At 39.6% G+C, this 288,358-nt stretch overlaps 10 protein-coding genes and 2 long non-coding RNA genes across 23 annotated transcripts; 2 read left to right on the forward strand and 10 right to left on the reverse strand.

The window, feature by feature from the left end:
* Positions 1–11,737: 11,737 nt before the first annotated feature.
* hoxb1a (homeobox B1a) lies at positions 11,738–128,233 on the reverse strand. Its single transcript, XM_031751828.2, has 3 exons — positions 127,416–128,233; positions 13,928–15,610; positions 11,738–12,415 (listed from the first exon to the last, which is right to left on the reverse strand). The coding sequence occupies exons 2-3, from the start codon at positions 14,754–14,756 to the stop codon at positions 12,069–12,071; spliced, it is 1,176 nt and encodes a 391-aa protein (XP_031607688.1). The 5' UTR covers positions 14,757–15,610; positions 127,416–128,233; the 3' UTR covers positions 11,738–12,068.
* On the reverse strand, positions 37,788–45,910 carry hoxb2a (homeobox B2a). Its single transcript, XM_031751829.2, has 2 exons — positions 41,429–45,910; positions 37,788–40,100 (listed from the first exon to the last, which is right to left on the reverse strand). Exons 1-2 carry the CDS (start codon positions 41,910–41,912, stop codon positions 39,274–39,276), a joined length of 1,311 nt encoding a protein of 436 aa, XP_031607689.2. The 5' UTR covers positions 41,913–45,910; the 3' UTR covers positions 37,788–39,273.
* Positions 47,123–105,616, reverse strand: hoxb3a (homeobox B3a). Of its 8 annotated transcripts, XM_039611099.1 has the most exons (5): positions 105,105–105,616; positions 96,745–97,065; positions 61,155–61,221; positions 53,556–54,265; positions 47,123–50,930 (listed from the first exon to the last, which is right to left on the reverse strand). In XM_039611099.1, the coding sequence occupies exons 4-5, from the start codon at positions 54,142–54,144 to the stop codon at positions 50,059–50,061; spliced, it is 1,461 nt and encodes a 486-aa protein (XP_039467033.1). In that variant the 5' UTR covers positions 54,145–54,265; positions 61,155–61,221; positions 96,745–97,065; positions 105,105–105,616; the 3' UTR covers positions 47,123–50,058. The 8 variants fall into 8 exon arrangements, with proteins under 8 accessions (XP_039467033.1, XP_039467034.1, XP_039467032.1 ...); XM_039611100.1 differs by lacking the exon at positions 96,745–97,065; XM_039611098.1 differs by lacking the exons at positions 96,745–97,065; positions 105,105–105,616 and adding an exon at positions 84,380–84,638.
* Positions 71,315–74,077, forward strand: LOC120439836. Its single transcript, XR_005612812.1, has 2 exons — positions 71,315–72,851; positions 73,362–74,077. It is a non-coding gene; the product is annotated as an uncharacterized LOC120439836 (long non-coding RNA).
* Positions 86,555–92,027, reverse strand: hoxb4a (homeobox B4a). The gene is made up of 2 exons (XM_031751824.2): positions 90,054–92,027; positions 86,555–88,750 (listed from the first exon to the last, which is right to left on the reverse strand). Exons 1-2 carry the CDS (start codon positions 90,523–90,525, stop codon positions 88,446–88,448), a joined length of 777 nt encoding a protein of 258 aa, XP_031607684.2. The 5' UTR covers positions 90,526–92,027; the 3' UTR covers positions 86,555–88,445.
* Positions 105,638–124,570, forward strand: LOC120439835. 4 transcript variants are annotated; one of them, XR_005612808.1, is made up of 4 exons: positions 105,638–105,693; positions 109,360–109,579; positions 120,886–121,022; positions 121,717–124,570. It is a non-coding gene; the product is annotated as an uncharacterized LOC120439835 (long non-coding RNA). The 4 variants fall into 4 exon arrangements; XR_005612811.1 differs by lacking the exons at positions 105,638–105,693; positions 109,360–109,579 and adding an exon at positions 109,696–109,820; XR_005612810.1 differs by lacking the exons at positions 105,638–105,693; positions 109,360–109,579 and adding an exon at positions 118,881–119,155.
* LOC116329747 (homeobox protein Hox-B5a-like) lies at positions 106,722–110,196 on the reverse strand. Its single transcript, XM_031751820.2, has 2 exons — positions 109,331–110,196; positions 106,722–108,026 (listed from the first exon to the last, which is right to left on the reverse strand). The coding sequence occupies exons 1-2, from the start codon at positions 110,010–110,012 to the stop codon at positions 107,779–107,781; spliced, it is 930 nt and encodes a 309-aa protein (XP_031607680.1). The 5' UTR covers positions 110,013–110,196; the 3' UTR covers positions 106,722–107,778.
* On the reverse strand, positions 115,017–118,759 carry LOC116329748 (homeobox protein Hox-B6a-like). Its single transcript, XM_031751822.2, has 2 exons — positions 118,001–118,759; positions 115,017–116,292 (listed from the first exon to the last, which is right to left on the reverse strand). The coding sequence occupies exons 1-2, from the start codon at positions 118,572–118,574 to the stop codon at positions 116,012–116,014; spliced, it is 855 nt and encodes a 284-aa protein (XP_031607682.1). The 5' UTR covers positions 118,575–118,759; the 3' UTR covers positions 115,017–116,011.
* Positions 128,234–130,115: 1,882 nt separating the features above from the next.
* Positions 130,116–136,663, reverse strand: hoxb7a (homeobox B7a). Its single transcript, XM_031751825.2, has 2 exons — positions 135,897–136,663; positions 130,116–131,719 (listed from the first exon to the last, which is right to left on the reverse strand). The coding sequence occupies exons 1-2, from the start codon at positions 136,405–136,407 to the stop codon at positions 131,475–131,477; spliced, it is 756 nt and encodes a 251-aa protein (XP_031607685.2). The 5' UTR covers positions 136,408–136,663; the 3' UTR covers positions 130,116–131,474.
* Positions 136,664–139,095: 2,432 nt separating this feature from the next.
* hoxb8a (homeobox B8a) lies at positions 139,096–145,262 on the reverse strand. 2 transcript variants are annotated; one of them, XM_039611105.1, is made up of 2 exons: positions 144,328–145,262; positions 139,096–140,227 (listed from the first exon to the last, which is right to left on the reverse strand). In XM_039611105.1, exons 1-2 carry the CDS (start codon positions 144,758–144,760, stop codon positions 139,821–139,823), a joined length of 840 nt encoding a protein of 279 aa, XP_039467039.1. In that variant the 5' UTR covers positions 144,761–145,262; the 3' UTR covers positions 139,096–139,820. The 2 variants fall into 2 exon arrangements, with proteins under 2 accessions (XP_039467039.1, XP_031607683.1); XM_031751823.2 differs by having other exon boundaries at positions 139,096–140,230.
* A 9,541-nt stretch (positions 145,263–154,803) lies between these two features.
* Positions 154,804–168,229, reverse strand: hoxb9a (homeobox B9a). Its single transcript, XM_031751826.2, has 2 exons — positions 167,029–168,229; positions 154,804–159,249 (listed from the first exon to the last, which is right to left on the reverse strand). The coding sequence occupies exons 1-2, from the start codon at positions 167,642–167,644 to the stop codon at positions 159,014–159,016; spliced, it is 852 nt and encodes a 283-aa protein (XP_031607686.1). The 5' UTR covers positions 167,645–168,229; the 3' UTR covers positions 154,804–159,013.
* Positions 168,230–218,631: 50,402 nt separating this feature from the next.
* On the reverse strand, positions 218,632–220,710 carry hoxb13a (homeobox B13a). The gene is made up of 2 exons (XM_031751827.2): positions 220,005–220,710; positions 218,632–218,879 (listed from the first exon to the last, which is right to left on the reverse strand). Exons 1-2 carry the CDS (start codon positions 220,708–220,710, stop codon positions 218,632–218,634), a joined length of 954 nt encoding a protein of 317 aa, XP_031607687.1.
* Between the last annotated feature and the right edge of the window lie 67,648 nt (positions 220,711–288,358).

A 288,358-nucleotide genomic window follows, 5' to 3' on the forward strand; every position in this document is an offset into this window, starting at 1 on the left:
GTTTCAGAATACAACTGCCTGCTGTGTGTGTGTGTGTGTGTGTGTGTGTGTGTGTGTGTGTGTGTGTGTGTGTGTGTGTGTGTGTGTGTGTGTGTGCATGCACGCATGAGTGTGTGTGTCGATGAGGGTGTGTTTTAGTGTGAGTGTGACTCAGGCATTAAACAGGGCTGCAGAGACCAGTAGACAAGCAGCACCACAGGGGTTCACCTGCCTCAGGCTATTTCTGGACTTCTGGATGAAGTTTGTGCCCCATCACCAGGCTGCTTCAATGAGGAGTAAAGACATTTCAGCAGTACAGTGTGTGCTTCTCCCTGACAATTTACATGCAGTGCTGAATGGATCACTTTTATTTTATCTGTATTATTTTGTTGTACTGCATCAACTAGTGAAGCAAGTATGTAAGATTGTGTTGAGCTGGGAAAAAAAAAACCCTTCCTTTATCAATACAGGCAAACATCAATATTACAATAAAAATATATACATTTTATTGTTCAAATGTAATCTGTATGTAGCATAAAAGAACGATATGTGAATGTAAATTTTGTGTGTTCGTTAAGGTGAACTCCCAAACTATGGTCACATAAGGTTCAAATGTTGATTTAACTGGCTTCAAACAGTGAACCACTGTTGCTTTTGCCTGTTATCAACTGCAACATTTTGATGCCACACAAACTGAGGATATGTAACATCCATTTTGGCTCTAGTGCCAGGAAACCTTTCTGTCTATTGGCTCTGTAAGCTGCTAACAGTTTTGTCTGTTTTTCTAGCTTTCTCTTTCTCTTTTCCAACAAACAGTAACTAACATACTTGTTTTAAACTAAACTAAAAGCCTGAAACTATATGTCAAAAAAAATTGTTAGTTAAAAAACTTTTTTTTAAAAACAAATTTAAATGAACTGAAATGATTTTGTGAACTTACGAAGCTAAAAAAATAAATAAATGAAATATAGAGGGGAGATATCATTAGTTTTAGTATCTGTTACTCTGGTAAAAATTTTATAATAACTTGCCCGATGAGGCAAGTTATTGATAGATCTTCATTGAGACGATGCATATCTACAAGAATTTGACTCAAGCGTGTTGTGATAGCTGTACCGATTTTCCTAAATCTCACATGTGCTTTTCATTAACTAATAATTAGAAAGACTAAAACATTGAACACTGAAACTACACATTTCCAAACATTGATGAATAAACGGAAACAAAAAACCCTGCCTCAAAATAAACTGAATTAAAAACAAAAACTTAAAATGAATAGTTGCATTTTTACTTATTCTTTATTATCAACAGCAAATGTGGCATAGCTGAACACACGCACAAAAACACACAAAAGTCCTGGTTACAAGTCGGGTCAGGTAGTGCAGAGAGAAATGTCAAGAATCTCTTGGCCCGAACTCAACATGACCCTAGCAAAGATCAACGAAACCTGATCCTTGAGATCTTAGCTATCTCTTTAACACCCCCCCCCCCGGACACACACACATACACATATTTGTAGGTGCTTGTGGAATAAACATTCACATTTGTGTCTGTTTCTTCTGTCAGTTTCGCCAGAGTTTTCTTGTTTTCAATAGCTTCTTTAATTCTGACATTTTCTGCTCTTTTCAAATTGCCACAGCTGCCCAAAAGAATGTATCTCTTCAGATTACAGCCAACTCAGTAACAGTTACCTAAAGGAGCTTCAGCTTCATCCCTACACTATTAGAAAGAAAACACCAACTGTTAGATGACCCCTTATGGACAAGCAGTTGGGGATGGTGAATTGGAAAAATTCCTTATTAACAGAAAGACACTTCTGGCTATACCAGGCTCAGGGAGGGGCAGCCATCTGCCGTGACCAGTTGGGGGTGAAGAAAAATGAGAAGAGAGCAGAAGGAGACATGACTAAAGGAACACTATGGGGGACAGACAAGGTTAAATAATTACTTATTATTACATAAAATAACAGTATTTAAGCACGTGAGAGTAAAAAGAGGTTAGTGAAGAAGAAACTGACAGTGCATCGAAGGAAACTCCAAGCAATCTAAGCCCATTGCAACATAATGAACAGGTGATTCATGATCCCCTCATCCAGCCATAACTGTAAACTTTATCAAGAAAGTGAAAAGGTTGTAAGCCATAAAAGTAGAGAGTATATTTTTCCTCTGATCCCAAACCGGAAGCTGATTCTATAGGTTAGAGGCCTGGTTGCTAAAAGCTCTGCTTCCTGCTCCGCTTCCCACTTCCCACAAGGAAGCCTGCAGTTTCAGACTAAAGTGCTCTATTAGGATAAAATGATACTATGAGGTCTTTAAGATATGACAGTGCCTGATTACTCAAGACTTTCAGGAGCAGGATTTTAAAATATAGTCTGTCTTTCTACATACTATCTCACCACCATGTTCTGGAATAACTGAAGGCTTTTCAGGGAGCTTTTTGAGTGACTGACAATAATGAATTACAGTAGTCCAGCCTAGAAGCAATAAATTCATGAACTAGCTTTTCAGCATTACTCTGAGACAGGATGTTTCTAACTTGTGTGTTATTGCGCAAATGAATGAAGGCAGTTCTAAATATTTGTTAAATGTGCACACTGAAGGACATATCCTGGTCAAAAATAACTCCAAGATTCCTTCCAAGTACAATAAGCGCAGTTCTGTCTGAATTTAGAAGTAGGATTTTTGTATTTTCTTTAACCTAATACTATACGCCCACCCATTTTATTTGACTTTCAATCTGAGGCAAGTCACATTTAAATGCATAGTGCATCACTTCCTACCCGCTTGAGCTTTTTGTAATATATGCATTTAAATAATAATCCTTAAACATTTAAATGTTTATTTAAGCTGTGCTTTAAATGCAATTGAGATACTTTCCATTTGCATGATCATAGAAAAGATGATGATGATGTAATTGTTGGGAGTGGTGCTAACGATGATATGTTATATTCGGTTATTTGAATTTATTTTGCAATACATACATTCACCTTCACTGTTATCATAATGTCTTAAAAAACTTGCTTTTGTATGCATTGTTTGTCTCTGTCTTCTTCCACTTTTTCCTATTCCATTGTTAGTGTAGGATGAAATTAAAGATGAAAAAAAGTAGGAAATTACATGTAATCCAGGCATTTATCTCTTTAAGGTGTGCCTTTTTTCATACTCAGAGTGGACAAGGAAAGAAGAAATAAAAAAGATAAAGGGCAACATGAAAATAGCTAAAAAATCCCCAAACTGCGCCATTTATCCACCCCTCAGGTCAAGTTAAGCTCATTCTCACAGTTTTTATTCTTCTTTTTTGTCTCATCTGTCTATTTTGAACTTTGGAACATTTATTTTTTGATCGGAAGCTAAAGTTGTACCTAAAACCATAACTCTTTGACCTGAAGTCATCATAGAAAAAAAAGCTGACCTTACATCTCACAGACAAATCAACTGAGCTGTTATAAAACGTTATCAGTGCTCCCAGGGTTATACCACAATTCTTCCTGTAGGATAATCTATGACTATTTCATTTACAGGCAGTGTTGGGGAGGATATTTACTGCCTTTAAGGTTTATGTGAGCAAAGTGGAAATATATTTCTGTCCACTGTGCTTTTAACACTTGGCTATCAATTATAATAATAAATTCAGCGTGTATTTAGAGTACAATCCAAAATTCAGAACTGTCCTTTAAGTTTCTCAATTCTCATTTCTTAATTCTATCGTGGTGATAAACGTGGTGATAAACTTAAACACTGCCTATATTGAGTCCAGAGTCAAGAACAGAACAGCTGAAAAGTTCCCTGTGTCAAATTCTAACCATAAGGTTTGTGTTTTTGTTTTTCCTATGCTTCAAAAAGTGAACACATAAGGTAATAAGTACTTCCTCCAAACTATCAGCATATCTATTAGATCCCATCCTTTCAAGACTGCTCAAAGAAGCCTTATCATTAATTATTGCTTCAATTTCACTTCATCTTTATTAATAAGTGACATATCACAGACTTTTAAGGTGGTTGTAATTAAGCCATTACTTAAAAAGCCTTTACTTGATTCAAATGTCTTAGCTAATTTTAGACTGATTTCCAGCCTTTCTTTGATTTCAAACACTCTAGAAAGAGTTGATATAAATCAGCTTTGTGATCTTTTGCCGTGGAATGACTTATTTGATGAGGTTCAGTCAGGATTTAGAGTTCATTATAGCACAATGCTAGTGAAGGATCCGAATGATCGGCTTGTTGGACACATTTCTGTACTTGTCCTGCTCAACCTCAGTGCCACATTTGATACCGCTGATCGCAGCATTTTACTACAGAGAATAGAATAAACCACTGATAAAAAAGACAATGTGTTCGACTAGTTTGAATGCTTTTTTTCTTATATATTTATATTTATATTTATATCGTAAATTAATCGACTTCTTCACAAACTAAAGTCACAGAGCTCAACAGGTTTGTGTGCTGGGAGTGATGCATTTCTGTTGTCACTGTGTGATAGATGTGCCCTCGGTTTCGCCCCCATTTTGAGGACTGTTGATGCACTTTAGCTGTTCCTGTTTCCCCTGTCTTTCATTCAAGCCAAGCATCCACCCACACACACACACCACACACACACACACACACACACACACACACACACACACACACACACACACACACACACACACACACACACACACACACACACACACACACACACACATATATATATAGATATATGTATATCTATTTATATATATATATATATTGAGCAGATAGTGCTGAAAGAACATGGCACAATAATCTGTTTATCTCAGTCTAACACAGCATGCAGCCTCTAGTGTATGTGTCTTTGTGATGAGGACACAGGGTCAGGGAGTACACAGCATCACTTAACCAAACACTCTCAGGCTTTCAGCTCGCTCTGCCACACAAAAGACAAAGTGGTGTGGAAAACCACTGCTGTAAAACTGTATTGTGTATTGTGATAAACGAATATGTCCAATTTAAGCACTTCATAAACATTCTTAAATGGTGTTATTTTTGTTTTGGTTTTGCTTGAAATCATAATTTCCATTGAAATGTCCTCTTTGTTTTTTTCTTGCACTGGATGAACAGGAATGTCTGGCCAGATAACCTTCTGCTCTCTGTTCTCCCTCTAACCTCCAGCCTGCTGACAAGCACACTTTAAAAAAAAAATTCAACTCTGCCTTCGTGACCTTTTTGCCTTTCTTTCATTTTTTTGGTGTTCTTTTCTCATAAAACATCTAGATCGCTCTGCTACACAATGTCATGTTAGAAAGTGCTAAATTATTTTTAATGTAAATTCATCGATTATAAAATCCAGTATGTTGTTTTTCTTTTTCCTTTTTTTCCTGGGGTACTGCGATGTATGCGGAGTGGATTCCAAATTTGTTGTAGTTTAAACTGTAATATGGAACAAGCTCACTCTTATTTGGGTAAAAATAATAAATTCAGTGCTTGTTTACGACCTCTTTTATGTGTTTCCCTACTCACTACTAGTGAACACCAAAGGTTTGTCTGATTCCAAAGATGCACTACAGGGTTTAGAACACAGGACTTCTTTGTTAATGGAATGATGCTTTCAAAAACTAAGCCACAGCAATGTGGTTAGTGCTTTTGCATCTTAACAAGAACGAATTGTGTAACCTAATTCTGGTTTATCTGTTCAGCTTATAGAAGTCTGTTTCTGTCCACTAGTTACAGATTACAGTAGGCTAGATTGGTCATTACTATATTTGTACAATCTCAGCTGTTATTTGATCCTGGCTGTTGCCGAGAACATTGGGGAAATAATTTTTAGCTTTCTTCAGTCTGACAAGATAGTAGATTGTGCAGATTGGGGGAAACTCCGTTGGACTTAAGAAGATTCACCTTCAAATGATTTATTGGGGGAATGATGCCAGACTTATTTTTCTTCAGAGCAGCAGCACTGAGTCAACAGGCTGACTCTGCAGGGCTCACATGCTTCTCTGTGGACAGAGCTAAGGAGGAGAACTACTGAACTCCGGATGACCCCTACAGATAAAAACCAGCACACATGCTCACCACTGCGTTGTCCCTCTCTTTCTCTCTCTCTCTCTCTCTCTCTCTCTCTCTCTCTCTATCCCACAAGCAAATTTAACTTAGCATGTCAAAAACACTAAAAATTTACTTCAGTTTGCTCTCATTTATTTCTTGTTTATTTATTTGTTTATTTCTGAAAGCCTTATCAAAATAGATATCAAAATCAAAAGTGATTAAAATCTACTCAGTTCAGTTTTATTAATATAACACCAAATCACAACAACAGTTGCCTAAAGGTGCATGATATAATTACTGCTTAAGGGCACATCATAAAAACATATTAAAATGTAGGCAAGAATAAGTTGCCATCTATCCATCTATCCCAGGCTGACACTGCGAGACAGACAACCATTCATACCTATGGTCAATTTAGAGTCATCAGTTAACCTCTTTGGACTGTGGGAGGAAGATGAATTACCCACACAGACAAGCAAACTCTACATAGACAGCCCTAGCCTGCTGGTGGATTTGAACCCATGACCTTCTTGCTGTTAGGAAATGCTTATACCACCACTATTATTGTTATAAAAACATTTTTTTAAAGTGACAAACTCTTACTTCATGTTCCCTGGTGTCATTTAAAGCAGAAAGGTATCAGGACTTTCTCAAATGCAATCACTATTGTGTAACCAACAACAAAGAAGAAGAAGAGATTATGTTATGTTGATCCGCTGAATAATTTAAAAACATATTGATGTATACTGTGAATACACATCCCACTGTTTGGCTCTAATTGGTCAGACACACACACCATGAAAAATTTTCAAAAAGTGGATTTAGATTGATCAAAAACTAAAATAATACTGATCACTTGGCTGGTTAGAAAAAACAGAGCATGTAGAGGAATTGTAACATGAAGCTATATCTCTATTAACATGACTACGCTATATCTTTTTGTGTGGGGTAAGATTGTGGGTGCCTGCACATGCTGTCCTCAATTTGAATGAGAATGTGAACTCTTGAACTGTAACCGCTCCACTTTATTTTTCACTGCTTTTTATGAAGGCATTACACACGCAAGCGCATACTGAACACAGCAGCAGACAGTGTGTTGAACTTGAGATGAGTTGTGGAAAGTAAAACAGGAGTTTGAGGTCAGCCCCAGTGAGGTCATCATGAAAGAATCTCCACTCTTTGCTGAGGTCTTTCTTTCATTTCTCTCTCTTACACACACTCTTATCTTGTTATTTGTCACTTCATCTGCTAAGGTGCAATATTTTTGTCCTGCTTCACCAATTTAACTATAGTATCAAAATCATGTTTGCAAGAAATTTGAAGGAAATTAAACATCTAATCCATGAGACTGTCTTCTTTGTTTAGACTTGGACACTATACTGAGATAAGGAAACTAAAACAGCAGTTTTAGTTGCCAGTGCTCATAATTTGAGTAATTCTCCTACTGTTAGGTATTTTACATTATTTCAACATAATAACTGCATGCCCTGAATTAAACTCTTTTCCTGTGAGATCACACTAAATCATTAACAAACTGATACACTGCTCATATTCATTAAAAGAACACTTAGTAAAGACATCCAATCCAATTTCAGTGGGAAAAGAATCATGCAGGATACCTATGCTCATATGGGCAGAGTAATCCTTTAGAAATTAAAGGGATCCCACATTGTTTGATGGAAATGAAACTTATAAAGACAGAGGGCTTAATTCAAAGTCACCCCAAAAAAATCAAAGTGAAAAAATGATGCAGTAAGCTAGTTCATTTTGCAACTCAAAATGGAATTCAATTCAAGTCAATTTATAAAGACCCTACAATAATACTCAATAGTTCATATTGCCCCAACGTGCTTGCATGCCTGACAAGGTTGGGGCATCTTCCTAATGAGATGATGGATGGTGTCGTGGGTATCTCCCAGATCAGGATGACTGAGCTCCTTGACAGTCTCAGGTGCAACCTGGTGGCATTGGATAGAGTGAAACATAATGTCCCAAATGTTTTCAATTCAAGTTAGGTCAGGCAATCATGGGGACAAGTCCTAGGAAGGAGGAACCTAGGACCCACTGCACCAGTGTATGGTTCAACAATGGGTTGACAATGTGTGACACCTCTTTCTCCCAGATGTTTTTCCAAGTTTTAGTCATTTTCAGCAATAGGTGCATCTGAGCTTTTATTACTGTTCACTTGTAGCTGAGAATGCACCCTGTGTGCATGTATGGAGCACAGGCCATTTATTATCTTGGCCTCTGCTTCTCTGGTATATCTCCTCAGCCTAGTGGCAAGGGCTGTGAGACTTTGTTTGGCAGTTTCTAGTACCTCAGTCATGGACATTTTACTTTTTATTCATCCATGGCCCTCTACACCTCACTTAGCTTACTAATATCCTTCTGAGCTTCTCTGATTTTGGCTTCCAGACTTGTTTTCCATGGGGGCTTTCTCTACATGCATCCTTGGTTTTATACCAAGTTCTTCTTGGTTTGCTGTGGGAGAGTCATATGAGCTCAATGGTTTCAGTGAGTTTGGTGGTGGGGATGGTGCATAAAGCAATTTTCACATCTGCAAGTATTTTGTCTGATGGGACTTTTTCAGCTGGGGAAGTTGAAGTGCTGTAAAAAGGATCTGTGAGTGGCTTCTGTCTAATCTTTATTTGTCATGAAGCGATGACTGAGTTTCCCAGTTAGCCTCTAGGAGAGGAATCTTTAGAACAGGAGTGACGAGAAGGTGATGAGAAGGAGTCTGTTTACATGTTTAGATATTCCAGAGGGTCACCTTTAGATAGAGCTATCCACCCAGAAAGGTCTGTAACATTCCTCATCGTAGCCTATGTGGAGGAGGGTGGATTCAACCACTGGCAATGTGGCCCTGTGAATTGAGAGGAAGGCCTGCCACTGAAATGCATGAAACTCTCTCCATGATGTTTTGTGCAAAGCATTTTTGATAGACATATACATTTATGTTATTTATATCATTTAACTCTTTATGTTATGGTCTGCAATAAATCTTTCAAGCCAAAAGAAAAAACTGACTTTCACTTTTTTTTTTTTTTTTAACACAGAAGACTTTCAATTTCAAACTAAAAACATTATACAGTAATGATGACTGTTTTATGGTTTAAATCACATCTTTCTTTTTGCACCCTTAGATTCTCAATTTTAACTCTAATCTTTCATTAAATGTAACCACTTTGCACTAAATTATACAGAAGTGATGTATTTCTTCTTCTGTAAAAAAAGAAGCCTAAATATTGAATTGTATGATAAAATATGTATTTGTTCATTCATTTACGAATTCATTTTTAATCATTTTATTTATTTAAATAATTTAATTTAAAATAAAAACACTATTTATAAATCAATTTTTCAAAATGAATTATTAATCCATTAATAAATACTTAAAATCCAAAATGAATTTCATTAAAAAAATTTAATTTTCAGTTAAAACAGATTTTCAAAAGGCAATTTTGAGTTCTAAATGAAAACCCCCCGCTGATTTTTCAATTAAAAAAAAAAGTAACTGAATTAAAGAATCAAAGATTTATTTCTGACATTTTGACATTTAAAACGGTGATTCCACTCTTCATCTGAAAATCCATTTCCTCACTGCATTTCCCGTTCCTCTTGGCTCATGAATTAGCTATTATGGAAACGGATGCACGGATTAACTACTGGATTAGCGTAGTCATTTGGATTCTAAGGGCTGTCCTACGCTTTTGGTACAGTAAATTGTTATTAATTAATTTATGAATGTAACACACATGATTAGCATTCTGAAATAATAAGGAAACTGGTGGGATTGTTTCCTGAAATCAAAAAAAAAAAAAACAATATTAAGAATACACATTAATAAATCTCCTGAGTTTAGACAGATGGAAATCCAGTTTTATACCTTTAAGTGTTTTTCCTGAGACTTTTCTGATGTATTCAGCACTCTGACACAGCCTTAAAACTGAAAAAAACAAACAAACAAAAACATTATCTATGAATGAAGAACCAATCCATTCATATCATACACATACTGGGTGTCAAATGTTTGGCCAATGTGTCCAAATAACAGCCAAAGAGTATAATACCTTCTAGATGACTTTGCAATGTGTGAAAATAGAGGAATTTTTTGATGTTTTACTGTATTTTCAAAAGAGAGCAGTGTGTTTCAAGTCATTAAGTCATCAGAGCGCTTATTTAAACTGTTCCAAGCCAGAGCTGAATTATCTTCAGTTTTATAGCCTTCTCATGGACTCTTGGGCTTAATTTTTTCCATGTGTGCAAGTAGACTGACTAAATGTGGAAAAACTTAGATATATGGAATTTAGGACATATTTTTCTTACAACAAGCTGTATATCATCTGTTTTGTGAATCCACCGTTCATTCAATGTGAAAGCAGAATGAAATTCAGCCTTTCGGAGTTTTTTTTGTAGATTTTTATGCAACAGTTTCACTTTTTTGGTCCACTTGAGATCAAATTGGGCTGTATGCAGTCCATTAATTAAACGGAATTTGACATGCATGCATTAGACACTTCATGGTCAGTTTAAAAACAAAGAATCAACTCTTCACTGGAAAGAGAGAAAATAATTTTATGAGGTAGCTCAAAGTAGAAAAGGAGGCAGAAATATCACTGAGAGTCTCTTCAAGGCAGCAGAACTAAAACGAACCCTGTTCTCATTTAAAAACAATATAAGAAAAATTCAGTCACATCATTGTCAGTTCAGAGTACAGGCTGACATCAAACCCAACCAATTACAAAACATATGAAAACAGACTCCTGAACGATGTAAACATGATCCGTTTGAATAAAAGTATCTGGTATTGGAGTGGGTACAGGCGAAGGGAGATTCCAAACACATTTTTTTTTCTAAAGTCATATTTAGGGGTGAATCACTTTATGTGAAATCATTTTGTCTGGAAAAGGAACATTACCCCCCTTCATGCACACACACAGGCAAATGCACACACACACACACACACACACACACACACACACACACACACACACACACACACACACACACACACACACACACACACACATATTATCTAGAATCAAAAATATAAACAACACATCCAATAAGTTATTCTCAATGGCAAGGACCCAGTCAGTAAAAATTAAACACGTCCACTCTTCATCTTAAGTTCAGTAGTTTCCCTAAACCCTGTCCTTTTAAATGCACACAAACAAACACTCTACATTAACCTGAATCTAACTAACATGTTCATATTCTAAATCAGACTGCAGAAGAATCACAGCTTTTGTAAATGCTCATAAAACCTGAAGAAAACATAACATTCCAGCTTCATGTATCTTCTGTCTGAAAGTGTCACCCTGTAGTCACATAGTGCAAAGACCAGAGCTGCATAGGAAGACACGTGTAGGCCAACACTAGAAACAGTAAGAAACAGGAAAAAAAAAAGTATGTTCAAAGTGTACCAGATAGCTCTATATTCTCATCATCAGGCTTCCTGTGTTACAGACATAGCTCAGAACCCACATCATCATCTTCACAGTTTTGTATGTGTCTCCCCGAGATCATTTACATTTGCAGCATTCATGAAGGCTTTTAGGTGAGTTTTAGTGACATAGTAAAAGCAATTTAGTAAGAGCATTTTATGGGATTGAGTTTTTTAAATATAGAAAGTTCAATGCTGTAACAGAATGACTAAAATAGATTTTCTTTCCCAAAACAATGTTAAACTATTAACAAAAGATCAATAAGAACTGTACCCCGAACATGAATGATTTTCACTAAAAGTCCCAACATTCACTGCTCCTCTCATCCAGTTTGTACCAAAATCTATAATCAGACATTTTTTATGCATTTTCTGTTATCTCCATGGCATAAGCGCCATTAGTTTGTCAAATCAGTCCACTTACTGTATGTAACTGTCAATTATGTCACTAATATATATATTTTTTTCTTTCTCTAAAATACACTGAGAAGTTATTTTCTCCATGTTCATGTACATGAGTCATGAAAGTCCATCTGAATGGGTGGTCGGCCATTATAGAATTCTGGGACTTAGAAAAAATTTTCAACAGGCAGTCTTTTAAGAATGGGTTGAAGAGTGTATCCCAGTGGTACAAAGCCAGATTACGTCTCCGAGCTCGGGGACGCGCCTGGAGACGTAGACGCGGAAGAGCGGTCAGTGTCTTCCAGCTCCTTGTTCAAGCTGCTGCCGGTACCGGAAGAGGAGGAGAATGGCCGCGCAGACGCGGTGGCGCCTTCCCGCTCGCGCTTCTTCTGCTTCATGCGTCTGTTCTGGAACCAAATCTTCACCTGCGTCTCGTTGAGCTCGAGCGTGGCGGCGATCTCCACGCGCCGCGCTCGCGTCAGGTACTTGCTAAAGTGGAACTCCTTCTCCAGCTCCGTCAGCTGCCTCGTGCTGAAGTTGGTGCGCATGGCGTTGTTGTGGGCAAGACCGTATTCGGCCACTTTGACTACGAGAGAGATGGACAAGCTGTTAGACGAATGTTTTATGTTTTACTTGTGTAATAAGAAAAGCGCTGGTTGTTACTGTTCGTTCTCCAAAAGTTGAATCTGTTCATCTGGACGTAGCGTTTTGTGGGAGAAACGTTTCGTCACTCATCCAAGTGACTTCTTCAGTCTCAGCTGACTGCAGGTTTCCCCAAACCTTATAAACAGTACATTTACAACCTGCAGTCAGCTGAGACTGAAGAAGTCACTTGGATGAGTGACGAAACGTTTCTCCCACAAAACGCTACGTCCAGATGAACAGATTCAACTTTTGGAGATTTACTTTCCTGGATGATTGAGAATGCATCAAGACGTTACTGTTCGTTATTAATTAGAAAATAGAGATATGTTTAGCTTTAGTCAGAGTTTGGTTTGTGATTTGATATCCATGATTTATTAAATGACATCAAAATAAATACAAAGTGCATCACAAAGATGAGGTTTAAAAAAAAAAGGGCAGTGAAGGACATCAGTGGGCCTTATGTCTTTCACTGCAGGGATGGAGAAGCAGCACGGGGGTGTCGGTGTTGGTGGTGGAGGTGGTTAATGGAGGGGCTGCTTTTAAAGATAACAAAGCAGGAAAGACTTCCAACGGAGAAATAACCTGTCTGCTATAATCATTAAGACACAGAGAGAGAGGCCTCACACTCCCGGGGCGCAGCTGACCCAGACCAAAGTATCTACAGATATGACTGCATAGTGAAGTCCAAAAACGACTCTGATTTGTACTTTTGGTGCCATTCAATTAACTGTGTCACAGTAATAAAGTCCAAAGCGTTCTTAAATGCAACAAAGCATTCTGTTAATAAAAATACTGTGTATTCTGTATACTGTGTTATTTAAAATGAAATCATTTAAAGGCCTAATTTATCTGGGACCAGTTAGTCGTGCTGGATGGTATTAACGAGCAATCTCTTTTTTTTTTTTTTATATGGGAACTTCTGTCTTCTTTTTAAGTGCTCGAAACAACGAATTGCAGTAATTCATTATGGGCCTTATTTATGTTGGAAAGCCACAACTGTTATTCTTTCTTTCTCTTTCCTCTTCTTTGACGTTTTGAGTAATTAAGATAAGTAAAAAAAAATAAAAATAAGTACGCAAATAAAAATAAAAGCCTGACATCCGCACAAAGAAAGTAGTGGTAAAAATATGATGTATTTACTCTGAAAGGATAAAATAATGTTGTAAAAATCATTTCGATCAAACAATGTTGTTCTCTGTACCATAATGTTCTGATCTACAAATTATGCTCCTGACTGCAAGCTACATTCAGTCCTCATTGGCCGTCTTAAAACGAATTCCCCCGCTCTGTTGTTTTATGTATTTAGTTTTGACTGCATTTCATATGAAAAACATGCTATCATTTCTGTTGGACGTCAAGGTTACATATTATACGGAACTTTTGACGGACTGCAGACTTAATCTCACGATAAGGTTTTATATGACGTTAAACGGATAAGTGAACCCTCCCTCACCTGTCTTCGGTGGATTTCTCTTCACCTTCATCCAGTCGAAGGTCTGCCCCTGCCCGGCCTGCTGGACCTCATCGTCCCCTCTTTCACGATCCTGAGATACCGGCAGCTCCCCGTAGCCTCCCCCAGGCGAAAGCTCCAGGTAGCCTCCAGCGTCAAGAACCCCCCCGCCGATCTGCTGCGGGTACTGTGACCCAGCAAGGGTGCGCTGAGGCCCGCAGTAGACCCCGGTAAGAGAGCTGTAACTGGGGCCGACGGTTGAGGCCGAGTTAGGGAAGCTTGATTGATGACAGTAGGTGGAGGCCAAAGAATCCTCCATGAAATACTGCGGATGGACGGAGTTTGGTGCGCCTGTGGCAGCAACATACTCAGAGTTTGTGGTGCATGCCTGGCCCACATAGGCCCCCGTGTTACAGCCGTTACTATAAGGAGAAGGTATTACACTCTGCAGGCTTTGGCTCTGGTGAAGCTGAGGGTGATTGTGATGTGTTGGATGTTGGTAGCCGCTGTGCGTATGCTGTTCGTGATGTTGAGGAGGATGTTGCTGATGATGCTGACTTGCTCCTCCGCTGGCGGTGTCCGCCCCAACGCCCACGTACATCCCTCCATCCGCGGTATAACTCGCTCCTACGTCTCTGTTGTCATTTCTGGACCCGGGGACAGGAGAACCGCTGAGACCTGTTTGGATGCTCACGGGGAATCCCTGACGCTGATCCAGAGGAAGGTGATGGTGCAGGTGATGATGGTGGTATCCAGATTTAGGCGCAGAATAAATGCCAGTTGGTTGTCGGTTACAAATAGAGTATTCCACAAAGGAGTTCATGTTGTCCATGCAGACCCGAAGCACCAGGGAATTGGTAAAATGTCTCGACTTGTTATCAGCAAGAAACACGACCGAGGTTAATAGAAATTCGTTGAAAAGCAAAAATCAAATAACTAAAAAATCCATTTGAAAGTTGTTCCTATAGTCGGCAGTATGATTTAAAATCTCCCTGTTGTGCGCAAAAAGCAGTACTAAAATCGTGTTGCTTTTTTAATTGAAAAACGCTTAAAGTAATAAAAAAAGTCGCAAAAAAATTACATTACAAGTAAAAAACTGTAGACATTTCCAATTTGAATGAAAAAATGCGAAAGCTTTACGTCTCCAAAACAGAAACGCATGTGGTCTGCTGCAGTGTTTGTGTGTGTGTTTTAAAGGCCCTACTCTGTCAGTAACTCAACCTGTGTTTCAAAGGCTCGTCAGTGACAGTGGAAAACAACGGGAGAGGACTGAAAAGAGTACAGTCACGTTTTCAGCTTCACACAGGTTACACCCAGTCTTCCTAAAGTCTGTCTTCTTTCTTCAAATTCTCCAATTTTCTCTGGCTCTTGCTCTTCAACTGTCTCCCTCTCTCCGTTTTACCGTGTCACTTCTTTTCTTACCTCCATGGCAGGTCACGTGGCTCGTCGCCTATGGTGACCGGAGGCCAGAAGTTTGTTAGCTGGTCACGGGAGCGAGGGAAGTCGTGTGTGTGTGTGTGTGTGTGTACGGGAGGAGGGGAGAGGCTCTTTCTTTCGGTTCTGGAGTCGAGTTTACACGCACGCGCGTTGAGTTGGCCCATTTACCTCATCCATCACTCGCGGTGACATTAGCACGACAAAGAGACTTCAATCAAACCGGCCCATCAATCTGATATCAGCACGGATCTGTCAGAGCAAAGAGAGAGGCAGAGAATAAAAGAGGACCTGTGAGCCGGCCTGCAGCTTCCAGACCTCCTCCTGCAAAAAGCTCAAAGAAAGAAGACTGAAACTAAATCAACTAAATACAGTACACTGGTACCATGCTACTATCCCTTTATTAAATATTAATACAACAACTAATACTGGTTCTACATCTACTACACAATAAAAATTGTGTAGCAAAAATTCTAATTTATTATAGTTTTGTCCATGCTCAGCTAGTATAACGTTGCACTCCAGTATAAATTGCAATTCAGAAACACAGAACAACACTACATCAAAGTCAGTGATAATTCAAAGTCCACTGTTGAGCCTGTGGGTATATCCAAACCTACTGTATATGTGGACGGAAAAACGACAGTGATATAGCGCCCTTTTTTGGAAGCAGGCATTACAATAACACTGAGCACGTAACAATAAAACCAATAGACAGAGAGAGTGCTAAAACAGGAAATGTGTTTAGTTTGGTAAGTGATGTAACTGTTTGTTCTCATTTAAATTTCTTCAAAATAAACATTGTTCATGTTATTGTACTTATTTGTAGCAAGTAAAATAGGGTCCATGTTGAAAGAACTTAGAATTATCTTTTAACATAGCTCCTTAGTGTTTGAAAGCTTCCTAAACCCTGCGCTACCTCAGCTGTTCTGTAAAAAACCCCACAGATGACACAAATTACAATCATCTATTTCAAAATTAGATTTCAGTATTGAAGACTCTAGTTCTGACTTACTGCATACTCTACTTAGATAGCTCTCTTTCCCTCACCACATGGCATATATGCAATACTGTAAAAGGAGACTCTTTAAATGTGAGGAAAGGCATCTATGGAAAGTGTTTCAACCTGATTTTGGCATGTTAATAACAATTCTGTCACTTGTGTTGATGAGGAGTGGACAGGTGTCAGGTAAAACATATCTTAAGTTTGAGATGAAGGATAGAAGCAGCTACCAATGACAGCAAAAAACTGTTCATTGACATAGGATGGTGTAGTAAATACACATGTCTTTTGTGTATTTTCTTTTCCCTCAACCCCCAACTGTTTATAGCAGATGGCTGCTCCTAAAATATTACATTGTCTTATCTTACAGCATACAGACAATGGGATGACTGTTGTTGCGAACAGGTCTTCAAAAATTACTTGAAAAAAATTAATTAGGTTACCTATGCAGTTTCCACTAGTGATCAACTATTAACTACAACGCAATATGTGATGAGCAAATCATTGGATAAGGCGTGACACTGTGCTGAGCACCAGCTGTTCAGCTCTGACATTTGTCTGTATGTGGATGTTGTACTGACTCGTCTTCCTGTAACAGCCACTTATGCACTTACAGAATGCATAATTATAAGCCAAGTAATACATACATGTAGCTAATCACATACAATATAACTTAAACACTAGGAACACGTTTAGCCATTTTGGGGTAAAGTTAGCTGTTTTTTATAACAAACATTTCTCTCGACAGGACAGAAAAAATCTTTCTATGGACTAAAGGGCTCTTATTGATCAGAAAGCTCAATTGCAAGGGACTTTTGGGAGTTTTCAACAATTGCATTGGGAAGCCATAGATTTCCGATGAGTGAATGTGCATGTGCAGGTGCCTGTGTGAGAGTGTGTGCTAATTGAATGAATGAGCTGATCTGTTACACAAATGAGGTTAAAGTAGACAGGAGGCATTTTAGTGGGCCAAATCCTGCTGGTCCAGCAGAGCAGGAAGCAGGAATGGCAACACAATGTACTTTCTGTGTGTGCGTGTGTGTACATGTGTATATATCAACAGCCTACAACTGTGCAATCGTTGAGGTTTTTTGGAAGAAGTCTTTTCAGTGGATATTATATTTTCTTCTGCAAATGTTTCAGAATAGGACTTTTAATTCATTTCAGTCTTTATATGGCTTTGTTATATGCTTTCAAGGAGAAAAGGGAACAACATCTCTTCATTTCTTACATTCATATGTATTAAACATTTGTTCCTCAAGTGTGTACTTCACAGCCTGGACACATTCTCATTGGTCATTAGCCTCCATTATAACTGCCTCCAATGAACCCATCATCAATTTTTCCCTTCCAGAGCCTGTGTGAAGTGCCTGACAGCAGGCGTACTGCAGCCGTGCCGCTATGACAAAATCAGAACGAGCGGCGTGGGCGAGTGACAAGGAGGGAGGTTAATAATCAGCGAGGGGCTGAAAGGAAAGAGAGGCAGAATGAGTGGGCAGGATGTCTACAGGAATAGACCAGGATAAGAAAAAGATTAAATGACGCCTACACAGCTGCCTGGGTGGTGGGGAGCCTAAAGGAAAGAAAAAGAGAGAGAGAGGGGTCAACTGGTCAAACTCGACTGTGTCCCCATGTTTAGTTTTTTATATCCATGTAATTCTGTAATGTTAGTGTTTTTGTACAGGTTTGTACCTGGTTAACACATGATAATGCCACATGATCTAGTAAGCAGGTGTAAATGTGCAAACTAAGTAAAAAGTGCTACTATTTTTGAATTAACACAGAAAATTAAAACACAAGAAAAGTGATGCCACAGCATAGGCCCTTTTTTATTTAGCTTCAACTAAACCACCACTTACCAATCCACCAAATTATAGTAAAAATTGGCTAATATAATTCATTCACTAAGGCAGTTGTGATCAACCTGTATTTCTTTCTTACTCCTCATTGCTCACCACCCACATGAGGCACAACATGGGCCACATATGGGGCAGGTGCAACATGTTTTGGGCAGCGAAGCAGTGAAGGCCCTGGCAATCCAATCTCTGGCTGTTGAGGCTGACTCTTGGGACATAGAACGTCACCTCTCCGGTGGGGATGGAGCTTGAGCAAGAGGATGAGGTTGAGAGATACCGACTAGATATAGTGTCAGATATATAGATATAGTCCATACACTGAGTAACAGTACCCAGCCTTCATGGAGCTGCTGGGTGTATCAAGCAGAGGCTAAGCCTATGCTTGAAGCCACTGAGGTGTTTGATGGTGGGGGTGACATGATGCCACTGTTATGAATGAAACTTGCCACACTCCAATAACTCCAGCCATACTTATCTTGTCCATTTAACATCTTTATTGTATTCCATTGGTTGTATTTGTTGTTCAACAGTTCTTTTTATCCAGTGTCATTTATCATAAATGACAACAGCGCAGTGGTCACAAACTGTTTGCTCTTTCCGACCAATAACACCTGACACTAATTATGTGTGTCTACCTTAAATACAGTCTCATAAACACACCATACCGTAAAACACAAAAAGTGACCCCTAGTGGCACACATTAGGTAACAAAACAAAAAATGGCTCCTACAGTGCCCCTCCTGGACACTCCAGTCCTACTGGGATACTTCTTCACTCATGTAGACAACATTAGCAGGAATGGCTGCCTGATCTGAACCTGAGTGGTATTGTGTTATTGTTACAGTTTGTCCATAATGAACACCATGTCTGAACTTAAGGATTTTCAAAAGTGCATGTGGCACCAGGACTCCCTGATTGATTTTGGAATCACATCATCAGATGAGCTCTCAATGAGCACCACATGATAGTGAGATGGAGTGGTGTGGGAGGATGCTGGAGAGGCCCACTCAAATGTATAGTAAGCGTTCAATCATATGATAAGGGAGTGTCTGACAGAGACCCCTGACCACAAAATCTTCAATTTCCACGTCTTGCAGAACTTCAAAGACATTATGAGGGAGGCTGGGAACATCAAGTCTAAATTAAACGTGTTCCACACCTCCATTGTTGAGGCAGCTACATGGATCTGTGGCTGCACTACCTGTACCTGTCATAGAAGGAATACTTTGACATATTCAAGTCTATATGTGAGTTTACCTGACTAGTCTACATGTATTTTGTAGACTTGGAGAAGGCATTTCACTCCATTTAATTGAGCTACTATGGGAGGTACTATGGTTTAGTATGTGCTATTGTTTGTTGGTATCAGCTATTATAACTGTATTAAGCTCTTGGTCTGAATTGCTGGCAGTCAGCCATAATTACTCCCAGTGACTCCACCAGGGCTCCGCTTTGTCACCAATTCTGTTTTTAAATTTTAAGGACAGAATTTCTAGACAAGTGGGGAAAGGATTCCACTTTGGTGGCCTCAGGATCTCGTCTCGCATTTTTATGGATGATGTGGTTCTGTTGGCTTCACCAGGCGGTGGCCTCCAGCTCACACTGGAGCAGTTCACAGCCAAGTCTGACGAGGCGGTGAATGAGAATTAATATCTCTAAATCTGAAACCATGGTTCACAGCTGAAAAAGAGTGGAATACCCATGCTGAGTCAGGGATGATTTGCTCCCCCAAGTGCAGAAGTTTAAGTATTTTAGGATTTTAAACACAAGTAAGGGGACAGGCGAACAGGAGAATAACAGATAGACTGGATCACATTACTGTTCCTGCAGTAATGTGGACATTGTACCAGTCTGCTGTGGTCAAGAAAGAAGTGAGTGTTGTTGTGTATTCACTTTAATTCCCATTTAGCCTTTTGATTAATTTGATAGATTTTTGGCTTTTTTAAAATCTACTTTGTGTTTTCAGTCTCATTTGGGTCCTCCACCTCCACTCTTCTGGGCCTGAACTCCAATATAATACAAAACAAAACAAAAACAAAACAAAAAAAACCCAGACCACAAAGCCTAAAAAAATACTTACAAAATCTCTCAAATATGCTCTCACATATAGCCAAATTTCACAAAAAATGTAGCTGTTTCCCTGATTGTTATAGTTATCATTTAAACACAATAGGTTACAGTGGCTTGCAAAAGTATTCGGCCCCCTTGAACTTTTCCACATTTTGTCACATTACAGCCACAAACATGAATCAATTTTATTGGAATTCCACGTGAAAGACCAATACAAAGTGGTGTACATGTGAGAAGTGGAACGGAAATCATACATGATTCCAAACATTTATTACAAATAAATAACTGAAAAGTGGGGTGTGCGTAATTATTCAGCCCCCTGAGTCAATACTTTGTAGAACCACCTTTTGCTGCAATTACAGCTGCCAGTCTTTTAGGGTATGTCTCTACCAGCTTTGCACATCTAGAGACTGAAATTCTTGCCCATTCTTCTTTGCAAAACAGCTCCACAACTGCCCTGTGACGGCCTCAGACGTTGTCTCAGAGAATATTGGGAGCAACAACACCATGAAGTCCAAAGAACACACCAGACAGGTCAGGGATAAAGTTATTGAGAAATTTAAAGCAGGCTTAGGCTACAAAAAGATTTCCCAAGCCTTGAACATCCCACGGAGCACTGTTCAAGCGATCATTCAGAAATGGAAGGAGTATGGCACAACTGTAAACCTACCAAGACAAGGCCGTCCACCTAAACTCACAGGCCGAACAAGGAGAGCGCTGATCAGAAATGCAGCCAAGAGGCCCATGGTGACTCTGGACGAGCTGCAGAGATCTACAGCTCAGGTGGGGGAATCTGTCCATAGGACAACTATTAGTCGTGCACTGCACAAAGTTGGCCTTTATGGAAGAGTGGCAAGAAGAAAGCCATTGTTAACAGAAAACCATAAGAAGTCCCGTTTGCAGTTTGCCACAAGCCATGTGGGGGACACAGCAAACATGTGGAAGAAGGTGCTCTGGTCAGATGAGACCAAAATGGAACTTTTTGGCCAAAATGCAAAACGCTATGTGTGGCGGAAAACTAACACTGCACATCACTCTGAACACACTATCCCCACTGTCAAATATGGTGGTGGCAGCATCATGCTCTGGGGTGCTTCTTCAGCAGGGACAGGAAGCTGGCCAGAGTTGATGGGAAGATGGATGGAGCCAAATACAGGGCAATCTTGGAAGAAAACCTCTTGGAGTCTGCAAAAGACTTGAGACTGGGGCGGAGGTTCACCTTCCAGCAGGACAACCACCCTAAACATAAAGCCAGGGCAACAATGGAATGGATTAAAACAAAACATCCATGTGTTAGAATGGCCCAGTCAAAGTCCAGATCTAAATCCAATCGAGAATCTGTGGCAAGATCTGAAAACTGCTGTTCACAAACGCTGTCCATCTAATCTGACAGAGCTGGAGCTGTTTTGCAAAGAAGAATGGGCAAGGATTTCAGATGTGCAAAGCTGATAGAGACATACCCTAAAAGACTGGCAGCTGTAATTGCAGCAAAAGGTGGTTCTACAAAGTATTGACTCAGGGGGCTGAATAATTACGCACACCCCACTTTTCAGTTATTTATTTGTAATAAATGTTTGGAATCATGTATGATTTCCGTTCCACTTCTCACGTGTACACCACTTTGTATTGGTCTTTCACGTGGAATTCCAATAAAATTGATACATGTTTGTGGCTGTAATGTGACAAAATGTGGAAAAGTTCAAGGGGGCTGAATACTTTTGCAAGCCACTGTATACTCAGTGGGTACATTTATTTAAATAGGCCAGAAAATGACATGCTAAAATGACTAATATTTCACTTGGTCAACTGAAGCCATTGTGAATTTTGTAATGTTAAAAATGTTGTTATTGTGTTTGCTAGCCTATTCTGGCATCAATTAACACAAATCCTAATTTACTGTTCCACTAACATGTTTTAAATTAATTTACATGTGCTGTTAACATAGAGTCTTTTTTTACTTATTAAAAATTGCTTCTAAATATTCTGTAATGCTATATCTCAGTGGAACAGCTCCTGCATGGTACTAACCTCCATGAACTACTGAAAGGGTCCATGATCTGCTATTGCTATAAAGAAATGGTCCACTGGTGTGAATGGAGATGACTTGACCCATAATACAATGTTTTCTATAAAACATTTCTCTAAAAACAGACACTTTTTTAACTTTAACTAACTTAAATCCTATTTTAGGATACATCTATTTTAAATTTGCTATTAGGGGTATACAGTTTTATTACTAAAAAATGTGATGAATCACTTACAGCAATCAAAAATAAAACTGAATGTTAAAATAAGTGTTTGCTTCTTTATTCAATTTCTTTTTATTTTATTTAATATTTTTTCCAAATGCATGAAGTGTTTCTTCACATGGGCAAAAGAGCCACCGGTTCAAGACACCAGACCATAGTCTTCCATAAAAGCCCATTAAGTAGCTTTTTAGGCTCAATGAAAAAAATTAATGAAAACGAAATGTAAGTTTTTCAGCCTGTTTGGTAAAAAATCTATGTGCCTCCTACTCAGTCTCCTAAAGTGGACTTATTGCTCATTGGAACTACTACTATGAATTTCCGGGTCCATATATAACAATATATACATCAAACTTGTGTCCTTGTAAACAAACCAGTAGTTTGTTTACAAGGACAAGGACAAAGATTATTTTGGGTCAAAAGGTGTACTTGTTTGTCTTCACAGAAATAGCAATTTTTACAACTCTTCACATCCCCGTGGAGCCTGCACTATAGGGTTCAACTTTACAAAGATATCCATCTGTTATCTTGTGTCACTTAGCCTAACATGGTAATCCTGATAAGTGGTAACATGAAAGTTGCTTTTAAAGTCAGCCTTAAATAAACCCTGAGTTTCACATAGCACAGACCTGTCCATGTTTGTGACCAAACACAACATGGACAGGTCTACTGTCAGAAAGTAGACAATATATGACCAATTTGAAAATATTTATATTTATATAATTCCTTCCTATTTTTCTGTTTGAAAAAAAAATAGTGTGTTGTTAAACACTATACAGGCTGAAAGGAACACAGCTGACATAGTGAAAGAAGTGAATTTGTGGTAGGAAAAGCATAGTGTAGCAGTATTTACAAGCAATGTATGAATGTAAATTTTTAAATCATGGCTTTGGCTAGTAAAACTGTAAAAGTACTATATAAATGTAAGTTGTTTGATGTGTGTTAAAGAGCCAGAAAGCACCAGGATATGTCCTTCAATGCACATATTAAACATGTATGTAGGGCTGCTTTCTTTCATTTGAGCAATATCTCTAGAATTAGAAGCATCCTGTCTCACAGTGACGCAGAAAAACTAGTTTTTGGTTCTGCTGGAGGCTTCTTCCTGTTAAAAGCAAGTTTTTCCTTACTACTGTCACCAAAGCGCTTGCTGATAGGGGGGCCATATGATTGTTGGGGTTCTCTGTTTTCTCTGCATTATTGTAGGTTAACGAGGTTGTTAACTTACAGGTATGAAGCGCCTTAAGGTGACTGTTGTTGTGATTTGGCTTTATATAAATAAAATTGAATTGAATTTCAAAAATGTAAAAATGTTCAAACCAAGTCTCTTGCATGAATTTGTGCCTTGAAGTTCGTTTGTCCTTTAGATGGAAGGTGAGGACTTGAATATGAATTGGTCCTAGTGCTTAGTTGAGAGATACAGGGTGATGGATACCCTGGTCAAGCTTCCTCATGTGGGTGACAACAGTGGTACAGACAGGCAGATGAGTTATCTGCCTGTACCAGGTACCAGCTGAGTTCTGAGCAAATTCTTCCACAGAGCATCAGACCAGTACTGAGGCAAAAGGTACGTTTTCCCACAGGAAATGACCACACTTGAGGAAACAGGAACATTAAAATTTCAAGAACACACAGGGAACATTTAGGAGCCCAACTTCCACAACCATTGGTACCAATCTGGCAAAGAGTAGTGGCTAGAGCTGCTTCTTAAATACTGGCAGCTTGATAAGTATATGAGCAGCAGGTGTGTAGGTTAGGTTGGAAGTTATAGAATATTACTGCTGCCCACTAATGACCTGTATTATTAGTCATTTTTGCTGTCCTGGAAAAAAATGAAATAAATGTGCAAACCTGTTGAAATATGAAGTTAAAGCATGTACAGAAAATCGCTTTTCTGCTGATCTTTTTCCACTTACCAGAGTCTCTAGCTGGGAGGGCTGGTGAGCTGTGAGGCTTGTCTCAGGTATGGCAGAGAGTCTTAGTTATAAGCTCAGCACCAAACTACCTCCAACTATCTGTTTATGTTTCTGAGTGTTTGCATTTTTGTGGTGTCTATCCAGGACTAAATTTAAATAGGTTAAAAGGTAGAATTAAGAGGCAGAGACAAAACAGAAAGCTGATTTACTGTGATTGACTGTAACTTTAATCCCTTCTTCAAAGAAATGTATCAGTCTGATTTCAGATGCTTCTTCTTCAGTTTTCTTTATTTGTCTGTCTCTCATTTTAATATTCCTGTCAGCCGAAGGGCTCCAGAATCAGGAAGTTGTGCTCCAGTATTCCTGGAAAAGAGTGGAGATATGTGTGTGTCTGTTTGTCTGTACATGCACGTGGATGCAATTGTGTGTGTGTGTGTGTGTGTGTGTGTGTGTGTGTGTGTGTGTGTGTGTGTGTGTGCGCGCGCGCGTGCGTGCGTGTGTGTGTGTGTGCATGTGTCTGTGATCTGAGGGGCTTTCAGAAAATCATGAAAGATGATATAGGAGACAGAGTGAAAGCAAAGCACTGACTGAGTGAAGGAAACAGAGGAGACTGCTTACATAGTTGCATTAATTCTGTAACCTGAAACACTGATGCAGATATTAAACAGAATTTATTAATAACATTTACACACATTTCAGCTGATAAGAAAGAGAGAGAAATGGTCTGCATCGCTGACATTCTCGTTTTTAATTTCTTTTCCAAGTTTGCACACCATCGGATGACATTAAATAAACCTGCTAATGAAATTAAAGCGATATTGACATTTTCTGCATTTATGAAGTCATGATGAGAAGAAGTAGATCTTCTACGTCATTGTTTTCGTACCTTTTCGGGACATCATCATTCACATTTCAAATTCACAGATCCAGCATGCTGATTCCATCTAACACAGTTTTTTTAATTTAATGCAATATAACTGGGTTTTTTTTCTTTCTTTTTTTCAACATACCATGTTTGGAAAAAGGAAGACACATTCAAAAGAATACTTGCATGTTATAACCTCTAAGTATTGCTACCACTGGCTGTTGTAAATCAATCAACAAACCTGGGGCCAAACAGCACCAAGGCAGAAAAGTGAGATATGATCTGCAATGTAGTTAGTATGTTATTAGACAGTTCTTCCTGTTTTTTGAAACATGCCATACATGTGACCTAAACGGACAGTAGTTTGTCACATATCTTAGATCATTTAATGAGATTGCTCTGATGGTGCCTAAATTTAAAACAGTTTTTCACACTTTTTTGATCCAGTTTGAGTTGCGACTTTATTATTAACCATGTGGGATCTAGGTTACCATCAGTTATTTATAATTGTAATTACTACCATGTATTTTAAAGAAAAAGAAAAGCACTTTAAAAAAAAAAAAAAAATTATCCCCTGATTGCCACAAATGTTAAGAACATTTTTCAAAGCCAAAAATCTAACATTTTGATAGCATTAAATGTTATCATTATTGTTCACAATCGCTGAGGATTAAGATCTTTATTTCTCTTTTTTTTTTTTGGCTTCTGTAACATTTTGCAGTACTTTGGTCAACGTTTGTTGTTTTGAAATATACTATTTTTTCAGTTTTAATCTCTTGACATTGACTGGACCAAAAAAACTGTGGTTTGGCTATAGTTGAATCGATGAATGTGGATACTTTCATGATAGTGATCTCATTAATGCTTTTTTTTAAAATTTAGTTATCATTTGTATATCAAATGGTAAGAAAAACAGAACCAACAGTGAAACAGTGAAAATGAGATGAAGGTCATCTTCTTGTGTATTAAAGGCTTTGACTGCTTTGAGTCTCATCATGAGCTCTTATGCCTCTGCAATTTCAGCTGACCTGACTTTCATCAAGTTACCTGTGATGAAAGTTCATTTAGCTATCATCAAACAGTTTTCCACAGTTTCTTCCTCTTCACTATAAAGAACATTATAAAGAACAACAAAATAAACTATCATAGCTATGCAGATGACACACAAATATATATCACAATGTCACCTGGAGACCAAGGCCCTGTACAAGCTCTTGGTAAATGCACTGAGGAAATTAATGAATGGTTGTGCCACAATTTTCTCCAGCTAAACAAAAACAAAACTGAAGTAATAATCTTTGGTGCCAATGAAAAACGATTACAGGTCACCAGAGAACTTCAATCTATACACCTAAAAACCACAAACCAGGCGAGAAATTTGGGTGTAGTGATGGATGCAGACCTAAACTTAGAAAAACACATTAAGACAATAACAAAGTCAGCTTACTATCACCTCAAGAATATATCAAGGATACAAGATCTGATGTCTCAACAGGACCTGGAAAAACTAGTCCATGCATTCATCTTTAGTAGGCTTGATTACTGTAACAGCATCTTTACAGGTCTACCTAAAAAATCAGTCAGACTACTACAGCTCATTTAGAACTCTGCTGCTCGAGTCCTCACTAAGACCAAAAAAGTGGACCACATCAGTCCAGCTCTGAGGTCTTTACACTGGCTGCCTGTCTGTCAGAGGATAGACTTTAAAGTTCTGATGCTGGTCTATAAAGCTCTGAATGGTTTAGGACCAAAATACATCAGTGACCTCCTGACCCAGTATGAACCTTCCAGATCCCTCAGGTCATCTGGATCCGTTTTTTTATCAGTTCCCAGAGTCAGAACCCGACACGGAGAAGCTGCATTCAGCTTTTATGCTCCATATATCTGGAGCAAACTCCCAGAAAGCCTCAGATCAGCTGAAACACTCAGTTTATTTAAATCCAGGTTGAAGACTCACCTGTTCTCAGCTGCATTTGAATAAAGCACCAAATCCACATTTTTAAGCTTAAATTTCAAAACTTACATTTTAACTACTGATTTTATCTACTGTTCCTTCCTTTTTTTTTCTCAATTTGAAATCATGCTTTTTATTTGTTTTTGTTTTTTAATGTCTGTAAAGCACTTTGAATCACCTTGTTGTTGAATTGTGCTATATAAATAAACTTGCCTTGCCTTGCCTTCACAAAATGAGAGCCAAGTTGAAGGGTCACCATTTGTAACAGTGAAGGAGCTCAAGTGTACGGGAACCACTAATAAAAGCTTCCTTGACATGCAGAAGAAAATGATCTTGATGTTTTTTGATCACAACACAACACAAAAGTCATAAGTCATAGAGAGAGCCCGAGAGATTATACAGCACTTTGCGTTTAATCATTAGTTATTATTAATTTTTGGCTCTCTTCCACAACTTTCTTTTGTCCTCTCTTCCTTCCCTTGCAGCAGATGGCCGCCCTTCCCTGAGCCTGATTCTGGCAGAAGTTTCTTCCTTCCCAAGTACTTGCTCAAAGCGGGTCATTTGATTGTTGATGTTTTTGTCTGTATTTTTTGGGGTGTTGGGCCTTGAGTGCCTTGAGGCAACTATCTCCCTCCTAATCACACACATATATCCTGTCTTGCCTCTACTTTCATTCGTCTTCTCTTCAGTGCATACCTCCACCTCTTCAAGCTCCCTTCCACCTGCTTCCTACTTCTCACTACAAATTACAATGCCCTTTGCAAACATCATACTTCATTGAGACTCCTGCCTGACCTCATCTGTCAACCTGTCCATCACCACTGAGAACAAGAAGAGGCTCAGAGCCAGTCCCTGATGTAATCCCACCCCCACCTTGAACCCATCTGTCACTCCTACTGCACATCTCACCACTGTCATCCAAGTCATGGTGGTCTAAAGAGCCTGAAAAAGAAGACAAATGGACTTCTTTAAATTTTGTGAAACCCTCCTCTCCAACAATACTCTCAAAGCAAATATCCCATCTGTAGTGTTCTTTGTCAGCATGAAGCCACATCTTAACCTAGCTTCAACAAAATAAGAAGCCTATTAGTACCAGCAAATAATACAAGTTCACTTCTTGGAACAATCGATGTAGTAGCTATACATTTTATACTCTTCAAACTGAAGTCAAATGTTGGAGGTCAGAGTAACTATGTAGTGTTCCCCTGCACACAGAATGGTGATGTGAGACAACAGTGGAGAACAGAAGAGAAATGTCAGAGCTGGAGGGGGTTTTCATGCTGCCTTGCTACAATCAGCTATCTCCGATAAGACACGGTCAGTTAGGCTGCTCTTGTCTTCACAACACATTTACAACCAAAAGGAGAACCACCACGACCACAAAAGAGATCATCTGCCTACAGCCAAAAGTCCAGCATGTCTGAGCAAGTATTTCAGGCAAAGGATGAAATAATGTGAGCTGTGATAGCCTGGTGCCTGTCCAGGCATGTATTCCAACTATCGCACAATGTTTCAGTTATAAAAATGGATGGATGGATGGATGTCCAATTCCCTGCTGTAGTAAACATGGTATTAAATGATTGTTGATAAAGAACAGACTGAGGGATGGACACAGCTATCAAAGCACAGGTAAAATCTGTGTCCTATGATTAATAGGACAGTTAAAAGTTGCAGCAAGCACCTATAGTAAATCACATAATCTGGAATTTTCCCTTGTGACAGAGAGACATCATAAACAGACATTTTATGAAAACTCAAAATTCTGCAAAAAAAGAGTGTTTTGGGTAACAAACAATTTATCTAGTATAGTATTTCAAAAAAAGGTTAATTACCTTCAACTCTGTCAATGTCTTATAAAAACCTGGAGCACCCCTTTAATGTGTGATGTTATACATCACACATAAACATCATAGTGTTTCCACCATGCATTTTTAGATGTATCATCATTATTTGATTTTTCTCAGTTCTTGGCTGCTGGTTAGTGGTATGAGTCGACCACTCAGCAGTCTATTTAGTGGCAGTTAATTAGTGCAGTTGAATTGACTGACAATTGTCTGTGTTGGTCCCTTGGCAAATACCAGTAATCCCATGGAATGGCTCTTTATTGACCTATTAGCAAGAGAGTGCATGAGGGAGTTTTGTGCACATGCGGAGAGTGATTTGTGTTTGGTGTGTGTCCTCCAAGGCTACCACTTGACAATTCAATATACAGAATTGTGTGTGTGTCTGTGCAGGGTGGGGGGAAAGCTGTCCAATCTTTGCTCTCACATCCACAACAAACTGTATATTGATGGCACCCTCATAGGTATTGCTCACCTCTCTTTGGCTCACATACAAGAGTGAATGGAAGGTAGTTTACCTACCATTAACATACAGTGGAACTGATTCTGTCACTGTACACATGTATGTGACTCAAGCACAGAGCATGCACACACTCTAAACCCCAGTTACACATTTGTTTTCTTTAGTTGTGACTCTGCTCTTTATAACACCTTTTTTTTTTTTATTTTTTTATTGCTTTCAAACAAACTGGACAGACCTTTTGTTCAGGTCCCAAAACTGTTTAAATAAGTTGTAATTATGCCAAGAATGCACATTAGTTTACCTGATGGCAGGTTGGAGAGACTTTCAGTGAATCCCCTATGTTGTCCCTTATTGTAAGATTAAAAACAAACAGCTTCAATCTTGAAAGTCATTTTCTATACCTGCATTATTGAGTGCCTTTTATCTAGTACTAAGAATGTTGCCCTCTCTGGCATTATAGGATATGTGCTGTGATATATGATTTCAAATATGTTGCTGTATATTTAAGCAGATAATAACAAGTGCATCTGATCATATCAGATGATAAAATTAGGTTTGAAAATAATCTATGGCAAAAATATGGCAATACCAAATAAACTTGACATGTACACGAGTTTCAGAGCTTGACATGTGGCTAGCACAAATCTAGGAACCGATCCGTGCAGTCTAACAAAACTGACAACTTTGAGTTAACCAATCTAACTCAAGACTGTCTGATAGCTGTCAGTTTATCAGACAGTCGTGCAGAGAACTTCTTGTGTTTTGAAACTGTGCTTAAATAGAATTTCAAAACAGTTTTCAAAAACTCTCAAAATTATCTTTTTGAGTTTTTTTTGTTTGTTTTTTGTAAGCTGTTCCAGTTATGAAAGACATAATAAGCCATTCCAGCAGTGGAATGCTTCAGAACCGCATCTGGTTAGGCTCAAGTGACAGAATGGTCCAGTGGCCCTGGTAATGATAGGACAAAAGAGGAAATCCAGTAACAGTCACAGAGCCACAAAACTGGAATAAGGAGAAGGTCAGGGTGGATATTGAGGCCAATAAAATACTGAACTTCAATACAGGCTCTGTGTTTTCTGTTTCTAATAAAACTTTCTTTATTTTTAGCTTTCTTCATTTTTGGGTGCCCGGTAACCTGAACAGCATCTATAAATAATTTGTAAATCATGAATATCCTAGGCTAGCAGCAGTGGAACTCATCATACAGTTACTCATAGAAAAGCTGCTAAAACCAAATGTTCAGGTCCAAATGAAATTCAAAAGCTGCACTCATTGACACCACAAGCAGAAGTGTAGTTTTGTTTACCGGAGCTGTATACAGAGCAGGTTATCCTTCCAAACTGCTCCAAATAACCTTAACATCCTATTATAATAAATAGGTAGGTTTGGGGTTTTCTGTTTTAAACTCTTACAGTGTCACAGCAAATGTTGAAGGGGTTAAAAAAGAAAACAATTATGTGACCATCAGTCATTTCAGGAATGCCTTGAAATGATGTCTGGTTTGGCTCAAGTGACAGGACCCTCTAGTGGCCATAGCAATTTTCATGGGAACAAAAGATGAAGTCAGGTGACTTTGTCTTTAGATCCCCAAAATCAGCATAAAGAGTAGGTCAGGGTGGATAGGAGGGTCATCAAACAACAGTGGATTTGAACAAGAATTTTTTCTTTTGTCAATGATACTATCAGTGAAATGCACCTCTAAGTTTGTTTATCGTGCCTTGGCTTTTTTGGTAATTTAATTAGACTCAAAATACTTACATAAGTACATAATTTTTTCAAAGCAGAGAAGAAGGACAGTTGCATAATTCCCTAAATGTACTATTGACATAATATTAGTATTTAAATAAATAGTTAAAGTCTTTACCATAGGATTATTTATTTTACTGATTTTTCTGTTCCCTGCAATTATTACATTCTCCTATGACAGAGATATACAACCAATAAGGTGATTAGAATGGAGGACTTGTTATTATTTATTATTAGTTGTACATCCCCCTGCTACAGTATTGTTTGCCCTGTTCACGCTGTTAGCTAGTTGATATGCTTAATCACAACAACAAACAAATAAATAAATAGAAAATAGGGGTGGTAGAAATTTTCTAGAATGCAAAACTTATCTCATTTTAGCCCATTACTGGATCAAAATTAAAGGATTTATCACAAAATACAGTTTTATTCAATTCAATATGTAACTTAGGGGGAATTTCTACTATTTTATGTAGCAATCCCACCGGTCTCTTGTATGGATACTTGTATGGATACTTGTATGGATTTCCTTATCTGAGACAGGCTGGTGACTGGTCCAGGGTGCCCCACCTCTAGTTCTATGGTAGCTGGGATAGCGTCCAGCCCCCCTGTGACCCTGAACTGGATAAACAGAAAAGATTATGTATAAATATATCAAATGATAAGCTATGTAACAGAGGTTTCCAGTGTTGTGAGAAAACCAGTTTGCACAGTAATGTGATACCGATAAAATATTCACTTCTTTGTAAACTTTTTTGATTGCCAGGTTATGAAACTAATTTTGCCGTAGTCTTTAGCTATGAATGTTGGTGTCTCTTTGGTGTCTTGCTGTCTAATAATGCTTTCATTCAGGTGTGATGTTGTTGTATTAACTAGTAAGGAAACTGATTCTTTTTTTACATGAAAGAAGGTTAAGTATAAAACTTCTGCGATTTAAAAGAGTGTTTCATTTTCTATTTAAGCCCATCCCTTTGACTCGTAGGTCAGCAGCAAAGCTAGCGAAGCAGCAGCAGGAGCATCAATAGCATGAGAGTCTTTTGAGAGGAAAGTTTCCTCTTGACAACCAGGATGATAAAAATCCACTACTCACATATTTCACCACTGCTGCTAAGTGGGTGATCTATCACACCTGAGTTATGCAATATCACACACGTACCCTTACACACATACACACAGGCAGAAATCATAATGATGGCAATGGTGATGCAAGAGATAAAGGAGCAGCCCGCATATTACAGCATGGCAGCAGGCCGACAGGCGGTGACAGCCAGGAGAGAGAGATTATTGGAACACACACACACTCTGTCCCCAATACACACATGCAGCCACTCAGAAGGTAAGATATGTCTCCCAGCATAGAGATGCTGGGAGACATATTATTGCTGTAATCTCTTTGTCTACAAGACACACTTAGATGAATGTTTACAGAAGAAAGAGAGATTGTGGGTAACTGCAACTGTGTTTAACTGCATGTTGCACAGCCTAGTCTCATAGTTAATATACTTCTTATATGGTGATTCGAATAGCTTTTCAGTTAAATATTTTTTAGAATAGTTTGAATTATCCTTCTAGTTCATGCAATACTTGCCTACTAATGTACAGCAGAAGAGTAAACTGAGAAACCATTCCTTCCTAATGAAGCACTTTATAATAAGTATGTAGAATGACACATGAGTGAATATCCAAACAGGAGATGAAAACAGGAGTTCCACACAAATCTCCTGCTGTTTATAATCTTTTAATGGTATCGGTACCAGAGGTGGCAAAAGTACAGACACTGCACTTACAGACACCCATGGCAGAAATACTGTGGTAAAAGCTGAAGTACTGATTCAAATTATTTGCTTAAGTAAAAGCGAAAAAGTACACGTTACGAAATGTAAGTAAGAAAGTAAAAAGTAACTCTTGGGGGACATTTGTACCAGCTATTTTTTGCAAAGCTAACTGGACCTTGTGCTTTATTAACATAATAATATAATAATAATGGACATGGGAATACTTTTTGCAGACTTTTTGCAGTATTGCAGATTTTAGGAAATGGACCGCACATGGACCTTACAAAACCAACCAGTGTTTACTTTCAGAAAAAATAATCTAAAATTGTTGTAAAAACATCAGTAACTAATTCTGAGAGAGGCAAAAGTACCATTTACAATCCCCAGTAGGCACAACAAAACATGCTGCATCTGCAAAGCAAGTATACCAAAGTTAAGTTCAGTAGCAATAGCTTACTAATGTAATATACAGTCTTTACTCCAGCAATATAACTTGACACATTGCATATAGTTAACACAGCTGTCCACTAACTATTATTGAACTATTGAAGCAACTCTTCCCTCTTCTTATATTAAGAGGGGAGTGGGCTTGCTAGCAAAGCTAATGACTGAGGTGATGTTTAGCTTTTCAGCTACCTATACACAGTAGTTAGCATTCAGTACAAATGCTTTTTTGGATTTACACAGATTCATCCATCTGGTGTTTGCCAGTATTTTGCTGCTTTAATTGGTGATATAAATATATATATATATATATTAATGTAAAGTACATTGTTTTAGTCACTGACTACTGTTTTTTTAGAATTTAATTCAACAAATAAATCCTAGCAAAAGATTATAAAAGGAAGAAAAACACTTTGAGCAAGTAGCTGGAGCTCATCTTGTCTGAAATTGCGTGAACCTTTTCTTATTTATGAAGAGAACGAGATACCAGTGGCAGACCAGGCAGCTCCAGTATTCTTTGGGGAATGTCAGACAATTTGCATGGTGCTGGACTGTGAGAAGATGTCCCACTAAAAAACTGGCAGTATTTGCTCTGTTCCTCCTTGCATAAAGACATTGATCCTGAGGCTCAGTTGATGTCTCTGTACAATTCTGTCTTGTCCTGCTTTCCCCATGTAGCCTATCCCCTGGTATCTCTACCACAGTATTGAGACTGTGCTTCGAGACACAGAAGAATTTCTTGTAAATGGACCTATGGACATGCCATCCTGGTACAGCTAGACTACTTGTGCACTGTTTCACAGTAAACCTAGCAGAATTAAATATTGAGACACAGGAAGTGTGCTCTCATTGTTTAAGATTGTTTAATTGTTGTCATTCAACCACTGTGTAGTAATGAAAGGTGAAGAATTATATAAAATCACTTACAGCAGCAGTATACTTTTTTTTAACTTTGAAAAAAATAAAAAAATCTTTAACTTTAACTATTTATTTATTTTTTTGTTTTACTGTGGGTGCCAAATATCATTGGGCAAGTAATCAACCCCAAGCTGCTCTCCAATGCATCTATTGGACAGTGAGTATTAAATAGTAAATACTTAAACACAAAAACAGTGGCTGTGAATGGGTGAACGAGGTACGTTGTATGAAAGCACTTTGAGTGCTCAGGTAGAGTGGAAAAGCGCTATAAAAGAACCAGTCCATTTTCTTTTTAAGACATAAAGATAAGATTGGATATTTTGACAGATACACTATTCACAATATAGGAAGGGTGAGACAAAAGCATCATAACAACCACACATACCAGGAACTTTTTCAAACTGCTCTTACCAAAAACAAACAAACAAACAAACAAAAAACAAACGAACTTTAAAGCACAAAACCGCTTAGTGTGCACATCTCTTAATTTTTTGTACAGTGAAATTTAGCTTGGCATAAGGCCTGTGCCTGGTCTTTATAGAGCCTCGATGAAAAGTTTAAGACCACTTGAAAAATCATATTTTGCATGTTTTGATCTTAACAAGGTTCCAAGTAGAGCTTCAACATGCAACAAGAAGAAATGGGAATGAGACAAGACATTTTTTTGAGCACGCAATTTACTGAAAACAACTCTTAAACTGAAAAAAGCTGTTTTACAGCTGATCAAAAGTTTAGGATCACATCCCTTTAAAAGGCAAAATCTGTGCAAAAATGTTGATTCATGAACCTTTGGGGATGGATGGCAAGGGAAGTTTACAAAAATGGACAACAGTTCCAGACAGTTTTCACCACTTGGAGAAATGTTCCCACTTAGCTCATGGAAACGCTTGCATCACTGATGCCCCAATTAATTTTTGAAGTGATCAACAATAATGGTGGAGCTACTCATTACTGAGTTCGTGTTTGGAGCTTTGATTTCTGTTTTTTGTATTTTTTTTGGGGGGGGGGGGCATGGGTTTTTTGTTTTATCTCACTCCGGTTTCTTCTTCTTGTATGCTAAAAGCGCTACTTGGAACCTTGTTAAGATTCAACCATGCAAAACATGATTTTTTGACCTTTTTCAAGTAGTCTTAAAAGTTTGATCGGGACTGTTTTAATGTTAGTTTTCCTCAAAGACTAACAAAACAAAGACACCTAAGGATTTTCTTGGGAATCTTCTTTTACCCATCTGATGTCTGAGTCATCACAGATGTTAACCCTAACCCTACACTAACTCTGTATCACAGAAAACAGATTATTTTATTTTTTTATACAGTGTGGATAATTTGAGATTTGTGTCAGAGTGATTATTTTCTTTGCTCGTTGATTTCCAAGACAAGGGAGAACAATTTATTAAAATGACATTTAATTTTTTTCTGATTTCCTAGGGATATGTTTAGAGTTGGGGTTGGAGTCATTATAGATGACAGTGCTTCTAGACCTCAGAGGGTTAAGCAGTTGCTCAATCAAAAAGCTTTTAACAAAGCTTTAAATTAAACAATATGAATTCTACCCGAGTGTCTTAAGCAATATAGGACAATTTTTAGCATTGCTATTAAAAGAGTTTGTTTAAAACAGCAAAGCAGTCAAATTAAACTCACAGTGCCTTCAATCAGTCATGTTCCTCATGGCTCTATTCTGGAGCCACAAGTGTTTCTTCCTACGTGCTGCTGCAGGGCACAGGCATGGAACTGTGTTTGGGTATTAGTGGTGACACATGTAGGAGTGTAGATGTTCTGCTCTGGGCAATTTCTGAGCATTTGAAATTAAATTTTCCTGCATTCCTGTGGATTTCTATGCAGGTTCAAAAGGACTTGAGAGTTCAGTATGATCAGATAAGAACTATGGACTGTAATGGTCAGTACATCTATTAAGCTGCTTCTGTCTGTTTGTCAGGTAACCTGCTAAAATGTGCATGTGTCATCTGTTTACACACACACAGACACACAGGATATGTTCCTATGTCCAAAATGTTCTGCACATTCTAAACATCTGTATTTTGGGATAATTTGTTATAAATTGTAATTTGAAGCATGGCTGCAGTGTCTGATTCTTCTATAATCTAAACCAATGCATCTGGGCGGATATTATATAGACAAACTCTTTGCAAAGTAACAGCATACTGGAACTGAATGAAAGAAGAAGGGAGACTTTTGTAAAGGTGTTTATATTTATCTAGGTAAGGCTCTAATGGAGTGCTGTTGGAATGGAATGATGTTAGCCAATAAATCTTTAATTAAATATTAATAATTTTTTTTAAAAAGAAAAGAACAATTTGAGTGCACAGTTAGAATAAAAAGTGCTATATAAGTGTCAGATTCCTTAACTGAGACTTTTCCTTTAATTTAAAAATAAAGGATATGATGTTTGGATGTGGTGATGTTGAGGTGGATGTTGACTGTGTAACGACATTGTAATAATCCCTACATCTTCCCCCTCATAATTTCAGCGTGTGACACTGTAGTTTGGGATTACAAAAAGTGAAAACACATTTGCTGCTCAGATCAGTATGCCATTCAGCAGAGTTTTAAGAACAATTTGGATAGCTGATAACCAGTTTATATCCAAATGCAGAACATTTTGATACCAGTGTCAGTGTCTTCACCCAACACTATTTTTAGAAGAATGGTGTTTGTTGTACGTGCTGGTTTCCATGGGAATCACACCTATACCTCTATCCATTTTACAACTTGTACTTACATGCATAGACTTCACTTGCTTCTGTCTCTGTTTATTTTATCATTACTAAGACACTGTGAAAACAGTGTTGTCTTTTTGCTGACAGTTACACACTATACCAGACCCATTTCCTGTTATTTTTATGGTGAATTATCTCATTGCATGATTCATATATATATATATATATATATATATATATATATATATATATATATATATATATATATATATATATACATACATATGTGTGTGTGTGTGTGTGTGTGTGCGTGTATGTATGTAATGTATGTATGATATGCTTTGTTTTCTACACTCAAATAATTATTAAGCTTTTTTTATTTTCTTGCCATTATGATCTTATACTCTACTTTTTTTCCTTATAAGATTGGGACAGTCAACCATAATCCTGTGTTAAAATAAATATAAAATGTTTCTTCTGTCCTTTCTGCTCGCTGTCCTCACACAAACATCCTGACTGTCACACTGAGCTGATCATCCTGTAATGGCTGCTACTGCTTATTGTTCACATCCTGCTTTGTCTTCAGCGCCATTTTGACTCCGCGGGAGGAGGAGCAGCTTTGCAATCACGCACACACTAATGGCAGACACACTCATGGTTAACTTCACATTCACATTTTAATAAAGGGACGCCAATCAGGGATTAACTTCCATGTTTACATACTTCAGCAGCAGGTGAGCCTTGCTATTCTTCCACTCACTGTCAGTAAAAAGGCTACATTGTTTTTTAGCACTGCTGTCCTTGCTACTTTGTAATAGCTGCTGCTGGTGGTGGTGGTGGAGGAGGAGGGCCACGCTATGCTAACCCTTAGCTTGTACTCAGAGAGCTAGCCGTGCTGAGCTAACATCTGATGAAGGCAAGCAGCTGCGGAAAATGTGTTATTTTGTTCCCATTTATCAAGGTTATCTCCATGTAAACACACTAGCTATACATAGTTTCCTAGGCTATAGTCTTTAAGGTGGAAAAACTAAACAAGCATTTTAGGAATTTTAACAGGTCAATTATTTAATCCTTATCTAATAAAAAATAAATAAATTGAAGCTGGAATTGAAATGAGAAATTTGAAAAGTGTATTGGATTCAATTGCTTTGGAGGTGGTTATAATGTATAAAGTATCCGTGCAAAAAACACAGCAAGTATATAGGCTTTATATATAAAAATACAAATAATTAAAAATAGTTGCAATAAATCAAGTCAAGTAAAAAAAAAATGTGTTGTAAAAAAATAATTTTGTAGGCTGTTGGTATAAAAACGTTCTAGCCTATTTAGTGGTGTCAAATAAATTAATCCATAGTATGTGTTAGAGTTACACACGTAATTGTGCTAATTTATAAATTCAGAGACTATAAAAAACATGGGGCACAATATAAATGTTTGTGTTTTTATTATTATTGTTATTCCACTATGAAAATATATGTACAATAAATAATTTGAATTTTCACTATTAAACAATCTCAATAAATAAACTAGTGTTTAAACCTCCGGTCATCAGCAGGGCTTCCCTCTCTCTGCGTCGTGCCGTTCAAAGAGAGAACTCATTCATTCATTGTTCCATTTGGATTTTGTCAAAACGGTCCAGATATCTGCGCCTACAGACTCCGTGAACAGTTCCTGAGAAGCTTTTAAGAATCCATGAAGCTGCACCAGGATGAACTAGAGGAAATAAATCCACAAACTCATAAGGATTGATTTACTCCCCCCCCTAAAAAAAGAAATAAATAAATAATAAAAAAAATAATAAAATTCCAAACCGAGAAAGTCAGTACAAAAAATACATCCACATATTGTCATATTTTCAAAGGAGGGGGAAAAAATCCTTTCGATGTTTTAAAGTGAAAAATGAATTGGCTTTCTTTGAAACTATTCTGCCCTCCAAAAAAGCAAGAAGAATATGTAAAAAACAAACAAACATTTTTTTTTAATTGAGAAAAGTTTCAGGAATGTTGCCGAAAAGCTTTAATATTCTTTTATTTCTGTTTTATATAAGTGTTGTGTCCTCTGCTGGATTTCTCATAAACGCAGGCCCCTCTGCCCACTGCCCCACTCGCTTTTATTTAACCCTACTTTTAGTTTGTGTTGAGGTCTCAGAAGTTGAGGTGCTGCAGGTCTATGGTGCACAGTGTGCTTGTGAACAGATCGATGTCCTCTTCTGAGAAATCCACAGGGCTGTCCAGGGTGCTCTGCAGGCTGGGTGACAGGCAGGCGTCCCCGGCGAAGAAGGTGATGTCTGGTAGGGTAGACGATGAAGACACGGCAGAAGGAGCAGATGAAGCTGTGGGTGTAATTGAGGAGTTCTGGTGCTCGGGAGCTGCTGTTAATCCAGGCACGGATTCTCTCAGCTGCATCAGGCCCGGGTTGTCAGCAGAGTTGGTGACCGCCAACGCCGGCGGAGAGTGACGAGCCGCCGCAGAGTCAGAGCACCCCGATGCCGTAAACAGCGGTGACCGCTCGGGGATACTCAAACGGCCTCCCTCCTCTAGTGTGGGCTGTGCATTGTCCCCGCTGTCATTCGCGTAGGCGGCCGAAGATGGATTGCCGCCCCCCGGCTCTCCCTCCGAGGCAGTCTCCCCTGTGCCAGATGCTTCCAGCGGCTGGCTTGAATACGGAGAGGAGGCGTCAGCGCCTTCGAGCGGCTCAAAGCCTCCCGTGTCGCTGGATTCATGGCTTCCTCCGCTCCCGTCCCGGTGGTGCGTGTTTTGCCGCTTGTGTTTCATCCGCCGGTTTTGGAACCAAACTTTCACCTGCCGTTCTGTTAGATCCAACAGGGCGGCAATCTCTACTCTCCTGGGCCGGCACAGGTACTTGTTGAAGTGGAACTCTTTCTCCAGCTCCAGCAGCTGCGTGTTGGTGTAGGCGGTGCGCAGCCGGCGGGAGCCTGCTCCTCCAGCGTCTAGGCCCGCCTGACTCGGGTCTGGACAGGAACAAAGACAAATGAAACCACGAATATATTTATAAATTTTTTTCCTGCAAGAAATATGCTACTTCGCCGCCGATCTCACCTTGGCTCTTCGCCTGTAATAAAAAAGAACTAATACTAATATTTTAAAAATATACCTTCCACTTATAGTAGCAGCCATCACTCAGAAGAGTGAAAGATAACTATGTCATCAATCCTGTAAATCAGCGAGGGCTATGAGATTCTGCATTCTGTGATCAGAGAGGAACACGAATAAATCACGGAGCTAGAAGGAAATGCGTGTGGAAATGTGGGAACGTTTTTTGAAACGAATGTAGCGGTATCTGTCAGAAACACAACTGAAAGCTCGATTTGATTTTTTCATACTTCAGAAAAGAAGCCAGGAAATTGGCCGAGAAATTCACATTAAAATGATACGAGGTAGATTTCTAAATGTGTGGGAATAAGAATGGAAAACTGGAATTTCTTTCTTTCATTATTTCATCGATTTGTTTGTTTGTTTGCTTACTTATTTATTTGCAAATTTATGTATTTATTTTGAAAAATGCATTGACTGTTAGAGAGTTCAGTGTGAGAGACAGAAATAACCTGCATCACACAAAATCAGATAGTGTGCAGTGTGTTTCCTGTGGGGACGAAACCTACACCCCCCACCACCACCTCCACACCCAAACGTATTTTGTCCTCATCTCGCCATTATTTTTTCCCACCTCCATCCAACATGGCGACATTCTCAGTTGTGTTATGAATCTATAATAACGTGACCATGCTGCTACTACTGCACAAGAAGGTTGAAAGCGATATAGGCTATAGCAAATATATAAGCGATGAACATGAAATTTTTTAAAAAAGAGAAAAAAACTCCCTTGTGTGTGTTTTTACGCAAGACAAATAATTTCACATGGAATTTATACATTTTCGATTCTCGAAAGTTCTGAAATTATTTAGTGCCTATGTAAAAGATCTGCCCTCAGTATGGCTGGCGTGCACGTATTGATCCGCACTGACAAGGATCATCTGTAAGACGTTAATGGGTTGTTTAATGCATGATGAAAGAGTGTGCAAAGCACTGCAGCATAATGCAGTGGTCTAGATATGGCTTCCCTGTTGACACAGCGCTGCACAAAACACACACAAACACACACACACACACGGATGGGGAAAAAGACAATGTCGTTCAAGTATATCCACGTAGCGTGTAATAACTGTTGGAAATGTGATGCCAGTACAAAATAACAGAACATGCTGCACACTCTCTTACTCACTACCACACACATGCACGCAGCTATACATGCTGTTACCCGGCATCCCACCATACCGACCTGTGGGTGACTCGATGCCCGCCGAAGCGTACCCAGAGGCAGTTGACGACGGGGAGGATGAGGCGGGGGGGATGATGGATCCGGTACCGCTGGAGTTGCTCCCTGGCTTAGGGCACTTCTTGTATGATTTCTTCTCCTTCATCCAGGGGAACTCGTGGGCAATCGGGCCGGTCGGGGTGACCGTGGCCGGGGCGGGGGCATGGCCGGTCGTGTATGGCTGCTGGGCGGCTCCGTGATGCGTCTGGAGGCCATTAGTGGCGGAGGCTCTCCGGTTCTGCTGGCTTCTCGCAGCTGGTCTCGGCTGGCTGGCTGTGCAGGGGTTGAAGCTGGGGATGGTGTGCTCAAAGGGAGGCGGAATTACTGTCGACTCCTTGATTGATGAAGTTTGAAATGACTCCAGGACGGCGGGGAAGGACGTCAGGCACTCTGCTAGGGACGGCTGGCTGTTTATGAAACCAATCTCCCTCTCAAATTCAAAATTCATAGCTCCCTCAAACGGGCTTTTACCCCGAAACGGCGATACCCTCCGAACAGCCCCTTCCCCAAAAATAAAAATAAGAAGAAACAACAACAAAAACACATACACGCACGCACCCTTGCACACGCACGCAACACACTATGGTTTCACAAAAAAAATCAACTGAAAAAAAAAACGCACGAAAATGTAGGTTCCCGACCGCAATGGCGTAAACACCGTGGCTATATAATAATTGTGTATATTGGTGATATTACTAGCGTGTGGGGACCTGGGTAGTCTAAACTGAAGAACTATGGGGGAAATTGCAGCCAGTTCCTGGTCACATGATCCAAATCAGCCAATCATGGACCCAGGCCAGGCGGCTGTGATGGCTGTGGGAAGCAGCATTATTATTTTTTTTCCATCAAATGTCGTGTCAGGATACTACTTCGCAGGGTAGCTGCCATTGTTGTGTTTTAACAGGGCGTGAAAAAACGATGCGGTGGCCATTCGCCATGTGCGCAGTGGGCGACTGGCCGGCGCATCCAGGCCCGGTGATGCTGCACAAACAATAGAGCATCCTCTTCTTGAGCATGTTGTCCCCGTCTTCTGGGTGATGTGGTGACGGTTAGGTGTATGGAGCCGGCCAGCACCGTCTACAATATGTCTCCTGTTTACAACGCGCTGCTCATTAATCTTAGAAGGTGTGACAGAGGGTGGAAATGTCACGCTTAGAACATTCTGAGAATTTTTTAGATGGCGCAGCAGCGCACGAGGAGTGGACGATGGAGATTTCTGCTCAGCAGTAGTGCAGAGGGAACAGTTTACAAGAGCATAGCTTAGATTTGAGGACAGACAGTGAGGGGAGCCTACTGATGTGTAAGTGTGCGATTTTTATATCTAATAGATATCACGTTTACGTAAAGGTGTGTATGAGAGGGGAGGAAACTTTAAACAAGGTCTAAATATAATCTTACCCTAAAATAACCTTTTCAGAGAGGCTCCAAAAGTCTTCTTGCAAGATACCACGGTTCCTCTCCCACCCTCTCTCCACGGTGTTAAAATGTTCACCGTGTTTACGCAGAGGGAGAGGGAGAGTTCACAGCGAGGTCGCTTCACCCAGCTGGGAAAAAAGGAGAGAGCGCTGCGGGCCTCCCGCTACTTCTTATAATAAAAAGAATACAGCAGCAGTATAAATGGTAACTGTAAGTGAGAGCGCCCTTTAGACTCAACAGGACGTACATGTAGATTTTGCGAGAGATCAAGAAGTGGTCATTTGTTTAGCTGGGGATATTTTGGGGAGGGCCCGAATAGCCCCGAGTGGAAGAAAACGAAGTGCGGTGATCAATCTTTCTCTAGCTGCAAAGAGTCTGACAGCAGCCTCTCTCTCTCTCCCTAAATAACAAGGAAAAATCCAGCCTCACTCCTTCTCTTCCTTTAGGAGCTCGATTCGACGTGTTATAGATATGACTGAAATAAAAGACTGAAAAGTTCTTAGCTCGCCCGCCCCCCCTTGCCTCGTTTCATTCCAAGTCGCTTTGCCTCACTCCCAGGCTCTAAGAAAGAGAAAAAGGCAGCAAAAAGGCAGAAATGTGTGTGGGAGGAAACGCCATTGAGCGCAGGCAGTGAGTAGGCCGAGGGGCACAGAAAACACAAGCCCACACAGCAGACACAAGTTGCTGAGCGAGCAGCGTTCATTCTCTCTCTTTTTTAATTTAATTATTTTTTTAATAATATATATAAATGTATATTTTTTAAATTTTGATAAAGAATCGGGAGTTTATTTGAAGATTTTGTGGCGAGCAGAAAACGTTTTTCCACATGCCAGTAAAGACCTGAAGAGCGTGGATTGGTCGACTGAAGATGGGAACGTGTAATTTTTATTTTATTTTATTTTATTTTATTTTATTTTATTTTATTTTATTTTATTTTATTTTATTTTATTTTACTTTATTTTATTTTATTTTATTTTAATAACGCTTTTGGCAATCGGTTATTTGATTAGTTTTATCAATTGATTATTATGAAAATGCATTTTTAGTTAATCCACTGACAATATTAATATTTTATTTGTTTATCTCAAATACAGTTTTTCATTAATATTATTTGAGATTTTGATTGGCCTAAAGCCCCATTTCTGGTTAAATATGTAACGTGAGAAAAGACAATATGTTAGAAGTTACCGAATAACAGTTCTTTATTTTTCATAGTTCACTAATGACCAGGTTGTTGTACTTTTCCTTCTTTTAATACTACCAGTACTACAGTAAACACACTTCTAATTCAATCATGACTATACAAATACTATTTGCAGTATAGCATTTCTGTAGTCAAATAGTTTAATACTGGATGATAACACGATAACGGCTCTGTCACATCTTCTGTCTAACAAAACACCTAAAAATTTCTCCGCTTGGAATCTTTTGAAGCCCACGAACTAGTGTGTGAGTGTTTACGTTGCTGTGTGCTACACTAATAACTGTACGATTTTCAGTAGTGCCTGCGCTGCTAAAGCGGATCCGAGCTCTCCGTCTGTTTTTATGAGGCAATAAATTAGATCCAATCTCTGCTTATAGGTGTTTTTATTGTCTGTTAGTCCAACGGAGATGTAAAGGGAAGTGCGGCCATTATTTATGGGAGTCTGATTTATGTCTCAAGTTTTATGTGGCTCTCAGCCCTCCAAGCACGCGGGTGCTAGAGGGAAAAAGAGAGAGAGAGAGAGACAGAGAGAGAAGAGGGGTGGGGGTCGATCACGTGATAGAGCCGAGGCGCAGTCCTCGGGGCTTTTTTAGTCATAAACACACAGCTGACACATAGCTGAGCTGCATGCAAGAGGAGAAATCTTCAAAGAGCAAAGCATTAGGAATTATATCAGCCACAAATCTAAAAAAAAAAAAAAAAAGTGCCTAATAGAGGATTTGTTGAAAATATTGAAATTCCTCTATGGGTATACATAGCCTGCCCAACTCCGGCAACCTCCTAGTCAACTTCATTGTTCCTATAGCTGTTGTTTGGAGTTTTTACTCACTGGATTTCAGTATTTTTAGTGCAGATGCACACTAGCCAGTATTTTCTGCTGACTGATTAACATCCTGAGGTGTCAGTGCCCTTATCTGTCTTTTGATTTAAAGCTGGGGGCATTAAATTAATATCAAAAGATTTCTTCATCACCTTGGAAAATTGGTAAGAACAAGACTAAATAAATAAGTATATGCATACATACATAAAAGGAATGGAGAATTCTTAGTATTGGTACTGCATCAAGCCAAATTGTTACTTAATTTGGATAAACACTGATACATAAGGAGAGCTGCAGTGAGGCAAAATAAATCAAATTGTTTGGCCTGTACAACTGGCTACTGAATACTTTTCACTCAACTGCCTGCCTGCTATAAAGTGATCTTCATCATTTTAGTAATGACTGGATTCAGCACACCAAAACCGAATGTTTTCTTCACCACTAGTGACAATAATCACTGCTGAACATGTGTCAGAAGCCAAACTGCCAGAGGACAGCTAACTGATCATGACACGAAAATGCATCTGACTGAAGGGACTGGTGCTCATTCTTTTATTCAACTTTTTGAGCCCGCAGAAAAAAAAAAACAGCTGCCAGAAGAAAAAAAAAAAACTCAAAACACATTAGAACAGTATCTGGTGCTTATTTTTCAGGTTTTGTAGGGAAAGTTTTTGTACTTTAATATTAATCCCAACCTTAAAACCATCTGATATGAGCAAAAAGGATGGCTTCTGCTGCTATCCCAGCAATTAATACCAGACAACAACTAAATAGCAGAGTAATAGGTGGTGATTCATACATTTTCTATTTTTACAGTGGTATCAGATAATAAAGCCCTTCTTCTCTTTAGTTTGTACAGCAAAGAGAAGCAGTGAGAAGGTTTTCTGAAAGCTAAAGGTCTTTTCTTTTTCGGACAATTCTGTAAGTTTTCTGACAGTGATGCTTTATCCTCACACACCGACCCAGTATTCAGTACTGGCACCAGAGTCAGGTCAGGGCTAGTAGCCCAGTGTCATGTCCTGAATCAGAGACAAGCTGTTTGAACTAAGTCACGGCCACACCTAAGGTGTGGCTTATGAGCAGTATTTGTTTCTATATTATATATATATATATATATATATTATATATATTCTATACTATATTAACTATCTATCAAATTTGACAGTCAAATTTTCAATCTGATTTAACCTTTTGACACTATTATGCACTCTAGAGGCTTTTGAAACAAGTACCAAGTCCTATTATGAGTTTCTGAGTTCCAGTTTTTACTTTCATCTTTAAGAGTATTTTTATGCATATGTATTTAATTTAAAAATTGGTACTTTTTAGTACGGAATCTTACAGAATGCAAGTGAAAGACTGATGGGATGGTTAATGTTTAACTTATAATTCTTACTGATTGAGATTATAACTAATGCAACAAAAGTGCTGTTTAGACTGTGTGAAGATTTAGCTATTAAAAGGTCAGGACTGTTGCTCCAACCTTAGTAAAAACTGTTTGTTGTATGGAATGTTACAAACACTCATATCAGTGTCTCTTAACACATACAACACAAAGTGCCTTTAACCAACTAAAAAGTCTAGGCTAATCATAAATACATTCTGAGTTCATCTTTTATAAAAGCACCTAAAAACAATGATTGTATGAAGTGAATTAGAAAGCAAATTTACTTGGAATATTAATTTCATGTGACACCTTTCCTAAATACTGCACATCTAGAAAAAAGCCAGTAAAATCCATTCCTCTTTTGTGTTGACATTTTTGAGGCACTGTGTTTGCGTTATTTAAGTAAAATAACAAGCATGTCTTTCACACATGTCAGTATCTATAAGATTTGTGTTTTAACTGCTTGTTTGACATTAAAGGTTTTAGTAGGATGAAGAATTTTCAATCATACTGAATATGCTGTGATAATCAATATTCTACATATTTATATAATCATAGCAATTGTGACTTTAGCTTAGCAACAAATCTCCTATTTGTAAATTTTATATTTCATATTAACCCAAGGAAATCCAGCATTTGTTTTACCGTAATAATCAAAATAAGAGGAGCAGGATTCTCTGCTGATACCTTTACTGTGATAGTAGTATTTTGCTTGTTTTAACATTATCTGATGCTGACATTTCAGTCTTTTTTTCTTTTCTTTTTTTTTTTTACCAAAACAGCATGAATCAAGCTTTACATTCCTGTGATTCTTAAAACACTGAGGCTAGCTCTGAATAACATAACATTTTATTAAAGAATTGTTCAACAGACAACTCTCTCAACAGTGAAAGAAAAAGGAGCTACAAAGGACAAAAGAAGAACTTGTTTTTTCTCCAAAAAGACTTGTTCTTTTTTCCATCTAATAGTTAGTCTATATTTTCCCACTATGCATGGGTGGTTCACCAATCCCCGCACTTGCCTTTTCCCCTGTACAAGCCAAGACATTTATGTACAAGGGTCAATATAGGAACATAAAAACTACTCATTTTCTTCTAAAATACAAGAACTAAAAAATGTAACTTTAGTACAATGGACAAGAAGAAACAATGTTTTTTTTTCTTTCATAACAGGTAAATACTAAAAAAGTACAGTATTTTTTCTCAATATAAATACATGAAGGATAAATAATAGTCATACAAAACAGAAAGTCTTTTTTTTAAACTGGCTATAACAAATAAATATTTTATATGAATGTTCACTTGAACACACATTGGCAAAAGACGCTTTGATTGGAGGGCCTTTCGTCTTCAAAATAAGATTTCATTATTATTATTTTTTTTTTTTACCTTTAACCATCAAAATGTAAACTCTAAGTGCAACAATGATGCCCAGATGTGACAAGCTTTTGTGTAAATCATGCACTTTTAAAAACAAAACCAGGGATTCACTTACTAAACATCAGCAAGTTTAGAGAGAGTCGAGCGCACACTGCTTGTGTTTGTTCCACACTGTAAAGGCTCTGTGTGCGCTGTACCAAATGCACTCACTGATGGTTCGAGTAAATAAACCCAGTAGTTTTAAAAATGTGTTTTACACAGCAGCTCTGACTTCTGGGACATGCATTTCTTGTTCAAATATATACCCTGTATCCATGTTAAAAGTCAAGATATGTGAGAACAAAACAACACAGGAGAAAGTGTGGACTTTTATGCATCGGTGTCCGCTATTGTAAGTTAACCCTTCCAAAGTGATAAAGAGAGAGAAAGGGAGAGCGAGAAAGAGAGAGACAGCAATGATATACTTCAACATAAATAAATAATATTCTCTGCTCTTTCGCATTTACCCTGTGTCAATAATGTGCTAAAATAAGGAATTTTAAATGTCTCTTCCATCTCCTCTCATGTGTTTGTTTGAAGGTGTCAACAGCTGGCGTACCCTGGCTATGGAGGTGTGTTGATGAAACATTGCTAGCTTAGCACTGCTGTGTGTGCATGAAGGTGTGATTAGCTAAAGTAGCTTAGCACAGATGTGTGTCGATGACTACTTTAGCATTTGAGCTCATAGCTTCTTAAACCCTGTTCGAGCGATAGGTAGGCTGTCCATGTGGTGATGAATGTGTGTGTATGTGGTTGGGAAAGGGGGTGGGGGTGGGGGGGTAGTCTGTGGGGGATTGTAGGAGATTTTGCCTCCTTCTGAACCCATGTGCTGCTGCCATAGACAAGAGACAGTGGGTTAGTAAAGACTGGGTCTGAGATGGTTATACAGCAGGAGGCAGAAAGGGACAGTGACCGTCGAGTGGTTTTTGCGGAAGAAGATGTGTTCTGCCAGCTCCAGCTATATATTTCTGCTTTCAATTTCACTCTGTCTCCTTCTTTTCTCTCTCTCTCGCAAGCTGGTATAGAGACAGAGCCCTCCACATAGCTCAACTTGGCTGACAACAACATGTGTTGTCTGGAGGGGAAGAGAAAGCACCATAAATCTAACCACCTTGTTAACTGGCCATTAAAATTTCAACCATTTCATTTAGAAGGGGGAGAGCTGCGTGCATATATGTGTCCTATTAAGTATCAAAGTACAATTTTAGACTAAATGCTACCTCCAAAAGAGTCCTTTTAGTACACAGTAGCTAAACTACTCCTGAATTTGCTATGCTCACGTGCCCAACATACATACACACACACTCCTCACCCCACTTTCTATTTAAAAGGCTAAAAATAGAAGCACAGCTAAGTTCTCAATTTTTTACAGTATCAGGAGACCTGTATAGGAAAGTCTGGGAAAGCATTATATTAAATTATAAAATATAGTTGTTTTAATAATGTTTTACTTATTGCTAAGTGTCTTAAATTCAACATTTTTAGGGGTTTTTTATGCTGTTTTGAACAAATCTTCCTAATTTTTTCTGTGCGAACATGGTGGTTTTCATTTGAGTCTCAATCTGACAAATGACTATACAACGGTGCTCAACGTGGATCCTGTCATACCAAACAGCTGCCAATGTGTCTCTGCACCAGTGCCATAAGACAAGCTCCTTGATATGAATTTTTTGTAGCAGCAAAGAGAAGCAAGGGGACTGAATGTACGCCTGACCTCTTCCTACAATACACCTCATTTCCCTGGGGCTGTGGAATACTGTATAGATGGGTTCATTTTGAAAATGACTATACCTCTAAAGTAAAAGTTAAATGTTTAATCCAAGTTCAAATATGATTCAATATGGTTTAAAATTTGTGTTACTTAATTCCCTGTATGTGGCACATAAAGTTAGAGCAATAGAAATTATGCTAGTTAGTTTAGTAAGTTTGAAAAATCTATTTTAAAAAAGAGTTTGCATTATAATACACGATATGTCTTTTATCAAGTTATTTGACAACATGCGAAGTTTGGGTTCATCTGTGATACTCGATGCTGCTGCCTTTTTTTAAATTAAATTACCTGCTGTTTCAAGGTAGAACTGAAAGGTCTCGTCCTAATCACATTTAGTGGAGCTCTTTATGAAGGCAGTGAAAACAGGGCGGCAGCAGAACACTACCCAACACTGGCTGTTCCCCTTTGTGACTTCAGAGCTCAGGACAAACCACTGGACGGCCCCTGTGAGTCTTCTTTTGCCTCTCATGCTATCCTGCTGCAGCACTAGTCTCCCTATGTGTAAGTCTGTTTGTGAGCCATGATTTGTTTGATGTGGTCTTCACTTTTTTGTATATTTTCATTTTGTTCCAAACCTGCTACAGGTGAGTGAGCTTGGGTGCTTCCTGGATTCTGCCCTGAGTCGAGGTGTGGTGCGCCGACAGTTCGGTGTATGTCGGGTGTGTAGGTGGGTCACAGGGACCCGGGGGGCCCCCTCCACCCACATGGTGCTGGTTGGCAGCCGACATGGGCCCTGCGCCATTGTAGTCCATGGTTTGGTGGTGGGGTGGGGTGGGGCCGAGGTGGTTAAGCCCATACATGGAAGGCCCTGAGCCAGGCATGGGTTCCACATAATTAGCACCCCCCACATAGACTGGACTGGCCTGTATATTGGTGGGTGTCCCATAGCCAGCACTATTAGCCTGCACTAGGCTGTGGTGGGGATGGGGATCACCATAGTCTTGTTCTGGGGTGCCATACTTCTGCTGGGGGGGGCAGCCCTTCATGGGGACATTTGAATAGGCAGTGGACATGGAGTAAGACACTCCCTGGTGGGGCTTGCCAAAGGATGGTGGAGATGGCGCGTCATAGCCTGTGCTGCCTCCTCCACCTCCCCCTCCCATTGGGTGCATTGAATTGAGAAAGCTGGCAGAAGACTGCAAGGGCAGAGGAGGAGAGCCTGTTGGTGAGGGCCCTCCAGAGCTGGAACTCAGGCCCTTGTTCTTCTGGTCCTTCTTGTACTTCATGCGTCGGTTCTGGAACCAGATCTTGATCTGGCGTTCTGACAGGTTGAGCAGGTTGGCCATTTCCACGCGTCGTGGCCGGCACAGGTACCGGTTGAAATGGAACTCCTTCTCCAGCTCAACAAGCTGGGCACTGGTATATGCTGTTCGAGCCCTCTTAGATGATGCTGATGAGCCACCGGTTGGACTCTTCTCCCCGCTGCTGCCACTCTCAGCTCCTCCTGATGCTGACAAGAGAACAAAAAGTGAAGGTGAGAAAACATGAGTGCATAGCCACCCACAGAAAAATACCAAGGTGACAGTGGAAGAAAGGCAAGAAACCAAAGATATTGAAAAAAAATGTTGGCATCTTAAGAAGGTAAAAGCTGAGAGAAAGGTAGAGAGAATATAACATAATCAGGCTGCATGCTGAAGGAAATTAAAAGCATTCAGGTTCTTAATAAAGCAGAGGGGGGTCTAGCAGGCCGACTAAATCCCTTGATATTAGTTGTCAACACTTCATAACAGTGGCAGTTATTAAGCTGTGGAGGCCCCAGTGCTGGCCGAGAGAAGCTAAATTGCATCTTGGCTGGAAAGACAAACCCCCCACAGCAACACCAGCTGCAGCACAAGGACTTGTGAGCAGGAACTGAGGTTGACCTGCACTCACTTCAATTTGCTTGCCAGGAAAAGTCAAACTTCTCATCTCATTTATGTTATTATAACAGTGAATTCTAATAGAAACAGAAAGTTGTTTAGAGACAAGGGATTGAACACATGCATATTTGATAAAGACCTGTTTCCTATAATTTTCTCTCCCAGGAAGTACATTTGTGGATCCAGTGAAGTTATGAGACAACTAATGATGAAAGTGAAATAGCTTGAGTCTAAAGTTATTTTCTTTAGCTCAGAAGTTTCCATGGAACTGCAGTGCTTTTTTTTTTAAAACTGTAGTACTTGGTAGTTAAACTAAAACAGTAACACAGGGTAATCCGATCGCTTCAACCTCTTTTTTTTCTATCTTGAGTTTTTGATTATGTTATGCAGTTGCTCAAAACAACATAACCTCTCTCATCCTTGTGTGCATGTGTGGAGCAGCAGCCTCTGATATAAATGTTTGTATGTGCATGCTAGCAGTGCATTCTCATTAGTAACAGCTGATGCAGTACAGCTTAAGGAAACCGAGATCCAGTCACTCGTTATGTTTTCTTTGTTATGGTATTTCTATAAACAGAGATGGAAAGATGAGAGCAGTAACTAGTCTGGAGCAGTGACACTCTCTGAATGATTGTTTGAAATTCTCATTGATAAGCAGTCTAATCTCCTTTCAGTTTTTTGTCTGGTCAGCTAAAATGTTTTTGAATATGATTATCACACTCATATTCATTTTTTCTCAATGATAACCACCAAATGAAATAACATATCTGTCTGCCTCAATGACTGTGTTCTTTTCCCGTTATCAGACATGCTGATGGTATTCAAATTTATCATCCAGATGCTAATATCTTCCATTTCAAATGTCTCTTCATCATTCTCTCACCCTCTCCTTGAAAATCCATTTATCTGTTATCATACATGACATTTAAATTCTTCCTGTTAATATCTTTCTACTTAAAGTGGTTTTTCAATGAGCAACAAGAATGAGGAGAAGGAAGAAAGGCGAACAATCGGAAAGCAAATCATTTTCATGGAGTGATGAAAGGAGAAAGAAGTGCAGGATAGGGAGGAGGAGGTAAAAGAATGAAGAGAGGTATAAGCTACTGGTTGCAGGTTTGTGGCAGCGTGTTGGTAGACTATATTTTTACCTTAGTGATGTCTTTAGAGAAGTGTTTAGTCGTACTTGATAAGAAAGTCATCTCAAGATAACCTGCCAACAAAGTTTATGTAACTCGCTTAACTATTACTCTTTTCCTAAGATTTGACACTAATTCCCGGTAAAACCAGGTATTTGTCATCTCTGAATGTCTGCAGAATTTTCTGGTTCAGTCAAATATGAATAAATATACCTGACAGGTTCCAAAAGATCAATGCAAATACCAACTGTTGTTCATCAAGAAGTAGTTCCAGGATATGACTGTAAAACTGCACAATGTTGTTTTTACCTGTCTGCTATTTAAAACAAAGCAAAATACAACTTATTTCTTTCCTGACTTTTAAAGTTATAGTTGCTCTTAACAGAACCACGCCAGCTGTTTCTTCCTGCTTCAAGTCTTTATGTTAAACTATTTCATTTTTGACACATCACAGAACATGAATTTTCTGCTGCTAATAGAAGTAATGGGTTTTCCTCCCTTTTCATGTATTTTACTGAACACTTCTCTTGGTTTTCAATATTGGCCAGACAGTTTTACATTAGACCTTTAGCCTCTTTTACTAATGGAAACAAACTAAAGCTAGAGCTTATATAATCATCCTGCTGGTGAACTGGTCACTGAAAATACTCAGAGATCAATGGCTTTAGTAAACTCCACACTCCACACCGAAATTAACTACAACTACAATAAACTCAGTCACCAGGTACAGAGAGAGAACAGAACAGCTGGTTAGTAGCCCAGTGTCATGTCCTTGTCTCAGCTAGTGCCTGTGGGAACCTGGCTTGCCATAAGAGCCTAAGAAACCTTGTAAATTCTCTGGGGATCTGATGCTGGAAAGAGGATGTTGATAAGAGAGGTGAGGAAAGAGGGATGTGGGATAATAGGAACAAAGATGCTAATGAGGAAGGAAAATGAAAGAGGAAAGAAAGGACTGGGGGAGCCAGGGAAAGCAATAATGAGAGATACAAAGAGATAGGCTGTGCTGTTGCTGTGGTGCTCCATGGGGGCAATCAAAGCAAAGACAGAAAGACCGACAGAGACAGGTGTATTGGAACACACCATTGCCAGAGTTGTTGCTGGGTGAACAGTTTTTCTGCTTAGTCGTCTGACGACACTCTTTCATCCAGGGAAAAATCTGCTTGGCCAGGGTTGGGTTGGGCGGCAGTGAAGAGGATGAAGACGATGTGGAAGATGATGTAGAAGAGGAAGAAGTAGATGACTTATTGGTGCCTGATTTAGAGAGTGAGGAGGCCCCAGTACTGCCACCCGGCTGCTGAGCCCCAGTATTACCGTTGCTGGGGTTGGGGGGAAGTGGAGGGGACACTTGGGAGCCAGGGTGGTGCTCAGGTGGCAGACTGGGCCTCATGCAGCTGCCATTCAGCTCCTTGGTCTTGGCTAGCTGCTGCTGCTGGTGGCCACCATTACTGCCCAGTGACTGTAAAGAGCAGGCAGAGCGCTGGTATGAATCCACATCCAGATGGGTAGCCGACTGGAAGACCGGCTGGTGGTGAGATGCTGGGACCGGGGCATCATAGCCCCCAAAGCCGTTGGCAGCTGCTCCTGCTCCCACTGCTGCCCCCTGCACTGGGTAGGATGAGTAGCCACCAAAAAGTGTTGAGGAGTTGTCGTAGTATGTTGTTTTCTGCATCTCTGTGAGAAGTGGTGGCGTCTTCTTGTGCTCCGGTCCTTATTGAGAGCCACTGCCGGAAGACCATTTGGTACCGGGGGTCACGTGACGGTGTCTCTCCAACGGTCCCCTGCAACCTGACCTAAAAGGTTAGGGAGAGACAGAAAAAAATAAATGAGAAAGATAAATCCATCTTCCTTGAATGAAAGGCACCGTGACGTGAATAGAAACCACTGCTTTTCTTTCCACAGCCCCCCTCCCCCTCCCTTTGGAGGCCAGTGCACAGCCTGCAGATGCTCTTCTGATCTCAGTGCACAGCCTTTCTTGTACAAATGCACAGACACACACACACACACACACTACACACACACACACACACACAAAATGTCAATTATTTAATGTTGCAATTTCTGTTTAAATTGTAATTAACTGCAGTTTTTATTACTGCTATAGTTTGTTATTATCAATTGTTAACTGTCTGTAGTTGTAGATTAATGGCTATTATTATTTTATGATTTTTACCAATTATTTTCTGTTTTTATGCAAGGAAAATTACGCAATTTACTTAGATTTGTTTTTAAACAGAATGAATTTAAATCGATTATAATACAATTTTAAGATATGTTGATTCTTCTTCCATACTTGTTCTTCTTCTTCTTCCATACATTCCAGAGATATTCGGGGTTTTTTTATGTTTTCCTAATAAAGAGTTACCCTCAAATGTGTTATTCGGGCTGAACACGACATTTTATGTGTAATGGCGGCAGTGGACACGGCCCATATCTATTTTCCTTTGTGACTGATGTAGATAGTCTATTTCTGTCAACCTCTACTTTCCGCCTGTGATTTACTGTGTTCTCTCTGCTGTTACCTCACTCATCTTCACTCACAGGAATCCAAGCGGAAAGGATTTTTGTTTCACCAGGTTTTTATTTTTTTTGCTGAAAAATAGAATCTATCTATCTATCTATCTATCTATCTATCTATCTATCTATCTATCTATCTATCTATCTATCTATCTATCTATCTATCTATCTATCTATCTATCTATCTTAAACGGAGAAAAAAGTAACAAATATTACTAATGACGAAAAGTATATAAAAGGTGAAGTATAGGTTAGAACTCGGATCTCAGTATACAAGTAGTCCCTGTGATAGTTTTATGTATTTACTTTGTTTGTATTTATTTATTGATTTACCGTGAGGTAAACAGTAAATGGAAACATATTACAAAATGTAACTGCGCTCAACAATGTACGATTTATATTGTTTTTTGCGAAAAAAAAAAAAAAAAAAAAAAAGACAAGAAAGAAAGGAGGCTCCCGGCAGAAACTTCACTAGGCAGTAATCCACGAGGGTTAAGCGGTCAGAATGCTCAGTCACGGCGCCTTTAGTTAAAAAGAGAGGAAGAGAGAAAAAAGAAAAGGAAAAACAGCAGGGTTAGCCTCCACACACTCTATCTTGCGCTCACCGCTGGTGTGGGCCTGTGGCCGCAAAAGGCCGGCTTGACAGACAGGAGAGAGCACCTGGCATTCGTTTCTTTAGTGGAGATAAACTGTCTGACGAGGAGATGAAGCAGCTCTTCCATTACACACAAGCTGAGCAGCGCTAGCACTAGCTACATCTACAACTAGGCCTACTGGGGCATTCCAAGTTAACCTTACCAGTATTTTAGCCTGGTTCCCGGCTCCATATTGCAAGAACGGTTCACTATTATTAGCCATCTCTTTTATTTCGCTTTATATTGTCGAAGATATTTTTGTATTAGTCCTGCTATAGTGGACCTCGTTAAGGAGAAATGTATAAAAAAGGTGCGAAGGTAAGACGATACATTAAAATGACAGATACTAGGCCCGAGCTTCATGAAAGCTGGACCGAAAATAGGATTGTGTGTATCAAAGTCTACTTCATATACTGATGGTTCTGCACACTGTATATATAAAGCACAGGCCTGAATGATATATCGCCAACATAGCTGAAGATACTAGAAGAAGAAATTGGAGATGGTAATGCTATCAGCGTGATAACAACAAAAAACAACAAATTTGTTTTATTGATATCTGTCTTCTACCAGTAAAACCGAGAAATTCCAGTTCACTCACCAATAACTTTATAGATTGGTAAAATTGTGCTAAAATAATATAATTCACTTTTCAACTATTTTAAAAATGTGCCCCCATTTTTTTTCTCTAAATCAAATAGTCCAGCCTTTCTCCGGCTCTCAGCACGTCACACATGTCACCCATTTATCTTTCTAGTAGACAACCTGGAATCCTAATTATTTACTCTAAGGAATAGTCCCAACGAGAGAGGGAGAGGTAGAAAGAGGGGGGGTGGGCATGGGAGTGAGTGTAGGAGGAATATGTTATTAAATCATATTGCTGTTTCGCCATTAAACGGGACAAGTAATGTCTCTGCCCCTGGCTTGTAGTGCTACAGCTTAATACAATCACCAACTTTGCTAGACGCCTGCCTGAATAATCCACTTACACTGACTGAGAAACAGCCACCCAAACAAAAACAACACAGAGAGGGAGATTGGGGGGGGGGGGTAGAGAGGAGGCGGGTCGGCCTTGGTGTCCAGTGTCTGTGTTTTATCCTGGGATATAAAATTACAAATGGCGTCTGCCATGAAGAGCTATGTAGACAGTGAGACAGAGAGAATGCATTAACTTGGACAATCCACGTATTCTTTATCCCATTAACAGAGAGAGAGAGAGAGAGAGAGAGAGAGAGAGAGAGAGACGGAGACCAATTATACAGACTCTAAACGAGAAACAATAAAGGATTGGCCATATCTGAGCTATTGTTGCTATGTTCACGGTCTCATTTTAGACTGAAATCGCTAAAAGCGCCAAATATTCATGTGTGATTAAAATTACACCATCAAAATATTTTAGGAATAATTACAATGCATCCCATATACGCACATGATAATAAAACAGGAGCCTGTGTGGAGGGACACAAATGGAACGAGAAAAGTGCATCCATGACAGAAAAACAGCCGGCCATCGCTCCTAAATATAATTTAAGTGAGGAAGAGGCGTGGAAAGCGTAGTGGAAGAGATGAGAACGGAAAAAGCTGAACAGAAAAGGACAGAGATGGACGGTCGAAAGAAAAAGGGGGGCTGCTTGTGGCGGGTAGCTACGGCAGTTTAAAGCATTGTGAACTCTTCTTGAACCGGGATTGAAGTCATACAGGCCATAAATCACTGAGCCAGCTACTCCGCGTCGCACAGCGAGCAAACACACTATGTATTTCTGGCTTGTTGTTTGAGCTCGCGCATGACCGGCTGGCCTGCTTGCTCGCCGATTATGTTCCTTACCTGCCTTAGCACCGGTGATCCCAGTCCAGTCCGGCACGGACCCAACAGCACCGCATCATAGATTAGTCCTCGCACGCGCTCAGTGGGTAATCAATAATAATAACAGATAATTAAATAACGAATCCGCTCGTTTGGTCGTCCGTTTTGCTCTCCTCTTCCTCCTCCTCCTCCTCCTCCTCTCCTCTCTTCTCTCCGCAAACCCCGCTACTCCTCCGGTGCTGTCTCGAGACTAGCACGGCTGCTCGCGACCACCACCACAACAACACCTCCTGAAGCCCCAGCAGCGGCAGACCGGGCTGCGCGAACAGGACACCTTGTGGCATGAACGACTGGCGGATGAGAGAGTCGGAGGGTTCCAAGGCTATCGGCGGGGGCTCAGTCTGCGGGCAGAATTAACAGACGGGCTCGGTGCAGGCTACAGGCAGGCTAGTTAGGGCACGAGCTGAACGAGCTTACCGGGGAGCATGCCTGCTATCCCCCCGCCTCCCCCCCATCCCCCACCCACCCTCCACCCCAGCGCCAGCGCTGCCTGCACCGCTTCTGGCTGATAACAATGGCCTCAAATTTCTTTCTCTTTTAGCCACTGTCCTTCACACGGTCGGCCAGTTATTCACACAGCCACTGAGGAGTATGTCCGCCACAAAATGTCACTTCATCTTATTTTAGGTAGTTGTCTGTTCTTGGTTTTTATTTCCTTATGGCTCTTCTTCTCTAAGTCTCCCCGAAGCTCATTTTCCCTGGTATTATTCTCGTCTGCCCCTGGTCTGTGCTCCTTGCTTCGGTCTTAGGCAGGCTATAGGTGTGCGCCTTCCACACGGCTAGCAGCAGCACCAGTTTACAGCCTACAGTCTTCTGTGTGGTTGTGGTAGTATCCTAGATATTCTCATTATGCTGGTGAAAACACGCCCCAGTATCAGAGACCCTCACAGGCCCTGTAACGAACGGAATAACCAGATTGACGGCTGGACGGGATGATTCCCTCAATATAAAGTCAGCGTCACTCAAGAATTATGCTAATTGCGCTGGATCTAACCATGCAAGCAGGCAGTAATTTTTGCTCTACAACCAGACATGTAGGTTGTTTTTTCCACGTGTCACCATAACTTTAACTCTAATAAAGTCTTTGACTTAAATGTGCTTTTCACTTCCTGTTATATTGGTTATATATAACCTAAAAGTTTATATTTTCACAAATTGAACTTTTTTGAGGGTATTGAGGCAATACCCTCAATAAACCTATATTTAGGGGTTTGCAGAGAAGTATTTTTTCATGTTTTTAAAATCCCACTTAAAGGCTGTCTGTATGCTACTATAGGCCACGTGGGCATTCTCTAACAAGGCTCAGGTTAACTAGTAACAGTCCAAACAGTGTCACTAACAATGTGTATCATTATTAACCATAAATGATATTTTATGGTCTAGAAAGTCTTGTTGACTGAGTTAACCTGGTATTACATTTAGCTCTAATTGTTTGTTTTTGAAATTATAGAGAGCATCTGTGTACATTAAAGTCTATAGGAGGCAACAAGCAAAAAAAAAAAGAAAAAAAAAATCCAACCCGTGGTGAGGTCAACATATAAAAGTACAAGGTTTATTAAAATTGCTGACCTCATCTGAAAATACCGCTTGGGACATATTATCGACAAATGCAAAGTTTGTGGGGAAACGGCTTAAGCTCCTGGGCCAATTCCATTACTATAGTTTTCTCTTTCTGCAGGATGACTTTGCTATGTGTTTTTGTTTACATCAATCTTACTCTTTTAAACTATGGATAAAATATTAGCATTCATTTAAATGTAAACTTCCTTCATCATAAATAGTTTTTAGGATTTTTTCAGAATATTTTTTTCAATATTTCTGCTGCTGCCTCGCTGCATAAACGTCACTTAAGACGTAAGTAACGGAGGCCAGAGTGAGAGGGACAAGACTAACATAGAAGGTGCACATTACGCTAACATTGTAGCAAAAAAAGACTGTATGTGATCAACTTGGTTTTAAAGCTTCACTAACAGGTCTTTAAAGAAAACATTAAACGAGTCTTGCGTTTTGACTTGAAAGCACCGAGGAGGAAGACGTGCACAGCCCAACAACAAATAATAAGCAAGAGTGAGAAAAAACCCTGAGGGAAAGAGAGAGACCTAAATGGAAATGAAAATATGAGGGGTGTCCTATGATGTTTTAATCCCCCCCCCCACACACACACACACACACACACACACACACACACACACACACACACACACACACACACACACACACACACACACACACACACACACACACATTCCCTTCTCTAACTCTCTCCCGCTCCCCTCTATTTTTATTATTCAGGACGCTACTCCTGTCGTTTATGGCTACGTAAGATTTATGAGTTCTCTCGCACCCAGCAGTGTGTGTGTGTGTGTGTGTAAACAGCCCGACTTTAAAACAGATAGCATTCGCTGTGGGCAGCAGAAATGAGAGGATGAGCTCGGTGTAGGTGGAAGGTGGGAGCCTGAAATGTGTCCCTTTGCAACTTTTCCTTTAAACCAGCCTTTGTGTGGACTGAAGGATCTGCTAACCAACCTCATTACACATTAACCAAACAGCTAATCAGCTACTTTTTTGTCTTTTTTTTTTTTTTTTTTTTTTTTCATGTGTGGGAGAGACGTGCATGTGGAGAAATAAGCAGAACGGATTACACCTATGCAGTGACTTGCAAAAGCAAGCCAGTGCTTGTGGAGGACGGCTGTTTTTCTCGGATGGAAGACTCGCATCGACTCTGCATGTTTCGGATTGAGTCACGGATATTGGGTTTCACAACTAAAACGCGGTGCCTTCCTGAGCCATGGAAATCTTCTTTTCTTTTTCCACTTTTTTTTTCTCCTTTGGGACTATAGATATATAGGCCACTGAGGATGACAGAGGAATTCCCTTTGATTCTGTTTTTCAAACGATTTTTCTATGCAATTTTAATACATTAAAACTCTGTGTTGCTGTAAATGCCAATGTTAAAATATTGTACACAAGTACAGAATGACTGTTTTTCACAGGACTCCAACTGTGAGCTATTTAATTTAGCCGCTGTCACTTTAATTGCTGTATTATGTAAATATAGCAGTATTAATAGGCTATGAACAGTGGTACCATTAATATCATTGCCGCAGTTACAACATGCAGTTTTAATAACTGTCTATCAAATGATGAACTGACCCTCCATGCTTCTGCCTGTAACCCGCGGCCATCATACACTTCCTTTCACACCTCAGGATTATATTACATAAGCACGTGTCATTACACGATATTACATCACTCACAGACGTACACGCGCACACATCCGTAGAATTTCAACATTACAATCACTGGCAACTTCATGAATATTTTCCATATTTATGTAGCTGCATTAATGCTTAAACGATATAAATTAAATTATAGAGAGAATGCTTCTACTATGAATAGACAAATCAGTTCGTGTAGAAATAGTAATACATTCTACACATCAATACAATATTCATAGTATACAGTTTTTTTTTTCAACATATGCAGCGTCCTAATTGTCTAAAAATAATGGAAAAACTACCCTTTATGCCAGGTTGTAAAATCGTCAATGCCTTCTCATCCTATAATTCTATTAGCGCGTGCACAGCACCCATGCACAAACTTCAGACTTCGTTCTTATGCAGGCTGCATCATGACAAATAATGCCAAAAAAAAGTCCGAACTTACCGGAATATTTCCTATTTTCCCCTGATGTTTTAATGGAGGAAAACGGCTTCCAGAAAGCTCCTAAGAACTGAAGTATATTGCGGGAAAAGGGGCATGCAGAGGGAATGGGAAAAAGGTAGGAAAGAGAAAGAAGACATATGCAATGAAACACATCTGGGTAAAATCAGATACAGAGGCGGGTCACCACTTGTACTCGAATCGAATGGTTGGGTCAGCAGCGACCGCTTGACTTCAAACCCTAAATAATTCACAAAAAAACAACAACAACAAAGAACGAGTAAGGATAAAGGTTGTGCTAGAGGGTGTGAGATGTTATTGAGTCTGGTTACCATAATTACACATTTGTCTTGTTTCCCTCAAAATAATTAATTAAATAAATAAAACAAACAAACAAAAAACACACTGATTTAATATTCAATAATGATCTTGCTTATCTCGTCATGCGTACGAAAATGAGTTATGTAGGGAATAGAGGTATGGAATATATAGAATGCATTAGAAATTGTTCATTTGTAGCAATGGCCTAGAATAAATAAACATAGACTTTGTTTAGGTCAGAAGGATTTGCGCAATAAATAAATACATAAATAGCTAAATTGCATACTTAAATCATAATTACCCAACAGAAATAATGCTCCAGTTAGCACACACGAATTAACACAATAAGAGATAAATATATATGAAATCTAAAAACTGCAATCGAAATCGAAAGGCATGCCCCAAGTGCATCAAATGCCTGACTCTTGCTATTAAAAATGATCATCAGAATTTAATGCAGGGTCTCGTTTAAAAACCTCAAAGGTTAAATAAACTTCATAAATATTGAACACATCCCCCCCCCCAAAAAAAAAGTCATAAATTCTGTTAAGCACCAAACGGGGACTTAAGAGAAGCAAAAAATAGGGGGAAAACAGAAAGAGAGAGAGAGAAAGAGGGGCGAACGAAAATGAGAACAGGCCCCATAAAGCGATTAGCTGTTTGATCCACGCGGCCCATAAATAACTCAAGCATCACTGAGTGAGAAAACACTCATTCCGGACAGTCCTGTGGACAGTCTTACTGCCGGGCTGAGGACCCACAGCAAGAGATCACATCTAGCTCTGTCCACAGATAAACACATATCCATCTGCTGCTGTGCGGGTCCGTAAACACTGTATAAAGCTGAACTCAATAATTATATAAGCGCATCACAGGATGAAAAGCGTATTCCATGTTGTTGGCTATTATTATTAAAGTGCTGCAATAAAATCTCAGAGTCGTTCTGCTTCTGCTTCTCCTCCTGACAGCTTCACCCAAACACATAAATCAAACGCAAAGGATCCCCCGACCTCCCCGTACAAGCCTACATCACCACCACTACTACTACCACCAGGCTACTACTGCTCCTGCTGCTATAAAGTTATTTATCGTTTCCATCCAAGAACTCACGCACCGCTCTGGCTACTGTGCATCCCCATTCCAGCTCCTTCAGTCGGGGTCTCCTCAGTGTGCCCCCCTCCCCCTCAGCCCCGGCGGTTACGGTCTGATATTTGCAGCCGCAGAGCAGGCAGGAGTGGACTAGTCTAAAGTTGCCCAGAAAGTGATGCAAGGGCCGACTAGCTTAGCCAGCTAGCCTGTATGCCGAGACAAAGAGAGGAGGCCGCCTCCAGAGCCCCTAGAGCCCCCAAAACAGCTGATGAGCCTTTTTTTTTTTTTTTTTTTTTTAGAGGAAGAGGAGGCTGGGGGAGAGAGGGGGAGTTCTGGCTGCAACCAGGACTCATAATACCACAATATGGATTGAAGCTTTTCTCTGTAAAAGTTTAAAAGGAGCTACAAAGAAGCAGCAGAAAAAGGTGTGCAACAAAGGCTGTTGGCGTATAATTTAACAGAATGTGAAGTGGATATAAACAGCAGGTTCTAGACTCCACGGAGATGGAGACATAGAGGGGGAAAGGAAAGGAGGAGCGCTAAATGAAACAAGTGTGTGATTTTCTCTTTCTCTTTTTAATAAATACAGCAATACTGCAGCATATAGCTGGCTGTAAACATGCATGGATTAGGATAACGAAGGCCTTTGTTTTTCTGAGACTTCATTGCATCCTACAGGTCTACTACTACTTTTTATGAAGATGTATTTTTTTTTAAGGCTGAGAGGGTTTATGGGACCTGATGCTGCTCACTGCTGGGCTTCAAAGTTTCATGGTCTGTAAAAACTTTCATGTGGCTTTCTCCTCTTATCTCTGCCGGGTCTGGTGGTGCCATCACCAGACCAGTCTTGCACCCCACACCTCCCCAAACTTACACACACACACACACAAAGTTTTTTTTTTTTTTCAGAAAACACATGCACACACTGACTCTTTAGAGATACGCGTTTAGTGAGATTAGTTGGACATAAAAAATCTTTTTCTTTTTCTGCTGCAATTTCCTTAGTGCTTGTTTTCCTCTGACCTCGGACATGATTCAAACACAACTTAAACACATCACACCCTGTTATATTTTTTCAATGCTGTGCCTAACAGGAAAAGCTGAAACCTCTAGCTTAAGCACTCACACAGTGACATATTGGGTAACAGCTTTCTAAAAGTGACCTTTGACCCTGGAGCACCAATGGATAAGCTCTGCAATGATCAACTAACTGGTCACAACTAGAATTCCAGTTTCTGCTTTGAACACTTTGACTCAGACTCTGATAACCTTTAGCACTCAGCTTTATTTTAAGTTGCAAGCATGAGCAGTCGAGGCAGACTCAATAAGTCCGTAGACTTTTAAAGTATAGGTCTTCAATCCACAGCAGTTATTGAAACAGCACATCCATACTGACACTGGCATATGGACATATTAAATAGGATTTGTTAATTTATTTTAGTTGGAATGTCATTGATAATATGCCTGCAACCCACCTGTTTCTATAATTATTCAAACTAGCTTGATATTAATCTATTTAACCACATCGCAATGATTTTTTTCCTTTGTCAGTGTTTGGTTTCAGATGTGAGGTTTTAAATAATCTCTGTCTATGATGTCAGATAAATATAGCTGGCTGTTCAAATGAAGTCCACATCATTTGAATAGTAGCTTAGTACACGCTTGTCTGCAATTGCTGCTAGACGCCTGCTGGTAAGTCTTTTGTGGAGCTTTCCATGATGAGGTACCTAAGAACTTTAAAACAATCTGACCTTACCTTAAACAAGCTATCTGCTGAGCACATCCCCCATGTGCATCCACTTTCTGGATTTGACATCATGTGCAACATCAATGGGCTTCTGGCCACTTGCATTCTTTTCAAATGATCACAGTGGTTAGCATTTTATTTAGATAGAAAATTGTGTCACAGAAGAGAAGCTGTTAGTTCATGCTTTCTAAGATGAAAATATTAACATCAGAATTTTTGCATTATGACGTCACATTAAATCATGATGATTTACTGTTTGCCGGAATTAATTTATATCTGATTTTTTTCCATGTTTGCTCATTTTACTCTAAAAGATTCAAAGTTCAAAACATTATTTCCACAGTAAACCCAAAATTAGCCAGTGTTTAAATTTCACACATGCTTTGTTGAATAAAAATGAATAAAAATACATTTTATCACAATGACACACACCTCTCTTTAGAATAGATGGAATACCTGTTACTCTATCACTTTGGGATACTTCCATGTCACTTTTGGTCGATAAGGACACCCACTGCCATCACCACCACCTTCCTCAGAAATCAGTCAATGTCCATACTCTTTGTGTCCAAAAAAGACTTTTTCATCAAGTCTGTTTGCAGAGTTTCTTCAAGTGTAATGAGCTCGAACAGCCATGCAGCAGTGATACCAACATCACAGACACAACAACAAACCTAGCAAGGCAACACATTTCATCTCCTCCCCTCTTGCAGATGACATGCCACTTTCAACACCATTTTTCAGAGGGCAGATATGCACCAGGGAAAGAAACAGAGAGAGAGAGAGAGAGAGAGAGAGAGAGAGAGAGAGAGAAGTCTTACATGTTCATCTGCTTCCAGTTTGTTTAACTAAGGAGTGGGTCTCAGAGGGGGTGAAAGGACTTTTGGTTTGTTTCCCATATTCCATTCTAAATTTAATACAAGAACAAAATGCCTGAAAGGTTAAATTAACCAAATTCAAACAATTCAAGTGCATGAACAAGCATTTTTTTTAAACATCTCAGCCAAGGAGCATGTTTGTGTAACTTTACTATGTGGAAAATTACTAATTCATATCTTTGGTGTTGTTGTTTTATTAGTAAGGCTTACCATCACGAGCTACTAATGTCTGTTGCTGTAGACACATAACTGAGGCATTACACTCTTCCTGTGTACAAAAGACCTGTTTGAACTCTAATTAAACCACGTGCTTCTGCTGAAGCTGCTTTCTGCTTCATGGCCCCTCAAACTCAAACAGGGATTATGCACAAACATCCAACAACAAGAGCTGAGCCTAACAAGTTCTTACATCCCTTATACCCTTTCATTGTATGATTTTTTTCTTTCCTACACTTAGCTCCTTGTCTATCATTTTAGTCCAGTGTTACTCTCTTCTACTGCTCCAGGCAGGGTCGCACAACTTCCCAAAGAACTAACCCCATTTCCCTAACAGTCCTAAATCAGAAACTCATACCATCAACGCCTTCCTTTGACACTGAGTTAATCTTTATCAGAGATGCTAATCTTTGACCTCAAAGTAAAAGAAAGCCCTGACACTAGGAGAAGGAAAGAAGGGGGGGTCTTGGGGTTTACTAGAAGGTATGATGTGGGGGTCGAATTGTTCTTTCTGCTCCTGGGCCATGAAAAGTGCCAAGCTCACCAAGCCTGTCAGGCATAGGTTGGACAGGGATGGATGTGACCTCCCATGCACGTGTGTGTGTGTGTCTGTTAGGGGGGGCAGGTAGTATTCACGAAGTGAATGGTCAGCAAGTTACATTTTTACCTAAATGTGTAATATTGAAGGCAGCACGGTGGCACGGTGGTTAGCACTGTTGCCGCACAGCAAGAAGGTCCTGAGTTCAATTCCACCATCAGGCCGGGGTCTTTCTGTGTGGAGTTTGCATGTTCTCCCCGTGTTTGCGTGGGTTCCCTCCGGGTACTCCGGCTTCCTCCCACCGTCCAAAGACATGCAACTTGTGGGGATAGGTTAATTGGATAATTCAAATTGCCACTAGGTGTGAGTGCGAATAGTTGTCTGTCCCTGTGTGTTGGCCCTGCGACAGACTGGCGACCTGTCCAGGGTGTACCCCGCCTCTCGCCCTATGAGAGCTGGGATAGGCTCCAGCGCCCCCCGCGACCCTGAAAAGGATAAGCGGAAGCGAATGGATGGTGTAATATTGAACAAAAGCTCATCACAATAGGAAAAAGCTGGCAGTTAATGATACAGTCAGCAATGTCTCGAAAAACTTCCAAGATTTACCAAATATTTTTTTTTCAATGTAAGATTTCATGTATACCTATAAATATTAAATTGCTCTTAACAGTACGTAGACTGTAGGTACGGGGGAATAACACCTGGCAGTTATAAAGCAATTACACTGTAAATGTTACTCATAGGGGAGGAAAGGACATACATTACTACTAGTGGTGCGGGCTACTGAGCATATTAAACTCCACTTCTTACATTGTAATTAAGCATTACTTTTAGATGTGTAGACTTCCTGACCTTTATTTCAATTCATAATCAAACACCATATAATATAAATGCTGCATATTAAAATGAAATTGTTTATCTGTAAATATTACATTCAAATTTAATAGATTTCAAAAGTGACCTAAAATTTGAGTCAGTCTGTAATTTTTAACATTTTCATTTTGACTCATACGTCTAATAGGGGGAACCTGGTTATATTTAATTTTTAATATTTCTTTATTCACATCTAAGACAGATGCATAGATGGTGATTATATTGGTCAGTACTGTGCACTGCTGAAACCTGTTACAGGTAGTGACATGCAGGTTTGGTCTGATGCTGGGCTTCTCTCTGAGGAATGTTTCAGGTGGAACAAATGTCAATAACTGCAAAAAATATATACAAGACCCACCAGTTAAATAGTGATGGGTGGGTGGTGGGCGGGGAGAATGGTGGTAGTGGGATTACACAGTCCGTTCTTTCTGGATCATATGCTGAAGACCAAAAATATCGACATCACAGAGTTGTGTACCTCATCAATATTTAACTCACTTTGACATAGATTATTTATTAATGCAGAATAGAATGCTGCCACTTGTAGAGTTCCATTAGATTTGGTGTATTATTATGGATTAGAGGAGAATAAACACAAGGTCTCGTCTGACCATGTTTTTTGTAGAATTTGTCATTGTGGCTGCCTGTTGGTTAAAAACAATCATTTTCTGCATTTGAGAGTTAGTCCATGTAGGGACAGGAGCATTCAGTGATATGTGTCTATAGTAATTTGGGGTTTGGCAGGGCTTTCAAAATGGATTTTCCTAAGTTGTTATTATATAGCTCTGAGGCCTCATTACACTGAATGTTGAACAACTTCCACCACTATAAAAGGTCTGCATCCATTTCCTGACAACATGGTCCTCTTATGACACAAGATTCAGAAAAAGAAGCCAGTGATAATCGGGCCACTTGGCCTAGCAGCAGACAGTAGTGTGTTACAGCGGGAGAAAGCGGCTCTATGGATCCCAGCCAGACCTGTCAGCCTTTATACACAGCAACAGTGTTAGTTGTACTTGCCCCTACTATTTTACTGTGATTGGTATTCTGCCCATACTTTGTCAGTGATACACGAGGAAATCGATTAAATCGCAGCTTTGTTACACTTGCTGTGGGTTTTTCATAACTTTTAAATCTCTATACCCGGAACTTAGCAAAATACTTCAAGGTAAGTCCAGAGGATCTAACCACTATTACACGAGATGGCATAAGCAACTCAGATTTAGCCTGGAAGATACAGGGTGGGAGTATTTGATATTTTCAGCATTTTAGAATATGGCCGTTTTTAAACTTGATTAAAATCATATATCAGTTGACATTAGATGTAAAAATACACAAGAACAAACAAGCTAGGTTTTTAGAAATAACTGATTTCTTAGAAACAACAGAAGACAGCACTTTCCTTTTTTGCTTTCCAGACTGGTGGATGTGAGCTCTCAGGAATAGCTCTTCTTATAGTTACCAAACCTTTAAGTGCTTATCTTTAATCATAATAATAATAATAATAACAATAATAATAATAATAATAATAATAATAATAATAATAATAATAATAATAATAACAATAATAATAATAATAGCATAGTATAGTAGTGGGCTGTTTTCCTTGGATGACTGCAGTTATGTGTGTTGAGACATTTCTACGTTATTATATCTACAGTTCATAAATAATATGGAGACTACATAAATGAATAAAGCCACAGTTTTGACTCTGAAATCTTGTTCTTTCACAATAAATGTGTTAAGGGGTTCAAGATCTGATGGCTGCATGGTAAATCTATATTTAATGCACTTTTTATGGACCTTAATTTCTCACCTCAGCCATTGTATAATTTGATTGTGATCCAGTTTTGCTTATGGTGTTTTCATATCCTTGTGATCACCCAATAAATGGACCTACGTCTTGGTGTAAGGAGGAGAAAGGCAACGCATTAGACCGAATAATTTCTGTTTGTAGTTATTTTACAATAGTTGCACTTGTAATTCGACGTATTGATAACCACTTCGTTTAAAATTGGTTAGAGCTAAAATCTGTTTTGTAGGGCCAAAGGGTGAGATGGGGGTTGATTTTTTGAGTAAGCAATCGTCACACTATCCCAAATTTCGTCGTGGCTAGCATGCATCTTCCTTCTTTATACATAGCAGCCATGTCCCTATTTGCAGAGACTCATTCTCTCTGTCCCACGCACACATGCTAACACGCACATACTAACACCTCACTTAGTCTAGCAGGTATACTGCTTTCCAAATGTGGGGCGAGTGAGCAGGGAGGCTGAGAAAGTAAGAGACAGAGTTCGCCCTATTTTCTGTTACCAATTCGGATGCATCTGTCTTCAGTTGCCTACACGCACGCGCGCACGCGGGCAAAGAAAAAATGTGTTGGCTAGCAATAGAGCTTGCACGCGGTTTCACCCCATGGATGCCTGTGCGAGTTTGAGAGAGACCGCGGTCACACAACAGATAATTAATGACATGTCAAGCGGTGGAGTGTGTGGAATGGGGACGCCTCGGGAATAAGCACGGGGACACTGAGCAAGAAGCAACCCGACAGACCTTACCTGCGCTCTTGGCGTGTCTTTCCAGATGGATATCCTCCTGGTGTTCGGTTTTTTTCCTGGGTGCAGTCTGTTTTGGACACGGACGGACACACTAGCTGCAGTTACGATGACCACTGAATCCTCTCCGAAAGGCTTGGGCGTATTTTTTTTTTTAAATTAGTTGTACTTAAATACAAGCAGTCGCTCCTAGAGGTTGGAGTCCAAAATGGCACTAAAACGTTATTTATGCCAATTAAAGCCGACGTTTAAACTGCACCGTTACCTGTTATTATAGCACTGGTGAGCTCATTATGGCGCTTCTGTGACACGGCGTAAAGGAGACGCCAAGCGTTTGCACGACCGGTTTGGGAAAAGACATAAATCTGGAGCGGCTGCTATAAATCTCCAGCAGTCAAGCCTACCTACAGCAAGCACGCTGACGGAGCCTGCTTGGTCTGGGGCTCGCGGTGCTACTTTACCCTAAACGACACACCGCGTGCACGCGCTCACCCCCTCCGCCTTATGCTGCAAAACTCCCCTTGTAGCGGGCTGGTACGTTCCTGGTCAAAGCCAGATCCAGGGCTCACGTTTGTCTGTTCTGTCGTCCGAGTTGACACTGTCCACCGGACTAACGTTTGGGAGAGTGCTGAGCGCCGGTGGGCCTCTTTCTGAGCTGGACTTCAGAATAAAAACGGATATAGCTTTCCTGGATTGAGGGTGACGCTGTATTCCCTGGGCTGCTTTTCGCTGTTCCTTCCCCTTCTCTTTCGTTTAACTAAAAAGAGGGTCGCGCAGTCCTTCTCTGCCCTTCTCTATCTTCGTCTTTGTGAAAGCTAACTAAATCCAAATCCACCAGGGCTCTGCTTTTTTTCTTTTATTATTATTATTATTATTATTATTATTATTATTATTATTATTATTATTATTATTATTATTATTATTATTATTATTATTATTATTATTATTTTCTCCTGTGCTACTACTAGCAATGAGTAACCTTGGTTACCTAAAACCTCTTCAGACCAAAGCAATCTACGTTTAAGCCTAAAACACGTATCTTCAGGAGCGTCGTAACTGCTTCTTTGGTTACGGCTGGAATATAGTCTCTTCTTTCGGCGGTCCCTGCTTTTCTGGACAGGCGGCTTGACACCGTGAACTGTTCCTGAAGCACTTTGCGGTCTGACAACCTAGACAACCTGGGGAATCTGGGAGGGAGAAAAGGGAGTTCTGGTTTTGTTCCTGTCCAATAGGGGAGTGTGGTTAAGGTGCACCAGAAGGGTTAGCGAGGTTCACCGTAACCTGCCTGTTCATCCTGTCTGTGCAAAGGCCAGATGTTGGTTATTACATGGCTTCAAACTGCGCGAGATCAGAGGAGAGGAAGAGGGAGAAGGAGGCCGAGAGAGCAGAAATTCCGCTGTGATTTGACCTGCGCGTTCACAGAGGGGAACTATTTCCACGTCGCTTGGTTTTACACATTTAGTGGGCGATTTTAGCCTATGTGCAATTACTTTAAGATCTCCGATGAATTCATTATTAATGTTAAGATTCAAAAGTTGCATACAACCACGTAACCAAGAGATATAGGCCTATTTATTTGTTCAAATCTATGATGTTGATGTGATATACCAACGGTGACTGGAAATGAAGCGTTATAGCAACAGTATTCTAATTGGAAACATCGAAGGAGCGCAGTTTGTTGGGGATGATCTGGGGACATTTTGGACAACCAGCAGTACCGTAAAACTTTCCACGTGTGGATTTGAAGTCCTGTTTATCTTTACTTGCTCCGATACAAACAGATACACTTGGCTTTGATCCCCCCACACACAGACACAAAAGAGAAAAAAACTGCTTGTGCAGTTCACGCTTGTAAAAGATGCGTGTGTCATCTGCCCACGCTTGTAAACATGCCCTCTACACACACAATGAGAGAAAAAGAGAGAGAGAGAGAGAGAGAGAGCGAATGAGTATGTGAGAGACAAGTTCAATTACACAAAAGTAAAGCCGGTATTTTTAGTTTGCTGTTATGATAGAAGAAAGAGAACGGAGAAAGGAAATCAGTTCGCGCCTGCTCTCTCCCTCCACTCCTGGTGGAAACATTTCCGGCTCAGCAGCTCGGGCTCTCTTATCGCGCTTGTGCTGGCTCTCTGGCCCGGATCAAATGGGTGATGGAGGGAGAAAAAAAATGGAGCTCTCGGGCTTTGGATACGGTTTCAGCGTCTCATTTTTCACTTCGAATTACTGCCGTCACGCAGACGTTTATAAATTAGCAGAAGGATTCTTACTGATTTATTTTCGAACGGGTAATCATCTCCGCGCAAGAAAGAGCTCTGGAAGTACCTGGCGCACCGAGCGTGAGAGTGGATAACTCCGGCCAGTAAGAGATATCGGATTCCAGGTTTATTATTATTATTATTATTATTATTATTATTATTATTATTATTATTATTATTGTTAGTAATAATAATAATAATAACAATAATAATAATACTATACCGTCGTGCTTACATTGGTTAATAGTGTGTTTGTACTGTAATAAATCTTTCTTGTTAGGGGTCCTTTAAAAGAATGTAACCGGTTTTTGTAAACATTATTTTTCCCACGCTAAATCTCTCCCTCGTTAACGTCCAGCGGCTGCAGATTTATGAGGCCGAGTGGATTTATGTTTTGACTGTTTTCGAGGAAACCCTACTCTCAGTGTTTTTCTGCCTTTCCATTTACGGTTTTTTTTTTCGTTTTTCGTTTTTCGCTTTACCCGCTAGCAGGCAATTAAACCGGGATTGTCTGCAAGCGACTATTGAGCACGATGTATTGAAAAATACAATTCAAAATTTAAAAAGAAATCAGTTTAACTTTAGGCACCAGTCTTCTGCTAGAAGTGGGACGCATTTTGAGCACTGTTCAGTTCGACAGTGCTGCTTCTTCATTTGGATTTATTCCGCCTTTACATGAACAGGTTTTTTTTTTTTAAATACACTTTATGATTGTTATTTTAAATGCGGTCACAACAAAAACATTTTTGCTATGTAACATAGATATGTATAATTTCACAAAATCGCACTGTCTCCAGACTGATGTATGTGCCGCAAAAAGGTTACATGTCATTTTATTGCGTTAATATGTGGCTACTATATCTCTAGTTTGTGTGTAAATAGAGAGGGCGTTAAAATTGAACTAAATATTTTAAATACAGCTTTTAAAAGAATGATTCACTCTTTTCAGAATGGTCGTTCCGAGGACTGAAAATATTTCCTGCTAGGGAAAAAGAACATTGAAGCAGTCAATATGGCTGCCAGTCTCAGCAGTGAGTGGGAAGATTCCTTCTGTGAGGTCTTGTGTCTTGTGCCTACTTGCTTTTGCTTCTCTTTAAGATGCGTAGGATTGTACCTTGTCTTTGACCATGTGCAATAAAAGGATGCTTCAATCACAGTGAACGTTAACAGAAACGTAGGACGTAAGAGCAACACAAGAAAACAAGCAATGGAAAGGATGAAAAGGAAGGTACTTCGACAAACTGCTCTTAATGAGAAAAAATACGGGTATCACAAAAACCGCTACCGACAATACCCGTTATATTGAAACGTCCTGTAATATGATAATGTTAGCTTTGAACATCTGTGCCGTGTTTTATACTGTTGCGGACTCTCCATGCATATATATTTCACATTTGGTTAATTGGACAAAAAAGACAGTTAATAGTAAACATAGTATGATCAAATATTGTCTTTACTTTTGGATTTCTTTTTAGAATTTTTCTATTTATTTTTCTGACCATTGTAATTATAAAGTGGAAAGTAACCCGTACACAAATGCTTATTTCTATTCCAATAGCATTTTAGCTGCCTCTTTTATTCTCTGCTAAAATGAGCTGCCAGTGTTACCATTGCCCTGCAGCGGGTTTCAGTATAAACATTAATTTCAGCGTCAGTTATTTGTGGTCTTTCAATAGAAGGCACGCCTCAGTAACACATTAATGCCTAATAGTAATTTCTTTCCACATTTGTATTACAGAACATAAGGCTACATAAATACCGGACCAAGTGAACACAGTTCGGTCTCAGAGAAGTTAAACGTGGATAACAGCAGCAGCTTGAATGGATGTCAGACAGTGAGTGATATCATTTCTCAGCACTGTTTCAAACAACTATTTCAGATGAGTCTGAGCTGGAACTATCTTGCTGAACCAAACATACTTAACTGTGGACACATGGCTGAGATAAAATAAGATAAAATGTTTCAAGAACTATTTCAATGCTGCAGTCGGTGTGTGTGTGTGTGTGTGTGTGTGTGTGTGTGTGTGTGTGTGTGTGTGTGTGTGTGTGTGTGTGTGTATGCCTGTGCGTGTATGCGTGAGGGTGTTGGGGGTTGGTGCCACCATCCACCCCCTTTTCTATCTACAGAAATGAGGCGAGATATTGTTTTTGACAGGGCGGCGGAGAACAGGAATACACATCTTGAAAAGCGCCGCCTTTTGTTGCTGCTGCCGTTATTATGTGATGGGAGGCCGGCGGAGAAGCTCTAATTTGGTTAAGCTAAGGTTTACACTGCTGCTGATGGCCAAGCGGGGAGCGAGACTACTGAGGGAGAGAGAGTACCATGATGCGAAGGGGCCCGGCCTTAACTGTAAAACGATTCGAGGGGCACATCCATCAGTTCCAATACCAATTGTAATTTGTTTTGTAATTTGTAATAAAAGTATTAATAAAATAATATTAATAACATTCAAATCTGTAAACAGTCTTGCAGTTCATTGTTTGCAATGCAGCAAATGTATCACACCAAAACAACGCAGCAAGTCTAGTACACTGTAGAGCCATTCTGAGCTATGAGATTAGCCGATGAAATTCCATTTACCTGGCCTGCTCTCCTTCCCTTCCCTCCCCTCCCCACACACACACACACACACACACACACACACACACACACACACACACACACACACACACACACCTACTGGCAATGGCAATAACTAAAAATGGAACATCTCATAGTGCCTGGCTTTCCATTACAAGAGGGCACACGAAAATGCAACCCACGGACACGTAGCAGACACGTGTGAATATAAACATGGAAGGGGAAATAGAGAGGAACGTCCTCCCATGTCTGCATCTTATTTTGCTCACCACATTAGAAGCTCTGACTCACGGTGAAGGATTTGAGCCAAGGCAGAGACACTGAGCTCTGACATGTGTAATGGCGAACATCTCCATTCCGATGGGCATCCACAGAAAAGGGAGAAACAAAACTTTATTTGTTGCATTAAGTTAAAGTTGATGCCACAAAGCGCCTAACGGTAGATAATTTAAAATGTACAATAAGATGCAGTTAGGTTTGTTGGTATGTAAAAAGTCCATCTTCACCGCAAAGCCTCTTTCAGTGCAGAAAGCAGCCTAATGATTGCATTTCACTTATAAACCAGGGACTTAATGAAGTTCAACAAGGTAACCGGCGTCATTTACATCTTTAGTCCGACTTCCTTGGCTGAGTTACGTGGTTTCATTTCTGCCTCACGGCTAGATAGATGAGCTTTTCCTGGCCCATAGGTCCTTTTTATGAGATTTCATGCCGGCCGAGCGTGCCCCGGTGTGCCAAATTTAAACAAATCTCCCGTTAATTGGTCGTCTCAGTAATTCGAGACCTGAAAGCTACAGCCAGATACTGTCATACTGAGGCGGGAAAACCCGAAACGCCCCGAGTAATAATAACGTGTAAAAACAAAGCTAAAGGACAGAAAGAATAAAAAAGGGGCCCAGAAGGAGGAGAGAGATTTAGTGGAAATTGAGCCGGAAGAGGAGCCAGTGGCGCAGCCATGGCGTGAACTCTTCCTGCTCTCCTTCCTCTTTCCCCTGTACCGTCGGTCCATCGACCGTCATTTTCCCCCGCCGTCTTACACACAGCGCAGGAAACCGTGATTTATCGTGGGCAGCGCCATAAACAACAGCGCTCCCTCACAAACACACAACGGCAGCCCCGGCCGCACGCTGACACCGTGCCTTACAATAAATCAAGAGAAGTAGCTAGCTGGGAGAGAGAGGGGGAAACGAGAGAGAGAGGGAGGGAGAGGGTGAGAGAAGGAGAGAGAGAGGGAGAGAGAGGGATGGACAGAGAGTCAGGCAGATAGAGAGAGATGTAAAAGCAGACATGAAGTGATGGACGAAAGATGGAGAAGAATATCCAAGTGTTTCTTAAAATATAAACAGCCGTCGGCTAACATTGCACCGCTCTCTCTCTCTCTCTCTCCCTCTCTCTCTCTCTCTGGTTTGCAGGCTGCTCGGCTGCACGCTACAACCCATAAACAATGGCTGATGGTGATGATGATAGGTGGGGGGTGATGTGTAAACAACACGACAGAAACATGCACGATATAAAAAACACACGGCGAAAGACGAGTATTTTGGGGGCAATATTTACCACGATGTTAAAGTAGCCTATGATTCACAGAGAGGGATGCGGGAGAAGGCGGCGCAGCGGCGGAGAAGATGAGGAAGGAGTGTGGTTTCCCCCCATGCAGTTCCTTTCCTTCCGCAATACTCACGGTGTCCACAACGACCCGCAAGATACACGCCCGTCCAAATTTGTTTTATTGCAGCCTCCTTCTCTCTTTTCTCTTTCCCCTCTCTCTCTCTCTCTCTCTCTCTCTCTCTCTCTCTCTCTCTCTCTCTCTCTCTCTCTCTCACTCACTCACTCCCTCTCTCTCTCTGTTGGTGTTTCTTGGTGTCTACTCTTCTCCCCCTCTTTCTATTTTTTCTTCTCGCTCTCTCTCCCGCTGTTGGGGATTTTTTTTTTTTTGAAAGGACAGTTCTACGTCAAGAGCAGCGGCACATCTCGCCGTTATATTCCTGACGAATACATATCTATTCTACAACCTCTGCATTAATTATTTAATGAATCACGTGACGTGTTGTTCGGGGCGGGAGGTGTTTGGCGTGGTGGTAGTGGTGGTGGGGGCTCTCTCCGTTTGTGGGACCCACACGGGCCCGTGGATGCATGCATGCTCGCAGGAGTCCAAATGAAGTAAAAAAAAAAAAAAAAAGAAGAAGAAGAAGAAGAAGAAAAGGAAACACTTGTGTTGACTTTTCAGTCGGAGGATGTTCGTGTGTAGGGTAAAGCAGTGGAGGCCTGGGACAGACACACAGAGGGGCCGATAAAAGATGAATTCGTCTTTTAAAAATGACTGCACGCCTCACACTTGTTCTTCGTTATTGCTCACTGTCGTCTCTTTCTCAGCTCGCCGTCAGCCGACCAAAGAAGCGGGATTCCTTTCGTTGCTCCGTCTTACATTTCAGCCTGTGCTATACTTCAGTGTTTCTAGCAATAGGAAATACCCGATGATGGCGGCAATAATTTATCAGATATACAGCACTCCGCGGGCGGAGTTGATTTTTCTTGTTTCGGTGTCATATTCACACCAGTGTTGAAGCTAAACTAAATATTTAACGGTAGCAAAGACTACCTGCCATCTGCGTCAGTGGGAACAAATCCCCTTAAATCTGTTTGTTTGATAATTAGGACAGACATCCTGTTACGCGTCTGGAAACCCAAAACTAAATATAAGGCAGGGTTTTCTCCGAACTCTATAGTATAATAAAATTCAGAATTAAATATTTTGCTTGGACTCAATTATCCAAACGTTCATCTTACTTTTTTTTTTATCCCATTAAGAAGCTGTTGGTGCGGTGGCGAAGTGTAATTCGATTAGAAGGAGATTTGTATTACTTCTTTAGAGTAGCAAAGAAAAGAAGAGAGCTCTCACAAAAACAAAACAAAAAAGAGAAAGACACCACAGAGGAAGAAATAAAAGAAAAGAGTAGATGAAGAAACAGCCAACTGACAAAAACCCCGCCGTGAGGCCGACTGGGCTGTAACAATAGAACGTTGGAATCCCTCTATTGCTCGCTATCAAAGCTCGAGCCGACTCCAGCAGAACAATAGAGACTTGGAGTAGAAAAAAAATGTTGAGGCTCTGAAGGCTAACCTAGCTGCTGAGTAGCAAATAAGAAACACTTCAAGGTCAAAGCATGGGCCTCGGGATCCTCAAGAAAGCGCTGATTTTTTCCCCCCATGGCGATGGAGAGAGTTTTAAAGAGCTTTCAGAAGTTCATCTTTTAAAACACAAAGGCTCCTCTTTTATAGGAGCCTTTGTGTATAAATAAAGAGCAGTTTTCTCAAAAGTGCTGTACAGAAACGCAACTGGCCAGTTTGCTTTTAAAAATACAATCTACCCATGACACGTCTCCAAATAATTGGCAAAAGGAAACAAATGTGGCTGTAAACTATTATCAGTGACAGACCTGCGTGGATGTGTATTTATTTCTTTTTTCTGATGCAATAAAAACATGCAGATACTCCTTTAAATTTACGCTGCCAGCACGGCGGAGATTTTTACCCACAACAAGATTGAAATCAAACATTTGCCGTGGTGATGATGGCGTCTTTAATGACGGCCATAAATTATAGCAATCACAGTTTGAAACAACAGCTAAGATAAGCAGCAGCGGAGGAGACCTGGGTCGGCCTGACAATAGCCATACGAATCAGCCCTGTAAACTTGGCACAACCGCATGCAAAGCCATTACCCCAACACACCAAACCGTTTCAAAACGTCCCAAAAGCGACGGGAGGAGGAATTTTCACTCATCTGCATCTTTATCCATTGATATCATGAGAACAAAATGACCCATGCATTATTTTACATTTATACTCCTCGAATAATTCACTTATACTCAGCATTACAACACAACACCGCGCGATCCACGCCAGCTTCAAATGGTTAGTTTAACATTTATCAATTGAACGTTCCGGATTAAAACTGAGAGCCAGCACTTGGAAAGACTGTAAAGGAGTTCTTTGAGATCCTGGTGCTTTCTAGGTCAGTGATGGATTAAGACAGGTAGATTCTTCCTAGTCGTTAATGATTAACTAAGTTTTGAATAAAAAGAGAGAAATCTTTTGTTAAGATGGATAATGGCCTTAAAATGAAAGTGCCGAGATGTGACTAAGCGCTCACACATTCGAGGTGATAAAATGTCTAATAATAATAATAATAATAATAATAATAATAATAATAATAATAATAATAATAATATCAGTAGTCACAGTAGTAATAATAGTAGTGGTAGATGTGTGTGAGAGAAACGGGAGACAATGAGAGGGAGAGAGAGAGATTGATTTAGCCTGCCCCGACACGTTGCCTTTTACTGCGCCTCGTAAATCTGTCTCGAGATAGCAGTACGCATACAACCATTTTCCCCCCTAATATTCTTCTCCACGTGCGAGACGTGAGGTCTTCCCTCCGCTCTGGGATTCAAGCGTTGACGTCCCCGGGTCGGTTTCACGAGTATAGTTTTAAACATCCTACAACCGAAGGACTATCTTCTTTTACTCCTTCTTCTTCGTCTTCCTCGCTGCTCTATATAATGAACCACTCAGTCACATTATTATTTATGCCAACAGTATTATTATTATTATTGTTGTTATTATTATTATTATTATGAAATGAAGTCTCCATAACTGACATCAGAATCCTGTTCGAAACTCGCCTGCATGGAATAATTAGAAAACACAACCACAGCTGTGGCTGTTTTTTTGATCAGACAGGTGGGTTAGTGGCTAACCCTCACTTTAGTTCATTTTAAAGGGAAAAGGGGAAAAGTATGGATTAGTTTCAAATTGTTGTCTGTTAAGGCTTCACAGTAATTTATATCGTGTAGGATATTAGCAAGCAGCTAATATATCTGCGTACAGTTTATTTATTGTGTTGAAATATCAATAATAGAGCGTGATATAAACTGTAGGGCTGATTGATATGGGGCAGGGCAGTCGTAGTTGGCTGTCAGATTTTCACTTTACAAGATTGTGAGGAACAAATCTGTAAAAACATCAAAACGGAATGGAATGGAAAACTGGACAAAAAAAATAAGAGCAATAAATTTAAATTCAAATTAATGTCCAACTTCGCTTAATGTGTGTTTGGTTTTTTTTTTTAGGAAAAATGAATTAAACTCAAAGTACAAACACATGATGGTGGTCAGCGAGTCCGTAAAGAAAGTATCCAAAAGGTAAAAACACGCAAAAAGCACAATTAGACAGTTATTTATCATATCATTTATCATACACATTTGATTTTTACTATCATCATTACTGACGATAGACAGTTATAGTGATCCCCCTGTTACAGGGTATTTAATGCAGCATTAACCTGCACGCACACCAAAATAAATATTTTGCCACGAACGCGCCATTTGCAACAATATTATAATGCTCAGACTTATTTTAGAAACAATGATAAATATTATAGCATGAAAAGAACTGATAATACTACTCAATGTCCCACATTTACAACTGTCTCTGTTGCCCCTGTGAAGTTCTAGCTGTATTAAAGACATATTATTAATTGAAATCGTCACTGTGGAATTGAGGGTAAGCCAGCGTGTAAATGATTGAGATCTTTAGAACATGACACTCAGATATCTTTTTTTCTAAAATGCTGGAAGACGATTATAAGTGACTTATAATAAACTTAAAAAAAACCGGCACATTTGACCAAATCCTCATTCTTACGTGTCTCCGATTTGCTGCTCTCAGCGCGCTATTCCAGCTATACTTTATATGAACAGGCAGTGAGTCTTTGTCATTAGGATGCTGCAGTAAAAAGTAAAGAGAAGTTGGTTAATCCAGCAGTATAAATAGGCTTGTATGGGCCTAATGCTCCGCCATTAGTCATACAGGCAACAGAAACCTATTTATCACTCACATGTAACGGATATGAGCGCTGCATGCTGTATCGTACAATGGTAACTTCATCAGATTGCAGGCCTGCTTGTCTCCAAATTTCACTGGAAATCTGACAACACTTGGTCACAAATTGACACGTGATTTCTTCATTATACATTTATTATCAGGGACGGGAACATTGGAGTTGAATACGAGCCAGCTGCAGAGCTGAAACAAAAAACAAGCAAACAAATGATTATCAAAAGTGTTTAAACCCCATTAGAATCATCATTCCATCTTTCTTTTTGTTCTGCAGTGAAGTCCACTCGAAAGCTCTTCTCCCGTCCTTGCTACTAATAAAATTATTAGTGCTGATAAAGGCAAGACACTAGCAATTTCTGTAATTCTTCATTGCCTGGGTTAACGATATAATAATATTTGAGCTCGTGATTAATTGGCACATTATTGAAAAAAAAGTATTTAATTATTTAGAACACCCTTTGACTAACAAGGCACGGCCACTGCAGATTGGAATCTAAAAAGAACGTGTATGCGCGTGCTGCTACTTGGCAGCCGCTATTTGGCTCTCTCTTTTTAATACTTAATACGTGTCTACTTTTAAATGGCTCTCCCGCACGCGCTCATGCACGCGCTCAGCCCGTGCAGCAGTAAAAACCTGGCAACCATATATCTCTCGTGACGACCTCCTCCTGCAGCCCGCGCGCCTACACTGTGACCTCTTCGGCTCCTCGAGCTCTCCAGAATAATAAATTTCTCAGGCAACGTTGATGCTGGGAGAGAGGGAGAGAGGCAGAGAGAGGGGGGGGGGGCGATTTGTCTGGCAATTAGCAAACGCGGGCCAGAGAGGGAAGGAGGGAGGGAGGGAGAAAAAGACAGAAGTTTGTGTAACTTTTGTGTATCTGTGTGTGTGTGTGTGTGTGTGTGTGTGTGTGTGTGTGTGTGTGTGTGTGTGTGTGTGTGTGTGTGTGTGTGTTCCAGTCTATGACGATCGCTGAACACATGCGCTCATATTCGGTGCCTGGCACTTGAAAACTGATGTTCCACTGCATGTGTGAGTGTTCTGTTTCCTGTGCAAAGCTGCTGTTGAAACATCAGTTCCATCGGTTGGCTCAGAGCCTCCAAACAGCGTGCAAAGCAAAGAGCTGCTTGTCTGTAAACTGCAGGTCACATCTGCCTGTATGATCCCCGGCTGTTTCATGCTTTTACTTTATAGGTATTTACATGCTAATCCGCCTGACACTACAAAAGAAATCTTCTTTTGGATTAAGAGAAGTATCAGGTTGACTACTTGCCAGTCAAGCTACAGAGAAAATACTTCACACAAGCGTACAGGTACAAAGTATCTTTCAGTAAAGGAAAGCTCAGCAGACCTTTGCGATATAAGAGAGATGCTGTTTGTCTGTTTTTTTTTTCAGTGAAACTGCAAGAGCTCAAAGTAGAAATTGCATTAAGTCACTTCAAGAATTGGTCCTTTATGAATCATATTATAGTATTTTAATATCCATCACTACACTCAACATTAACATCGAGGGATCGGTCAAGTTTGAATTTTCCCACATAATTGTAATATTGTATTATAGATTTATTCACCTGACTGCAATATTCTTTACCAAAATGTTCCACATAATGCACAAAAACACTTTTCTGTCACATGCTGGAATGGCTTGCCTATTTTTAAAACTGCATCCATTAGTTCTTAGGAATTAACAGAAATGTAGTCTTCATAACAGTTAAAACAAAAACAAAGAATCGTAACAAAACAGCTGGTCTACAGCTTTTGTACGTTTTCCACATCTGTGTCTGTATGTTCTGTTGCTGACTCATCTGTGAAATCCTTACCAAATGTTGCACTACTACCAACATAAGCATAACATCTTTGAACATTTTGAACCTTAAAAATTGAAATGGTTACTCTGAATACTTTTATAGTTAACTGTAATTATACAAACCCTTGCCAACCCTATAAACCTTATGTAATAACTAGAAAACACCAATTCATTTAAAAAGATATATTTTGCTAACTATCAGCTGGGTCACAGGGAAAAAACAGATTGTGGAAAAAGAAATGATAGAAGTTTCCAAAGATTTCCAATAATGCTCAGAATATCACAGTTCTATAAACTTCAACCTTTCCTGTCGTAAACTATTTGTAAAATGTGGCATTGAAGCACTCCAGCTTCACATTTGTTGTAAGTGGAAAAACTGTCAATTAACGATCATGTTATCTCAATGGAAATGTGTGAAACTGAACTGGGATTGTTCATGGACACATCTTTTTCCAAGTTACTCTTTAGCACATGGCTGACCTGAGCAAGGCAAAGTGCATAGCACAGTTTTAAGGATCCCGCCATCAGTGAATACACAGCAGCTCATGTATAAATATCTGACTGCTTCTTTGTGGTTCATTTAAAAATGTCTTTGACGTTTAATGTAATTGAAATGTCTTATAATTTCAATAAATATACACAGACACTGTTATGACTGATACACAACTTCTTGTTTATATACTGGTTGCTTTGCTGAATCAGTACTATTGAAGACACACACACACACACACACACACAAACACACACACACTGGCGAGAACGTCCACTAGTTAAAAGACTACTAGCAGCTTTAGCAGCCATGCAGACAGAAGGGGCACACTATGTTTACATTATCATCGAGGTCTGTGCAACATCAGGACTAACACATCTACGACACAGTTTCGCATTTTAGCTCTCAGGACCAGACGCAGAGAACCCTGGTCTTATATTCTCTAAACGACAGAGGGTTCAACGAAGGAAAGACATTTCCTTTAGTTTCAGATGAATCAAACCTCTACACCACACGTCAGTTGAAGTCCCAGTCAGCAGTGGCCTCTTACTGACCCCTGTAGAGGTGGATGGGTTGTCTGCTGTCTGTCTGTTTGGGTGTGGGAGTGGAGATATCGCTGTTGTGCCCCTGGGTTACAGTGCCCTGAACTCAGTCTGTTATGACTGAATGGCCTGGTGGCTCTGGAGGTCTGGGAATGTCCGAGGGAGCGCAACCCAGTGAGGTCAAGGGGGACAGGGAATAGAGGGGGTAGGTATGGTGTGGAGGAGGAAGAGGGGAGCCACAGGTCAGCCTCTGGTTTCAGAGCCACTGGACCTCATCGGTCAGAAAAAAACATGTCCCCTGGTTGAACCCTCTGTGGCCTTAGCCTGGCCATTCCGTATATGACCATTGATTTTTTTTCCTCCTCCACCTCTCCTTCTCTTTTTTCTTTCTATTCCTTTTTGTCCTTCCTTTCCACGCATCGAATCCCGCTGCAGCGCACGTCCCCTTGAGAGGTTGAAGGCCCATCTACCAGAACGCTACCCCTTAATTCGAATCGCTGGCAGATTGATTTCTGAAGGGGTCAAACTGAAGTGAAGGCGCTTCTTGAGGCCGTTGATGTTAGGCTCAGCAGATAGCGGAGGCCCTGAGCTCGCATCGCGACCGGCGATCATTGGCAGTTCATTTGAAAAGCCTCCCGAACCGTTTGTTTTCGAGCTAAATTGTTTGGAAGCGCAACCGAGAGAGTATCCATTAACCAGCGCGCAACTGAACGCTGTATTATTCATATTCCGACTGCAGTGTACGTAGCCTGCACCTGGCAAACAAAGTACACACACACACATACACTAACAATATCTCATTAAAAGGTATAGGTCCTAAACCACAGAAACACTTTATGACCGCAGAAACGCAGCTAAGACAAAATGCATAATAAGTTCCGGGAACCAGAAATTATTCACGTGGGCCTTTCTGTCACATATTAGCAACAACATTTATAATTTTCCTTGAGTAATGCGAGCCTCCATAGGCATCCTTGTTAAGTTAGCAACTCGATAATATTATATAACCTATAAAAAGTTAAAGATCAGCCTTCCGAAAAAGCACACAAAAACGGGCTCTTTAAAAATACCACGCGTAAAAGACGTACCGTAGCACATTCAACGCACAACAACAGCTGTTTAGGAAGCGTCAGATCTCGTGGGTGACAAACAGACGCAGAGTTGACACCAATGGTTGCATAAACTGACGGAAAAAAAGAGCACAACACCCGCCCGTCATCTGTGGCCGTATAGGTCGCCAGCAAACACACACAGGCTGATTCCAACACAAACACTCTCCTAAAGCGCTTAAAGTCAAAGACCCCACGGCCGTAAATGCCCCTACAGCTTGACCTCGCCAAATGCGCTGGGGGCAATAAAACCATAAAACACCACACCACAAGGCAACAGAAGTCAAAGCAGAGAAAGAAAATACAAAATTTTGTCTCAGGCCCTTACCTTTCTTAGTTTTATCGACCCGTGAGCCATCTTCTGCTTCGCCGTGAGGGATTTCTGACTGGTTTGTTGGAGTTTCTTTGGAGAGATTTTCTTCTTTCCAACGAGTAAGAAAAAAAAGTTTTTCTTCTTCTTCTTATGGAAGCATATTTATGTAGAGTAAAAAATAGCTTGGGTGTGAAGGGGAGGCGTGTGTGTAAAGGAGGGGGCAAGGGTAGCTGGTGTGTGTATGTGTATGTGTGGGTGTGTGTGTGCGCGTGTGTGTGTGTGTGTGAGGGGGGGGGGGTGTCTTCGTAGTGTCTTCCAAGACGTCTCCTTTTTTTTTCTTCTGTCTCTCTGGCAACCCCCCAACCACCACCACCTCCAGAAGGGGTCTTGTGTGTGGCTGCCGGATGACAATAGAGAAGAAAAAAAGTAAAAGAACTGTTTAAAGAAGAACAAGTGATTAATGATTGTTTCTTGTATAATTCTCGCATTTTTCTTAAGGGGCTGTCCCCTCTGTCCTGTCCAGAAAATAATGGCGGTGAACATTTTTTTTCCACAGAGATTTGATGTGTGTGTGGTGGGGGTTTGGCATCCTCACAAAAATCTACTTGCTTTCACAGAAGCAGCTGAACGTCCCGGCTGATAAAGGAAGATAAATAAATAACTAAATAAAAAAATAAATAGTAATAAGGATTTCTTGGTGGATTTTATTATGCATAATTGTCAGCCTGCACGCAAATTCATTTATTTTAACTGAGACTGCTCAGTGCTCAGGGGCTTTAGGGCGTCATTGTGTTGTGTTAGGGCGTGTGTGTGTGTGTGTGTGTGTGTGTGTGTGTGTGTGTGTGTGTGTGTGTGTGTGTGTGTGTGTGTGTGCGAACATGTGCGAATATGTTCTGATTTCCAATATGGGACAACTGATGTGTAGCAGATATTACCACATTTGGACACAAATATCATATTATAAGGAGAGGTATACAGCCTCAGGGTGAAGGACGCGGTATTAAACCACTATTGTTCTCACAATATAGGAGGAAAATGTATGCTTGCTTTTAACAACTGGAGATGAAGGCCTATTAAATCACGTTGTTTAATATAGAAAAACAAAATACGAGATTAAATGTTTCACTAATGACACAGTGAAATGTACGATTTTACTATTTTGACTACTCGAGTGGGTGCCCGAGCACATCTAGGGGTACAGTTTAATTGGAGGTGGTTTTTTGCGCTTGAGAAGCCTCTCATAAATGGGAAGAAAACAGATAAATGGGTAACGGGAGTCTGTGTGGCAAGAAGCCCAGGGAGAAATCAAACAACAAGTAATAGGGAATCTTCTGTGGGCCGAGGAATACGAGAGAACCAATTTGGGGGGCACACTTTTTTTGTTTAAAGTTCATCGAGAAGAATGCTATTTTCTCGTACCCCCCTCCTCTTTCTCTATATTTTTCGATACCTGTTGTAACAAAAGAAAATGAAAATTAATACGGGAGCCGCGCCTTACAAAAGAAGCCATTCGTCTTGTTGATTATCTATTTGGTTGTCAGGGTTTGAGCTATGGCGCGGACCCGTTCCTTTTTGTAATATATATATATATATATATATATATATATATATATATATATATATATATATATATATATATATATATATGCGCTGAAGCAGTCCAGAAAACATCGAAAGGAGCAGAGAGAAAAAAAAACAGTGTGGTGCAAAAATTACACTCATTAGCACATTAAGAGACCACGAACCGAGAAACTATTTAATTTTGTTCTTCAGAACTACACACAGAACGGAAGAAGGGAGGGGGGCTGTCACCTATGCTGTGTCGGTCCGGTGCAAGCGCATCTGAGCAGCCGTTAAATTAACGGGAGGACGGCCGCGAAACGGAGGGACGGTTTGTGATTTAAAACGAGATTACAGGATGTAATGTACCAAGATCACTCACGGCCGGGACAGATTAATCATCGCAGGCTCTTGATTTCGAAAGACAGGTCGCTTTGCCTTTGCAGGAAAAAACAACAGTGAAATTGTATGAAACTGTTGTGTATGGAAGCGTTTCATCTGCTACTCAAATCTGGGGAGGTGAGCAGAGACAGTAAATTTCAACAGGACTCCAAACTGTTAGTCCTAGAAAATCCATTTTACATATAAAAACTAGAAAAATAACAAGTAATAATAATAAGATAGAAAGTGTACGTTTTCAGTCATTTATTTAAATTTCTATGAACTATTTACAAATAAGAGGACGGAGCAACATACACATCGGGGGATGTAACACATGTTCACCAGCACCATTTCATCAATAACGATCGAAAGGGATCTTTGGAATGTTAAGAAAAGGGCATCAGTGGAAAGAAATAACACTTTTAGAATAAAATATCTAAAAAGCGACACAAAGTGAAAGAATAAACGAGGAAGGGACAAAGAGAAAATGAAGTGCGCGCGCATTTAATGCGCGGAGAAAGAACAAAGGGGGATCTAAAAAAGAAATAAATCACTTTTCATGCAGAGGATACTTGTTTGTATGAATGTCTCTTTACTGAACAGTTGTGTTAAATGACAGGTAATAACAGGTAATAATAATAATAATAATAATAATAATAATAATAATAATAATAATAATAATAGATTTTTACACAATTTTAAAAATATAGGAGCTCAGAAAGCTGTCACTTCATTAAACGAGCGAAAAAAAAATAACATAAAAAAATAAACTTATCAATATCGTCCGATCCAGCGCGTATAGATAGATACACAAACGCACGCGCGCATACACACACACGCACACACACAGAACTGAGGTAATAAGTAGTACATCGTATAGTGCTGTGTTTCTGTCATTATTAAAGTATCTGTACCGGGATTTTGGTGTGATCATTAGTGTCTTTTGTAAGTTGAGAGACTTAATTACTTAATTTCTCTTTAATAACCCTGTTACACTGCTTGCTTGTTTACAACATCATATTACGAACAATCAACTGACCACAAAACGCTCCTCGTCACTCTCAGCATCAACAACATTTTACATTCAACACTAAATTCAAAAAGAACTAGAACTAAAAATGAAAAGCTATAGTTCGCCGTTAAACAAAACAAACGCACCAGAAGTTTGAACAGCAAGACGGCAAACTGCCTGGTGCTACTTTGGATCATATCGTGGTTTATATCTTATGTTAAAGTACTATAAGGACACATAGAGGTAAGCGAGCATGTGTGGCTTTTCTATGAGTGAGTGTGGAGTGCAAGAATGCTTTACTTGACCAAAGGAGAGTTCAATATATTACACGTGCGCCTTGGGTGTAAAAACTGTGGAGAGGGGTGGTGGTGATGGTGTGTGTGTGTGTGTGTGTGTGTGTGTGTGTGTGTGTGTGTGTGTAGTACTAGTAGTAGTAGTAGTAGTACGGATGTCGTAGGGAGTGGTGTAATGGGAAGAGCAGTTCACCCTTTTGCTATATACCCGCAAAGTAAACATGACAAATGGGGGCAGAATTTGGCATGATTAAAGATGAAAAGGAGGATACATCTTTAAATTAAAAAAAAAAAAGTGTTGAATAGAAAAGGAGCAGGAAAAGAACCACACACGCGCTGGGAACACTGTCTTCAGCCTACCACCCCCTGCTCTGTCAGAGGGAAGGAGAGAGAAAGAGTTAGAAATAGAGAGAGACAGATGGATAAATAGAGAGAGAGAGAGAGAGAGAGAGAGAGAGAGAGAGACATGGAGAGAGAGGATTATAAAAAGACGAGCACAGAGAGGAAGGCAAAGAAGGAAAGCGGGCGAAAGCAACGTTCTCTTAGTTCTTTCATCTTCTTCGGGTAGTTTTGATCATTTTCATATATAAAGGAAATCTCCCTTGCCACCCCTTTTTACATCATAACGTCATATTATTGTGAGAAACGTCAGCGCAGATCAGGGCCAGAACGGCGGCTATGACATCTCTCTCTCCCCCCATACCAAAAACATTCCGGCCCAAAGTGCAGGTTCCGGTGGTTGCAAGCGTGGCTGGCCCGTCTGTTCAGTATGGGATTCAGGGAGCAAAGGGGGAAGGACAAATTGCCTGCATCAGACAAACAGCCAAAGAATGGGCTATAGTGGTCCGGAAGAACGGCCCTGGGATCCGGCTAGAGCCTGGGAGTTTGTATTGTTGCTGCCTGTTCCAGAGCGGACCTTGGTGTTGGGCAGCTTGTGGTCCTTTTTCCATTTCATCCTCCGGTTCTGGAACCAGATTTTGATCTGCCGTTCCGACAGACACAGCGTATGCGCAATCTCCACCCTGCGCCTGCGTGTCAAGTACCGGTTGTAGTGGAACTCCTTCTCGAGCTCTAGAACCTGCTGGCGCGTGTAGGCCGTCCGCGAGCGCTTCGGCTCACCCCCAGTGTAGTTTGAACTCACTGCAGAGAAATAATAACAATGAACGTTATAGCATTGAAATGTAATAATAATAATAATAATAATAATAATAATAATAATAATAATAATAATAATAATAATAATAATAATAAGAAGAAGAAGAAGAAGAAGAAGAAGAAGAAGAAGAAGAAGAAGAAGAAGAATACTGCGTTTGGATCTACAGAATGGGACATGACTGCAGTCCTTTCATCCTTTCCTGTCAGACGCCAGCTTACAGCCTGACTGGTTTATTTTACAGTGTCTCCTTTTAGGAGGAGATTATATTTTGAAACGTGTTGTCAGGTGTCATTCTGGGCCCTGCGGCGGTGGGAATCCTGGCAATACTGCCAGCCTGCAATTGATGTCCAAATGTTGTGATGTAAGCTTGAAAAGCAGCGCTGTACTGACACGTCTGCGCAACGTACGACCGGCATTGCAATACAGGATCATATATAAAGACAAGCAGCAGGGCCAATTGCAGCGTCCCTTTCAGCATGTTATGCACAGAGAGATTGTATCATCGTCTATTACTTGGTGTTTAGGAATAAAGGTGGTGGTACAGCAACGTTTGGGGGTGGGGGTGAAGGGGTGGGTAATATGTACGACAGTCAGTGGCAGATTAGGTAATGATTCAACAAATTTCAAAAACTTCAACATACAGTTTTTACGCAGCCAGCAAACAGAGAAAGCAGAGGCAGATAATGAAAATGAAAGAAACAAAGCTTTCTTCTTCTTCTTTCTTATCAAGTATAAGAGTGCATTACGGTGCAAAAGTGACTCCGCTTATCCCAGTATGCAGCAAGTCTGTTAGAACATCACAGATAAGCTATAATAGACTGCAGCTATTCGGTCTTGCATTAGTGTTTTACGACCGGATCCATAAACATGAATATTTCAGCTGCTATAAAACTTTCCCTCCCATGGAACAACGAGTGGGGAAGGAAGGCTAGACAGAGTAAAGTACACCGTTTATACAACCCGGCCACTTAAAATCAAATTATCACAGCATAAAAGCTAACTTATGGGCTCGGTCTGAGTTGTCATAAGGCGACGAATTAGAGCCGACGAGCGAGAGATCGGACTTCAAAGGGCACCTCAGCGGAGAGGTGTAATAAAAATTTATGGTGGGTGTAATTATATTGGCCCCGCAAACAGACGATCGTAAATCTCGACCCAAAGGCTACTCTCCTACTACTCCTAAGGAAAAAAAAGGGGGAGCTTTTGACGGTGGAAACCTAGCTGACTATACACGGGCACAAAGAAAAAGAGAGGGGGGAGAGAAACAAGTTTGCATGCTTCTCTTACCGATGTTTACATGAACTTTCTTCATCCACGGGTACACTACGGGGTCCTTACGAGTGCTTGTTGGGGAAGACCTGCTTTGGCTGTGGGGTGTTTGACCGCAAGACGGAGGTGGAGGCGGGCTCGGTGTCACGGAATCACAGCGGTGGCTCTGCTCCGGGAGTGGAGTGGTCTGCAGTCCGGTCGGGGCGACGACATGACCTCGTGGGGACATCACCACCGAAGCGGTCTGCGATCCACGCTGGCACTGTGTGTATGGCGGCTCGGCTCGCTGCTGCTGGTGGTGGTTCTGGTGCGGGTGGTGCTGATGGTGGTGGTAAAGAGAGTCTGGTTGGAAGGGAGCAGGCTCCTCTCTCTGGGAGCTGTAATAATCCGGAGAGTGACTGGGCAGATAGTCACTCTGTGAGTATTCCTCACAAGGTGGAAACTTGGGGTCCACATAGTTGGAGTTGATCAAATAGGAGCTCATGGCCATTAATTTCAGTCTTTTTGTGGAACTGCACCTACTTGGAAAATATATAACTAAAATTTATATCTCATCCCTTTACTCTTCGGTTATTCCTGTTCCGTTGAACCCTCCTACTTTTCTGTCAAGTGAACAAAGTTAAGACACCACGTGACTACAGTCGGCCAATGGCGCACGTCCAGGAGGAACCCCGGATAAGGAAATGGGATTAAGGATAAACACGGCCCCAGCACACGCACTATTATATGCCCTCAGTTCGTGGGCGCTCAATACTTTTCCCGTCTCTCTCCATATGTCTCCTCTCTATATCTCTCCACCTCAGCAGACAGAGACAGATATCACGTTAATAAAGCGCGTCACTGACGATAAAAATCCACTCTGCTTTGACAAAGTCGAGCAAAAGAGTACGGCGCAGATGAAGAGTACGCCCCCCCCCCACCCCGACACACACACACACGCCCCATGCAGCATTGCAACTGAACCCTCTCTGCCTCTGACGCGTCCGACTGGAACTTTAAATAGACAAATACAGGGGAAAAGGCAACAGAAAGAAAATGCTGGGGGGATTTAAAGTTGCGCCTGAAATATCTGATGTGTATATATTTGTATGTGTGTGTTTGGATGTGCTTTTTTCCCCCTTTTTTTTCCTGCTCTTCGCTAATCGCTAATAACGAGAATTGGAGAGCGGCCCGGCTCTTCTATTGCGCCTCCACCCAGCAGCAGCACTGTGTCAGAGATAAATTTGGCTTGTTTGGGATCGATAGAAAATTCATCAACTAATTCAGGTTACATACCTCCTAAATCACCGGCAGACCTTTGCATTAGAGACGAGACCCCCACCCCCTAAAAAAAGAAAAGAGAAAAACTTGCTCCTACAGGCTTCCATTCCACATTTCACATTTTAACTGGCCTCGCATAGTAATTCTGCCTGGACCGAGATTGCATGAATAAACAGGACTTGTTTCCACGCACTTCCTAATATCAACTTCAGTGGCATATTGAGTCCACGTACCCAATGCGTTTGCCCTTGAGCTGTTACTGAACAGAGGTACGACGGTCTTTGTTTTTCCGCCTCAAGGGAACCCATCTTGCCAACCTTGACCATCTCACACAAGCTGCCGCAGACTTTGAGAGTTTTGTTTCCTCGTGTCAGATACTGACACAGTGTCTGTAGCACAGTCTCAATCTCTGCTTGGTGTCGCTTCTTCTTACTTTCATAAAACAGCGAAAAACAAAGGTTTTTGCTTGCAGACAGGGGAGGCACGTTCCAGCATGCACCACTGATTAATCTGATGATTCTCTATAACCACCTTTTGCAGAGAATTGCTCTTTCTACAATCATCAGCATCAAAACGTGGCAAAAACACATTTAAATAAAAGACAAAAACACAAACAAATATTGCGGTGGGTAGATTGGAGTAGTTGCAGTCCGCTTTCGCTGGTGTTATACGATAAAAGGTTCATACTCATACCCGCACACAAACACAGGAATGATGATGTAGATATCAAAGTCCTTTGTTTCCAGAAAATCCCCCCCCCCACACGCCTTCTCGAATGAACAGTGGAGCAGACAGCATCATTTTTCAACAAGAAATAAAAAGTCCAATTCAGCCTGGAGTTGGGATTGAAGACAGCAAAGCGTTCTGATGATCGGAATAAAAATAGTTGAGTTTCATCACCGAACAGACACAAGTGCACGTCTGTATTTATGTGTCCAAAAGCATTTTAAAAATTACAAAACACCCCTTTCCTTCCGCTATTTCTTTTTTTCTCTTTTTTTTTTATCGAAAGAATTCTATAAGAATCTAACTGAACAAAAGCTCTACCAGCCAGGAACCGTAGCTGAAGGCCTCTCCTCACTGTGTTGGATCCTTAGACGCCGTTGTGTGTAAATCCACTATATACTCCCCTAGAAGCGAATTTGTGATTGTATTAATGATTTTTACACAAATCCGGATCTACAGGGTAGATATAGAAGACATTAACTGACGCTGTAGGGGCGCAGATCTACGCCTCCACAGGATTTTATTGCTTAGAGAAATTCCACTATAGGACAGTTCCATTCGTCAGTACTATCTCTGACCCGTGACCCGCTCACCGCGGGTGGGGAGTTGGCAGATGAAGTTATAATACTTTCACGCTTCCTGTAACTCGACAGTGTCCAAAAAAGCAAACAAACCAAAAAGAAACCCAAAACCAAACAAGCAATAATTATAATATATATATATATATATATATATATTAAGTTGTGAAATAAGGTAAATGTGGTCGGAGCAAGCAAAAGGAAATACAGACAGAAGGCCTACAAATATGGCCTACAAAAACAAAACGGCCATACTTTGTTTTAATGGGATGTGCTTTAAATGATTTTACGTATTATATTTGTGTGTGATTTATGGTTTTATTTAACGAACAGATTTTTATTAATAAATGCCTACATATATATATATATATATATATATATATATATATATATATATATATATATATATATATATATATATATATATATATATATTCATCAACGACGTTTTTGGTAAATGAATGATATTTTTTTCTTTGTACTTTGTGATTAAGAAAAGTTTGATTGAATCTCAAAATATTCATGAACTCTCTACAAAAGTAACTCAGATAAAATTTAATTAGAACTACAGTTCTAATTAGTCACAAAAGGGGGCAAAGAGGAAAAAAGAAAAAAAGAAGAAGAAAAAAGATCCTGGCATCTCCAACTGTGCAGCGACTAACAGAATGAAAACAAATTAATGAAAGAAAAGACAAATCACTTGGCACAGGGAAACACATTCCTATCAGAAATAGTTCTGAGCATCTGACTGAAGAATGAATGGAGTGGTGAATAAATGGATGAATGTCGGTTCACTTTACTAAATGAATTGCAATCAAACTTCAAAAGTCTGATTTAAATGAATCAAAAAATGAAAGGACTGTATAGGGAGGACCTATTTTTATGTATGTATATATATATATATATATATATATATATATATATATATATATATATATATATATATATATATATATTGTATTTATTGTAAATGGGAAACCCAGTTCTTATAAATAAATCATAAATAGATCATAAATAAATAATTTAAATGAAATTTATAGAGGAGTGGCATGCTGTTCTCGGTCACATGTTTGTCCTGATGTAGTGGTATTTACTGTCACGCTGCTCCCACGTAGGTTTTGTGACTCTAACGCTCGATGTGCACCTAATTAAAACAATAACTGAAATAACTAAATTATTTTTTATGATCTATTTATGATTTATTTATAGGAACTGATCGCTGTTATATGATAGGAAGATTAGTTATGGTTTATGGGTAAATACCTACAGTTTAAATAATGTTATCTATCTATCTATCTATCTATCTATCTATCTATCTATCTATCTATCTATCTATCTATCTATCTATCTATCTATCTATCTATCTATCTATCTATCTATCTATCTGTGTGTGTGTGTGTGTGTGTGTGTGTGTGTGTGTGTGTGTGTGTGTGTGTGTGTGTGTGTGTGTGTGTGTTTTCCTTTGTCACCTTGACCTCTCTCTGTGCTTTGCAGGTCATCTCAGGTATCGATCAAGGTGTGTTAAGTCTGACTGGGGCACTTCCCTTCCCTCTGTCAAGTCTGTCAGCAGTAAGCCATTCAGTAGTCGGGGAGCCCATTGTTTGGGGCTACAGGTAAAGGTTAGTGTGCGAAGCACAGATGCAGACACACTCACAGGTATTAAGATACAAGGAGACAAAAACAAAGCGATCTTGTTGCCAGATAAGAGTCTTATGATCCAGACATCTTGCTATGCAATAGTAGCAAAACATGATACGCATCCGTCTCGCCTATTTTACTAGTTGTAAAATACACTGATTTGATCTTACAGTTTAGATAAACATTATAAATCCTAACCTGTCTGATGCTAAGGGCCACTTCACTAGCTGCGGCACTCCCATCTAAAACAACCAGACCGTCCTGTTTTCAGTCCACACGAATAGTCCGCGAATAAACTTCATTTAGTGCTACACAGTTAAACAATTAAAATGCATGGTGTCTCTCTAAGCTATAGCATGTAAACGTAATATCAGTGCATATTTCAAGCGGGAGAGTGGAGCTAAAGGAGGACAGCACGCAGTAGTGCGAAATGAAGAGAATGGAAAAGGTCAGCGATTTGCATTTCAGCATTTGAGTTTTATTGCGGGTCAATTCCTTTTACAGCTCAAACACCACGTAGGCTCAAGTGGTAGCTCAAGAAGTTAGGGGTGAAATGAAGAGCAATAAAATATTCAGGGAGCAGGAGAATAAATACGTTTAAAAGCCGCCCCCATTACAATTTACGACTTTCGAATGTCTTCGTCTCAGAAGCCCACAATCTCAGCTACCGCTGAAAACTGTTAAAAACACCTGTCGCACAATGCTTGTAGTTAACAGTAAACTGGGATTAAATTCTTATTTGAAAAAGTTATGTAAACGGACACTAAAGTATGACCTCACATTGAAGGGATAGCAATAGTGAGATTTCACAGTACAGACAGGTGAAAAGGTCTTGTAGGTTATATTTGTGCCAGAAGTACAAAATCCTGCGCTTTGTATAAAATACTATCTTAACAGAAAACTGCTATTTTTAGGGGTTTTTTTAGTTTGTTTCTTATTTTATTTTTTCATTTGCCCATTTTCTTTTTCATTTTTAAACTACTAAGAGTTTTCCCCCAACACAAGGTCTTATATGGTTTAAGTCTGGTAAGAGAAAACTAGAGCGAACATACTGAAGGGTTAAACGGCCCTATTATGTGCAGCGACCGGATTTGTCAGTGTTCTGAAATATTACCGAGGCGACAAAGCTACAGGGACAACGACGAAGAAGAGAAATGTGCTTTACTTCTTTGTGCAGTTTGAAAAATAAATTGAGCTCCATTCCCCTGGTTATTGTCATGCAAATTAACGGACAGAGAGGGAAAAAATGAAGCGTTGCAGCACGTCCCTCCCTGTGGCAAGTATTCGTCTGGAGAAAAAAACAAAACAAACGCTCGTCTGTGAGAGTAAAAAGTAATTTTACAAACTGACGGTAGGTACCACTGGACAGTGCTAACAGAACAAGATAAGCGAAGTGGGTTGAGCCAGAGCAAATATAATTTTTTCCCTCACATTTCCAAAGCATCACTTCTTCTTCCCCTGATACAGCGAAATTACAAGCCTTCTCAGGGCTCAATACACTACAAAGACAAATACTACTACTACTACTACTACTACTACTACTAATAATAATAATAATAATGATGATAATAATAATAATAATAATAATTATTATTATTATTATTAATATAAAGCTTACAGTAAATTAGGCTACTTTTTTGTCCTGTTAGTAGCATATGATATAGGACCAGGAATAGCACAGTGTTTGTACAGACAGAGGAGCAGAAAAGAAACAAATGTTCCTTGCATAATCGGAGCAATTTATCCCCATACAAGCTCACAACCAGAGGAAGAGAGAAACAGGCGGGCAGTAATAGACACCTGAAAAACTGTGACATTTACCGGCCCAAGCTTGATGGTGAATCAAAATAACTCACATGCATCTGTAGTATCTGTGGTATATCTGTAGTACATCTGTAGTAAACTAAAGCATTGGAACTCAAATGTCGAGAAAGTGGGCCTTCATGATGATCTATCTATCTATCTATCTATCTATCTATCTATCTATCTATCTATCTATCTATCTATCTATCTATCTATCTATCTATCTATCTATCTATCTGGTTGAGAATGTCTATCTATCTGGTTGGATATGTAAAACCTCAGTCACCCTAAATCGTATAAAATGCACTCTCAAGTCAGGTAGCTCCAAGCGCCTTAATTAGGCTAACAAATTAATAGCCTGGGTATTGAAAAGAAATGTAGCTCGCACAGATGAAACACGCAGTTCATATCCCCGCAACGGTATGTGCACAGCCTCCAACAGTTCAAAAATATGAATTGATAAGGTCACTATATCGTAAAAAAACTGTCTTGCGAAGGGTGAGTAGGGTGGGAGGGGGGAGGAAGGGTGGCAGTGATGGAAGGTAAGGAGGGGGTTTTGCACCAACTCTTACACGTGGTCTTCCCCTCTTCCCTCCCAGCGTGGGCAAAGCACCTGCCACACAAATACACGGTGCGAGCAAAATGCGGGCATACACATATGCAAATGAGGCAGCTTGTTCTTCTACAGCGCGATTTGTACTCACTCTTCTGAAGCTCGCGGATCCTCCTCTCCGTTCTAGCGTCGTCACGTCAAGCGCAACCATTTTTTTATGTTACCATTATAGTCTTCTTCTTTACATCTGCAATAATTCAGCAGCTGCGCTCCACGTTTTGTTTCCTCCGTACTGCGAAGCCTCCCTCCTAATTCAGCTTTCACACCTCAGTCTCCCTTTCCTCTCTCTCGCTCTCTCCTCTCTTTCGAAGCCACAGATGTTTTTGACCTCTTCGAAAAAGAAAAAAAAGTCCTTGTCGTTTCCGCGGACACCCCGCTCACGAGCGTGCCGGCACACGGGCAGAGATAGACCCTGTGGTGAGAGTAAATAAGACTGTCAGACAAGCACGGTTCACAATCCGTGCCTAAATGCGGTGATACTGTTAGAGCAAGGGCCAGTGTAATGGCGACAATCCAGCGCAAACAACGGCAAAGCTTCACCCTGCGACATCATAGCCAAGCGTTAAAAATGTTCAGTGATAAAGCACTCTTCTTTCCCCCATCACCGGTGGCCGTTCCCCGTGTTTTCCGGTCCTACGGGGAGCTGTTTGGGGCTGAGAAAGCGCGAGAGCAGGGCTTCTGTGAAGACTCTGGGCTCTTTAAGGCATTAAGTGTTGTGTGCGTGTGCATGAACTCAAGTTTTCAAATTAATCTGCCAGTTTGGCACACTCTTTGTTTAACGGGCGAGGCGTGTCACCCCGTGTCCCCGGTACACATTTTAATATTGGTGAGACTCGCTGACCTCCCGTTCACCCCGAGCAAAGCCAAGCCTCTCCCTCTCTTTCTCACTCTCTCACTCCCTCCCCTTTCCCCACCCTTTCTTCTGCCATTTCCACCTCTCTTTCACTCCTTTCTGTGCCTCATCCCCTCTTTCTGTCTTTCTTCTCCTCCTCTCTCTCTGTCATACTAAATTGAGTTGGAGTCATTAATTTGAAGAAAAATGGCCAGTACATGTGGAGGAAGAAGGGGGGTTCTCTCTCTCTCTCTCTCTCCCTCACACACACACACACACACACACACACACACACACACACACACACACACACACACAAACACAGATGAGTCTTTTCTTCCAGGATCATTTCTCTTTTTCCTTTTGTTGCATATATATAAATGGTGCACGGTGACATGTGGACCTAGATCGTATAACGACACCGCCTCTTCATAGAGTTGTAAAAGAATATTTTGTCCAAACAAATGCAGTGCACTGCAGCGGGGTTAGTATAAACAGATGCTTTTATTGTGCTTAGCCGTCTTGGAACCCGCGGACATGGGTATCAGGTGAATTTATGTTGATATTATTACTCTCTGCAACCCGCCAATAGATTCTTATCGAGTTCACAGCAGCCACGAGTCCACAGAGCGCTTAAATTTGAACATTTTATCGGTAGAATGTAGGTTTCTGTCCGGTACCTGTTCAATTTGGATTATGTTTTCGTATGTATCTGGATAGACAAGGACCAAGGCAAAGAAACTAGTACTTATGAACGGGAAAATGAGGAAGCTAGATTATTAAAACCGTTCTGCTATAGGCAGACAGGCGCGCGCGCTGCGACATACACTGAATTAATGAGGTGAACTCTGGATGAACCCAGAGAAACGCAACATTTTTGACCTGAGTTATTCCCCCATTACCTTCGGAGAATGTGCGTTTGTGTATTGGTGGAAAAGGCGAAAAGTCAGCCTGTTTTATGCCAAAGTTGATTCATTAATTTATTTTTTAATTTATTGAGAAAATCAGCTGTTCCAAGAGTTCACATCCTTTCCCTCTCTACACTGCCCTATTCTAAAAGAAAAGTTTCTGTTTAAGATGACTTCTAATTATCATCTTTAAGGTTAAATTTGTTAGATTATGACAAATGATTGAGCAGCATCGCTCAAGTTGGACGAATATCGAAATGTAACACTTCAACAATTACTAACTTTCGCTAGATTTTCTATAAAAACTTTATTTCCTTTTATATTATTATTATTATCGCTATTATGATTATCAGTAGCGGAAAGAAAGAATGAGAAAATGAAAAAGAGGTCGGGGGGAAATCGAAGCAAACGGGACAGGACGTTAATCTCGCAAAGGAAAAATCAGATAAGGGGAGTAATATTTTTTGGGATGTAGAGCGAGATAAGAGTTTGGTTTTTTGACAGGGTTGTGCCGATAAGACTCCGGAGAGGAAGAGCTCTGCTTTACTAAACTTGCATTCTCAAACACATATCAACAAGTCTTACTATCAAATATAAAACCACAGCTTAAAGACCACAAATATCTAGTTATGGAAGTACGCGCGCGCACGCACACGCGCGTGTGCCAAATATTCAGGAATCTTTACATTTATTATTGCGACTGTATTAAGGGTAATTCATCGCAATATAAGGGTGTAAAAAAAGAAAAAAAAAGAACGTGAATACTTGAAACAAACGCTAGCTGGTGTGAACAAAATGTGTACCAAACACCTGTAATCCCCCAGACATCCACTTACCTCCTTCTGCCCTCCCACCACCTTGACTCCTCCATTTTCTCTGCCCGCCCGCACATTATTGTTGCAGGAGGAGCTTTGCTGTTATTACTGGGGAAGAGAAGGCAAGGTCAGGCCTTCGCCTATCCTTTGCCTCCTGCTATCATTTCTCTCATCTGTACCCCCTCCCAACCTTGGCTCCTCTGACTCCCTCCCCCGTTTTTGCCTTTGACATACAGCAATTGGTCCAGGGTGGAGTGAGTGAGTAGAGACGAGGGCGGAACTCACGCAAGACGGTGAACTTCTGACCCTTCAACTCAGTGAACCTGTCTCTGCAGGCTGGGTAGTAGCTCGGACATCCAGTTATGTTTTTCTCTTGATAATAAGACTCCTCGTCTTTGCCCTGGGCCGGAAGAAAGAGGGAGACAGAGGAAACCTATAGTAGCTAAAGGCTATAATAACTTGCTTGCTAGACTGAATGTTGCCTGGCTTTGTGTTTTTAGCTGAGTCTGTTGCGACTTAGCAATGCAGTTTAAAGGAAATGAACATTAAGTCCTTAAATGACTTTTTTTAATCTTACTTTTTGAACCTTACACTTAATGGCACAGGCTACTTATGTGTTTTTATACAATCACCATCAATCAGCTTCAGAGAAGCGCGACCGCTCTGACAGTTGTGTATTTTAACTGAGAGAGAGATAGACGGGAGGTTGTTGCAGGTTATCGTCAGTTAGGATTCAAAGGGACGCGTACACGTGCTGGGAGGGAGAGAGGTACAGGCAGAGCAGGGCTCGTGGGGGTCTTTTGAGCTCATTCTCGTCGTCCTAGTGGTCTAAAGCGGGCTCTGGTGGCGGCGCGAGAGAGCTGCATTCTCAGGGAAAAAATACGAACTTCCCAAGCATGTTGAAACCACAGAATGGAGGTAAATAGAAAGAAGAGTACAACCTCACCACCACCCCAAAGCGCTCTAAAAAATATGAATTAGCACAGAAGGTACACTGGGGAGTAGAGGTAGGAATTATTGTGAAGGCAAAACGCTTGATGGGGACACACTGAATGTTGCAACAAGTTAATGTGTATATTTCCTTCATTGTCCATATGTTGCATGTTATTATAAGCTACTTCCTATCTGCTGTTATTTAAATGCGTACTTCTCCATTATGATTACTATTATGTGACTCAGCTATATAAAATGATCGCAACTTCTATACATAAATTTTTAACAAAATTAAATTATATATTTGAAAAGAACAAATATTGACATAACCTGAACTTTTTCATAACCAATTGCCAAACAAGTCCGTTCTGCTGTTATCCAGGCTTTATTCAAAGCTGCACAAAGGGGCACTAATAAAGGCCTTTTTTATATAGTGCAAATACTTAGGAAACTAACAAGTCAGTGAGAGCATCTTTCTGTTTATTCCCAGCATTCAGCGTTGATTGTAGGTGCCGTTCAGTGACTTAGACAGGCTATTTTCAATTAGCAACTTTAAATCCAAAATAAGTGCTGGTATTATGGCTATTTTATTATTGGTAGTGTGTTAAATAATCAACCTTTTGATGGTGGGTTAATTGAACGGTCTATTTGCCCAGTGCTCCCCCTAAAATTGTCGAAGTTTGACGTCTGGCTTAGGCAAATTTCCCTCTTTTACCATCAAAATGGAGAACACTTTAAAGCAACCACCTGTTATTTCCACCCGCCCACTATGTTGGTGAGGTAAACATACATACACTTGAATTCTGTAAAGTGGGTGGGGGCGGGGATGTTAACGCCGACCTGTAAGCCTTTCTTCCTCCACAAGCACCTGCGGCGCGGGGGGCAGTGCTTGACTGGAGCCTGTCTGTTGACCTGGCGGTGACTTCTTGGCATGCATTATTCATGAGGCTTGGCCGCGTGGGTCACCCCAACACTAGCATAGTGCCGCAAATGCCTGTTTAAATGTAATGCAATCACACGAAGTGACACGTGGAAAGAGAAGACACAGGGGATTGTGGAAACTGGGCAAACTTTGTTGTTGTTTCTTTTTTCAGTTATTATTTATTTTACTAGCTTGCCCACACACACACACACACACTCACTTGTACCCTCACTCACACATATACATAGCTCTCTCATGCCCTTCCAATAAATCTACCAAACACAGAAAAACACACCCCACTTACTCCTACACAAAGCAGCCGCTCTCACACAGGCATACACACACACACCTTTGCAGCGCAATGGGAAGGAAAAAAAAGGGCCGATCGCATTAGTTACTCACCCCACTCATCATCACCAACACACAGGCTGTAAAGCCAAACTCAGCGCCTTTTGACAGTTTGGACAGGTTCAAAGGAGCAGCAAGTCCCTACACATAATACACATATTACACATAATACTGAAAAGAAGCGCGTCTGTACACTGGAGCTGCCCTGTGTACATAAACGGGAAACACACACACACACACCAAAAACAAAGGAGCCCATACAAAGCCATTGCTGCGCCTTCCCATGTCATAGCCTCTATACCCGGACAAGAAAAGGAACTACTTTGTGTCACGCGTGTCATGTCCTGTCCCTGCGTGTGTACAGGCTATGGAGCTATAGAGAGAGTGTAGGCTCTTGTTGCTAAAGGGAGGTGTTCCTGCATCATCACTAAAAGGAGGAAATTGATGAAAAATGAAATAGGGAGTTTTTTTTGCCTTCCTGTTTACCGAACTGAAACTTCCTCAAGGACCCAGGCCGTTCCCGAAACGCTCGTGCGTATGTATTTATAAACCGACGGAAAAAAGAAGCAACATAGTAATAATAATAATAATAATGATAATAAATGAAACCAAATGAAATGGACCTACATTAAATTGCATTACATTACATTTGAATAAAATACGGTTAAAGGCTTTAAAAGTAACTTAGCTGATCCTTATGTCATTATTTAATTTTTTCTTCCTTATTTCTCTGTTTTTGGAATTACGTCCGACTGTGCTTAACTGGCACATAAAGTAAAAATGGCTTGAAAAAAAAAACATTGCGATTTTAGGAAACATTCTATTAGTTTAAGGTAATTAATTAAATATATTTTTTTAACTAAAAAAGGAATTCAATTTTTTTTTTTTTTTTTTTTTTTTTTTATCAGATAAACGTTTAGAGTGAGGGAAAGAGCCTTCTTGCTTCACTCCCCTATCCCTGTCTTCCTCCTTCAACTGGTGCCTCAATAATTTATGGCATCCCAAACATGACTTTAAATAACATTCTTGTGAAGCTCATGAAAAATCATTGCGATGGCGGAGGGCAGCGCCAGGAATCCCTAGACTGAAAATACATCGGGCCAGCCAGCCAGCCGGACTTACTTCACATGTAAAGTGAACATAATAAATGAGAGTTTGAGCGGAGAGAGGGACTTCCGAAAAGTGGAATTCTCCTCTCTTATTAGAGCAGCACAGAGGCCACAGGATTAACTCTGTGGTGGTGGTGAGTAGGAGAAATAGGCTCGTACTTGAAGGAGCCTTGTATGTATAAATATTGTAAGAATAGGTTTAGTTCAGGTTTACTTCCACTGCAAAACACTTTGTAAAGCAGAGTGGAGGATACTTCCTTCGAGAGGTTTGATTAGTTAAAAAAAGCAGACAAAATAACTGCTTAAAAATAGAAAAAAATATCAAACTTCATAATACTAAATACTTAAAAAAAACCAGCATAAAATAAATCCTTCTATGAACAGATTACATTTTGTCAGAAAATAAACAGCGTATCTTGGCCTTGTTCTGCTTTATTCCAAATTATGGTTTCTTAATGTGACATGTTTCTTTAAGCGTAATAGTAACTCTAAACAGATACGAAATTTTTTGCAGACAGCATTTTCTCTTGTGCCTGGGAATCATCTTCCTCATGTATTCACCGTCTTCAATGCAGAAATCTATGCATTTTATGGAGTTATTATGGCGTCGCTGCTTTAACTGACGCATGGCGATCTAAACCAGTAGACACTGACCTCTCAAAAAATAGAATGAATAGAAACAAGCTTGGACTCTATGTGTATCGAAATTTGAGCTTCAGTCCCGACATAACATATTAAACAATTTACACGATGGCTCAAAGCAAAAGGGTGAGTGCGTGCACGGGGCAGAGGACGGCTCGTGTGACCGGTAGCCGAATTATTCGACAGCTTCAGTCTCACTCTAGACAGAAGAAGAGCTAGATTTGGAGGGTCGAAAATAGAGTTACACTATTACCACTCTTCGCCTAGTTTACTCACAACACGACCTGCTTGTATATTTCTTGATAAAATTGTGCTAGTGCTCACCAATGAACGGTTTAAAGTACGATTTTCCGTGTCACAAATAAAACAGAAGTATAACACTGTTCATTTTAGAGGATAAACTACAGCTATATGCTATAGCGTGCTGAATCGATTAGTTCATGTTGTATTTTGTATAAATTTTATGTTTTCATACAAGAAATCATGTTTGTGTCATCTACCTTCGTTAACATTTCCCTTAAACATGCAATAATTCTGTATATAAGAGTATTTATTTGGGTATCCGTTTAACTTAAAGACTGATAGAGACTGTGCGGTTTGGTTAAATCTAAAGTTATATTTTCATCAAGAGTGCTTTCGTGTCATGTGATGAACGCTTAGCTCGTACTGGAATACATGACTGATGTTGCATTTTTAAGCGTCTGTATTTGTGTCAACAATTTCACCAATATTTGCTCCAGCGCCTGCACCTGTGAAAGTTGGTAACACTTTGGTCAGAGTAAAAGAATTCGTTTGAGGTCTAGCAGGTTTGGGTTAATTTACGAGCATTTCCTTGTGTGTGTGTGTGTGTGTGTGTGTGTGTGTGTGTGTGTGTGTGTGTGTGTGTGTGTGTGTGTGTGTGTGTGTGTGTGTGTGTGTGTGTGTGTGTGTGTGGCCCAAGCCACGGCGTAAAACCAATACCTCTAAAGACTTGGATGGCGAACCTTGTTTTCATCTACGAAGCTGTTTCACTCACATGCGTCCCGCATTAAAAAACAGAAAAACATGGGGGCAAGGTCTTGTGCCCAAGAACGCCTATCAGCACAGCCTGTGTATACGCGCCTGCGTGTGTTCTTCTCCATCAGTGTAATGGTTGATTTTTCCAACTCATAATCCTTTAAAAAATCAATTTTACGCGCGCATTGGCTGTGGGTAAATATGTTATTTGATCACAGAGTGAACATATGAGTCACAAGACTTTTACGCTTTCAAAGATCACATAAACCGAAATCTGCAACATTTGCTGTTCGGTGGGATTTCATTAGCCTTTCAGCTAACGCATTATCCAAATAGTTCAAGTAAATTCGAAAATGCAAAAAGGAAGTGGTAAAATAATGCGCATGGTTTTCCGTCTTATTTTATCATTTTAAAGTTCAGCATATAACCCACATACTTGTATACAGACACACACATTTAGTATCACTGTATGAATTTAGTCTATTTGTGTTTATTACCAACCACCTCTCCCCACAGAAAACCAAACATAAATTGCCATTCTTACTTTGCGCGTCATCATTATGCACCAAATAAAACGCGTATATGTGTGGATACTGGCACATACAAAGACAATTCTAATCTTGCTTCATCTGTGAGGTAATAACTATCGCACGTCCCGAACCGGCGACTACCAGGACTCTCCGAGTCTCTCCGAGTCCTAATTGTCGCTGGCAAATGCACCGGTGCTTGGCGGCACTCCGCCAGCGCATTAATATCCTAGAACTACATAGTGAGTGACAAGGTAATTATAACCTCCACCCCCCATCCCGCTCTCTCTCTCCCTTTCTCTGTTTCTCTCTCTCTCTAACACACACACACACACACACACACACACACACACACACACACACTTTACCGACTCCTCTCCCCACTTAGCCCCCACTTGCAGGCAGCCGTCACTACTTACTGTGCTGTGAGTCCAAGATCTTTCTCTCCGGCGTCCACAGAGCAGAGCAGAGCGGAGATCAGCGGTCTCCCAGTGTAGTGTGAACCGGAGCTGGAGTTGCGGCCGGTAGTAGTAGCCTGCTCTCTCTCACACACACATACTCCCTCTCTCCCCTTCTCTGTCTACTTTACTGACCCCTTTAGGATCCCCGCGAAGCAGTTAAACCGTCACTTGCTTTGGAGAATGCGAAATATATAGTACATTGTCAACTCCCCAAAACCATAAAACTAAGCTTATGGGACCCCACGTGACTACAAGCGAACCAGTGAGAGGTATCAGTCTGAGGCCAGGCTTGACCTTTACGATCCAACTTGGAGATAAAAACCCTCATTTGTTTGACATGTAAATGTCAAAGCTGCCTTTTTTTTTTTTTTTTTTTTTTTTTTTTTTACAGTTTAGCTCAAAGCAGAAAGGGGTTAGCTTTTAAAATATATCTCAACACACACAGAGGAGAAGCAGGAGATAGAGGCTGTGTCCAGCCCCCACCCCCACCCCAGCAACTCAGAAGGAAAGCCTTGTAGTAGTAGGGAAACGGCAGCACCACAAGCCGGTGAGTTTAAAAGTTCAGTCGCTTGTTTACAGGAGAGGAAACTTAATTTGCCCGGGAGTAGCCTCCGTTCGGGCGGAAAGGAGAAAAAAGTGACCAATTTGTCCACCGCGGGTAGTTTGTTGTCTTGTCAGAGTTGGTCAGCAGAGTCGACAACTGGTTTGTGAGTGTGTGCTCTGTGTATACTTGTATTTGTAATTCTCTCTCTCTCCGTGTGTGTGTGTATGTGTGTGTGTGTGTATGTGTGTGTTGACCCCTTTTGATGTTCATCACATAAAAAAGAAAGAAAAAGAAACTGTCAGTAAACCCAGTGATTCTGTGTGTGTGTGTGTGTGTGTGTGTGTGTGTGTGTGTGTGTGTGTGTGTGTGTGTGTGTGTGTGTGTGTGTGTGTGTGTGTGTGTGGCCCCCTTAGTGATTGCGCGCTTGATGCAACCAATCATGCTTGATGTGTTGCTTCTTTATGCATGGTATACCTATTGTGCATTATATGTCAGAAAGTGAGTAAAAAAAACTACAAAAAGAGGCGAAAGTCAAAAATAAAGACTTAACCTCGGATTGAAGAGTTAGGCCAGATCTACATAATGTAAAATCAAACAACTTGATTTCAGCCTATATTGGAAGTCAGGTAAAAATAATAAATGGTTTGGTATTGTTGGCAAAATATGTAGTACTGCTTTAGTAAATGACCACACACGCCACTACTAACTATTGAGGCATATCGGTACAGCACTTATGGATATGAAAAGAGAGCAATTTGGTGTTCGGTATCTTGCCAAAGAAGACTTCCGCGTGCAGTTTGGAGGAGCCACAGACACCAGTGTTTGGCAACTGATGCTAACCAAAGCCCAAAATTTGCATAAAGATATATGATATAAATATGGTATAGATTAGGTAATATGCAAATACGACATATGTTCGAATCACTTCTTCAGTATCTTATATAAAAAAAAAAAACAAAGCAAAAAACAAAAAAACATACCGGTATCAATCTAGATTCCTCTTAAACTGTTTCTGCGACAGTTTCTATTATGAGCAGTTGCTTCAGTCTTTCTGTTTAATGAGTACAATGAACTTTATTGGGTTTTTTGTTTGCTTTTTTTGTTTGTTTTTTTACTTGAAGCTACAAACAAATACAAAAAGCTCACTGGCAGACAGGTTACAGGCCTTAAAGGACGGTAGCCATTAGCCATAACCACACTCATATAAACACGAACTCGCACACTGCACCTACAAATAGCCAACTGGTCACATTTAAAAATGTCAATATATATATATATATATATATATATATATACATCATTTGAGAAGCATAGAACCGATAATTACAATTATAATAACAATATAATACAGTTCCGCTTTTTTGAATAGTAGAGCTGTACACAACTTTTTGGATGGATAAGCAGATTCAGGCAAAGGGATTCATTTTAAGTTTCAAACTCGAACACACGCACACACGTACACACACGCGCGCGCACACACACACACCTTTTCGGCTTCAAAATAGCGCAGAATTTAATGGTAAGACAGCGAGTATAGTGGGTTTGGGGTATGCGAGGGTATACGTGCCTTACTGGATGTAAATAACTTACAATAAGAGCTCACATGCTAACTTTTCTAGAAAGCATTTGGTCAGTTACAGAAATTCACACTTGACACAAAACGATACTTAGACATTAAACAATAGGTAGGTAGCAATGTTGTAAGTAGGACATAAGGTAGGTAGCATATTTATCCGTGACTCCCCTCCTTTTTAAAGAGGACAACATAAAGAAACACTTTTTTTTGTTACAAGAGCAAGTACCACAGTCATGATTTTTTTACGTTGCCCTAAAACACCAAAGACCGACATACCAAACAAATGAAAAGTGCTGCGCTGCTGTACAGTACTCTTAAATGTTTCTGATTACATTTTGGAATTTTTTTCTTCATCTTCGTCTTCTTCTTTTGTTGGCCTCTCTTTTGTTGTTTTCTTCAAGTTTTCTTTATTTCTGGTTTGTTTCTTTCCTCCTCCAGGGAAGCGTGTACATGGTAGTATCATCTCTAAAGAGATGGACGAAGACAGATTCTGGTTTAAAACAAAGACATTTCTAGGGTTGGAAGGCGCTTCCAGCAGTGGCGAGGCTCATGCTTTTCAATTTGTTGTCCTTCTTCCACTTCATCCTCCGGTTCTGAAACCAGATTTTAATCTGCCGCTCGGTGAGGCAGAGCGCGTGCGCGATCTCTATCCGCCTCCGCCGCGTGAGGTACCGGTTGAAGTGGAACTCCTTCTCCAACTCGAGCGTCTGATAGCGGGTGTACGCCGTCCGTGCCCGTTTCCCGTCCGGGCCCGTCATATCTGAGGGTGATGAGAGGACAAAGGGCTTTTAAAGATGCGCCAACACGCGACAGAAACGGGCTGTTATTGAGTGCACACAAAAATAGAGTGCGCAATATTAAGTCACTATTTTACAGCGCTCTAAAATACACTCCAGTATAAGAGAAATAGTTGAAAATATCAATCTAAAGTCACGAACACCTCTGTTAGGCTGATGTTTTCTATGAGTCAAAGGATTCTCATAGACTGGAGCCACAGGTGTTTGTTTTATTGTATCAACCTCTAACGCCCCCACAAGGAATTAAACTTACTGTTTTATCAAAATCACCGAGCGTAAAGGCAGCCCTACAGCGAGTAAAACTGTCCATCATTCTAACCACAACCTTTCTTGACACATTTTATTTCTGCTATTTCCACTCCACAGCCTGCGTTAAAACATTTGCTTTTATCTGTCACATTACTTTTTTTTCCCCCTTTTTAACCACCCGTCTTCACCATCACCTCTCTATATGCCCCATTTTTTACACCCTTCAGGGTTTTATTGCCCCGTCCTCTGCCTCACCTCTCTAATAAAGTTCCCACCCGTAATAAAGCTTCACTTTTCAAAGGAGCAAGCAGCTTCCAAAGCCTTCCTGGCCTCTCTTTCGGCTTCTTTTTTCTTTCTTTGCCCGGCTCTGTCTGCAGCTTCCCAGCCCTGTTGAGTTTTTCTTCCCCTCGTCTCTCCCCTGACAGATTTATGACGCTTTTGTGGAATTTGCTAAAATTAAAAAAAAGAGGAGACAGAAGGGGCAATTGTCCGGCGTTTATGATTTCTAAAACACGAAAATGTAATGGGAATTTTCAACTGAGAAGTTTTCTGGGGTGTACTGTTTCGATTTTTTTAGATCTTCATATCAGTATTTAAAAAATGAATACATCATTTGAAATGAAAGCATCAATATTAACCCAATGTGCGCAATTAAACGGCATTCCTTTGAGATTCATAATCTTGACAACTGATTTCTGACAGCCACATGAAAATATGAAATTGACGCAGTAGAAAAAAACCTGGTAGGGTGCAGACAAAAACGAAGAACCGTGGCTAATTGGGTATCTCCCTGCTGTTCTCGAGCATCCACTTTACACAGATCAAAGCTGCAATAATTCTGCACAATCATTAATGTGTATTTTAAGAAGCCCCGATATAGCTCCAACAAGCACTAAACTGTTACCAGTCCCATGTGTCAACACGGAGGCTATTCTATTGAACCAGCCATATGAATACGATCGCCTGAAACTTCTAGGATACATGGTAAATAAGTTGTAAACACAAGAGCAACGTGTACCATGACTAATGTGTAGCTTTCTCATCCAGGGGAATATCTGTGGTGTCTGCGCCTCGCTGCCAGTGTTGCCAGCGGCTGATCCCGTCGGGCCGCCCTCCTGCTTATGCCCGGTCCTGGGTGGCGGATTGCTGGCGTGACTAGTGTCCCGGTTATGCTGCAAGTCCTCGGTCTCTGGTGACGCATCATCCAGTTCGGTGAAACGCTGCACTGTGCCGCCACCGCCGGTGGAGGAGGCGGAGGACAGGTTTGGTGAGCTGAGATTACCGCTTCCTGCTTGATCCGAGCGAGGAGACGAACTCCGGGCGCCCAGTTTTGTGCTTTCGTTGCCGGGTGACAGCAGGGAGTCCGCCACAGAGGCAAGGGAGCAGCTAGATTGCTGTCTGAAGCCCCTGTCCGGGGCCGGGGAGCCGAAACCCCGCGAGTCCCCACCGACTGAGCCGCTCCCGAAGTGTCCTCCAGCGTTGGCGGTACTGTTGCTCCCCCCTCCCCGGTTAGTGACGGTCAGGTCCATGCCATTGTAGCTGTAGCCGTAAGAGCCTGTCGCAGGGTGCATGGTGGCGGAGGAAGAATCCCTGTACGTCCCGCCGTTCATTGCGCCGCTGCTGCCTCCATAATTTAGCAGCTGATATTCGGGGCCATTTGGGTAGCGCCCCGAGAACGAGTTTACAAAATAAGAGCTCATTTAGGTTGTTTTAGAGAGTTGCAGGTTTATAGTTGAGTACTAAGGGGCGCTTGATTTGTTAGATTTCTCTGGGTCGTTATAACGCTGGTACTTTCAACGATTTATGATGTATTAGTGAATTATGGCGTTGCACTGTACTTCGTTTTTAGCTATGTATGCGCCGTCCAAATATGGGGGTGGGGTGGTGTGTGTGTGTTGGATGGAGGTGTGTGTGTGTGTGATGGGGGAGGTGAGGGGTGAGGTGAGGGAGGAGAGAGAGAGACACACACGCGGTGAGGGAGGAGGAGGGGGACGGTCACGTGCTTTTGTTGACCAGTCGTAAATTCTCGCCGATGACTTTGGAGAGGTAATTTATGCTCTGAGGTTTCAAATGATAAAGATTGGGCGGGGGAAGCTCTCCGTCTCTTTCTCTCCGTCTCTCTCTCTCGGTCTCTCTCTCTCCTTATTGCTAGAGGCGTCGGGGGTGAGCTCAGAGCGCCACCTACTGCAGATATAATTTATTGCACAGAAAGAAGTGTTAAGGGAGAAAGGACACACTTCAAAAGAGTCTAAGACAACTGCTATATAAAAAAAACATTGTGTGTGTGTGTGTGTGTGTGTGTGTGTGTGTGTGTGTGTGTGTGTGTGTGTGTGTGTGTGTGTGTGTGCTCATCACTAAGCTCTGTTAAGTGACCTTTTGCTTAGTCTCGCAATTAAGAGCCGTAAGAACCATAAAACCAAACGTTAATAATGAACACAATGGTATAAAAAAAAACAATAGTAACTAGCCTGTCTCCACATACATCTGAGAGCTGTTGATATTTATTCCAGAGTTCCACCAGAAAGCGGTCTCACCGATAAAATACACGTTTGTTTGTGTTATGCAGTGTTTCACCTTGCTGCACTAATTGTTTGTACCTCAACTTCCGGCACAGATACAAAACACCAGTAGGAAATATTGTGCAAAATATCACAACAATTAGGCAAATATAAATAAACAAATAAATAAATAAATACATCACAGACCAAGCTAAACAGTCAACACTACACAAAATGTTTGAATTATGGAAGTCCGACTGGCCTGCGACTGTACATTCTTTCTTTCTTACTGCAGCCTCCCTTGCAGCTGCATACGAGGAATGTTAAACCTGATCTGTGACGTCCACACTGGATGGAAATCTGCTGATTTATGATTTGTTGATTCCCGGGTTTGGATGCATTTCAGCCGCCGGAGTGCTTGTGTGTGTCTAAGCGTTTGCGTGTTTGAAGTAGGCCTCAGTGTGCACTCGGGTGTACACGCTTTGTTGTAACTCCGGCACAGCAGCTAGAACAGGGGACAGATGAAGAATTCCAGAGCTTTGTGTGTATGTGTGAAATGATACAAATGGATGTACTCAGTGGGGAAATGTGTGCAGTTTGCAGGCCACATTTCAGAGTGTCGGCTAAAGAAACCAGCAGTTGGAATGGAATTCATCTTGAATATTACAAAGTTGCAGGCACATTTAAAACACACGGGCAAGCACACATAACAGTAACATGGGGTTTAAAGCCACAAAAGACCCAGCTGTCACACTCCTCTCAGCACACCGCCCTTGGTATTTATAGATCAGCGCCATCGCACTGAATTTGTTCCATGAAATAGCTCACTGAACGAAATACATCGAAATATTTCAATGAGGCCAGTTTGAAGACAATCATCATTCAGTTTTAGCATAGAATAAAACTATCCGTCCCTCCATCCATCCATCCATCCATCCATCCATCCATCCATCCCTTTTCTTTCGCTCAACATACCATTCTCTTGAGCTGTACATGTTTTTCGTTTACTTTATGTTATATTGATTTTGTGGCATTTTGAGTAAGAATAAAGGAACGTCAGAATTTAAGGCATGAGTCCAGATTAGAGAACATTTTGCAACCAGTGCTTGTGCACAGATTCAGTTCCTTTTATTCTAATAATCTCATTCTTTGAGCCACGCAGATTTCAATATGCTTCATTTTTGGAGATTTTGATATTTTAACCAATTATAAATTGTGGTCTAAGAGAAACTCTTTCTAACTAATGCTCAGTTGACTTAAACAGACAAACAAACAAACAAAAACTCAAAAATGAAACTTTCAGTAGAGAACATCTTTCACTAGAGACAGAAAGAACAAAACAGCATGAAACATTTCCTCTTCGTTTTTTCTCCTTAAAATATGTTAAACACCAAGCACGTATGTGCAATATGTAAAGACAAGTCCCCGTGATTCACAGTAAAACCATTTCCACAGTGTTTAACATAGAACATCTGCCAGCACGTAGTCATACAGCTGATTTAAAATGCGAACGAAATCGCCAATCCAGTCATAGCCAAAGACACAAAAAGAAACCAAAGTACACTGAATATGTCTGTGCTGCAGAATAAACTTTAATAGATTTTCTCTTGAGGTAATTTCATTGCGAGTCTCACTATATTCTCAATTTGTCTCTCAAAGTATTAAATTAAAAAAATAACTAAAAGTATCATTAATTAAATCATGTGAAATCTTAAGTTCCTGGCCTCTGTGCTAGCCGAGGCTGGTTTTTCTAGGTGTGCTTATTAATTATTTACTACCAGCTTATGCCATCTTTGTCTTGGCAGTATTCCAACAGGAATTTATTTCTAAACTTAAAATGTGCATGCGTTAGATACATGCTATAATAATTGTACCTGCTTGATATGACCTAAGAACGTCAAATAATAAATAAATAAATATTTTCTGTTATGCTTATTATATGTGCTATTATACGCATAACTTGAACATTCAGAAATATATCTCGAATGTTCCGAATGAAAAGCCAACAAATGCAATCATTCTAAAGTAACGCTGATTTAGACCACATTTGTCTTTGTGGTTTTCATGTTTCATAAGATAAGCTAATGTGCAAAATGTGTGTGTGTGTGTGTGTGTGTGTGTGTGTGTGTGTGTGTGTGTGTGTGTGTGTGTGTGTGTGTGCGTTTGCACCCGCATCAGTGAAACTTCCAAGATAGATACAACGCGACGGTCACTCAGGGGACAAGTAGAGTTAAAAGGTCACGGGGACATTGTCCACTTTGTCTGCGTGAAGTGTGTGTCTATGTGTAACGTGTCTGGCTGCAGGGCTCGAGGAGAGGTCAACTTTCTCTGTCTCGTTCTGGTCATCATTTAGTTTGAGCCCGCCATCAGCAGCTCACTCTCCTCGTCGCTTCCCTTCCAGATCGTTGCGTGCGCCTGCTTGGCCGCGGCCTCGTGTTTAACACCAGTAAGAGGCTAAAAGGCTCAAGCGTGTTAAAGTTGTCCTCTAAATCTTAAAATAAACCAATCTCAGAAGAATATAGAGGGCACCTTTGTGGGGTAGGAGGCGGGGTAGGGTGGGGGTGAGGGGTGGAGGGGGTGAGGGGAGCCCATTGCCGAGCTTAAAAACTGGCACCTTTCGCACGTACGACGATGCGCACATGCACACTCATGCACGCGCGTTCACTCATCCGAAAAAGTGGCACTTCCGGGCCATGCGGTCCCACCATGCACGCTCTGTCTTCTCCTAGCGGGGTGCGTTTTAATTAGGTTCATCATCCGCTGTGTGTATTTTGGCTTTTTCATCGTAAATTTATACAAACAGGAATTACTTTGTCTTTTTATCCTAACACTATAGAAAGTTATTGTAACTGGACGTAAAAATCTTAGAAACACTGTCTAACAAGATCCTTACTCTTGACCGCATTGTCTTGGGCCGTCTGTTGTAGTGATTTGGCACATTATAAGTAATTTGAAGCACACAATCCCGTCAGCACAACATCAACATGTATTTATATACAAAAATAAAAATGCCTTTTTACATAAAAGAATTGTAACTTTACAATTCATCATTACGTAGGTACATAGGGTAAGTCCTCATCTTTAACCCATAGTGGTTCGGGTAATTCCTCAGGGGCTTGGAAGGGTGGCCATATCAGGATACATGTTTTTTTGTTTTTTTTTAAATGCGCTAAATGTAAGATACATGTTTGAAAAGGGATACATGCTTTTAAAAGATGTGGTAAAATGCAGATTACACGTTTTAAGAAAGAAAAAAACAGGATACATGGTAACTGTTTGAAAGATGCGGTACAATACGTGTTTTTTGGAAAGAATCAATCTTTCAGAGAAAACATTAGCGGCCTCCTTTGTAACACTCTGTGACCATCCGCAGCTGTCCGATTTTCACCACATCCTCCCCCACTACATTGTCGTATGCCTCGGTGATGGCGTAAAAGACTTTCCTCACTGATTTCAGCTCATGCAAGAGAGTCTCCGCCACTGTGCCGACTTTGACGTCGTCCGTTTTGATGTTGCGGGCAATCAGGCCCGTGACCCTCTACCATCAGCGTGACATCATTGAACCATTGCAACATCATCAGAGATGAAACAAAACTGACGTATGTCATAATGGTCACTAAACATCAGCTGTGTGAATCTGGCAGGGCCTGTAATCAGCTCACAAGATGGCATATTTGTTCGCATGCAGAATCGACCCCACAGAGAGCTCAGAAGTAGTTTATTAAAACTTCTGATTGCTTTGTTTACACAAATCTTAGCAGGGTCTAGTCTGAAGCCTTCTAGTCTGATGCCTTCTCTCTCATAATAGTCTTGAACAAATTTCTGCTGCTCCTCAGCTGTTTTGACATTTTTCCGGTATCAGATTGTCTGCATCGCTGAGGTTTGGCACTTCCCTAATAAGACTGACACACTGTTTAAGCCTTATGTCAAAACATTTTTGAAATTCATGCAGCAGGCATCTGGATACCCGAAAAATGTCAAAACAGCTGAGGAGCAGCAGAAGTTTGTGCTGGGGTGTGAGGGGGCATACCCCCCCCCCCACAAAGGTGCCCTCTATATTCTTCTAATCTCAAATCCAGTAATGCTGAGTGTGACCAACCTTTACTGCTCGTTAATTAATGTTAGAATAAATGAAAATTCATTTCATGGCCCAAAGACACACACACAAACAAACCCTAACCCCTTTATAAAAATAACCTTTCTCCATAAATTCCTTTACATTTTATTGAACATTTGTCATAGGTAGTATAGGTAATTACTTGACAATAACACATAAACAAAACATGTAAAAATCGATAAAATATACACTTTCCTGAATGTTTTTAGGTAGTTTGGCGAATAACATCAGTAGGTTAACAACTGCCACCCCACCCTAAGCTTCAACCGGTCTCCCGATATTGAAAATTTCCCCGAAACCGTAGTTACATTATTTTCACCATACAAGGCGTTTTTCCCTTGCTTATTTCTGTACAGTTTAAATATGAACACCATAAGACATACATACCTCCAATAGTTTTTCCTCCCTTTGTGTATATGCAGAGCATACTTGCACGTGTACTTAAAGGTATTAAAGGCTACACACATTTACAAATAATAAGAAACAAAATCGGGAAGGAAACAGCCGGAAGTCAAGTTCTAAAGCCCCCAAAACAAGTTATAAACCCTAAAACAAGTGCCTTACATGATGTCTTTGAAAGAATAAAAAATAAATTAAATATGCATAGCCATAAAAAAGTACAGTAAAAAAAATCGGAGGCGGAATGCAGCAATAAATTGTGTTTCAAAACTACTTGTGGCCTTGTGTTGGTGGCCTTTAAAAAAGTTTTATTCATCTATTGTATTCTTTAATTTAATGCCATGCTCCTTTCCCCTCCCCCTTTTTATCGTATTTGTCCCTTTCCACTGTTAGATAACCGTTGCTGTAGAGTGTTTTACAAATTATTACCAAATATCAGACCACTCAGAGCGGCAAGTACAGCCTACAGAAAGAGTTGATGTAAGAGGGATAAAAATAAATCCCCCCATTCCGTTGTTTCACCACTGCTCAGGTAAAAAAAAAAAAACAGAGAGAGAGAGAAAAAAATGCGGGGGTGGGGGGGTACTCTTGAAAAACTTGGAGGCATGACATTATTCAGCATGTCTTCTCTTCTATTCTGCCCTTCCTTTTACGTGTCTTACATCAGTTTATTTTTCGTCCTGTTTTACTCAGTCCGTTTCTCCTCTTCATCTGCTCCGTTCGCCGTCGAGGAAGAAGAAGAGGATGTAGAAGAGGAGTTAATCAGCTTGTTCTCCTTCTTCCACTTCATCCTCCGGTTCTGGAACCATATTTTAATCTGTCGCTCCGTGAGGCACAGCGCGTGCGCAATCTCGATCCGACGTCGCCGCGTGAGGTACCGGTTGAAGTGAAACTCCTTCTCCAGCTCGAGCGTCTGGTAGCGAGTGTACGTCTGCCGACCGCGTCTCCCGGGGCTACTGAAGGTCCCTGAGAGTCAAGGAAAGAAAGAGACAGATACATTTGAACCAAGATAACAACACCGAGGCGTTAACTATTCTGTTAACAAAAGTTAGCAGAAAAGTTCATCACATGCATATTCTATTCTATTCTATTCTATTCTATTCTATTCTATTCTAAGTTTCCACAACAGTGCCTGTTTAGTATTTTCTAGGCTATGTTGCCCCTCGCTGAAATTAAGAATCACTACTGTTCACATTAAAAAACACTGCAGACAGTGGCTGCCATCTAACAATGTGCGCCATCCCTTAAGGACACTGTTTTAATGTGAATTTAACATTGTTTTAGTAAAATGTTTGGTTTACTTACTCTGACTGCGAAGCCGCAGATTACTTTTGGATTTGTGAAAAGTGAAAACTTGGACTTTTTAATTTGTTTAATTAAAAAAAATAACAACCATTCTACAGGAAATTTGAAAGTCGTGGTTTATGAAACACACAGAATAACTATGTCATATAAAGTTGCTGGTGGTAAGTAGCAGTAAATTAAGAAAATAATAATAATAACAATAATAATAATAATAATAATTTTTCCCGTTGTGGGCTGTATACTCCACCGATCTTCACTAATAATTAAGGCAACTTCAGTTTATGTATTGATTTGAAAGTAAGAGCATGGATTGCAAACCACAAGCTATTCATATCTAAATCCAAATGACCACAAATAACTCTCCCCTTTCTCTGGCTACTATTTGCACCTTTAACTGTCATTTATAGCCCGCTCTTTGTTTTCCTCCATATATATTTATTTGCGGCGAAATATGTTACCACCTCGTCTGTCATAACTCGGAGTGTCCTGCAGGGCTTTATAAAACACTAGCTCTGCATCATCTGCTATTACTCATTCTACCCTCAACAGGCCGTTTTTCTCTCTTAAAGATGGTTTGCAGCACAGGACGGTGTTTAACACTTTAGGTTAATTCATGCAAGAGTGTAAAAGCACAAACTTTTAGGAGAGCCGGCTAAATGAAACTATTTCACATTATTTCTGCGACGGTTTGCCTCACTTTCACTTTAAACTTAGGAGCCTTTAGGCTATATCTATATACGATTTGAATCAACAGTGAATAACACTGTCTACGCTGCAAAGTTAACTCCGGAGGCTCAATAAACGATAAGGGAGAAAAGGTCAAGACCAATAATAGCAACAGGAAATGTGATATATCTTTATCAGCACAGAAAAGAAACGTTTGCAAAAACAAAACAGTTTTTATCGCATCTTATTGGTCATGTCTCAAAGCAGAGTATGTCTGAGAGGAAAACAGTTTTCAAAAATAAAAGAGATTAACTATCCAGACACATTTGAATAAACGAATAACTGAGTGTGGATATTTTGACTTATCTCTGTATTTCCTCTCTATCTACATCATTAATTTTTTATCTACTCCTTGTTTTCCCCCACACTTCGCTTTACTCGGTAGCATCGTCGCAGGTCACACAGGCTACAGTAAAAGGAGCCGCAATGCAAACAAACCCGTTTTATGACGGACAATAAAATACAGAGCACATGACTGACTGACAGGTCAACATACGGGGATCATAAAGCAGCTTCTGTGGCAGGAGGAGGGAAAAAGGAAAGGAAATCTAACAGAGGCTGACAGAGGAAACAAATGTCATTCTTATGACTGGGATCATAAAATATGCAAGAAAGAGAGGAAGAGGAAGAAGAAGACACTCACCGTTGCAGGCGTTCATCCGCTGCATCCATGGATAAATGGGCACTGACGCCGACTGTTTGTCTTCCATCGTTTCTCCGAATAGCCCCTTTGCACTGAGCCCTACGCACTCTGTTTTACGCTGCACGCCGTCCTGACTGAGCGCGAGCTGATGCTCCTCCAGAGCGCACGGGTGTTCCTTATCCCTGTAGAAACTCGTGGCTGCAGCTGCGGCCGCCGCTGCCGCCGCTGCCGTGGCGTAGTCGCAGGCACCGGTTCCGGTCGCGCCCCCAACACCGACCCCCGCCGCTGCTGCTGTCGCCCGGTGTCCGGTATATGCTCCATTGGCCGCCTGCTGGTAGTAGGTGGACGCCGGGTACGGTTTGTCCTGGTGTGCGCCGGGTCCGCCGGCGCTGTATGCCACGGCTGCGGTAACGGCTGCTGCCCCCGGGTAGTGCCTAAGCGGGTGGTCGGCGGCGTATCCCGATGAGTAGAGAGGTATCTGACCCAAAAATGACTCTGCTGCCGCCGCCTGCCCGCTTCCACCCGTTCCCGGTAGCGTCACCGGGAAAGAGGAGTTGACAAAATAGGAATTCATCAGGAGAAAGAAGAAAAAGAGGAGAAACAGGAAAAGAGGAGAGGGGAGGACAGGAGGGCACGAAACAAACACAATAACAACGTTCACTCGATGAAGAAGGAGAAGGAGGAGGAGTAGGCAGAGGCTAACGGCTAGCAGCTAACGGTTCTCCCTCCCGTCCTCCTTCCTCTGCCTTCCCCTGCCTGCACTTTATGATTTGTTGTGTTTTATAGCCGACAGTCCGACGGGCTGCCGCTATCACTTAGTGTATCGCAGATTGGGAGGAGGTGGGGGTGGGGGGGTGTATTACGTGGGCTGAGTGCCAGTGTGGGACGGAGGGGCGTGTGGAGGGTGGGGGGCAACAGAGAGAACCTCTCCGTGTGTGTATGCGCTCGGAGAACATGGGATGGGGCGAGAAGGGGTATTGGGGTGGGGTGGGGGGTTGGGGGGGCAGACACCAGCTGACCTCGAACTGACCAATGGGAATCGTCCGTGCCTGGCATTCGTTCGCTCTTTTCCTTTCGTTGGAGAGGAAGAAGAAGAGGAAGAGGAGGAGGTCTGGGAACTACCGAATACACCCCCCACCACCATACACAAACACGGTCTCTTTCTTTCTTTCCTTTTTAATTCGTATCTAATCTCTCTTTCTAATCTTCCCTCTGTTCTCGGTGACATTGCGCAATCACACCGGAATCCTCGGCGCGTTAAATTGATTCTTTTCTCTCCCCGTGTGTCTTCCTCCGTCTGTTGTTGGACCCATAAAAACCAGCAGCTCTCACACGTATGCGCGTTTTCCCCTTGGGGTTGGGAGAGAAGGCAACCGAACAATAAAATATGTTTCCCGGCGCTTTGGAGATAATACCGACCGCATTAAAATGAATTTGTGGAGCGTAAATCACAGCCGGGAACGTGCGCGCGTCTTGTGTGTGCAGTGTGTGTGATGCTAGTATTTGATTCAGCCTACTATATAATATGGGCCATGTAATTGGAGTGTTGTATATTTGCAATTGGTATATTTGGTGGTTGGGTAGTTTATGTCCCCTCTTTGGTCAGTGTGTGTGTCCTACTCCTATCGCAGGCTGCTATTTTCTCAAGCATATGACTAATTCAATCTAGAAGGGATTTTCGGCACATAATCTGATAGAAATGTGAAAGATAACCCGGGAAACCCTTGTCTCTCTATATATATATATATATATATATATATATATATATATATATATATATATATATATATATATATATATATATATATATATATATATATATATGTACTGCTATATGAGTAGCATAACACTACTCAGTCAGAAAAATGCAACTCATATACTGTGCCAGAGTGTGCTGGGTTTAATCAGTGTGTGCAGTGATTTATTATTTTCTTTTTTTCTTCTCCCGTGACACTGATTAGCCTGAAATGTAAATCAGGAAAAAGAAAAGAAGTAGTTTTTTCTTTCTGCTTTTTTTTTAGGGTCATCTTGACACTCATTAGACCCACGCGCCTGAAGCTCTTTCAATATATATATGGCCATCACGTCCATGTTTATATTGAACCCAAATATACTGCATTGTTTTAAAAAACAAAACAATTAGAATAAAGTCTTAAAATAAAAAACAACAACAAACAAACAACAACAAAAAAGCCGTTATTATAGATTTGTTAGTTTTACCACTAACAAAAACATACTACATACTGTAAAGTTCAATTATATTTTTTCTCAGTTTTATACTATACGGAACGATAATTATAAATGTAAAAGAAAAAAACGTAGCGAATTGCTACACTGGTGTCACAAATTATTATTATCATCCCTTAGAATAATAAAAACTAAATTTACACACACACATTTTGCACTCTTTTTGCAAAGAAACATTAGAACCTCCCTTTCCTTCTTCAAAATTAGAGAGGAGAATAAATAGGGTCGAGCTGGGTGGAGGGTGGGGGTATTTCGGCGTGCTTTTCATTCGCGGTCACAAACGGAATATGTGTCGCTGAGGTCGTAAAATAACCGCAGTCATAAAGAAGTCCCCCCCTCTCGGTGTCTTTCTGTGCTTCCTCTACAGGCTCTGACTTGTCTGAATGGCCGAACTGTAGACAGTTTGACTACCAATAGAGACAAAGCCTATTTTTACTTTTACTTCACCTCCCCACTTCATCAGTTCCTCAATCTCTTCGTTTTAAAGTAATACTGTTCAGCGTAGGAGAACAAATATGAATTTTAGTCCCCGAGCCGCGCGTCCTATGCAGGATTACACAGACTGATGGAGAATCTGTCTTCTGAACTTTTATTTTGACCTCTCTCTCTCTTTCTCTCTCGCTCTCTCTTGTTGGCAGGACGCTCCGTTTCCTCTCCGCTTTGTGGGAACGGGAAGCAACAGCATTGTGTTGGAGCTGACTGGTGTAATCATTAATGAGCACTAACAGTCGGGACAGGACAGGCATGGCCTACAGCCTGGGACACACACAGGACGGTAATACTATTATTATATATACAGCCTATTTGCATTAGCACGGTATTAACGTGATTGTGGCTTTGGTATTATATCTGTGGTAGGCCTATACCAGCAGCAGCCCATAGAGTAAATACGAAAACTTTGAAAAACACAAATAATAATAATAATAATAATAATAATAATAATAATAATAATAATAATAATAATAATAATAATAATAATAATAATAATAATAATATACAGGCAGAATCATAGCTTTTCCTGATTCGAGGTACAGCTCGACTTAAGCTAAGAATATTGTCAAGCCAATTGAAGTGTTGGTATAGTAACATACCGAAAGTTTTGTTACGAAGCCTCTATGTATTTTATATGACAATTTTGAAGAGATTAGAAGCTTATTTAATGTATAGATTAATGTAACATTTTGAGAATAACTTCAGAGGAGATCTCACGAGCTTGTAGTTTGGTTCTAATGCTGGAAAAGCAACATGAAACAGGATAGCTTAGTATTACCCCAAATTGTAACCCTTCTGTTAACCCTAATGCTATCAATGGCTAATGTGAATGGCTATGATTCAGCAGGAAATGAATGAGGTAGTGTCGGCTCATTTTTCTTATATCATGTGACTGCGTGGAAATATTCATAGGCAACACTGCATGATGACATTGTCCTCCATGTTGCTAGTGGACATATATTTATGTGTCATTGCAGATACAAATGCAGTTTGGGAGAAGCGAGCGGCAGACGAGACGAAAGAGCAGAGCAAAGAAAAAAAACGACCTAAACTTTGGAAACGTTTTGCTATTTGAGAACCGGATGGTTGGTCCCTGTGTGAGTGTGTGTAAGGGAGATGAGTGGGGGCTGGACATAAAGGAATAGCAGAAGGACATAGTCTGCTTTAAAGCTAGTAAAGAAGTCACATTTTATGTCACATGACCTTACGCTTTGTTGTGTTGATATTTGTTATTTGTTGTTGTGCCTGATATTTCCTTGTGTCGATGGGGATATTGAAGTCTACCAAACTTTAACTTGCCGTCCACCAGTATTGAAAAAAAGGGAACGGGGCTGTGCACCGACGCTGCTAAGAGCATTATCATTACATTGCGTAGGCTAGACCTTTGTGCCGCAGTTCGACGAATTATTCATTCGAGTAACGACAATACTGTAAAAAATGGGAGACTTAAAAGACAAAAAATAATATAAGCTACCTCGGATGGCTTGTTAGCTACTTTGACCACCCCAAAATCAGTAGGCTAACAGCCTTCCAGTCATTAGCACTATAGTTATTAAGTTTCTACCACTGGTCCAGCACTAATAACAGGGTAATGACAAGAAGCGAAATCTGTTAGAAGTATGAATCACAATGACGCAAATAAATAGAAACTGTAGAGAGATGGAATGGTCTAGATTATATCAGACAACAAAGAAAGCAAAAAGTTAATATTGTGGGACATTCTCCCACGTTGAAAATTGGTAGGATGACAATTGCAAATCTCATCTTTTTTCTAAACGGATATGTGTTTTAAGCCTGCTGTATTCCTGCACAGTAAATCTTTCTGGTGCAGCTTCAGAGTAAATAGCCGAGAGGCGCTGAAGGAACTCCAGGAATCCGGGAAACTTCAGAGATTATCGACAATTAAAGCTGAAAGAGTCAGGCGGCTGCTTTATGGCTTTATGGATCCCTTTCACCTTTTGCGCGCGTGTGTGGGGGTGGGGGTATGTGCGAAGGAGAGAGAGAGAACTCAGGACTTTTATGGTTTTATGACTTTTTATGACTCTTTACAAGGAGTCCGAGGAATGGCTACGATCTGAAAAACCGCCCCGCAGCAAACCGGCAGATGAACAAATGTGTTGTTCTCCGCAAGTAACGAGCACTGTGCAGCTCACCTGCGGTTTATTTCAGCCGTGGCAGTGATAGGGTCGACTGCATTTCACGGGTTAAATAATTAACCGTCTATGAAATTTAAAATTCACTGCTTATCCTACTAAAGTACTCTTATGTAGCATTTTAGTTCGAGTTATTTGTAAAAAGTAGTTTAAAACTCTTAGCGCATCAGACTGGCCCTCTTCTGGCAGAGCAGACGCGTTTATTGCAACCACTAAAATAACCTTTAATTTAACCCTGTCTCTCATCAGTGTAATTTAAAGAGAAACTGTGACTAAACAAAAAAAAAATAAAATAAAAAAAGTAAAAAGAATATGCGATTAAACTGTATGACATGTTAAGTAAGTGGTCTATTATAATGTCATTCATTTAAATTTTATATGGATTTTGCCAATCTCAGAAAAAACAGTGACATTTTTTGATATAAGTAGAATACTTTCGCTCTTTGGATCGTATAGAAGATTCCAGAAGTTGCGATGCTTGGAGATAAAAAGTTCACGTGTTTAGAGTTTAGATAAATAGAGTTCCTATTGCTAATTCTCTCTCGCTCTCTGTGTGTGTGTGTGTGTGTGTGTGTGTGTGTGTGTGTGTGTGTGTGTGTGCGCGCGCGCCGAAGGAGACCTCTGCTGCTGCACCAGTTAATGACAAACTCCAAAAAACTGCCTGACTAGTACTTTCTCTTGTTTAATATATTAATCGTTTCCAGGCAGCGCGAGTCGACTGCCGCGTCCTTCAGGGTACTGTGAGCACGCGCTCCAGGTCAGTTCACCGGACTATTACCGGTGGACGGGAGCCCTCAGCCACAAAAGGCCTCGGGACCAGTTAAAGTTTAACGGTGGGTGAATGCAGCATCAGAAAGAGACCCATATTTTTCGGCTAAATAAGAAGAGTCGAGCTTGATTATTCAAACAGTCTTATTCGACATTATTTGGTCAGGTCAGACGAAAAATAATAATAATAATTATAATTATAATAATAAAAATCATAAATTAACTTCTGATACTATCACCCTGGCAATCGTTATCTAACTGCACAGAAAATCCTGTCGAGGTATTTGTCCGCTGCGCAAACCACAAATAGATGAAGGGAAAACAAATTTTCTGTCTGATCTCAATACTCTGAAGTTGAATGCTGAATAAAACTAAGACTATGCTAAAATCATAAATTAAACTGAACATCATAGTTTTCCCTCCATGAGGGTCTTTCAGATGATTACATACACGTTCACAACTGGAAACATATATCTGAGGGGGACTGCACAACAGATTTACAGATAAGCGTGAGTGATAAAACCACAAAGAAAGGACGAATTAATCTGCTTACACAGACACGAACACAGTGAAGCACATGCACTCCCTGCTTGCCGCTCTATTCCGAAACAGCCCTCCTGACCAATCAGCATAAATTTTGCATCCAGAATTACTTTTCCGTGAGCACATCCAGTGCTCGTGCGCAAGCGCAAACACGCACACACACACACACACACACACACAACAACACCATTCTTCTGGGATTTTGTACACACACGGTTTTCTACACGTTTCATTCACCACTGTAACAGCAGCCAGGTCTAACCTTGGAGACAAACCAGGACTGAGAGAAACACCCGTTTCTCTACCTCAGTGCTACAAGTCGACCTTTCCAACCCTACATCAAAGATTAAAAAAAAAAAAAAAAAAATCCTTCAGCATACACTCCTGTGAAAGCACACAAAAGCTTTTTGCGCCACTCGCTGTGGCTGACCTGGTATTATTTTTCTAGAGATAATACATAAGTAAAATTGCGGGCATGGTTTTTGTAAATCGACACACTTAATAACGCATTAACACGGACCCAGGGACGTATAACTTGTGTTTCCGAGTCTTGAGAAAGAACCTGTGTATGTGTCTATGTGCTCTTTGGTATTGTTGTTAACGGAACACTAGATGGCACCAGAGTCTCTTGTTAGGTGCGGCCTCTGGGCTGCTCTGAAGCTTCATTGTGAGGACTGCCTTCGAACACAAACAGCCTCCGGATTGTGTCTGTCTTTAACCGTTGCTCCCAGAGCTGCGTGATCACAGCCTTACAGGAAAACAGACTGTTGGCTTGAACTTATCTACCAAAACAGAGAACACAAGAGAGAAAGACACACATTGCTCGTACCTTATATACCACTCTCCAAATGTTACTGTCTTCATTTAGTATTATATAACAATTCTATTTGTGTTAAATTATCCATTTTAGTTCCAGAATTAAGACATACATTAACATTTGTATATGATCCAAATTGTTTGACGGTTAAATAAATGTATCACTAAAAACGGCACTTCTAATTATGCTAAATACGACCGTAAACATCTCTCGAGTCCGCGCACACTGCTGCTCTAAAACCTAGTCAATAATAATAATAATAATAATAATAATAATAATAATAATAATAATAATAATAATAATAATAAAACTAATACCACAGTGCTGACATTAATGAGTGTCAATAACAGATTCGAGATTCTGTGTGGTCTTTCTCTGTTCAATAATCTCAATACGATATTGATATCTGCGACAAAAATATGCATATTTTAGCATACGTGTTTGTGTCGTGGTAAAATGTGACACAACAACCCATAAGTATGCTTAATGCATTTCAGCAAAGTCAAGTTTTTAAAGCAATTGTTTCACGGTACCTGGGACCAAAAAGAAATTAAATTTCAAATTTTATTAAATTTTATCTAAACAGCGCCAAATCACAACAGTCCCCTAAAGGCGCTTTATATTGTAAGATAGGCCCTACAATAGAAATCCCTTCTAATCGCAAACACATTAACAAATATATACATCATTTATTATAAGTTTTATTCCTCTGTTCTGTGTTTGCATTTGTTTTATGTATCACGTTCAGCGTACCCCGTAACTTAACGAATGCACGACGAATTTCTGTTCCATTTACGACTACAGACGGAATAAAGAATTTGAAAAGTTGAAAAATCTGTAGGCACGACTTAGTGTGATCGTGGCTTTAGAAAATCCGGCACTGCGTATTGCATGTGGCTGACAATAGATCCCTAAAACGAGGCACTGACTTTATCTTAAAAAACTGGTGTTTATTGAGAATACTGAATTTCTCACAAAGGAAGACTGTTGATTCTAGGGTATATGTCCATCATGCTATAGCTTACTATTAAGGATATCCTTGTGTCTACTGTGTGTTTTAAACCATCCTACCGCATAAGAATGATTGTGTTAGCTGTTCATCCACAAAGCGGAATTGGAAGCGACTCGAAATGTGGTTTTACTGTAAAAATACATGTGTATACATTTCTATGAGTGGTTTGTGAATAATTAGACAACAACCAAATAAATTACTATAAGGTAAAATACAAGTTGTTAAAGTGTATATTTGCTCAGCGAAAATTTCCACAGCTATTTGCAGCCTTGCAATGTTCTTAGACAAACAGTCAGACCCTGTTTTGTATGAGGCGGAATATCAAGGTTACATGTGAGCACATATGAGCGTTAGAAAATAACATGTTACTATAAGAAAAACCATATAAGCTTTAAACATTGGGTGATAATGATTTGTCAGTCAGACAAGGTAAAACATTAAAATAAAATCTTCATTTTTTGTTCTTGTGATCAAGTGTGTGTGTGTGTGTGTGTGTGTGTGTGTGTGTGTGTGTGTGTGTGTGTGTGTGTGTGTGTGTGTGTGCTCTGAGATGAAAAGTCTGGCTTTCTGATATTTGAGACGGCAACAAATTGGAGACCAAAGAGATGACACCTACACATGTGTTTGTGACTGTGGGGTTGTGATTGCAGGGAAAGAAAAAAAACGTCTGCTCCAGGGAGGAAATGAGAAGGGAACCAAAGCCATAAGTGAGACAGACAAACATTCCTGTGCTTGTAAACTCTCTCTCTCTCTCTCTTTCTCTCTCTCTCTCTCTCTCTCACACAAACACACACACACACACACACACTGTCAATCTAATGAAAAACAAAAAAACGAAACAAAAAAACCTACACGCTGGAAGTAAAACACTGACAAAAACCGCAGAAGCTCATCTTCAATTCACCTGCAGCCAGATGCAAACCCCCAAACCAGAAAACTATGTTGCTTTTATCTTTAAAAGTCATATTAAATGAGGGACTTCAAATTCTGCCAAAGCCATCAGATCAAAGCCGGTCTTTTTCATGTGCATATTTGCCCCCTCCCTGCCTACACAATGGGCAGCGTTTGGTGGAAAAGCTGGAAGCTAATCTTCCAGTTCTCAAACAGCCGAGTTTCGAGCAATAGATGGCTCCTCGACAGCCAACCGCTATTTAAACTAACCAATATATCTGTATACATCCAGCTAGGAAACGGTTTATTCTGAGATGGCGGAGCAACGCTTCGTTTAGAAAAATAAAATAAAATAAAACAAACAAACAAAAAACAAATGAATCAACTAGATGTTGCAGAATTGAGAAATGCTGCGCTCTGACTCCTTTTCACTGCTCCTTTAACAATGCGCATCTTGCAGGGTTGAGTTAAACGTGCGTGAACGGCTCTTACCGTTTGTTGATAATCCGTCACGAGCCCACACACCTGCCGGTCACTTCCTTGCGTTCGAACAAGTCAGGCACTCTGGAATGGCACGAGACACCACCCTGCACTGGGTGGTAATTAGATGGATGTAATGTTGAGGAAGAGCAGGAACTGGGGATGGGGGACTGCTGTCACCCAGGCGTCAACCCACCACCGTAGTCTTCATCATCCTTGCAGTGACAAATCAAATCAAATGTCAAATTGAAATTAAAAATGTAAATCATGAGGGCATCTCCGGGATGCGTTCCCCTGGCTGGGTCCCACTGCTCGCCCCTTCTTTGTCTCATCACAGCGGAACTGTCCTCATCCAGATCAGCCAATTTGGAGCAGACAGCAGCAGCACGAGACCAGACGGAGCAAGAAGCCATAGCGAAGCAGGAAGAGAAGAAGCAGGAGGGGGAGGGGCGGCTTGTTGTCGGCGTCTCGCCGTGCCGGTTTCCACAGTCACAACAAATATTCTCATTAACTCGTCCGTTTAATTACAGCCGGGTGTTCACTTCCTGGCGGTGGCCGGACTCCGAGTGGAGCCTAGCAGGCTCCGGGTAGAGCAGGGAAGGACAGGCGGCAGCTCGGGCCGGAGAGGAGTGCTGCAGCAATATAGCCACTTGGGAAATCATAAAAAGTTCATGTTCACGTTAAGCGCGTCCACATGACCCGCCCGTCGGCCAATCCCCGCGCGCGGTCACTCATAAACTTGTATCACAAAGTTGTAAATTTTCATAAAACAACAAAGAATTTATTGCATTTCTTCATGGAGTGTTGTTAGAACCGAGCTGCTCCTTCTCTTATTTCATTCTCCAGGCCGCCATTTTCTTCCTCGACCGCTTCTTAAAAAGCAAGCTGAAAGCTTTCAAAACACTGGAGAGCGTGAAGAATTTTGCCACGCGTTCGTTTGGATTTTTCATTTCATGCTTTATATTTGTTTGATTTTTGTTCGTTTTAGATAATTAGACAGAGTTTCCTCATTATCTTCACTGGCATATTTGCATGACATTTTCATTGAGAACACGTGACAATATTTAGACCCAAAATGTTTCAGAAGCCAGATGTAGCTATATAAAGACAAGGTAGGAGGAATAATGTGGAGGAAACAAGTTTCTGTTTCCATACTGCATTTGAGATTTTTTTTTTTTTTTTTTTTTAGTACAACACCAATATTCCGTGTTCTGCTGTTGTAAGAAGACCTACGCTGGGTGTCAAAACACAGACAAGTTTTCTTTTGTGAAAGGGGCACGAACGTAAAGTCTGCGTCCCTGGTGCTGAAATATGAATCAGCTGAATCAACAGAAATCTCTCATCTTTTGAAGCCGCCTATGAGACATTTTTTTTTTTTTTTTTTATCATTAATGAATTATTTTAAACGTCATTCTTTGCGTTTAAAGTGTTATGACACAAGGGGTTGAACGCAGTGTATCCTAGCCTACTGTGGAAATGTAAAAGTGAAAATCAGTTAAATGAGAGATCTCTAGACAAACAAAAACAAAAACATAAATCAGCATCAGCGGAGTGGACTACCTGTCCCGGCTTGAAACGCTGTGCGTAAAAGTGGTTTCGCAATGCGGCAAGGCGTCACCATTTAAAACCTGCAGGCCCGAAGCCGAGGATAGTCAAAAACTGCAGCGAAAGTATGTTAATGTTTTTACAGATATACAGTTAGAAATCGGAAATGTTCAAGCACATCAGAGCTTCATTTCAACGACGAGTGTCTGGACTAAACCTGACATAAAGTCTTTGAACGCATCATTTTATTTGGTAATGCAGGTCTTGTTCTCCCACAAAGAAGTCCAAATCCAACGCCTCCTGAATCTTAAAGAGGTTGCAGTCTAAATTGCTGCAGTATGACGAACCATTCCCCGCGTCTACTACAAGAAGATCTCTTCAAAGAAAAAAAGACCTTTCAAACGTTTAAATTAGGTTTCGTTGATATTAAAACCCAGCTTATAAGCGTATTTGCTTTGACAGCAGACTGGAACCATATCACATATGATCAAAAGCGCCAATATTAGCAGAATTAGTGTTTTCTGTCTTGTTGGTCAAGTCAGTCTCCATTTGTCGCTGTGATCCCCTGTATGATGCGTCCTATTTACAGGCTCGACGTTTGGGAGATTTCAGATTTGCCTTTAAACCCTCACTGACCCATGTGTGACCTTTCCAAACCAGCACACTGTCTGGTTAGCAGGAGAAGCGGATCCGATGCTTCCTCTATCTGAATAGCTCGAGTTAAATTTTAACTGAAAACAAAACAACAGCATAGAGCAGGACGAGGAATTAGTCCATCCCCCCCCCACACACACACACACACACACTCATGCCATAATACTGGGTGGGTTTTTTTTAGGCAAACAGTCCTTGAAATGTCTGATGAAACTAAAGGCACACACTGGATATTTTTGGCTGAAAAATAATGGATGTACAAACAACACAAGAAAGTCTGTTTTTATCTTAAGTAATAAAGATTTCTGCTGATGCTAAAGGACCTGGATTATTGAAGCACGTTTTTGTAAATAAAAACCCTTTTCTTTAGTAACATATATCTGTTGAAAGAGATTTCTAAATATTGAAATGGTGATGAAGGAAAAGCGTTAGCCTTTATTGATGTTATAGATCGATGTATAGTCAATAGTGTTTGGTTGTTTGTTTTAAAATAAGACAAACAAACAAAACAACTGCGTTTTGTACTAATATTTTATTACACTAGATACCAAATCTTGTATTTTATTACATTATAATCTTTTAGTTTTACATGGCTCGAAGAATAATGTGCTAGCATCAATTATATCTACAAGCACATCTTTTAGAATAAGTGACTGTTAAAAATGAAGTTTAGAAAAAAAATTATATTCAGTCTTCATTTTTCTAAATATTTGTCACTAAAATGATATTTTCAGTATATAAGCAGTGTAATGCGCTAACATAAACTGTATATGAGCAACTAAGTAAGGAAGCACTGGTGGAAACAGTCGATTAATTTTTATTTTATTTTAAAAACGTGATCATTTACGATAAAAATCAGCCTTCTGCTGCAACGAAATTTGTTGGAACACCTTACCACATGAATGTTTCATATGAAATGTCTCGGTATGCAGTACTTACCTGTGTGTCTGTAGGGTAGGGTTCTGTATCTGCCACCACACTAAAGATCCATATTTACTGGACGTATAATCACTGGATGAATATAATAATACATGGGTGTCCGTTTCGTTTGAACATCGCGGTGGTCATCCCCCTGGAAGAGTCAAACACTTCCGAATCTTGCCCTTCAAGTTTGTCTTTTCTTTATACATTTATGGTAACAACGTCTTCTAAGGTAAAACAGAACTTTCAGACACTAGATAACACAAAACATAGAGAAGTATAATGCAGTACTGCTCGCTGACAATTCTTCCTACCGTAGAGTTTTTCTCATTAAGCAGAATTCCTGGTGAGTCATTTAAAACAAATCTTACTGTTAAATCTATTAGTAGCATTAAACTATGTTTTTTTTTGTTTTTTTTGTTTTTTGTTTTTTTGTAAAAATTAACCTCTTCTCCTTAATATTGAGGGAACAAATCAAAATATTGAGGAGGGGATTGCCTACTTTCGCTTTGAACTGATAATAAGAACAGTAATACCAGAAAGTGTTGGATATTGATAGCTGTAAATTCTCAAAAAGATTTCGTTTGATGGATAGCCAAGACAGAAAACAACAAACAAACAAACAAAAAGCTAGGTAGGTATAGCTCTTGGATTTTGATTTGTATACCGGCTAATATGGGCTCAGACTTTTTCAAACATAAAAATGTATACATACATAATTGCACATGGAATAGATATTATTAACACGAATCTACAGAAGTCACAAGTGCTGCTGTTTCATTCATTGCATCAACAACCATCTTGTGCCTTTCTGCCGGAAATCACTTGAGGCAATAACAAGAAGGAGTCTAGGATTCTTGAACTGTAACAGAAGAGTTCTGTGTAGAAAATCACCCTATCCTGTAAATTCTGGTACATTTTGTCTTATCTCTTAAAATCTATAGTCACACATCAGTCCTCCTCATCGACCGCCTCCTCTTCTTCTCGACTCACTGCTGTGGTCACAATGTTCTCCTTTTTCCACTTCATCCTCCGATTTTGGAACCAGATCTTGATTTGTCTCTCTGTGAGGCCGAGCGCGTGCGCGACCTCTAACTGCCTTTTACGTGTTAGGTACCGGTTGAAGTGGAACTCCTTCTCCAGCTCGAGCGATTGGTGCCGCGTGTACGTCTGTCGGCCTCTTCGTCTGTCAGAGCCTGGACAGAAGAAAACATATTCTCTTTCAAAACAAAATCTTCCTAAAAAGATTAGGAAATGTGATGCAGGTTAAAAAACGTGGGAGTCTGACGTCACATAATGTGATCAAATATAGTCGCTTGTTGACTTGTCAGTTAGTCTTCGACTCCACTTTCTAGCAAACCCGAAAAACCTCTAAATGCTGGGGAAAAGCTTTTCAGCTTCTACCTGTCTGGGCTATACTTCTACCCTTTTCATCTACAAAATTAATGAAAGAATTTAGAAAAATAATCAGTCTGACTGTGATCATTGATGTGTAATTTTTAACTAATTAATACAATCAGTGTAAACGGACACATGCACATGGAAACAGGGCTAGAGAACTGTTAATTCAATTTAAAGCTAAAGAAAAAAGTCTCTTCTTGTGAAAAATTCATGAATCAGTGAAACTGCATTGACCTCCTGTGTTTATGAGGTCACACATCGCCTGAAGGCTAAAGAGAAACTAGGTCACATTTTTAAATCTCAAAGGTCATTTGCCGGACACAAAAACGTCCAACGCATTTCCTCTGCACATCTCAGTAAAACAAAGCTTCTTGTACTGCACCCATGACATTTAGAGATCAGTGGAAATCTATTGTGTACTGGACGATTTTCAATAGGGATCGCAGTGCACTACATTTTTAGGTGTGCCCAGTGAAAATCTAGGTGTAGCAACCGATAAGGTATTTTACATGGTTCTTGTAAAATATTTACACATGATGGACGGATCACAATCTGTATCACAATCATTGTCTGTAAAGACTGTGAATTGTTATCGTCATTAATAGGGCAAATATATATTTATCATTAGGAATTACTGAGTATTTTTATGTACTGAAAATATCATTTTTGTGAAAAACCTTTAGACAAATCTAGTCCCCTTATTGTAATGTGTTCTGTACAGCTTCAAAACAAACTACCTCTTTCAAAATGACCATACAAAAAATAAATAAAACTAGGATAGACTAAATGTTTTCTTCTACTATGTGAATTGTAGGCGAACCCAATAAAGTTGCAGCTGTAGCTTGAATGCCATTCAAGACAATGAAATACTTTTAGTGACTATATCTACATAAAATCTATTAAAGGTTGGTTGTTTTAAATCGGAATGTCTGGTCTTCTGATGAAGGCGTTCTTATTCTGCCTAAATGACATTGACTGTATGATATGGAAGCACAGCTCATGAATCTTTGTCTGTTGTACTTGTTACTGTACAAGAATCATATATCACAGATGTGCAATCATAAAATCTATAACAAAAGGATTTGCAGTGTCTGCCTGTGATTTCCCATCATTCCTTTCTGTGTATATAATAACTTAATTTCACCAAAAAGCAAGCAAAATAAATACATACTTACGAAAGGCGTGTGTGTGTGTGTGTGTGTGTGTGTGTGTGTGTGTGTGTGTGTGTGTGTGTGTGTGTGTGTGTGATTATGCATGATATGGTTTCATTTCCTAATTATGTATAATTAGGAAATAAAATCTTTTGGGTAAAAATCAGTCTATGAGCTTGTAAAAGAATCTTGACTCCATCCATTTCCTTCCACTTATTCGATTTCCAGGTCTCACGGGGCAAGAAGACGGGTATAGCTTGGAAATACTGCTAATCTGTGACAAGTCAACACAGACAAATAACTAATAACAATTCATGATCACACACACCTGTGGTCGATTTAAAATGGCATAATGACATGCACTGCTTTAGTAAGACAGAGTATCTCAAGAGAGAAAGACACGGAGAACGCGCATCACGCCGAATGTCCCTAGAGCAGATTCAAGCGCAGGGCCATTTTGTTGTGAGACAACAGTGGTAACCACTGCACCACCGTTAACCCGAAATGTCAACTCACTCAGCCAAAAGCCCTAAATTTCTCTCTTTTTGGTTTGTTGTTCTTTCTTTCTTTCTCTTCTCTCTCTCGCACACACAGACACCAACCTTGTCACGTTCAAATGCTAAAAGAGAATATGATGTTCTGATGTTTATTTCCTGTCTACGGTTATTTTTTCTTAAATACACATTTCAGGGAATGTATTTATGAATGTAATCAATACATTTAATTTTAAAAAAAAGACTTCCAGAGACTTCCATCCTTGCAGCTACTGTTTGTATTTGATGATATTGTATTAACTGGCTGGTTCATGTGTTTATCTGTTTATTGTTATTCATGTCAGTGGATATCTCACCGTTTTCTCCTGTTTTACATATGCACATATTTTCCTAACTCACAGTTCATATCAATAATTAATAATGATTGAAGGAGACTAATTACATATGTAAACTCATATATGTTTACATATACGCCTACATACAAATTGCTCTCATTGTCCTTAAAGAGAAAGTCGATTACCTGCATTTAAAGGCTCACCCAGAATATTGTCGAGTATCTCAGTGTCTGCAGTATCCTCTGGGTTTGTGCCACAGATCAGTATGTGTGAGTAACTGTCAGCACCTAGACGTGTTTTGCTAGTTTGTGTGTGTGTGTGTGGGGGGGGGGGAGTGAGAGAGAAATCCATTTTCCATTTTCATTGGTAATATTTTCTGCTCTCGGTTTGTCAGCAGTGATTTGATTGAGCCAGATTTCGAATTCTCTGGCAGTCAGTGACAACGAGGGGATTTGCTGCTGCTTAGTGTCTCTCTCTGGTGCAAACACACACACGGAAAACCAAAACGAAGTAATTAAAAAGAAGTCTGTTGGTGTGCTTGTGCGCACATACACAGTCGAAGAGAGAGGCCAACAGTCTCCTTAATCCACATTATCAACGGGAACATCCGGGTCTTCTCTGTCCAGTCATCTTCGGATGCCTGGATCTAAATCAACATCTATAAATTCATTGGCTGATTCGACCTCGGAACACTCGCTCTCTCAACACACATTAAATAAAAATAGAGAAGACTGGGAATGACAAGAATACGGATTTTACCATTAGTTTTTTTTCGTGTTTGCTTAATTATTCTAATTATTTTTGTAGGCCACAATATGTGGGCTAGTATTTTATTTGTCCATTACTAAGTTTTTACAATTCTATATGACACATGTTGTTGTCACTTTCCTGCCTGAAAACGTGAAACTCCAAAATAATTTCTTCATTCTTTACAATATAAATCTCAGTTTAATGTTTAGACATTATGGAGCTCTTGAAATGAAAGGCACTTCAAATTTTTGTTATCCTGTCAGTCAGACAAGCACCCACACGGGGGCTGTGGGACAGGAGGACTGTATGGTGACAATAAATAATAGTGAAACCTGGGTCCTCTACACACGAACCTTGTCGTTGCTTTTTTCTTACCTGCTTTTTTCTAAAGGTGAGAACCTTCAGCAAGGCAAGCTTGAACATTTTTTGACTTCTCTCCTATATGATTCCACGTGCCTGTTTACTGTGGGGGGCAAAGATATCTTCAGCGCTTTTACGGAGGGTTTACACAGCAGTATTCCTAACGTGCATCCCATATTGTAGCGCATGTTCCATTTTAGCAGTTATAAAACCAAAATATTGTATGCTGTATCTTTGTTATAGTTCGAGACCCAGTATCCATTTTGCATACAGCTCGATGTCGGCACTCCAGATCAGTCGGTGGGAAAGAGCAAGCATTCAAGGATCTGCTAATTTATAGTGTTTATAGTGGTTAGCTTATTGTGTGACAGTACAATAGCACAATGGGCTTTCAGCGGAGTGGTTTGTGCAGACAGTGAAACATAAGGATGAGGTGACCTGAGCCAAACACTGACTGTGATGATTCCACTCGTGACGGCCAGGTGAAAACTATTTTTCTTCATTTTCAAACAGTCAGAATAAAGCTCCACCCTGCCCCCGTTTTAAACACAATATCACCTCATGAATATTCATAAAGTCTTAAATTCTGGTTTTATGGCATTATGGCAGAGCCATAAAAGAACTGCAGAGTGGGTAGGGGTGCTGTAAAATAGTTGCAAAAAGACCCTGACAGGCATAGTTCATCAACCCACAGTGGCCGCTGCGCAACCGGGCCAACAGTTTAAAGACCGTTTAACGAACAAGGACACACACACACACACACACACACACACACACACACACACAGCTCTCTTTCTTAGTTCACCTCCCCGTGTTCCCAGCTGACGAGAGGGGAGGGCGCCTCATCACCTCTCATAACTTTCTATCCCCATCTCTCCTCACCTGAGCTTTTCATCCAGGGGTAAATACACAGTCTCCCATGGTTTAGCCTTCTTTTATCGGGGCTGCTCTGCCTCCTGGAGGTCGGCTCAGGAAGCCTCGGAGCCTGCGAGAATAACTGAGTCCGATTGAGTGGGAACAGCTCTGCGGGGCACCTCAGCGGTCGAACTCCCAGTGAGTTACAACCTCCTTCTGAGCGTATTTCTGTAGGCTCAACACCTCTGATGCTCCCGTTTAGTCCCGAAAGAGAAGAACCAAATGACAAAGGAGAAGAGAAAGAGGGAGGAGAAGAAGAAGAGGGAGGAAACTGGACTCTACTGCTGCCTCTCTCATTGGATGCATAATGGTGGCGATATCCTCTGGACACTAAGGCGCACGAAGAAGACACGGCGGGAGAAGAAGAGGAAGACGGACAGTGAGACGTTGAAGCGTCCGCTGAAAGCAGAACAGGGCAGGTCATTGCGGATTGTTGGTATTTGGTAAACAGCGCGTTGGCAAAGTCCAGCGAACTCATAATTTGGCTCCGGTGATTTGTGGGCCTGGGTGGTTTAAGGTCGATCTTTTTAGGAGCGACAGTGAATTATTGGTGGGGTATTACTGTCTAGATTTTCACACACACACACACACACACACACACACACACACACACACACACACACACACCCCACCCTGTATTTCTCATCCCCCACCTCCCATTGCCTCCAAGAACACGTGACGGAAGGTCCACATGATGTCAAGATGTCCAATCGCGGACGGGGTTTCCCTCGGGATGCAAAATTAGGGAGTGACTCCTACAACATGTACAGCATTATACAATAAAGTCGGGGCAACTCAGAGTCTTCACCAATCACCTAGAAACCAAAAGGACTGAAATCTGACAAATATTCAACTCAAAGTTGAATCATTAACTGCCATACTTGAAATGGGCTTCAAACAAACAGCAGAGGACACTATTAGAAGAAGAATACTGGTTTAATTGGAACGTAAGCGAAGCAGCCGAGTAGACTTCAACAGAAAACGGAATTCCCTTGTTCTCAGTGTCTTGTCCCGGCTCATGGTTTGAGGGGACCACACATGCAGAGAGCAGAACAGACGAGCTGTTGTGTGCCTGCAGTGGACCGCGGCTGTCTGGTCAGTACAGGCAGAGTGATAGATGAGGATGTAATGCAAACAACAGAGAACGTTTAATGGAAGCAGTCCAAAGTGTCACTTTGAAAATCATTCTGTGAGCCCACGGTGAAAGATGAAATCTCTCCACTAATAATAAAAAAATAAAAAAATTACGGGTTAATATTTCTCATACCGTATCAGGCTTCTTAAAATACACCAGCTATAAAGCAGGCAAACAAAAGTTAACAAGTAATGGATATGGTTTCAAGAACTAGCACACCGAGTCTTGATCTTTTACAAATTCACCGAAGAACACAAAGCGGACCTCTCCAGGCCGTTTCATAAATCACCTTTACACGTGAATTCAGCTTTAATGAATCCTGCGCCCTCGCACTACATTCAGAGAAACTCACCTGGCGTGCAGGTGCTCTGCTACGTGCTTAGATGTTCAATTTCCACGCAGCATTCAATTCAAGCAGGATCGAATCTGCGCGTTGAGTCTAAATAAGAGTTATGAACTGGAAGAATGAGGGAGAGTTTGAGGATTGAGAAAAAGAAGATTTGTTTTTAGTGACTAGTCAGACAGTCGGATGTAGTACGCTTACACCTCTGAAAAAAGATGGCATCTGTCTCGGTTTTAACTGTTCATGTAGCAGGACAAGATCGCAAAGCATGGCTATGATGTTCACATGGGCAGTTGTTTAACATCAGGAACCCCCCGCCGAGATTAGATATTTTAATAGTATGCTTTGATCATACTTAAAGTGCTTATCAAATCAGAAACATATCAGTCAGTATTACTTAGCTCACCAATCAGATCTGATAAAAAATTCCTTGGAAATTTTGTGTGCCCCAAAATGTGGTTATAAAAAGCCAATTTCTCCCTATATATATTTGATATACATTTATATTTTGACAACTACAACTGCCATATCCCTCCTTTACAGTGTCTCTATCTCCTGTTGGTAAAATATTATTGGAGATAAAATATCTGAATTTCAGAAGCGGGACCTCATCATTATATGACACCCCCAGTTCTACAGTGCCACACCCTCCCTCCCCTATTTCAATCCTTTCACGGCTTCACTTCTCATTACTACATGAGTATCTGCCAGGCCCAGGAGCCGCCACCAGTCCCCTCCGAGGCCTTCTCCAAACCGCAGGTTAATTCATGTTTGAGCCATTCGCCTTTATCTACTTAAACGCTGTCAAACCTAAAATGAGGACATAGGCCCAGCTAATGAAATGAACAAGTGCAGCCTGTAAATATGTACTCTGAAATTATATTTTCAAGTACAAGCTTCTTGACTGTGGTTCATTACTTTAAAACTAAAAATGACAAACAGAATGAAATATTTCGAACATTTAGGTATACATTAGTGCATGTACTTTTATTGTGGAAACTGTATTCAGACATGCAAATGTGGTCCACTTTGCCTCAAGATGTCAAAGCCTGTTAGATTTGTGCACTTATTCGAAGCCTATTTGTCTTCCTATAAAAGCTTTACTCTGAATCTGTCTTCCAGCAAACGCCTAAAAACCCGACCAGTCAAATATTCAGTGATTTGATTGCATTCAAACCCAGACTTCACGGATACTCCACAGTTTAGGTGAATGCGGACAAGCTCATGCTCCGTGAATTTGATCTTCCCATGTGGAAACATTCGGATCTCAAGTATCACCGTGATGATGATGGAACACGGTGTAATGATAACTTTAGAGGTCTCTAATAATGTAAATGGAGGTGGAGGGGCACGCCATAAATAAAGTGATGTTTGGAAGGATGAGGATTGTGCGCGAGTGTGTCACCGTAAAGATTTAAGAGGGTGGATGTCTGTTGTTTTAAGAAGAGATTTCCGAGTCAAGGCTAAATGTTTGGCCTCGTGAACTGAGCGGTTTCAAGTCTGGCAAGTCTGCGTGGTGATAGAGTGAAGAGGGATAAAAAAGGAAAAGGATGGAAGGATGCAGGAGAGGAAATGGAGAGTGTGCGACACAAAAGAAGAAAGGCGGGGATTATACGATGCCAGGATAACCTATGATAACTGAGAGAACCAGAAAGTTCAACAGTGCAGACATAAAAGGAACCCTCAGCTTCGACTGTTTATCACATTTTTCCCATTTTTATTCTTATAAATGTTCTTGCTTTTGAATCTGCACTGCGCGCATGCGTTTAACCCCCCTCCCCAAAGAGAAAACAACATAAGACAAACACCACCAATCAAAAAACAAAACAAACAAATAAACAAAGGGAAAAAACGACAGTTAGAGGGTGTAAAAAAGAGACCCGACCTACTAAAACGGCATAAATAGGCAGTTTCATGTTGTTGGAAATTTCATTAATTGCTACGTCATCACCATCATCATCAATCATTGCCATAACAACAACATAGAAGTGAGAAGTACAGTAAAAAGTGCACCATTATCATCATCGTCATCATCATCATTTTAACTTAAAAACTATACAGCTGCCAAAGATAAAATTGTTAATGATTAACTTCTAACAATATAGAAATGTTTCCACGATAATTGTTCCACAAAGAAAGAAAGCTATCTTTTTTTTTCTTCTTTTTACGTTTATTTTAAACACTAGTGTAGACTATGTTTTCTTGCTTCATTGTCATGTTTTTTTCCTCTCAAGTCCATCTAGCTAGCCAGTCACCATTTTTAGAAACTCAAGTTCCCTTCCAACGATTGAATCGTGGAGACAGCAGGGGAGTCCAGTGGCCTCAGTTAAGACAAAAACAGCCCACCCCTCACCCCATCCTGCCTAACATTTACACCCACCTTGTCCCCATCTACCCCATCTTCTTTCTCCCCCTACATTTGCTTGTGGCTTTTCTCGCAGCAATCATCGTTCACAGAAGCCTGTGACCCCGCCGTGCCCGCCACCGAGCCTCCTCCACCACCTCCTTCTCCACTTCCTCCTCCTGCACCACCGCCACCTCCGCCGCTGCCGCCATCCCGCAGCTCCTTCTCCCTCCTCTCCCTCTCCACTGCCTCCTGTTCGCTCTTGCTACTGGGGAACTTGTCCTTGTTGTTCTCCTTCTTCCACTTCATCCTCCGATTCTGGAACCAGATCTTCACCTGCCGCTCCGTCAGCGCCAGCGCGTGCGACACCTCGATACGGCGTTTCCGGGTCAGGTAGGGGTTGAACAGGAACTCCTTCTCCAGCTCCAGGGTCTGGTAGCGACTGTAGGTTTGGCGGCCCCGCCTCCTGCCCGCAGCTACTGGGGGGAGGTGGGAGAGTGAAGAGAGAAAATTATTAGACACAAAACTTCATTTTTCCATGTTTAATAATCAACTTAACACCACACACACGCACTCACATGCACTTGCGCGGAAACCTTCAGAACTTTCAGGTTTTCGTGAAAATTTACCTTCGCCAGTGATATTTTTGAGTGTTTCTTTTTCTTATGGATTTGGTAATGTTCTCATTATATCTGACGTATTACTGTACCTTTACCAATATCACCTGACTTCGAATATTGTAATGAGTGCACCGTGTTGTTAGCAAAGTCTCCTCGGTCATCTTGAAACGCCTCTGGGGACTCAGTTGATTTTGATACACAAAAGAGTGGTGGATGTGGATGAAATTTAATTTAAGCAAACAAAAAACGTTTGATGACTTTGCATGAAAATAAGTTTTCAAAGTGTTGCTAAATTCTCCCATCTAAATCAGTGCTTTTTGTCTACTCGCTATGGCTCGTTTCGTGTTGACCTTTAACTGATAATGTTTGCATGTCTATATTCATATTGCCAATAAATACATCTCTCATAACAATTTCAACACTATACACAAATTGCCACATTGTGCGTCTAAACCTCATCTTGTTGGAGGCGTCTACTGGCATGTACACTCCCAGGTCATCGCTTTTCCTCCAACTAGTTCTTTGTTCTGCTAATGATGGGGAATTAGCTTTCGTGCCAATTACAGTAGGCTCATTTACAAACAGAAATGAACACGACTCACAAAGCGAGATATCGTCCAGTGTCATACAATTTGCAATCTGGATCAAATACGCATGGGCCAAAGAAAAAAAATACAGTTTAATGCAGGCGCTGTGAAATTATGTGACAGCGGTGCGTGAAGTTACAAGAGCACAGTAAAAATGGACGCACGCGCTCTTTAAACACGAGTCTAAAAACTGTAACTCCATACCGCTCAGCCGCTTTAACTGCAGTAATTAAAACGTCTCTTATGTAGACAAATCAACTGAAGACTTCCACTTGTGCATATAAATATTCAGTACTATAAATGCATCGTAATTTCCATTGCATTTCCAAACGTGAAAAATACGCAGAGTATTTGAGAGGAGGCTAAAGGTCTTTTCTAAAGACTTTTAAAGATGCCCACAATGAAAATTTGGAATAAGAAGGAATTATTTCTCAAAACATGTGCTAAATACAGGTCCGCATTGTGATGTAGTCTATTGATATGGTTTGGTTGTTTTCTGCGCATTCATATCATTTTATATAAACCCTTGCAAGGTACGTTTTTCAGCAAACAGGGCGATGTTTTAAATTGAAATAATCTCTGAAGGTTGAGCTAAAATGCATCCAACATGACTTCTCGGGGCTGTTAATAAACTCCAAGTTGTTTCAGTGTAAAGTGGACGATTAAAACAACACATTTAACCATGACAGCCTGGCAGCAGTATCTCCACGGTTTATACAAAGAGGACATTTGTGTAAGTGATTATATTTCCATAAACATGTTTGCCTTTCGCCTTTATTATTATGTCATAAAAAGGGAGCGCCGTGCCATGGACAAAACATGCCATAACAGCTTTGAAGTAAAAAAGGCTCTGAAGGGAGGGGGGGGCGTCAAGCCCAGAACCATCTCTCCGCAACACTAAAATGTAAGGGTTTAACTAAAGTTTGAGTAGTAGTCGACCACTCTGATATAGGGAGACACTAGGTGTGGGTGGACGTAAATGTTTAAATTTCCTCGAGTATACTGTATCAAAAACACATCTTACCAAAACAGTCGTACAGGTTGCGGTCTAATTTTTAAAAAGCGCACAAAGTTTACATTTCCACAGTATGGGAACAGGCCGCACGTGAAGATTAGACATGGAAATGCATAAAATTGTGAGCGGTGTAGAGGTCTTCTGTGTGTGTTGTCACAAGACTGTGACAGTGGCCGCGCTATACAGTTTCTTACGACGCAACACCACGAGGAACTGAACCTTCAATCCTCGCCGTTTACGTACAGCCTGTGTTTGAAGAATATATGTTATTGTTCTACTTATCTTTCTCATATAAATGTTAGCTTATGTTTTGTCCATTAAGAATATATGCTACTTTAGTGGCATGCTGTATTGTTGAAATGTGGGTATAAGCTTACAGTAATGAAACAAATGAAGTTGTTGTCTACGAAACCTTTACAAAGCCACTGGAACAAATACTAAATAAATGTACGGGAGTTGACATTTGAGGAAGGAGACAGCAGATGCCAGTGAAAGCTGGGCCAACAGGAGCTAATACCATTACACATAGACATTTATTAGCTGGCCTAATCACATTTCTGTTCTCTTTGTGTCATGTTTAAGGTCGTACAGAGAGATGATTTATCAAGACTTCCAACCACAGGAGTGAAGTCGTAAAACTGGCTCATGTTCGCAAGTTTACAGTCAAACTCTAATATTACACCCCCTCCTTTGGAGCTTATATCTATGAAATGAAATGAAATAGAAGGGGAAGAGGAGTAAGAGACTAAAACCTAAAACTTTACTTAAAACTTTAACCTCAGTCCGTTCGGTCTCAGGTGCGTCTCAATTTTATCATTATTTTATTTTGTTTTTGATTTTGTAAAGAGACCTTACACACACAGTTATGGCAAGCAGTGAGTCAGGAAAGTACAACAGGCGTTTTAAGATGTTAAATACCAGAATTTACACTAACGCTGAGGCGGAAATGTTGTAGGAAACGCTTTACTAAATCGTGCGTAAATGTGAATTACCTGCTATTATTATTGCTAGGTTCTTTAGCAGCTGGGTAAAAAGCTGCATCCTGTAAGGATGGAGAGAGGGTAGCTTCAGATTAATACACATTTCAGTTGTTGTTTTATTTATTTATTTTTAATTTTATGATCATAATCTTGAAGTTACAAAAGTTCAGCACAGGTCATAACAGCGTCTGCAGCCCTACTTTGAAAATACAGTCGAGAACATAAGCGCGCGCGCACACACACACACACACACACACACACACACACACACACACACACACACACACACACACACACACACACACACACACACACACACACACACACACACACACAGCCAGAGAGAGAAATACGGACTCAGACAAAACAGGCTACTATACATGCCAGTCCATTCACTCTCTCCCTTCAAAGCACAAAAAACCAAAAATGGCAACTTGCACAAGTCTTTAGGTCTGACTGTGGTGCTGCTTTACAAACCCGGCTCTGCTTTCAGTTCTTTCAAAGAGAGTCACATTTATGCATCTTACGTGATTTATAATGCGAAGGAGTTGAACCGAACCGGCCTCATCTATATATCTAATGGCTTTTTGCGTCACAAAACACAAAAGCGAATTAAATATGAATCCGAGGGACTTCTCTTGGGGGATAATTTTGTTATGCGAGGTCTGTGAATTTAGAAACCACAGACGCTGTCCAAGGGCAAAAAAATGCTCTGTCTGTTCTCACATGCATTCCCTGAGCTCTGTAGACAACTGACCACCGTGTAGCCAATAATCCCACCACAGGCAAGTCGTAAACCGAAAAAAACAAAGCCTAGTAAAAGTTTAACCGGGGCCAGAGCTGCATGTCCAAAATGTGTCGGTGAGGTTGGAAACAACTACCTTCAACATCTCGGTATCTTTTTCCCGTCTGTTGAAACTAAGATTTTCTGCGTTTAGTTCTAAACTGAAGGCACTGAGGTTCAGTTCCCCCTCGTCAACCACCATTCCACCATTTCTCCCCCTTTCTTGTCTATTTTCCATCACCCCCCTTCTCTTCTCGGGGCTTTTCCTCTCTCTATTTGGGACGGTGCAATTAAACCCTAAAGTCATTCACACAAGTTTTGCTGCTACCAATAAAACCATAAACGTGCTATTGTTTCCCCGATTTGAACGCTGGAACCTCTAATTGTTCTCCCTAAATTGCTGCTTTCAAAACAACTTCTCCAACTTTCCCCCACTATTTCCTGCTCCCTGTATGATTATATTTTCTGCCCTCGCTTCCTGGAGGACAAACAGCTTTGCTCTTACTGCAGACTGCTTTGTAGGAATGAAGTTCTATGGTTTGGAGGAAAAAAAAGAAGAGAAAAATGTACTAGACTCGCCATTTCCTCACCTTGCGGCCTCATCCAAGGGAAGAGCTGTGTCGGCGATGGACTCTGCTCGGTTCCCTCCGCGTCCTCGCTCCCGAGTCCGGGCGCGCCTCCCAGCTTACAGTCGCTGTACTGAACCAGATCCGCGTCCTGGGCGCCGAAAAGTGTCTGCCGCTGCAAGGCGTCGTATCCGTAGAAGTTCCCCGGTTCACCGTGGCATGTGACCGCGCACGGGCTCTGCTGGTATGGGTTGCTGGGCAGCGTCGAGGCGGTGTGGTGGTAGAAGTCCTGGATTTGCGGAGCGTGCTGGAAGGTGGCGCCGGAGCTCGGGCCGTACACCACGGTGGGCCGGCTGCCAGCCAGGTCCTGCGCGAACCCGCACTCGTAGTAGTTCGGACGTAAAGAGTCCCCGCTTTTATATTTGGAGAAGAGCGAGTTGACGAAATATGAACTCATCTTTTGTGTTGTTTTCTGTTTTAATTTGTGTTCGGCTCGGCAGAGTCAGAGTGAGGGTGAAGGAAGAGACCAGTGGCTTTCAACTGTTTTCTTTTTTTCTGCTGCTTCTGTGGTACGGTTTGAGGCAGACACACACACACACACGCAGACACACACAGACAGCGAGCAGGGAGAGTGAGGCAGGTCCGCCGCCGGTGTAGGTGACCGTTGTTGTAGTGTTTTCCACCTCACGGCGGCAACAGACGAGTCGGCTGCGGTGTGAGTAACGGTGACGGCAGCCGGAAATGTGAAAACCACAACCAGCACCACAACAACAATAATATAACAATAATCACAGTGATTCCATAGAATTTCCAGCCCAGAGGAAGAAAAAGAAGAGGAAAGAGAAGGAGAGGGTAAGGAAGGGCTCGTGCGCATCACAATTCCGGTGTTTGCGCTGTAAGCCCCGTCGCGCTCTCAAACGGCTTTTCCGTGATTTACTCCCCTGCAAATGACTTGTTTCATATTTTTCTCCTTCTCTCTCTCTCTCTCTCTCTCTCTCTCTCTCTCTCTCTCCCTCGCTCGTTCTTTCTCGCTCTCACCCCCCCTCTCTCCGGCTGTGTCTCACGCGCCCTCTCTTTCTCTCACCTCCTGGGCCGGGTGTGTGTATGTGTGTGTGTTTCAAGGATAATTTGCATCTGTTATCAGCTCTTCATCCCATTGGGTTTTCTAGGCATACAGACAAGTGTGCACCAGCCCGCGCGCAAACCACACAAACACATGCGCAGTCTTTTTCAATTTCCCCACTTCTTTTTGCTCACGCACGCGCTTATAAACTGATAGATGATAGTTTCCGTCTGACGGAGCCTCTGTGCGCCTGTGATTATAAAATGTAATGAGAGAAGGAAAAAAGATGGGAGAAGAAACTGGGGAAGGAGAAGAAGAGGATGAAGAAGGTGAAAAAGAGAAAGCAAGAAAAGAGGGCACGCGCGCACGCACGCACACACCGCTCCTCAATCGAAACAAAATAAAAAGCGATGCCTTACTTGAATTTTGCACAGGTTAGTGTTGGCTGCACGTGTGATGCTATGTTTATGTGTGTCATTAGTGCATCGTTCTTATTTCTCATCCTGATTCCTTCAAGTGGAGTTGCAGTGGAAGCGAAGGCGTGAAAATATCTGGGAGCCCGGCAGAGAGTGTTTAACTCACAATGAAACGAGAGATGGGGAGGGTAGATGGGGGGTGAGTAGACCAGAGTTTCCCTATAAATTAAACTGAGGTTTTAGAATTATTCTTTCGACTGCTGATGTATGCGTGTGGCCAGAAAGTAAACTCGCTCAGACAGCTCGTCTTCTTATTATCATGTGCTTTTATAAATATGCAAGGGTGACCAGCAAATGTAACAGGCAAGGAGAAAGTGGCTGCTAACGCTGAGACAAATTATAAAGCGGAGGGGCTTGGTTTGCTTGTTTATGTCCTTTCAGCAGAGAAACAAAAAGGGGCTTTACGACGCGCCCTTTGCACAATCAGAGGCCATAAACGCCTGATCCTTGCTACGTAATTAATTGTTATTTTCGTCTCATCTTCCTTCAATTCCGGTACAATAACAACAACAACAATAAATAAATAAATGTTTGGTCTAATTACCAAGACCTATGCACATGTGAGGACTTTGTGGTGGGAGTTCCAGTACAACAGCTACTCTAAAGTCGTTTTCAGACTCGGTTAATATTATTTTATTTTCGAGCCATCGCTGCTAACAGCAGCCAAAATAAAAATGAAATGAATTAAAGTTACCAGAATTGATTTTATTTACGTTTCACTGCCATGACACAAGAGGCCAAAATTCCAGCAACAGCCTGAATTACAGACTGAGCTCCTTTAAATCAGCTGATTGCCTGCCTGACTTTACGAGGAATAATTGCTGCAGTATTTTATTATCCCGAATATGATCTTATTGAAACTTCTTCACTCCGTGCTTTAGACTTCCAATAAAGAGTTTGATTATGAGATTTGTTATCTGAATGGTGAGATGAAAATGTGGTCCTCAAAAAAAAAAAAAAAAAAAAAAAAAAAAAAAATCAGCTTTCACTCCGCTGAATAAATTTTCACACACTGGGCAAAACAACACGAGGGCTCAAAGAAAAATAGAGTTCAGTTCTGCCGTAAACATCTATACATCTGCGTTCACACTCACAGCAGCGCATTTAGAGCGGAATTAGCTAAATGAAAAATAACAATGCTCACAATTTCTACGTATCAAATCTACTCTGATCAAAACATCAGAGAATGGGTAGAAGAATATGATCGCACAAGGTAAGGCCTTGATGATATACAAAATAATTTAAAAGTTTCCATTAAGAAAAACATATATATCATATCCACCTTTTACAGCAAACTTTTACAACCCCGCAGCAAGGTCTTCAATGAGAATTCGGAAAAGGGAAAAATAAACATTTCCTTGCTCCCAATACATGTCCTGCATACCTATGGATTATTATTTTTTCAAGGCCTCAACCTCTTCCTGTTCGCCCACTAAAACGCCCTACAACTACTTAAAATTTCACTATTTGTTCTAAAGCAAAGTGAAAAAAAATGTTTTCAGATTTCAGAATTTCCTAAACCAAAATAAAAAAGTATCATCTTCTTCTTTAAAATAAATCTTTATAAAACATTAAAATGGAATAGGCCCAGTTTCGCCCCCTTTAAATGAATCCTTTGCCGTGAAGGCAGGAAAAGCCTCAGGGAGAATTGAAATGTCCGTGAAGCAAGAGTGCCATCAAGCGGTCAGCTACAGTAAGGCCGCAGGGGAGGAAGGCAGCCTTTAATGTGGCTTTATGGTTCTATTATGTCGTCACATAAAGCTAAATAAGCTGCTTTAAAATAAAACCGTGCGTCGTAATTGGGAGTCTGACGCGAGGGTCGATTTGGGATTTGTGGCGAAAAAAATGAAGTGAAATGAAAACAGATCCGTGGCACGTCACTGTGTGTCTGGAAATTAAAGGGGAAATAATCCGCCTAAAGCCGTCAGTAGCCTATATACTTATGTCATTTTTTTCTGGCATTATGAAATTTACTGTACTTGCCTTACTTTCATACCACAAAACACTGCCCCCAAAGCAAAAGTGGACTAAAGATAACAGCTTTTTTTTTTTAAATTTCTGTCTCAAGGACACCTCTTTAACCAACAGCAAACGAATAAATTCAAACCAGCAACTTCCACATTAAATGTTACACCAGTAAAAACTATAATTTTTAAGAGTCAGTTTTTGGGCATTTGCATTTACACTATTCATCTTTTTTTGTTTTAGATCAATATGAAATATGATATAAACGATTGCAGCTTTTGATCTGTGCTCTGTACGCCACACTACACTTTTCTTTTATGTAAGGTTTTATAGCCCACCTAAAATAGATTACGTTTAATCCCGGGACTATTAGCTTCTAGTCTTTATGTAACGGTTTGCATATAATAGATTTACTAATGTACACATAAATATACAGCTTATGTGTAATTTCTTTGTAATATAGTTAGAGGTTTTTATTTATCATAACCGCGATATATAAAAATACAAAGGCATGTAACTTGCCAAAAATGTGCATAAGATAATGTATAAATAACTACTGTTGTACATATAAGGTTTCAGACCTACTCGTCAGTTATAGATTCTCTTAGATTATAAATGAATGACTGATACTATGTGGATCGTAATACTATAGTTTTCTTGTACTTCAGTCCACTATTTACAGTTAATTAAGAGAGGAAGTATAGCTTAATGATGAAGCGTCAAAGAAAATAGAAAGCTATTTTAATTTTCAATGGTATTTTGAAATTGTTTTTTGGTTACTCTGATTTTCTATTTTCAAATGAGCAAAGCCGCAGTGATGTAAAGTAAACAGTGTGTTTCCCACTGCGTATCCAGTTCAGTGCAGACAAACCGGTTTTATTACAGCGCATTATTGCTTCTTTTATGTTTGGCGGGACCTGTGGCGTGATTGTGTGTGCGTGGCGGCTAAATTGCAGGTTGTAAACAGACTGTAAAAAGCAGTTGTTACCATTATCTGAAGAGACTGCCGCCCAGATCCTCAATTTCACCTCTGTGGAAATGTGAACCCTATAAGCTGCCGAATGGTAAAACCACAGAGAAAGGAATAGCATAGCATTATTACTTAGCATAAGTAATAAAAGCATAAGACTCTGTCTCTGAATATAGCTTAGCACATGTATCACAAGTTTGTAATCCCCCTAAGGGAAAAACAAACAAACAGCGGAAGAGAAACAAACAAAAATTCTCTATCAGCTCCCTCCATCGGTTCAGCAACATGCGGAGATTGCTCTGCCCTCCCAGCCTGTACAGCCCGAGCTGAAGCCCGACACTTGGTCTCACCCTGTCTGACGGAGTTTGCAGTCTGCGTTTTTTTTTTTTTTTCCATTTTGTTTGTGGTGGTGGCTTTCATGGCTTCAGCTGTAAGTATGCATCTGAGAGAAACAAAGGGAGATGGGACTGAAGACAACACACACACACACACACACACACACACACACACAAGGCTGCCGGAATAGGCCCATAGAACCAAACGGCTACAGAGCCATAAAAGTCCTGAAGCTGAAAGCAAAAAAATGAGAAGAAGGAAGTTGTTTTTATTTTTATTGTTTTGTCTTTTTTCTAAGTTTTGTTGTTGTTGTTGTTTTTTATCTATACGCCAGGAAGTCTAACATATAGCTACCATTTTTAAACGTTTGGACTAACATTTGCCTTCATCTCATGACTCCAGCTTCTATCAGTTCAAAAAAAGGCTTCAAATAAATTATCAAGCAGGGAGATTTGAAACTTTCCTCTAATATTTTCTTCGTCTTTGTGGCTTTCCTTGCTTCGCTGTTCTTCTTCTCTAGGTGTGTTTGCTTTACAGTCGTTTAGTTCTTAACTTTCAGAAATTTATAAGCTATAAACTTTTATTGCCGTCATATTCTTTTATTGCGCCGCACCGCCTTGAATCTTTTTTCACTCTGTCCCGCCTATTCTCCTGTTTTCCATCTTCTTCTTCGCTATTTTTACGACAGTCGGTGTCGGCTTCTTCTAACACATCCGTTCCCATTCACCCCCCAGGCACACACGTAGCACATCCCGCTCCTCTCGTGCTGCTTCCTATGTTTGAGGATAGGAAGTGTATAAAATAAGTTATGTGACAAACAAGAAAAAGAGCTGCAATAGAAAAACGCTGCTCGGACAATATTGGCCTTAAATGAGAAATACCTTGCGATCAGATATCTATTTGTCTATCAGACAGATAATAATAATAATAATAATAATGATAATAATAATAATAATAATAATAATAATAATAATAATATTATTATTATTATTATTATTATTATTATTATTATTATTATTATTATTGTGTATTGTGTATGTGTAAAGAGCTTGCACATACTGGTGGATTCACCATGACAAAAACATAAAAACGATCTTGGTAAATCCCAGTACTGTTTATTTAGTGCAGGTGGGGGATAACTCTTACTCTTGGTCTAATAATTTTGTAAAGCACTGTATTTTTTTAACCCCGTGTCGAGGTTAAAAATTCAGATAATAAATATTATTGAAAATATGATAAATGATGAAATCTGCACATGAAATCTGTCCTGGGAAGTTTGACATGAATGGCTAATTTTTCTCAAACTTCCTTTTTCAAATCTTTCCTTATTTATGAGTCATAAACATAGCACTATAATTATTGCTCTTGGTATTCTTATTGTTACTTTTTGTCAAAACAGTAGTAGTAGTGTTAATAGTTTTGTTATTTTCATTGTTCTTGTTATTTTTTTGTCATTTTTTCCCCGGTCCTATTAGTTCTTTAATATTTTTGTTCAGTAAGAAACAAGCAGCATTCTCAGCGTTCTGAGCAGTTCTTAACTCCTCTGTCCTTTATTTATTTATTTTTTTGCACTTTAATAGGCAGTTGTCACATGTGCACATACTGTTATTATTTCTGTGTTTGATGTTATTATTATTATTGTTGTTCAGCATAGTCAGAGACAGCTGTGACATGTGAGGCACAGCCAGCAGCACTTGGCTTACTGTCCAACTGTAAATGAGTCCAGAATGGCTGATGCGATGTGATCCATATAGTCATTTATATCAGCAGGACCATAACTCTTTTCAAGTAAATTTATGAATATGAATGATTTTCTCTACAGCTTGATGAATTATAGAAGAATCTCAAAGCAGGGGGGGAGGCAGGTCTGCTACGCGCTCAGATCCACCCAGAATGTGTCAGCAGAGGCAGTTATTATCTGTGGGCTTAATATGAGAGGATAAAGTGAAGATGTACTGGATTGGCCACATCCACGTGGGCTGAAATATGATTTCTTGCCAGCAGTAGTACCACGTGCTTTGTCTTGTTCAGCCCATTTAGTTCCTGAAAATATCATTGAAATGATGAGGCCTGCGCCTGATTTAGCCACACAGCTAAATCACTGCACAATGAGCAGATCTGAATCTCTACATTATCTAACAGCAGGGATACATTACAGACAAAATAGTAGAGTTAGCGGTGGAATTGTATGGTAGAGTGGATCGCTTTTGGATTACAATTCAACACCATGACCAAGATTGACTCCAGACTAAAGAGTTGGATTTTTATTAGAAACAGATCAGTTTGAAAAGGAATTTCTTCTGAGGCAGGTTCCCATTGGTGCACAAATCTACACAGGCAGTGCAAATTTTAATAAATCTCAGAAAAATTACTGCAAATGTTTTGCTTGGTACACTACCTGCAGTTTATTCCTTAAAAAGCCCAGTTTTGCTACTAAGTCTCTCTTATCCACAATAACTGTACTGCTTCCTTCTTTAGATGTGACCATAATATCACCCTGGTGTTTCTGCACTTCCATCTTTGTGCATGTTGTTATGGGGGGCTCCTGCTTGGAGTATTCTCTTAGATTTACTGTGCCATGTGTCACAGTTCTCCCCTCAGTGCGCACACATACACACTGGGTTGAAACAGTCTGCAGTTGCCTTCCCTGGGACAGCAGGCTGAGACTGGAAGGAGGCCTGATGCAGGAGACCAGGCACTTCTGGATTTAATGAAGCTCAGACCCTGCCAGACCTCAGAGAAGTATCACAATCATCTGCTGTCGAGTTCACAGATGTTTTATGGGTTGTCTTTGTTGGGGCCAGAGTCTAAATCTGCTTAAATCCCCAGGCTTCATTGGTTGGGCCAAGAGGAAGCAGAAAGGCTGTGCTCAAACTGCAGTCACCATCACAGTTCTAACCCTTTCCAACAAGCTGTTTCCACTGCTCCTCCTAGAAGCCTTTCATACTAGAACCATCACAAAATTATCAACAGTTATTACAATTCTTTATTTTTATTAACTTAAACTGTATGTAATAATTTCATTGGCATACTCAAAATTAAATCGAAAATATGTTAATTAACAAAAACTAAATGGTAAATGGCCCGTATTTGTATAGCGCTTTACTAGTCTCTAAGGACCCCAAAGCGCTTTACACAACCAGTCATCCACCCATTCACACACACATTCACACACTGGTGATGGCAAGCTACATTGTAGCCACAGCCACCCTGGGGTGCACTGACAGAGGCGAGGCAGCCGGACACTGGCGCCACCGGGCCTTCTGACCACCACCAGTAGGCAACGGGTGAAGTATCTTGCCCAAGGACACAACGACCGAGACTGTCCAAGCCAGAACTCGAACCGGCAACAAGGCAAACTCCCAACTCTTGAGCCACGATCGCCCCGCAAATCTAATGAATGCAATCAATATATAAGAAATCAGCAGACAAAATATTGTTAATATATTTATTATACTGTGTTATGTTTCCTTTGATAACTATAAGCTGTCATGCATTCTATATGCTGTTAGCCAATGTTATATGATTATAATTATTATCATTTTGACTAATTCATTTAGGCCATGAATTTAGTTCCAACACATCAGCTAATTTCAGTGCCAGCTAAAACCTTGGGTTACGCTACGTTACAAAGTGGCATTCAAGCTATTTTGTAACCTACCTTCCTCCAAGCGCTTCCTTTTTGTCTTAATCAGTGTCATATATATTGTCAGTTATCCTGCTCTGCACAAGGATTCTCGCTGCTGCTCCTCCAGGATTCACATAACTCTGCAGAGTTCCCAGAACTGAGCCACATGACCAAATATATGTTACTACAAATGGAATTTGTCTGAATTTGACTGTAGTGCTCCTGATTGAAAACATTTAACATATACTACAGGAAGACTTCAGCACATTAAAAGTGCCTTTTATCTAATTACAGGTAAAATATTGTTGTCAGTGGTGTTTTAAGCAATTTAATATCTTATGAATGCTTTAGCTAAAGTGTTATCATTACATATGTTCATATACAAGCTGTGCTGAGCTTACTAACTGTCCTACTACAGGTTAGGCAGTTGGGTTTCTAGATAATTTGTCCTATATTTACATTTGTCAGTGAGTTTCAAGATGCTTTTAATAGTATATGAATCAATAACCTTGAAATTTGAATTGATTTGTCAAAATACATTAAATTAAATCTAATCCCTATTTGTTCTCAGCAGCCATTTCCTGTACAACACCAATGTGACTTAGTACACTTTTTCAAGGTGTCTTGTATTTGTTTAACATCTGACCTTGCCACACATTGGTGCAATTATTCAGAAATAGAAGAAATATAAAAATGCTTAGTCGCCCTGGATCTGGAGCTCCAAAGGTGATGGATCATCACAAAACTAAACAGGATGAGCTTGTTAATGATCTGAGGCAGTTGGGACCACAGTCACTAAGCACGGTATTGGCAATACATTGTGTCATCATGGATTGACATTTTGCAGCACCTCTAATATCGTAGACTGAAATTTTGGAGGATCTGTGAAGATGTACAGGCCTGGGAGAAAGTACAGACAAAACCAAAATCAAGCTTTTGGCATCAACTCAAGATGTTAAGTTTGCAGGAAGAGAAATACTGAATATGACCCAAAGTACAGCATCCCTACAGTCAGGCATGAAGGTGAAAACAATTTGCTTTGGGACTGTTTTTTCTGCTAAGCGTACAGGAAGACTTCAGCACATTGAGGGTCCAATGCATTGGACCATGTAGAACCTCTTAGAGAACACTGAAGTTAGATCATCGATGGGTGTTCCAACATGAAAATGACCCAAAAAATTCAGCAACAAAGGTGTGGCTAAAGAAGCAGTGACCTAGCCACTCCAGACCACAATCCTATAGAAAATCTGAGGACGGAGTTTGTGTTTTTTAAATAACTTGTAAAGCTCATTGTTCAACAACGTGGCATGGGTGGGTCAAAATAATTCCTGAGATATGTGCTAACCTGAAGTATTGTTTTGCTTGGCACTCAAATACACTCTCTCTCTACACATTGTTCACTCTGTCACATGCAATTCAATTTATATCGTTTATGTCATGTGTGCGTGTTTTTAAATATTCCGCCTCCCTCCGTTAAAATGCCTTAACAATTAGAGACTGTTCCATTCTTTTGTTTGTGAGCAAACTTGCAAATTGAGCAAAAATGCTTTTTTCCATTGTACATTGCTGCTCTTTTTATTGGTACTGCTGGATCGAAAACATACAATATTTCTTTATATTACTAGCTGCTAGCAGGCTTGTTTTGGAGCTGGCTGATAGGCAGTCTCATCCTCTTCTTCAAAGTCACTCTCAGACTATGATTTGACAGTGCTGCTGTACAATTCAAATGAATTAATTAGAGCAATTAAATTCTGTTTTAATTATATAGTGCCAAATCACAATAACAGTTTCCACAAAGGGCTTTGTACTGTAAGGTAAAGACCCTACAATAACACAGAGAAAAAAAAAAGAGAAAGCCCTAACAATCAGATTATACCACACTGCAAGGACCTTTGCTTCCTATGCTCCACTCCCCTTGAGTCTCTTACTTTCCTATGTAGTGCCCTACACAAAAAAGACAAAAGAACTTGTGTTTTGAAAACTCTTACTCTTTATCATCTTCCAGATCCTCTCTCTCCTGAAAATACTGAGGTTTTCTGAGCAGAGAGTCTTTTCTTTATTATTAGGGAGCCACACAAGCAAAGTTATTTATTTGTTGTGTCCCACCACAGAGTTACACATATCCAGACAACAGAGGGTAAAAGTAAAATGTAGGAAAGGGTCAACATGCTGATCTAAGTGCTGAATATGTAACAATATTGGAGCCTTGTGTGGGAAAAGGAGGAGAAGAAAGACAAAACATACAAACAAGTACACACAATTACGCAAACACACATAGAAATAATAGATTTTTTTTTGTCTTGGTCAGGGAGAATGATAGCTTTCTACTTATCCATAGATCCCACCAGCCTTGCTCACTGGGATGGCTAGTATAGCAATGTGTATGTTTTTTTGTTTGTTTGTTTGTTTGTTTGTTTTTCCCAGTAGCCTACTTCTCATTGCTATTTCCTGATAATACGTGACACAGATGATATTAAGCCTGGTGACATCTGGGTAAGTATGACTCTAGTTATGTATCTCTTTCATGTTCCAAGGTAAGCATGGGGGGATAGCCTGGTGACCCTTTACTGGATGCATCCTCTTGCCAGGATTCAACACCCGACCTATTGTTTCTTCGTTTTTTCTTCTTTTTTTTGTTTGAAAAAAAAGTGGTGGGGTTTGAGGGTAGGCCAGATCTGTGCTGGGGAAATATTTAGCATGATTTCACGAGACTGAGCCCCAAATAGTAATATTTATAAAGTCTTGCCCAAACCCAACTGTAAACACACTTCCCAACAGCTGGATATCAATTTTTAAATATATAATTTACATTTTTTTAAATAACTCTTTGCTACACTAATACCAAATTACACAAGGAGAAATTAAATTTATATTAGTACTAGTATTAGTAAACCAAAGTATTCTAGGCACTCGTGAGCTTCATGTTACTATTTTGTAACTTTCTGCATTAACAGGATAACCATGGCAACTTTAACTATTTCTACAGTTTCAGCTATGATAATTGTATGTGTGATAAATAAGAAAGGAAATAGAGACTCTGCATGTATAATCAGACTTTGTGTCTGTAGGAATCATTTGGTGCAGCAGAGACAAACACAGGAACCACAGCGGCTTCACAAGCCCCTAATGGACGGATGAGACGCCTCTATCTAATGAATGCACTCATCATCTGTGTGTGTGTGTGTGTGTGTCGGGGGGTTTATTACAGGCTTTTGGTGTTGCAGCCAAACAGACGCCCCTCTTCTTTCAGCTGCAGTGTAGAACTGAAGAGACACATATTTTAAACACATGCTGTTTCATCTGCTTTCATCAGTCAGTCTCTTTGTCTTTCGTCTTTTCCGTCACAAACTGCTAACTCTGAACCTCCTCACATTTAAATACATAAGCCTATATACCAACATGGTAATAAAACTAAATATGTTCTTAATATAAAGTATCTTCTTTAATATTAGTCCAGCATCAGCAATGCAATCGCATAAAGAAACAAGAGACAACAAACCAAGCTAAAAAGAACCAGGGCTTTAAAGAGTCTTTAAGGAGTCAGAGTGTGTGCATACATTTTTTGGAGGAAAAAAAGTCCTGTGTGTCTGTGTGTGTGTGTTTGTGTGAGTGTGTGTGTGACCTCTTTCATCCTTGCTCCACCTCTACACCTCTATGTAGAGGTGGCTTAATTTTGTCTTAAAGAAACATGTCTTAATATAAAGTTAAGCCATGTGGTCTCCTAGGTGACGAGCTATGAAGAGGATTTTGTGTGCACTGAGCTTCAGCACCTTGTATTACACACACGTGGTGTTCAGGTCCACTGGAGTGTGGAGGTGCTATGTCCCTTCATTATGTTCTTATCCGGTTCCTGTTTGTTTGCGTGTATGCGTCCTCCTTTCATGTTTGCTACACCTCTACACCTCTTGAGATCACGTGGCTTGATTTTGTCTTGAAAACACGTGGCTTAATATAAAGTTAAGCCCTGTGGTTCTATAAGAATGACTTCTGGAACTGCGACCTCCAGAAAAGGTTGTTCCTTAGTCAGGAGAGTAAACAGTGGAAGTCAGAGTAAGGGCAGATAATTGTAATACTATTGAATCTCTGCCCCAACACATCATCAGAGTGTTATTGTTCACCATAACAGAAAAAAAAAGAAAAATTCAATGACACAAGAGGTTCACCGGAGTGACATCAGAACATGTTTTAGACAGTAGGTACAACAACATGGAAAATAGAATCTACAGAACACGGCAGACAAAACGAACAGTCATCTATATTACAGTAAAATGCCATTTCCCGAAAGGACAACTCGCTCAACATATTCCAATCAGACAAGGTTACTCACTTCATATACAATAAATAAGAAATATTTCATATCAAGAAACTTCTCTTTAGTTCTTTTTCCTATTAGCATCCCCTCTGACAGATTTAACGCACAAAACAATGTACGACGAAATGAAGTCTTTGAGGCATGCGCAAACCATGTAAACATTTTTTGTGAATAGAGGATTTGTTGACGCTTCGGAGAAACAGCAGATTTCTCTTCTTGTTAAAAAAATCTGGCCATATAAAGGTGTACATGTATTGTATATGTATCTTGGTTCACACTCAAACTATTTCTCTCTCTCTCTCTCTCTCTCTCTCACACACACACACACACACACACACACACACGTTTATTTCCCATCCATAAAACTGCTACGGGACGCCATTTAAGTATGCCGACACTACAAAAACGCAGTCCGGCTCTTCAACGCGGCCTACTTATGTTTTAACATCCCAATCAATAAAATTCTGCTTAAAATGAAGAAAATACTCGAAGATATAAAATCTGCACACTAACCTAAGACTTTTTTTTTTTTTTTTAACTTTCTGTCTGTTTCTCTAGACTTAAACTTGTAATGGAACCTGCAGACATGTATTTATTTTCAGCTTTATTTATTTATTTTTATTGCAGCAAGATTCTGGTCGTAAATAGAAACCAGTGTTGCGCACGCATTCAACATAATTCGTTTCATAAGAGAGAATGCCTTGCATAGCAGTTGATACACGACAATCCATAAAAAATAGATTGGACTTTTTTTAAGAATCCAACGATCAGAAGCAACTTGGAAAAAAAAGACTGACAAATCTGTGCTGCATGCACAGATTTCCAAACAATATTCATAAGCGTCATAAACACTTTTTAATCGGACTAGTCACTACGAATTCAGCACAAATGCAGCACAAATCTGTGCTGCATGCACAGATTTGTGAGTGCTAAAGACTGGAAGGAGTAGTTCTCTGCTGAAGTATCACCCTTGCTGAATTCGTAGTGACTAGTCCGATTAAAAAGTGTTTATGACGCTTATGAATATTGTTTGGAAATGCGGGAGCAAACGTGTTTCTGTGACATTTAAAATGTAATTGTTAGAAGTTTAATTTGATGGAAAGGGTTGGTTTAATAAATAAATAATAACTGTCGTGAGTCCTCTTCTTAACTAACTCTAAACTCTTGTGACTTCAAGCTACAGATCAGTCGCCGCTGCAGCGCATGAGCCACCCGAAAAGCAAGCCGAATGCCGAGATCCCAGGGATAGACAGACCCGATGGGCAGACAACCGGAAAACAAACGGCTATTGGCTGCTTGTATCAGTTTCGACTATCAGGCGCTATGTAATCAAATCCTGCCAGAAAAAAAAAGAGTGGGTGGGGTTGAGGGAGTACAAATACAAATGAACAGCAACGCGCTTTTGTGCGAGCTGTGCGTGCTTTTCATGCTTGTTAATGACCGGGTGAAATCCCATTTTCAGCACTTCAACACACACCTCTGGTGTCAATAAACAATAAATCAGCTTTCTGCACATTTTATCTTGAAGAATTTAATCCGATATCAGATTGCATTACTGTATAATGATTGTTAGCTTAATAAGAACTCGGTAGAAAGTAATTGCAACAAAATCTATGAATTCATCAATCTATTAGTCTGATCGGAAGGTTTAGATTGAGTCAGTCTGAGTGCTTTGAAAGATTGACCTCCGAAACAAACTCAAATTTTTACTATCGTAATCGCCTAATAGAAAATCATCCAGAAGTTCCAGGAAACTTCCAACTCTGAAAATCAGATGTTCCTAATACTTCAGCTGCGGCGTCATATGCGCTTGTTAGGGATCATACTTAGAGACTGACATCACGTTTGGCTCACTCGGAATGTTAAAAGAAATTGAAGCAGTAGATATGCATGTACATTTTTGCAGTTCTTGGATATGTGAGATGTGTGCGTGCATGCGTGTCTGAGTGTTTATGTCCTGCTAGTCCTTGGATTGGTCCTTGTTTTGTTTCTTCATTTTCATCCTCCGGTTCTGGAACCAGATCTTCACCTGCCGCTCTGTCAGATTGAGTGCGCGCGCCACCTCATGTCGCCGATCGCGCGTGAGGTACATGTTGAACAGGAACTCCTTTTCTAGCTCTAGCGTCTGGTATTTGGTGTACGGACAACGTTTCTTTCTGGAGGAACGTGCATGAAGCCAATTGGCCGATGGGTCATCTGCAGGAAGAAACGACAGAAAAAAAATTCATCGATTAAAAAATAATAATTGATAATCCATCCAGTCGCTCTAACACTATTTTGTGTTCACGGCATCTTGAAGACAACACTCGACTCCGCAAATGACACATTTATGCACGTTATTAATAACACACAATTTGGACAGAAGTAAAACCATGGCCCTTTTGTATGGCATCACATCAAAGCCAGGCGGCCTTCTTTCCATGAATACCCTCCAGTATGCAGATTAAAAATGACAGAGGATTAAAGAAAAAAACAAAACAAAAAAAGAAGAGAAAATAAAAGACAAACTCGGACTACCAAGCTTATTTCTTTTTTTTCTTTTCTTCTTTTTGGTTAATTTTTAAAAATTATTTTTGAACTCATTTTTACCTCACCTTGGTAAAAATTTGCTCATGTAGGCGCTTCACGCGCCAGTCAAAGAGGCAACTATCGATAACAAGAAAACAAAAAAAAAGCAAAGCAAAGTTGAATGCACTAGGAGTAAGCACTGTCTGTATATTCGCAGCTTAATCTAATTTTATGACAAAAAGAAAGCAAACACACAAACACACATTGGTGAAAGTGTTCTATCTTTTAGGGTTTTGTAAGGATTGCGATCTCAATAGAGTGGTAAGTCCATCGCTTGTGTAGCAATTGTTCCTAAATTTCTTAGCGGGGGGAAATTTATAATCCAGAAAACAAGGTTATCCTTTGCTATTCATTAAGCGTACTGAGATTTGGCTCTTTGGAGTGCAGTGCAGTAGCAGGAATCTGAAGGAAAACTGGATGTTTTTGTTTTCGATGAGAACATAATGAATTTCTCTCAGTTTTTTCCCTAGCCGTCTTTGCTTCGCCTCCTTGTTTGCCAGGCCACTGTGCCTCCACTACCCCTTCTCCCCATCACCACAACCCCGCTTATAGCTTTCAGGACAATGTAATTAGCCTTACATTGTCTTTTAGCAGGCATGGGTTTGGTTTAGGGCTCAAAGCAATGCCCTGGGTGAGGTACTCTCTACCTCACCCAGTCCAAAGGTGAGGTAGAGAGTAGTGGGTAACAGGCTGAAGGGGACTGCAGAAACTTTAACTGTCAGGTTAAGTATCTCAAGTTTCTAAAGGATAATTATAGATCAAAACAAAGCCCCCTACTCAGTTTTAAAATCGTTCATAGTGCTTTTGCTCATCTGAAAGAAAATTGTGCGCATCCATAGCTCGTTCTGGTACATTTCCATTTTTATATGTTCTAAATAAAACCTTTAACCAAGTGCAAGCATTTCCTGTGGTTAGGTCAGAGTCTTCCTCCATTACGTTAAACCAACAAACGGAAACGCCCACCAGTTAGAGTAACTAAACTTTAACAAAGAAAAAAATACATCCAATGTTACCAAGTCATGCCTTAAAATTCCAAACAAGACAAAGTGTGACCTGGAAATAATTACTCTTTCTGAATCTTTCTGATTCATCCTCGCACCCACCAGCACGTCTCCTAGGCTATGAAGAGGATTTTGTGTGCACTGAGCTTCAGCACCTTGTATTACACACACGTGGTGTTCAGGTCCACTGGAGTGTGGAGGTGCTATGTCCTTTCATTCTGTTCTTATCCGGTTCGTGTTTGTTTGCTTGTATGCGTCCTCCTTTCATGTTTGCTACACTTCTACACCTCTGTGTTCACGTGGCTTGATTTTGTCTTGAAAACACGTGGCTTAATATAAAGTTAAGCCCTGTGGTTCTATAAGAATGACTTCTGGAACTGCGACCTCCAGAAAAGGTTGTTCCTTAGTCAGGAGAGTAAATAGTGGAAGTCAGAGTAAGGGCAGATAATTATAATACTATTGAATCTCTGCCCTAATACATCATCAGAGTGTAATTCGTTATTGTTCACCATAAAAAAATAAAAAATAACAAGTCAATGACACAAGAGGTTCCCCGGACTAACATCAGAACATGTTTTAGACAGTAGGTACAACAACTTGGTAAATAGAATCTACAGAACACGGCAGACAAAACGAACAGTCATCTATATTACAGTAAAATGCCATTTCTCGAAAGGACAACTCACTCAACTCATTCTAATAAGACAAGGTTATTCCCTTCATATACATTAAATAAGAAATATTTCATATCAAGAAATTTCTCTTTAGTCTTTTTCTTTAGTCTTTTTTTTTTCCTGTTACCATCGCACTTCCCAATTTAACATTTGAGGTGGCTGCTCCTCCCTGAGACTGTTTCTCTTCATCAGTGTGGAGTTTTTCCTCCACACCATCACTAAGTGCTTGCTTATATAATCATCTAAGCAATAGTGTAGAGTCTTTAAAAGATAAAACACCTTGTGATTACTGACATTCGCATCTGGATCCCATTTTATATTTATGTGAAATAAATTGTTTTAATTATTAGATATCAAGCAACTCTTTGAGTTTGAAATGAGTAAATACAATAAGGATATTAACTCTGTACCCTCTGTAGCCAGGAAGCCAGAGTACCTGGAGGCAACTCATGGAAACATAGGGAGAACATGTAACTCCACCCAGAAGAAAAAGTATCAGTTTTTGTAAATCCTGCATTTGATGGTGACATGTGCAATTGGCTTGAAGTTGACCTCTAGTGTTGTTTCCCACATCCATATTGACTTCCTGATTAAGGGGTCCGGTTGATCTTGTACAGTTCTGGGCATTCCAGGATCCATGTATGTCTGTCAGTCATAGGCTTTCTTGCAGTCAGTCCAGGTGGTGTATGGTTGGTCAGTCTCATGTTGCAGACAGTGACTACTCTAGCTACCAGTAGCTGGTGTTTTGCCCCTTTGATGTTTCTGCCAATTCCTTTCTGGGGTCGAGTCATTTATTGAGCCGTATGCCTGTTCATCTTAGCCCCTATGATGCCTGACACTAAATGGTTCATCTGTGCTTCCAAACGCTCATGGAATATAGTTAGCTTTTTTAGCCAGTATGTGTGAACCACGCTAAGGACTGGTACTGTCCAACTCTTCATATTTGAAACGCTTTCTTGGATGTCTGCCACTGTGATGGCTACTGGAAACAGTTCAGGGAGCTTCCTGTGGTCAGCTCTTAGCTACACTAGCCACTGAGCATTGTTGTTATGTGCTGCGTCCTTGTCCCATATGCTCTTCCAGTACTGCTCTGTCTCCAGCCTTGATGGGGCTGCTCTCAGTCTGGTATAAACAGGGCTGTATAAAGTTTCTGAGAAAATTGTTTAGAAAGAAAATATGCTCCCATGCTGATCTGTTGGCAGATATTTTCTTCCATAACTGCTTCCATCAGATATAAAGTTCCTTGAGATGCCTGGTGTTGTGAACTGACACTGCATATAACCAGTGGGTGGCATGATGGCTATGGCCGTCATTTGTATACAGTCTATAGTAATCTTGCAATGCTTGAAGGTCTGGGTTTTGAAGATGATTGCATTATCCAGCATCTGTCTCTGCATGGATTTGACAGAATATACCATTTAGGTTTCTCTTGTGTTCTCCCTGCGAGTTGAATTATAGTTAGTGGCCATTGTCAGTAAATATGTCCTTAATACCTTCTGGAATTAATTTCCTTCAACAAAAGCAGCATATAGAGGATTTAGTTCAATGCAGAACAAAATAATGTCCAGAAAAGTGATGAGGCTGGTCGGAACTAGGGGGGTGAGAGCTTTTGTCACTGTAAAGTGTGTGCTTTCCATTCCCTGGGTGTATATTCACCTCTAGGACCATTCATTACCCTCAGAGCTGTGCCGTGACGATGGCTGTCACCCAGGATGACAAACCGATTGAGGAGTGGGAGAGTTTGTAAAGGGCTGAGTTAGTGTAGACATCTTTTTCTAATAGATGGGAAGTCAGAGAGTATCTTGATAGAAAGAATAAGGCTGGGGTGGGGTGTTGCTTGTATAATGGTAACTCTTGCTTGTATGTTAACTTTAAGTTTTCTCTAGGCTACATCTACATAGTTGCAGAAGCAATGTGTCGCTTGGTGTTCATGGACAGGCGCATGGATGAAAAGATTTACGTTCCCCTAAAGCTGCCTGCTATAGCCCATGGCACTGCAGCTGATGTTCAGTTGTTAGCATGTGTGTCTTTGCCTAGGTGTGTGTGTGTGTCTACTTTGATGAATGCATGGAAACAGCAACTGAAACAGCTAAGATAAATATCCCATCCAGTCTCTTTTTCTCTGTGTGTCTTCCTCCCTTTGCAATTTCACCCTAATAGTTCCAGAAATTGACCTCTCATATATCCCAAAGGCATGTTATTACATTTCCCAGAGTCATATTTTATCCCGCTCCCTTACTTCCCCATCCCCATCCACCACCAACACTTATCCCCCATCTCACCAACAGCAACATGCCAATTAATGGGGTTGTTTACTCTGTGTTATAAGTTAATAAAGTTCAAGGTAATAACTTTCTCAGCCTGCTTGGCAGCAAAAGCAGAAGCACAAAGACTGAAGTGTAATCTTGTAGTTTATTCTGGAAGGCTGCCCAGTACCAGCAGCATAAAGAGAAATCTGTAGCTGTAGACTAGCGTTAACTGGATAGGATGTTTTCAAAGGTAGCATTCCAGTGATGTTATTCACATGGCGACCATTTTAAATACTCAGCCAGAATCTGAAGATAGACTACATCATGCAGACACTCATTTTTATATATTCCTCCCTGAAAACAAGTTAAAGAGGACAGGTACAGTTTATTAGACTGATTCCACCAAGCCAAGCTAGTCTTAGAATCTGGCTATCACAGCATGTTCATTTTTGGATTTACAAGGTTGGATCAGGGAAACAGTCAGGTTTTTCGTGTTGATAAAAAAGAAATGTCCATGTTTCTGTGGTGCCAAAAAGAAAACCTTTTTCAGAATTATTCCAACACCAACCATCTGTTCAAAATTCCTTATTAATATCAAATAGGAGAGGAATTTCGCCATGCTATAATGTCTAGTTAACACATTTAAGTATATAAAGACAAAATTGTCAGGGGAATCCGGTTACTGTGGAGGACTGCATTGTTAGGCATTTATATGTGACCACTTCTATCTGGTATAAGACGCAGTGTTCCGTGACTAATAACAGAAAGTACACTTTAATGTTCTAATTTCATGAGTACACAATATGTAACATGCCAGTTTGTGGTTTTAGAGGTACTGAAATTTTTATTTTGCTACCTTTGGAAATTAATGGCTCCTTGTTTCCCTGTTTCCAAGCTAAGTTAAGCTAATAAACCTAATATGTATCCTATAAACATGGTTTCAGTCTACTCATTTTACCTTTTTAAGAATGTCTCTAAAATGCCTAAAGATGTATTCCAAACCAAAGAGTTTTGAAAATGACAAATGCAAAGCACCAAGTGTGTTTCCAGCCAAACTGCTTTACCACTGCTTTACTAATTACTCAAAAAAAAAAAAAAAAAAAAACGTCCTGCGGGGGGACTCAATCATGTTGACGCCACCATTTTGAAATGTCCACGTTATGAAGAAGAGAAAAGGCTTTCACATGCTGCTTGGTATGGCTCCCACTACCTGAAACATTAAGACACTGCAATACAGACACAAAGAGAACACAAATCAACCAGAGGAAAAAAGTCTGTATGGCTGCTTTTTGAACCCTGTAAGACAACTCAGAGAGAAACTTTTTTTCTATTACTCATTTAAACAGGGGAACAGAGGAGCTCTTCAGGAGGAGCACCTTCACGAACACAAACGGAAAGTCTAATAATTCAGACTGGAGCCTGCTAGCCTCCATCCTAGACTAGCTCACTGCTCTGATGGATAGCGTGCTCAATCGCAGTAATAAGCTGGCTCTGCATGTGTATGCATATGTGTGTGACTCCAGTGTAGCATTCTTGTATATATACACTAAACGTGTATACATGAATGTGTGTTTCTTTGTGATCATTTTTTTTCTTCTTAAGGCCACTATAGAGACACAGGTCTCCCGCTCTTTTTCGCATCGGCACACCGATGGTTCCGACTCCTCTGGTAGATTTGTCAGGAGGGAGTTGAGAAGGCGAAATAAACTCCGGCGTCACTTAAAATGAAATTATACATTCATCTGAACCTCTTTCTAGGGTGCGATTTTCTTCTGTCCCACCCAAAAAGTCAAGAAACTTTGGAAGATAACTCTGAAAAGACCCAGCATATGACAGGTCAAATGCTGTCGTTAAAAAAGCAAACTATCAAACAAAACACAAAGGAACAAAAGCAAAGACACACACATAAAAGAATAGGGGAGAAAAAAGACCGTCCTGCACTTGTCAAACTACCAGCGGATTTATAACAAGATGACCGATGACTGTGATTTGTGGTATTTTTTACATATACGTTCGTATAACCACCAGACTACAGACCATAATGAGGTCAGTAGAGCTGTGCCTGTGTTGAAGTATTACGCAGCAGGAAAGCGTAATTTTAACAAAGTTCAAATTTAATTAGCTTTTTGTTTGATGCTTTGAGATGAACCTGATTTGAAGGCTGCAGTCATTTATATATTATTGGCTTTTTAAAAAAAAAAAAAAAAAAAAGTAAATAAATAAATCAGTAAATAAAACTCGCTACTACATAAAGAACACACAAAATGAAATTAATTTAGGATGCAGACAAAAATAATTATTTTATGCTCCGCCCTTATATTCATTGTGTTTCACGTTGTACACTTAGCTGGCAAAGCTCGAAGCCACTGTGGAATTTACATGAGCCTAGGTGGGACGATTTATACACGCTGTAAGAAGGCAGAGTTCACGTCCTCACTGTCCAGCTCTGATGCGAGTCTAACAAAGTGTAGCCAGACCCTGCTGCAGGCTGACTTAGAGGCCTCTGCTCCATAGATGCTGGCGGCTCGGAGCTCTGCGGCTGGGTCACTGAGCTTTCATTATTTTTAAAAAGAAACCGGGTTCGACAATTTGGTTTTTAGTTTTTTGTCTTCTTCTTCTTCCCATTTATAAGCGTACAACTAAAAAGAAAAACGGAAGACGCGGGGGCCATAAAATGGGTAATGCGTAATGCGTAAAGGCGAAGGATTGGGAGCAGAAGGGTCAGAGATAACATCATATCCTATCTCAAAGAGGATTTGGTCTTTTTGAAACAGGACAGTAATGCGTATGTCAATCTGGATGTAACACAAACAAACTACCTTCTGTGATTTCTGTCGGGTTGATAGCTTCAAGGACGAAGAGGATAAAAAGTGCCAAATAGGCCAGAAGTTTTCCAACTGTTAGTCTTAATAATCTTTCTTCCTAAGTTGACTTCGAAGCTTTTTGGACTCACCGCCCTCCCCGCGCGCGCTCCAAACCTTTTTACTTGTATATGATACATACGCATCATTTGCGCAAAGCTGTGACAAGCTTTTGCCAGATGGACAACACTATCGTAAGCACTATGAATCACTTTGACGGTCTCTTTTACGGCCATACCAGGGTCACCTTTAAAACAAGAAATCCAACACAGCATTATAATACAGAGTGTTGCTCGTAATATTTTTAGCTAATTTAACAGAGTTAATAAAATCGTATGCATCACTTGCTGGTCACTGACATATATTTTTAAAGAACTGTTAAACTCTGAAAAAGTTGCGTCACAGAATCCATTTAAAAAATGTTACTACAGGCGCCAGCTGCAAATACAAGGATGACATGAGCCAAAAAACACAGTAAAGTTAGAGAGCAGACGGTGGGGGCACGTCGGCCTCTCCAGTTCTTTGTTCTAGTTTTATGGCGGCATTAAAAGCATTTACAATCACCCTCCCTCCGCTTCTTCTCTCCCACTATCACGCGTTATTTCCTGCTTTAATAACTTACTTTGATCCAGGCCGTCTTTGTCCTCATTCCCTTCACAAATGTCCTTGTTTTCTTCTAACCCTGTTGCCTGGATGGCGGCCGAATGGTGGCTAAGCTCGCGCGCTGCCGTGGACGTTGACTCCAAGATGTATGTGGTGGGCTCGTGCTGATGCTGTCCCATGATTTTGGATGCGATCTCCCCACCGAGATGGCCAAGCTGAGGCTCCAGCTTGACCTGACCCGTTTGGCCCTGTACCGGACCAGACTCAGAGCTCCGCGGCGCACAGTCCAGCCATGAACGTATGTACCGTGTGTCCGCGGCGGGCACGTGCTGCGCGGGGATGTAGGGATGGTAGACAGCGGGGAGGCCACTGGCACCGTGGTGAGGATTAAACGGGCTCCAGGATGACGAGAAGACTGGAGGCTTGGGCTGGAAACTGCAGGACGGATAGGAATCGGGATGGGGATGCTCCGTGTGCCCAGCAGCGCCACCCGGCAGCCTCCCACTCGCGGACGCAGCGGAGCTCGAGCCGGAATATTGGGCGCTAGGAAAGCGAGTCTGGGATGACAGTTCATCGCTATCGTGACTTATGATGGAGTCCACGTAATAGTTGCTCAAAGTCCCAGAAATGGACATTCTCTGGCATTATCTGTGAAACGCCTCGAGTTCACTAAATAGAAAACAAGACAAGAGACATTACGAGATTTCCTTCCTTTCCCTCTTTCTTTTTCTTCTTCAATTCTGTCCTTTGCTAGGTTGCCCCCTCCCTTTCTTACTTCGTCTCTCTGCCTCTCTATCCCTCCCCTAGTCCCTTTCTTTCGAAACAAAGTGCTACAGCCCTACAGCCTAGCACTGTGCACGGGGGTTTGTCAAGGCTGTGAGCGAGGCGCAAAGTGATTGGCCGATTTTTTTTCTTCTAACCTGAAAAAAAGGGTCAATGAAGCGTAAATCACGCATGCACAAGCCCCCACCCCCTACCCCAATAGATGTTTATATGCAATATGCAAAATGAAGGCTATTTCCGAATATCTTGTCAATTTCTCTACTGCTGCTTTCAAAACCGTTAATTATGTTATGTCTGGACTGTATGTATGAACTGTAAAGCAGAGACAATGGCTGACAAATAAGTAGTGCCAAATACTTTTAATTTATATATTCAAGATGTTAAGTGAAAAAAACAACGTTGGCTCTTGTTAAATCAATTCGTGGATCTTGGAGTGTGCTTTTAAAATACCAGTAGTATAAGTGCCAATAGTCCTCCACTTAAGAAGAGTTAACACAGATATTTTCTATCCTAGACAAGATAGGCGGTAAAATTCACACCTATGTGTGTTTTTCATCGTTTACTTCACTCCTGGATCTACTTGGCAGCTTTTCTGAGAGTTCTAGAGCGTTTTTTTATTGACAGATTAACAGCCAGTTGTGTTAACGAGCGTCATTAAATCGGGTCCTGCGTGGTTAGGTCGCTTGTCTTTATAGCGCAAACTACTTCAACTACTTTTTTGAGTCTGTTTAATACCATAATAAAATCCTAGATCGGGCCGGCTGCTTTGGTTTTTATTGAGTTGATATATGGCCTGTGGTGGTGCGGATTGTAAACGCAACTGGGGCTGTTGAATCGTTCTTGCTACTCCGGTACAGGGTACTTTTCACTCAGCGGTCAGCCTGCTATGGGTAAACATAGCTCGGTCCGGAGCTCAATGGGGGCACCGGGAGAGAAGCTGGAACGGACTTTTATTTCATGGAACCGGCCGTGACCTCTTTGGCTGAATTATTTGGGATAAAATCCGCCCGTGTGCTCGAAACCAGGACGCTGAAGAGCAGCTGCAGTCTGTGCTGATCGGGAGTCCTAACATTTGACTTGCAGCTGACCTGCAAAGTCACCGGGCTTGTAAGTCTTTGCATTTATTTACAATTTCAGACTTGGAGTCTCTGACTCGTTCAGGAAGTCATTCTAGTACTCAAGGGTATAAATCCGAACTGTGCATCGCGTATGGAGCTAACACAGTTATTTACTACAATTAAATATGAAATACAGGTTGCTTCTTATTAAAGCTGTTATTTACAAGGTGAAAGGTGGACTATAGCGCAGCTTTCATATATGCTGAGGAGACATGATGACTTGTACGATTCTGAACGACGGCTGGTGAATGTCCATCTCAGGAGAAGAAATGCAAATATAAACCCAACAAACCTAGAGTCCTTCAAACATGACTGGTGATTCTGGCGCACAGTTTGGTATTTGAGCTTGAATTCACCACATTCCTCTGAGCTTTTGCGTTAAAGCACTCGTTTACAGCTTCGTTTGAAAATCAAAAAGAAAAAGAAATGAAAATATAAACTGTATTAAAAACTCTAGCTGTTCATGCTCAATCAAATAGGTTCTAGATAAAGTTACTGTGACCCAGATCGCTTTTATGCACTACAAGAACAAGTAATGAGGTGCGTTGTGAAGCAGTGTAGCACATTGCCACATAAGTGTCAATTAACCTGACACTTCAAATTGTTAAGCAATAATTAGCATTATTTTCGATATGTTTAGAGTAGAAACATACATACTGTTCTGCAGGCATAAATGCTAGGGATATTTTTCTTTTCAGACCACAGGCTGTGGGAATTTTAATTGTCGGTGGGCCTCCGCCCTGCAGGGCGTTCTGCCAGCTCGAGAAGTTAATTGGAGACAGTCGTGCTGAAAAAGCTAAAATAATTTTTCTGCAAACCACCTTAAATTTCAACATCTTCAGTGCTATGACTAAAGAGAGTTTCGGAAAATAACCTTCATGGACACACAAACAAAATCCAATACCGTCATGCTCGTTTTCTTAACATTGCCCATATCCATTTAGATGTTCTCTTCAAATATCCTGTAGAGAAAATATTTCCGATCTGACATGGCATAGATTGGCACAAAAGCATGAAACAACTGGGAAGACGTCGGTGACCAAAAAAACACAATTCCACTGCCAAAACTGAGAATAATGAAGTACATGTGCAGAATTCAGCCTCGTCTGTTCAATCTTTATGTTTTTATCTTCGTTTTAGTCAAAGTGCCGAGCTTTAATGGCAACTTTACAGAAAAAAAAGTTCTTCCGATGATTCCGCTTAAAGCTGAAGCCGTAACCAAACTAATTGGGCTTTTCCCCCTAACCCTTTTTTGTTTACATGCATTTACATTGCACTAAATCCATTTCCAATATCTCCCATTTTCTGTTTTCTGGCATATAATTTAACATTTAAATATTATATTAAAATCAATCGCAGGAGTCATTTAGTGAGAATGAAGCAGGCTGAGTCAATTAAAAAATAAAGTGTAAGAAAGCAATTTAAATGCATGATGAAGATGGCTTTACTTCATGCATTTCTGTATTTTCAGATATTGAAATTGCAAAGAAAATGATCGCAGTGTGTCTGATATACTAAAGTGAATATTTTTAAGTAAACCTAGTTTGTTTTTCCCACAGCGAACGCTCCACCATCATATTGTAACCAATGACAAATTAGATCTAAAGCTAAAAGTATTTTGACTGTTAATCACAATCAAGTTAAAATTAAATAAATGTAGTCGGTGGGGTAAGAAAAATAACATGAACTTAACAATTTTCTAAATTATTTTGTCACAAAACAAACCAAAACAAAAAAAAAAATAATATGTAGATGGAGCATTAACCCAGCTAAAATGTCATTATGCAGACATTTAATATTAGAGAAAAGGTTTGGAGAGATTTTTTTTCTTTTCTTTTTTTAAAAGTAAATAATATTTTTTTAATTGCTTTTCAATTTTTTTTATTATTTTTAATTAGATAAAATATATTCATTGGCCCTTTGATCTGAAATTTAAAAAACCCCGATCAACTACTCCCTGTGATATTTGTATTTAATTTAATACAGAATCAGTCGGTTAATTGTTCAGTCGGTTAGTTTCCCTGGGGAAAAGGGGTCTCAACATTCTGTCTCATGAACTTTTAGTATTTAGATATTTAATTTCCCCACATACTGGCAATTTTTCTTCATCCGCTGTTCTTTTCTTCCTAAACGGCGGAAACGTTTTGAAAGGAGCGCAAAATAGGCACTAACATTTATATTCTGAAATAGAGTGAGGGTCTCAAGTATTCTCCTTTGCATTAAAAGAAACATAATAACATTTTTCATGGAATATGCATAATGAGTTAACACACATAGAGACATCGTTTCCTCTTTTGTCTGTCGTTTTGTTTGCCTGGCTTTGGAACAGTTCTTTCTGATATCAAACTGCATTTTCTATTTTGTTTGTAGAAGTAGTCTGTTAAAATAGGCATGCATCACGTGGTCACATTATTATTTTAATGTAATATAATTCATATGTTTTTGAATTATTTCTAAAAATCAAGAACAACTCATATATTATGAACGCTGAGTACAAAACCAGGGGAACAGACTGTTTCAGTGTTAATTCTGAAACTAAAGGAAAAAAATTCCCAAATGTGATAACAGATACTGCAAAAATTAAACTCCGAGATTAACACTGATACATGCTTCTGGTAAAATAACTGCCATGTAATAAAGTCATATTTACAGTGGAGGTCAGCGTTTATAACCCCAGTAATAGCGGTGTAATAATAAGTCTAAAAAATAAAATAAGATAATAATAAATAATTAAAAGAAATCGTTAACACTTACTCATGTGATTTACAATTGCTCATTTAGGCTTTATATTCTTATTAAAGGTAACGGTTGTTACCTTACAATAAAACCTGATGAGTATCATAACCTGTGTGATTGATGCGATCTATATATTTTAACAACGACCACGTGGCTGAACCTCGTAGATCATTATATTTCTCAGCTGAAAAGCTTAAGGAGGTTTCCAAAGGATTTAATACGTCTTATACATAACCCCTCATTCACCTATTCACACAAGCGTTTTTCTATGCTTAAATCTTTCTATCTAACACTGATAGATGCATCGGACCAACTTGGAGTTAGTATCGTGCCCATGTCTTGCATACAAACCAGCAACGTTAGGATTACAAGATGACCGCTCTCCCTCCTAAGCTACAGGCACAGTGAAGTCAGTATTAATCATTAGTTAAGCAGCAGGAAAAAAGTAGAAACATATCGTTATGCTGGATGGGCTCACGGCGAAGTAATGTCTGGAAACATCTTAACTACAGTACAGCTGCTGATGATACATTTTGTATCATTTGACTCAAACAGGGATAAAAACCATCAGCCTTGTTGATAAGTCCACGGAATCTTTTACGTTCAGGCACTGCGTTGCTCTATGCAGGGATGATAGTCGATCTGCTGATGTAATTATAGTATCTTAAAAATTTACAGGAGACAAACATTATGGGTCTGTTAAGGTGGGTGCACAATATAAAAGCAAGAATTTTATTTATTTTATTTTTTGCCTGGCGTAGTAATTCATGATTTGGTACCATCAATACCTACAACCATTCTTGTATTGAGAATAGAGATTTATAAAGCTTACTTAAATGCATGCTCTTGCTAACATTTGTTCTACTATACATGGCCTCAGAGGACATTTTTACCAGCAGTATTGAAATCCTAGACAATGTTTGATCATGAATATCTCAAAAAACTATTAAAGAATCAATTTTTCAATGGTTTCTCTCACCACAAAATTAAATCAGGATCTGTAATTTGTGAGTATTGGCTAGTTAAAATGTGGAAATAAATGACTAAATAAAACCGCCCTGTGTAGTCGCATATTTTAGCACACACTAATAAAATTAAACGAAAATAATACATAATAATGCAAAGAAAAATATGTAAAATACTTTTTACCATGAATTTCTTAGTCAAAAAAATAAATAGAATGCATAAATATATGCATATTTTTTCATATTTCAAGACTCACTCTGAAGGGATGCACATTGCTCTGGAGATGTTTTATGATTCACATTAAGTTTTAAAAAGTTATATGTTTCTGCATGTCCTCCTTCATTGCATCCCCGAATCCCTTCCTCTTTTCTAGCAGCTTCATATTAATTGCACATGTCCAAACCATCTCAAACTCACCTCTAAAAATGTGTCTCTAAACTGCTCAGTCTGACCTGTTCCTCTGACATATTCATAATTAATTTCTTCTGTCCATCCTGGTCACTCCCAATGAAAATGTTTGCATTTCAGATATTGCCACCTCCACTTCAGCCTTCTGTCGTTTTTTTAGTGCTACCATATCCAAACCATACAGGACCTTTCCTTTCACCCTTGCTGGTATCTTTCTGTCACAGATCTCCTCTGAAACCCGTTTCCACCAACCTGCCTACACTTTTTCACCTCTCTTGTGCTCTACCCATTGCTTTGGATGGTTAAATCAAGGTATTTAAACTCATTTACCTTCACTACCTGTACTTATTGGTCTCACCTCTCCATCTGTCTCCCTCTCATGCACACACACATTGCTTCTACTGACTTTCACTCTTATTGTCTTGAGATCACAATGTCATCTGCAAAAATCAGAGTCCACAGACTCTGATTTTGGTACATCACCATGACAAACAGAAAGTGACTGAGATCCTATCCCTTATGTAATCCCATCCCATGAACACATCTCTCACTCCTACAACACAACTATCTCGCTGCCCTTATGCAGGTTCTGCATAATCTTTACTTCTCTGCTACTCCTCGTGCAGTATCACAGTTCTACTCTTGGGCTATCACATGCTTTCTCTAGATCCACATAGACACAGTAAATGGTAGCGCTTTTCTACTCTTCTGAGCACTCAAAGCGCTTTATACAACTTGTGCATTCACCCATTCACACAATCACATTTTCTTAGTGCTTTCTAACTAACATTCACACACACTCATACTTTGATGGATGCATCGGAGAGCAATTTGGGGTTAGTATCTTGCCCAAGGGGAAGCCAAGAATCAAACCACCAACCTTCCGATCAGTAGATGACCTGCTCTACTGCCTGAGCTACAGTGCAACTCCTTCTGACCTTCTTCATACTGCCCTCTCAAAGCATCAGCGCTCTCAAAGCAAACATTCGCTGCCCGGAAAAAGGAAAATTGAATATGTGCACCTACTGCTGTTCATTGATCAGCTCTTCTCCCCTGAATCTAGCTTGAAGAACTCTTTGCCATAGCTTCATAATATGGCTCATCAACTTTCTTACACTTCCCCAAACCAACCCAAAGGCTAGTTTAAATGTCTGCAGCCTTTCCACAGGTATTCCCACTCCGCATTCTCTTCATAGCTGTCCTCACTTCCTCCTCACTAATCCTCTGCTCTTTGTGATTAAATACTGTCCTCTATCTGTCCTCTCTCTCTCGCTCTCTCTCATTTTCCACATTTATCACATCCTCAAAGAACTCTGTCCATCTTCTCAGCATGCTCTATTCATTCATTAGTATATTTCCATCTCTATCCTCTCTATCACTCTAACACTGCTGCACATCCTTTCCAGCCTGGTCTCTGTCTAGTTAACCTATGAAAGTCCTCTTCTTCTTCTTTAGTATCCAGCCTCATATACAAATCACTATAATCACTTTCCTTTGCCACCCATCGCTTTTCTGTATGCCTTGCCTCAGAGTACTCTTGTCTACTTTCTTTATCTCCTTGACTGTCCCATTTTTTCTTTGTTCTTCCTTTGAGTATTTTCCTGTACCTCCTCATTTCACCAAGTCTCCTTGTTCTCTTTCCTGTATCCAGATGGCACACCAAATACCTTCTTGGCAGTTTCCCAGTCACCCCACCACCGAGAGCCTGTTTCAACTCCTGTCTGAACTCTGTGCAACATTTTTCCTTCTTCTGCTTCCACCACTTAATCCTTGCCTGTGCCTTCACTCACTTCCTTTTCTTCATTTCCAAAGTCATCCTACAGATCACTGTGCAATGCTATCGAGCTGCTCTCATGGTTTTAGGTTTTGGACTCAGTTTGTGGACTTTTGAATTCTTCTTTATCATTTTATTCTCCATTTGGTTCTTAGTTTGCTTATTATTGGTTGACACTTGCCTAGGTATCTTGAGCATTAAGTTCTTTGGCTCACTTAATATTCTGCTTCAACATATTTGGTTTAGTCTTTTCCTATTTTTTCTTAGTCTTTCCCTACTTGTATCAACTTTGTCTGTCAATGTCTCTGTGTTTAGTTACATCCTGTTTTATTTTGTTAACCTCTTGACTCATTTCTGTTGTATTTTGTATTGCTTCCCCTATTTTGTTAATCTGATTAGTTTCAACTTTTTCACTATTTTGCCCCACCCATGTTGCTTTTGCCGGATTAGCCTCCGATCTATCTGAATCCTTTGTTAGTCTGTTCTTGTTCTGTTACTCTGATTGCCTGCTGATCTGTTTCTGCATGTTTTCCCTGTTGGTTTTCTCCATGTTACTACTTTGCTTATTGGGCTCTGTTTTTTTCTAGAAGTCTCAGCCTCAGTTGAGATTATATTTTTGTTTCTTAAATATAGCTGCACTTCTGCACATGGGTCCACATTCTCCTTAAAGCTACATTTGCCCCTGCAACTACAGTCTCATATCTTTTTCAGATTGCACTTTCTGCATAAATGCAAAATGTGGTCCACTCTCATGCATCATGCTGTGTTTCTGTCTCTCCTTGAAGTATGTATTGACAGCTATTTCCATCATTTTCACAAAATCCACTTTTTCATTATTTTTTTTTTACTTTTTTGTGGTAGAACATAATCACCAAATGGGATGATGGGTGATTCCATTACACAACAGCAATACCACATAAAGAAGGCTCGTATTTACAATCATTTTATCCAATAGACTGTTTGTTTAATGGGACAGGACAAAGTACTTTTTTTCTGTTTGTTTTTTTTTACCAGCACACAATAAACAGCAGCTACAACTAGTGCTGGGATGTGCTTGGTTTACGCCTCTTTTCGGGCTGGTGGCATGCAGCTGGTGTGACTCAGGCAGGATTGAAATGTGCCAAAATTAAAAATTAGCTTTATTTTTGTGCTTCATATCAACCTAAACTGTCAACTCACACGAGTCCGAGTCCTTCTTGAGTCTGACACTGGCGCCACTCAAACAAATTTCATATTACAATATTATAATACTAGAAGAACCGATGGTCACACCAGCAACAAAAAATAAAATAAAGAAGAAAATAAGAAAAAAAAATTCTTTAATATCTCGTTATGTTTACTTGCAATATCCAATGTGTCAACTTTACAGACATCTGTTCTGGGCAAGCATGCAACATGCGACAGCATGCTTTTGTATGACTTTGTTCAGAATGTAAATCCATGTTAATTGACAGTATTTTAGCTGTCACGCAAGTATAATAAGTCGCTTAGGGTTTTTTTGGGAAAGGTTCAGGCCTTAGAGTATTGCCTTTCTCTGGTTTTGATCAAATCACTGGATTGTGTGTGGTTAAATCCAGCAGCAGGAGGTCAGCCTGCTGCCATAAATCATATCTAACAAGTAAAATCCATTCAGACCAGGTTGCTGCTTGGCTTAATGAATATCCAGCTGTGACTCCGATATGAAAAGAAATTTGAAATCATGTCTAGGGATGGTTTTGTAGACTAGAATGCCTGTAAAAAAAAAAGCATACACAGACAAAAAGTTTCAGTTCAGACTCAGAAAATCTGACATGAGGGTATTAAAAGAGAATGCTACAGACAGGAAGGATAACAAAGCAGACATTCCATAGGGTAGAAACCTTCCTTTTGGGTATCTTTTGTTGACCACCAATAGACAATAAAAGGCAATTCAGCCACCATAAGACAATACTCTACCGTAATATACACAACGTGTACAGCTGCCGCCTCTACTTTCTCTAGCCACAAATAAACAAGATGGCCAATTACCCCTTGGTAAAACGTCAAAAGTGGGAAAGAGAGAGAGGAAAAGGAAAGAGATACATAGATGAGCAGGGAGGGAGTCAGAGCAGATATGAAGCTTGAGACGATGTGGTGGGACACAAATGTTGCTGTCTCAACATGGCGCCTGCAGACCTGCAGCGGGGGAACAGTCCTTACTGTCTCCTTTAGTAAGCTCATGTTTACTTCCTTCTGTTTCTCCACCCTTCTTACCCTGCACTCCATGTTTACCATATTTTCCCAGTGAGTATTTTCCTTTCCTCAGTGTCTTTTCTTTTCCTCCTCTCCTCTCCTAAAAAACAAATGGGCGCTGGTTGTTGCAACAGCATGTGTTTCTGATTAAAGCTCCACACTGGAGTCTTGTGGATTGCTTCTCATGCAAAATAATGTGACCCAGGGTGTCAGATTTAGCCTGTAATGAAACAGGGTAATCTTTATGTTGAGGAAAGTGCATCCACTTTTGACTGCCACTATTCTATTATGTTTTAACATGTTCCATCAATTTTTTATTATAATAAACATAATTTATAATAATAATAAAATAATAAAAATCCCAACTGGCGAAGCAGATTAGATATTTACTGTAAGGTAATATTTTATACTTGACCTTACCTTCTACCATCTGTCTTAAACCCTTAACCCAGATAAGTCAGGAAACAGGACAAATACTTTTTTAGTATCTATGAAGAGACCACTATTCCTGGAGCTCGCCAGTTATAGTGAAAATGCTACTTGAACATGATGTCATCCTGAAGTTGTCTTATGAAAGACTTAAATACAGTCCTTGTGGAACAAACCACGTTGCTAACAATACATTTTTTTTTTACCATTAACAGTAATACTGATGATGATATCACTAGTCTGATGCTATGTTAATCTCTACTTCGACTGTAATAATTTAATGGATAAAAAACAGATGAATAAAAAAAAACATTTCAAAAAACAACAGAAAAACTACAATTCATGTTAAATATTTGTTACATTTGTAAACTGCAATATCTTGTTCTGTTATTTTATAGACATTACATATGTACTCAGAGCAGTTAACACAAAAACTTGTACAATTACTGCCAAGCTGTGCTCTTATTGTAGATGTGTGTTTTATGTAAACACTGTGATCACCACTCATGCTCAGCTATTTGGGTGCTTAATAATATTTACCAATATTAGTTAAAAGTCTTTTTTTCTTAAAACACATTCTTTCTTCTTCAACAAAATTTGAAGTTATGATGTCAAACAGTGTTTTAAGATGCTTAGTGAATAACCTGCCCAACTCTTTATTTTATTGCATTTTTTAAAAATCCATTTTAAAATTACATTTCAATACAGCTCCCAACATAGATCATAATAATTCAGTTCAATTCATCTACAATACAGAGAAAACCGCAACAAACAAATGGCAGCCATCTGTCTACCAACAGCCCCTCTTTTCTCTATGTATGTATATGTGTGTACACTGTACAACCTCTTTAGTTCCCAGAACTTAAAAAAAAACTATGTAAACTCGTTGCCTCAAAAAAACTAAGTAAAGCCTACTTAAGATAACTGCATTAGGACAACTTATTCATTTCAAGTACTAAGAACAACTCGATGTTTCTGACTGTGCAATATTAATTGTTTACCCACTGATAAACATTTCAAGTTCTACTAAATTAAAAACAATTTGTGGTAACTTTAAAAAAAAAAAAAAAAAAAAAAAATCACATTATGTTTTATCATCCTTGAAATTTCTAGTACAACACTTACATTCATTGTTATATTAATGTAAGTATGATTCAAAAAGACTAATTAACACTTCTTGTGGTGTTAAAATCAGCCCAACTTTTATTTTCAAATGCAAAAACGCATATCAGCCAACATACTGGACACTGTTCTACTGAACAACAAACAATTACATTGTTAATAACCTTATACTGAAACAATGATGGCAAAGTCTCAGATTTAATTATTGTGAAACTATGTTTATACTCCCGATTACTTTGTATTGCAAGTTACATTTCTTATATAATCAAAATAAAATGTATTTATTGTTCAGCCACAAGTGCAGTCTCTAGATCAAACAACATATTTGTTTTGCATTCAAACACAGAAGGTTGTATGTTGTAATATTTTAATGATGGCTTGTGGTCCTGGTATTACTGCCTGAATGACCGTCATGGATTTAGGTGATCCTAATGTAAGTGCAGAAGAAAGTCTTTAACATTGTCCCAACTTCCCTTAAGTACAGTGGAAGTGGATGTGGGTTGGAAATGCAATGACCTTGAACCCGCAGGTGACCATCCTCACTGACCACACCATCTGTGATGGAGGACTCATCTCTCCTGGTGTCCTGCAAGCAAACAATCATATTCTTTAGAACACCAACTTATTTGCTTTCTTAAAACATTTTTTTTTTTTGCATTTTCTATAGAACAGACGCCGATTTAGACAATCTCAGGCTCTCTCCCCACCGGAGAGGTGACATTCAATGTCCCGCTTGTCAGTCTGGATACCCCTGACCACCACCTGACACAATAATGTCATGAAATCATATTTTTAAAAAGGGCTATGGAAACACGGCCAATAACTTTTCATCCTGGTGATCTGCAGAATAAATTAGGCACAAAACAAATTTCACTGTTCAAAAACTTGCAGACTTCACTATATACAGTGTAGACAGTGTGGACCCTGTAAACTAAATTTGTGGAATATGATCTTTCAAGAAATGCAGATCAAACTGCCGTTGTTTGTATTTACTTACTCAGCTTGTCTTGTAGAATTTATATAAGTCAGCTGTGATTTTAACTTAATTCTTTAGAATGACAGGCTAAAATTACTTTATTTTTTAACAAAGCCAAACTAGACTTTAACCATTTAACAGGCCACTAATCTGGTTTATGGCTTTAAGCTTTCACAACAAAACTTGTATCTAAACACAACTTTTAACAAAACAAATACTATTAAGACTATTATTATCTTAAGTGTAATTAAACTAAAATAATGGGAAATGTCAAGTGATGCATGTTAAAAATAATACTTCCTATATAAGGGAAAATTGAAAATTAAAAATCTGAAAACAGTGTAGATTCTTTAAACTTTCCATTCTAAAATAACACACTACATCTGGAAAACTGTCCCATGTTTTTTTTTTTTTTTTTTTTTTTAAAAAAGGAAAAAAAAAAGGAAAGAAAAGGTACAAGCTTCAGCCATGGAACCAACAAAGCAGATTTAGAGAAACTGTTCTTAAAAAACAGTGCTAATGCAACGGAATAAAACAATGATCAGAAATCTGTATGTATCTAAATATAGGATTTATGTGCTTCATAACCGATTCTAGTATATTTTTCACATATTCATCTAATCTACATTAAATATATAACTTAAGGACCTTACATGTGAGGCATGAGTTTTCTATTAAATGTTAGGTAACAAAACGGTAAGCTAGACAAAAAAAAATAAAACAAAACTAATACAATCTAAAATCTAAAGAAAAGACACCCTCGGGTTCAGTTAGACACACTCACCTGTAGTTTGTGAAAAAAAAAAAAAATCAATAGAGCATTTTAGTTCTACACTACACTGGGGAGTGGTTGCATGCATCCTGGGAAAAAATACGATTCATATTCATTGACCATATATGCAGGCAAAAACAGCACAATACACATACGAGTCCAAATAAGTACTGTGTGTGTACATAATGTATATGCACATATGTATACAAAGAGGACAGTTCACACGTTCCCTGTCTTCATTAGTTTCACAGCTTCGAGATTTGCAAGCTCTTCTCCAACAGTCCATCAGACCTGAAACAAAACTGCAGCTCCAGTTATACTATGCTACCTGAATTCTCAGGTTCTGGTTCATCGTCGCCTGGCTGGTAGGTCGATGTTTATGTTAATTTCCATGAGGCGGCGCTGTCGAGTCAGGCACTGATAAAACAAGTTCTCCAGCTCCACTTGATCAGTGTCAGGACAACGCTTTTTTTCCACTCAGGTCATGCCAACAACCAGAGGGCTCATCTGGAGAAGACTTAAAGGCGACACACATCGGGCACATGTTAATGTATTAATCTTTTTTAATTAATACTACTACAATACAGCTTTCAGAAGCAGGAAATATAATGTAGTGACTTTGAAAGAAATACCATTCATCATTTAATGTATAACTGGAGTAAACATTCCTTTTTGTTTTCCATACCACATTTTTTTCTGATGAATTTGAATAAATATAAACAGATAAGAAATAAAGATTAAAAAGGGCAACTGTGTATCCTTGTATCACTATATTATTCGACCAAAACCTTTCTAGACACAGTCGAAACAAGGTAAGAAAATATGAAATAATACATTATTATCATTATTCATATTACTAGTAGTTTTAGTATCAGTACTAGTAGCGGTTGTAATACAGTACATGGGGTAAACAAAATCAAAAAGTTAAAATCTAAAAAATATTTACTTTAATTGTCGTCAAATGTCATACAAAGTCTTCTGTAATAGAGTACAGTGTTATTCTACCAAACAGGGAGGAGAAACTCTGGGAAGAACTTTGAGTTAATACTACTACTACTACTACTACTAACTCAGCACATTATTCAGTGTTCTGACACTGTTGATGCCAAACGCATCAGCCTAAGATACCGTCACAATTTAACCGGAATAACAGGGTATAATTTTATAGTAACGTCAGTTTATCTAATGTTACAGATGTTATGGATCGACAGTCGTACTTACCAAAACAACGCTTGTCGCGGCATAAGAACTAAATAAAAACTTAAATACAAAATATATGGTTCAGTTATTATGGCTGTTAGTATCAGACTTAAGCGATTTGAGGAAAATGAACGAACATGTGTGGACTGATTCCAAACGGTTCTCATGTTTCCTTATTTTTCCGATCTCGTCATTTAGGAACGTGTTGGGTGCCCAGAAGCGTAACATGTTGACTTTGTCACCTAGCGTAAAATATTACGCCTGGGGAGTGAGAACGTGTTGCATTATTAGGCTACAGGGTGTCTCAACTGTTTTACAGTCACTGATCGATACCCAGTCAGAGGTATCAGTATAGATCATAAGTATAAATGGCAGAAAACACTTTAGCATTCGCTTTCTGTGGTACCGGCCACCTGGATGCACACTGGTCACAGTGTGGGAAACCTCTGGCTTAAACAGTGATAATTCACAATAATGTCCCCTCCATTCCGCGATTTCTGCAAGACATCTCTTTTAGACTTTTAGAGTAAAGTTTGTGGAAAAGTTGTATGGTCAAAAAATACTGATGACTTCTGTAGCGACATACTGCTCTCCTGCACCCTCCAAGAAGTACAGTAGATGTGTTAGAAGCTAAAAATAATAAATAAAAATGAATCATTTATCGATTCCTTGAAAAAGAAGAATCTACTTCCTGAATTAGTAAAATTTAAAAACCGTTAACAAGAGACAACGAGAGCGTGCGTTTTGGTTCACAGGACTTTTATATTATTATATTGTACTTTTTTCCCCCTTCATTTTACTTGTTATGGACTGGGTCTTATATGGTTTTTACTACTCTACCTGAGCGCTCAAAGTGCTATAATTATGCAAAATTCACCCTTACACACACTTTTTTCTAGTCATAAGTGCTTTTCTATTTAACATTCAGACACATTCACACTCCAGTTGATGCATCCGAGAGCAGGGTTAGGATCCTGGATACGTGGCATCCAGACTGGAGCAGGTAGAGATCGAACCAGCAACCTCGCGAGCTACAACCAGCCGTTTGTTAAATCTGATGGCATTGCATTGTTGCCTTCCTGGTGGCCAGCTGTATGCGGGAAGTGAGTAATTAAATTCTAAAGAAGCAATATATCCATTTGAGGGAGAAAAGTAGTGGGGGGAAATAAGTTATAATATACGTATATTATATAAGTTAGTCTTTTTAAGTTATTCTCTCATAACAACCAGCCAGCCAAGCGACACGGAAGTTAGAGTGCCACCTACCCGCCAGAGAGCCCTTAGCTACACCCCGTTTGTTTCTATTTAGCACACCTTCCCGAGTGCCCTCCTCTCTCTGAATTGATGTATCCCCACCCTTCTTCTGCTATGTCTATTCATTATCTAAATCTTTTCTATTTTTTTTTTTCAGTTTTCTCATTTTCTAATTTCTCTCGATCCGACACGTTCACTCTTCCATACCTTGTTTTTTTGGGCCGCTGTCCCCCCCACCATGCTGCCCCCACCAGGCTGTCCCCCCCCACCAGGCTGTCCCATCCAGCGATACTGCTTTTTCTAAGGCTAAATTGGACCAGAACAGAATGACATGTTATTTCTTTATGTTATATCCGTTCTCCACTCCTCGTCCACCTTCCTCTTCTCTAATGTAATTAAGCAGCCGTCGTCTGTAGCAGTCATACATTCTCACTGGAAGTAAAGGTCTGCGTTTGTAGTGAAGGAGGACCTCTCTGGTTGTAGTTTTAGATACCCAAGTCACACTCCTGGAGCGGACCACAAGCCGGACCCGCGGCAAATATGAGAACAATGCATGATGAGCAGCAGGCTCCTTGAGGGGGAATGTGTCGGGTGACTACCTGAGCTGCCGGTTTGCCTCGCGAGTAATGTGGGCAGGTGAGGGCGCCATGGGATCTCTTGATAGTATACGAAAAAAAAAAAAAGGTAAATATCCTACTATAGCCCATCCGACCATAGCTCATCCCAAAAAACAAACAAACAAAGCTGTGTATATATTCATTTATTTATACACACACACATTATTTATTTATCTATCTATCTATCTCTCTATATATATAGATAGATAGATATATATAGATATATATAGATAGATAGATATATATAGATATATATAGATAGATAGATATATATAGATATATATAGATAGATAGATATATATAGATATAGATAGAGATAGATAGATATAGATAGAGATAGATAGATATAGATAGAGATAGATAGATATAGATAGAGATAGATAGATATAGATAGAGATAGATAGATATAGATAGAGATAGATATATATAGATAGAGATAGATATATATAGATAGAGATAGATATATATAGATAGAGATAGATATATAGATAGAGATAGATATATAGATAGAGATATATATAGATAGAGATAGATATATATAGATAGAGATAGATATATATAGATAGAGATAGATATATATAGATAGAGATAGATATATATAGATAGAGATAGATATATATAGATAGAGATAGATATATACATAGAGATAGATATACACATACACACACATATATACACACACATACACACACATATATACACACACATACACACACATATATACACACACATACACACACATATATACACACACATACACACACACACACACACACACATATATACACACACACACACACATATGGAGAGCGAGAGAAACTCACACACAAACTCCCAAGATGGATCAAACAGGCACGACAGAGAATAGCTTAAAAAAAAGGGACAAAGCAAAAAAAGCAATGTCCAAATTTTATGAAAACTGACATTTCTGATCAACCAGTTCAGTATGAAAACATTGCATTTAACTTTAAAATTCTTGTGAAGTTGACTGCAAGCTGCTCCGGAGGTTGCCTTCATCACTTCACAGTCGCAGAGATTTATGACCTGAAACTTTCATTGGATCTAAATGAAAACGCCAGGTTGCTCTAATCAGAAAGAGAAAGATTGGTAGTCTAAACAAATTGGCTAGGGTCCACCAAACATTTTTCCCCAGGGATCTTTAACTTGTTAATCCTGTCATGATCTCACCCGACGGCACGGGTTTTACCAGGACCTTGTAGCGCTCTCCTGCCATTGATACAGGCTCGTCATCTTTATGCACAATCTAGAAACTTTATCGTAACGGATATTGAAGATGGATTGCTAGAGAGCACCGGTGATTTGATTTCCGAGGTGGCTATGATGAGGGCCGAGGACGGTCGTCCATTGCACACAAACCTTCAGCTAAGGAAGGATTTCAGAGGGAGAGGCATACAAAGGGTTTATATTAGGCAGCCAATGACAGTTTCGGGCATACCACGCCCAAGGCGCTCGGAAGTTCTGACGTCGTTTTCTTATATATTATTAACTAATCTGCAGGCCTCATTAAATATTTTTGCGACATGTTCATATTTCACGGTCACTTCAATCAAGAACCAATCGTGTTTCACCGCTTATAAGCGGGCAGGAGACTGAGGCAAAGTCGCCTTGACTGTCAAGCTGCATCCAATTACTGTTGCAGCCCGTAGTGGAATTTCCCCACCGAATACAAGTGTGCAGTCCTCCAAGCTTGTGTAGCAGCATGGGTCTTCTTTTAAGCTGGAAACATGATACACACAAACACCCCCCCCCCCCACACACACACACACACACACATTTCAGTAAATGCTGGCATATCTTTTTGAAAAAAAGAAATATCAGCATTTATTGTCCACAGATTTTGTAGATGGTGTTTTTTAGAACCCTACAAAAAGACTCCACCAATCAAAACATTAAGAGCAAGTAACTGACGATAATGGGAAGGAAAAACAAAATTTTAACAGGAAGAAACCTCTGGCAGAACAAGGCTCAGGGAGGTGCAGCCATCTGCCACAACAGTTGGGGGTGAGGGGAAGAAGACAGAACAAAACCACACTGTGTAAGAGAGCCAGAGATTAATAATAACTAATGATTAAATGCAGTGTTATGTAGAACAATTCATCAAAACTTACAGAATTGCCAATAATTCATACAAACAATAAAATACAACTTTCAGAATTCATGGATATTAATCACTCTATCATCAGCTTAAAATATACCTTTTTGCCACTGCAAACACAGACATACAGTGGTTACTTGAAGCAAGTCTTGCCAAGGCAAGACTTGTTTTTCTCCTCATATAAACATTTTCTCTCTGTATATATATATATATCCATCTATCTCACAGCTCCGTTGCTGTCAAACTGTGCTGGCACATCTACAGCATTATGTGCTACATCATGTGCACAAGTATTTATTATTGTGCTATCTACTGTACAATATAAAGCGCCTTGAGGCGACTTTTGTTGTGATTTGGCGCTATATAAATAAAATTGAATTGAATTGAATTGAAGTATGTGCATGTCATGTCCTTAAGAAACAGGGAAAACAATCCAGCAAAGAATGACCAAGGACCTGGAAGGGATGATGTCAAGAACCCGTTCTTAAGGCAGAGAAATGGAGATAAAGCTGGTTTGAGGCTGTATTTAAATAGTGTTGGGAATCTTGTAAAACGCAATTGTATTATGAATGTCGAAAAGTGCCATCAGATTTTGATACACCATGCAATGCCATCTAAGAAATGGCTGCTTGACACAGGTTCATTTCTTAGCATGATAATCATCCCAAACATACTGCCAGTGCTGTAAAATTAGCTGAATAGAAAACCAAAAAATGGAACACTATCATTCTCATCATTAACAAAGCAGACAGCGAACAGAACAAAAGGCAGCCAGCGTACAAAGAAGAAAACCAATAGTTCTGGAGAAGCAACTTAAAGAAATGACAATAAAGCTTGCCTAAAAAAGCTCAGGCTCTAGATCAATAAATACACACAGTCATTCCAAATATTAACCTAAAATCTTGTTCAAAAAGTTAGTTGTTATACTATATAATCTACTTTCATTTATATTTGCACCTCTCACCCCAACTAGTTCTCATTATCCTACTAAATATATAGAAATCAGATGTGGCTCCAAACTTCAGTGATTGAACAGCATATATCTTAATGACTTTAAAAACAAGAAGTGGGTGCACAAGTTTGAAAAATAGCATCACCATTCCTGAAGAATCTCTTTGATTTCTGTATTTGTATTTCCGCGATGAGCATTGGTAATAAATATAAATTCTCAGACATTTTGTTGCTTGAATTTTTTTCTGTCTACAGCAAATGATTTCACAACAGTTGTTCTATAAATGTTGACATATATGATCCTAAAAAAGGACACCCAGACTGTCCTTCATATTAAATTTGTACGTAAACTAAGCCTATAACTGAGTTTTTGTCATAGCCAATATAGGCCAGCTGGACTCAAATGCTGGACTTGGAAACTCAAAGTTCAGTTTTATTTCCAGTGAAGTCAACAACAACACATTGCCAAAGGAGGGAAACAGTGATCCAAGAATCCATGGAGGAAAAGAGTCTAAACATCAAGTTATACACAAGAAACTCCTTCTCTCAACTCGGGTTAGGCTCACCCAACACCAGAGAAAGGAATCCAGGAATCTGTGCAGAAGAGACAAATGGGCAGTATCCACAGAAAATAGAAGCAAGACAACAACACAGTGAACCAGTTTCACTAACTGTATACCTTACCAATGCACCAATGACTGACTGCCAGCCATTATCTTAAGTAATGGCTTTGATAAACTCATTGGAGATAGGTGGGTGATTACAGGGGAACCCAGAATGAGTCTCAACCACAGGCAAAGACAACAGCAGCACACAGAGAAGAGGAGCAACAGAGAATCATGGCATGAGAGGCCAACAGGAGCTAAACGCGGTGAAGTCCATGACAGTTTTCATATTTGTATTTTTATATTTATAGTTTTTAGATTTAAAATAATCTGGAGGCACCACAGCTTAACTCATTATGTTATTCATAACATGTTTTAGGCACATTATAGATAGATATACATAGAAAATGTATAAAATTTTATTACACCCGATTCTAATCTGCTGTTAAATCTGTTTTACACTGCTGGAATTTCATCTGCAAAGCAAACACAAAGAACACCTGTTCAATCAATCAAATTCTTTTTACTTTTGAAATGATGAAATGATAACGAGCCTCATGTGACCACTCATCGTGACTCTCATTGTTAGGGTAAGTAACTGAAAGTAAGCGAATATGTTGAACTTCAAAAGTGTAAATGGCCCTTTTTTCTCAAATATCTGGCAAAAAATGAGTAAAAGTCTTCATCTTCCCTTGCAAAAAATATTTTTTTTTACATTATCCCCTTGTATGTGTCCCAGCAACCACAATGGCCTCTCTGTGTAAAGTCTGCTTTCGCCCACTACAGGTTTGAAAGTCTACTTCTCTTGACATTTCACTGTAGAGTAGCTGGCCTGATTTCCTTATTCAAAAATAAAATTTGAAAAAAAAATTCAGGTTTCAGGGTTAAATCAGGAAACAGTCTCTACTTACTGATAAATCATATTAAGTGATCCTGACTGTATTTTTATGACGTATTTAACATTTTGCTAAACCCATTAAATCTGTGAATGCCTTAAGAATAATATAGAATATGCATTTCCATTGTTACTACTTTTCTGTAATTTTGCCAATTTTGGTCAGCAATTTTTAAAGACACACAACTAATAAACAGTTACAGTACCTATAACTTTTAAAGGTTTACTATTAGATGAGGACATTATATTCTCAAAAAATCAAAATATTTATTAATTTATTTTACCATTTTTGTGGTGAAAACTTCCATAACTACTCATCTGCTCAATGACTGTAAGGAAGAGGACTCCCTTACTACATTTATTTATATTATATTATCTGTATAGCACTTCAGAGCACACAGATTGTGATTAAGGTTTACCAGTAAGGAAAGCTAATGCAAATGTGTATGTGTATGTGTGAAATCTAGGAATAAAAGTGGTGCAAATAAGTGTTTGTAAGATAATGATTACTCACCTTTCTTACCTGTGTCCTCTTCAAGGTGTTTGGGCAAATGTTTCCCTGGGGGTCTAGACACCATGTAAAGGTTCCGGGAGAGACCATTGGTAAAGACAGTGTGGTCAATCTTTTTGTGCTTGGGGTTTCTGGGTTTTTATAATATTGGGTTTGGTGTAACATTAAAGTGTGAACTATTTATTAATATGAAAATGTGAAATGTATTTATGTATTTATTTATTCTAATTGATATATTGTATACTTCGGTGGAAGGTTGGGATTTAAGAATTTACCTAAGAGTGGAAGAATGGGTTAGTCTGTGACAGCTGAACATATTTAAGGCTGCCAGTTGTCATTAGAGAGGGTGGATTTGTGCTGTGAAGAAGCTCATGAGTTAATTGTTGTAAGGAGAGCTGTATAGCAAATAAAAACTTTTGTTCCACTACACTTGCCTTGGTCCATCTCACTGTGTTTCCAGCCGCTAAGGGCCGCCCTGTTACAATGACAAACACATTTATTTAAATCTACAGAATTAATTGTCTTATATTAAGTTTCTTGATTGCTCATGTTTAAGTTTCTTGATTGCTCATGTTTGAAAAAAGCAGGAAAATTCGGTACAATTTATAGCAAAGAATCTGTGAAATTGCTCATTTTTTCTTCAGTGTACACTGCTGACTACAACTTATGCATTTGTAGAAGAAAACTGAATAACTGGAGGTCCATGTACACTTGGTTTTGTGAACACTGGAAAATGAACATGCAAACAAGTACATCCTTTTCTAGTAATGTTAAATTGTTATGTAGGAGCACTGGTTCTTAGGGCACTTATGAAGAAGATGTAACAGAAATATTGACCGATGTGTGGGAGAAGCTGCAAGATAAACATCTGTCCATACCAATGACCAACTTATTTTAACCAGGTTTTAGAGCTGGACTCTTTGTAATCCAAAACAGAGGTCTCATTGCCCTCCAGAATGTAAACCCAGTATAAATAATAAAAGTTTAGTGTTGAAGGCAGAAGAAACATGAGCATCTTAAACTGCCTAATTATTACATGATCAATATGGAATACGGCCACTATCACACATTTGGATCACAAAACACATGGATCTGGGTTGCATCTGAAGTCCAAATGGATGCTTTGTAAAAATAGTCTCTCAAATTCTGCAGATGAGAACACATGTGGTGTCCAGATACACTTTTATTAATAATCTCATGCCATCCTCAGCTTTCTTATAATGAGTACAATCTTGTCTGTAAACATGCTCTGTTCTCTGCCTTGCTGAAATTTTAAATCATCAAAGGCTGAATTTACTAGTGATGTGGGCAGGGGTTTACTGTGGATAACACACCCTTAGATTTATCCACAATCCCTAAAGTCTATATATCCCTGTAATCTATAGTCAGACAGTCTTTAAATAAGACGAGTACTGAAGTATTTTTTTTTTAGGACACAAAGAGATGGTCATGACTTGGATTATTCTTCTTTCTACATTAATTATGTGCCTCACTGGGTATGTTTCAGTAGCCCACCTTATGCCAGTGACCTACAACGACATTAGATACTAGTAAAGTAGCTAAACTCCTTTTCAGTCTCCTGTTCCCCGAAAGATCCTAGTTTAAGTTACAGAAGGTTGGCGGTGGTTGACAGTGTGTGCTTCAATCTGTGTATATCTAAATAAGTAACAGGCCTTCTGTTTTCAAAAATGACAGTTCATTTATTTCTCTCTCCCTCCCTTTCTGTCTTTTGTAATTTCTTAATGGATATATGCACACTCTCTCACTCCCCATAATTATAAACAGAGGAAGACTTGCAGACACACACACGTTTTTGAAAATGGTGCCCCCCTCCTCCCCACCCCACCGTGCAATCCACCCCCCCAGGCAAGCTCATATAACCAGTTACCATGACAGCCAGGCCCCAGATTGCTATAAAGTTTTACAACACAGAAAGAGGCCCCAAACTCCCACTCTGCCCCCTTTCTGTGTGTTTGTGTGTCACTGAGAGGAATTGTAAAAAAAAGAATCCATGTCAAAACACACTATAATCCCTTTCTCCCTCTCATGCCTTCATTAGTTGCTTTCTCTAAAAGGAGTTGTGAGGGGATTGAGGCTTTTCCCCCCCGTTTTTTAAACAGGCTGTGGGCGCATTAGGAGATTTAAAACATTTTTATGGAGCTGGATTTGCATTTCCTACAGGCAAGATACACACAGCCCATGGTGACATTGTGTGTCTGAAGGTCAATCAGTTTGAATCCAATGCACTCTTCAAAGATCAGCACTTTGATCTGCTCCAGTACACTTCATCCCAGTGAAGGGTCTAATTGCTTTTTACCTTGTTAAAATGTACAAATCACACATGTCATTTATATTTCCACCAAATTCTTTCAAAACTGCTAATACTGTTATCCCTATATGTGGAGATGTTTGCAGTATTTGATATTGCGAAAAACATCATGAATGATGCTGTCCAAGACTTCTCACCAACGGAAAATATATTTTGCTGTTTCTTCTTACACTGCATGCTGTTATGTTTGAATTTTATTTCCACGAGGACCAGATGTATCCAGATTGAGTCTGGACATGTGGCTTTTAGCAGATCACAATAACAGAGATTACGTTACTGAAACATTTTAACAGGATAAAATCTAAAGAGGCATTCTATGCAGAGTAGGTTACTTTAAGATGTAGTCATTAATCCACCTGAAAAAAGGATCACTATAGACACATCAATTATAAACTCAGACTAAATACTAAAACAAATTACTCCTGTATTATGGACAGGCAACCAGCAGATGGCACCGTGGTACAAAGAAAGAAACTTTGAAAACAAACGTAAATACCGATACAAAAAAAGAGTGTCAGATCTAAATTATTCAGTGTCTTGTATCCCAGTTGACAAGCTTGTTACACAAGTATTAAAGTTGCAGTCTTTAGTTAGTTGATATAAAATGTATTACTTATAAAGGGAGCATATTTTTTTTTAATTACATTTCATGTTGTGACTGTTATCTGTATGTGAAGCCAGCTTTTATGGAAATGCTGAATGCTTAAACCTAGTCATTTTCAAGCTAAAATGCATCCAGTTATTCACCTTCAACCTTCAGCCCGTTTTTTCTTCATTTCAGTCTCCTAGGACACGTTGGGCTCCAGCCTGCAGCTCTTTTTATGGTTCTATATTTCCCGGGCTTTTTTATTGCCACTGACAGACAATTAAAGTCTGCTGAACACACGCTTGCTGCCCGTCAGTGGGCTGTGGCTCCATAAAAGCGTCTTTCTGTGAAAAACAAGTGGCTGTCCAATCAAAGAAAGGAAGAGCAGAAGCAGTCAGAAAAAGCCTTACCAATCAGGGTTTAGCTGGGCCCTATAAACTTGGGAAACCCACAATGCCCCACCTCAACTGGGGTCCATTTGACCTTGAAATCTTGCAAAAGTGCAGCTTCCTTTCTTTGCAGTTTGGTGTCACAAGGAAGCTGAGCGAAAATGACAGTTAATGCAATTGGTGCATTGAGACCAGAGGAAGCAGGGATGAGCAGGAGTTGTCTGGACACACACAACAGGAGTTATAAGGTTAATGGGCATTCAGTCAGTTAGCTAGTTAGTATCCATTTCAAACAGGACAGTGGTAACAACAGTAGGCTATGGACAATTTTAAGTTTTAGATTTTAAATAGGCTATATACATTTCAGTGGGAGCAACAGGACGGTCAAATGTCGCTGATTTTACTACAGAGCAGGACGGATTGTAGGGTAGCAAACATCGTCGGAAAACATTTTCAACACTGCAGGTTACCTGGGTGTAAGGTTTTTCAGCTAAAAAGAAACATGTTATGACTCCTACTATATAAAGAGTAACTGAAGGTTAAATGCAGCTAATATGTCCTGTTTTAAGCCAGGCACTTACACCTCAGCTCCGCTGCGTCAACGGAGCTAGAGCCAGAGTAGGGAAGAGCCGAGCTGGAACGAACCATTTGGGGGGGGGGTTATCTATACTTTTGTTGTTAAAATGTTATGTCTAAACCAAGAACTGTATGGTTTTTATATTTTTAGCAGTGTGTCACACTGACAGCAAATATTGTCCAAAAGAAGTAAGAAATCTTTGGGGGTGCTTTGATTCATTTTGGGGGTGCTGAAGCACCCCCCAAAATGGGCTAAAATCGCCCCTGTTCTAGCGAGATCTTTGAGGTCTGCCGACCAAATGCTTCTAGTTGACACTAGGTCCAGATTAAAACACAGAGGAGATCTGGCTTTTGCTGTGACTGCTCCGAAACTGTGGAATAAACTGCCTTTACACATCAGGACCTCTCCAACACTGTATACTTCCAAAACTCGTCTAAAGACCAATTTTTACTCCTTAGCTTTTAAGTCTTTTAAGTCTGGATGAGTCTGTCATTATTTTAGTCGTACTATTTTCTTATCTTTTCCTTTTAAATTTTAACTGATTATTCTATTGTACAGTACTTTGGTCAACAGTTGTTGTTTTTAAAAGTGCTATATAAATAAATTTGATTTGATTTGATTTGATTTCCCACTGAATTGGTAAGTTTGCTCTGTTACTAAGAAATTAATATTCTTTATTTTTTTTATAGTAGTTCAATAAGGAGAGATCACTTGGAAGAATTGAAATGATTTACTGAGACTTAGAAATTAATGTATTTCCTGATTAGATTCAGATGACCCATCATGGCAGAATGGAATCCAAGTGGTGATATGAATTAGAACAGAGCCCACCAGCGTCTAGACACTGGTGGTGGTGAAGATCAAAATTGAGGCTTGATAGAGCTCTGGCTGAGGTGTCTGAGATGGAGATGGGGAGCAGGTGTTCTCCACGAAAGACACTCTGAAGGGACAACGATGGAGAGCACAATTTAAAATCATGCAAAGCAGAGGCTGATTGGCCCAAAGCAGGTGGGCGAGAAGATGATTGGACTAGAGTAATGATGTTGAGATTGACAGTAGGGAAAGTGGTAGACATGTAAACAGAAAAGCAGTTAAAATCCCGAAAAGCAGGCAGATGGGTGATTACAGATCTTCCTTGTTGCTGCAAAAGCTTCATTGTAATTGTAATGGAGAGAGAAAGAATATCAACCAAAAATCCAGAAATTCCAAAATTATAAAGTGATAAAATAAGTATTTGATCCCCTACAACCTAGCTATAATCCCACAGATCAATTAAAGATATTCCTAATCTGAATTTATGATTATAAAATACACCTGTTCAGTGCTCACACTGCCAAACCAACTCACCGGACAATTATATCCACGCTCTTTGGTTCAGTCCACCAGTTCAGAAGTTTTGGCGCGAGATATGTGAAGACTTATCAAAGTGTCTGAAATGTAACATTCCAACTTCGCCTTTAGTGTGTTTGTTGGGCAGCTTAGATAATGTCACTACGGAAAAGAATATAGCCCATATGGTTTTCACTGCCCTATGCATAGCCAAGAAAACAGTCCTCATGAACTGGAAAAATAAAAATAATCTTAATTTTAACCAATATAGAAATTATCTAATAGATTACATTAGTCTTGATACAGCCTCTGCCACCACATCAGATCAATTGCTCTGGGCTCCTTTGATCAGCTCCATCACCTAGTGGGGGTGGGGGGTCATAGTTTGGTCCCACCTTCACTGTTGTGATAGGTGTGGGGGTAGGGACAGGCTTAGGGCATCGGGGGGTTCCCCAGGAGCATCTTCCTTGGGGGGCTCAACCCGGGTAGCGGTCATGGCCAATTAAGGGCTCTGTTGGCTCTTGGGTGACGGTTTCCTCGTGGCTGCGTGCAGCGGGGCTAGGGAGGGTCTGTGCTGACGGACGTGGGTTACTGACCTGGTAGCCTGGCTGCCCCTGGGTGGGTCCGGGATGGGCGTGAGGTTCTGGGGGGGCCCGCCTCTGGGCTGGGGCCCTGGCCGGGCCTCAGGGGCCTGGGTCCTGGTTGGTGTGTTGCCGGGGTTGTGGGCGGGTGGGTGTATGGGGCCCAGCCCTGGCGCAGGGTGCCGCTGGTGCATCGAGCCACCTGGGGGCTCTTCAACTGGTGGGGGAGGTTGTCACATCTTGCAGGAGCTTTCCTCTCTTCGGGAACTCTCTCTGCAGGAGGGGGAGATACAGGAGAGGTGGAGGAAGCTCTCAGCCTGGGCGTCTATTGTCTTGTGTAGTCTGGAAGATGAGTGGATGATGGGGTGGGTGTAGTTTTCTCTGTGGTGGGGTCGGGTGGACTGTCCCGGGCTCTGTGGGGCTGGGCGGCACTGCTGCACTGGGCCCCGGTCCCGATGGGCCTGGGCCCCTTTCCTGGCGGGTTGCAGAGTATGGGGTGCCTACTAGGGTCAGCGGGGAGCTGGCCCCAGGAGGGGTCACTTGCCCCTCCCTTCCTTCCCTCCCCATCTTCAGCTGCCTCCCTCTTCTCGCTCCACCACAGTCACCCACACATGCAGGGCCTTGGGGTAGGGGTGTGTCACCAGGGTGCAGGGAGGCATCCCCCCTCTGTCCCCTTCTGGCTGCCTCTGCCTCAATTTTATCCCACAACTTAGACATTCACATTACTCACACTCTCATTACACATACATATAGGATCTTGGGGTGGGCACGCCACACAGAATCCAAATTACCATCAGGGTGTACACCTCACCCCTGGCGTCGTTGCCCACCTCTCAATTTTAAATACACGAGACATTGAGGGCTAGCAGGAGGGGCTATGCGCCTACCTGCTGCTCTGGCAGGTAGCTCCATGCCCTCCTGGGTTTTAAATGCACCTTAGAACACACATACATCAACACTACATATGAGCGGGAGGAGGGAGGTTTGAGTCTTCACACACCCCGTTCTCTGCGGCCTGCTGGAGCGGGGGGGCTAGGAGGAGGAGTTGGCCGTCCGACTGGGGTCTGGAATGGGGCCTCCCTGCTGCTGCGGAGTCGGGCGGTCTGCTTCTCCCCACCGCAGGGAAAAGGGTAACACCACCTGGGTCTGGGTGCAGTTTCCCCACAGGGGAAGGGTACCCGGACCCGGTTCTTAGAGTACGCTTGGGGAGAGTGATTGTGTGTACAGTGTCTCTTTATGTCTGTCTCGCGTTGGTTGAGTGTGGAATAATTGCCTATGAGAGCATGAGGGTGGGAATGGATGTTTGTATCTGTGTGTGCCTGTATGTCTGTGTCTATATGTCAGGTTGGGTATCAGACACCACCTCTCTGGGGACATCTCAGGCCCTCCAAGGTTTGAGGCCTATCTCCCCCACCACTTCCCCTGCCGGTGGTGGACTCCCTCAGACATCGGTGCGTTGGTGGTTCTCTGTGTCCGGGGTGGGCGCCCAGGTACACACCGGCTCACTCCTTGGCGGCTGCTTATCGGGCCGGGAGCCTGGGGCTCGCTCGGGCCACTTCGAGGCGGGTGCCTCGGCCTCTCGGCCCGGGCTCGGTCACTCAGGCACAGCTGGCTGCCGGCGGAGCTCACGGGCACGTCACTGCAACCCCCGGCTTCTGCTCGCGGCTGCTGAGTGACCCCTCATCTGGGACTCTCCTCAGCTCTTTCTGGGATAGTGACGCGGCTGCCCCTCTGTTGGTCTTCCTTGGTCTCTTGTGTTCTGGGGCCTCTGGATGTCTGGAGTTTTGATCTCCTCCATACCTGCTTCATGCCCTGGAGGACGGGCGGTGGCCCCCACACCCTCTAGCAGATCATTACATGAAGGAACCTTTTTTTAAAAAAAGCTGTTCATGCTCACAGGTGTACACACAGGTGATCACACACAAACTACACCTTTTTGGCTCTTACCTCAAAGCACACTGTGCGCTGTCGATCTTACGTGCTGCACAATAATGTCTAACATTTAGTATTTACTGTCATATTCCCATAGATCATTGTGATGTTGTTTATTACTCTCGTTTTCTTCTGCTTGCTTTCTCTTTCTTTCTCAACAGGTGATCCAGATGATCGATATATGTATTTTTTTTGTCTGCTTATTTTGTTGGTTTTTGGTTTTTGCCCTTTTCCCCGTCCCTCTTCCCCGCTGTTTTTCTTTCCTCTTTCTTTCTCCCTTTCTTTCCCCCAGTTAAGTCTGTCCCGTATTCAGCAAGTGAAAATAAAATAAACAATAAAGGTGAATCAAATGGACCATTACGGCAAGGCTGGGATGGTCAATTTGGTAAAGTAAACCGTTGGGCATCTTTCTTCGCCTTTTAGACAATAATTCTGATGGCAAAAGAACCAAACGGGACAGGTTTAAAAAAAAAAAAAAAAAAAAAAAAAAAAAAAAAAATACACCTGTCCACAGAATCAGTTCTTCCATTCCAACCTCTCCACCAGCATAAGTGAGACCAAAGTATCAGGGAGAAGATTATAGACTTGCACAAAACTGGAATGGACTACAAGACCATCAGCAAGAAGCTTAGTTTTAAGGTTACAACTGTTGTTGCAATTATTCAGACATAGTAGAAATATAAAATGATCAGTCACCCTTAGTTTGAAGCTCATGCAAGATATTGCCTCATGGGGTGAGGACAATCATGAGAACGTTACTAAATGTACCTGTATATTGTTTGAAATAAATTAACAAACAAACAAATGGTAGTGCATCAGCCCAGAAGCGCATGTAAAGAGCTTGTTAATGGTCTGAAAGCAGTTGCCAAAGTCACTAAGAACACCATTTGGTAACAATATACTATACTCCTCAGCTCTTTCCGGGGGAGTGGCACAGTTGCCCCTCCGTTGGTCTTCCTTGGTCTCTTGTGTTCTGGGGGTCTCTGGATGTCTGGAGCCTGGATCTCCTCCATACCTGTTTCATGCCCTGATGGACGGGGCTATGGCTTCCCACACCCTCTAGAAGATCATTACATGAAGGAACCTTTTAAAAACAAGCACGTCCATGCTCACAGGTGTACACACGGGTGCTCACACACACAAACTACACCCTCTTTGGCTCCTACCTCAAAGCACACTGTGCGCTGTCGATCTTACGTGCTGCACAATAATATTCAATATTTAGTATTTACTGGTATATTCACATAGATTATCGCGATGATGTTGTTTATTATACTGCTCTTTTTTTTGTGCTTGTTTTCTCTTTTTTCTTTTTCAACAGGTGTTCCAGGTGATTGATATATGTATTTTTTGTCTGTTTGTTTTTGTTTTTTGCCCTTTATCACATTCCTCTTCCCCACTGTTTTTCTTTCCCTACCTCTCTTTCTTTCTCCCTTTTCTTTCCCCCAGTCATGTCTGTCCCGTGTGTAGCAAGTGAAAATAAAATAAAATAAAAAATAAAAACAAAGGTCAATCAAATGGACTAATACGGCAAGGCCGGGATGGTCCATTTTGTAAAGTAAATCCGTTGGGCATCTTTCTTGGCCTTTAGACAATAATTCTGATGGCAAAAGAATCAAACGGGACAGAGGGGGAAAAAAGTAACAATATACTATAGTGGATTGTAGTTTTGCGCCCCAAGATCCCCCCTGTGTGGACAGGCCCATCTTAAGCTTGCCAGTGAACATTTAAATGATTCGGTGAATGCTTGGGAGAACTGAGCTCTTTGGCATTAACTCGTGCTTAGAGGAAGAGAAATGATCAAAAAAGTACAGGATAACTTCACTGCAATGAGAGGCTAATGCATGGGGCCATGTACTGTAAAATCTTGGAGATTCTCCTTGCCTCAGTCAGAACACTGAAGATGAATCATGAATTGGTCTTCCAGCGTGACATTGACCAAAACCATGGACCCAATACAACAAAGGTGTGGTTAAAGAAGATGCACTAGCTAGTCTCCAGACCACAATCATACACAAGCTTGCCAACAAAGGTTTCTCCACTAAACACAAAGTCAGGTTTTGCTGGAGTATCAACTTACTTATTTCACTTAAAGACATGGATATCAGTCAATCAAACATCGATGCAATGTTTTTGTTTTTCCTGGGTATTTTGGTTGAGAGTTTGTCTTTCTTCATTAACATAAAACTATCATAAAAAGAAGAGAATTTTTATTTCTTTGTGAGTAAAGTTACATATTCAGCAGGTGATCAAATAATTATTTCCTCATTGTATAGCCTGAAACATTAATAATATCCATCAGCATGTGCAGTACTTTACCCTTCTATGATTATAGATGGGAGTTTTTTAAATAGTTTGTTAAGTAAGTCTTAATAGTTAAGACTTGTTTTTTAATGAACAGATATGTAATTTTGTAAATTTTCACCAAACAAACATTTGGCAAAATATTTATTATACCATTCACAGTTGTTAGTAGACTGTAAAATACCAGATATATCGATGAAAATAGCTATAATTACTGTAATTTAATTTATAATTTATAATTTCAATTTAATACTAGTTCTGTATATTTTTAAAATTATTGGCCAAAATTGGTAAAACTGCTGAAAAGTAACAATATAATATAATAAAATGGGATATAATATAATAATACAAATGAATATTATATAAAGCTTCATTGCAAAAGCCAGTCAGAAATTAGTGAGTTTAAACAATAAATACTAAATGACTGTAATCATTAAAAATGCATTTAATGTCATTTAATAATATGTCACAGACACTTTTCTAATAAAGTTATGCAACACTAAAAATATCAAAATATTTTTGTAAATTTAAATGTATATGTATATATATACTGTATATGTATAGTAACCGGCGTAGTATAGTTTAATGGTTTACACATTATACATTTCATAGACGAGACAAAAATTCTTTGGGGTTTGAAATCTGCCAAACATTTGGTATTCTGGAGGTAAGATGGCTTTTTGTCTGTCTTATTTCTGTTTGTGGTCAGTCCAAACCACAAAAGGCTGCTCAGCCCTCTCCACTCTCCCAGAACTAGCTTTATGGCTTACTACACAATTTTCTGCATTGACTACTTTCGAGAAAAATTACTAGGTCAAATCAAGCTTTTGTTAAAAGACAACGATATGATCAAGGAACACAAATAAAGAGATGTTCAAAAGGTCTCTCCGCACATTATTTATTAGAGCCTGGAAACTAGTGTAAACAATTAGTTAATCCAAAAGCCATAATTAAGGTCTCATTTGGTGAAAAACATGGCTCCATGCAAGGGTTCAAATTATGAGGTTGTCGCAAAGGCAAGGGGTTTATTCTTGATCTGATTCAAGCCTCTATCCATGATCTTTCTGTTTTGTTTTTTTCAACAAAGAAAAACCCTGCACCCAGTGGAGAGGAGGATTGTTCAATGATCCCAGCTGCCAGAGAGTCTTTGATGTATTTTTCCATAGATTCCTACTTCAGCCAGGAGAGTCTGTAAAGCATGCTGGTTGATAGAGGGGCAACTGGAAGGAGCTGTATAGGTCAATATATGTGGCAAAAGAGGCAGAGCCTTGATTTGGCTGGAATGTGAGAAGTGAGGACCCAAAGGATGTGAAGGCAGACCGAGTTGAATGAAAAGTGAGCCGCTTATTGAGGACTGATAGCAGAACTATACAAAACCTGGGACATAAAGTACTAAAGAATGACTGAAAATGTTAACTTTACGGAAACCAAAACTAGAAAACATGGCAAAGAGATACTGGGATCAGAAAGCGATGGGGCTAGGAGCACCGGAACATGAGGGGACACCCTGACGACAACAACATATACACAGAAGAGTAACTAGGGAAATGGAGGCAGCTGGAGAGGATGAGAGACAGGTGAACTGAATCCCAGAAGAAAAGACATATGGAGCAAAACTAAAAACAAAGCATAAGAAATTCTAAGCCTCAAAGTAAAACAAGAAGTGAGGTAACAAACAGGGAAGACAAAGACACAATAATAAACGTAATATACAGAGGGTAAAATAAGTATTGAAAACATCACCAGTTTTTTAAGCACATACTAAAGGTAGTATTGACATTAATTTCTCACCAGATGTCAGTAACAACCCATCATATAAAGAAATCAAACCATAAATGTCCATAAATTTTGTGGACATGACACAAGGAAAAAGTGTGATTACTGAAATTCATTTAATACTTTGTACAAAAGTCTTTTTTGGTGATGACAGCTTCAAGATGCCTCTTGTATTGAGAAACTAATCAGATACATTGCTCAAAATGGATTTTGGTCCATTCTTCTGCACAGACAGTCTTCAAATCCTGAAGGTTTTGTGGGCCCCTTCTATGAACTCTTTCCATAGATTTTCAATAGGATTCAGGTCAGGTGATTGGCTGGGCCATTCTAAAAGATTTATTTTCTTTCTCTAAAACCAATTGACAGTTTCCCTGGCTGTGTTTTTGGGATCATTGTCTTCCTGAAATGTCCACCCATATTTCATCTTTATCATGTTGGTCCATGGCAGCAGATTTTCAGGCTGAAAAACAGCACCAACCAATGGATGCCCAGAGTGTAGTGTGCCAAAAAAAAAAAAAAAGAAAAATCAACTAACAATCTCTGACAACATTAGAAGATTATGGTCTTTGTGAACAGGGTCAAGGTGGGTATGAATCATGCAATGAAAGACAAAACTCTAGCCTAACAGTCTTGAGTGACTAAAATGACTTTGGAGGGCAGGTAAGTTTCCAGAACTGAGTGGTTCAACATTAGAGAGTAGGCAGCCAACTAAGTTTCAGGTAAGCCCTTCTCCTTAGAGGTACGTGATTCCAAACGTGATTGGCTGGCAGTGAATGAAGATTTCCTCACGGTAGCAAATACAGAGCAGAGCTGGTTAGTGTGGTGAGGCACAGACTGATAACACCATGATAGCAAAGATGATCTACTGATATGCTGCACCATCCAGCTGTTAAATAACCATGGGTTGCTGAGGTTATTCAGAGTACCTGTGAGAAGGGTGACTAGACCAGAAGGATTCTGATCATAGGCGGACCTGAGGAGCCCACATCTACACCTAAAACCTCAAAGACTTTTAAAGAGTAAGAGAACAGAAAATAAACACAAAAACCGAGATAGGTCATGACATAAAAAAGCATATACAAATCAAAATGATATTACATAAATTCCATAATTATTACATAGATCAAAATTTTTTATTCATTAAAAATGTAATAATATAGGGTTACCACTTAACCTAACCTCTGAACATATGGGGAAACAAACACTCCAAAAAAAAAAAAGGTTGGCAGTCATTCCATGCTAAGCCAGGGTCCCTGGTCTTGGACCCAGGGTAGTCAGTTTGGATTTTCAGTTTATTTAGTTTATTTATATTCTTTTGTTTGGTTTTTAGTTTGTTTATTGGTTTACATTTTCAGCCTAATGTATATTTTTCATTATTATGAGTGTCTAATTATTCATCCAGTCTGTTTGTATTAAGTTATTTTGTTCCCTGTGTCATGGAACTGACATATTATAGTTGTTTAGAAGTGTTACTACCACTTAGTGGTAACTAAGCAGAATGTCTTTTTTGTAGAGGAAGTGGTCTACAGGAAGTAGTGTGCTCTTCTGCTGCTGCAGTGAAAGAATTTGTAATCTGATGGCAATCTCTGCAATCCTGGTGTTAAAGTCCACAATATCAGCTTCATCCGTAAGTTCTTATACATTTAATGTGTATTAGTAAGTTTTGACACTATGGGTTAAATTATGTGGAGGCAGGTAGATGCTTGTATTTTTTCAGCAGATGTTTCATTTGTGGTCATGTGTCTTTCACTAGAGCAATGTTATTCTCCCAGTGTAATGGAACATGCCTTTATTGTGTATTTTGTATTCCTTTTCTTTGTACAGTTTTACAAAAAAGAGAGAGAGAGAGTTTATTTTCATCATTAAATCCTGCCAAACACAACAAGCGGCCTGTTTCTTGGAGGATGAAGTGCTGGGAATAAAGAATGTTAAGCTAGCTCTATAGCTGAAATTACGTTGCCTGCAACAAACTTTAGTGAGGACAGCATACCTTTGGTGTTTTCTGTTTCCACCACCTGTGTCAGTTCCCCTACATTGAAAGAGTTGAAAGAAAATGTCATAGTACAAACTATATAATCATAATAAATAAATAACAAAGCTATTAAGTACAGTATATTGATATCTCAAAATATTTTTGCTTTTGTTTATGTATTTTTTCTACACTAAAACCCTGATAATATGTAATATTTAGGTAAAAGCACCACAGAATACACCCTTAATCCAAGGATCTAAGGTAAAATTACTTTATCCGAATGCATTAGTTTTACTTAACAATGTCTAATGCTCTAGCAGCTTAGTATTCGCTTATTGATTCAGCAGATCCTTCCACCCCATTGATCCATCCTGAATTTAATTCTATTATAGGATAAACACTTAATAAATGTCTTTTTTTAGCTATCTACTGCTAACAATGATCCAATGTCAAATTACACTGCAGCAGTGTATTATCCATGGATGGATGGACAATTTATAATTGATAGTTTTTCAGTTTTCCTCTAATATTAATGATATCCAGAGTTAGCATTATCTTTCTTGAGCTCCATGAAAACATTTCAAATACCCCTCAAATAAATTTAGCTTAGAGGCTAAAAAGATAAAGCCTGCGCACTATAGTTTCTTCCATAATGATAATCAATATTAATCTGGTCAGTGTTACAGTTTCTGCATGTAATACCTTAAATAAATACTCCATACCTCGCTCTTTCTCTCAGCAGAATGCAGGGGCTGAGGGTGGCCGTCCATCTGTGACTATTTGGGCTTTTCAGTGGTTTTCATTCCAAAATCTTTTCCATATCTGTTTGTTGATGTCCCTGCTTGGGGATTTTTTTTTTTTTTTTTTTTTGCCTGTTTTTGGGTCTTTTCATTTCAACATACTGTGGTGTTAATTAACAAAAAAATATATTATAAAATGTCATGTCATCTCTTCACAGTGAAAAGTCTATGGGATAAAATGGTTTTAGATGCCATTCAAAAGGGTTAAATATTACATATTGAGTAAGTAAGTAATAAAACAACAATGTGTCCGTGTGGCATAATTGTGTCTTTTTTTTTATCTCAACTTTAACTCTAAGCAAATACTCCTGAAATAAATATTTTTCTAGAAACAGCAATACTTAAAGTTGCCAATGATTTTATAATGTCAGGAGATTCTGGAGAATACACAGCGTTGGTCTTACTAGACCTTTCCTCAGCTTTTGACACAATTAATCATACTATCTTAATAAACAGACTGAAGAATCTGGTTGGGATGTCTGGTCTGTTTTAAAGTGATTTTCATCCTATATCCTAATCAGAGTCCCTCAAGGCTCTGTGCTGGGACCTATTTTCTTTTTAATATATATTCTTCCTTTAGACCATATATGATATTCAGCAATACTGCTCTTTTATGCCTTCAGAGGATCACAAACTGTCTGCTTTAATTAATTCCTTAACTAACATTAATCAATGATTAAATAAAAACTATTTACAGCTAACCCCAGATAAAACTGAAACTTTGATTATTGCTGATTAATGTTGGAAATTGCAGTGTCAGTGTGGTAGGACTTGACTTAAGCGGTCAAATAAGTGCAGGAGACTGATGCTGTCCAGTGTAGCAAGTGATTTATTCACCATTTTGTCACCCAAACAATATTTACAAAGAAACAAATAAGAAACTCAACTCCAAATTAACTCAGTTCAAATAAACATAACTGAACTTAAATCAACAGAAATTAAGGTCAAACTGCACACAGCTACACTGACCTGGTCTTTTCTTCTTAAACACCTGAGTTCTTCTGCTTAAATAGTCCACTTAACCAAACAATTTCTCCTCTGGACTATTCCATTCAGTAGGTAAGATGAACATTATCATACTCAAACCTCTACTGCTACTCTTTACTAGCAACATAAACTCTATGGTGTAATCAATACATAGTACAACAATAAATCTATTTCTCCATAAACACTCTAAAATCAACTTTATTAAATTACAAGAATTCTTCCCCTTCTGCAATTGGTCTCTTCCTGTGACCTCAGATGAACCCAGAAGCTATAAAGCAGGAAGTAAAACTACATTTCCTCCTTTTGTTTCTGGAAGACAGGTAGGTAAGGTAAGTTCTAAACAATACAAATTAACAGTTGAAAAAAAAAATAACATGTTAACTTAACAAACTTGTAGGGATTGATTTAAACCAAGATGTTATATTATATAATCTGTAAAAGTGCAAAACATAAACAAACCCGGGATAGTAGATGTTTGCCTATTGCAGATTACATGTGAAATATGGTTAAATTAAAACAAGAATGCTAACTAAGAATATGGACAAACGGTGTTCTCACCCACTTTGTCACAGTCCAACATTAATCAGCAATTGGGTGATCTAGGTCTCTCACAGAATTGTAGCCTCAGAAATTTAGATGTTATTTTTGACATTTTTTTTTCCAGAAATATAACTTAAAACAGACAGTAAGAACCAGCTTGTTTCATTTGAGGAACAGCTCAAAACTTCAATCAATGGTGTCAACAAGTGAACTTAAGATGATAATTCATGCTTTTGTCTCTACAAGACTGGACTATTGTAATGGTCTGTTTACGTGTCTCAACAAGAAAGGGCTGGCTAGTCTCCAGGTTGTCCAAAACTCTGCAGTGAGACTACTGACTCGCTCAAACAGAGGAACTCGTAACCCCTGTTTTAAAGTTGCTGCACTTTTAAAATTTTAGTTCTAACTTTTAGAGCATTATATGCAGAAGCCCTTCCTTGTATTGTTGATTTGATTCATATATAAATATATATACACCTCTTCTCGTAGCCTGATGCCATCGAATCAAAACCTTTTAGTGGCCTCTCACACCTGCTTCAAAACTATTGCACCCAGACTGTGGAACTGCACTGAACTCTGTGACGACTTAAATGACTTAAAGGGCTTAAATGCTTTTATGATGCATTCATGATTGTATTATTTTCTGGGTTTTTTTGTGGCATTTGTCTGTGAAATTTCCTGTATAAATAAACTTTTATTTACTTGCATATTGATGTTATTTTAAAAAAGTGACCTGCAGTGTAAATGCCGTATCAGCTTGCATTGTCTCTTGCCACCTATAGGGCCCTCAATTTTATGGGTAGGAACAGAATTTGTGTAGGCATCAGTTCACTGTAGGAAATTTCGCAATCTGTTAAAAACGACTATCAATCTCATCTTGAATGTATTTCTTGGCCTATAATATGACTGTTTTGCATTACCTCTGTGCCATTTTTATTGAGCTTTTTTTTTAACCATCAGTCACTGATCTTTACATTGTTTTCAGCTGCATAATGTTTTGTCAGGGTTTATCGTGCAGTGCAGTGCATTACAAAGTTCCAAGACATACAAAGCATGACTGCGACTAAAAATATTAATCTTTAGAGTACACACAAAAAACTGATAGAATAAGTTCCAAGACCCAATGAAGTAGATCTACTGGATATCAGAGGTGAAGTGAAGTGTGAGTTGAAAGAGTTTGTGGTTTTCTGGGGAGCCAGTGGAAAGTGGGTAGCAGGATTTTTTCACTGAGTAGTTAGCTGGTTGAACAAAGAGTTGAAGATTTACAGACTTGGTGATCTAGAGAACGAGAAATATAGGATGAGCATACTTGACGCAATAGCTATCTAAGAAGAGATAAAAAACTAAAAAAGAAAATGGAGACTGATAACATTCAAGCAAATTTTCCTTTTATTTAAACACTCTTCAGTTTAAGTCAAAATAACTTTTCTACAATGTATTCCTTGTACCGATCCTGTATTTTATTGTATTTTTCGTAGGATCTAAGGACATAATGACATCCTGGTGTGTCCACATTTATCAATATGTATAATTTTAGAAAGTGCAGAGTGAGAACACAAGTATTAAATCAAAGTATTAAAATTAAAACCTCTCTTATATCAACATTTACAAAAAGAGACTTGTTGGTTCATCAGTTTTCCAGTATATTCTGTAAATGATGTTAATGGCTGTCTTTCACTCAGGACTGTGATTTTTTTATTATAAGTGAAATATTTAAGATGTCTACTGAAAATGAATTTATAGAAACAAAGACAAAGTTCTCCTACACAAATTAATCTTCTTTTATGTCTATCGATATACATATATTTAATGTTCTTACACAATGGATAAGCTTTTTATATATATCATTATTTGTAATGTCTTCCCTTACCGTTGCTTGCAATACATAATTATCCTATTATCAAACATAGAATGGTCTACTGAAGAGTAATGCCAACATGTCATTGTGACAGTGTTAATAAACTGAATGATTTTGTATTGATTCATATTTTGAATGTTACCATATTATGAATATACTAAAAGTAATAACTGTACAAGAGGAATAAATGTAATTGCCTCGTTTATTATATGCCAATAATTTCCACTCAGTTTACTGTTTATCAACTTTAGAAATATGCAGCTGATGAAATAAATTAAGTGGGTTTTTGGGTTTTTTTTTTTTTTTTTTTTTTGCTCTACTGAATTCCAGGAAACTCAAGGGTCTCTTTCTGTGTTTTTCAAATCAGACTGGCATTAACTATCCCACACACAAAGGCTTTGTTGGCGGCCGGTCCGGCTGTATAGTGTGTTTATAGTCATTTCCTTTTCTTCCTGAGCTGTAAAAATTCACACACACTCAGACACACATGCATACACACACAGACACACAGACACACACACACACACACACACACACACACACACACACACACACACACACACACACACACAATAGTTGTGTTATTTCTTTACATTTCAATTTAAAGTTAGTTTGATTTCATATATTCTCCATTCTAGAGCTTCAACAGTTTTACCATTTTACATCCAATATCTGTGCTACCTAGTCCAGTCTGTATTTTTTTTAACTGCATTTTTTTTAAAGATCTTGAGCTTGAAACAGATCAGAGCTTGAAAAATTATATTTAGTTTCCATGAAGTTTAAATATTTTGAAGATGCAGACCATCTCCAATTTTATATGAAAGCATTTGGTTTAAAAAAGGATTTTTGAATTCAGTCCCCCACTCCACTGCTGCCACCACCTCCCCCAGGCCATTCCGTACTAGACAAGGGCCAGACTGCCAACAGTTAACAAGCTGTCTGTCTGTCTCAAGTTCAACTTCAACATTCAACCTGGGGAACAAAAAGTCAGTCTGCAATGCACACAGAGAAGGATGGATAGAGATGGAGTGTGTGTGTGTGTGTGTGTGTGTGTGTGTGTGTGTGTGTGTGTGTGTGTGTGTGTGTGTGTGTGTGTGTGTGTGTGTGTGTGTGTGCGTGCATGCATCTGCAGTCTGTTAAACATGAATTTGAGACAGAAAAAAAGAGCTACAGTCCTGCATTCCTGGTGTAAAGCACAAAGTATACCCCTGGGGTGTGTGCGTGTAGTGAATGCACACTTTGTTTGATGCCTTGAAATCCTAATTTGTACTTAGTATAATTAAGTGACTTTAGAATAACTGAATTTTATTGAGTATTGATTAGGTTTAGTTATGTAATTTATAAAGCTTAGGGGTGATAAATAATTGTTTAATTTTAAAATTTAATACCGTTTTCCATCCTTTATGCAGCCTTACTCATAACTCAGCTAAAGGATTTTATCATACTTTTTAGAATAACTAAATTACCAATTTAAGTTAAGTTCTTTGATTTAAGTTATTCAATTATGGAATTTAATTCTGATTTGTTGTTGTTGTTGCTGTTTTTGTTGTTTGTGCTTATTTATGCTAAATAAAACATGTCATTGCATACCTCTGTACCAAGCAAACTACAAAGTAAAGGCAAGTTTCTGAGATCACAGGTACAGTGTGATACTATCTATCTCGCTGATCTCTTATATTAATCTCTAAACATGTTTGTGGTTGTACAAGTAAATGTTTTTAAAGCTGTCTTCCATGTATAAATTTATTTGCACACATAACTCATCTGATAATGAAATCATTGTGACCCCCTTAAGTATAATATTTAATTCCACTTCACACCACTGTCAATCCCAGCTGTGGATAAATGTGTATAGGCAGCTTTCTTTTGGACATCTTTCTTTCCTTTTTTATGTGATTTCCTTTTTTGTTGTTGTTGTTTTAAGTCTAGTCAATGTAGTCTCTAAAAAAATTCGTTGGTTCGATGCAATGTTGAATTTTGACTAAGTATATAATATAATTTATCAAATATTAAAATTCCTCAGCAAAATATTAGCTGTGCACTGATATATAAACATATAAATGCCAGTGATGGGTGATAACCCTGAAAATTCCAAAGTGAAAATAATCCACTCCTTTGAAAGCATAATATCTCTATTGAAAACCTTCCTGAATAAAAGTACTGAATAATAATCTATAAAATGCACTTAATCATTAATACAATAAATAATGTAAATGTAAATGTGAATGTTCTTTCTGATTCTTTCATATGTGCGTGTTATTGTATTCATTTTTAAATTGAAGATCACTTTTTTACATTTCAGATTTGTTTATGTTTTATTGACATTATATCTTTTTTCTTTATTTATTTACCCTTGGTGTTTTTTGCTGTTAATTTTGTGTCATTTTCAACAGATATTGTCAAGTTCTGATAGAGTTACATATTATAGTCTTGAGTCCTGGATTTTTTTATATTTTACTAGGAACTAGGTACAGTAATTTATGGAAACATAAAAGATAAATGGAAAAACAGTTTATAAAGCAAAACTGACTTTGTACAATTCTTAAAAGTCAATGTTTGCTATGACCACTTTGTGCCTGAACGCAGCCTTGACTCCTAACAAAGGTTTCTTGTAATATCTTTAGTATCTTGTATATCTAGCTCAGCATTCCAGCTATTCTTTGGATGCTGATTCCCTTTGTTTCATTCTCTGTCATGATGATCCCACACTGATTTAATAATTTTGAGGTCAGGACTCTGGGGAGGATTATCCATTATGTGTTTTTTAACCCAACGCATCTGCAGTGCGTTTGTAATGCTGTTTCTCTTCCTTAAAATGTCTTCTTGACAGCAATGGGTTCTGACCTACATTGCCTTCCATGCCAAGATATGCCAACTGTTCAGCTAATAACTCTTTGGAAATAACCTATGGTGAAAAAAATGACTGTTAAATTGTGTTATCATTATCATTTTTGTAGATTCAGCTAAGGAAATGGGGGTGGGGAGGATTATTTTTGTGGCAGGCTGCTAGTAACCAAGTCTTTAAAAACTAAAATTTTTAGTGCTTGTCTGTTATGTGTTTAAACAACACTGGTTTATACCTTCAGTTAGGTACCTTGTTTATTCTTTGGTGATTATTAAATGAGTGTTAAGTGGCTTAACAAACAAACAAAAAATAAAAATTCCTCTGACAATGGTCAGGTACAAGGAGTGGCCTGAAAGTAAGTGAAAAAATAGCAAATATCATAAGAAAGACCTTCAAAAAACTATTGCTCAAGTACAATCTTAAAAATGACAAGTTTTGCTCCTAGGAAGGAAAATATAAAGTATGACTCTAGACCAGGGGTCTCAAACTCATGGCCCGAGGGCCACTTGCGGCCCACATCACCCCTACTTGTATAATGATGTGAAGAAATACAATGCAAGTTTGCCCTTGAAGTTACTTTTTTTATTTGGGAGGATTTGTTTGTTGTTGAGTACAATGTTAAAATAAATTCTTTAAAAGCAAAAAATGATTTAATATGAAGGAAATATGAGCAGAGAGTACAAACATGTGTAGAGATTGGCTGTGTTAGTTCAGTGAGAGAGTTATGTGTAAAGAAAACAATGTTCACTAGCTGTCAAAAGCTAATATGTACATTTATGTCTGCATTTTTATTTTGTTAAATACGAACAAAATGATAGCAGAAGTGCTGCCACGTGTCTGGCCAGAAAGAGAGTACCAATTTGTTAATTTGGTAGTTCAATGAAAGGCTTCAGTTAGTTAAGAGTGAGAGAAAAAACTGTATTCGCATTTGCAGTTTTGTCTTGTTATAGAATATTTGAAGTTTAAAAAAACTAAAAAGAAAATGCAACACTTTCGGAAATATTTGTGGGTGTTTTCTTGTTTGTTTGTTTGTTTTGTACTACTAGAACACTAACTTTAGTGTTCTAGTAGTACATTGGCCCTCCAATGAGATGACAGTGCCAGCAGTGGCCCACAGCTCATTTAAGTTTGAGACCCCTGCCCTAGATTTTTGCATAGTACTACATTAGATGCTGCATGCCTTTTTTTCTTTAGTAATAATAAAAACGCATGCTCAGTGAAAGACGAAAGACATTTAAAATGCATGTGTGGATTAAAGGGATTCTCTGTAGCTATGTGTGAATAAAGTGACAGCATGGTCCAGCTCAAAGGCTTGCTCTTTCATCTCCTTCTCCTCTCTGGTATGCGAAATAAAGGGGAGAAGTAGCTTTGTGAGCTTTAGGTCTTCCATCAATTTTGTTGGTTTTAAAGAACGAAAGAGATGGAGCAGTAAAGAAAGTCAACAGACCAGCAGAACACACTGCTGTTTGTGAAGTTCAGTGTTAATTTCAGTGTTAATTTTTAATGATAACACATGCATGTGCCTCCTTTTGAATTGTAAAGCATTATTTCCTTGATAGAAGCAATTAACCAACTCTTCATATATGCACCCAGCAGTTCAATTATGTGCATTCCCTGGTGCTGCCTGCTTTAAGCAAAAATAACTACTGCTGTCCAGTTCATTCCAATTAATACATTGTATGCTTTAATGTGCACTTGACCCTGGAGTTTCACTTCAGTTCTGCCAAATCGCCCTGGCAAAGCAAATAAAGTTGTATTTAATATTGTATTTCAGTTTTTAATATTGTATTGTAAGCCACATACTTGAGCCTGTAGATATTACTGTAAAAAAATCTTCCTGCACACAGAAATCTCACATTTCATCTTTGATTGTATCTGAAGCATGTGTATACATATTATATTTGCTTAATATAATTAATTGACTTCAAGCAAAGTATCCAATGAAAGGGAACAAAGAACTTTTAGAAGCAGGTCTGGTGACGCAATTAACTTCAATTTGACACGAACACAAAAAGTATGTATTTAACACCAGTCAAGTTTTACAAAAGCATTTTCATTTACAGTTTTACTTAAACCATTATTATTGCTGTCACCCCATGGAATTTATAGTCAGCAGTCCTTGAGTGGACTTGGACTTTCTTTAAAAAGTTTACAGTGTCACTTCCATGAAATGTGCATATGAAATACTCAGTGCAATGAAAACCATTTTCTGGTGGAGTGAAATAAGTTCTCATCTTAACATTTAAAAGACAGTACCCAATAAAGCAAAAAAAAAAAAAAATTACGGCCATGAAAAAGAAGCCATCAATATGATTTTATTTAAATTATTTCTGAATATTCAAGGTAGAGATTTGGATATAGACCAAAATTGTTTTTAAGACTAAAAATTCTGAAAAGTGTTTTAATTCAATAACAATTCCTCAATTTTTTAAATTTCTCTTACAATAAAATGGATTTTTCTTTGCTGGATTTCAGGTTTGTTTGACCTTTTTACATGACTAACTGCAGAAAAACGAACAACCTGCACCGGTGGTCAAAACCACTTGGAAGGGACTGCATGGAGATCAAGAAGGCACTCTTTGTATACTCATTTGAATTTTGGGCCATGAGGGTGACCAAATGTCCCTCATAATGTGTCACAGCATATTTGTTCCCTGTGCCCCTGTCGCAAATCTTGAGGAATTATAACTAGTTCTAAAGGACATTTAGAACTAGCACTTATTAATCTGGTTTTTACCCACATCTATGTACATGAAAGGAAAGCTTTTTGTTATAGTCTGAAGAAGGTTAGCTTGTCTAATGCCCTACTCCTCAGCAGATAAGATAAGATGAGGCCTGATTATTATCTTGTGATTGTGGCCAAAGTGATACCTTGTATGTGAGGAGCAGGATTTTGAATTAAATTCTGGATTTAACAGGGAGCCAATGAAGGGAAGCCATTATAGGAGAAATATGCTCTCTCTTTCTAGTCCCTGTCAGTACTCTTGCTGCAGCAAATGTTTAATATGATGGAAACTATCACAAACAAAAACTGAACAGCAGTATCTTCTGAGAAATTTATTTTTGGTCTTTTTTGCTAATGTTATTTTTCATTTTCACTTTGGGGGGAAATATTGTGTGAAGTCACATAGTATATGTGTCAAGGTCTGGCTGTGTGGCAGGCAGGATGGGACCCAAATACAGGAATCACGAAACAAAAGAGTGAAGTAAGGGAGGCAGCTTTATTTCGGGTGTACAAAAACTACTAATACTAAATACAAGAAAACTAAACCAAAAGCTAGACACTAGAAACAAGGAACTAAAACTTACAAACTGAGAAACTAGAGTTCAGCATTGCAAGGCTCACAGAGGAACATGCAGCTATAGCAGTAGCATGAAACAACAATGGACAGAGGAGAACACAGGGCTTAAATACACAAGAGAGTAACGAGGGACTGGGGAAACAGGAGGGAAACACAGCTAGTACTAATCTGACATAACGGAACATGGGAAAAGCACAGACATGGGACATGGGAACAGAGACTAAACACAGATAAATACTAAAGGAGAAAGAATTAACATCACTAAGAACTTAAGAAATAAAGATAACCAAAACCAGGAATAACAATAGTGAAAGAATATTAATTCAGAATCTGAAACACAAATATTGGGTCGCAGACCCATGGATAAAATTTGCCGAAATGAACAGATATGACCCAAAAAGTTATGCCAATCAATGGCTACATCCAATTATAAATACAAAACCTGTTACCAGACAGAAAAGCAATTGACCATAATTAAAGGGTATTGGCCTGAGCATATACTGACTATTGATTGGGATCATAAGGGCAAACCAAAAGTTGGAAATATGATATATTTGGCCTGTACATGCTAAATGATAATCCTGTATCAGGCACAGTTTATTGTATTTTTAGTTTTAGTTTAGATATCAAAATTTCAGAGTACCTCTCAGCATTGTTCACCTGTCCCACGTTGTCCCACATAAACACTGTGTTCCCCCCACATTTTATTTGTTAGAATCTGGACAGCCTATGTGAATATTAAACCCTTGTTTTGGACACACAAAACTGGTCAAAAAATGTTTCAAATATCTTTAGTTATAGCACCCTCTGATATCCGTCGCTACACCCTCTCCCTATAAACGCTTTCAAATTTATTTGAGGATAGCCTACATTGTGTGCGTTTCAAAACAAATTACCTTTAAGTGAAAATGGTTATCAAGCTATTCAGCACATTCTGCATCTGTAAAGCTTATTAACCACAATCTGTGTGTCTGGTAAAGACATGATAAGTTCTGAGATACGTTCCGGTCTGCCCCAGTTCTTAATAATAATAATAATAATAATAATAATAATAATAATAATAATAATAATGATAATTGTTTATTTATATCGGTTATGTTTGAGCATTAAAGTAAATGTTTAGAACTCGGTTCATCGCCCATAAAACACAGTCAAAGGAGTTGTTAAATTCAAAAACTAGCAAAACGTTGCTCGTGGTTTTTAGATTGAGGACTCAAATTTGAGCGTGGCGCATGAAGTTCACATAAGAAATCTTTTTATGGGCAGAAATCTGTGCCATCAGATACTGAATTTGAATAAGTTAAATTTGAATTTGAATTGCTCAGATTGAATCTGAATTGTAACTTGAATAAATGCTTTTGAAAACTGAATTTGAATTAGTCTAATTTGAAATTGAATTTATGGTTTGAAAATGATCATCACTAAATTGAAATTGAATTTTATATATTGAAAATGAATTCATTTGCTTTGAAACTGCATTTTATCCTTTAAAAAATTCAGCTCTCCAATAATTTCAGTTTCACTCTCACCATTCAGTTTCAGTGCTACAATTCAATTTCAGTTCCAAAATTCAGTTTTTTGGAACTTACATCCGGTTCCGGTTCAAGAGTAAACCAGCGCAGATTAATAGAACTACCTTTTACTAGCAGAGCGAAAGTGTTACTGACGGGAATCTACAGCGTCTTGAGCTGAATTAAGACTTCAGAAGTCATTCGTCATGTCGAATGACCAGCGGATAAACTCTCAGGTTGGCAATAAATGTATTACATGTATAAGAACAAGCGTCATGTTAACAATTGATAGCCGTAAAGTAACTTTTATGCTTATTGTAGCTGTTAGCTAAAAACGCTAATTTAGCCTAGTTTGCCCTGGATTTAGCTTTGACAAACAAATATGATCGACTGTTTCTAGTAGAATTCCAAAGTTGTCATCTTGTACCCTGTCAGAGCCCTGTATGCTTGCAGAGACCCCTACAGCAGGGAAACACGCAAAACAGTATCCAAACCTTTGTATTTTAGCTTTATTTATGTCTTACACAGCATCCCAACTCTTTAGCTAACTTAATATCTTTAGCTAAAGTGAATAGTTAGTCTAAATCATTAGTGCAGCTGCAGCATTACTGGATCACCTCTGTTTGAAGTGATATAATATGATATACAACTATCGCTGAAACAGCAAACTTTGTAAATAAACAACACTTCTCATTCTCTAAACGTTTGGCCACAGCTGTAGATTACACTATCAGTGCTTTTTCACTCTTGACAATAATTACATTTCTAAATTCTCTTTGTGCATTTACAGGTAAACAATATCTAATATTTTATCTAAATGACTGTTTTGTCTTTGAAAAGGTGAAGAGCCTGAGGCCGGTGACAGTCCAGTTCTACTCCAAGTACATCCTTACGGTGGCTCACAGGACAAGGCTACATTCCTGTCCTGCCAGAAGAGAAGAGAAACTTCAGAGTCTTCATGCAGTTGAACCACACCTGTCATATTCCGTATGACAGGGGTCTCAAACTCCAGTCCTCGAGGGCTGGTGTCATGCAACTTTTCCATGTGTCCCTGGTGCAACACACCCGAATACAATTAGTAGGTCATTAGCAAGAGTATAGAACTTGACTGCATGCTGAGGTGGCAACCCCTAACCCTACCTACTCAAGTAAATTTAAGTAAATATATGTATTTGGAAACATGTACTTCTAAAATACTTTTATTGCACCATGTTCATTCACTCATGAGCTGCTGTAATGTGAATCGCCAATTCAGCATGCATTCAAGTTCTATACTCTTGCTAATGACCTACTAGGTATGTTGCAACAGGGAGACATGGAAAAGTTGCAGGACAGCGGCCCTCGAGGACTGGAGTTTGAGACCCCTGCCGTATGGTGTTCATGCAGTTTTCTACCCTACAGTTACAGCATGTCTGACTGCCTGTTCAGCATATGCCAAAATATATGCGTTTAAGCATGTGATGACGAAGGCCTTCCATTATGGTGTTTGTCATCACATGTCACAGACATCTGGATGATCATTTGGAATAAACAAAAAACTAAAAACTTGTTACTTCATCTTTTATCTTCATTATTATTATTATTGTTCTTATTTTACAATTTTCTTTGTTAGACATTAGGTTTATTTATAGTAGTCCTTTCCAACTTCTTTCCCTCTTCCATGTTACTGTGTCAGCATCTATTTGGGGTTGGGAGTGGAACAGAAAGTAAGGAAATCCAAAGTGCCATTAAAACCAGGAGAGGTTCTTATATTTCAGAAGAAGGGATTAATTCAAAAGAAATGACCTCAATGCCATATTTTATTTAGGAACCCTAGAGAGCACTTTGCAAAATAACACATTCTTATAATTTCACCCTCAGATGAGCCAAGCTACAACTGTCAGGGAAGGTGATGTAGGTACAGAGCATGTGAGAGTGGTTAAGTTGATGTCTCTTGTCTAGATGAAGGCACAAGAGGGATCAATGGCAAGGCGTAGAGATTCAGTATCTTCAGTCTTCAGTGGACACTCCATTTCTGGCACAAAACACCTGTAAAAGACGGTTGATTTAGGAGGTGACCCGACAACTTCAGCCTGTCAAACATAGCAATGGAGCAGTATGTTAAAAAAAAAACCCCAACTAATTAAGCATGCACTCAGTACCCTAAGAATTATTATGATAGTTAAACACAGTGATAGTCACATATCATATCACTTCAAACGAAGGTGATCCAGTAATGCTGCACTAATGAATTAGACTAACTATTCACTTTAGCTAAAGTTATTAAGTTAGCTAAAGAGTTGGGATGCTGTGTAAGACATAAATAAAGCTAAAATACAAAGGTTTGGACACTGTTTTGCATGTTTCCCTACTGTAGGGGTCTCTGCAAGCATACAGGGCTCTGACAGGGTACAAGATGACAACTTTGGAATTCTACTAGAAACAGTCGATCATATTTGTTTGTCAAAGCTAAATCCAGGGCAAACTAGGCTAAATTAGCGTTTTTAGCTAACAGCTACAATAAGCATAAAAGTTACTTTACGGCTATCAATTGTTAACATGACGCTTGTTCTTATACATGTAATACATTTATTGCCAACCTGAGAGTTTATCCGCTGGTCATTCGACATGACGAATGACTTCTGAAGTCTTAATTCAGCTCAAGACGCTGTAGATTCCCGTCAGTAACACTTTCGCTCTGCTAGTAAAAGGTAGTTCTATTAATCTGCGCTGGTTTACTCTTGAACCGGAACCGGATGTAAGTTCCAAAAAACTGAATTTTGGAACTGAAATTGAATTGTAGCACTGAAACTGAATGGTGAGAGTGAAACTGAAATTATTGGAGAGCTGAATTTTTTAAAGGATAAAATGCAGTTTCAAAGCAAATGAATTCATTTTCAATATATAAAATTCAATTTCAATTTAGTGATGATCATTTTCAAACCATAAATTCAATTTCAAATTAGACTAATTCAAATTCAGTTTTCAAAAGCATTTATTCAAGTTACAATTCAGATTCAATCTGAGCAATTCAAATTCAAATTTAACTTATTCAAATTCAGTATCTGATGGCACAGATTTCTGCCCATACTGTGGTGAGCTCATGTGTCGGTTGTAATCTGTGGTGCATGGCAGTGGCCCGTATATATTGTGTGTATTGTTAGTGATGTCCCTCACACGCCCTGCTATTATAAAATGTTCATGGAAGACTTGATACAAGCCTGTTTGGTCACATGATTTTCAAGGTCACCCACCCTCACTCCCGCTACACGTTTTTATTTGAGAGCTACATACATTGCAGGCTAAAAAAAAATTGTAGATATACGCACAGACCACTCTTTTTTGTTCTACAGAAGCTTCTAGGATTATCTTCACGGAATACCTATTATTATTATTATTATTATTATTATTATTAGTATCACAAACTCAAGGTCAAGGTCTTTTTTGCCCGCCCCCCCTATTCTTTCTCTGTCGCCCTCTCTCTCTCTTTCTCTCTCTACCTCTCTCTCTCTCTCTCTCTACCTCTCTCTCTTAAACGCACGCACAGTGCGCACAGAAAGCGCAAAGAAAATAACACGATTTAAAGTCTCTATTCTGTTTTGTTCTGTATGTGTTTCTAAGATTTCTGGAATTATTATTATTATTATCATTATTATTATTATTATTATTATTATTATATTCACAAAATATTGAACTGATATGAATTGCTAGGTTAACTTTATTTAAAATTAAAATACTGTTCACGTTAGTTCAGTGTAATGTTAATGTTATGGATAGAATATTTAAAAAGGGAAGAAAAGAACGAGAGTTTTTGTTTAGCATGTTTTAAATATTTTTATTAATACTTTTTAACAAATAGATATATTTAAACACGTTTCTAATGTCTATGATAATAATAACTGCACTAATTAGTTTTTTTTTTCTTCTTCCATACGCGGTTCTGTCACAGGCATGGAAAACCAGAATGCTTGCCATTCCATGAGACAGGCTTCCACCACAGGGAGCGTTCCTCCAGACGCAGACTTGGTAAGTGAATTTAGTCTCTCATGAACAGTTTTAATCTACAAGCGCAAAATGGATTCCTCTGCTGTTTGTCTAATTTCAGTTTTCAGTTTTCAATATTAAATAAAAGTTTCAGGCCTGTTTGTTTTCCTCCTCCAGACGTAGAAAATGATTTTAAAAACATAACACCTTTATTGGGATGGGACAAAATTTATTAAGTGTTACATTGTGATTTGGTTACTGTTTTACATGCGATATAAACTGTATGGAGAGCATAGTAGTTATGCTATAGGCTACTTGGCACGGACAACACTGACAGTAAAAGACACACACCAGACAGATATATTATCAAAGCAGTCAGGAAAGTTCTGTAATTACAGAATGCCTCTCGGCAAGTTTGTCGGACGGCTTTGGTGAAGTATTCTTATCTGTCCGTCCTCCTGAATTTGTTGAATCACACATATTCATGCACAGCCGCAGTCTGTGAGATGTCCCACTTTCAGTTTTTTTTTATTTTTTTCCATTCACTGTTAATTATCTCAATTGTCACAAATTGTCCAAAGAGCAGTGACCTGCATGCTATGGAGTACTGCTCTTCACTTTGGCCACGAATTTTTTCTCCTTCACCCTCCTGTTCTGGAACCAGATGGTAATCTGTCGCTCTGACAGGTTGGTCACGGCCGAAATCTTTCTCCTCTTGTCCTTTGTGATGAACTTGTTGGCTGCGTACTCTTTCTCTAGCTCTTTGAGCTGGACCTTGGTGTAAGGTATCCGCTTCTTCCTACCTCGGCGGAAAGACAAGCCGTCGTTCTGGTGCGCCACCACATCTGTCAAAGAGAAGAGGACAGTCTTAAAGTGATGGGCTGCACACACCATGATACATTTTCACACACGATTTCTGTAATGGTGTAAGTGACGATAAAATATTTGTCGAGCACAATTTAGTATCTTTAAGGAAGTGAACGGGAACTTTATGTTTAGATCTGATTGGATACAATCCTGCGAGACAGACGGGAAACGAATGTCTGCTGTCTGAGTTAAGTTCAAATTGACCTACAAAATGCGTCTTTAAGTGGAGCGCACGCATCTATTCTACTCCACACAGACTGTCACAAGGACAGCATTTTATGTCTTCTCTTGACTTTGTGTTTACGGTGTTTTTATTTTCATTCTACATTTGTGCTTTTTTCCCCTTTTAACTCACACATTACAGTCCTGTTCACTGTGATTGTTGGGCAAGAGGATTAATTATTTCCATCATTATTATTGAATTAATTATAATTTTAATAATGAAATTTAATTTTCCTGTTTATGTAATTAATTTATTCTTTCATTTATTTTAGCAGTGACAGCAGAGTAACATGACAGCAGAGTAACATCATAATAACCATTATGATAACGATTAAATTAACTGGAAGGCCCCAGCAATAAAATGATTATCTCACTTGGTTAATAAATGATATTGAACGAAACACCAAAATGCTTTTCACTCTGCACCAAGAGATGGCAATGCAAGGCCCATTTCTAGATTAGAGTCTGCAACATGTTGGTATCTTCACAATATCAAGGCTCCAAGCAACATGTCGTTAATTTTCACTTTTACGTGACGCCCTAAACCAGATGGGGACTCAAGGGCTGTGATTAACCTCAGCCACCACAAACCTCAAGCACATTATTGCTTCGCTTTTGCAAAGAAACTTGTTGCATTAACCGCCTAACTTTAGTACAAATTTATCAGACAATAATTAACTATTGGAGCAAATTAACCATCCAAGATGTTTTTTGTTTTGTTGTTTTAACAAATGTCAAGCCTTTAATTTCTTAATTGTTATTACATTTAATTTTTATTCAATAAATATTTTGAGTTGCGCCATAGTTACAAAATATCTGTTAGACTTCTGTTTAACTGTTTTAAAATCGTTATTATGAACCCTGAAAGCAGCAGCACTCACCAGCCAGAGCGGACTTCCAGAGGTGGCCGGCCTGTCCCTGATCTTTGGAGCAGTACATCTGTCCTCCCCAGGCATTGGTCAGAGCCCAGGGCTGGTAGCTATCCATGGGCAGCAGGGTGTCATGGCGCGGTTCCCCGGTGCCCAGCGTTTGGACCACCGACACATCCAGGTAGCTGGCCATCGACTGGTATGGGCTGGCATAGCCATGGTAAAAGGCGAACTCCTTGGCCCGGTGGTTCGGATATTCGTCTGAGCTCACCGTTGTGTCCATGTACTGTGAGCTGAGAGCGGCTCCGGCCGCTTGTGTGCATGACTTAAGAGGACCCCGACCCATCCTGCACGGGTAGTAGCCGTTACCAAAGTAGCTGTAGGGTAAAGCGGTTGCGGCCGACGAGCTCTGGTGCGGCACAGCCGCACATTGCTTCCCCGAAGGGGCAGCGGTATCACCGGAGCCTGAAGCGGACACATCCACTGTGGAATACCCACCTGAAGAATGCACCAAGCTGGACGGGTGACCTCCCAGAGCAGCGGCGGCTGCCGAATGTGCCATGATGTTGCGGCACTGGCTTGCTGCAGTGGCAGCGGCAAAGTTGCCGCTGCCTACCAGCCCCTCCATGTTCTTGTTCAAGTCGTCCACGTTGTTGTCATACACAAACATTACCGTTTCCACTGGCCAGCGAGGGTTGAGTACCAGAGAGGCTGTCATATGCCCACCCTTCGCCGTTTTGGCCTTCGTGTGTCTCAGACTCCGTCCGTTCCTGGCGCTAAGTTGCTACATTGGCTGAATGAGGCTGATCACTGGCGCTCACTACACATACAAGCATACACACACACACACACACTCAAACGCAGCTCAAGAGATGTACTTGTACAGTAACGCGCACTGTCATAGCACGGTATGCCGCTTTGTTGGAGTGACGGCGTGTCGTTCGGTGGCAAAGACTCCCAGTAACCGGCCGGATCTCCACTTACATCCCAGCCGCAGCGTTGACGCAACAAGCCCCCTGGACCAAGAGAAATAAGGGGAGCTTAACTATTGGATGAGACAGGGTGATCACGTGATAAGACAAGCGAAAAAGGAGAGTAGAAGAAACTGGTTGAGGACTGTCAGTGAAAGAAGGGGAGAAAAAGCATTTTATGAGTTTCCAGCTGTGATATGAGAAGGGAATGAGAAGATTCGCTTTAGCTTTCTGTAGTTTGGTTTACTTTAGTTTTTCTCTGTAGCTGCCTTACGTCAGACTCAAGTCTGTGATGCGACGTTCTCAGGTCGATACAAAGAGTGACATTACCTTAGTCTGCCTTAAAAAAGAAAAAAAGACAACTAAAATAAATCACTTGACCAACTTCTTTTGTGTTGTGCGTAAAAGTGCGTGGTGCAAATGGACTCGCCAATATCTGAACTGACCGTTTAAGATAATCACTTTTTCAATAACTACAGTCTCCATTCTACACTGGCAGCACGCACACCTGAACCACAGAAACAAAAAATGTAAAGGTACATAACTTTTTTGAAACTTATACACTTTCAGAGACACCGAAAGTTTGTTGTGTAAATGTTATTTATTTATCGAATAATTATTATTCCTTTAATAACGAACTCCAGATGCTCAGTTTTATACAGATGTGGACAGATTTAAAATCGGTGCTTCTCAAATGCATGAAAAACTTATTATTAATTTATCATTACCATGATTGTTTTCAGGCCTTCAAAAGCAAAGTTTGGTTATTAAAATAAGTGCATCCGCTGGAAGATTTCTCCACCTGGTGAAAAAACAGGTTTTAGTCTAACTCGCTCTCAGTCGTTCTGACTAGAGTAAACGTTAAGGAGATTTATGGAAGGGATTTGGAGTTCTTGATAAACATGGCTTTGGTTGAAAGTGTCTCAGAAAGGTTTCCGGGGCACTCAAGGGCCGTTATAATAGGAAACAATTTCACTACGGGGAAGTTATATGGTTCTGAATTTATAGGAGACAGGAATTTAGTCTGCGCTTGGTTTGAAATTAGTACTTCTGATGCGCCTCTATACTGTAATTGAAAGGACAGATATTTTATTTTGAATCACTCTATGTGCCGTATACATGAGGGCCAAATAAGCCGTAAGTGAGAAATTAGTGAATTCCCTAAAGGTTATTAATGAACATAAAAACATGGGGAAGAAATGGTTGATCAATGAAATACTGCAGACAGGAACCATTATTTTGCTTCAATACATGTTTTATCTCTGGCCTGCAATGAACATATAGGACTACTTCTTTTGCAAATGATTTCAAACGGAAACTTAAAGATTAAGCATTTTTTTTCAGTTTTTGATTCATACTAGAATAATTTTGCTCAAGTTCATTATATACAGAGAACAGATCTAAAGAGAAATATGGTGGGGAGAATAAACTCCTTACACATTACCATGAGCTCCTAACCCGAAGCTTCCAGCTTAAAAGCGTAGGGCCACTCATTTGAGTTCACCGGATTTTCATCATTTTCACCATGAGTCTGCCATTAGGCGCCTATAGGATGGGGAAGTTCACGTTTACGTGTGCCGCAGAATTGATCAGAACACATTAATATCAGATCTTGTTTTCAGTAACATTACAGTGACAGACTTTAGGATCACGTGTGAAGCCAACAGCCTGTATAATGTGAAGAAGGTGGAAGCTTACTTCTCACCAAGCTACATTAAGAGGAAATACGTGTCCAGATCAAGTCTTTGTTTGAGCTTTGTGGTGATTGAACAGTGACTGGATCCGTACAGTATAAAGAAATAAGCCGTTAAAAAATTGACTTTAAAACATGAATCCTAAATGATTAAAATATAGTAATCTGCGGAATAATTTAAATATTTTGGAAAATGTGTTAGGATTCAAAATTAGCAAGACAAGCTGAATGTAAAACTTGCATCTAAAATATATTCTTACATTTGTAACCATCACGGTGTTTATTCCAGCTCACTATCTGGTGAACTAGAATAAACACTGTTATATATAATATTTATATAGCGCTTTTATACTAAAAGCAAGCACTCGAAGCGTTTCTCTTACAAAAAGTCTCAATCAAGCATTCACACAAGTGTTTTTTTTTCTATGCATGAACACTTTTAAACTAACGTTTACACACTCGGATGGCTGCAACTTGCTCACAGACACTTCTACATGCAGGCTGGGGAAACCAGTAGACGACCGGCTAAACCTTCTGTCCTATCCTCACTTGCCATCACAATATGACTATACTATCACAATATCAAAACAGGGAAAGAAAACATTCGTTTTAATTCTATATTTTTGTTCTAATATCTTTAATTGTTATTGACTGTTATATAAACATTTCACTGCGCATTATTTCTGCGTATGTGACAAATACACTTGAATCTCGAAGCTGCCAATAAATAAATAAATAAATAAATAAATTTTCACAATATTGCCATCAGTCATATGCAACATTTATTTTCCTTGTGTTGTTTTAAAGCGAATGAATAAGTCTGAAAATACAAGCGAATGGGGCACCAGTTTGATACATTTACACAGTTAACATTATGTCCATGATTAACATAGTATTTATAATTGTTATTTTGAAATATCACCATTGTAGTCCGTAAACATTATTGATAGGATATTTCTAAAATTTCTATTCCTAAATAATTTTAAAATATTTTTTTATCAAAATGAGGAAAAATAATCTCCCATGTTAGTTTGTCGTTTATTTTGCTTATTTTCTATTTATTCTGACGAGGAATCAGTAGATTGCGTGGTTGAGGGCGGATTTTTAAATTAAAATAATATTTTGTATTTTGCCCAACAAAGTAGAAAGCTTAAAAATGCTTCAGTACACATAATCCTTTATAAATAACAGGAAATAAACAGCTCAGTGGTGGCGTGAATGCAGATGAATCACCTGCTCAAATCAACACTACTGCTTTGAAAAGCTGCTTCTTTGAGTGACTCTGAAGTCTTCTCTTCAGAAATGTTCAAACCTTGCAGCTTGGCCTATTGCAGACAAGACTTCACAAACAAACCACACAGACAGTCCGACTCTAACCCATAGTGTGGTCTGCTAGTGTTGGTGGGGGTGTCAGATGTCAGACCGCCCCCGAAGATCAAGGTCAAGTTTAACGCGAAAGGTGGGTGGGGGGTAACAGCCAGAAAGACAGACAGACATATTGTAATGAGCTCAAGTTCAAGACCACCGCACACCTTGAAACTCACTCTCTCTGTCTGCGTGTGCTTGTGTGTCACCGTGGTTGTGTTCAAAATTGCATAGATGATGCCACGCACGGATGAGGTCCAATATTACCACTATAACCGGTATGGAGTTAAATCAGCAGACTGCAATTCACTCAAAATGAATCGTGAATAAAAATAAAGCCATTCTCAACCAAACAGAAGTCAACAGACTCCCAGGGTGACTGAAAAGCCGTTTTTAAAATAATAATAATAATAATGATAATAATAATAATAATTTCCCTTTCAAATACACAGAGCTATGAATCCTCCTCTGGTCTTCGTCAGGGCATTTTGTCATGTATTTATTTTCGCTTTTTAATGTAAATACAGTCTATAGACAAATAAAGCTAATAAATCACTTATCTTAGAAAAAGAAAATGATGTGTCGTATTCATTGATACATTTCATTAGTTTACTAGGCTAACCCTATTTCTCTGGGCTACTGTGAAATTACTAAAACATTCCCAGTTGCTCGTCTCATTTTTCCCATATTTCTGCAATCCATGAATCGAAATCAGTGATATAGGTTATAAAATGACATACAGTAAGTGAGAGATGAAATTTAATGGCTAAAGCAAGCATGGACTGTTATATTTCATTTTAAGAAATTTATACGGTCGGTACGTAGGATATCCTGCCTCCTGAACTACGGGAGTGGCTCCTGCCGCAAGGGTGGCTAGCGCCCAGAAGGTAGATCCGCTCAGTTACTCGGAAGATTTGTGGTTCGATTCCTGGCTGCTTCAGTCTAGATAACTTAGAAACAAACCCCGAGTTGCTCTACGCTGCATCCATCCATCAGAATGGGTTAATTGAACGCGCTTTGAGCGCTCAGGTAGAACAGGAAAGCGCTATAAGAAGCAAGGCATATAAATGTTGGAAAACGGAACATCAAAGGAAAATGGATCCGACTACGCTTTCCCCAGAAACGTTACAAACCGTACGTGTATATATCTGCGTTGACTTAATCACTTATCAAAGCCCCGTGCTTCCTATAATGTTCTGATTTCATTTGGTGATAGTTGTAGGTTAATTACAACCAATACAACAGAATTAAGCTAAATAAATACACAACTAAATGTCATGATTTTACCCTCATAAAGGCCAGTGGGACGGTTTCACAGGTGTTCTGGCATTTACGTTTAGAAATCGTGCGAATGTAAAAATATCGTACATGTTATAACAGTTACTTCATTTGATGACTTAGTACACTGCGACTGACAATGTGCACATGGTGCACGGTTTATTCACGTAGATTAAACGTATAAAATCACCCTGCCTGATACAAAATAATGAATTTATATAGGGGTTTAGGGTTGCAGGACTATGGTATAATAATATATATATAATATATAAAGCTGAAAAAAATGGTAGGCTATTACAGCATTCGACTCATTTTAGAATGTTTAGATGAGAACAAAACTGGTTTCATGCTTTCCACCGGTATTATGTACGTCTCCCTCTGGCTTTCTGTGTAATAAATTGTGAAAAGGACGGTGGCGCAGATCGACCCTGGTGCTTTTAAGTGGTCTTGTCTTAATCTCCATCTTGAGCAAACTCTTGAAGGTTATCATTGCATTGCAGGTTTGTTTCAGTTTAAAGAACTGCATCCATTGTAATTTCACGGTGCATCCAGGCTTGATGCAAATACACAGTAAACAAGGAACATTTGCAGCCTGACCGTATGCATCGAAGTATGAAGAACGCGCCGGTTTCATAGCAAAATACCGCTTTCGGCTTTCTTTTAGGTTACCTGATCACAAAAAAGAAAAAGAAAAAAGTCTGAGCGGTCACCTGATTGACATGACCTTCCATATTTATTCCAAAGGTGGCATGGCATTAAAGAAAGTAATTCGTTATCCATAGACTTTTTCTTTAACTTCAGTCACTCATCTAAATCTCAGTCACTCATCTAATCTCATCTCAGTCACTCATCTTAATTTAATTCAGCAAATTACGTTAGTTTACATCCGATAAAAAGCCGTAAGAGCTTCAGTAGAATAATGGCAGCAAAGTTGCCAGGCTGTTGCTGTAATCTTTACACTAAATTTCCAATAATATTATTTACATTTATATTTCTAGTTTTATAAAGATATGTTTAGAAAACATATGCTGTAAAGTCAACTTATCGAACTGATTACTTACTATGAGCTTACTATTTAGCTGCACCAGTCAGGAGTGTTTCAAATAGGCTACTTTTTTAAATTATCTTCATGTTTAATTCAGCAGTAAAAACATATTAAATCATTTTCAGTATTGATATAAAATCATCAAACTTTATTTCAAATATGACCTTTACATTCACACGCAAACATTAAAATACACTATTGAATAGCATTGTTAGATAAACAGTGTAAAGGTAATTTTGTATACACTTTGAAAGCCTCCATTCACAAAATGAACAAATTGGTCCTCTAAAAAGCAATATACAGTCTTGAAAAAATATAGTAAGTTAAAATTATAAATTAAGCTACATAGCAGAATAAAGTTTTCAACACCCTATTAACTGCTGTCATGATATGTATTAACTCAAAAAATAATCTGGTGGGAGCCAGTTTAACTCACTGTATGCCACAGGTCTAGATCTATGGAGTCCAAGCGGTGGCCCTCTACCCCTTCTCTCTCTCCCCCCTCTTTCCTGTCTGTCTTCAGACCTCTAATACAAAATTAAAGACTAAAAATGCCCACAAATTTAAAAAAAAAAAAAAAAAAAGCAGGACCTGAGGGATGGCCCTTCAGCTGATCCATCTACTGTTCATTGAAGCATCAACAGAAATGGTCTTAGTGGAAATTTGGCTGTCAAGAAGCCATTATTAAGGAAAGGAAACAGGATGAAAGGGGTGAGGTGTGACAAATTACACAAGAAATGGACTAAAATCAGTGGCAGCAGGTCTGATGGAGTGATTAATGTAAATTTGAAATTGTGTATCAAATCATCATGATGTACAGAGGAAGTCAAGGGAGTGAGTGGCCACAGGCATCTGAAAGGGGTGTTTTCACACCTGCGTTGTTGAACTTCTTTAAACTCTGGTCTGGTTTGTTTCCACCCTGGCTGCAGTTCACTTGAACAGATGTAAGCATAGTAATCAAACTTGGGTGCCAACCAAAAAATGCTTTGGAGGAGGTGGTCTAATGAACTGTAGTGTGATTAATTTCAATTCAATTTTATTTATACAGGGGCATATCACAACAGCAGTCACCTTAAGGCATTCATTGTAAGGCAGACCGTATAAAAATATTTACAGAGAGAAACCCAACAATCATATGACCCCCTATGAGCAAGCACTTTGGTGACAGTAGGAAAGAAAAGAAACCTCCGGCAGAACCAGGCTCAGGAAGGGGTGGCCATCTGCTGCGACAGGCTGGGGTGATTGGAGGAAGAAAGAACAAAAGGCATACTGCGAAAGAAAGCCAGAGATTAATAACAAGTAATGATTTATTGGAGAGAGGTCTATTAACACATAGTGAGTGAGAAAGGTGACTGAAGAAGAAATACTGCATCATACCCCAGCAGCCTACACATATTGCAGCATAACTAAGGGAGGATTTAGGGTCACCTGATCCAGCTATATGCTTTAGCAAAAGGGAAAGTTTTAAGCCTAATCTTAAAAGTAGAGATAGTGTCTGTCTCCTGAATTCAATTTGAAAACTGGTTCCACAGCAGACGGGCTTAAAAGCTGAAGTGTCTGACTCCCATTCTACTTTTAAATACTCTAGGAACAACAAGTAATCCTGCAGTGGGAGAACGAGGTGCTCTAATGGAGTGATATGTAGAGTGTGGACTGGAGTCACATGACTTGGACTCGAGTCAGGCTCAAATCGTTAATTTTATGACTTTAGACTTGACTTGAAAAAATGTTCTAAGACTTGTTACTTGACTTGGACTTTTACACCAATGACTTGGGACTTAAATTGGATTTGAACCTGTTTACTTGAGAAGACTTGATATTTTACCCCAAATTTAACACATATATTACATAAAAATTATGTACCATTAATTCATTTCATTCATTCTTACCACACTCTGTATGTATGTGTGCATGAGCTATAGCACAGCCAATCAAACTAACTAGATTTAACAAAAAAAAAAAAAAAAAAATTGGCGGGGGGGGGAGACAATCACAGATGGAGATGGAACAACTTCCAACTTTGTGAGACATTTGAAGTTGCATAAAGAACGGTGGGTGGTTCTTTTCTTTTGCTACAATGAGATAGCTGACTTAGCTAAATTTATCTTATTAGCAAATGTCAATGATATTGTTTGGCCTTAACATGTATAATATTTTTGTCATGCTATTTTAAATCTGGCCATAAAAGAATAACATGCAGCTTGTTAGCTCAGAATTGTCAGTGGATGGTGAGCAGGGTTCATTTCAGAAAGTGGGTTCTGAACCTGAACTCAGGGAAGACAGTTTCTTACCGTCTCCTTCCCATTATTCAACCCCGCTTAGGCTACGTCCTAGTGATGTGTCGGTGGCGAACGAAACGGTTCTTAGAGCCGACTCTTTGAAGTGAACCACGCGAGCCGATGGGTTTTTTTTCTTTCTCTCACCCTCTCTCTCGAACTTTTTTTCCGCTTCACTCCGCACGCGAGCCTTGTGCTCTGCACTGGGAGGAGGGGGGAAAGCGGTAGTTACACTCGCAGTAGCACAGGAACAAAGCCAGAGGGAAAGACAGAGAAAGAGAGCCAGGGACAACAACGTCACATTAGAAAGGTATAGTAATCATCCACAACTATTTTCAGTTGCGGATGATAAAGGATTCAGAAAGTTTATTCATGCAGGCCTATATGACAGAGAATGTGCATCTTCTTTTTGTTTTCATATTTTAATTTATATTTAACTGTGTTGTGGTTTGCAGTGTTTTGTGTTGTTTCACTTTAAATTCATTTAAAAGGAAAAAGATGAAAATGTAAATAGTTAAAAGTTGAAATGTAAATAGTTGGTTTTTGTATTATACTATCTATTTATTACATTTTATGTGGAGTGAATAAATAAAAGTATATTTACGGTGGCTCCTAGAGACAAAGCACGTACAAACTCCAAAACACGTACAAACTCCGAAGCACGTACAAACCCCGAAGCACGTGCAAACTCCAAAACACGTAAAAACTCCATAGCACGTACACACCCCGAAGCACGTACAAACTCCAAAACACATACAAAACACAACAGAAGTGCTCCAGGATTCTAGCGGTAGTGTTGAGCTTTTGTTACCTAGTGGCTATACAAGCCAGGAAGTACCAACGACCGGATTTGGTGGTAGTAACAGGTAAATGAACAATTTTTTTAATTATTTGAATATATATGAGTGCTTGTGTATAAATATACAAACAATACACATATGCTTTCAGTTGTGTAATTTAAGTGATCTAGGTAGCTCTGTTTTGGAAGTTCAGTTAATGCTAGAAATGTGTTTTGGAGTGTACATGCTTTGGAGTTTGTACGTGCTTTTTGGAGTTTGTACGTGCTTTGTCTCTAGGGGCCACCATATATATTTATATATAAACATATATAAATAAAACCACTGTTTTTTTTTTTTACATTAGTAATTCCTTTTGTGCATAATTTTATATTGTTGTTAATAATAAATTAACTAAAGCAACAAAATAACCTCAAGAGCCGGTTGGGAGTCGAAAGAGACGGCTCTTTTTAGTGAGCCGAGCCAAAAGAGCCGGTTCTCTAAAAAGACTCGGAAATCCCATCTCTACTACGTCCACACTAATCGTTTTCGTTGGAAAACGCATCGTTTTCTCTCCGTTTTGGCCTTCCGTCCACACTGAGATGGTGTTTTCCTCAAGGAAAAACGCAGCATTTTGAAAACACTCTCGAAAACACATACATTTCAAAACGGAGCTGTCCCGTCGCAGTGTGGACACTCAAAAACGCAGACTTTCTAAAACCATGAAGCATTTTAGTCATGTGATGCAGTCATGTGACCAATTAAACAAAGATAGTGCATTGTACAGCAGTTGTTTTGATTGCTCTCAATTTTGACTGCCCTAAAAAAGATTAATATCAGTTTGTACATGCTCGATAGCTTTTCTTCAAATTCTTTAATTCTCACTCGCCTTTGCGCATGGACAGGACTGGAACGTAAGCGTTTTCAGTCGTTTCAATGTGGACGCACACCTCTGTGAAAACGACTGATAACGCTAGTGTAGACGTGGAGAGTTTTCAGACGAAAACGCCATTTTCAAATCTATCCGGGCTAGTGTGGACGTAGCCTTAGACTGACAAATATTTATCACATCAAAATTCAAAACCACTGTGTTTAATTTGCAATTACTACATGGCAGTGTTTTACTTTTGCATGGCTTTTATCTGGACCAGGGAAATTTCTTGGTTTGAAAAACTGGCCCATCTTATTGTGTAACTGAGTAGCCCTGTTATACATGGCCTTTTTCTTCTGTCATTTATGTCAATAAATCACATATAATACTTTGAATGCTCTTATTGTATTAGCTGTTGTTTATTTGCGAATGTCAGTTATTCTTAACAGGGATCCGAAATATTGCTTATTAGAACTGTTTACAGAGTTTTGAGAAAAGTGTTTTAATAAATAATTTGTATAATTTTTTTTGACTGTCTGAAAACTATGAGGATTTTAGTGTTAGTAGAAACAAAGTCAAATGCAATTCATGAATGGCTATAATGGAATGTATTATATCAGTTTGCTTAACTCTAGCAGATATGTGCTGGGCAGTACAGTATGACTAATCCACAGCAGAAAGCCATCACAAATGCATTATTAAGTGACTTGATTATTGGTTGCAACCTGTCCCTGTCTATTGTGGAAAACAAGAGTTTTCGGCACTTTCTGACAGTATTAATTTCTGACAAAAACAGTAGTTTCTGACAGCAAATACAGTCCGGTACAAACAATTTTTGATGAACAGTTACATCAAAAATGATGATGATAGTGATAATCTTGACGACCCAGAGCTCTGGCACGACCTAACCTTGGAAGATCAGGAAACGGTAGACGCTGCAATGGCAAAAAAAAACAGCACCTGCAGTGTTTTGCGCACACACTTCAGCTGGTGGCGAGAGATGGGTTGTCAAAGACCAAAGTGGCATCTCCTCTTCAAAGACGTGTTTGAAGCTGAATTTTTTGAACAGAAAGTGATCCCTGCTGCTGTAATCACAAGATGGAATTCAACACTGAGACAAGTAAAAACAGTTCTGAAATGTTAACATCTGAAGTTGTTCTTGAAATGCCTGGGCACAAGGAGTTATTATTCACAGCACAAGAGTGGAACCTGTTGAAGGAGATGGTGGATATCTCGAAGCCTTTCGGAAAAGCAACAGATTTGACATAACGTGAGAAAATAGACATGATCAGTGCCATTGTTCCATCCATGCTGTCCATCAATCACCATCGAAACTGAAGCCTCAAGTCTATTTCCTGAATGGTCTGGTCAGGAGTCCCAAGTATCTTTGAAGTATCTTTCTTAGAATTTTTATCAGTGTGCGAATGGCTAGAGCAGAAGATGGGATCACTGCCCCCTTTTCAGATCCAGTGTACCTGGATCCAGCATTTAGTATCTATCTATCTATCTATCTATCTATCTATCTATCTATCTATCTATCTATCTATCTATCTATCTATCTATCTTAGTGCTGTTATGTGCGGTTATGACGTTAGCGCCATAACCGTATTAATGCGGCAAACTGCGGCAAACTGTCCAGCCGGCTGGAGGCATCAACACGTTAGCGCGGTTAGCTCGTTAATGCATTAGCGCCGTGCAGCCCCACGCACAGGGCGATCCGTGCCCCATGCGTGGGGCTTAATGGCGTGAACATCATTTTAACACTAATATATATATATATACTCTGCAGCATCAGTAGCAGGTCGGCGAGATTGTACAAAACAGTTTCTCCAAACACAGAGACAAGAGATAAATAAACTGAAAGACAAGGCTGAGTAATCACAGGAGAAGACTAGACACTGAGGGAGGAAAAAGTCTAAGATAACTAACAATTAAAGGCTAACCAAAGCATACTTCATGTGATTCCTAGTTTTATGGTTCTATTTGCATTATAATAAAGTATTCCAGTAAACACTAATAAGAACAGCCTAATTAATCAGAATTGGTAGGGGACACCACAAGTTCACTATGTCCTTAAGATCCAAAGTTTCGGGGAGTTGTGGCATACAGACGATTAGCCTTATCTCCCCATTTGTATTCAAAATTTGGATTAAGTTCACTAAGGCAGGAGTCTCCAACCTTTATCTACTTTTGCCAAGAGCTAGTTGTGCTTTCAAATCTTTATTCTAATAGCATATTTCAACCCAAACAAATTCTTGGCAGTTTTAAAAACATTACCAGTAACAGATTTGTTATTCCACATTATGACAAGACATAACAAAGAAAAATAGCTAATCACCAAATGTGTCTTAAATGTTGATAGTTTATGTAAGAAATAACACATACATTAAATAAACTGTCTGGTTCTTCTATAATATAGCATACATTTAACCTCTTTCACAGTTAACAGATCCGGCCATATGCTTTTAATTTCAGAAACCATTGGCTGTCCCTGAAGAACTTTGTGTATTTGGTATAAGAAAGTCTTGACTTCATGGTCATTGCTTTTTCAGTTTGTGAGATGACTAACTCTGTGTGGAGTCAGCAGGAGATGTGAAGATTCCTATAGTTATCTGGCTCTACTAAGCTCCAGAAAATGCTTAGAAAGCTCTAGAGACATTACTCTGAAGGTTTATAACCTCAATTTTCATTTCTACAGCATCAACACAGAAAGCTTCAGCCACCTGTCCTAAAATCACACTAATGTCTACATCCATGAAGGGGTTGGTTATAAAAGTCACTGAATCTGTTTGCAAACTCCTGATCAAGCCTTAACAAAAGGTGCTAAGTTGTTATGTGTTGAGTTACAATGTTTAATTTTTCTTTTCTTTTTCTTTCTTTCTTCTTTTTTTTCTTTTCTGTTTCTTCTTCTTATTGTTTTAACAGCAATGGCAGGTCTGGGGCCTCACAATAGTTCCTAGAAGTTAGCAAAGTCAGTTGTGTATTAAAACATTTTAATGGGTTATCCACAAATTAATTAGTAGATTTTAACCAAATGAAAGGATTAAAAAGCACATATTAACCTAGAACAAAACATTAATTGAAAATGATTTTATCACAATATTATTTCATCCAACATTATGAAAATAAAAAAGGCTTCAACACTTTTTGCTGGGTTAATTAGCTGAATATAACATTATGGCATGTAGCCGTCTGTTTAAACCTATTTATACACTGGTATGATATAATTATAAATAGCACCCAGAGTTTCAAGCTTCTTATTTTCAATAAACCAAACATTAACTTCACAGTGGCCTGCTCTTTGTAAGGAAAAAATAGCCTAAAATGTAGTCCTTGAATGTCAGTTATTTATGTATTTATTACATTAATAGCAATGAAAGGTCCATGTATCCCACAAACAAAAATGAAGGCATAAACCCCCAACACCCAAAACTTAAACATTACCTACACCCATGATATTGATTTGCAACATGCCATCTTTAAGTTGAAAGAAAGCAGAATTCTAAATGTACTGTAATGTATCTGCTATCTGTCGGATGGCCTGTATGCCGGGGTGTTCCCCTGGAGTTGGCTGGGGAGAGGGAGGTCTGGGCTTCTCTGCTTAGGCTGCTGCCCCCGCGATCCGGCCCCGGATAATTAGAAGAAGATGGGTGGATGGATGAGTGTCTGCTATTACAGTTTAGCTGTGCAAAAGTAATTCAAGGATACAGACTTTTCTTCACAGATACGATTGAAAGCCAGGATGTTTGTTTCTTGAATTAATTTTCTGCAAGTTTTTTCTGCATTTAATGGAATATCCATCCCCATGTCATGAAACACCTTGGGAAAGAATGAGCAGCAGTATCTGTCCTATTCTATTAACATTTTGTAACATTTGCCTTTGTTATGGTCAAATTGTGAGGTTAGAGCTAGAGCTCACAGAAAGTGACTCAAAAAAAAAAAAATGAGGTCAAATATAACAATCCAGAAGAGAGCTAAACTACAGCAGAGGACAATAAAAATTCCAACATTTTGTAAAATGCTGTTCCACTCCTTTTTTTTTTTCAAAGTTATCATAACTTGTCACCCTTGCGGGTGTTTCTAACAGCAGCTGCTTTCACTGATTCTTAACACAAAGCTCAAAAGATTTATTAAACAAACAGAACATCACATCTGGACAACACTCTAGTTTTCAGCAGAAGCAGCTGGAACATGAGAAATGAACAGATGCACATCTTAAAGCATGCAATGGCAAGTGCACAGTCCAAGATTCAAAGTCATAAGTATGAACAGATATTCTAGTGGCCACCAGGCAGTGATTTATGGTAGCAGAGAGATTGTGCAGATTTACAGACATCTATGAGAACTCGTTACAGAATAAAACATGTAAAGTTTCTATAATCTCCATTAAACCTTGATTATACCCTGTTGGTGACACACACAACTAGAGGCAAAAGAAGTGTCATTCCTCTTTAAGACCACTTGGAGGTTGCTGTCTGGGCACATGTGTAGTTAGTGCATTACAATGTAAATTCTTTACAGTCACATAAAACAGACAGGAATGTGGATATCTAAACAGATCTCCAGAACACTTTTTTTTAAGTTTTTATTTAGTGGTAAACAAAAGTTTTACAGCTGAGTGTTTCCAAAAGAGTAAGAAAACATAAAGGATACAACAACTAATCCATTAAGGGATTAATAAGCAGTAAGGATATACAGAGATTAAACAATAGTACTAAATGTCTGCCAGCTTTGCATTGGTAAGGTAAGCTCTTAAGACCACTTTCAACTATATCAGACTATACCGCGCACAAATTGAGGATCCAGGTATACGTCTAAGAATGGCCTCCCATGATTCATCAACAGTTGCTGAACCTATGTCCATTTCCCACCACCTTCTGATTTGCTCAAGAGATCATGTCATAAATTATCATTATCGTGTCATTAATTAAGCCATACAGGGTGGAAACTAATCTGTTCTTTGCTGGTGACAGTGATCGAATATTGTCTGTCACTATCTAGTAAGTTTGGAAAGGAAGGAAAATCTTTTAATCTGCAGATATCTGAAGAAATTTGACTTTGAAAGATTAAAGGTCACTTAGTTAAGAGAATGGGAAAACATTTTCCCTTAAAAACAGGTTAAACAAAAATTTAATGCCTTTTGTGTGCCATAATTGATAAGAGGCATCCAAAGAGTAAATATGGTTTACCAGAGATGCATACACACAGTGTCCCTTTACGACCAATTGTCTGTATGATCAACACGGTCACCTATAACATCTCAAAGTTTCTGACTTTGATCCTCAACCATCTGGTAGGCAGCTCTGAACACCACATCCAGAACACCTAGGATTTTGTTGAGAAGATGAGAGATGTCATTATGAAGGCAGATGAAACCATGGTCTTGTGCGATGTTACATCTCTCTTCACTTGCGTTCCAGTCACTGAAGCAGTGGAGGTAGTTGATAAGAGATTACAGGATGACCCCAACCTCAGCAACAGAACCACTCTCGGCACTGACCAAGTGTGTTTCCTTTTAGATCTGTGTCCTAATTCCACCTATTTCGCATACAAGGGTCAGTACTACAAGCAGAAACATACGTGTTCAAGTCATTGGTTCAGGTATGTGGACAACACCTGAGTGAAAATCAAATCAAGCGAAAACCTTTAGTGATCCTGTATGTGTCAGGAGTATTGGAACACTTGAGATGCATTTTTTCTAAACACTGCGCCTCTCCAAAACACACCGCACAAAATTTGGTCCACCCCAAGGATCGGGTCCCCTGACACAAACAGAGTAATATAGTGTATGCTTTTAAGTGCTGGGAGGATTGCCATGATTTATACATCGGGGAAACCAAACAACCTCTGGCTATGCAGATGGCACAACACAGAAGAGCTAACTCGTCAGGCCCAGACTACAAAATCTATTTACACCTACAGACCAGTGACCACTCTGAGATGGAGGTGTGGTCCCTGGCTCAGCTGCAGGGAAGGGTGGTGCAGCGAGCTCAAGGGGCAGTTCCAGGGAGGTTGGTGGGACAGGTGTGTGGTGTTTTGTTAATGAGCTCTCTCTCTTCCTTTGTGATTTAGTAAAACTGGAGTGGAGTGTGGGAGAGGAACGTCGGAGTGCAGCTGGAAAGCTGCATGAGTGGATGCTGAGCCAAAAGTCGAGAGAAAAACTGTCAGTTGTGTCTCACCACAATAAAAGAGAAAATAAGCACAGACAGCGTGTCCACCTTTTGCACACACTCTTTCAATGATGATTATGTACACATCCTGGACAGGGAAGAACATTGATTTGGCGTGGTGTCAAGGAGGCAATTTACACGAAAAAGGAAAGACCATCTCTGAATCAAGGAGAGGGGCTTAAGGTTACATCTTTCCCCATCTTACAATGCTGTGATTGTAACCATTCCCCAACTCTCTGTGAATACTACTCATGGTCATTGATCAGTGGTCATGACAATTTGCATATCAATGATAAAGAAACTGACCTCATAGCCCATTGTTTATTCACTGAGCTAGTTTCAGTTATTGTGCAAATGTACTGCTTATAATGTATTGTTTATCAGTCTTCTTCAGTCTCAGGTGACTGCAGAAGTCACTTGGATGAGTGATGAAATGTTTCTCCTACTGAAACGCTACATCCAGATGAACAGAATCAACCTTTTGGGATTTCCTTACCTGGATGACTGAGCATGCATCAAGACACGACCATTTAATATTGAGCCTTCCAGCAACAGGCAAAGGAAGGTCTTTCCATCTGTCAAAATCTGATTTACATTTCTTTAAAAGGACAGTAAAATTTTTGTTGAAGTGTTTGCAATTTACATGTCACTTCCACTCACATTTGAAAGACTTTTGGGCAATTTTAAATGGAAAAGTGTCAAAAGAGCAAGTTAGGTCTTCCTGACTCAAGGGGAAGAGTAGACTCTTACCCAGACTGATTTTGTATGCTGAGTTCTTACCAAATTAATTAAACAGGTTAATAATACAAGGAAGGGGGGATTTTGGATCACATGCATAGAGATAGATAGATAGCTAACTTGTGATGTAAGCCACCCCACACTATGCCTCGGAAGTCATCGGCCTGCTGGAGGGCGATGGCCAGGGGCTCCCTGGCATGTGTCTCCACCAAGTGAAAAGTATTGAGTTTGTTTTCCATTGGTTATAACTGCCACCTGGTTGGAATAAATTAACTTTATCCATGAAATGAAACCAACCCCAAAGCCAAACTTACGGAGTGTAGCAAGTAAAACTTCCCACTCTGTCAAAGGCTTTCTCTGCCTCAAGAGGTAAGATTATTTCAGTGCTTGGATGGGTGACTCCAGCCCACCATTTGACTACATTTTTGTCACTCAGAGCAGATTGGCAGGCATGAATTACAATCAAGGCTTTAGAGTCAAGAAGGATTATATATTTTACCATGTTATTTCACAAGTCACTAGCTTATCAGTGTGCAGTGTCCTCACTGTCCCCTGTCACTTATCCAACATATGACCATCAGCCACATCCAGTTTTTAACACAAAGGAGACAGAAAAAACACTCAGCTGGAGTCTTTATAGTGGGAATTCAATAACCACTGGGTGGTTCACTGGAATGACTGTGATGTGCTATGTTTACCCTGTTATTCTAGATCAAAATAACTAGTGTGGAATAGCCCTACCAATTTCTGCTTCTAACAAACATTGTTGAGATAATAAATAAACAATTTTATTGCTTTACTTCTGACTGATTGAAATGGCAGGCACCACGGTGGTGTGGTGATTAGCACAGCAAGAAGGTCCAAAGTTTGATTCAACCATCAGGCCAGGGGCCTTTCTGTGTGGAGTTTGCATGTTCTCCCCATGTCTGCATGGGTTCTGTCCAGGTACTCCAGCTTCCTCCCATAGTCCAAAGACATGCAGTTAGTGGGGTTAGGTTAGTTGGTAATTCTAAATTGCCCTTAGGTGTGAATGTGAGTGACAATGGTTGTCTGTCTGGCAACCTGTCCAGGGTAGCTTGCCTTTTGCGTTATGGTAGCTAGGATAGGATCCAGCAATCCTGAGACAATAACTAAATACAAGAAAAATGGTGGCACCATTACCAAGAACATGCTTGGTAGCTGGAAAACTCCTGAACCCAATAAAGTAACTCTGGAAAATTCTCAAAATACCTTTCATAGGCAGTCCCCATTCAACCTAGTTGAGCAATTTCTACAAGAGCCATCTAAAAGAACAGTATGCCAAGCTTGAATGATCAAGCTTGAGGCTGTCATTGCCTTCAAAAATACTTTAAGTAATAATTTTGCTTATATAAGAAAATTAGGTATTTTATATCTGTCAATTTGTTTTATTCATTTGGTTTGAATTGGAACAACAAATTATTTTTTTTAATTTAAGAATGAAAATGAAATGAAAACACTGCACAAATTTAATGTGTCAGTAAGGAAATCTGGCATATAAAATCCTGCTAAATAGAATGTACTGATTACAGATTCAGACACCCGATTATAATGTGCTAACATGAGTTCCAGGTGGTCACACATTTTTCTGAAGCAAATTTTGAGCTATTCCTCTAACTGCCAAAACTGCTACCTATTTATGCAACACAACGTGAAATGGCAATCGAATGGAATATAACGTTTGAGAGCCAAAATGACATGAATACACCATACATGTATTAGAAATTAAGAAACCCTTCATGAAATACTAACAAAGTGAAATCTATTCATTTGTGTTGTTGGACAGGAAATTCCCTCCTTTCTTTGATTTGCATGAACAGACCGGGTGGATGAGTTATTTTGCTCCTCACATCATAAACCACAGATTGAGACCCACAATGAACCAAGAAGTTTTACACTTTATTACATTACTTATTATTTTATTATATTACATAGTTTGCATTTAGGTTCATTTTTGTTCTTTGTTTTGTTTGGTGTTGAATCCAGTCCTTGGTTACAACAGATAAAAACTTTTTTCAAAGCTCTCTGTTTTCATGATTCTGGATTCAATTTTATTTATACAGCACCAAATCACAACAACAGTCATCTCTGTACCTTATAATGTAAGGTAAAGACCCTACAAAAATACAGAGAAAACCCCAACAATCAGATGACCCCCTATAGACAAGCACTTGGCAAGAGTGGAAAGGAAAAACTACCTTTTAACATGAAGAAACCTTCAGCAAAACCAGGTTAAGAAGAGGTAGTGATCTGTCACAACTGGTTTTTGGGTGAGAGAAGGAAGACAACAGAAAAAATACACACTGTACAATTGAACCATATAGTAATAATAACTAATGATTAAATGCAAAGTGGTGTATAAATACATAGTGAGTAAAAAAAAGTGAGTGAAGCAAGGGCGTCGATTTGGCATGGACGGAGGGGACACGTCCCCACCAATATCCAGCGATTATTGAATTGTCCCCACCAATAATTTGATCGCTTCTTGTAAAAAAAAAAAAAAAAAAAAAAAACGATAGAAAGAAAAAAAATCGATCTGTCAGCGTCTCAGTCACCCAGCGGTGCAGAAAGAGTTAAATTACGTTCTCTACTGGAGTCCGACCTCATGTGACAAATATGGCCAATGTGATTGGCTGAGCTTTTCAGGGAGCTCTGTTTAGTTTCAGCAGCGGCAAACCTGCGCTGCGAGGAGGAGAGGAGGATGGCAGCAACGAGGAAGAACGTGCATATAAGAAAGTATTTTTCAAAGAAACCTGTAAGTTTGTGTGGGAGGAGTTCGGAGAGGCCATGGAAAAAGACTTTCGGACTGCCTCGAAGAGATTCTGGCAAACCGTCAGGCGTCTCAGGAGGGGAAAGCGGTGCTCTACCTGCACTGTGTATAGTGCTGGCGGTGCGCTGCTGACGCCGACTGAGAAAATTGTCAGACGGTGGAAGGAATACTGAGGACCTCCTTAATCCCACTGACACGTCTTCCGAGGAGGAAGCAGAGTCTGGGGATGAGGGAATGACCCGCCAATTTCTTGGGTCGAGGTCACTGAGGCAGTTAAACAACTCCTCAGTGGCAGAGCCCCCTGGTGTTGATGAGGTCCGCCCGAGTTCCTGAAGGCTCTGGACGTTGTAGGGCTGTCCTGGTTGACACGCCTCTACAATGTTGCGTGGAGATCAGGGCAGTACCCTGGACTGGCAGACCGGGGTGGTGGTCCCCATCTTTAAGAAGGGAGACCGGAGGTGTGTTCCAACTACAGGGGATCACACTCCTCAGCCTCCCTGGGAAAGTCTATGCCAGGGTGCTGGAAAGGAGAGTTCGTCCGTTAGTCGAACCTCGGATACAGGAGGAACAATGTGGTTTTCGTCCTGGTCGCGGAACACTGGACCAGCTCTTTATCCTCTCAAGGATACTTGAGGGTGCATGGGAGTTTGCCCAACCAGTCTACATGTGTTTTGTGGACTTGGAGAAGGCATTCGACCGTGTCCCTCGGGTGTCCTGTGGGAGGTGTTGCGGGAGTATGGGGTGTCTGGCCCATTGCTACGGGCCATTCGATCCCTATACAACCGTTGTAAGAGTTTGGTTCGCATTGCCGGCAATAAGTCGGACTCGTTTCCGGTGGGTGATGGGCTCCGCCAGGCTGCCCTTTATCACCGATTCTGTTCATAATTTTTATGGACAGGATTTCTAGGCGCAGCCAATTGGCGGAGGGCTTTCACTTGGTGGCCTCAGAATCTCATCTCTGCTTTTTTTGCGGATGATGTGGTTCTGTTGGCTTCATCGGTGAGGGCCTCCAGCTCGCACTGGAACAGTTCGCAGCCGAGTGTGAAGCAGCGGGAATGAGGATCAGCACCTCCAAATCTGAGGCCATGGTTCTCAGCCGGAAAAGGGTGGAGTGCCCACTCCGGGTCGGGATGAGTTCCTGCCCCAAGTGGAGGAGTTTAAGTATCTCGGGGTCTTGTTCGCGAGTGATGGGAGAAGGAGCCGGAGATCGACAGACGGATTGGTGCTGCGGCTGCAGTGATGCGGACGCTGCACCCGGTCCGTCGTGGTGAAGAGGGAGCTGAGTGTAAAAGCGAAGCTCTCAATTTACCGGTCGATCTACGTCCCGACCCTCACCTATGGCCACGAGCTGTGGGTAGTGACCGAAAGAACGAGATCGCGGATACAAGCGGCAGAAATGAGCTTCCTCCGAAGGGTGGCTGGCCTCTCCCTTAGAGATAGGGTGAGAAGTTCGGCCATCCGGGAGGGGCTCAGAGTAGAGCCGCTGCTCCTCCACATCGAAAGGAGCCAGTTGAGGTGGTTCGGGCATCTGACAAGGATGCCCCTGGGCGCCTCCTGGGTGAGGTGTTCGGGCATGTCCCACCGGGAGGAGGCCCAGGGGCAGACCCAGGACGCGCTGGAGAGATTATATCTCTCGGCTGGCCTGGGAACGCCTTGGTGTTCCCCCGGATGAGCTGGAGGAGGTGGCTGGGGAGAGGGAGGTCTGGGCTTCTCTGCTTAGGCTGCTGCCCCCGCGACCCAATCTCGGATAAAGCGGATGAGGATGGATGGATGGATGGACCTGTAAGTCACTTAAAGCCAAGTTCACTCATGAAATGTGTCCGTCATAATAACGTTACAGGCTATGCTAGGCTTTGGCCCACATCAGTCTAAAATTGTATGCAACCATGAATTACGTGTTTTGGACACTAACTGCACAACAAGCAGCTCTATTAGTTCTCCCAGTCTCAGAGCAACATGTCTAATTTTGATTGAAACTGTAAGAAAAAACGGCAGCCTCGAGCAAGCCAGGATATTAGTTTAAAGAGGCTGTTAGAATTATATGTCTCTACGTTAAAATGTTGGTGACACAATAATTTCATCCTAGTGGCACTGACATATTCATAGGGTTAATTTTTGAGACAAAATATCATGAGGTAGTCATGATTTTGCAAATATTCCATACCACTTATTGTAGTGCAGTTTGCACTACAATTGTTTGGCTGCTGATGTAAATTGATTGATTAGTGTAGATTTGACAAAGAATCTGAATTGTCTCACTTTTTATATGGCACGAATCAATGTGTTATTTTATCAATATGTCCTAGTGCAGTCAGAGGGAAAAGCCAGGGCCAAAGGTGAGGCACATCAAGCACAGAATAATAATTTTGTGGTCATCTTAGATGAGTTTTATGGACAAAACCACCAGTTCATTTAGTGTTCTCTTAGTGCTAATGTATAAGAGAAGTTGGTGTACTATAACTGAAGTAATCGTGTTAAGATAAGATTACCTTTCATTTTGTCACAGCAGAAAGTGGACAGTGCAAAGTTATATAGCAAAAATTAGAATACAATAAGAATAATATACTGTACACAACTGTAAAGAATAGAATAAAATAGAATAAAATATACATTAGGATAAAAATAGAATACAAATGTTATATACACCTGAGTAAAAATACAACTTACAACGTCTTATGTGTGTTTGATCAGCTGCAAAAGTCTTTGTTGTGGAGTCTGACAGCAGTGGGGAGGAAAGACCTGCGAAATCGCTCCATCCCACATTTAAGTCCTTAAAGTCATATTCTTTTATTGTCTTGACTGTATTTGAAGCTATTTTTATTTTTGTATGATACCTGATTTATGTGGAATATGGCTGAAGTAAACTAAAGTCTAAAATACTTAGTCAGTCATTTGTTTAATAGTAATTTAACATTATATAATTCACATATAAAACTATGAATTGTAATTTTACATGTTTTAATAGCATGTAGAATAGCATATGTAGGCAAGTATATTTGTCCTTTTTTATCAAGAAGCAAAGACGAAAAGGAAAAAAAAGAAAGAAAAAGGGCGGGGTTCGGTGGTTGAAACACCCGTCCCCACCAATGCCAAAACCAAATCTACGCCCTTGGAGTGAAGAAGAATCAGTGAGTGCATCATGGGAAGCTGCCACCACCCTAGGTCCTTTACAGCATAAATAAACAAGGTTTTTAGGATCACCTGATCAAGATTAAAATAATCAGTTATCATAACTGCCCAAGTATTTGAAAAAATCCTATTACAATAATTTGTTAGTAGTTTCTAAATGCCTTCAGACTTGAATTCTAAAGACTTTCATTGTGATTGGTAGTAATTTATAGTGAAAGTTAACTTAGCACACTTGTTACTGCGGCTTTTAATAAATGAAAGATAGTTCCATAATTTAGGTAAAGAAACAGTTGAAAGATATGACACACTTACTCCACACCACCATAAGTACACGTATAAGTAAGTACATAAGTATAAGTAAAACTGCAACAGCAAACTCATTTTTCTATTCTGGGTTAGGTACTGTGTGCAACAAAAGTATGGATGTTAAACTATTTGAATGTCATGATAAAAACAAGTCCAATAGCCATATGTTCTACAGATACAATTGTGTACTTTGATCATTTGATCAAAAATACCAACCCTTTGGAAAAGGTTTTGGCAGTGTGCACATGCAAACTCTGCAAAGCATGACATCTGTAAAAAGTCCGGTGATGAAGCTGAAATCAAAGACAATAAGAAAATCTCATTGTCATGCGTGGTCACAAATGATGCTATTTATCCTTGCATGGGAAATATGCACTCAATAATATATCTGCACAGGACATTCTTCGTTTTTCTGCATAACATGTGTTTCTGATAAGGCCCACATCAACCAACACTTGCCACTGTAGTCAGTCACTATCTGAATATATGGACAGTGAGTAAGGGTGAGTGACTGAATGGCTGTATGATCAAAGACAATAAGAAATACAATGATGTCTATATACTGTAAAAACAGTTAGTTATGCTAGCTTAGCCTGCAAGGGGGGTTCACATGATTTACTAAGCATTTCTTCTTTTCTCACCTCTTTTCACTCAGTATGTATTTACATATTTACCCCTCACCACCAACTGGTCATTGCAGAAGTACTTTCCCACATTTAAGTCTGGTCTGCTTCCAGGATGAAGCAACAAACATCCTTGAGTACATCAGCAAGATGTCCACAACTGACCATGGGCTTAGTGAATACCTCAGGCAGCAGTAATCATGGCAGCACGGGAGCTCTGAGTTCTGAGCACAAGAGGTGCAGGCTGTGCAAAGACGCCCCGAGACAATCCAGCACATAACAGCAGGGTGCAAGATGCTAGCAGGCACAACATACATGGAACACCATAACCAAGTGGCTGGCATAGTATACAGGAACATCTGTGTCGAGTGTGGCCTGAAAGTACCAAGGTCAAAATGCGATACACCCCCCAGGGTGATTAAGAATGACCGAGCTAAGATCTTCTCTGACTTTCAGATATAGACAGACAAACTGGTGATGGCTAACGAATTGGACATAGTAGCTTAGAGCATAGAAGCTTGAGAAATATCAAGAGCTGAGAGAGAAGCTCCAGAAGATGTGGAGAGGGAAGGAGGGAGGGAGGGTAGCTCATGTGGTCTGCAAATGCAAGAAATATTATAGGACTCTTTTTAAGAAATAATTTTGTCAAATTTACATTTAATTTATCACTGTCATTAAAAGATCCTTTAAGGTCTATTTGGTACTGGTACAGGTCCCCACCACATAAAAAAGCAACAAAAACACCTTGAGAACATTTCATACAAAGTGTGTTTCAGAACCTGGGCTGAGTTGTGAATCGATTTGTTATGTGTGTGTACTAGAGGACAACACACACATTTTCTGTAAATTTTCAAGACATGTTAGCAACAAGCACAGCATAGTTACATATGTTTGGCACATGCAGATTAAATGCAACATGTGCATTGTTCCTCAAATATGGATCTAGTGAAGAAAACCGTGTCTGAGTGTTTGATCAATTACACAGATTGGGACAATTCATTGTTCCAAGCCCCAGAGTGCTTAAAGAAAGTTATTCAGCTGTATAAGCACATCATCAGCCTATACTTCAGCCAGTTGGCTGTCACTGAAATGCACACAACATATATATATATATATATATATATATATATATATATATATATATATATATATATATATATATATAGATATGTATAGATATATATAATCAAGGTAGCTGGCATATTATACTGGAACATCTGTGCCGAGTATGAACAGGACAAGTTCTGTGATGTTATAAAGCGATCTCCCTATTTCCCAGGAGGTCACCACAGTAGATGGATCACCACAGTAGATGGATTATCATGTTTGTATTTGTATCGATCAACATGTTTGTATTTGTATCTGATGGAACCCATCATTCATCCAGACTAGAGACCAGCACTAGGAATGCACTAGTTTGTAAATCCCCGAGGCTGGATTTGTGCCTCTACCTGTTCTCAAATCAAAACCTTTTGTATGTAAAGTAAATATGTTTGCCATTGTTGACACGAGGTCCGCAGACCGGCACGAGAGATAGAGATAGCGATTTGCAGAGTGTTTTTCAAACCTGATGAGCAGATGATTTCCAGTGCAGGCAGGAGGACAGGCAGGTTTCGCCATGCTGATTGTTGCAAAATGAGGAATATGTGAGTTAGAGTGGCCAGGATCTTCCTCAGGGGCGGATCCGAGAAAACAAAGGAGGAGACGGACTGGAGTGCACAGATTTAATATAAGAGGTTGGGTAGATGCATAAGGAGGCTGGCAACTTTAAGTTTACTCCACTTTGTGAGGGCCAAGTTTAGGGAAAGCAGCGAACTATACCTTTTGTCCCAGTAGGTACCTGGGAGTGGGGGTTCTGTTGCAGTCCACATAACAACACTGGTGTGGCCTCAAGCTCCTGATTCATCCATTCCATTTGGCCATTGGTCTGGGGTTGGTATCCTGAGCTGAGGCTGTGTTGGGCTCCTGATGCCAATCAGAAGAATCTCCAAACCTGAGATGTAAACTGAGGGCCACCATCAGATAAGCTCTCCATGACAACGAAGTAATGATATTGTTCTTCTCACTCAGGGGTGACAGGAGAAATGGGAGGTATGTATCCAATGAAGCACTGTGGCACACGCAGAAGCGAGTACAAACTGTCGACCAGGCGGGAATGTACCTGAGTTGGGTCCCTCCTGGAGGGCCTGCTGGATAGTCTCCTAAATTCCCCAGATCACTGCGCCCACCTTGCAGTGTTGAGAATGTTGGCCGGCTCTGGGGCAATGATGTCCATGCCAAATTGGCAAGAGAGGGCATTTGGTTTGACATTCCTGGAACCTGGGCAGTAGGAGATAGAGAAGTTAAATAATGCAAAAAATAGGGACCAGTGAGCTTGATGGGCATTTTTACCTCTTGGCTGTCAACAGGTATCTTAAATTCTTGTGACCGGTCCAGATCACGAATGGATGTTCTGCCCCCTCTATTAAGTGCCGCCATTCTTCCAGGGCCAGTTTGATAGCCAATAACTCATGTTCAGCTAAATCGTAATAGGCTGGGGAGAGGCAGCGAGAGAAGAAAGTGGAGGGTCAGAGTTTGAAAATCTTAGAAATACGGTATCTAACCAGACGCTTACTCTGCATGCCAATACCCTGGCCTCCAGTAACACTGTGAGGAAACTTGGTTCAGATATTGGTTTTTAATCAGGATATGTCCTTCAGTATTAAACAAATTTATAGGAATGCTTTCTTCCGTTTGTACAGAATCTCCAAAGTTATAAACATCCTGTCTCAGAGTGATGCTTTTCTTTGTATCACTGTAGAGTGTTTACCTTACAATATTAAGTGCCTTGAGGCAACTGTTGTAGTGATTTGGCGCTGTATAAACAGAATTGAATTGAACACCAACTTGGTATATTTTCCTTTTTGCATAATAAACATGGGTAAATCAGCATGAAAATACTGAGGAAGGCTCTGGTTTAGTGTGACTTAAAGTGTGATGTACTGATGTCCCTGAGTGACAGTGCTGTGGTTGAGAAAGAAAGTCGTCTTTTAGCTCCAACTGTAGGTTAAAATTAGTGAGAAGACACTGTTAGGATGTGAACTGAAGGATTGTCAGTTATCGGATCTAACCAGGGCCGTGCAGAGACGTTTAAAGGGGCGGGTGCTCAAAGTTAAAAAGGGGCACATTGAACCAGGCTGAATAACAACAACACACATTCATCAAGAATCTAATATGGGATCGCATCATACTACATTACTGTTGTGAGGTGGCAACAAGGCAAAGCAAACGTAGCCTATGTTTTACCTGATGGGTACAATGTTGCTGTTGAGGGGTTGCTGCTGCTCCTGCTGCTGATAGTGCTGGAGGGCAGGGCTGTGCTGATCTGAGACTGTAGACATTAAAATGTTCATAGGAGAGATGGTAGCTGATTAAACAAGTGTTATGAGATAATAACTAAATGCAAAGAACATAAGAAAATGGGCTTGGAACCACAAAGCAACAAAAACTGTGAGAAATAAACAAGGCTCTGCCTGTGAATCACGCTGCTTCTCTTCTTCTTTCCATCCCCTCATTTCACATATCACTCTCCACTTGCTGTCTATCTGAGAACAAGGCACAACTTGCTATTGCAATAAACTATTATATAATTATCCACACCTAACAACTGCTGCATTTAATCTATAATAAAATGATGACAGAAAAATGTTATAGAAGCAAAACATTCCAGTTGTGCTTATTATTATTTTTATACTGGAATACCTCTCCAACAACTGGTACATGTGTTAATGTTACCTGTGCTCTTTGTAATCCAGCTGCTGAGGGATCCACTGCCTTTAGTAGCCTCACACAGCTCCTACTGTTTCCTCCTCATGTCCTAACCAGTCATGTCTGGACAATGTTATATCATGAGTAATAATTTAAAAAATCCATATACATAAAACACACACATGCATGCACACACAGGGACATTTTAGACCTTCAGAATACTGTATATAATGTAGGCATCATGGTGCTGATCCAGAATCCTTCCATTATTATTTATTACTAGAGCTACAATAATAAAGCAATGAGGAAAAACAATAATAAATATGAAATAATGTATTTATGATGATTCCATTTGTTTCACTATCCACTCTGTGCAGGGAGAAAGCTTATTACATTTTTTAACTGTAGAGATACAAAATTTTACTGCTATAAAATCAGCATTTTAAAATATAAATCTACTATAATCTGTGTCTTAATGTATGTTCTTTAAAATACAGCGTATGTTTTTTTAAATATTATAATTATAATAATCCATTATTATGTGGACATGCATATTAGATCGTTTTTAGTGAAATATAATCCCTCCAGAAAGGCAGGAAAAGCCCTGTAACTTACTTTAAAACTAAATATGTTCCCTAAAACGGTGACAGAGCTACAGACCCATGGCAGCCTTACCCAGTTAGCCAGCAGCTATGACCAGCACTACTTGTGTAGTTAATAAAAGGACAGGTAATGTTTGTCGCGCTGTTGCACACACAGCACGCTCATTTGTTTCAGTTCGTCAGTTGTCACAAGACAACTTACCAACGTGTACGTGATAAGCTAATACTCCTGTGTGCTGTAGACTACAGTGTGCGCTGTACACCTACTTACCGGTTTTGTCGCATCAGTCTGTGTGCCTGAGGTAATTTGTGTTTCTCCTACAGCTCCGGACCGCTAAAAATGCGCGTGCTCTTTATGAGCTCGTTCCCGGCTCGTAACCAGCGCGTTCTGCCGTCAAGGGCGATCATTGGTTAATGGTGATCATGTGACTGATGCAAGCCAGATCCTTTTATTTAGCAAATTGTGATTAATAGTTAAATATTATTGTCGAGGGGCACAGACAGGACTCCGCACACACACACACATTTAAAAAAAAATATATATATATTTTTTTTAAAAACTTGCCTCAAGAAAAGGGCACTTTGGGCACCCATCAGGAAAGGGGCAGGTGCTCAAGCACCTCTAGCACCCCCCTCTGCACGTGCCTGGATCTAACCCTTTTGCCATTGCAGCACATTGATCAGTGATGGTGTATAGCCAGTTGCTTTCTGATTGGTGACCCCCTCCCACCCCCCACCCTGTTGGAAAACTCAAAGCATTCAGTGTGTGAATTTGTGACTTGAGAGGGCGCAGTTGTAATTACAGTTGTGGTTGTAAGTATTAAAAATTAAATAAATAAATAAATATGAGTAAAATTTGACTTGCAATTTTGCAGCTCAGTATAATATCAATCTACATATTGTGGTCTGTAACTGTAAATTTAAAACACAAATGTGCCCAAAAGGTTAAAAGTTAAAATGTAAAAATCCAATTTCAGATTTTGCACAATTTGCAACATATTTATCTTACCCTACCTAGCGTCTGAGAGTGTCTGTCCTCCGACGCTGATATTTATTATCATAATAAATGAATTAATCGGCGATTAAGTCAGTTACCCAAGATTGGAATGTTTGGTTTATTTTTCTCAGGAAAGATAACGCTTTTTTTCTTTGTTATTTCAATACATAGAGAAATACGCGTATTACAGCTTCATATGCTGGTATATGAAACTGGATCTGTGCGTATCTGTGTTAAAAGTGTTTATGGAATATTGTGATGTTTCAAGCAGCTAAATCAAAACTGCATCTTTAACACCAATAGTTGATATTATATATAGTAATAATCTCTTTCCAGTGTGCCACCTTGGCCAATTTGGAGCCATTAGACCTGTAATGATTTACTTCCAAACACAGAAACATCAAACGCTGGAGAACAATGAGGGTCTGGCTGCTGTCTCTTCTCTTTAATTCTCCATAACAAAAGTACAAAGGCTCAGACGGAGAACAAAGGGTTTGCCCCTAAACACCGTTAACACCTCTCCGGGCCGCGGCGCCTCCGCGAGCCGACGCACACGCCGGCGCCCGTCTGGAGCGCCTGGAATAGGGGAGGAGAGGAGCGCAGCCCCGTGGATTATAGATGTTCAGCGGTGGGTGAGGGGTGGGGCAGATGATACGACTAAAACACCTCATCTTCTAGCGCTGTCTAAACAGACCTGTGTGTAAGTGTGGTTTCGGGCTGCAAGTAGCATTTATTGCTAGGGTTGATCTGAAGGAGCACCTAAAGAGATTTTTATTTTACACGGTGGACAAAACAACAACCGATGCGTAAGTCCCATTTGAAATAGTTTTAAAAAATTATATATCCATAATTTGACACTTGGTTTTACTTCGTTACACCCAAACTGTACTTTTAAGATGGTAACAATTGCAAAAGTTCCCCGTTAAATAGTTTTCTATATACCTGGCCGAACTCTGCATGCACTTGAGGAGTCAAAGGATGGCGCGTTTAGGTCAGTTAGACTTCAGACAGTTCGACCTTCCTTAAGAGCTTTTAGGATAAATGGGGTTAGTAAATAATGTTTACTATGCTTGGCAGATGGAGTTCACGCCCTAATCAGAATGTGGGATTCACTGAAACCATATGAGCCCAAAATCAGGTTATCAGCAATTCTCATAAAAGCACGAGAAATCCGTGTTAATTATTACACGCAAATAAGTTAATAACTCTGTCTCCGAGGTTTTAAAAGGAGACTGGGTTTTCCAGGACCCCTAAAACAAAGGAAGTTCACGGTGAGGGTTCTGCAGCGATTTATTAGACCCATTTGGGAATTAACAGGCAAGTTTTTACTATCCTTACTGTAAAGTGTCCGACTGTCCGTCTGTATCCAAATGTCTCATTTCAGTAGCACAGGGCAGACAGAATCCGGTGGCTGGTACTACGGTAGTGCACAGTTCCACCGGTAAAGAGCAGCAAGACTCACAGAGCACCCTGCTGGACCAAAGCAGACGGCATCGGACGGCCTTCACGCGGGAGCAGCTGTCTCGTCTGGAGCAAGAATATGGCAAGGAAAACTATGTATCCAGACCCCGGCGCTGCGAACTGGCTACTGCGCTGAATTTACCGGAGACTACAATAAAGGTACCGTGTTTAACTGCTGTCCTTGAAAATAAAGGACCATGCCAAAGCATTCCATTTAATATCAACAAATAAGCTGTCTTTTTGTTAAATCTATGCTACAGTTGTATAATAGATATAAACTAAAAGAATATATGGCGAATCTTACTTTTCCTAAGAAAATTAAACACGTTATGAAAGGTGAATCCAAGTTATATAACAAACAGATTAATGGTTGTTAATCCAGCTGTTGGTGGCTATAGAGTGAGATCACAGACCTAGCTATACGTTTATACCGGAAATAAATTTGCAAGTGCAATTAACCACTGGTGCTCAAAGTTGTTTCAGGTCCACTGGGTGGTTCAAAAGGACTCTTTAGACGTTTTGTATTGTGAAACAGGATATCCTTTTTTATCTTGCTTCAATTATCTTAACAGTTAAACAGTCACAAGAAGGTGGCTATTAACACTACATTTAATCAAAGGTATATTCTCAGGTTATAAGGGCAGCTATGGGCCCTACAAAAGGGCCTGGGATGGTTTTGAATTGAATGAACTATTTTGCAAACTGGTGAAAGAAACATTTAAACGGTTTACTTAAGGTAAAGTCATAATACTATTTCAGTAATTGTACTAAACCTTTTGCATCAAAATATACTGACAAATTCGTAAAGTAAAAGTGCCCATTATGTAGAATCTTATGTGATTAGTGTATTATTGTGTCATTATTATTGATTACACTCATGCGGCTATTACTTGAATGTTGCCACCTAGGGTGGTATCACTGGACACACCCTGGAAGGGACACTGGTTGTTATGGTAGATTGAGTAGTGATAAGTTTAGGGCTTCTACATTTAATGGAGAGGTTCACTGCACCCAAGGCATCACATTTAATACACAATAAATACACTAACCTTTTGCCAATCAGTAGCATTTTTTCTTAAAGAAAGATCAGGAATATAAGAAAAACCTTAAAATTTCACAGGCATCTGACATTTTAGAAGCACAGCCTTCTGCATTATTCTGTGGGCTGGTAAAATAGTTGAGAACTGGACAGTCTCTAAGGTAACTTGTCATTCTGAGCTTTGAAATAGAAAAAAGTAGTAATTAAAAAGTGATGTGTTATGTAATCTGATTCAAAGTGGTAGTGAGACCCCTACATTTATATTTTCATGTTTATAGAAATGGTAGCAGCTCCTCTCTAGGTATAGAAATGTTGTTATCATTTGGCTTTACCTTTAGTGTCACAGGCAAGCTGTGAAATGTCTCAAACAAATTTTAGATGTTTTTTTTAACCGTTAATGTGGTAATGTGGAATTTTTTCTTTTTTACAATGCAAATCAAGTTAGATTTGCATTGTAAAAAAAAAGAAAAAAGAAAAAAGACAGAAAAAAGACAGAAAAGCAAGGGCCAGAGCCATATTGTATTTTTCACTGAAAATTTTTGACAGTTATGAATGGATTGTTTTACGGACTTGGGCATGGGTGTCTCTTAAATATTTGAGGTGGAAGACACATTACGCATGGCTTTGGGGACACCCACACATAATATTTGGAATATAAAACACTTTCCTGTATTGTATAATACAGGGAGAGCAGAATTATTAGGCAAATGAGTATTTTGTCCACATCATCCTCTTCATGCATGTTGTCTTACTCCAAGCTGTATAGGCTCGAAAGCCTACTACCAATTAAGCATATTAGGTGATGTGCATCTCTGTAATGAGAAGGGTGTGGTCTAATGACATCAACACCCTATATCAGGTGTGCATAATTATTAGGCAACTTCCTTTCCTTTGGCAAAATGGGTCAAAAGAAGGACTTGACAGGCTCAGAAAAGTCAAAAATAGTGAGATATCTTGCAGAGGGATGCAGCAGTCTTAAAATTGCAAAGCTTCTGAAGCGTGATCATCGAACAATCAAGCGCTTCATTCAAAATAGTCAACAGGGTCGCAAGAAGCGTGTGGAAAACCAAGGCGCAAAATAACTGCCCATGAACTGAGAAAAGTCAAGCGTGCAGCTGCCAAGATGCCACTTGTCACCAGTTTGGCCATATTTCAGAGCTGCAACATCATTGAGTGCCCAAAAGCACAAGGTGTGCAATACTCAGAGACATGGCCAAGGTAAGAAAGGCTGAAAGACGACCACCACTGAACAAGACACACAAGCTGAAACATCAAGACTGGGCCAAGAAATATCTCAAGACTGATTTTTCTAAGGTTTTATGGACTGATGAAATGAGAGTGAGTCTTGATGGGCCAGATGGATGGGCCCATGGCTGGATTGGTAAAGGGCAGAGAGCTCCAGTCCGACTCAGACGCCAGCAAGGTGGAGGTGGAGTACTGGTTTGGGCTGGTATCATCAAAGATGAGCTTGTGGGGCCTTTTCGGGTTGAGGATGGAGTCAAGCTCAACTCCCAGTCCTACTGCCAGTTTCTGGAAGACACCTTCTTCAAGCAGTGGTACAGGAAGAAGTCTGCATCCTTCAAGAAAAAAACATGATTTTCATGCAGGACAATGCTCCATCACACGCGTCCAAGTACTCCACAGCGTGGCTGGCAAGAAAGGGGGTAAAAAAGAAGAAAAACTAATGACATGGCCTCCTTGTTCACCTGATCTGAACCCCATTGAGAACCTGTGGTCCATCATCAAATGTGAGATTTACAAGGAGGGAAAACAGTACACCTCTCTGAACAGTGTCTGGGAGGCTGTGGTTGCTGCTGCATGCAATGTTGATGGTGAACAGATCAAAACACTGACAGAATCCATGGATGGCAGGCTTTTGAGTGTCCTTGCAAAGAAAGGTGACTATATTGGTCGCTGATTTGTTTTTGTTTTGTTTTTGAATGTCAGAAATGTATATTTGTGAATGTGGAGATGTTATATTGGTTTCACTGGTAAAAATAAATAATTGAAATGGGTATATATTTGTTTTTTGTTAAGTTGCCTAATAATTATGCACAGTAATAGTCACCTGCACACACAGATATCCCCCTAAAATAGCTAAAACTAAAAACAAACTAAAAACTACTTCCAAAAACATTCAGCTTTGATATTAATGAGTTTTTTGGGTTCATTGAGAACATGGTTGTTGTTCAATAATAAAATTATTCCTCAAAAATACAACTTGCCTAATAATTCTGCATTCCCTGTACAGTGAAGACATTCTGTATAAATGTAAATAATTATTTGTTTTTTTTCATCAGTTATTTGCAGCTTTTCTAATTGAATGCCTAACAGGGAGAACTCAGACACGATTTGAACCACAGTTCTCATTTGTTTGTTCCTGATTCAAGATATGACCTAAATTGTAGTGAGTTGGCAGGTCTTTCTTTGATCTGTTATCAGGTCTCTGTTGTGCATTCCAATTTGGGAAAGTATTTTCTTTAAATGTGGATGTGTCAATAACCACATCTGCCGCAACCGGTGGTGTGAGAAAAAGAAGACAGGATAGAAGACATGCTGCGGAAGAAAGACAGAGATGAATAACAAGTATGATTCAATGCAGAGAGGTCTATTAACACATAGTGAGTGACAAAGAGAGGATACAGGGTCACCCGATCCAGCCCTAACTATATGCTTTAGCAAAAAAGGAAAGTTTAAGCCTTATCTTAAAAGTAGAGATAGTGTCTGTCTCCCAAATCCAAACTGGAAGCTGGTTACACAGAAGAGGGGCCTGAAAACTGAAGGCTCTGCCTCATGTAAGTAAGTCTGCAGTGTGAGAACAAAGTGCTCTAATGGGGTGATATCGTACTATAAGGTCATTAAGACAAGATGAGTAACTGACTATTCAAGACCTTGTATGTGAGGAGCAGGATTTTTAATCCAATTCTAGATGAAGCAGGGAGCCAATGATAGCTCTCTTTCTAGACCCTGTCAGCATTTCAGGGAGTTTTTAGGACATCCTGATAATAACTAATTATAGCAGTCCAGCCTAGAAATAATAAAGCCATAAACTAATTTTCAGTGTCATTCTGAAACAAGATATTTCTCATTTTAAAGAAGCACAAAGAAGAAGAAGTAGTCCTACATATTTGTTTAATATGTGCATTGAAGCACATATCCTGGTCAGAAAAAACTCCAAGGTTCCTCACAGCGTTATTGCAGGCCAAGGTAATGCCATCCAGAGTAAGAATCTGGTTAAATACCATATTTCTAAGATTCAGTTTTATCTGAATTTAGAAGCAGAAAATTAGAAGCCATCCAGGTCTTTATGTTTTTAATACATTCCTGCACTTTAACCAATTGGCCTGTGTTATCTGTGTTACGGTTTGGTTTGGACAATCTGGCTTCATAGATAACGCTGGGTGTCATCTGCATAGCAGTGAAAAAAATGCTATGCCTTCTGATAATACTACCTAAGAGAACCATGCATAATGTAAAGAGAATTGGTCCTAGCACTGAACCCGTGGAACTCCATAATTAACCTTACTATGTGAAGAGGACATAGTAAGGTTAATTTTACACTTTTTAAATTGGAGACTATTAGACAGCTCAGCACATGTATTACCTACAGCATCCTCTAATTGCTCTAATGGAATAGTATGGTCAACAGTATCGAATGCTGCACTGAGGTCTAGTGAATGCTGCACTGAGGTTTAGATTCGCGCTTCTATAGTTTGTGTTTTGTCTTGTTCTCATCATTCTCATCATGGTCTTCCTACACTCTCTCCCCCCTCCCCTCCAAAGCATCATGTTAATGACAACTTCTCCCTAAGCCTAGTTCTCCCAGGTCCCTGGGAGTTGTTCCTCCCAGGGCCCTCTTAATTATTCTAGTCTTTACAAAAAGTTCTTTGAGAGAAGTGTTGTTGTGAAAAAGCACCATATAAATAAAATTTAATTGAACTGAATAATTCACTTCATCCTTCTAGGTATGGTTCCAAAACAGAAGAATGAAGGATAAACGCCAAAGACACTCCTTGCCTTGGCCTCACCCGATTATTGACCCGCTGGGGGGGCTTCTGATGGGCAGCACATCTCCTTCCTCCATCTTACCATACACCTTCATCCAAACCCACCTCCCACACCTCCCACTCCACCCCTATGCTCCCCTGGCTCTCTCTTCGACTACATCATCTCACAGCCCATACAGTGCATCAATGAGTTCAGTAGATGCATTCCATCTCTCCCAATTCAACAAAAGGCCTGGGGAGCTGCCTCCAACAACAGCAGCACTCTACCCCTCTGTAAGCATAATGCGCCACCCTACTTCATGCCCCTGTCCACTCTGCCTGCAGTGGGACCCAGAACAACTGTACAAAGCAAGAAGGGATGCACTGGGACTGGGCTGGCCCCGCAGTCTGAAGGCTAACACTCATTCTGCTAGTGTGGGGAAGACACAAGAGATGGTGTAAAACTAGATGAAAACATCATCAAACAAGTGTTATTGCAAGAAAATTATTGCATTTCCAGTGTCTTTATGTTAATACTAGCTATCCAGAGGAGCTTGCCAAGCATCACCTGCAGCAGATGATTAAGTTTCTCATATTTTTGTGTAAATCTTAATAGAAATGAAAAACTCTGCATCTTTACAATAGAAACCTAAAACACTGGCCTTGTTTAAAATAATGCAAATCACATTTGCAATTAACTGAAGGCATTGGGTTATTCTGTTTTGTTTTGATGTATTATATTTTTGTTATTGCTGTTGTTACATAATTCAAGTAAGTTAAAAAACTATTCAGTAGTAAGGCCACATTTATGCCTATCAAAGCACACCAAATGAAAGCCTTAACCTTTTCTTTGTATTTTTTCGAAAAGAGCACCAGAGCGCTGCTTTGTGACATCTATCTTATAGATTTCTTCAGCTGTCAGTGGTTTTAACATCATAGTTGCTGAGTGTATACTGAGCATACACCAAAATCAGGCTACGTAGAGCTGCCACAAGGGGTTACCACAGTGGGTAGCTCTATATGTTTGATTTGGGAGAATTGTAATCCGGATGGCCTTCATGACACAAACACATCAGGAATTTGTGTCTCCAAGTGGAAATCGACCACCATGCTATGGAGCACCCATAGTATCCAAATGAAAAAGTTAAAATACTTGTCAAAACAAAGTAACTTCATTAAAAGTTTTAACGGCACATAGCACTATTATGAGGTGTAGATTAGGAAAAGTCGAGTAACTGATTTATTGTTTGGTTTACTGAAATTCCGAGTTCAGAAAGATTTAAGCCAAGGAAAATATCATCATGTTGTTTTGCCTGATTGACAGAATTGGTATAGTTTCGCAAATGTGAGACAAGGAAGAAATTTTACACTGGCTTTCTCTTTTATAATATACAGTTTATGACACTTTTGCATTATTGTGACAGAGCCTTCCCTACTTCTGTAGTTATTACACAGAATTTGAAGTGTTAAATTAGTTTCAACACCAATGAGTTTAACTTCCTCAGCTAATTAGATTAAATTCACATCCACCTCCTACTCTAACCTCTACAGCTCTTTCATTTTCTGCTCATACACATAAGGCATGCACTATTTCCCAACTCCTGAATACTACTTTGGGAATATATTAACTTTCGTCGAAGCTTAACTTTCATATATTCCAAATACCTTCTTAATGTTAAAAGCTATGCCAGGCAGGGATAGCTCAGTGGGTAGAGTGTTTACCTTATGATCAGCGTGCCGAGAGTTCAAATCCACCGAAGAGTAGCTGTTCACTGTTTCACTGAGTGAATGAGTTAAATGCAGAGGATTAAGTAATCACCTATAGGATTAATAAACTATGTAGTTTTAACATTAAAATCTATCTCCAGACTCTCCTACCCTCTGAGATTATTTAATCCTTCAATTAAACTTTTAAGGCTGATTTATTTTTGAAAGCTACTATTATCTTGGAGCAGAGAGACACAAAAGGTACATATTAGTTTGTGTCAGTTGGACTGATTTGATTCAGATTTAGTTTAGGTGAAGAAGTGACAGTATAATGGAACTAAAAAACACACTGTAACATTCCAGAATCACCATTTGCATTATAATAATTAAAAAATATTGTTGTGGATATCTTGGTTTAGATTTTAATTGTTTCCCTGCTGTAACATCTATTGTTTGTATTTATTTGTATAACCTTTAAGGTTTTGAATCCACTTCCATATACCTTTGGCTAATTCAGGGTATGGAAATACAGTAATATTAGTTTACATTTGATTAAAAAGTTCACCAAATTCATATTTAGGGTTGGAAATTTTAGACTAAGTATCATAATGTATATCTGTGTGCCTCCAGGGTTAAACTGTTTAGAACACATGTACCAATTGGACTAATGGTATCATTTACAAGAAGAGACAAGAAGAATAATATTATTGTTTTGTGTGCCATATAGATTTAAGACATAGCTTAACAAAGCAGGATGAAAAGGGGGGATTACATGATGGACCTATTTCTTGGCAGACAGTGGTTTTATAATAATAGCAATAACATTTCTCTGCTAACAATTGTGCAATGGTTATTTATTTATGTATTTTAAAATTCAATTTCCACTGCTACAGTTTATTTATGGTTACATTATTTTATCTTTATGGTCACTTTGATTTATAGGTGTTCCAGCATATGAAGCTATAGTCAATAGCTGTCAGCTACGCCTCACTTCCTCTTATTCAACTTTTTGAACTGTACCTTTCTGCTGTGACTGTACTGAAGGTGCCTTGTGAAAACATTTAATTTAATTATCTGACTTGTCTTGTTTGCTATGTTGTACTGCAGTCGTATGTGCTTCAGTTTATTAAGCTGTATGGTTTATGGTTTATGGAGGACGCTGCTCTCTTGTCCACATATAATCACTTCTGGCTCCAAAAAGGCTAAATAATGGCTAACACTAGCCATTATTCTGCCTGACCTGAGTCATATTTTGCTGAGTATCACTGATTTGTTGTTTTACTTTTCTGTGGTCTGAAAAATACACAAACTGCAGCTGAAGTAATACAGTTATTTAATGACTTAAAATTTTGTGTTATTGTTTTGAAATATTAAACAATAAAGACAGAGACTCTTGGAGAGTGACCTTAAAGTAGTCATTATTTTAAATTCTGTGCACGTATGCATATCTGTGTCTTTATGTACGTGCCCAGCTTTCTGTTTGTGCTTTGTGGTTGTATTTGATATAACTTAGTGTAGCAACTAGAAAAAGTTGCATTTCCTGCTAAAATGCACTGTTAATGCCATGTAGTGGAATCTGAAAACAACAGAAGAAGGAGAACTACACTGTAAAATATAACTTGTTGTTTCAACTTAAAAATATGAGGTAAAGGGCTGCCTTAAAATTTTAAGTTAAGTCAAGAAATAGAGTTTGTTCTTATAACACAACCAATTGTTATCTTAATGAAAAATCACATGTTGTCTAAACTTTCATCTTAGTTTAGTTGACTGAGATTTGTTAGTCAGTTCAACTCCTTTAATTGTCATCTTTACTTGGGAAAACCCTTTCAGCTAAATTAAAATAATCTATTGTTTAAACTCTTGTCCTAGTTCAGTTGACTTGGGTTTTTAGTTAATTCAAATACTTTAGTAGTTCTTTTAACTTAGGAATCTATTTTAGCTTAACTAACATAATCTGTTAGCTAAGTTGATTTAAGTTTATTAATTAACTGAGCTCCTTAAGGTAGCTGAGTGAACTTGTAAATCAGTTTCATTTTAATTATCAGAGTTGATTGACTGGATGTAAAGAAAATGTGTATTAAACATCTTAAGTTTTGTTTTGTTTTTAGCTTTCTAACATCCATTTCAGCAAAACTACCTGTTAGGTTTATCTTAGATCTCAGGTTTAAATATCTACATTCCTTTAAATTAATTTTCTGTTGTTTACAGAAAAAAAATAAAACCCCACAGATTCCATTAAAGTCTATCTGATCATTTCATACAGAAAGTTTGTTTTAAGAACATGACAAGACATTTACTCATGAGCACCCAACATTCACCATTTATTGTGCCATCTTAGTCATCTGAGAAACAGAAAAATCAGTGGACGTAGCTCATCAGGCTCACAATCCATCAAAACTCAAAGGCTGCTCCTGTGAAACAATAAATTTGAACTTGGTCTTGAGCCCAGTTTGGGTGAAGATTAAATTCTGACCAATACTCTAGGAGCAGTAGTGATTCTTGTGAAGTAACAACATAAAGTCTGCATTAATGTAATGTAACACACACTTGCTATTTTAGAAAAGTTATTCTTTACATTTACAAAATGTTCAAACTTCATTGTGCTCAGTCACACCTGTTAGCATAAAACTTGAAATATTAAAATAGTACAAAACCTTTGATAAGTGACAGTAAAGATCAGTTTATAACAAGTAAGACATCAAACTCTTGTATTTGTCTTCGTTTACAATTGCAACAAATTCCACAGAACCAGTATCTCTGAAAATGAGTGCATGCTTCTGAAACATTTGATAATATGAATATTTCAGAAACATCAGTTTGAGTCTGCTCAATTGCAAAACAAAGGAAAAACTACTGACTTGCATGAGATAAGCATCTGCAGAGTCCACCATTATATTGTTGTTCACATAAGTTTCTTAAACCATGAACAAATGAGTAATTGTCTAATCTGGAATGTAAAGTGTAGTCATTTAGTGACATACAAAAGTGAGAATGAGAACTTGCAAGAATAAAAAAGCAAACAGTAAAATAAAAACTGTCCTTAACACTAAAGCAATTATATGCTGTGAGCATACAATTACAGTTCTGCATGGCTTTCTGCAAGAGTCTGTTTCTTAAACCATGCACTAGTGAGATGCACTGCCTTCCACCAATGTTCATTAGGATGTTCTGAATGACTTCAAAGATGTCCTTAAGTTCCTTTGGATAGTCTATGTTGAGGGCAAAAAGAAGGCCCATCAGCATGGAAATGGCACTTGAGACATCCCTCAGATTAGACAGGATTACTGCCGCCTCAAGGACAACCAACACATCGATGATGTCTTCTTCTTTCACCATCGCAATGCCAACTTTCATCCTCTTAGAAAACGTGTCTTCAACACCTGTCGGCTATAAAAGGGTTCAAAGAAAAAAAAAAAAAAAAAATTACACAATTACAATTACACAATATCCCTTGTGCTTAAGAATTCATGTCTTTCCAAAGAAGAGCCATACTGATGCTTTGGATGATGGTGATTGGCTTTGGGTAACACTTATTAGTTGTTAAAGTTTTTTCAGAATGAGATATGCACCCCATGTTACAAATCCATTTCTTGCTTTAAACAAAGACCATGTTCATAAATAACTGAGCATGTCTTCAATTGCAGAATTCAAACAAAATTTTCAATTTAAATGGTAAATGGCCTGTATTTGTATAGCGCTTTACTAGTCCTCTAAGGACTCCAAAGTGCTTTACACATTCAGTCATTCACACACATGGGTGGATGACTGAATCGTGACTCAAGAGTTGACAGTTCGTCTTATAATTGGAAGGTTGCGGTTCGAGCCCCAGCTCCGACAGTTTCAGTCGTTGTGTCCTTGGGCAAGACACTTCACCTGTTGCCTACTGGTGGTGGCCAGAGGGCCCGGTGGTGCCAGTGTCCGGCAGCCTCGCCTCTGTCAGTGAGCCCCAGGGCGGCTGTGGCTACAATGTAGCTTGCCATCACCAGTGTGTGAATTTAAATCTAGTTATGCTAAATATTGGCTGTGCTCTAAACCAAATCTGGCTGAGAATACATGAAATGTGCAAACTGAAGCTACACTACAGGATCAGATTGTGGCTCCATAGACAATGCTTCTTTAATCAGTTTATTGATTAAAGTTTATTTTTCCCCTATATTAACAGCATGAAAAAGAGCATATAGACATGGCTGAACAGGTTGCATAATTGGCACTGAATATCAACATCCACCTTTACCCAGCTGCCCAATGACTCTCGGCCAGTAACCTTTAATTGCTTACCCAGTCTACACAGTCTCTTTTCCAGGGTCCAGGACATTTCACCAAAGTATTGCCCCCACAGCTGTAGCAGCCACTGCAGCCCCTTAAATATCCTAATATCTCTGCCATTACAATATACAATGAGAAATCAAACATAAAGCTGAAGTGAACAGTACAGCAGCGAAATGTCAAAGACCCTGGTGAAGACATGAATAAACACAAGACACTAATAATATCAATGCTAGCTTGCCAGTTAGTTTCTCTGAAACCCAGACCAAATCCAGTGTCAAAGATCTTGTAATAATACATTTGGTGAGGAAAAAGTACACATGTTATCATGTGGCATCTGTTGTTTCATAGATGCCACATGTTTCATTTAAAATCCATTGTGGTGCTGTCATTATTAAATTTACTAAAAGAAACAATGCTAACCTTCACAGTCTTGAAAGTGTGTGAGGGATCTTCCTTTAGAAAATGAGGTCCTCTGTGCTCTTCCTTTGTGTAGGGCTCTGGTCAAAGAAGTCAAAAAGAAAACAAAAACACTTTTTAAACAGTGTTTATGAAGCATGTAGACAGCTCCAAATTCACAGCTTTTTGATACATAATTCCATCAATATATGATTATCATTGGAGATTTTGAATCAGGCTTATCAGGACATTCAAGTACAATATGATATCCAACCTACCACCAATATACACAGATTCTGTAAAAGTTACCACACTAAATGTCCAGTTGTGAAATATGATGACAGACTTTACTTATCAGCTTTCTTTCAATGAGTTCATCAGTTGAACTGGATAACCTAAAACTTAAACAAAGGATTAGATTTCGCAGTTGAACACTTACATCATCACCGAAGCATCTTATGAGCCTAGTTAGCCCTCCTATGCCGCTCTTGATTTTGTACAGCTCCACGAACCTCTCCATAATGGTCAAGCACAGCAAAAGGAACCCTTTCAGGTCAACAGATGTAAGACGGGCAAATTCTGCTTCAACCTGAGCAACAGAGGAAGAGGGGTGGAGAGTACAGGCAGAATAAAAAAAAGATTCTTTGAGACCCAAATTTAAGCAAACAGTCATCTGAGGCCCATTAGAGAAAACACAAACACACAAAAGCAAACAAACAAAAGATGCACTTTACCTGCCGTTCAGCAAACAAGGAAGTTCAGAGAACAATAAGCTCTGTCTTGAAATCTTTTAAAGTAGAATGATTGTGAAAATGACTTATGTGATGTAAAACTTTAGTAAAGCGTGCGATTAAAAGAACACTGAGTATAAGGACAAGTAACAGTTTCCTTATTCCTCAGATGTTTACCTTGATGAGCAATACTGTTTTAGTCCAACTGCCTCATTAAAGTTACACAACAGGCTTTTTACATTAAAGCCAGCAAGTCCATTACATACCCCTTTTTAGATCTGAAATACTGTGCACATTCTGTGTATATGTAGTGGACAGCAATTTACCCAAAAGAGCGCAAAGTTTGCAAGTCCACCTCATTTAAATGACAAAGACAGATGTGATCATCTAGACCTGTGAAAATAAATTAATGACAAACTTGCAGTTATGGATGTTATTACAACCACAAGAACCTAAACAGTCTGCTCCATTGCTTTTGTTAATGAATCACTTGTTGGTAACACGTCTGAATATTTAGTTTATGCACCTGCATGTGATCATCAATAGTGCCATATTACTTCTTAAGAAGTACCCTGACACTACAATCTTTATATCATTTGTTCTACAGAGCTATTAAATTACAATATAATCTGTGGTGTTTCCAGTATGACAAAATGCACAAATTGTAACTTACCATTTGACTCCACTGACAAAAATAAATCCCCAGCATCAAGTTTGGCTTCACAGACCTAAAATAAGTACAATAAAAATATATGTTATAATTATATTGTTTTCGCCATTTATTCATGTTTGCTAATTTTCTGACATATAAACAATGTTAGTTTTGTTACAATACAGAGAATGCAGTTTAATTAAAAAGTAAATTATGCACAAAAAAAAAACTTCTGCAGTATACCATGCCAAAATCAGTGTCTCTGATGCCAATTATTTTATCACTACAGCTCTTTTAGTATGGAAACTCACACAAACTAGTCATACTGATCACAAGAGTTCAAAAATAAGTCAAAATAGTGAGCTGTTGTTAAGCATAAAGCATTTCAGGGTAACAAATAACTGCACAATAGAATTAAAGCAAAAAATAAACACACTGCAGGACTATCTGATAAAAACTAATATAATGCTGGTTTGAAGACCATATTTTGTCTCAGTCCTCAGTGCACTCTTGCAGCTTAGCATGCAGCAGTTAATAACAACTTAAGTGATTACATAGGGGTAAACAGATGACAACAAGCATCGGAGTCCTGCCAAAAGTTCTTTTTGAACCCAGTCAGTTATTGGAAATATTGCCAAAATGAACTTCCACAAAAAAATACAACAGCCTGTGAACTTGAAAGAAATTTACAAGTACAGAGACAATATGAAATAAGCTTTATTAATTAGCTGAGTTAGCTTGCTAATATCGCAACAGTGGTTGAGTGCACAACCTTAAAGCTAGCGGCACAATACTTGTGATTTGGTCAGTGCCACATTAAACCCATAAAAAAGGCCATATGTCAGTTTATTAGGTCAAGTTTGGTCATGACACACAAGCTGGACCTTGTCGGCTAAAGTTACATTAGCTAAAGCAAACATTTCGGTAAAAGAGAAAAACACACATCATGCCATAAATTCAAAACATGTTCCAACTTTTGTAGCTCTCTTTCCTTATAGTTATAACCAATGTTACTCACCTTGAAAGCATATTCCAAAGAAGACGATTAGAAAACGTCCAAGTAAAGTGAGCATGTCGTTAACCGCCAATTCCCCATGATGCACCTCGGTAGCAGTCACGTGAGGCAGTTTTGAATCCTGCTGTGTTCAACTTACCCACATTGTCAAGTTCACATAAGTTGCTGATTTAGCTGGACATGAGTTTTCAAGTTAGCTTTTTTTGGTGTAATTGGGACGTTTTTAACTTGTAATTCTATGTTATAACAACAACTTCAGTCATCTATCGTCAAACTGATATAGAATAATATGTTGAAATAACAAACATCTAGAATTACATTTTACAGTGTATCTGCTGAAAACAGAAGTTTCTGCCTTTGGAAATATCTGCAGAAAAGAGGTGTAGAAGCTGAAGTTTTTGCTGAAGACAGCTCTATTTGAAATTTTACATTGAAGAGTGTCAAGAAAACGGAGTGAGTGCAAGGAGGAAAGATGTCAGCAACAGCGAAGTAGGGTTCAAACCTGTACCACCTAGTCTCCAGGCGGCTGTCCATCTCACTGAACTACACCGGATTTCTCCCTCAATTTTCATCCGATTTTCACCATTCAAACTTTAAACTGTTCTGCTCCTGCTAATTCCTGCTATATCTTTTGGTGCTGATAACTTTTATAGTTTTTGAAATATTAAGCTTTTTGTGCTTAATATTTGTGCTTTCCAGCACAAATTCCAGATTCTTCATCTGTTTTCAGTAAAAATTTCAGTTTCTTCACCTTTTTTCAGCAGAAATTTCAGCTTTTTCCACCTCTTTTAAGCACAAATCTCAGCCTCTTCACCTCTTTTCAGGACAATTTTCAGTTTCTTCATGTCTTTTCAGTCACCTGAGAACCAGTTTGGGTCAGTGAGATGAGCAGTCGTCTTGAGGTTCAAAGGTATGACAATTTTTTTTTCAATTCAATTCAATTCAATTCAATTTTATTTATATAGCGCCAAATCACAACAAAAGTCGCCTCAAGGCGCTTTATATTGTACAGTAGATAGCACAATAATAAACACAAAGTGTTTTTCAGTAAACACTTTGTGTTGTGGGTGAGCTGAAACAAATTTCAGCTTCTACACCCTTTTTCAGCAGAAATTTCAGCTTTTTCCACCTCTTTTCAACACAAATTCCAGGTTCTTCAGCTGTTTTCAGCAACAACTTCAGCTTCTTTGCCTCTTTTCAGTTTCCTCACCTATTTTCAGCAGAAAATTCAAGTTCTGCTCTGTTCAGCAGAAAGTTCAGCTTTTTCACCTCTTTTCAGCAGAATTTTCAGCTTTTTCACATCTTATAAGCACAAATCTCAGCCTATTCTCTTTTCAGCCGAAAATTCGGCTGAAAAGAGGTGAAGAAGCAGAATGTTGCTACTGAAAAGGGGTAAAGAAGCAGAACGTTGCGCTAAAAAGAGGTAACGAAGCTGAAGTTTCTGCTGAAAACAGCTGACAAATCTGGAATTTTTGCTGAAAAGGGGTGAAAAACTGAAAGTTCTGCTGAAAAGGGGTGAAGAAGCTGAAATTTGTGTTGAAAAGAGTTAAAAAAAACCGTTTGTTAACTGAAAAAATGCTGAAAACAGCAGAAGTAAAAGGATGTGCTGAAAGAAGGTGAAGAAACTGAAAATTTTGCTGAAAACAGGTGAAGAAGCAAAAATTCTGCTGAAAAGAGGTGAAGAAGCAGAACATTGCTACTCAAAAGGGGTAAAGAAGCAGAACGTTGGGCTGAAAAGAGGTAATGAGGCTGAAGTTTCCGCTTAAAACAGCTGAAGAATCTGGAATTGTTCCTGAAAAGGGGTGAAAAAACTGAAAATTCTGCTGAAAAGGGGTGAAGAAGCTGAAATCTGTCTTGAAAAGCGTTTTAAAAAGTTTAACTGTTAACTGAAAAAAATGTTGCCATAAGCGGGATTCGAACCCAGGCCTCCCGCTCTGAGAACGGCTGCTCATCTCACTGAGCTAAAATACAGGTCACCCCGGCAAGCAAAATTTTATATCTCAAAAAGTATAGAAGTTATGAGCGCCGAAAGATATAGCCGGCATAAGCAGAAAGAGCAGAATTTTTTTAAAGTTTGAATGGCGAAAATCGGATAAAAACTGTGGGACTAGTTAAGGGCCAAAAAAACGTACGGAAGCAGCAAGAATAAAGAAAGGATAAAGAACTAGAAAAAGTTGAATTTCCTGCGAAAATGCAGGGTGAATGCCGTGTAGTGGAATCTGAAAACAGCAGAAGAAGGAGAACTACCTGCTGAAAACAAGGTGTAGAAACTGCACTCTTTGCTGAAAACTGCTGTATTTGAAAGGGTACAGATGTGCAGCAAATGTCACAATCCGGTTGTTCAGTGATGACGTGACGAATCCTTCTTCCGGGCCTAAAGTAGTCTGCATTTAATATGGCTTTTGTGTTGTTAACATGTTGAATGTTTTGTATTTTCTTCTATTTAATCTCAAAAAGCTCCTAAAACAGTCAGTGATCACTGTTGACTTCCCTCGGCTTTTATTACTGCTAATCATTTATTTAAGCTCAGTTTTTAAAACCTTACGATGTAACTATAGCACAGCCCATGCAGCAGTATATGAATGACTAACCTCGTATTGTGGATGGATTATCTCACTTGTTCTCCTGGCTGAAGTTTAGTCCTTTTACAGCATCCTGCCATGCGATTACATTTGTTCCTGACCACCGAGAACACTCACGTTAACTTTTATCGAGTGGAAAAAAAAGTTAGCTTGTTTATGTTATGCTAACATAGCTGTGTCGCTAGCGGTCACATAGCACATCATTATATACCAGCTAGCCAAACTTCAGTAACCCTACAAACGTCACTGCTGTTTAGTTTTCTGTCTTCATTTATGTTGGAAGTTATAGCAGAGCTGTACGTTTTAATTTTTTTCCAAAACCCCGCAGTCAGGACATGCTATATTGTATTTAGATAGAAGCTAGCGAGCTAACTTACTGCTAACTTCTAACGCCGTTAAATGTCATAAATTCCATTTTCATGGATGCCTGGATGTTAAACTCAATTGTTACACCTGGTAGAGCAGAACACTGATCATTTTATTAAAGATGAAAGACTTTAGACAGTTTTTCAACTCTCAGTAATGCCACAGTGATCGTTTGATATATGTACCTGCAGCGGAGTTTAGGCCCAGACACGGCCAGTGACGTCAGACTGAACAACCAGATAGGATTCAAACCTTTGCCACCAAATCTCACTGCGGCTGCTCATCCCACTGAGCTAAACCAGTTCTGGTCTCAGGCAAAGATATGATGAGACAAAAAATGTGCACTGTGCAGAAGAAGCTGAATTGTGCTGAAAAGAGGTGAAGAAGAACTTTGCGCTGAAAAGAGCTGAAGAAACTGAAAATTCTGCTGAAAAGAGCCGCAGAAACTGAAAAGAGGCCAAGAAGCTGAAGTTTCTGCTTAAAGGAGCTGAAAAATCTTGAATTTGTGCTGAAAAGAGGTGAAAAACTGAAAATTCTGCTGAAAATGAGTGAAGAAGCTGAAATTTGTTTTGAAAAGAGTGAAAAAAGTTGAAGTGTTTACTGAAAAAAATGATGCCATAAGCAGGATTTGAACCTGGGCCTCCCGGTCTGAGAATGGCTTCTCATCTCACTGAGCTAAAACATGGCTCAGCCCAGCAAGCTAAACTGGTGATCACACTGATAATGTGGTCCCATTCATCAAAATGGGCCAAAAAATTGCATAAAAAGCTTAATATCTGAAAAATAATATCTGAAAAAGTATAAAAGTATAAAAGTTATGAATGCCTCACGGCATTCACACAATTCACACATTCACACATTGCAGAAATACTAGGATTTAGCAAAAATACTATAACATAGCAGAAATATGATGATTTGGATCAAATACTATGATTTAGCAGTAATACTATGCTTTGGCACAAATACTATGATTTGGCACAAATACTATAATTGAGTACAAGTACAGTAACATAGCAGAAATACTAGGATTTGGCAGGAATACTAGGATTTAGCAAAAATACTACAACATAGCAGAAATACGATGATTGAGCAGAAATACTATGATTTGGCTCAAATACTATGATTTAGCAGTAATACCATGCTTTGGCACAAATACTATGATTTGGCACAAATACTATAATTGAATATAAGTACAATAACATAGCAGAAATACTAGGATTTGGCGGGAATAATAGGATTTAGCAAAAATACTACAACATAGCAGAAATACGATGATTGAGCAGAAATACTATGATTTGGCTCAAATACTATGATTTAGCAGTAATACTATGCTTTGGCACAAATACTATGATTTGGCACAAATATTATAATTGAGTACAAATACAATAACATAGCAGAATTACTAGGATTTGGCAGAAATACTATGATTTGGCTCAAATACGATGATTTGGCACAATTTACTATAATTGAGTACAAGTACAATAACATAGCAGAAATACTATGATTTGGTACAAATACTATGATTTGACAGAAATACTATAATTGAGTACAAGTACAATAACATAGCAGAAATACTATGATTTGGCACAAATACTATGATTGAGTACAAGTACAATAACATAGCAGAAATACTATGTTTTAGCAGAAATACTATAATTCCACTCAAATACTATGATTTAGGAGTTATATTTTGATTTAGCTATGATTTAGCAGTAATACTATGCTTTGGCACAAATACTATGCTTTGGCACAAATACAATGATTTAGCAGTAATACTATGATTTGGTAGAAATACTATAATTAAGCTGAAATACTATATCTAGTAGAAATACAATGTTTTAGCAGAAATACTATAATTAAACAGAGATACTATATTTAGCACAAATCGCATGAACGAAGCCGCTGCTCCCGCACTGACTGCAACGCAGTCAGTTCTTCTTTTACTGTTATGTTGTTTTGTGGACCACAAGGTTTAAAACTACTTATAAACACACACACACACACAAAGTAACTCCACCAGAGTGCCTATTTCGGGTCACTTTTCCCGGTCCAAGCCCAGATAAAGGAGCAGGGTTGGAATTGTGACATTAAAAAAACAAGAATTGCTAAAAGAAATTTAATTTGTAGTTCTAAATAAATTATAAATGCATTTGAGACATTTTCTTACTGACTTTATGTCTCTTCCACAATGTTATTTCTCTCTCCAACAGCGTAGGTTACAATTACATTAGCATGACCAATTATGCAAATTGGGCGATGACTTCATTTAGCGACTTCTAGCGACTTTTAGGACAGCCAATAGCGATTTTCCTTACTGAGGAGTCACAGAGAGAGACAGGCTTTTTGCAGTCTGTTTCTCATATTGAGGATTCCCCTCAAACAAATGGCCATAATTTCCTAACCGTAGGGGCTAGAATGGTCAACCAGTCTAACTATATTCAATTTGAATCCTACAATGAGATGCTCCCAAAAAAGGGTCTCTCTCTCTCTCTCTCTCTCTGACACACACACACACACACACACACACACATGCACAGCAGGAAATGAACAGGGGCTGTTAATAGTGTTGGCAGCATGTTTCTGGGTCAATCAAATAGCCTGGAGCTGCTCAATTTGAATCCACCAATCAGAGAGTCTGTTTACTTTTTCCCGCAGCTGCACCTGCTTCAGCCTTTTACACACACACAAGCTGTGTCCCAAAACGTCGGCTGCATCCTTCGGAGGACCCGGCCTTCGCGGTCTACGTGGACTGGGTCCTTCGAAGACCGAGAAGGCCGGAAGTGCGAGGCTGCGAAATGGGACGGTCTAGCCTTCAGATTTGCATCACCGCTGTGTCGGTGGAGTTTAATAAACTCGCCCGTCTGCTCCTTGCTATCTAAAATATAACAGGACACTGGCGTAAATTCTCGACTGTCTCACACTTCTGTTTAATCAGTTTTCTTTTTGACGTTTATTCAGCTGTGTGAAAATCCCGGAGGAACCCACCACAAAAATTGTGGAAGTAGTTAGGTGCCAAAAAACATACGGAAGCAACCAGAACAATAAAGAATAAAGAGAAACAGGAAATCAAAAGTGTGGATGCCTTACAGCATCCACACAATAAAGAGAAATAGGAACTGTTACGGGTTCGAAATTGAGGATGAGAGTAAAACAATGATAGTCCAGAAGAGGTGGTTCAAACAATTGATTTTAATGCACGCAGCGTGGAGAGGTGCAAACTGCAAAACAGTTGTACATCTCTACCCAAAATACACTCTAGATTGCTTTTATAACATCAGGGTATTGTAACGCCCCTTCTTGCGTTTACAAGCACATAATTTGCATGTACAGAACATTCATGTATTTTAAGAATTAAATGCAACATAGAGGTTCCTCCTTGTGGCATACTCTTCCGAATATGGTGATGACCTAAGGCCTTTGAGGTCACCATGGACTGGACATCCTTCCGTCACCTGTAACTAAGCAAACTCAAATACCACAAGAAGCTGAATACATTCAGGCCTTTGCTCAGCTACTATTGTACTGTAACAATATACTCAGCATATGAGTTATGATACATATATATTTAACTCAATCCTTTTAAAGTAGTTATAACTGCACCTGTAATAAACATGTTAATATTTGATTATGATAACCCCTATAATATAAATTATAACATAATGCCAGCAGCTTCAATAAACACTTTGATGAAATGATAATTAATACAATGTTAAGGATGGTGGTTATATACAGTTCAGCAGTGACCTAATTTCTTTAAATATTACAATCCCCTCTCTTGACCTCTTGCCCACAAGAGGTCACTATACTGTGTCTTGTGTCACCGCTCGACCCACTCTTGCCGTCCCCTGACTCAGCAAATCCGACAATAACCTCATGTCATCTAAGTGGTCCAGTAATAAACACCAGCTCCCACTTGAAAACACTTCATGCTTAAGTGATCTCTGCTCCTCTTCTGGGTCCCTCTCTAGTGGAAATCTTCTCCTGTAAGGGATAGAAAACAAACAGCCTCTCTCTGCTACACCTTACTAACCTACTGTGTTCATCTAAGGTTCCTGTCATTATTCAAAGTTGGTTCACAATATCATATCAGGCAAAATCACAAACCCTACTCCCACGTCTACTTTGTTAAGCTCTTCAGCTAGACTCTGTACCGGTTTGCCAATCTGTGTGTACATGTCTCTACACTTTTAATGTCTAAATGCACATCTGGATGTATGTGCACTTGTATGTCTATCTGCATCTATGAGTCAATGATTTGTCAGATATAAGGCGTTAATGTGAGAAATGTTTCCTGACTATTAACTCCTGATACTCGAGGAACTTTCCTGTTTGCCGAACTTCCTAGGTTTGGCCTTTTACACTTTTACTAAAGAAATTTTAACAGAGCCCAAAGAGATTTTTATTTTGCTCCTGTGCTTGACAGGTTAAGCGAAGTTATTTTTTGTTTTGTTTTGAAATTTTTCCCTTCTGTGTGTGTGTGTGTACATAAGATCCCTGGTTTGCAAATGATTTTCTGCCCCTCTGCAGGGCAACATCCTACATCATTTTGTGGTGAGTCTATGTTGGCTAGTTTAATGCAAATATGTAACAGTTGCTTCATTACATTGCCCACTCAGAGTTGCGCAGTTTCAAAGTATGTGGAGAGTGTTTTCACAGTTTAAACATAGGTTACTCACATTTCTAGCCTGGTTATTTCCCAATAAAAGTGAAATCAAACATTGCATTTGATTTCACTTATGTATTATCATGTTCTGGGCTCTATCCATTATATTAACTTTATTCAATCTCAATACTCTTTATGTGTGTGAGCAACGCTTTTAGTTTTATTAAACACAACCCCAGTAAAATACACACCATCCCCCTGTCAGCCTGACTCTCCGCTAAAAAGCACACTTCAAAGTTTTCTATCTGGATTTACGCCTCTTTTGGCCTCAAGCATATACATAACATGCAAAGGTTACTGTTAATGCCCGTTAGACAAGTTTCCATTATCTACAACATTTTGTTTCACCCGGTTCACCCTCACACATTTCCTGTTTACTTATTGCATATTTATCTTTAACACCTTCTACCTCAGTAGTTGCTAAGCAGAAACAAAGCAACCTGTGGTCCACCTTTACCCTGTAAAATAAACCCCTGTCATGTTTGTGTCTGTAAGCATGTTTTGCATTCATTCATTACACTCCCCGCCATTCCTGCAAGTTAGGAGCTGTAAAGTTGAAAGCTGCATCAAGTCCAGGCCTTTGGCCTGGCCTATATTTAAATCATGTGTGTTTGTAAGCGTGCATGCAATTCACCTGCTATGTTCTCATCTTCCCTCAACATGTATCACCTGGACACTCTCACCAGTGAAGCTTAAAACCCTTTTGGACGGAACATCAACTCCAAACAAGCACAGTTATGCATTGTGTATAAAATGAACTCAACCTGTAAATAGAGACGTCACTGTTATGACCAACCTCGACCTCTGCACAGCTCAGACGCCAGTTGCAAGAGCTCTCTAACATTAGAATCATCAACTGTGACTTATATAGTGTTATTTCGGTACTTTATACTTCACACATTTTTGAACGTTGTTTATATGGGGAGTTCCTCTTTTTGTGTCTATATTTATTAATATGCCTTGTGCACTAAAGCTTCCTGTTTTTCAGTCTGGGTGAGCACTTGTTTGTGAGTATAAACTGGCCTCTACAAGCCTTCATTAGCAGATACACATTACAAATACTTCATATATACAGAGAAAAACCCAATAATCCACATTTCACTATTTTGTTCTTTGGTTCAGATTTAGATTCTGTATTGTTCTTTATTTGTTATTATTTATATCCAGATTCTTTTTTGCTAGTCTTGGTTTGTTGTTGTCTGTTTGGGAGCTGACATAGTCTCTATGAATAAACTTCTTTTGGTGGAGTAGCATCAGGAGAGAAGCTCCAGAGAGGCATATAACAAAAGAGATCTCCTCAACGTGTTGTATATTTTCAATATTTCCTTATTATTTTGTCATAAAATAAATCACCCAAATAACTTAAGCTGTGTGACAGCACCTTGCGTTTACGCCAGGGTGTGAGCTGCCCTGAAGCTACACCCCCTTTTACCCCATTTAATTTCTCAATGTTAGTTTAAACTATTCCTGACCTTCTCCTTCTCTCGTCTGATCATCTCAAGTACGTCCTGTACCCAATTTGCTTCCTCTTTTCAAGCCCCACATTTAATTACAAGCTCTAATACATTTGCCCTATATTGCTGTCTCGACGTGTTTCCTGTCAACTTAACAAAGTTATTCTCAGAACTCAGAGCTGAAGTTCCCCTTTTCTAAGTCTGTATGTTCTACTAGAGAGCAAGTCGGTAAACAAGTTTATCATCACAAAGGTTGTTAGGTAAAGGTCACGTAGACATTTGCTTAGTAACCCTAAAAGAGCACATTTCATGTAGCTAATCGCATATATTAACACCCCCCTTTTTGTGACACATCTCATGTGTTACAAACTCAAAATCCTTCACTCGAGCTTAGGAAATTAAAAGAAAAAGGTTAGTCATATCATATTAGGCATACATGCTCCGGCCCTTCAAACCTGTGTTTAAGGAATGAAATCAAATTAATCATCATGTCAAATCTTTTCTCGGCTCCATCCACAGCCTGCATCCTTGGAACTTCCTAGAAACAAAACCTGTGTGTTAACCAGAACTTCACATTTCATACTCAGTTTTTCCTCACTTATGATCCAACCTGTATTATAAAAAAGAAAACTTAAAACAGAAAAGTTATCAGTCATGTGTCTAACCTTAGTCCAGTCTTTTGTCAGTGTCCAGTCGGTCCAACCTATGGTCTGCCTCGTCCGTCCAGTCACCATCCATTTACACACATTCACTCACATGCATTAACATCAGGTATTGCTGACAGTGGAGACTATCTCGCAAATATTCAGTCTTCACTCTCAGCAACATCAACTCATTTATTTGTTTTACTTTGTTTTTAAGAAAATAGTTCTTTCTGCTTTTAGACTGGATTGGCTCATGGCAATCCTTTTAGACAGAGACTTAGCCTTCTCCTCTGCCCATTGTAATCTGGAGAAGGTCACCGAGAATTTTCAGCGCTGTTATCCACTCTTTTGCAGGCCTGCTTAGAACAAAATGAGAAGAAGAGAGCTGATTATTAGCTCATCAAAACACAAAACAAAATCACCTGACAGGTTTTTCTAAGTGCACTGTTACAAAAATGATGGACCCCTTAGACATGTGCATGTTTGATAAAACTCCTCTATTAAAATAAGAAAACAACACAAATCTAACCGATAGAAGTAACCCATCACTACAACAACAACCTCAACAATCTTAAACACAGAACATTTTGCCACAAGTTCTTCAAAGTCCTGACTCTCTCAGGTCAACTTAACATAATTTCACCTGCTCAAAACACAGAAAATCTCGTTAAACACCACACAACTTGCACACCATCAACACTAAATTCTAAATTTTCTCTTCTGAAAACTTACTACACACTAAGCGAGTTGGACAACATGATAAACAGACTCCTATGCTAAACCTGCTATCTGATCTTCATGAGCTCTTTTGTATTCTAAGGTTAACGCATTTTCTATTTGTGTGTGTGATTGTGTATATGTTTCTTTTCGTGGTTTTTCAGACTCCCTCACAAGGTTCCACTTAAACCGTCAGTTTTTCTTTCCCAAATTTGATCTCCTCCTTAAATAACAACATTCCTTGTCCTCAGCCAGAAGTTAGAGCTTGATTTTCAGGTTCAGGGAACAATTCACCCTGAAAGACAGTGAGTGTCTCCCCTCTTTGGCTCATCACTCGTCATTGTTAATGACGTTTCCCCCTCTGCCCCAGCGGCTTTACCCTTGTAGTCCCATCTCCTCCAGTGAGTCCAAGCTCACTTAGGGACCTAGGTTCAAGCAATCGTGACTGCGCCTTGCCTTAGGTTGTCCCAGGGTTTCGAGGTGGGATCTTACCCGTCATGGGCTGTCCAGCCTTCCATGCTTCGCCTGATACGGGGGGGCCAAGTGGGCATGGGTTCTATGAGGGGAGGAAACACACTGACTCTGGAAATCAAAGGAGTGTAAGCTGCTTTCTTCATTTCATCAGTTTATTAAGCTATCTCACTTCTGATTATTCCCAACATTTCACCTGTAACAATTTGTGTACGTGTGTTTTCTATTCATTAATGTAATTGTTAGTTCATGTATTTATTTTCTCAGTCTTTCTTTTCTAAAACATGTAATTAATATATTTTATTACTTTTTCTTAAGACATTCAGTCTCTAATTCCTCTGTTTTCATGCTGCAACGTCTCTCCCCAGCTATAATCAGACTTCCTGTTTGGCCACACACACTCTCTCAGGCCTCCTCTATTCACGCACTTTCCTATGAGTTATTATTACTTATTTATTATTTTGTACAAATCACACAGAATCATTCAAATCAAGTACTCACAACATTCACACACTTAGAAGCACTCAAAATACGCTTTCCTAAGAGTATTTTATCAAACATGCTTGCTTAGAATCAGAAAGAGCAAGTAGACAACACTCAGTGCGTCTGTCCTCTTAAAAGAAGAGAAATAAACACATATGGGACAATTCTCCCCATCTTAGACAAAATGTGACCTTAAATGTCCGTTTCAAGTCATGTTCTTCTCTACACACGACTCTTGGCCTCCAGGGCATAAAACTTTTAAACCTAAGTTTTTACTTTTACCAGAACTAGTACTTTACCAGAACCCTCATACGTCCAATAAGACTGCTATATGTGCAATTCTTTCTTTGACAAAGTTGTATTTTGTATTTTCTTACTCAGCTGTATATAGTATTGGTATTCTATTTTATTCTATTCTACTTTATTTTATTGCATTCCAGTGTTTTCTAATTTCTGCTGCATAACTTTGCACTTTTGCTTTAACAAAACAAATTTCCCACCTGTGGGACTAATAAAGGTCATCTTTATCTTTAACTAGCCCTAACCTAAATCCTGTCTCATCCACTGCTGAAATTCTAGTTCAATGAACACGTGTTGCAGTTTAAAATTAAAGAGAAGTAACTCACACCCAAGTACTGTGTGTGTGTGTGTTAATGTCTGTGTCCCTTTAAATGAAAAAGGTGAACACATGTGGTGAGTTTTCCTCAATTTACACAAAATATGACATTAAATATCCTTTTCTAATTCCTGTTCTTCTTTAAACACCATGAATGACCTCCAGGTCATAACCTTTGGACTTATAACTCTGATATAAGTCCACACAGCGCACCAAGCACAGAGAAAATTCAACCTCAGTGCTTCAGAATTCTCCTCAAAATTCAGAAACTGTTTCTGTCATTTATCTGCCCAAGAACTTCATCATATGGACCTCGCCGGGTCCAGTAATCTTCAACACACGTATCTCACTGCAGCCAGTGAAGATTTAAAACAGTTTATTGTCTCAGTTTACCCAGTATTAACTTATCATGTGGACCGCAGCCGATCCATACATCTCAACACAATCGTGTGTTCACCTTTACACAACTTATTCTTTACTTGTATCACAACACATCTAGTAATATCATCAGAATTACTTCAACATGGTAAACATTGATTTTCCTTTAAAATCAACTTACCCTTAAAACTCAAGATCACAGCTGACTCGATTCTCTGAAATCCTGAGTCAGTTAAAACACCTGCTCAACTCACGGTGTTCTTTTCTCGGACCCCTTCGTCCGAGCTCACTCTTTTACCCGGCATCTCCCCCAGATTGTTACGCGATCTTCATAAACCCAAAAGTAAGCATATTATTTCCCTAGTCAAAAGTCAAACCGTTACTCACAGTAATTTTTAATCTCACAGCCTTTATGTTTTAAAACTAAAAAGAGGAAGGAACAACGCCCAATTTAAACTGCGCATGTTGTCACTCAACAACACACACACAGAAAATGTAACTGTATATATTATCTCAAACTGAAACAAAACCCATCTAAAAATCCTAAAACATCTTACTTGACACCCCAAAACACACATAAACACAGACATCTTTATTAATTAAATTATCTCAAATTCAATTTCAGTTCTCAGAACCCAGGTAACGGTCTTAAGTATCAACAGTTTATGTATCCTATCTCAAAACCCCTCAAAAAGTCATACAGTCATGGGAAGAAATAAAACTTTACTTACATATTGTAATAAACAAGACCAGCGTCTTAAGTACATGCATCAGCAATGTCTAGCAGTCCCTATTAACTTCCTCATACTCTATTGGCCTCTCAGCTGCCTTATTTGCATTCTCACACACACACACAATCTAAAAATAATACCAGCCTGACTCTCAGACTCAGACAAGTCTCTTAATCTATTTACACAGACGTCCTATGATTACAACTGCACAGATTTTAGGCCTCTCATTTCAAAACCTACACAATTTAGACAATTTTTAAGTTAACCCTCCAAGGGACAAACTCCCTGAGTTTTTTGTCATCAATTTAACCAGTCTCGGCCCCGGGCCGTGGTCAAATATCTAAGACCCTACACAATTTAAAAGCGTCAACCAACTCAACCCCTGCCGAAAAGCTCTGTTTTGGGGACATTTCACATCCCAGGCTTCCCCGAAGTTTTAAGTTAAAAGTTACACGCCCGAAACCCGGTTTCTACTGACCAAAAAAGTGCAAACCACCGTCCCGGACGGCAAAGTGGTCCAACCACTAGTTATTCTGGAGTGCCCCAAGCTCCACAGTGACCAACTGACTATCCCTCAACTGAGGACAAGGTCTAAGCGTCCTTGACCTTGGCAACCGTTACGTCTGAGCAATGCACTTGTTAGACTCCCAGAGTCCCGTTCTATACAATTTAATTATTTTGAAGACACCCCAAAACTCACAAACCCACCATATCGGTGTCCAAGCCCGGCTTTATATTCAATTGAGACTTTAATGTCACAAACTTCACCAATTACCTATTATTCTAAATTCTCTTTATTCTAAATCCTCTTTATTCTAAATCCTCTTTATTCTTATTCCTTTGGTACTTTAACCCGGTACCTTTAGTGAGACTCTAACTCACTTTTACTTATAACTTATCATTACTTCAACTTCAACTTCTCATGAGATTTTCACCAAAATCAAAACAGACCTTTACCAGTAATTTCAGTGAGTAGACTTTCAATTTTGTCAGAACCAATTCAGCACTGTTTGGAAATAATTCAACAGGTAGTGCCTTACCTTTGAATAAGCCGGCTTATGTCCACTCACTTCGACCACTGACTCGTGTCTGCCTGTTTGAGCACCTTGGACCCTCTCAGTCTCAACCTCCAACTCTCTCTACTCAACCTCGGCCAATGCACCAAATGTTACGGGTTCGAAATTGAGGATGAGAGTAAAACAATGATAGTCCAGAAGAGGTGGTTCAAACAATTGATTTTAATGCACGCAGCGTGGAGAGGTGCAAACTGCAAAACAGTTGTACATCTCTACCCAAAATACACTCTAGATTGCTTTTATAACATCAGGGTATTGTAACGCCCCTTCTTGCGTTTACAAGCACATAATTTGCATGTACAGAACATTCATGTATTTTAAGAATTAAATGCAACATAGAGGTTCCTCCTTGTGGCATACTCTTCCGAATATGGTGATGACCTAAGGCCTTTGAGGTCACCATGGACTGGACATCCTTCCGTCACCTGTAACTAAGCAAACTCAAATACCACAAGAAGCTGAATACATTCAGGCCTTTGCTCAGCTACTATTGTACTGTAACAATATACTCAGCATATGAGTTATGATACATATATATTTAACTCAATCCTTTTAAAGTAGTTATAACTGCACCTGTAATAAACATGTTAATATTTGATTATGATAACCCCTATAATATAAATTATAACATAATGCCAGCAGCTTCAATAAACACTTTGATGAAATGATAATTAATACAATGTTAAGGATGGTGGTTATATACAGTTCAGCAGTGACCTAATTTCTTTAAATATTACAGAACTCAATAGTGTGGATGCTGTAAGGCATCCACACAATAAAGGATAAAGAATAAAGAGAAACAGGATGCCTCACGGCATTCACACAATAAAGAGAAACAGGAACTCAATAGTGTGAATACACAATTAAAGGTTGGTACAGGGAAGTCAGTCAGCCTGTTTGCTGGTGATTTTTTTTATAAAACTGGAAAAGCAGACATGTACACTTCTACTTAAAGTCTATCAACACTCTTCTTCTTTTTGACCAGATCTGAACTGATATGGGGGATTGCATTTTCAGAGCAGTCTTTTAGTGTCCTACCTTTGTGTCCATCTGATCGTAAACACAAGCACATAAAGCTTGGGATCATAACATCACCAAAAAAAACCTATTATGGGACTGTTTTTACCAGAAATCAGAGTTGATCATTGAATAAAGAGAGGTAAGTACTTTGAGCTTTAAAGTTCAAGTGTTGACGTTACAAATGTATCACAAGGGTGAGATGTTAGGTCTTTCTTACTTTACTTTCTGTAATTACACAAACATACATGTGACCAGAATGGAAGCCCTTTATGGAACTGAGTAAGATTTTCGTGTGGAGAAAAAAAAAATCACCATAAACAACATTTTTTAAAAATATGTTGAAGTGATCTGTAGCTGGTTGTAGCTACATGCTAGGATAACTAAAATCCAACAAATCTTTATACTTTTTTTTTTTAAAAAAAAGACAGCTTCTGAAATAAGACAGTGCGATCTTTAGTGGATGCTATTGTTACACCTCTGGCACACATCTAAGTTGTACATGACTACACACTGCAGGTCTGCTACAACACAGGTGATGCAAACAGCATCTTTTGTTTTAGGCAAATCAGCTTACGAAATGTTTAGATGATGGTTACCTTATCCCCATCACTGTTAAATGACTTAATATCACTGCTGCATATGTTTAAGGTTAAGCTTATTTGAAATACTTCGTATTTTGTTAAATGTCCAGCATTATATTCTATAATATTTTTAAAAATTGGTGGCAGTCGCCAGTATATTGCTCAACCTCCTATTTTATCCAAAGATCCACTCTGAGTACAGATAACATAAAGAATATGCTATAGTTGTAGAGCTCACCATCCTCACATCACAGAAAACAGTGTGGGAATAGAATAGAATAGAACAGAATAGAATTGAATACCCTTTATTGTCATTGTACATGTACAACAAAATCATGGATGCTTCACGCCAGTTGTGCAGGAATAAAAAAAATTTATAAATAGTAAAGACATCAAGAATAACAGAAGAGATACGTGACCAAATAGAAGAGATACATAAGAATGATAACCGAAGCAAGAATATTTACTGAACACATGTTGGCAAAATCAGTACATTCAGTTCCAGCATTTTTCAGAAAGTCAGCTAGGATTCTCAAATTGATACCATAGGTCTGTTTACTATGAGGCTTAGGGGAACAACTGGCAGTTGCCAGTATCTAACTGTTACTCTCCCTCACCAAGCAGATCACCAGGAGTTGCTCCCAGCAGATGACTCAAGGCAGTGTTTTGATTTTTTTTGTTAATTAAACATTTTGACTCTAGTAAATATTAAGAACTTTCTTTTATGAAAGATCATTAAAAAACATGGCCTAACTGACATATATGCACAAAATGTCCTTAACAAATTGTTTACTATACTCATCAATAACAGTGGATTCTGATATTTCAGATTTTATTCTAAGCTTACAAATAAACTTCAAGGAGACAGTGATGAACATTTCAGTTGGGTCTTTAAACCTCAGATAAAGTGCACTGGTTTCCAACTCACCTGGACAGGTGTTTACCATGATAGCCATTCTTGTGTTGGCTAAAACCAGGGGCAAGTCTAGAAAGGCTCTCTGTAATAATGCAGAACAATAAGCAGCAGGGTTAATTATAGGTGAGGATGTTTAACTTTAGCATGACAGGACACACAAAGGGTACAGCTAGAATAATAATGTGGTATAATCATGTAAGTAGAGGGGGAGATAGACTGGCCTGGCTCAGATGTCATATAGCGAGGTAAGTAATGTTTAAACATAATAATTATTGTCTGTGAGCAAGTGGTTACGCTTGTAAAAATCAGCCAGACTTCTGTCTCAAACTGCTACTGCTAAATGTCCTGTTGTTTATGAAATAGAATTTCTAATCCAGTCCAATCCAAAATTATTTATTTAAAACAATGAAATTGAGCCACATGCTGCACAAGAAACAAAGTGTTACAGAATATTATAAGCAATACCACACACACACACACACACACACACACACACACACACACACATAACAATAAATGTATCTGCATAAATACCTATGCTCTCACTCCAGGTTGAAAGCCAAAAAATAAAAAAATTGTTTTAAGGCATACTTTGAACATGTGAACACAATCAGCTTTCTGGGTTTATAAAAGATCTAAGAGAACTTGAGTTCTAATATTATTTTGCTTTATAAAGAATAAAGAATAATAAGTATTTGCTTTGATACACAATTTGTGTCCAGTATTCTTATCATTCTTTTTCTTTTTAATGTCGTCGTTTTGCTGAGGGTGGAAACAAAATAGGCCAATAAATTCCACTATCACCAAAGAAAGAATCAATGAATGAGTGAAAATAAAAAATAAAAAAATGGGGGACTGACTGGTAAAAGCTGACAAAAGCTGACAAAACTGACTGACTTAACACCACTATGTGAAGTTAACCCCCATCCACGTGACAAAGGTGTGGATGTATCTCTGTGTGTGTCTCTTGTTGCAGGAGGAGACCACAGGAGGAAACTTGGGTCACATGACTATGTGAACTCTGCAAATTTAACCTTTTTAGTTGTAATTTTTCTGGGTTTTTGAATTTACCAGGGGTGTTATTCATCACCTTGTGTTGCTCACAGAGATCACTGTGAGAAAGAGTGTATACACCTGCGCAGCGATAACATTTACATTTCTTTTCTACAGCAGAGGGTTAATCATGTGATTTGATCATGTGATTTCTAGCAGGACACAACTGGTTAATGTTTCTTCGCAGGATTTCTGAGATTTTGTGTGAAGAAAACTGTGGTTAGAGGCTATATGTTGGTTGTGTTATTACACTGTGTTGTTGAGAAAATGTTGGAGAAAATGTTGAAAATTACAGGGGAAGAAGTGAATACAGTGTGATACATACTGTGTTTGAAACCAGTGTTGCTTCTTTTTACAGCAGAGTGTTAACTTTATGACCTTTTACAGCACCTCTGGAATCTGGATGACCGACGCCTGACCATCAGGATGATCCGTGTGTTTGGCTAATCTTTGTTTTCCTTTAAGAGTGCTTGTAAAGGATTCAGCACAGACAGACAAGTGACAATTGAACAGATGTGCAGTGGTTACTGAATAGTTACATGGGGCTCATTATCTGACCACTATTGAGCTCATGGTGAGTGACAAACTTAAGGAAAGTCACTGATTACAATGTGGAATGACGTTGAGGTGTTCAATGATTTGGAGCAAATTATGAAAAAAGTAGGGGTTTAATGAGTTTAGAATAAACCTGCAATGATACTTGTCTCTGTGATGCTGAATACTTTATTACACTTATGAGTTGCAGTTGGTTGCAAATGTGAAGTTGTTTTAACTTAAAGACTTTGTCTTCTAGGATACAGGCTCCGGGTGGAGCTGGGAGTTAAACAAGCTAAACATTTAACTGCTGACTGATGTTTTGAAACAGGGTTACAGGTGGAGTGAAGCTGCTCCAAGGGATAAACCCTGGAGAATTTTTAGAGAGAATGTGCAACATTCTTGTGCATGTCTCATTGTGTGGGGAGTTGACACATGGCAAGAGCCATGTGGCGAGAGGAGTGTCAATTTTTAATTTGCAGGTGTCTTGAGGTGCTATGACGAGAAGGAGTGACTGAGGGGAGCGTCCACAAGATGGAAGCTGAGGCCAGGAGAGAGGCTTCAGGAGGATCAGAGATCACCTTCAGCACTGCAGACATCGCACAGAGAGCTGTGCTACTGGGCTTCCAGGAGATCATCGAGAGGAGTCTTCGCACAGCAAACAACCATAAGGAGTGGAAGAGAGTCGACGTTGACATTGAGGAAGACAACTAAGGTGTACGACGTGCTCTGCCTTAAATCGTCCGCAGCGTTGGAACGTAAGAACCTGAGGATGAAGGGAGCGTGCCAAGCTCCAAAAGTGACAGCACAGAGGAAGTTCAGCGATGGAATTGTGGTTCTGTGTGAAGCACAGATGCTAGGAGACTGGGAAATAGCTGCCACCACTTTTCTCAAGGATGGAGATCACCTAAAGTGTGTCATTTTGCCATGCAGATTTGATGCTCTGCAGAGAAGCCCCTCTGTGAGGGAGAGATGTAAACAGAGAAGCCTTTTGTCTACATTTACATCATGTCAACTTCTCTAAACTGGTTGACGTTTTGAGCCATGGGTGGACATGACTCAAAAAGGGGGGAGAAGATCATAAACAACTTGATCCAATTAACTTTTAAAAATCTTTTTCTGCAGGGACAACAGGAAAGGAGAAGAGTTGTAAATGCAGATGATTCACCAGTTGACTCTAACCCCCACAGGATGCCTACAGTGAGAAGATTTGAGGAGTTGATAGGAGTCATAAAGAAGAGCTATTTCTCTAACGCTAGTTTGACAGCAAGGAGCTCTCTATCTCCCACATCATATTTCTGCTTTGCGGGGGAAAGGCGACGGGAAAAGAAGGCGCACGGTTGGAGGTTACCCAGAGGTCCGGATCTTTGTGACAGCACTGCCCCCACTCCAACATCCGAACTTCTACCACAAACTGCTTGGTGGTGTCAGGGTGAATTAGAATATGTTGTTGTGGTGTTGTGGTGAAGCTGTGTTTCAAAGAAGTGAATACCGAGCGGGCGGGTGAGGTGAGGCAGGTGAGTGGGGCAGCAACCTGGCTGTAGTTCCTTATGAACCGCCTGTAAAAATTAGCAAATCCCAGGAAACGCTGAAGTAACTTGTGTGACTCTGGTACGGGCCATTCCAGTACTGCTTTCAGCTTAGTCGGGTTCGTCTTCACCTGCCAACTCGGCCAAGATGTGACCCAGAAATGAAATGGAGTGTTAGGGGTGGGGGGTGTTAAATGCAGTTTTCCATTCATCCCCCTTCCTAATGCGGACAAGATGGTAGGCATTGCAGAGGTCAAGTTTGGTAAACAAATTCACTATGTAGTGACTAAAAGGCAGAGTTCATCAGCGGGAGGGGGTATTTATTTTTAATGGTGACGTCATGCAACCCACGGTAGTCAATGAAGGGCGCAGCGACCCATCCTTCTTTCTCACAAAAAAAATCCCTGCGCCCAGTGGAGATTATGATGGTCTAATGAGACTCGCCGCCAGCGATTCGCGGATGTATTTCTCAATGCTCTCCCTCTCGGGCCGGGACAAATTATACAAACGGCTAAATGGCAGTGGTGTCCCCAACTGGAGGTCAATAGCGCAATCGTAGGGGCGGTGGGGAGGGAATTAGAGAGCCTTGCCTTTGCTTCCCTCCGGGGACTGTAGATTTGAGGCAGGAGGCCAGACAAAATAAACTCCAGCTGATAATTTTATTCTCAGACCACTCAATAACGGGGTTGTGTTTTTGTAACCATGAAAACCCTAAAATGAACTGAGTATCTGGCAAGGGAAATGTGAAAAGCGACACCTGGTGATTGCCCGAGATTACTAAGTGAACTGGTGCAGTCTGATGAGTGATCGTGGCAAAAACTTTATCATTTAGAGCAGAGACCGGAATGGGCAGAGAAAGTGGAGTGAGAGGCAACTTCAAGGTTTTAGCAAGGTCGTGATTTATTAGATTTTGTTCAGCTCCAGAGTCAATTAAAGCAAGGGTGTGATGCGTTGACCTACCGGTGATGATTTTAACAGGCAACAACAACTGGGGCTTCTCAGAGTTAAGATGACTGCCCACCCATATCCCCGAACTTACCGGTGGGCCTTTCCTTTTGGGCGAACCGGGCAGACAGGGATGCGATGACCCAGCTTCCCGCAGTACAGACACTCCGCGGCCTGGAAACGCTGCACCCTCTCCTCAGGGGACAGCCGAACGCATCCGATCTGCATGGGTTCGGGAGGTGGAGAAGGTGTTTGGGAAATGATGGGCGGAGCCACCGGTTGTGCGGCCAGTGGCTTGGGGAAAAACACGGGACGCGACGGCACTCTTTGAGCCCTGGGATGTCTTTCAGCCTCTCTCTCTCTCAGACAGTAGTCAATCTTGAGAGAGAGAGAGGCCAGCTCCTCAAATGAAGCTAGGTCGTTGCCAGGTGATCTTTCATCTGATCATTTAGGGAAACCAAAAAAAAGCCCCAGGAGCCGGGTTTCCGGCCACACCTGACGGAGCTCTAATAGTCTTCGTGCCATGTTGCCCTCAGAGCTGGGGTGAGTGAAGGTCTTTTTAAACTCCCCCAGGAAAGCATCAAAGCTTGCCCACTCAAGCGCTTTTCCCCACAACAAACCCACAAAGTGAGAGATTTTAGCGGCATCATTGGGGAAGGCGTGTGGCGGAAGCCAGTGTACTTCTTGTGCCAACCGCATTAACTGAGTTTGATCTGCTCAGTCAATTTCCTGGCCAGTTCTTTCTGTCATAACCCGATGGTTTTACCCAGGGAAAGGACTCAAATGCAGACTCACAGGTGAGTGATTCAGGTTAAACTTTATTTTACTTGGGGACACCACAAAAGAGGGAAAGGCTTGTGAGGGATGGTGAGGGACAAGCTGCCGACAGGTGCGGGGGACAACGAGGGGAAACCAATGGGGACGGAGGAACCGTGGAGGGTGTGTAAGTAGACGGAGGAAAAATAATTAACGGGAGGGTAAAAGTTATTGACTGAAGGGAATGACTGAAGAGAGTTAATTGTCCTTACTTAACAGGCCCGATACAGAGTGCACTGAGGAGGGGTGGTCCAGGGGAGTCGAGGCAGGCCGGGGGCAAGCAACCGAGCAGGAGCAGTAGCTGATAAGTGCCAGGACAGGCAGGTGGAAACACTCCGGGCAGTATGAGCCATGTCAACCTCTGTACACAAAGAGAACAGGTTACACCAGGAAAACACACGATCGAGAGTTTAAGAAAACTAGAGGTAAAGTTACCGCCGGATGGCGCACAACAAACTGTCGAGGCATGGTAGACTGCTCAGGGTTTAAGAAGCCCTCCTGCTGATTGCATGCAACGAGGTCCAGGTGGGATGTGGAAGACTCCACCCCAAAGGGGAGGAGAGGGGGCCAGCAGCCACAGGTGGAAACTCCCAGGCACTCCACCTGTAGACACTAAATACAGGTGGGGAACAGGGCAGAGGACAAACACCTGGGAAGCACAGCTGACACTAATTACAAAGTGTGGCTGCTAGTCTGCCAAAACAGATTCAGCTTTAGTAAAGAGACACTGTTGACCACGACAATTTAGAAGTTTTTGTCTGAAAAAGTCCACTGATTTGTCTTTGTGCTCTGGATGTTTTGTCTCTAAGTGGCGTCTTAGCTGTCACAAGCTAGCACTTTTAGACAGACAGCTGCATTCCTCTGCCCTGGATGATGTCAGCAGCCCCTATCCTTTGTGCTAGATGATGCCAGCAGCCAGGGGGCCAATATGGCGGCGCTGTGAATGGTCTGCTACAGAACTCGCTGTGTCTAAAAACTCCTTTAAAAGCAGCAAAGCGAACTCTAAGGTACACACTTCTAGCTGTATGCGATGGCAAAAAACCTGGGCTCAACTAAGAGAGCTCTTATCACTCCTACTTCCTCCCCGTCAAAACCTTCTGGTAAGAAAAGAGTGATGAAAACTGACACAGCGGAAAGCATTATTACGATGCTCAGGATGGCTATCGAAGAGCAAGGAGCTAACATTGAGAAGAGTATTAGCGACCTGTAGGTTACTATTAACTTTATCTCAGAAGATCTCAGGGAGCTAAAAGGAAAGGTGTCTCGTACTGAAGTAAGGGTGAATAAAGCAGAAGAGAAAATTCAAACACTGGAAAACAAGGTGTCGGAGTTGTCTCGATATAAAAGAAGATGGAACCTGCGACTACGTACGCAGTAAGGTTATTGAAATTTGCCAAAACATGGATCCTGACCACCGTGAAAAGTTCCCGGAGGTACTTGATTCAGTCCACAGGCTCGGTCAACGATGTGAGTCCTCTTCTGCGCCACTGCACCACGCCATAATCTTGCAATTTACCATGAGACACTTTTGAGACGTCATCTGGAAGGCGGCGAAGCGATCTGACTACCTGAAGACAAGGAAGCTCCATTTCAAAGAAGATCTCTCTCCTGAGGACAGAGAGAGACGCAACCAGCTATGGCCTCAGGTGGAGAAAGCACGTAAGGAGGGGAAAATTGCCTACTTCATCGGAGCCTGTGCTTTCGTGAACAGAAAAGAAATTCACTGAAATCTCTTGCAGTCCTGTTTGCGGATATACCTCAAGGTCTCTTTTCCTTATTGTTCCAAAGACTTATAGTATGCTGTTGCTGCTAAAACGTTTTGTGAAGCACTTTTTTAGACAGAGTAGTTCTGCTCTCTCTGAAGCTTACACACTCTTCTCAGGGTAAAAAGTTAATTTACTTTTCAAAATTTCATCTTTATCCTTTATTTCTTTTAACGCTCGAGGACTAAGGGACAATACCAAAAGGAAAGCTCTGTTTTTATATGCTAAAAGTTTGAATACTGACTTTTGTCTCTTACAAGAATCCCATCCTGAACCTAAGGATGCTAACTTCTGGAAATCCCAATTGGACGAAGATTTATGGATGTCTCATGGCCAGTGTTGGGACTAACGCGTTATTAAGTAACACGTTACAGTAACTACGTTATTATTGTGGTAA

Source organism: Oreochromis aureus, linkage group 4, assembly GCF_013358895.1.
Source record: "Oreochromis aureus strain Israel breed Guangdong linkage group 4, ZZ_aureus, whole genome shotgun sequence".
Taxonomy (NCBI): Eukaryota; Metazoa; Chordata; class Actinopteri; order Cichliformes; family Cichlidae; genus Oreochromis; species Oreochromis aureus.

Bases quoted from the DNA above. Each gene is read 5' to 3' on its own strand.
- hoxb1a (XM_031751828.2), bottom strand. From the start codon at position 14,756: ATGGACAACATGAACTCCTTTGTGGAATACTCTATTTGTAACCGACAA. The intron at 12,416-13,927 runs GTGAGGGAGGGT...TCTCTCTCGTAG, and splicing joins GAGAAATCCACCGAAGACAG to TCAAAGTGGCCGAATACGGT.
- hoxb2a (XM_031751829.2), bottom strand. From the start codon at position 41,912: ATGAATTTTGAATTTGAGAGGGAGATTGGTTTCATAAACAGCCAGCCG. The intron at 40,101-41,428 runs GTCGGTATGGTG...GTTCCTGTCCAG, and splicing joins GGGCATCGAGTCACCCACAG to ACCCGAGTCAGGCGGGCCTA.
- hoxb3a (XM_039611100.1), bottom strand. From the start codon at position 54,144: ATGCAGAAAACAACATACTACGACAACTCCTCAACACTTTTTGGTGGC. The intron at 50,931-53,555 runs GTGTGTTCCAAT...TTCTCTTGTCAG, and splicing joins CAGCAACAACTCTGGCAATG to CATCAGGAGGAGCTGAGAGT.
- hoxb4a (XM_031751824.2), bottom strand. From the start codon at position 90,525: ATGGCCATGAGCTCCTATTTGATCAACTCCAACTATGTGGACCCCAAG. The intron at 88,751-90,053 runs GTAAGAGAAGCA...ATTTCTCTGCAG, and splicing joins GAAAGTTCATGTAAACATCG to TGAGTTCAAACTACACTGGG.
- LOC116329747 (XM_031751820.2), bottom strand. From the start codon at position 110,012: ATGAGCTCTTATTTTGTAAACTCGTTCTCGGGGCGCTACCCAAATGGC. The intron at 108,027-109,330 runs GTACACGTTGCT...CATCACCCTCAG, and splicing joins AAAGCTACACATTAGTCATG to ATATGACGGGCCCGGACGGG.
- LOC116329748 (XM_031751822.2), bottom strand. From the start codon at position 118,574: ATGAATTCCTATTTTGTCAACTCCTCTTTCCCGGTGACGCTACCGGGA. The intron at 116,293-118,000 runs GTGAGTGTCTTC...CTTGACTCTCAG, and splicing joins GCGGATGAACGCCTGCAACG to GGACCTTCAGTAGCCCCGGG.
- hoxb7a (XM_031751825.2), bottom strand. From the start codon at position 136,407: ATGAGTTCGCTGGACTTTGCCAACGCGCTGTTTACCAAATACCAACAA. The intron at 131,720-135,896 runs GTGAGGAGAGAT...TCTTCTGTCCAG, and splicing joins CCCCTGGATGAAAAGCTCAG to GCTCTGACAGACGAAGAGGC.
- hoxb8a (XM_031751823.2), bottom strand. From the start codon at position 144,760: ATGAGTTCATATTTCGTCAACTCGCTCTTCTCCAAATATAAAAGCGGG. The intron at 140,231-144,327 runs GTGAGGAAATGG...ACCTCCCCCCAG, and splicing joins CCCTTGGATGAGGCCGCAAG to TAGCTGCGGGCAGGAGGCGG.
- hoxb9a (XM_031751826.2), bottom strand. From the start codon at position 167,644: ATGTCCATTTCTGGGACTTTGAGCAACTATTACGTGGACTCCATCATA. The intron at 159,250-167,028 runs GTAAGTTATTAA...TTCTTCCTGCAG, and splicing joins CAAAGACGGCCTGGATCAAA to ATGACCCATCGGCCAATTGG.
- hoxb13a (XM_031751827.2), bottom strand. From the start codon at position 220,710: ATGACAGCCTCTCTGGTACTCAACCCTCGCTGGCCAGTGGAAACGGTA. The intron at 218,880-220,004 runs GTGAGTGCTGCT...TCTCTTTGACAG, and splicing joins CTGGAAGTCCGCTCTGGCTG to ATGTGGTGGCGCACCAGAAC.